At 45.5% G+C, this 221,192-nt stretch overlaps 2 protein-coding genes across 3 annotated transcripts; both read right to left on the minus strand.

The window, feature by feature from the left end:
* Nucleotides 1–309: 309 nt before the first annotated feature.
* On the minus strand, nt 310–111,018 carry CEP170B (centrosomal protein 170B). Its single transcript, XM_063118161.1, has 19 exons — nt 110,847–111,018; nt 102,582–102,718; nt 87,333–87,422; nt 78,518–78,596; nt 71,589–71,647; nt 67,579–67,717; nt 43,029–43,145; nt 40,436–40,912; nt 38,512–39,278; nt 35,226–35,411; nt 33,722–33,857; nt 30,763–32,535; nt 23,274–23,415; nt 15,009–15,168; nt 10,133–10,276; nt 8,005–8,093; nt 5,050–5,143; nt 3,958–4,009; nt 310–749 (listed from the first exon to the last, which is right to left on the minus strand). Exons 2-19 carry the CDS (start codon nt 102,684–102,686, stop codon nt 511–513), a joined length of 4,848 nt encoding a protein of 1,615 aa, XP_062974231.1. The 5' UTR covers nt 102,687–102,718; nt 110,847–111,018; the 3' UTR covers nt 310–510.
* A 66,388-nt stretch (nt 111,019–177,406) lies between these two features.
* ZBTB42 (zinc finger and BTB domain containing 42) lies at nt 177,407–180,798 on the minus strand. Of its 2 annotated transcripts, none has more exons than XM_063118122.1 (2): nt 179,619–179,674; nt 177,407–178,966 (listed from the first exon to the last, which is right to left on the minus strand). In XM_063118122.1, exon 2 carries the CDS (start codon nt 178,950–178,952, stop codon nt 177,519–177,521), a length of 1,434 nt encoding a protein of 477 aa, XP_062974192.1. In that variant the 5' UTR covers nt 178,953–178,966; nt 179,619–179,674; the 3' UTR covers nt 177,407–177,518. The 2 variants fall into 2 exon arrangements, with proteins under 2 accessions (XP_062974192.1, XP_062974191.1); XM_063118121.1 differs by lacking the exon at nt 179,619–179,674 and adding an exon at nt 180,717–180,798 and having other exon boundaries at nt 177,408–178,966.
* Between the last annotated feature and the right edge of the window lie 40,394 nt (nt 180,799–221,192).

Here is a 221,192-nt window from a genome sequence, read left to right on the forward strand (position 1 = left end):
GCAAGTGTGAGAAGGCTCATTCCGGCAGAATGATTTAATGCTCTGTATTTTAAATTAAATATACAGCACCGGCCACCCCCAACCCCCCAAAAGGTACATTTTCAAAACGGAGCCTCTATACAACTAAACTGATAGCTATGAACAAGCTAAATACAAGAACACATTAGAGCTTCAATAGTACAGAGTGAAGAATACGCAACGCCTGTTTTGCTATGGCACATTGGACGAATTATGCATTGTTTATCTTTCTGTTAAAAATCTGCCTCTATGCTGAAGATGTGCTGTTCCACAGTGCTCGTCTTTTTCCCCCTGTCTTCTCAAAAGGTATCTGCATAGGCCTGCCACTCAACCCACACACAGCATAGATTGTACCTTATTTTTCTTTTCTTTTGTGCAATGTGTTAGCAATCTAAACAACTGCTCCACGCGGACTTGCCCACAACCACTCGTACACAATACTAACGCCACGGTAAATTACATACAAGAGGATAAGCAATAGAAAATATGCTGTTAGATCACGTATTTCTCCCCGTCCGGAACAAAGGGAGTATCCTGCAGGCTGGTAGAACCAAAGTTTGATTTCTGTGCGCAATTTCTTTTCTTGACAGGGGACAAAGCTTCCAACACGGCCCCAGAAATGTTGTTAGCAGTCCTGACTTTAGCGGCTGCAGACTGTGGCGTAGCAGAAGGCGTTTTGTTATTGGCGAGCAGATCCAAGTTTCCGCTTGGGTCAATGATGGCGTTTATAACTGCAGAGAAAAGGGGAAAGGAGCACAGTCAGCATCAAATGGGATTATGGAACAACAAAGGTTCACACATGCACCTATATCCCGCTCAATGCCAACACTGAATTTATTTGACATTTGATGGCCAACAGCTGAGTACATGAATGGCAGCATTTTCATTTTTTTAAAAAAAAGTCTTTCTTCGGAGGTGATGCCAACTGCTATGAAAGCCCAGCTTGTGGTGCCTGATCTGAGATAGCTGCCTCACACGGACAAATCTTGAGGTTACGGCCATTAAACAATGAACATGTATGTGTGAATTGACCCTAAGTCAGTGATCCTGTTCAGACAGAAGAAGATGCGAGGGAGACTGGAGCAGGCAGGCACCATCGGGGCCTGCTTCAGTTGGAACCCCCCCCCCCCACAGGGCTAACTGCCATCTTCACCCTGTGGGGAAGAAGATGCGAGGGAGACTGGAGCAGGCAGGCACCATCGGGGCCTGCTTCAGTTGGAAACCCCCCCCCCCCCCACAGGGCTAACTGCCATCTTCACCCTGTGGGGAAGAAGATGCGAGGGAGACTGGAGCAGGCAGGCACCATCGGGGCCTGCTTCAGTTGGAACCCCCCCCCACACACACACAGAGCTAACTGACATCTTCACCCTGTGGGGAAGAAGATGCGAGGGAGACTGGAGCAGGCAGGCACCATCGGGGCCTGCTTCAGTTGGAAACCCCCCCACACACACACACACAGAGCTAACTGACATCTTCACCCTGTGGGGAAGAAGATGCGAGGGAGACTGGAGCAGGCAGGCACCATTGGAGCCTGCTTCAGTTGGAACCCCCCCACACACACACACACAGGGCTAACTGCCATCTTCACCCTGTGGGGAAGAAGATGCGAGGGAGACTGGAGCAGGCAGGCACCATCGGGGCCTGCTTCAGTTGGAAACCCCCCCCCCACACACACACAGAGCTAACTGACATCTTCACTCTGTGGGGAAGAAGATGCGAGGGAGACTGGAGCAGGCAGGCACCATCGGGGCCTGCTTCAGTTGGAACCCCCCCCCCCAGGGCTAACTGACATCTTCACCCTGTGGGGAAGAAGATGCGAGGGAGACTGGAGCAGGCAGGCACCATCGGAGCCTGCTTCAGTTGGAAACCCCCCCCCACAGGGCTAACTGCCATCTTCACCCTGTGGGGAAGAAGATGCGAGGGAGACTGGAGCAGGCAGGCACCATTGGAGCCTGCTTCAGTTGGACACCCCCCCCCCCCCACAGGGCTAACATCTTCACCTTGTGGGGAAGAAGGAGCTGTTGGTTTGCCCCTCCATTGGGAGATGAGAGGACGGAGCAGGGCCTTCCCACCAGCCTAAACAGTCTCCTTAATTTCTTTTTATTTTCTCCCTCTTCCCTCCCCATCCACTTTTCCTTGTGTGTCACGTCTTTTTTTAGAATGTAAGCCTGAGAAGAATAAAGAATAAAGAATAAATGTATCAATAAAGAAGAATAAATGTCTTCTTTATTGATACATTTTAAGCCGCTCCGAGAGCCTTTTGGCTGAGGTGCGGGATAAAAATATTCTAAATAAATAAATAAATAAATAAACACGCTAAGCTACAGTGGTTAAGCATTTCGAGCTAAACCTTATGGCTTAGTGTGTTGTGTGAACCATTCCTAACTATGGTGGACCATGGTTTAAACATGCTCATTAACCATTTGCTGCAAAAGGGGTAGCAGCCTAACCATGGCTTAGCGTGTTGTCTGAAGAGGCCCACACTCAAGACACCATTGGGGATTTTCTGTGTCAACATACCTGAGCAGATGAGGCACATGAATGGAGTGGAGAATGTGGGTAGGGAGACATTTTTCTCCCTTTCTCATAATACTAGAACCCAGTGGGGTCATCCTATGAAGCTGATTGCTGAGAGATTCAGGACAGAAGGACTTTTTCACACAATGCATAGTTAAACTACGCAATTCGCTACCCCAAGATGCAGTGACGGCCAGCAATTTGGATGGCTTTAAAGGGGGGTTGGATAAATTCCTGGAGGAGAAGGCTATCAACGGCTACTAATCCTGATAGCTATTTGCTACCTTCAGTATCAGAGACAGTAAGCCTATGTACAAAAAAAGGAGAAACAAGTTCTCAGGATGCAAATGCTTTTATTACATTCATTTACACACTCATTTTAATAGTATGTGTTTTCCTGTAATTCTAATTGTATCTTGTATTTTAAAGTTGCAGCCCCCTAAAGAAGGCCTTCGAGAGAACACAGGCAGAAACGCGGGCTTTGTAATAAAAACGTTTGCATCCTGAGAACCTGAAAATTGGAATGGGAAGCGGTGTATAAATATTGTAAATAAATAAATATGTGGAGGGCACCAGTTAGAGTAGGCTGTCACGCAGCAGGGGGTGGGGGGATCAGAGTATGACTCACTTGGGGAAATCCTTCTATTTTAAGAATGTAAGAACACAAGAAGAGCCATGCTGGATCAGACCGAGGGTCCATCTAGTCCAGCACTCTGTCACACAGTGGTCAACCAGCTATGGACCAGGGAAGAACAAAACAAGACATGGTGCAACAGCACCATCCCACCCATGTTCCCCAACAACTGCTGCACACAGACTTATTGCCTCAGATCCCGAAGGTAGCACATAACCATCAAGCCTAGTAGCCATTGATAACCTTCTCCTCCAGGAATTTATCCAATCTCCTTTTAAAGCCATCCAAATTGGTGGCCATCACCACGTCTTGTGCTAGTGAATTCCGTAATTTAACTATGCGCTGTGTGAAGAAGTCCTTCCTTTTAATTGTCCTGAATGTCCCACCGATCGGCTTCATGGGATGAGCCTGTTGGGTTCTAGTATACTGAGAGAGGGAGAAAAATGTCTCCCTATTCACATTCTCCATACCATGCCTGCTTTTGTACACCTCTATCATGTCTCCCCGTAGCCTCCTTTTTTCCATCTAAACAATCCCATCTGTTGCAACCTTCCTTCTTTAGAGAGCACCACTGAATGAATTGATTTGTAAATGCACCCTACCCTTAATGCATATAGTGAGGATTCCATTAGCATTTAGTTCCTGAAGCTGCTAACATCTGGAAAAGGAACCAGTGGGGGATAATCGGAATTGAAGTCCAACACATCTGGAAGGCATTAGGCTGGGGAAGGCTTATCTAAATCAACTATACTGGAAGAGAAACCAGGAAGGCAAAAAATATGACAAACCTTCAAGTTGTTTCTGGACTCTGCGTAGCTCCTTCAGAATCGAGCTAATTTCCTAGCGATAAAAACCAACAAGGTTAGTGCTTCAAACACTCAAGCAAACTCAGAAAATCAAGAACGTTTGTTATATTCTGTCATCTCTGATGAAAGCAATGCATATTTAGTTCCACATTTGTCTAACCTTCTGTTCTAAAGAGTGCAAACTAGAGCACAGTCTCTAAATCGGAATTTCCATGATCCTCATTAAAATCATACATTTAAATTATTATTTTTTTGAAAGCAGATTTCGTTTATACTAGGAAAACTCATGCTTTTGTCCCCACAAACATCTGGGCCATTGCCACTAACATCTGACATTTTAGAGTAGTCATGCAACAGTACTCCTTCAAAAATAGAAATGTGAAAGAGGAAACAAAACTCAAATTCAAAATCCATACACCAAGCCAAATATTGAATGTTGCCTAAAATCCACATTTCAATGCCCTAAAGTCACTGCAGACCTGCCGTAAATGTTTATGCATATAAGCTGGGTGTGTGTGTGTGTGCACAAACTGAGAGCTGGGTTGAACACATGCAGGTGTAACACACCTGTGCACACACAACACTGCACGCCTGGATAGTGCTGGTAAGAGAAACCCTTACTGGAAATAAGGGAAGGGATTCCCTTGCTTGTATTGGCTATTGAAACCCTGGGGCTTCTCTTGCTTCCCTTCCCTTATCACTGATAAGGAAGGTAAAGAGACCTGAGATAAAGGAGGGATTCCCTTGCTAGATCTAGCTCTAGCCCTAGCTAAGGAAAGTCTGGAGTTTCTCTTGCTAGTGTCAGACAGGGAATCTCTACAATATTTCCAATAACAAAGGGAAGCCAAAGGGATTTCTACCAAAGGAAACACCAGGTAGTACAGCTGGGGGGTGGGTGGTTGGCAGCCTATGCAAGGGGAGGTCTGGTGAGCTGCCAAAGATGGCTTGGCGGGCCACATGCGGCCCATGGGCCACACCTTTTGCACCCCAATATAAACCAACAGATTTCGGGTCGACCAAGTCGTCTTCTAAAAGCAAGCCTCCCAGCACGCGATTAGGACAAATATTCCCCACCTTGTTCGAGGTCTTTAAAATTGGCACTTCGTTTTCAGAATTAATTTTGGCCTCCATCTCCTCCCATGTCCGCTCAGTATTCTGGAACAGAATTCTGATACAAACACATAAAGGTTGCTATTTCATCAAAGTGTAAAAAAATCAAAACAAAGCCATAAATACAAGAATAAACATAAAACAGTCAACCATCTTAGGGTGAAGGTGGATTTTCCCTGTGCATGGAAATGTCTTTCGTCTCACATTGTGCACTGGCCTTCCAGTGTTTACAATCATGGTGTGCAGAATCATGCAGCCGGCGGACGATCACAGACCCATCAAAATATGGGATTGCCATGATCTGAGGTTATGCACGTTGCACTAGCTACACGTGATCACGTCCACCAGGAAGTGGGAGCCTCTAAGAAATGAGATGTAAGTTGGCCACCATACACAGAGAACCTGCCTCGATTCTTATGTTGTTGTTTTTCCTGATTCTAAAAGACAGAAAGCTTCTTGCATTTGGCTCCAGGTATAACGCAAGCAAGAGGATGTGGGGAGCAAGATTGGGCTGAATTCCTGCAGGGTCACAGGGGAAGGACTGTGTGTGCAGGCACCGCATGCATGCCTTTGGCTCAATGTGTGTGGAGGTCAAAGGCAGGACCAGCCCACTCGATCCTTCTCTCTCCCTCTCTGTTTTTGCTCTATGCATAGAGCCCAACATACAAAGAGAGCTAAACTATTTCTGTGCAAAAGTAAATCTTTCAACAAAACAAAATAGAACAAAAGCCACGAGGACAGGCTGCACAGCTACACTCTATGCCAATTTACCTAACCCATTGTTTTGCTCAAAATGCCAGTGTTGGGGCAAGTGGGGGTCATTTGCAGGGGAGAATTAATGGGCAAGGAGCAGGTGTTTAATCCCTCATTGCCCACCAATCCTTCTGCACAAATGTTCCCACTACACCATGGTCAATTGATGTTTAAACCAGCCTGGCTCCAAATAAGCCCGACTGAGAAAGAATAACATGGGGGAAGATGGCATTTATATTTATTTATTATTATTATTATTATCATTTGCATTTATATACCTCCCCATAGCCGAAGCTCTCTGGGTGGTTTACAAAGATTAAAACATGGTACATTAAAAACAAATATACAAAATTTAAAAGCATAAAAAGCATAAAAAGAGATTACATACAATATCTATCTATTCTGGGTAACTTAAAAACTCAACAGATACTGTTAAATGCCTGGGAGAAATAATAATAATAATAATAATAATAATAATAATAATAATAATAATAATAATAATAATAGTGAACCATTGGGATTAAGTACCTCTCTTTCCTGCCCAATATTCCTCCCCTAAACTTACTACCCTGAATGCATTTTATTTTAAAAAAAAACTGGATTTGGAAGCATGTATTTATCAACGTAACATCTACTCCAACCCTAAGTCCTAATGTATACCTTAGAGACTCCCACCTTGGCCTGCCCATCGATTAAGATAATTTCTCGAGGTACTACTCCAGGTGCCCCCATCTTCTCAAGTTGGCCAAGTGGTGACCAGTGAAAACCCGTTTAAGGGTGTGACTCCCATCTCTGGGACATTCTCCCCAAGGAAGCTTGCCTGGTGCTTACTCAGATGTCCTTCAGGCACTAGATAAAGATTTTGTTTTTATTTTCCTAGATCTTTCTGAACGTCGGCTGAGCCTCATTTTAACCTGCCGCTATGGTTTTAATCTGCTTCATTTTATTAATGCTCCGTTTTTAATTTAATTTGGAGTGTTTTATTGCTTAAATTGCTTTTACTGTTGGCCACCCTTGAAAGTATTCAAACTTAAGGACAGGGTATAAATCTTTAAACTAAATAAATGCCTTTTTGAGATGGTTGAAGGAAGCATGAGCTAATTTACAATCTAAGAACAAAGAGCTAGCATTGATTGTTAGAAGAAAAAGCAATGCTTAATGTTTTGCCTTCATGCCTTCTTAGAGTAATGCAGCAGAACCAAAGTAGCTTAAAGGAACAACAGAAACAACCACCTCTCACAGATTAAGGTATTATTTCTTATTAAGACTTATATCCTAATGCTTGTTGGGAATATACACAACGTGTGTGTGTGTGTGTGTGTGTGTGTGTGTGTGTGTGTGTGTGTGTTTGTGTAAAATATGTACTCATCTATTTCAATATCTTAAACCAGAGGTGGGAAATATGTGGCCCTCGCCGCCCTCTGCTGGGCACCTCTTCAGGCAAATAATATATATACACACAATCTACTCATTAAAAGCACAATCCTAAACATGTTTACTCGGAAATCCATTTTGCAATGGGACTTGCTGCCTGGTAAATGTGCTTAGGATTGTAACCTAAACCTTGGGAGTTCTACCTGAGAGATGTCCTTCTCCTTTCTGATTCTCTCCCACACTGAACAGAACGTGGCCTGCACATCTCCAGTTCTGCTATACAAAGAGCTCGTTTTTATCAGTGCTCTTCTCTGGAGCAGGGCCTATGGGTAAAATGCGATAGGACTAAGTGTCTGCAAGCGATTTTTGCGATTGCTAAGATTCTCTGAACTCTACTTTGAAGCTTAGCTTGCCTCGTTTCCCATGTTCGATTCTGGCTCTTTTGGTTTTGTCTGAACGGGGAAAGTGCACCTTACAAACGAAAAGAATGTGCATTTTTTTTTAGAAAGCTCACCAAAATGTTTATTTTTGCCCAATAGAGTAAAATGTGAACATGTGCATTTTTGTCCCCCACCCCAAAAATGCTTACTTTTGAAAGCAAACATTATTTAAAATTTGCATTTTTGAACACAAATGCAAATTCCTGAATTTGTAAACTTTTTCAGAAAACTTGCACTCCTGCTTACGTTTGCATTCAGAGTTGCATTCACATGATGTGCAGACATAAACAAAATTCCCCTCCATCCCTAGCTACACCACAATGCAGGATAGATGGAGGGTGACCCCACTCACTTCATTTTCTCCGCCAGGTTCTCCGTGTTTTCCCGGATGGTGTGGGATAACTGGGAAACTGGGTTTAGCATCAAGTTGTCAAAGATTACCTGAAACACAAACCACAATGGCAGCATTTCTTCCAATGAAAGCTGGTGTTTATCAGAAGCATTACTACAATAGGATTACATGTCTGTGCCTGGAGGATTTCCACTAAACCAGCGCTCAGTTAGATCAATCAATTAAAATATTTTGATGGACTAGGAAGGTGTACGTAAACAACCAGACAGCATTATTATTTTTATAAAATGTATTATATATTAATACAAGAACTTACAAAAACTGCAGATGGGAAACACCATTTCAGAAGAGGCATTCCCCTTCCATTTAAAGAGAAAGGGGAATGCATCTTCTAAGGGGATGCCTATTGTGACCCACGGATCATTTAAAGAGAAAGGGGAATGCATCTTCTACGGAGATGCCTACTGTGACCACGAATCATTTAAAGAGAAAGGGGAATGCATCTCTAAGGAGATGCCTACTGTGACCCACGGATCATTTAAAGAGAAAGGGGAATGCATCTTCTACGGAGATGCCTACTGTGACCCACGGATCATTTAAAGAGAAAAGGGAATGCATCTTCTACGGAGATGCCTACTGTGACCCACGGATCATTTAAAGAGAAAGGGGAATGCATCTTCTACGGAGATGCCTACTGTGACCACGAATCATTTAAAGAGAAAGGGGAATGCATCTTCTAAGGAGATGCCTACTGTGACCCACGGATCATTTAAAGAGAAAGGGGAATGCATCTTCTACGGAGATGCCTACTGTGACCCACCGATCATTTAAAGAGAAAAGGGAATGCATCTTCTACGGAGATGCCTACTGTGACCCACGGATCATTTAAAGAGAAAGGGGAATGCATCTTCTACGGAGATGCCTACTGTGACCCACGGATCATTTAAAGAGAAAGGGGAATGCATCTTCTACGGAGATGCCTACTGTGACCCACGGATCATTTAAAGAGAAAGGGGAATGCATCTTCTACGGAGATGCCTACTGTGACCCACGGATCATTTAAAGAGAAAAGGGAATGCATCTTCTACGGAGATACCTACTGTGACCCACGGATCATTTAAAGAGAAAGGGGAATGCATCTTCTACGGAGATGCCTACTGTGACCCACGGATCATTTAAAGAGAAAAGGGAATGCATCTTCTATGGAGATGCCTACTGTGACCCACAGATCATTTAAAGAGAAAGGGGAATGCATCTTCTACGGAGATGCCTACTGTGACCCACGGATCATTTAAAGAGAAAAGGGAATGCATCTTCTACGGAGATGCCTACTGTGACCCACGGATCATTTAAAGAGAAAGGGGAATGCATCTTCTACGGAGATGCCTACTGTGACCCACGAATCATTTAAAGAGAAAGGGGAATGCATCTTCTAAGGGGATGCCTATTGTGACCCACGGATCATTTAAAGAGAAAGGGGAATGCATCTTCTACAGAGATGCCTACTGTGACCCACGGATCATTTAAAGAGAAAGGGGAATGCATCTTCTACGGAGATGCCTACTGTGACCCATGGATCATTTAAAGAGAAAAGGGAATGCATCTTCTAAGGAGATGCCTACTGTGACCCACGGATCATTTAAAGAGAAAGGGGAATGCATCTTCTACAGAGATGCCTACTGTGACCCACGGATCATTTAAAGAGAAAGGGGAATGCATCTTATACGGAGATGCCTACTGTGACCCATGGATCATTTAAAGAGAAAAGGGAATGCATCTCCTAAGGGGGTGCCTACTGTGCCCCATGGATCATTTAAAGAGAAAGGAGACATGCTTTGATTTTTGGTTTTGTTACTGTTTTCTCAAATGCAAATATATGTAGATCTAATCAGTTGACTAAAATGCATATAATTGACTAAACTTTCTTTAATTAGGTGATAACCCTAACCACATGAAGCTCCTCGAGTGGTCCTCATTGGAGAGGTTGGAAGCAGACAGAACAACTTCTGTCCCCAATGGTATATAGGAAAGAGAGGAACAAGGGGGTTCTGATTCAGTGTAAGACAGCCCCTTATGTCCATACCCCAGATGCAGAAAGATTGGCTTTAGTATATTGCCATCAACTTACCTCTTCCCTGTTTCTTGTCCTTGTTTTTCTCGTGAGATCCTCTTCTCGACTGTCATTCATATTTTGGTCAAATTCATGGAATCCTGTTGAACCAGGAGGCACCTTCTGGTAGTTCAGACTGGCTTCTGGTATGTGCTGCACCAGCTTTAAAAATACATAATGAATTGTGAGATGACTGATAGTATATTCAGATCAAGACAAAGGAACAAAGTAGACAAGCAAACATGATGTTGCCCTCTAATACCAGCCCTCCTTCATTTAAGTTGGATCTGCAATTATGCATAGCACAGAGATGGTGCTAAAATGGCACCCTCCATTTAAAGGTCCCCACCCCTCTTCTGTAATGTATAGGAACACTCACCGACTGACACGAGGATATCATGTTGTGTGTTTTCCTGCTCCAGCTCAACATCATTGGCTCAACTGGCAGGAAAACTCAGTGATCAATCAAATCAAGGGGTGAATGGGGAGAACCTAATTTGGGGACAGCATCTCCCATCGTATGTATTTCCAGGCAGAATCAAAGAATTTATCATTCCAAATTCTTGAAACCTTTCTCCCAACATTCTTATTAGCTTCCATTAAAGTATTACGTTAAAAATCACCTAAGAGTGTAAGGCATTCTGCACACCATTTTCTAGTCAGATGACCACACAATCTGTTAATACGTTCCTATATTGCGCTATAGGTTGTCCATTAGACTCCCCACTCCCTCCCGGCTCCTTTCTTCCCTCATTCCATCAACCCAGAGCCACCACTACTGCTGCGGCCTGGGGGACTTAACTTGCCATGGGTCTTCCTCTCAAAGACCAGAGCTGCGCTTCAAAAGTAAGATCGTGGGACTTTCTTTTTAATAGATCTATGGTCGCAAATCTGGCAAAATGGCCCTTTATGGTCGCCATGGTTTGTGGCCATAGATCTATTAAAAACAGAGAGCCCCTGTGGTCTTACCTTTAAACACAGTTCAGCTCTCAGGGAAGAGGATGTACGACAAGGTAAATCGTAGTGGTGGGAGGTGACTGGGAAGGGAGAGGAGGGCAGTGAGGGAGAGGTTGGTTGGTCCAGTGAATCCAATGGACTCACATGGACTCACATCCGGCCTCACTTGGGCAGAATGAGTGGGTCACCACTGCCCTGAATCAGCCTGAGGCACCCTGAGGGCTTCAGTACCGATCTGCTTTGGCCTCAGGCCGACTGGTACTGGCCCAGTTTTGGGGCTTTGGCCCAAAGGGGCACACAGCCCTAATATTTAATGAATCTACCATGTGGCATGGTCAGAAAAATGTATGCATTTAATTCTAAAGCTTGGCAAAATAAAAATCCAGAGAAAGGAAAGGTGACAAAGCAAGGAATACCAACTTCATGAAGTTCAGCAGGATTTCAAATAGGGAACCACATTCTTAGCTTAGAACTCATTAACATAAAGAAGGGGGGGAAAGTTTAAGGAAACACTGAAATGCTTGAAAGTATAGTGGGATGGAAAATGCACCTGAGATGGAATTGCTGCCCGCAAAGATGAATGAGCAATCTGTATTGAAAGTAGGAAGGAGAAAAGAAAGATAAGAGAGAGAAAGAGATCAGTGCTGACCATCAGATTAGGAGAATCTGCATACATCTACAGAGAGGACAAGTCAAAATGCAAAGGACAGGATAGAGTAGTCGAGAAGCAAAACGCAAATCAAAGAAGCATCAGTGAAATCACAGAAAGTTCCAACACAACACACAAACACACAAAGGTGCCTTAGATGGAGTTGGGTCCATGTTGCCTACGACTATATATCCCTGAAGTGATGGTGACTCTTTCCTCAGCCCTGGTACCTGATATCTTTTTAACTGGAGTTGCTGGGTAATGAACCTGGGACATTCTGGCACTCTACCAGTGAGCTACGGGGGCGCCTCGCTCATGTCATGCATGGTGCAGAGTCAAGATTTACTCGTCCAGGGATCGTGCAAAGGAAAATTAATTGTGAACCCATATGATCCAGGTATTTATGCAAAATAAGAGAGAGAATTATGCAAAATAAGCTGGCTTCTCTCCATGCAGAGTACTGGTGGAGAATTTTGATTGTTTTTGAAGAGAAGAATATATACACAGTCCTTTCGAGTACACAACTGGAGACCAAGGGTGTGTAGGGAGGCTCTCATAGTAGTTGTCCTGCATGTACCAAAAACAGCCCTGCCCTTGAAGAGCTGCCAACGTCTAAGAATCCTTTGCGAGCGCTGTAGGATGTACATCGTAGTCAGCCAGTAGCTATCAGTCCCTCCACGCCTCTCTCTTCCCTCTGGGTTGATACTGGGCTTGCTTGGGGGCCCCAGTTTAAGATCCTGACTATTTATTTATTTATTTATTTATTTATTTATTTTATTACATTTATATACCGCCTCACAGCCGAAGCTCTCTGGGCGGTTTACAACAATTAAAAATGGTAAACATTAAAAGTATACAAAATTTAAAAACCATCAAAAACATAAAAAAAACCAGTATAAAAACAACAGTATCCATTTAAAAACTACAATTCTGGGGTCCATTAAAAACAAACTTAACGTTGTTAAATGCTGTTAAAATGCCTGGGAGAAGAGAAAAGTCTTGACCTGGCGCCGAAAAGATAACAACGTTGGCGCCAGGCGAGCCTCATCGGGGAGATCATTCCACAGTCGGGGGGCCACCACTGAAAAGGCCCTCTCCCTTGTTGCCATCCTCCAAGCTTCCCTCGGAGTAGGCACTCGGAGGAGGACCTTAGATGTTGAGCACAGTGTACAGACTACAGAGGGCTTTAATATTTATAATGTTTTAAATAGATTTGGGGTGATCCTATTTTAATAGGATTTTTAATGCGCCATTTTTTAACTTATTATTTTCATTAGCCTTTCCAGAAAGGTAGGAATCATCATATTTATATAAACCTAACCAGCTTCCACAGTCTAGCGACAGTGGGTGTTCAAAGCTTTCAGTTTTCCCTGCATATCAATTTCATCCAGATTTTAGGGCGCGAGAACTCTTCCGTGTCTACAAAGTACCACATACACAAAGACGTCTGTCTCTCTACTGATCTATTTCTCTGGAGGTGCACACATCTATTAATATGTTACTTACAGGCAATAAAAATTCCATGTGAAACTGAGAGATAAGAGGGAAAGTGGTTATTTGGCAGTTCCAAACAAGACCTGCAAGGATGTAATTTAATCCCAAGGCTATCCATTCTCCGCTAGCAAACTATCACCCACCCAGCCAACTGCACCAGGCCACAGAAGTTTGGTAAACCAGTATGTATAACGAGCAGCAGAACGTAAAGGAAAAACTAAAAAGAGGAGAGGGTCAGTTGGCACAAGGTCCCTTTCCCACCAGGGTGAGTAAAGGGATCAGACAGTATTTTAGTAGACTAAATTTGTCATGTTCTCGGTTTTAGAAGTTTGGATATATACACTGTAGGCAGGAGGAATTATTCTTCCCACAACACACGCTTCTGCTGTTCAGGAATTGCAGGGGACAAATGGAGGGAGGAGGACCTCAAACTGAGATGCAGAGCCAGGCAAGGGAAGGGGGGTTTCACTGACAAAGGCACACGGCCCAACAATTCCAGGTATCCCTAGGCCTCTCCAGCCTCATTCCCTCCATCAGACCCCTGCTAAATGGGCAAAAAGCCCATCTAGTGACAATGCAGAGTGAGAGAAGCAGGGAGGTGGAGATCCATTCTGCAACATGTAAGAACATAAGAAGAGCCCTGCTGGATCAGACCAAGGGTCCATCTAGTCCAGCACTCTGTTCACACAGTGGCCAACCAGCCATCGGCCAGGGATGAACAAGGCAGGACATGGTGCAACAGCCCCCTCCCACCCATGTTCCCCAGCAACTGGTGCACACAGGCTTACTACCTCCAATACTGGAGATAGCACACAACTATCAAGGTAGTAGCCATTGATAGCCTTCGCCTCCTTCCTGGCACCTTTTAAAGCCATCCCATTCAGATGCCTGAACCCTGCAGGTTCGGAGACTTACGAGCATCGGGACAAGATTGCACCCTAGGACATCTTTGTTTCTGAAGTATTTTAGTAATTCTAGTGGCCAAGACTGCAATCTTGGATCTGGGAGTAAATCCCACTGAAGCCAGCAGGATCCATATCCGATTAGGCATGTACAGGATTGTGCTATAAGCTTTTTATTCTTTTAGTCCCTGCAACGTGGTTTTAACTTTTATACAATGTCATTTTAGTTGGTTGTTTTCACTGGGATTTTAGTGGCATTTTTGTGTTTTTATTCTGCTTTGTACAAAGCCTAGAGAAGTTAATAACAATTCTGTCTTGATTTCACTGCTAAAGTCCAAAATAGCCATTAGCCAAGGAGAATGACCCAATGCTAATTATATGAAACTAGGAAAGGCCTGAGTGTGAGGTAGGGATTTTTTCCATCCCAAACAGAAGAATTAAGAGGAAGTAGATGGGCATTACGAGTTTAGATTCTGTAAATATGAGTGGGATGGGATAATTTGGGGCAGAGGTGTCATGGTATATTTTGAGGTGTAGGTGGTCATCATGACATCCTCCATAGCCTCCAAAGAGAATCCAAAAATTGAGGCAGCTGTCCTGATCTATATCAACAAACCAGTTCTAAGGTCTTTTGTAAAGCTATTGGGTCTTAATGGTCCATTCAAGACCAACCCAACCCAAAATACGTTGCATTAGGACAGCATATTGTTGCTGGGAAAATCCATTCCCCCCCCAAACTACCGTGAGGACTGCAGCTATATTCTGAAGCGGGGTGGCAGATGACGGACACCCTTTGATCTGTTTCTCGGGGCCTCCGACCTCATGAAACGTAATTTTGCCTCTGTCTTGCTTGAGCCCTCCACCTCTCCAACCGCATAAGCCGCCATCTTACCTCTTCCCTTGCGGATATGGTAGAAGCAGGGGTGTTAGGCACAGAACTGTGGGAGGTGCTTGGTCCCGTTCCTGAAGAGCTCTGGGAGTCTCCATCGCCGGCAACGTCATGAATCTCTCGAGCAAGGATCGCGACATCCTTCACCAAGGTCTGGCTCAGTCTGGAAGAACAGCACGAATAACTCGAGGACTGATGAACATTCAGCCGCATATCAATGCAGCGGAGTCCATATTTTAATCTTCTCTACATGGAGGGAGGTGTACTCAGAGAGAACTGAAAGGAGATTATATAGCCCTTCACCACCCTTTAACTCCTCTTTCAATCCTTGCAAGTGGGTGAGGGTTCTAGAGTCCTTAAGAGAGAAGAATCCCTGACAGAGTAGTCACAATCTCATTTAGACTTGTAGCAGCATTTATTAAACCAGGGGTGGGGGGGCAGAACTTCTTTCATCCTGAGGACCAAATTCCATTATGGAGACATTTTCAAGGTCTGCACTGTAGTGTTGGGGAGGGCCCAATTTGGCCCCCGGGCCTAAGGTTGTGTACCCCTGTATTCGAGTATGAAAATACACCATATCCATATTGTTACCTCAAAAATGTACATTAGAAACCGGCTCTTACTTATGCCTCATAGTGATGGGCTTTTATGTGGCCTTGTTCGGATGAGATCTGCATGGAACCCCAATTACCAGCAAAATACTATACATGATCCAAGAACCAACGTTTGGTTGAGGGAGCCACTATGCAACCCAGACAATGGACATAGCCAAACAGAGACAAAGTTACCTTCTGCCGAATCAAAACATTGGTCTAGCTCACTCAGTATTGTTCACTCTGATTGGCAGCTGTTCTTCAGGGTTTCAGGCAGTGGTCTATCCCAGCTTGTTTCCCATGATCCATTTGGGTGATACTGCAACAGAACCTGGAATCGTGAGCTCTGTGACTGAGCTATGATCCTACCTTCTCTGTTTAAATAAGAGACAAGAAACTGCACTAGCTGCCTATTTGCTACCGGGCCAAGTGTAAGGTTCTAGTACTAGTGTAGAAAGCCCTAAACAACTTGGGACCAGGGTACTTGAGAGAGCGCCTTCTCCCTTACCAACCTGCCCCGTCACTTAGGTCATCAGAGGGCCTGCTCCTGGTGGTTCCACATGGACCTACAGTCATGTGAAAAAGAAAGTACACCCTCTTGGAATTGTATGATTTTACATATCAGAACATAATAACAATCATCTGTTCCTTAGCAGGTCTAAAAATTAGGTAAATACAACCTCAGATGAACAACAACACATGACATATTACACCGTGTCATGATTTATTTAACAGAAATAAAGCCAAAATGGAGAAGCCATGTGTGAAAAAGTAAGTACACCCTTACTGCTTCCATAGGAATTAAGATGCTAAGTAGCAGACAGGTGCTGCTAATCAAATGCCCGTGATTAATGATCATCAGCAAGTATGACCACCTCTACAAAAGCCAAAGTTTTTTCAGTTTGCTGGTCTGGAGCATCCAGGTGTGTGTTAACACAAGGCCAAGGAGGAAAGACATCAGCAATGATCTTAGAGAAGCAATTGCTGCTGCCCATCAATCTGGGAAGGGTTATAAGGCCATTTCCAAACAATTTAAAGTCCATCATTCTACAGTGAGAAAGATGATTCAAAAGTGGAAAACATTCAAGACTGTTCCCAATCTTCCCAGGAGAGGACGTCCCAGCAAAATCACCCCAAGGTCTGACCGTGCAATGCTCAGAGAAATTGCAAAAACCCCAAGAGTTACATCTCAGACTCTACAGGCCTCAGTGAGCATGTTAAATGTTAAAGTTCATGACAGTACAATTAGAAAAAGACTGAACAATGGTTTGTTTGGAAGGGTTGCCAGGAGAAAGCCTCTTCTCTCTAAAAAGAACGTGGCAGCATGGCTTAGGTTTGCAAAGTTGCATCTGAACAAACCCAAGACTTCTGGAACATGTCCTTTGGACAGATGAGACCAAAGTGGAGATGTTTGGCCATAATGCACAGCGCCACGTTTGGCGAAAACCAAACACAGCATATCAGCACAAACACCTCATACCAACTGTCAAGCATGGTGGTGGAGGGATGATGATTTGGGCTTGTTTTGCAGCCACAGGACCTGGGAACCTTGCAGTCATTGAGTCGACCATGAACTCCTCTGTATACCAAAGTATTCTAAAGTCAAATGTGAGGCCATCTGTCTGACAGCTAAAGCTTGGCCGAAATTGGGTCATGCAACAGGACAATGATCCCAAGCACACCAGCAAATCTACAACAGAATGGCAGAAAAAGAAAAGAATCAAGGTGTTGTAATGGCCAGTCAAAGTCCAGACCTCAACCCGATTGAAATACTGTGGCGGGACCTTAAGAGAGCTGTGCATAAACAAATGCCCTCAAACCTCAATGAGCTGAAGCAACGTTGTAAAGAAGAGTGGGCCAAAATTCCTCCACAACGATGTGAGAGACTGATAAAGTCATACAGAAAACGATTACTTCAAGTTATTGCTGCTAAAGGTGGTTCTACAAGCTATTGAATCATAAGGTGTACTTACTTTTTCACACATGGCTTCTCCTTTTTGGCTTTATTTCTGTTAAATAAATCATGACACGGTGTAATATGTCATGTGTTGTTGTTCATCTGAGGTTGTATTTACCTAATTTTTAGACCTGCTAAGGAATAGATGATTGTTATTATGTCCTGATATGAAAAATCATACAATTCCAAGAGGGTGTACTTTCTTTTTCACACAACTGTATGATCCAATCAGAGTCCTCCAGGAGAAGAGCTTTCAGTGTGGCGGCCCCCTTCCTATGGAATTCCCTGCCTTTGGAGATCAGGCAGGCGCCAATACTGTATTGCTTCTGACACCTCCTGAAAATGTTTCAGGAAGCTTTCCCTGAATGACCGGCCACGATTTTATCAGAACTTTGTTCTTTTAAAAACGTAATTTTTAATACGCCATTTTAATTCTGTTTTTATACTTTTATTCTATTTGTTGTTCACTGCTCTGAAATCTTTGAGTGTCTTTCTGAGATACAGAAGAAAATATAAGGTAACTCACAATTTGATAAATAAAAACTACCACTTATTATTAGGAGTGGCCATCTTTAATAGTTACTTTTTTATATTTCTGAACAGTGTGACACAGCAGGAGCAAAATAGTTTTTAAAGTTAAACAAGTGTGTCCTTAATTTTCAGCTTCAACTGATGAAAATTTGTCTTCAGTGGTTAAAGTTGCCCCCAACTGCAAATTAATCAACTAAAGCTTTAGTTGACTAATCTATCAGTCGAATGGATTAAAGCTGCAGCCCTAATTTGTTATCCGGTGACCAAGATTCTGCACAAAGACATGAGGGTTACCCAAATATTTTTCAGCTGTCTCCTTGGAAACAAAAAAGCACATACGACTGAACTAAGTAAAGTAAAATTTAGAACTGCGAGACTAATTGAGCGACCGGGCTTGTCTGGGGCTGCAGCAGTTTCTTCTAATGCTTCAATTACATGATTAAGCCCAGTGTAAAGAAGGGGGAGGGAACTTTCCCTTTGAACTCTTGCTATTCTAGACCGTCTCCCCCTTTTAATTCAGAAGCCGCAGCAGAGGTGGAAGCCAAAGACTACAATTACGGGGGCGGCCTTCTTGCAAAAACCCAACTGTGCATTTTCTGCCCCCGACGCCAAAGCAATTCCAGGCAAGGTTCCAACTGGAGCTTTTGTGGTCTCTAAAGTGCTTGCGATAACATGGATTTGTTCTAGGGAGCCACACTGCATTTCTCTGCTTTGACTGTATGCTGCGAGATGCAAAAATGCCTTTAATCTTTTCACATGTAATGTTCTTTAAATGGAAAAAAGCAGGGCAGTGGGGGTTAGTGGGAGATCTAGGAGGACTGATGAAGTGTAAGGAATGAGCAGGCTTCTTAAGCTGAAAATATTTATGGCACACCGAGCCCTGTGTGTAATGCCCCAAGTTCCCCAAAAGCTGCCGTTCCTTCGACATCCAGCTGTGCCTTTCTCAAGTATACAATGCCAGAATAAGCCGACTGCCAGATTTCTTCAACTACAACTACACAATTTCATAATGCAACAGTTTCAGAAGGCTTCCCGTAATTACAGCAACATGAACTTCAAACACTTCTGATTTGTAATCTTTAAAAAGAAAATCCCTAGCAACATTACTTAGCATTATTATAGCGTTCAGAGAACTCAACATTATCCCAGCAAGCCTTACAACAATCTTATATATTAGTGTAATGCTTATTTCATGTTTTAGTGTAATGTAGATTTATATTTTGATTACTGTACACTGCCTGGATTCTGCATTCAGCTGAATCTTCCCCATAATTTGGAATCCCAATAAGCTACACCATCACCGGCTTTGCTCCAAAGTAGTGCAAATACTTCATTCCTTCTGCCTCCCCTCAGCATTGAAAGTCATTTGAAAAAGGGTCCTTGCTCATGGTGTGTACACTCCACCAGAAGTAAAAGCGGGCGAAATGTTTGTTTGTTTTTAAACTAGGGGTGACTGGAGGGGGGGCTGACTTGACGTAGTCTTTGCCACAGGGTGGCTCCGAATCTGCGCCGTGTCGGTTAGATGACGCAGCCACAGATTCAAAGCCAAGAGGCAAAGACGCACAGCTGAAACGTCGTGGACTTACCCTGACTTTTCCAGCCAGAGCGAGGTCAGCACTGCTCTTCCGCCGGTCTGTCCTTGCTCGGAGCCACACCAGGGGCGTTCCTGGGTGGAAGGTGACCTCCTATTGGTCACCGGAAGCTGTGGGAGGGGGCGGCACCAAGCTAAATGGCCGCCGAAATGCTCCGGCGTGGGGAGAAAAGTTTCCCTTTTGAAGAGGAGGCCTTTTGTGTTTTACTAGGGGGAGGGGGAGAAGCCAGGGAAGGACGGCCATAAACCCCCGCGCTCACTCCTTGGCATGGGGATTACCCAGCGCAACTCCGGAGGAGTGAAAGACAGCCCCTCGGACAATAATATGCACTTATACTGTGAAACGAATTGCATCTCTCAAACCATTTTTAACTGGCCTTTGAAAGCTTGTGCTACAATAAATCTGGTAGTCCTTAAGGTGTCAAAAGACTCTAGCCCGCTTCAGAGGAACCTTTTGCACACACACGCAGCCCCTTCTGCGCCTTCCTGGATAGGGAGGGTTGAGAGGCATGTTACATTAATTGGATGCATGCAATTAACATGCCTAGTTTAAATCACAGGCAGGCAAAGCAGTGTCTGTGGGCACCAGTGTGCCTCCAAACATCTTCCTTGACACCCGACTCCTAGGATTGCGCCCTAGGATTGCCTACTATGGGGAGGGCCTCTGCAGACTGGAACTTCCATGTGCATGGAGGGGGAAGGATTTACCCCACACACCCCATGGTCCCAATAAGCATTCCTCCCTAAAACTGCCATTCAAGCTTGGCGGATAGTTGCTTCTCTTGTGGAGCTAATAGGAAGTTGTAGGAGGGAAATATTTTCATCAGGTCTGTGGTGGGGAGGATTAAAAAAACCCTCCCCGCAATCCCAAAGCTGCTCAGACCCCCCCTTGATAAGTATTTAGACTATGTATCTAACCTTCTTCCCCAATCTGCTGCCCCCTTCAGCTGTGTTGGACTACAACTCCCATCAACCCCAGCCAGCATGCTGAGGTTGATGGGAATTGCAGTCAAACACAACTGAAGGTCAGCAGATTGGGGAAAGCTCGAGTATAGTAATATGTAGTTTGACCCAGAGACGGATATGTGTACGCATGACGCAGATTCATTACATTGCAGTTCCTGTGTGGAGCAGAGCCACTGTCCTTAATTTAAATTATTTTCTTTTCCCACACCTCGTACTGCTTTACCTTTCATTTTCTTCTTGCAGCGAAGGCCTCATCTCCATAACCACATACGTACATTAGCTATATCATTATGGTTAATGAACTACAGCACTATAATTACTACAGTAATAATTACTTCAGCGAACCCAGTATTTGTCACGCCTCGCCTTGTTTATCTTCGCAAAGGCCCTGTGGCACAGGTTAGGCTGAGGAACAGCAATGCATCCGAGGCCGCTCAGAGCCAAGCTAAATGTTTAGCAACAGATCTGAGCCTGAGCATCTGAAAAGTGGCAAGAGGGAAGGGGAAATTTGGAGAAACGGAGAGGCAAATGCTAAACTAACCCTTCCATCATCCGCTGCTTCTCCCAGAGATGGGAGCTACCACCACTGGGGGAAAAGCAGCCAGAGGAGGGAATTGGTATAAGGAAGAAGTAACAGGGATTGGATTAAGCTACTTCAGCTGTTCAAATCTAGGCTGACCAACTGTCAGGATTTCCCCGGATTTGTCCTGGTTTTTGTTCTTTCCATGGTGTCAGGGGGGATTTTCTATAATTTTCAATAATGTCCTGGAATGACACACCTTCCCCTTTAAGGCTGCCATTAGCATGGCAGGAGGGAATGACATGCTTTCTTGAGGCACATCATTCCCCCACTCCGAGCTCCAATTGAGGTCTTAAAGGGGAAAGTGGGTCATTCGTGGACATTATAGAAAAGGCCCCCATTGGAGTGGATGGTGGTGGTGCAGAATGAAATCCTTTCCCCTCCTCCACTCCAATCGGGTTCTTTAAGGTGGCGGGGGAATAACATACTTTCTGCAGGACTCAGAAAGCTGCTTCCCCCCACACACACTAGGTGTCCTCTTTTTTGGTTTCCCAAATATGGTCACCCTATTCAAATCACACTTCCTTCCTCCCACGTTTCAGAAATTCAGTGGGAATGTGAGTTCCCCAACACTGAACATTTAAATTGTCCAACAAGGTAGACGCTTAAACCTTCATCTCCCACCTTTACAGCCGATACTCTCTACCTTGTTGGGCGTCTAAGGTGGCCATGTATACTGGTTTACAAAGGACAGTCCTCTTTCTGAGGCTATATCCAATCCATGTCCTGTTTAAAGATCAAGGACCATAAGGAGGGAGAGCAACACAGGCCTCGAAGGTACCCATCTACGCTTATCACCTGGACAGGAGCACAGGAACGTAGGAAGCTGCAGTATACTTAGTGAGACCACTGGTCCATCTAGTTCAGTATTGTCAGCACTGACTGACAGCAGCTCTCCTCGCCCTGCCTGGAGGTGCCGGGGTTTGAACTGGAAATCTTCTGCATGCAAAACGTGGGCTCTACCACTGAACCACGCCTCCTCCCAAGACTGAGCAGCAAACATACAGGTCATGTACTACTGCGAGATGTACCGTATTTCTACTTCTATTGTAATAACGATTTCCAAAATTGGCGTATTGTAAATTAGCACATGCAAATTTAATAAAAAATCTGTGTCCACTTTGGTCCTCTTTTGGGGGGCGACGTCTAAGTGGACGCCCTACGTACATCATCTCTGGATTAATAGAAAATAAGTGGTACTCCTCACACATGCAGACATTCAAAAGGAACTGAATGGATTACATTTTGTTATGCAGCTTCGTGGCCTACTTCAGCTGCTTAGCTAGGCAGAACCGTTTCCAGAGGTGACCACGATCCAGTCGATGTGGACAAACGGAAGTTGATTCATCAACAGCGGACCAGGTAATACCAGGCCTCCCTCTATGTAACTCATTGCATAGGCCTTGTCTCCAGGGCAACGCCTCTCAGACACAGCCCTTCCACAAAGGCAACCTACGGTAACCACAAACTGGTACCCTCCAAGTGTGTTGGAAGTGGAGGAAGGTTGGCTGGGGTATTCTGGGAGTTGTAGTATAACACCTCCGCGGGCCACCAGGTTCCAGAAGTCTGCCTCTAGAGATGCATGAGGTTATTCTATTTTACCTCAGCACAGCTCCGTACACTTGAAGCAGCGGCTGAAGTAGAGAGGCCCACAGCCACCTGCGCTCCAGTTTTGACGCTTCTCATAACAGAGGTGTTGGACTGCAACTCCCATCATTCCCAGCCAGCTGGGAATGATGGGAGCTGCAGTCCAATACCTCTGTTGGACATCAGGTTGGGAAATGTTGTCTTTGAATATGCAGGCCAAAATGTAAGAATTATAATCATTCTTTCAAGTTGTGGCTGGGCTGTGTTGTGACAGGCTGGGACTCCATTAAAACACACACACACATGCACACACAGGCTCAAGACCAGCTCTTTCAATGCCACACAACTATCTTCTTTCATTATTCCACATCTCTCTCTTCACCTCACCGCTCCACTCCTAGCCGCCGACACACACACACAATGGTTTGGTCCATTGCTCACAATACCGCCCGCTCCGTCTCACCTGGCTATTTCTGCGATCTCTGCCGTCTGTGCAATAAAGTTGTACGGATCGTGCTCGTCATAGTCCTCATCTTCTGTCTCCTTGCTGTTGCTGTGCTTCTGTTTACTCAGCCCGGCGCCTCGGTTCCTGGGCGTCTGGGTGGCTGTTGAAGTATGCGAGCGTTTGTGTTTAGGGGAGCTGTGGTTTGAGCCATACTCCTCCTCCGAGGTGGAAGTATAATCTGAGCCCGGCTGTCGCCGCCTTGAAGCTTATAAGAAATGAATTGGTTTCAGACGGTGGCGAAGGAGAATGTGAAGGAGGAGGAGAAAAGCGGAGAAAAGACTTTCAGGCCGGCTATATGAAGGCAGAAAACAAATGCTAATACAAAACAGCCCAAGAAGGAGAGAAGGGGCAAGGAAACTTCTGTGCACACTGCCATCTGTCAGGGATGCTTTAGGGTGGATTCCTGCATTGAGCAGGGGGTTGGACTCGATGGCCTTGTAGGTCCCTTCCAACTCTGCTATTCTATAATTCTATGATTCTAAGTATAAAGAACTTCTGATGGATAAACATTAAATGGCCTGTACTTCAATGGTGGGTAGATGTCCTTTTTACCGTAGGTTTTATTAGACACCTGCACCTGATCTGTGCCAACGTTCTCATCACTGCTTGACAAGAAGCCCCCTTAAGGTGCTAGTCCTCAACATGGAGGGGGACATTATCTGGCCATCTCCTTGACATCATGTGCCCATTTCACTCTCTCCCCCTGATCTCCTGATTGCGTGGAGGAACCTCACAGCTTGTTCCCTGTTCAGAACAAGTGGGCAGAATTTGGGGGGCAGGGCTGGGGGAGGAGCATAAAGTGTTGGGGGTACGGTCGGCAGCACAACCCCACTCCACTTTATTCTTTTGCTAGCCTAGCTTTCCCCAACCTGGTGCCCTCCAGATGTTTTGGATTTCAACTCCCAGTCAGCGTGGCCAATGGTTAGGAATCCTGGGAGTTGTAGTTCAAAACAGCTGGTTGGAGAAGTCCAGGCTGGACCATCACATGAATGCACAGGCTAAATGGATGCACAGGGCAAGAGAACTCACACTAGAGTAGTTTGTTCATCAAATCCAGTCTTTCCCATACTGGCACCCTTCCAAATGTGTTGGACTACAATTCCCAGCCAGGTTGGGGAAGGCTGAGCTAATCTGCAAGCAGCAAGGAGAATTTTATCACAGATCAGTTGCCAATGAGTGTTGAAAAGTATGGTACAAAATGGTCGTCTGTATCTACCCTCAATTGCCACAAATGAAATAGTCACAGCAGGTGAGACTGATGGATTATTATTGTAATTGTGACAAAATGTTTCCGACTGATTATCAACTGTGGCTTACCCCACCCATTCCAACATCCCTACATGGAAGGCACTAAGAGTGACTCTCCTGTTAATTCTCACAGGCAAGTGCCTTCGGTTGTAGGAGTTTTCTCGAGTGATGGATTTCAACATGCACAGAAGGCCCCCAGGAGAAACAATTAGGCAGGCTAAGACTCCTCCTTATCAAACTTTCAGTTCAGACGGCTTCATTTCCAAACACAGGTAAACACCTCTGAGATGAGGAGAGGAGAAAGAGGCGGCTTGTTTACACACTCAGGAATACCCCAGGCTGCGTAACGAGGTGTTAGTATCAGTTGCATTATCCTTGCTCCAGTGGTTCACAAACTTCATGGTAGTAGAAGCCTGGAGGTGGATCTTGGATCGGGAGGAAGCAGGGGCCATTTTCTCCCCAAAGCAGAGATCTACATGGCAGCTAAAACACTATGCTAATTTTGGGAGAAGCAAAACAGGAGAGAATATCTAGGAGCTTTTGGCCACAGACACTTTGAATAACACAAGGAAACACAAAGTCAGGCCAAAGTTCCCAATAGTCCACCATGGCACAGTTAGGGCCGGACACTGGGACCCAAGTGGGGCCCAAATGACCACCCAGAAAACAGCAGGTGATGGGGACATGGGCAAACAGGGCTGGCATCAGCACCTGAACTGGATGGGCATAGAGGGACTCACTGGAGTTGACAATGGTCATCACAGCATCTTATTGAGAATAAAACTGCCAGTATCATACTAGCTTTATACAAATCTATGGTGTGACCACACTTAGAATACTGTGTACAGTTCTGGTTGCCACACCTAAAAAAAAGATACTATAGAGCAGGAAAAAGTGCAGAAAAGGGCAACTAAAATGATCAAGGGGCTGGAGCATCTCCCCTATGAGAGAAGGTTACAAAAGCTGGGATTGTTTAGCTTGGAAAACAGGAGGGTAAGAGGAGACATGATAGAGGTGTGCAAAATTAAACATGGTGCAGAGAATGTGGATAGGGAGACCTTTTTCTCCCTCTCTCATAATACTAGAACCCAGTGGGGTCATCCCATGAAGCTGATGGGTGGGAGATTCAGGACAGATAAGAGGAAGGACTTCTTCACACAGCACACAGTTAAACCACAAGACGTGGTGATGGCCACCAATTTGGATGGCTTTCAAAGGGGGTTGGATAAATTCCTGGAGGAGAAGGCTATCAATGGCTACTAGCCCTGATGGCTATGTGCTACCTCCAATGTCAGATGAACTAAGCCTGTATACACCAGTTGCTGGGGAACATGGGCAGGTGAGTGCTGCTGCACCCGTGTCCTGCTTGTTCATCCCTGGCCGACGGCTGGTTGGCCACTGTGTGAACAGAGTGCTGGACTAGATGGACCCTTGGTCTGATCCAGCATGGCTCTTCTAATGTTATTATGTTCTATCTTTCTATTCATTTTAAGAAATTAGGCTTGGCAAACAATTTATTTTATGTATGTATGTATTGATTTGATTTGTATCTCGCATTCTACCAAGAAAATGGCATTTAAGGCCAAAGGAACTATTTTGTTGGTTTATTTTTTCACAGATCAAGAATACAGAAGCAGTTTTTATGCCACTGTAAACCTTGTTTTGTCCGAGCTATCCATATTTTTCAGTGGTACTCTTGTCGGGGGCGGGGGTTGTTTATTTATATTGTTTCTACTGATGATAATAATAATAATATAGAAGCATTTGTAAAACAAGAACCAACCTGTACACTATCTCCAGCATTTAAGGCCCTATTCAAGGTACCTCATCCGAGGGAGGCTCAGAAGGCAGCAACAAAACAGGGGCTTTCTCAGTGGTGGCCCCCCAATTCTGGTATGATCTCCCTGACAAGGCTCACCTGGCACCAACACTGTTATCTTTTCAGCCCCAGGTAACGACCTTCCTCTTCTTTCAGGCATTTGACATTATGTGATTAGTTTTAATCAGGTCCTGGATTTGTTTTATGGTTGATTGCCTAAGGTTGTTTTTAGATATATGTTGTCTCCGTGTATACTATCTATTCATCTATTTTTATGTAAACTGTTTTTTAAATTTTGTGTACTGGATTTTTAAAGGTTTTTATTATTTATAAACAGCCCAGAGAGCTTCAACTATGGGTTGGTATAGAGATGATGATGATGATGATGAGATTAGAAGATAAATGTCAGCTACGTGCTTCACAACTGAAGTAATACACATGGCCCATAAGACCATTAAATCTAGGGTCTAAAGTTACCCAGCCATACCACTGATATTCCAGCATCCTCTTTTCCTACACTGGCCAACCAGAGGCCTCCAAGGAAGTCCACAAATAGGGCATGAACACAGTAGCGGTCACCCCCTGTTGTTCCCCGGCACCTGATATTCAGTCGCACATTGCCTCCGAATACGGAGGGTCGGCCTTGGCTATCATGAATTTAGCCACCGATAGATCTATCTATCTCCATGAATCTGTCTAATCCCCTTTTGAAGCCCCCTGAGCCAATTCCATACAAGACTTATGCACTGTGTGAAGAAATCTCATTTCCTGGCCAGTTGGTTTCACAGAGGAGTCTGAGTTGCCCTGTTCTTACTTTTCTTCTAATGCCAGCACTGGATTAGCGCCCTAGTCCACAAATCCTAACACACACCGCAGTGAACTGTATATCTGCAGCTGCTGACAAGGATTCTGTGCATTCCCCCGCCAAAGAGGTAGCTGCTGGAGGATTGTGGAGTTCAGAAAGGTAGAATAATTTTAGAAGAGGGCCAGAGTTTTAAAGCATCTTTTCATCCATGCACACTTTTCCCACTTGGTATGGAGCAATGAGCACCTCATACAGGTTGGGATTTACTTGCTTATGTTCTTAAAACCCTGGAAGTGTCCTTATACTGAATAAGACCATTGGTTTATTTAGGTCATTATTGTCTGCACCAACTTGCAGTGTCCCTCCAGGGCAGGGCCAGCTTACCCCAGACATCTTGCTGCCTGAGTCGAAGAACAAGATGGTGCCCCTTCCCATTCCCATGTACAAAAATCTTTCTTCAGTACCAGCAATGGGACTGTATCCTCCACCCCAGGACTGAATGCTAGCTTAGTTCTGGGCAATACACTTCAAGAAGGATGCAGACAAGCTGGAGGGGGTTCAGAGGACAGCAACCAGGATGATCAGGGGTCTGGAAACAAAGCCCTATGAGGAGAGACTGAAAGAACTGGGCACGTTTAGCCTGGAGAAGAGAAGACTTAAGGGAGACCTGATAGCACTCTTCAAATACTTAAAAGGTTGTCACACAGAGGAGGGCCAGGATCTATTCTCGATCCTCCCAGAGTACAGGACACAGATTAAAGGGCTCAAGTTACAGGAAGCCAGATTCCATCTGGACATCAGGAAAATCTTCCTGACTGTTAGAGCAGTACGACACTGGAACCAATGACCTAGGAAGGTCGTGGGCTCTCCCGCGCTAGAGACATTCAAGTTGCAGCTGGACAGCCATCTGTCAGGGATGCTTTGAGGTGGATTCCTGCATTGAGCAGGGGACTGGACCCGATGGCCTTATAGACCCCTTCCAACTCTACTATTCTATGGTTCTATGAAGCACAGGGCGCTCTCTCTTCCAACGCCTTGCTTCCACCTCCCAACATCTGCTGCTTGACGCAACTGCTTCACTCTGGGGAATGGTATTGCCGACTCTGCTTCAAGGCTTCAGAAAACAGGGGTCGTTCTCATCCCTAACTGGAGATGAAACTGGGGCGTTCTGCATAGAAAGCACATGTCCCACTCTGCCCCTGAACTCCATCGCATCTATGGAGAGCCAAGGCAACAGTTGTACTAAGTTACTATGTGGTTATCAACTTCAAGGTAAAACAGGGCCACGTTACGACGCCTAATTATTGTGTGTGTGTGTGTGTGTGTGTGTGTGTGTGTGTGTGTGATCTTTCCTTGCTTTCAACTTGCTTTATCTGCCAATTAAGATCAGATGACCAAATGAATGGGAGTCCATTACCTGAGGATTACCGACTGTGTAAGCAAGCTCAGCAGGGGTGGGGTGGGGGAGAAACTTCAACCAGAAGGGCAGCTCGGTTTGGTGATTGCTCACGTATGTTCATGGTATAGATAACCGTAATTATTTCTATGGGATCTCTGGGTTTGCCCTGCCGCATTCATGGCAACACCCTTTATGCCCTAGGGCAGATGTCCCTGGTTACAGCGGGTCAAAGGGCAGAAATTACTCATTTTGTTTCACTGCAACGTTTTTTCCCCAGGCTAGAAAAGATACCTTTTTGCCAACCTCAGCCCCAACGCTATTGTGTTTAATAAGAACATCCTCCTCCACATCTTGGTGCCCTCCAGATGCTGGCCAGGGGGTGCTGGGAGATGTAGTCCAACACATCTAGAGGGCACCAGGATGGGGAAGGCTGGATTAGAACGTAATAATATTTCACAGCAAGACAGCTGTGTTTAAACTTATCCACGTTAACCTCCTTTTCGTTTTACTTTTGCCCATTCATTCACCGGAGAAAAGACATCCTCGTGTGTATCATTAGTGGAAGCTGAATGATGAAACACTATGTGCCAGTTCTACAAAGCATGCTCTGCCCAGAATAAGCGCAAAGTCCACAACCCCTACAGAACAGTTAGTTACATTAGTAATGTTAATCATATACCGACGGGTAAGGATTCCCCTGTGTTAATTCTACATTAAAACCAGTTAGTTGGCAGCTGTAAAGCAATGGAACCAATTCATTTGGAACAAGGAGTGGAGGCACTTTTAGGGTGGAGGATCTCATAGCCACAGCAGCATCACTTAACAATGATTCACAGGGTACCATTAGGGAAATGATGATAATTAAACCAGTCGAGGTCTGTACTACACACCAGGCAGTGTATAATAGTGCTATGACACCTCTCCTCATTCTGCTGTCCCAGAAGCTAACAAGCAAGGTGTGGAAATTACCAATTCCTAGGACAGAGAATGACTAATAATGCCTCTAAACATGGAGGCTGCATTGCAACAGCAACCAATATTCTCCATGAGTGGTGTTCAACCTGTTCTGGATGGGGTTACAGTCCCCCTGAAGGAGCAGATTTGTAGCTTGGGGTTTCTCCTAGAACCATCTCTGTCCCTTGAGGTGGCCTCGGTGGCACAGAGTGCCTTCTACCAGCTTTGGTTGGTGGCCCAGCTACACCCCTATCTGGACAGGGAAAACCTGGCTTCAGTTGTCTATGCTCTGGTAACCTCCAAATTAGATTACCGCAATGCGCTCTACGTGGGGCAGCCTTTGAAGATGGTTCAGAAGCTGCAGCTTGTGCAAAATGCAGCGGCCAGATTGATAACCGGAACCAGAAGGTTCAAGCATATAAGACCCACTCTGGCCTACTTGCATTGGCTGCCTGTACGTTTCCGAGCCCAATTCAAGATGCGGGTTTTAACCTATAAAGCTTTACACGGCTTGGGACCACAATACCTGACGGAACGCCTCTCCCGACAAGAACCTACCCGAACACTACGCTCAACATCTAAGGTCCTCCTCCAGGTGCCTACTCCCAGGGAAGGTCGGAGAATGGCAACAAGGGAGAGGGCCTTTTCAGTGGTGGCCCCTCAGTTATGGAACGATCTCCCCAACGAGGCTCGCCTGGCGCCAACATCGTTATCTTTTCGGTGCCAGGTCAAGATTTTTCTCTTCTCCCAGGCATTTTACAGCATTTAACAACATATGCTGAGTTTTTTAACTGACCCCAGAATAGTTGTTTTAAACAGATATTGTCTGTTTTTGTTTGTATTTTATGCTTGTTATGGTTTGAAATTTTGTATATTTCTTTTTAATGTTCGCTGTTTTTAACTTTTGTAAACCGCCCAGAGAGCTTCGGCTATAGGGCGGCATATAAATGTAAATACTACTACTAATAATAATAATAATAATGAGAACCAAGGGAAGAGGAAATACTCTATGGGTTATACAAATCGAGAGCATAACATAAAAATTCTACGGAGGTCTAAATCTGCTGCAAAGGACTCACAGATTTATCTCCAAATTATTTCCTCACTTAGCTTGGGATTTTTGGATAGAGAATCCCCCCACCCCCCAAATTTTTTTTTTTAAAAAAAGTCCTCACTAAAAGCAGGGTAAAGTGAGGGCAGTTGCAAGCACGAAATTACTCACTGGAAGAAGAGGAATATTTGACACTGCTGGATCGTGTCCTACTAAAAGGCTGCTTGGAGGCAGCAACCGCGGCTGCCGTTTTCCGAGCAGCATTTCGGGCTTCTGACACGGGCGGCTTTCGGGTGGAGTAATACGACTCTGCGCTGCGCCCAGAGAACGCCGGCCGTGGCGGTGCACTCTCAGAGTCACTTGGCACGGTGAAAGATCCTGCCCGTTTCCTTGGCATGGCGAGGATGTCGAGCCTCGATAACTTCTTGGCCTCCACGGGTTGCTTGGAAGATGCCGCTGTTCCTTCGTGAGGGGACGCCGTTTTCTCGGTATCGGCGCTCTCGTTATCCGAGGTATCACCCAGGCGGGCCCGGCGAAGCTTTGAAGCTCTGGTAGGCCTCGGAGTAGACAAACTATTTGACCGGGTGAGAACCTGTTGGATCTTTTGCACCGTCGATGTCACTTTGCTGTGTTCTTCTTTGGTGGACTGCGAAAAAGGCTTCTTTCTGGAGATAGTCCTCGAAGTGGTCTGCTCTTGGTCGGAGGAGGCGATCTCACTCGCTGGCATATATGGGAGGCTACTACCTCGTTCGTCGTCAGTATAGTCCAGAGACCCACCCGTCCCTGTGCTACGTTTGACTTGGAAACGTTTCCCATTTTCACTTTTGTTTCCGGCCTCGAGCGGAAGAGTTTTCCGTTTTTCCGAAAGCCTTTCGCGGGCGCTCGGTTGAACGCTCTGGTCTTGGACAGTCGGCGTAGGAGAGGACTTCTCTTTTGGCACGGTCGTCCCAGCTTTGCGCTTCGGTGGGTGGGTGGGCAGGTTTTTGCCGCTCACCAAGCTGACGGTGCTGGCTGTGTCCACATCTGAATCCCCAGATAAGGAGTCTTCTAACTGCCCTGGAGTGTTTTCTGGAACGTCAAGATGATGACTTTGGCAGAGTATTTTGGCTTCCAATGCTGCAAGAGCCGTTTCGGTGTCCTTAAGGAGGAGGTGGGTGTCCGGATTATAGTCCATACGATTTGCTCGGGTGACTTCAAGATCTTTAAGCAGAGGATGACTTGAAATGTGCGGTAACCTGTTTTGAGGAACACTGCTGCTGGATTTCTCTTTGGTAAAGCTTTCCTGCCGAACGAAAGAAGACATTTCTTTTGTGGCTGTAACTTCTTGTTCTGGAAGAGGAAGCCCCTGGTGCAACGAAAGAACCATTTTTCCATTGGAGCTGATGTAGGTGTTGCTGATGCCTTTGACAGCTGGTTTCCCACCCTTGGAAGGGGCCTCTTCTTTCTCTGTCCGAGAAGGAGAAGTACTTGAAGAAAGCTTAGAAGGAAACCCTCCTTCCGCTTCCTCGTCACCAATATAGAAAGATGTCGAGAGTGGATCACTTGAAGCTCTCAGACCTGATAGCCTAGGCACTGTGTGCTGACGACTTTGGGATTTTGGATTTTCAGGCCTTGCCTGGTCCTGCTCGGACATTTTGGCGCTGTCGTGGCTTTTCCTGCCTTTTTCCAAGCCGAAGCCGTCGTCAGATTTGCTGGCATCACTGAGGCTATCGGGATCCAAGTCTTCCTGAATTAAAAGCCGGCTGGTAGGATCCACGTATATTTCTGCCCCGTGGTCATGACCAGCGTTCCTCTGGATAACGTCAGAATAAGGCTCTTGACAAATTAAAATGGTTGGTGTCGGGCTTTCAGATTTGTCACCTGGGGGAAGCGGAGGAAGAAGACGTCGCGTCCGTGACACCATGGACATCTCAGGTTCTCCCATTCTGGAACTGGAGTCCTTTTCTAAGAATGATTAAAAGACACTGATTATGATTAAAAGACAGCATTATGCCCTGTCCCGTTCAGACACATACAGTATCTCCCCTGAGAGAATGTGATCCTTACGCAGAGGACACAATCCATTTAAGACAATCTTGTACATAAAAGACCACAGAACTGCTAGCCCACAACCATTTGGTATCCTTAGGGACGTTGTGACTCCCCTGCTTCGGCCCCTGCGGGCCCAGCTTGCTGGGCCATAGCATGTTCGCAGGCCCACTCTTCAAGCACCTTGTGACCCCAACAAGTGCCTGGCAGTCATCCACCCTGGTCCAGCGCTTCCACTGTTGCACAAAATGTAAGCTATGGAAATTGCATATTTCCTACCCTGTGTAGGAAATATACAACCTTCATTTACGCAAGATAGGGACTATGAGATTTCCAGAGCCTCCATTCTGCGCATTCTCCCATTCTGGAACTGGAATCCCTTTTTGAGAATGATTAAAAGACACTTATTATGATTAAAAGGCAGGGCATTTAAATATTGGATGACTGTTACAATGCAGTGCGATACACACTTACTTTTTAAGTCTAAAGAGCTGGGTTATACGTTACAACTTAGTACATGAAAAGCAGCCCGGCCCTGTCTCTCTGAACACTGAAGTTGCAGTTTTGCCAGCAATAGCACCCTCCCACCCATGTCCCCCAGCAATTCGTGTATATAGGCATTCTTGCAACCCACACACCCAGCCCCCGCACACCCTAGAAATCTGCACCGGAGGGTCCCCCAGCCCTCTGGACAAAATTTGGAGGGCATGTGGAGGGCTGCAAGGATATGGAGCAGACAAGAAAGTCCTGTTCCATTGGCAGAACAAAATGTTGGATCCATCCCTAAATATGATCCTTGGGAAGCCACTGCCTGACACAGTTATTTTGCTTGCTAAGGACTATTCCAGCTGCCTCCAACCTGGTGTCCTCTACATATGTTGGGTTGCAACTCCCATTAATTCCCAGCTAGTATGGTTAGCTGTCAATGAACACTTTCGGGAAAAGTTATCATCTCTTTTCGGAACAATGTGTTGTGAGTCTAGAGGACCGGCCCTAACATAAAGCAACAGGAAGAAGACACGGAACCAGAGTCACTTCACATTCCCCTCTTTTAGGTGTAGTCTGTTGGCAATGCAAGAATGACACCAGCTGCTGTGCTTACCTGTACCAGCCTGAGAGAGGGGGCTTGGCTGGTGGGTATCCGCCACTCCAGCAGCAGATCCAGAGTCTGTATAGGAATCTGCAAGGCTTGCCCATCTGGATACCCATTTCTGTCCACCTTGAGATGCAGGCGGTAACTGCAAAGGGAAGAGGAGGGGGAATCCCAGGCCGTTAAAACAGTATTGTCATCGTGCTTTCATCATAATGTGAAACATTTCGGCACTTGGCTCTCATTAGCATCCTGTTATGGCTGGATTTTCAGAACGAACTGCTACATGAACCAATAGGGCTGGATCCAGACTTGCCCCTCCATGAGCAGAAGGATTCCTTCTGCTCATGGAGGGAGCTCTGATTCAGAGGAGGCTTTCCACTGGCAGCAATTTTCTCCAATTCCCCTTTTCCCCAGCACCAGCAGAATTCCACTGAGCAGAAGTCTGGATCTAACCCACTGTCTACAGATGGATACCATTTGGGAAGCAATGGGCACCACAATTCAAGAAGGATGCAGACAAACTGGAGCGTGTTCAGAGGAGGGCAACCAGGAAGATCAGGGGTCTGGAAACAAAGCCCTATGAAGAGAGACTGAAACAACTGGGCATGTTTAGCCTGGAGAAGAGAAGATTGAGGGGAGACATGATAGCACTCTTCAAATACTTAAAAGGTTGTCACACAGAGGAGGGCCAGGATCTCTTCTTGATCCTCCCAGAGTGCAGGACACGGAATAACGGGCTCAAGTTACAGGAAGCCAGATTCCAGCTGGACATCAGGAAAAACTTCCTGACTATTAGAGCAGTACGACAATGGAACCAGTGACCTAGGGAGGTTGTGGGCTCTCCCACACTAGAGGCCTTCAAGAGGCAGCTGGACAAGCATCTGTCAGGGATACTTTGAGGTGGATTCCTGCATTGAGCAGGGGGTTGGACTTGATGGTCTTATAGACCACTTCCAACTCTACTATTCTATGATTCTATGATAAGAAGAAAGCTCTCCCATCAAATGCAAGTTGCAAAAAGACAAGAAAAGCCATATGGTATGATTTTATATCAACATGGGCGCCATCTATAAACTTTGCAGGAACATCAGCTGTGACTATCTCAAATAAATACAACACAATTGATTTATGTTAGTTTTCAGAAGGGTAGCCATGTAATTTATTATGCTTCTGCAAGTCATGGAGTGGGGTAAGGGTGTAACGAGCTATGAAAGGCATTGACCTCTTCCTCCCGGATCTCTGGAAACAACTCAGTCATTACCCTGCTTTCAGAGTTTTAGCAAGATTTACAGTCCCAGTTGATTGCAAGCCCACAGGGCAGGTCTTTAACATTATTTACGGCACAGTACTTTGTTCTGAAAGCACTTTAAATTGTTTTATTGTTATTAGCAAGGCCTTTCTCACACATTTTCAAGTCTCTCTTTGGAGCCATGAGGACTAGAAACACATATACCAATTTTGCCCAAAGCTAAAGAAGAAGAGTTGAGAAGCGGCCGTCACATGTTCAGCGTACCTGCATCTCTGCATGATGTCCGCTGGCCACTTTGGAAGCGATGACCTGCATCATTGTCACCTTTGGGCTTGAGCCGTTTTCACCGATGAAATGATGGGGCCCCAGTTCATCTTTTTCACCTTTTATAACAGGCCGGAAGGCCGAAGACATTCTGGAAAATTCAGGGGACTCCAAAACACCAAAAACCTGATAAACCCAAGAGAGGGTGCAGAGGCTTAAAAGAAAATAATGAATTCCCGATCCACAAAGTCATCACTTACATCTTTGTCTAGGCCAGACTTCCCCAACCTGTCACCTTCCAGATGTGTTGGACTACAAGTCCCACCATCCCCAGCCAGCATCAGCTGGAGATGATGGGAGTTGTGGCCCAACATATCCGTAAAACTCCAGGTTGTGGAAGTCAGGCCTAGAATTTGACTTGAGCAGTTGTTTAAGTCAGTAGCTTTTTGAGATATTGTTTCATACTGGCATGGTAAGGTCTGAGAGGATGAAAAATGCCTGTTTTTGCTGTCCCGTCTTGATCAGGAGGGAAGAAACCATCCGTATTGCTCCTCACCTTGCAAACATCACTGCAGTGGTGCAGAATGAAAAGCACCACTATGGTAATTCGTGAAGGTACCCCTCAATGAAAGAGCCAGTGTGGTATAGTGGTTAGAGTGTTGGACTAACCTTCCTCACAAGGTTGTGAGGACAAAATGGAGAGAATCATGTATCCTTACAAGAGGAAGAAAGTGGGATATAAATGTAATATCATTACATGTCCATCCAAGCAAGTCCATCCAATCCATCAAATGGAAGGAAGAAAGGCAACTTTGAGAAATCACTGGGAGCCAGTGTGGTAAAATGGTTAGTACTGGTTGGACTGGGACTTGGGAAACCCAGGTTGTAGTCTCTACTTGGTCATGAAGCTCACTGGGTGACTTTGGGCCAGTCATTGCCTCTCAGCCTATCCTACCTCACAGGGTTGTTGTGAGAATAAAATGGAGGGGAGGAGAATCGTGTACATTGCCTTGGGCATCTTGGAGTAAAAGCTGGGAAATAAATATAATAAATAAATAAATAAAATCATTCCACATTCACTGCCTGCCTGCCAGGAACTGTAAGCTTGGAGTGGAAAAATAATGATTTCCAGAATGGAAGTTGCATTGATGCAAAGCATGCCAGCGAAACATAGGACCTACCAAGCAGAACACGGCATGGAAACCATGTGTTGTGGCCGGCCAAGCAATTGGCAGTCCTCCTATTTTTACAGTTCTAGTTGTCGCCGTCTTATTTTCTTAGGTACAGGGAGATGCATTCTGTTAGGGATGCCCAGACCTGCAGCCTGAAGTACTGCAGCCCAGACACAAGTTTACCACCTCATCTGTAGTTTGTGAGAACTAGCCCTTGGTTCAAGGGTGTTGAAACTCTTAAAGCTCTTGGGAGGCCCATATTCCAGTGGTGGGTGGAGCTGAAGGCAAAAGTGGGTGGAGCCAATATACCAAACTATACACCAGTCTAGTTTAGCTCTTAGTGCCAGGAAGTATGCCTTAGGAGAGGCATTCCAACGTTTTTGCATGGGGAAAAATGCGCAAACATCAGGAAAACATGAAACAATAGGCAGGTGGAGGAGAGTGGGAACCACCCAGTGGTGGGGAAATGGGCGTGGCCATTTGGGGAACTCTGGAGGGCCTGACTGGAACCCCAGGTGGGCCAGATGAGGCCCTTGGGCCTGAGATTCAACACCACAGCCTTAGTTGCTACAACGTTTCGTTCCAGTGTTGGCAGGATACTCTCAATCTTGGATCACGATTAACACAGATCGGGGCATGCTGCAGGATTGCATGTTTCCTCTGTCCAACTCCTCCCCTCTTTCACAAGAATTCCCCTCCCTTTCCGCACAGCATCCTCAAGGGTTCCATCTGCACCAACTTTAATCGTGGTTATTATTAACCACAGCTGCCAACATAAAGTAGGGTTTGAAGCTAGCCAACCAGGGTTCAAAATGTGGTTAAGAGAGAACCTGGTTAACACGAGCCATGGTTAGCCAGATGTCAGGGAGAGAATTCATGGCCAAGAACAGAGCGGGCTGAGGGAAGGATTATGAGATCCTGCAGCCCTCTCTTCGGGCCTGTTCAGACAACACTCTAAGCCATGGTTAAGCAGCTAACCCTCTTGCAGCAAATGGTTAGTCAGCTTGTTTAAACCATGGTTATGTAGCCACTATGGTTAGGAAGAATTCACTCGACATGCTAAGCCAAGGTTCACACAACACACTAAGCCATAATATTTAGCTCAAAATGCTTAACCACTGTGGCTTACTGTGGCGTTACACTCCACAAGTCAATTCCAAATGTATGTCTGCAGTTTGTAAGTCTGTGGTTTGTAGAATGTTGGCCTGAGTGGGCGGAGTTAGAATGTCTTGGGAGTGGGGAGGAGTGATATATAAGGGAAGGACTGAGGGGATTGTGGGTTCTTGTTCTTGTTCTTTTCAGGGAAAAGCTTTTCAGGGAGACTTGTTAGGTACTCTTAGAGTCTGTAGTGCTCTCTGTATTTATGGTACTTAAGTTCTGGGAAATTTGAGAGTCAGTGTAGTGAGTGGTGTCTTTAGGGTGTGGTGTGCACGTAGTGGAAGTATATTAATCAATACTGAGAATAAAGAAAGTTCAAGAGTGATTGTGTGAGAGAAAGGAAAAGCGCGAATGTGAGAGTGACAGGATTGTATGGAAGGTTTCAAAAAGGTTTTTAAATGTTGTTATTTGAAACAAAGCTTATGTACTTTTAAAAATAAATTTTAATTGTTTTGTTTTTAAAACTACCACAAAAATCCCACGTGTCTGTTTGGCATTTATCATCTTAAGTTTACACATTCAGCACCCACTCTGACAATCATTCACCTCAGCAGATATAACTCACAGCGCATTATTATATATATTAAAATCCTTCTCCATTTTAAACCCCTTTCTCCACATAGTTTGGAGGAAGGTGGGCTTTATCCCTTGCCTCAGACGTACCAAGCGGTGGTGCTTGGCTTGAGCAGGGAGTAGCCTCGGCCGGGTCTGGTGTTCAGAGCCTGTGTCGCCCCATGATAAGTGGTGGCGGACGTGAGGTCTGGTGTTCAGAGCCTGTGTCGTGGCACTTACCACGCCATCTGAACAGGGCCATTCTCTGTTAAGCACGGTTGGAGATCAGAAGCATTATATTCGCACTAGGCTTGATTGCCTTTCTCCTGATGTTACTGCGAAGCAAACTATAACTGGAGAAAAACACGCACAAAGTTCTCAGTTTCTATGAATGATAGCCTTACCTGATCAATCATCTTCCGAGCTTCTTCTACTTCTTTATCTTGCGACTCTGTCTCAATGGTGTACGTGCCCGTTTCGCTCAAGCTGTCCTCTTCCTCGTGTTTCCGAGCTTTGACCACCTTAGGATCCACAGCCGGCGTCAGGATCGCTTCCGGGGCGGACGGCACCACGACGACCCGTGGGGCGGGCGGCGCTGGCGAGGGAGGTGGCTTCTCAGGGCTGGTTTTTCCAGCTTGAGAGCTCTCCCGTAAGCACTCGGCGGCAAAATCCTGAGCGATTTTGGACTTCCTCCCTACGCTGCCATGATTTTTAACAGCTGTCCTTGGAGTGGAGGACGTAGAAGAGCTGATCCGCTCCTCCGTCTTCTCCCTCTTAAAGGAACCGGCTCTCGGGGTGGTGAAAGAATTGCTCGGCCCTTTGGTTCCGACGGCGGGCGGATGTGGCGAGGGCACCACGCTCCCTGGTTTCTCGGCAGGCACGGTCACCTTGCGCTTCTCCATCTTGGCCTTCAAGGTGGGGTCCACGTCATTCTGGGCAGAGTGACCGCTGTGCGTGAAAGACTGCGATCTCTTCTTCCGAGGCGTGTCGTCGTCAAAAAACTCTATGACAAAGGCCTGCTGGTTGTGGAGCATTTCCTGGGGGTCCCGGCGAATCTGGCGCTGGAGCTTGGCTTGCTCAGCCAGTTGGTCGTTGCTGGCCGTCTCCTTCTCCGGTTTTGGGGCTACTGGGTCTTCGGAGTCGCTCTGTGTTCCATCTTCATGCCGGTTGCCTGTTAGGTTGGAAAACAATTAGGACTGCCACGGGATGGAGTAGACTTACTACTGTACTGGTACGTCATGGTCTCCCCTCTCCTCCATTTGGAAAGCATTTGGCATTTCTGAGTTTCACAGGGAATTTTACACACACACACACACACCCCTAAAAAAAAAGCTTCTGATCTTTTGAGTATTTCCTTGAAATACCACCCTCCTTACTAGTTTCCTCCCTTACAGGCAAACTCAACTTTCCAAACTGATGACAGGGAGGGTTTGCTGAAGCCAGGAGAGGCCTTGCAGGCTTCTGTTTACCTGGAAATGGCATTTCTTGCTGAGGTCCATGGGAGAGGTAGCTTTCTATGCCTCCTGGTTTAAATTATTTGTTGGGAGCCATAGAACACCACACATGCCATGAACCCATGCAGGGAATCGTTTATAGCAGGTGTGCACAAGCCATGGCCTGCAGGCTGCATGAGGTCTCCTCAACGTCTTAGATGCAGCCCTCAGAGGGTACCCTGACCCCTCCCTGCCACCATATCCCCTGATATAGATTCCTCTTTCTTTACTGCTTAGAGAAGGAAAGAGTGATTTCTACCAGGATCATCGGGAGGTGTGTATACGCTCATGGAAGTGTACACCAGGATGTGTGTGTGTGTGTGTGTGTTCTTACATATGTGTCGATCCCAAGCCAGCATCACATGCAGGGCCAAAAAGGTTGCATAACCTTGATTTACAGTTAGGCAGAAGCCTGCAAGACTTCTTCTACTTCCAACAGCAAGAATATGCTGTCCCAGCCTCAGATGCTTGGAAGGATGGGGAACCAGCTAAGAGAGCTGGCTGACAGCAGGCCAAACTCCCTTACGCACCGGCCCCACATTCAGAGAGACATAGGCCACAGCTAGACCTAAGGTTTCTCCTGGGATCATCCAGGGTTCGCCCCTGCCTGAGCACTGGATCCCCTGTGTGTCACCTAGATGAACAGGTTTGACCCCTGGACGATCCAGGGATAAACCTTAGGTCTAGCTATGGCCTTAGACCCAGTTTGTAATATGGTGTGTGAGCTGGTATTCCAAAATGCTGGCAATACCACATTTTCCTTCTTCCTTTCCTGATCTATATCAAATTATCATCCCAGACAATAGCCCGCAATTCATATAACATAGGTGCTTACCTTTCAGTGTCCTGACATGAACTGGGAGGTCGCTTTTCGTACTGTATACATCATCTCCTGGGGACTGCCTTCGCATGAGACTCGGGTCGTTCTGCACCAGCCAATCAGCCACTTTGCTTTCCGCCGAGATCATTTCCCCGTGAGCGGCTTCCTTGCCAAGGTTCCGCCTCTGCCTGAGCGAAAATTTGGTGACGTGGTCCTTTATCTTGATTTTACCCGGGGTGCAGTCGTCAAACTCAATGGTAAAAGATGCGTGGCTGTGCACAACCGGCAGCACCGCCGCGTCAACGTCTTTGGTGGGGATCTCGTGGACTTGTGCCTCCGGGGACTTCAGTGGCTGCTGGAATTCTTTCGTTGGGATTTCAAAGTAGCTAGGTTCCCTTCGGAACGAGTAGACAGACTCGCCTTGAGAATCCCGGTAGCCTGTGATGTTGCCGTTGATTTCTTCTTCGTGTTGGGCTAGGTCTTTCGTTCTTTCTAAAGGGTCAAAACAAAAGAATTGAGGGCGATAGTGACGGTGGTGAAGGAGGAAAACAGCATAAAGCTGAGGTTGGCACAGCTGCTGTGTTTTACACATTGTGCAGAACTCTGTTGTTTGCCTTTATTAAGAACACAAAATAGAGTAGGAAGGGCCATATAAGGCCTTTGAGTCCAACCCCCTGCTCAATGCTGGAATCCACATCAAAGCATACCTGACAGATGGCTGACAAACTGCATCTTGAATGCCTCTTGTAGTGCCCATGACCTCCAAAGGTAATTGGTTCCATTGTCATACTGCTCTAACAGTCAGGGTTTTTTTCCTGGTATTTAGCCCGAACCGGACTTCTTGAGCCCATTATTCCACATCCTACACTCTGGGATGATCGAAAAAAGATCCTGGCCCTCCTCTATGTGACGACCTTGCAAGTGCTTGAAGAGTGCTACGATGTCTCCCCTCAGTCTTCTCTTCTCCAGGCTAAACATGCCCAGTTCTTTCAGTCTCTCCTCATAGGGCTTTGTTTCCCTGATCATCCTCGTTGCCCTCCCCTGAACCCCCTCCAGCTGGTCTGCACCGTTCTTGAAGTGTGGTGTGCAGAACTGGATGCAGCGTTTACAGAACGGAGGGGGAGGACATACTCTTATCTTGAAAATGGTTATTCCAGAAATTTATAATTGGTATGATTCTGTTTAGAAATCTGCACACATGTGTATAAGCATAAATAAAGCTTTCAAAAGTCATGCTGCTGCAGTGAACACTTTATGATTCTGAAGCCTTGGCTTATTATGGCTATCAAAAGTTGCTGCTATTGTTTTTGAAGGTCCAAGTAGAAGATGTCCTTCATGGTGAAGGTCTCTTGATAAAGCCCAGATAAGAACGCCTCCGTTTTCAGCCCCTCTTGAATCACACTTTGTTGCCTTCCTAATTTTCTGAATTCTATGAGAGCTCACCTGGCATCATCAGCTGTCTTTGTCCCATTTTCTTGCTCCCACCTTTGTGGCCTCCTGCCACACACACCTTCTTATGCCTATAATGCATTTGCCCTTCTCTGGCTTCCTTCTGTCATACCAACTTCTCCACACACATTGAGAAATTGAATAGGGAGACCTTTTTCTCCCGCTCTCATAATACTAGAACCCAGGGTCCCCCCCATGAGATTCAGTACAGATAAGAGGAAGGACGTCTTCACACAGCGCAATTAAAACTATGGAATTCACTTCCACAAGATGTACTGGTGGCTACCAATTTGGGGATTGGACAAATCCATGGAGGAGAAGACTATCAACAGCTACTAGTCTCGATGGATTCATGCTACCTCCAGTATCACAGACGGTATGCCTATGTACACCAGTTGTTGGGGAACATAGGCGGGAGGGTGGTGTTGTGCTCATCTCCTGCTTGCGGGTTTCCTGTGGGCAGCTGGTTGGCCACAGTGCGAACAGGATGCAGGACTAGATAGACCCTTGGTCTGATCCAGCATGGTTTTTCTTATGTTCCTGCTTAAAAAATCCCTCTTACAATACAAAAATCTTCTACAAAGGCTTTCGTTGCTTACTGTGAGGAGCCGTTTCCTTGCAATCCTTCCACAATTGGTCATTCTGATCAATGTGCTCCCATCGGCCTGATTCAAGACACGCTGAAGGGATATGCAATATCTGCTATAGCAATACAGAGATACTGACTAAGCATGGAAGGATTTCAAAAGCCTTCCTCAACCTGGTACCCCTCCAGATGTGGTGGACTGCAACTTCCATCATTCTGGCTGAGAATGATGGGGGTTACAGTCCAAATATCTGAAGAGCACTGAAGTGGGGAGCAAGGGAATACTGAGAAATTTCATGTTCAGGTATGATCCCTATGGGAAAAGCTGTTATCCTTAAAGCTGTGCTACCTCCAGTATCCGAGGCAATAAGCCTGTGTGCACCACTTGCTGGGGAACATGGGTGGGAGGGTGCTGTTGCACCATGTCCTGCTTTGTTGGTCCCTGGTTGACAGCTGGATGACCACTGTAAACAGAGTGCTGGACTAGATGGACCCTTAAGCTGATCCGGCATGGCTCTTCTCATGTTATCACTTTCATGCTTTACACGACTGTTGCTGCTATGTGAATTTTACCTGAATACTGTTCTTCTGGCCTCCGGTCATCCATTGGCTCAAACTTATTATTGGCATCGTCTTCTCCCCACCATGATGGCTGTCCATAAAGAGGTGTGCGGTAAGTGGTTGTAGTCTCTGGGGACAGAAAAAAGCAAAATAAAATAAAAATTGGGACGTTTTCTGGCAGATCTCACTACCTGGTTCAAGACAGTGGAAAAGAACTTATTTATTCCAAGCATGACTTTTGAAACACTAAGAGGAAAATAATTTAATTAAAATAGTGTTTATAAACCAACCGCTCACTAATTGCATTTTTGAAATTGCCCGGCTCTTTCAACCAGCATTTCTTAACCAATGTCAAACTCTGGTTTCAAATGTTGGTTATTTGGAGTACCTGGATAGACTTGACCGTGGTTAATTCCAGCATAGATGTATCCTTTAAAGCCATTGAAGGCCTAACAAACATTCTTTTATCCATCCACAGATTTCTAATATGTCATTTTGACTGTATCTCCTGTTTCAATACAAAACAAACTCCTTTTTACTACTGTTGATTGTCTTAAATCTATACACACCTTCACTGCTTTTCCTAACCTTACACTAATGGGTCACTTTCATAGTCTAGAGATTAGTCCATATTCTTCCCAACCAGTCCTAATTGTGCGGCCATTGACTGTTTCCCATTTGCCGGCAACCTGATTCTTCAGCTAGTTTACTGTACCATCTAAATGCCCCAACAATACTCTTAAAGCTGTTAATGAGACTACATATGAAATTATCTCCTTACACAGCAATCCTATACATGTCTACTCAAACACAAGCCCCATTGAATTTGGCAGGACTTGCTCCCAGGTAAGTTTGCATAGCAGGGGTGGGCACTTTCAGGGGCAATTTCAACCCTAACTCTCCCTGGGTTTGGCAGCTATGCACTGCCAAATTTTGGTGGGGATAGTGGCAAAATAGGCAATTCGCAACCAAATTTCAGCAATAAATACCAATTGTTTTGCCATTGTCACCAGAGCTAATTTGGGGGCAGTTTAAGGCCGGGGGGGGGGGGAATGAGCCATGTGACCCCTCCCCCAATGTATAGGATTGCAGCCTTAATGAATGCTACCCTTTTAATCAGCATTCATTCACGAACTTCAAATCGTGGTTTTAAATCTTGGCTAAGTGGAATACCAGGATAACCTTAACCCATAATTAACTCCAGTACAGTGCAAGATCATGATCATATAACCATAGTTAAGAACAAGCCAACATTACATCAGCACTAGGCCTTAACCTCAAGTTACAATCTTAGGAGTTACAGTGAAGAATGAAATCCTTTCCCCAACAGTTCTAATTTTTTAGAAGCTACTCAAAAGCAGCAGCTGTTAACAATCTACACCTTTGATCTATGATCTAAATGGAGAGATTTAGCTCCATGCCTTCCCCCAGTATCTGTGTCCCATTCACATGAACGGGCCAATTTTCTATGTGTATACAGGCTATATATCATTTTCAAATGATATATAACACACCCAGAGCATTAAGGATGGGGCAGGTTAGAACGTGAAATACATAATTACTCCTTTATCTCTCTGGCAAGCATTAGAGATGCCTCTGCTGCAAGCTCTTTGCCACGATGTGTGCTGCCTGTTATTCTTCCATATTAATAATTATATTTGATGTAGCATTTTTGTTGTGCAACAAGGTACCTTAAAATACTAGTCTTACTTGTTATAGGTGACACTTTGGAACAGATCATCATTATGCCCATTTCATAGATGGGAAACCTGAGACTGAGAAAAAGGGACTAACAAGATATTACTCTAAACTCATGGCTGCTTCCAAAACCAACAACCACATGTTCGGTTCCTCCTTGTGCAACACCCAGTGTAGAGTAACCATATGAAAAGGAGGACAAGGCTCCTGTATCTTTAACAGTTGCATAGAGAAGGGAATTTCAGCAGGTGTCATTTGTATGCATGCAGCACCTGGTGAAATTCCCTCTTCATCACAACAGGAGCTATACTAGAGTCACCAGATTTAAAAGAGGGCAGGGCACCTGCAGCTTTAACTGTTGTGATAAAGAGGAAATTTCAGCAAGTTCTCATGACAACTGCTGAAATTCCCTTTTCAATACAACTGTTAAAGATACAGGAGCCCTGTCCTCCTTTTCATATGGTCACCCTAACCTAGCGTGACTCATGATGGTTGAAGCCATGATGTTCTGCATTCCCCCAGCTCCATTTCAAATAATTGAAAGCTGCTGGCAGGGAAATCAGAAAATCCTGATGTCATTGACCAGGCTGGCTGGGATTGACGAGAATTATAGCTCAAAAGCATCAAGCTAGAGAAGGCAGATGTGAGTTATACTGGTTCAGCTTTTATTTATTATTGCATTTCTATGCCACCCAATAGCTGAAGCTCTCTGGTCGGTTCACAATTTCCCCCCCAACCTGGTACCTGTTGTGCCTAGTTTGGGATTAAAGGACAAAAACAGAACAGCTGAGCCTGAGAGTGTTTGGGGAGGGTCTCAGCACATCAGCAAGCAGAAGACAGCTGCAGCTCAACCCAGCTGGCCTCACTTAACCATCAGCCTCACAATATAAGGCAAGCCTGAGATTCAGTTTGGCTGCTGGAAGCAATGGTTGCTTCTGTTGATCCATCGCAGTAGCATTCCTGCCAGCTCCTTGACTCAGCTCTGATTGTTCCTGAACAACTTCAACCATTCCTCAGTGCATCCCTAAAATCTGGCATTGTTTGCCTTGGCTCCCGACAGATATCTCTGGCGTATTGACCTTGGGACTGTTTTATAACTACTCTAGCGGCTGCTTATCTTGCAATTCCTGTGATTTATGACAGTACCCACCAGATGTGCTGGACTGCCACTCCCATAATTCCACAGCCCCACAATGGACATGGTGGCTGGGAATGATGGGAAGTGCACTATGGCCAATGGAGATGCTGGCTGGGAATGATGGGAGTTGCAGTCCAACACATTTGGAGGGCACCAGGTTGGGAAAAGCTGTTCTAGATATTACAGAGTGGGAGAGGGGAAGCAGACTGGTGACGGTGGATGTTTTGGGTGGCAGCCACGTTTAGCATAATCTCTAATTCATCCTAAAAGTAATTTGCCCAGTGCTGTGTACCAAGCCCATAGCCAAGAGGTATGATCCCAAGTTTACTAGGTCCAACATGCAGATCTGAAAAAAATAAAGAAACCTGGAATTCCCAAGTATCACGATTAACATTTTAGGCACCAGATGAACAAAGTAGACGGGGATTTTTCCAGTCCTGTGAACACACCGCCAATTATTTCAGGCTTTTCTTTCTTTCTTTTTTACTATTTACTTAGAAAGTGTACATTTAGCTGTTCGAAGACATTCTCAAATTGCTAACTCGGGACATCACCTCTCAGAGATCGGCCAAATGATTCTACAGCTAACTGCAAACATTGGAAGGATTTTAAACACACACACACAGCAGCAAACACATGACTTCTACTTGGGAAGTTCCCATTTCAAAGAAAAACGCACAAGCCTCCACCTGGAAATATGTACCCCAAACTAGCTTTTCATGGACAAATGAAATGCCTTCATTTTAATGCTATGGTGCATGTTTATCGTGGCTTGGAAATTATATAAAACTCCCTCAGGGTTAAGGATTTGAAAAGCCAATTTAGCACAAAATACCCCATGGATGCTCAAGTAATTCTAACAACTAACAGACATTCTAAGGCTGTAGCTAGACCTAAGGTTTATCCCAGGATCATCCCGGGTTCGTCCCTGTCTGAGCGCTGGATGCCCTGTGTGGCACTTAGATGAACAGGTTTGACCCCAGGACAATCCTGGGATAAACCTTAGGCCTAGCTGCGGCCTAAGTCTTCTTATTTTTCCTCAGTTACATGATGGTCCACTTCAAAAATTTACACTAAAAATGCCAAAGCTCTGAGTTTTTTAATGTCCAAATTATATATTTTTTCATATAAAAATGAGTGAAAAGACGGGAGAAGCGAATTATCAGGATGCTGAACTTTTTATTTGTTGGTTGCAAAGCCCGACACATTTCGGCTTGTACCTTTTCAAGGCCTCCTTTAGGGGATTGTAGGAAGATGTCTGCAAAGATATTCTTATCAACAGATCTTCTTATCAACACTCGCTATTAACAACCAGAGAATTACAATCTGTTGATAAGAAGATCTTTGCAGACATCTTCCTACAACCCCCTGAAGAAGGCCTTGAAAAGGTACAGGCCGAAACGTGTCGGGCTTTGCAACCAACAAATAAAAAGTTCAGCATCCTGAGAATTCGTTTCTCCCTTCTTTTCACTTCATTGGATGCTTTTCTCCCTCTGCTTTTGCATATAAAAATGAGTGGCATCCGAGGTTGATCAAATTTTTGTTTGTGTTGTCTACCTTCACGCAAATGAACAAATTCTATTAATTTGGTTTAATTCAATTAATCCATTCCTTTAAAGGGGTGCTGGTTAATCTCCCATTTTGCAGGTACGACTTTTTGCAGCTATGAAAAGATTTCCTACCAATTCCACATGCTTGTTTCCCCTGTGCTTTTTCCTTAACGGTGGAAGTACACATTCCGCTTTTACCTCATGTCGCTGGAGGTGAAATAGCACGACTACTTTACAATGGCCCTGTTCAGACAACACTGTTAACCATGCTGGTTAAGCAGCAGGGTTAACGGTGTCATCTGACATGGCTTTTCCTTAACCAGGTATCCCCACTAACCACATTGTGGTCGGCTTCATTAATCATGTTCTGCAGCAGCTTTACAGTATTAACTTTGGCTAAAGGTGTCTTATGCGATGCAGCTGTGGTTAAAAGGCCACAATCATAGAGCTGGCCGTACAGAGCAGCCTAAATCGCACAACTGCCAGTTCTCATAGCGCAAGGGCTCATGGGACACAGGGCGGAGCATTCGGAGGACTCAGGCGCTCATCTAACTGCATTGTGGTTAGCGTGTGGTTAAGGAAACCGGAACCAGACAGGATTAATGGTTTTGTGTGCAAGTGTACGGCTTGTGGTTGGTGCTAACCACAGAGAAGCGTGGTTACAGAGCCCTCAGTGTCGTCTGAACAAGCCCATTGTGAGATTGGGAGGGAATGACTTTTGGCAGAGCAGCAAGAAAGACAGGAGTGGAAGGTGCATAACCCTTCTCCCACCCCCGGATCTTACCCCACCACATACACATAAACACAGCTCTCTGGGCGGTTTCTAGCCCTACCTGGAAATGCCGGGGATTGAACCTGGGACCTTCTGCATGCAAAGCATGTGCTCTGCCACTGATCTATACCCCTTCCCCTTGGAAGACAGTTTCCAGGTTCGATCCAGGCAACCAACCAGATCCAGACCTGCTTAAGTTGCTGCATCATGCGCCTTGTGGACCTGGAGCCAAAAAATACATATAAATACCTGGCCATACACCACTTAAAAAAATTTGTTTAAGTTCCTTTTTAACCAGGATTTACTCAGTTTGCATCTACCGGAACCAAACATGGACCTGCACACAATCTGCGAAGTCTGCACATTTTCCAAGCTTGAAGTGAGATTAGTAGAAGAAGAAGAGAATGCTTTCGAAATATGCATGGGAAAATGTGCATGTTTGAAAAATGGGCAAAAACAAGCTTTAACCCATGGGAGGATAATGTGTATATTTCATGTGCATGACAGATGCATACATTTGGGAACATGCCCACAAAAATACACACAAGTTTCCATGAGAAGGGAGCCGGGAGAAGGGGAGGACAAAGCTTGTAATATGATACAGATATGAGTTAGAACAAGCTTCAAGACAGAATTCAGAGACCCTAGATGAGCTCAGGTTTTACTGATTCATATATCTCTGTCCGCACATCCTACTACAGCTGAATCTGTCTCAAAGTAAATTTTTTGGGCAATCCAAAAGGCAAAGGCAAAAAAGCAGGGAAATATTTTATTTATTTATTTATTTATTACATTTCTATACCGCCCAATAGCCGGAGCTCTCTGGGCGGTTCACAAAAATTAAAACCATTCATAGTATAAAACAACAGTATAAAACCATAATATAAAATACAATATAAAAGCTCAACCAGATAAAAACAGCAGCAATGCAAAATTACAAATTTAAAACACCATGTTAAAATGAATTTATAGATTGTTAAAATGTTGGGAGAATAAAAAGGTCAGTCCCCCTCTAGCATCCTCCTCTGCTGCCTCGTTCCTTTCCGCCCTCAGTTTTCATTTTCTATGAAGCTGCAGAGCTCCACAGATAAAATTTATAGCTTCGCTCGTCTCTACTCCATACCATCGTATGGGTGTATGCGCGCATTAATAACTACACTACCCCAAAAAAATGCAGGAGATAAATCACTGTTGCTGCTGCAGCGTGACGCTCTTTGCGTAGATTCGAATCTATGAAAATTCGGGTTTATATTCAATGAGGAGCAATCCCATTGTCGTACAGACGGGGGCCCAATAACAGCTAGGCTAAAACTGAAGGCTTATATAGCCAGAGCTTCCTGAGTCCCACCCAGGGATCCACTGCAATGCATTACAGGCCCTCGGGAAAAGTCCTACTCAGGAAGAGTGCCTTGCTCCAAAGGAGTCCTTTCTTCCTGAGGATCTTTCTTGTAATCAAGAAATTCTTCTCAAAGGATCCCAATTGGCATGCCTATTCAGACAACAATATTCTCGGGGGCTAGGTGATCATCCAGCCTCCACCTCAGAGGCAGAACTCCCCTGCTCCTGCAGGGATGGGCTATAGGTGATTTCCCCGAGGGCTCAGGCTTCCCAAGATGTCTTGACATGACTGGCTCCACGGCGTTGCCTGTCTCTGGGAGCCCTAACTCTCAGCTTCGTCCATTTTCTTCTGCTGCCCCTTATGCCTGGAACGCTCTTCCAGAACATTTGAGAACTACAAGTTCAACCGCAGCTTTTAAAGCTCAGCTAAAAACTTTTCTTTTTCCTAAAGCTTTTAAAACTTGATTTTGTTCTGACTTTATACTGTTAGTTTTACCCTACCCAGTGCCTGTTTACCCTACCCTGTGCCTGTTTGCTTTCTCTTCCCCTCCTTATTGTTTTATCATGGTTTTATTAGAATGTAAGCCTATGCGGCAGGGTCTCGCTATTTACTGTTTTACTCCATGTACATTGATGGTGCTATATAAATAAATAAATAAATAAATAAATAAATAATAATAATAATAGGATTCCTCCAGCAGGGGCAAGATACCACAACACAGGAAAAAAAACCACGAGTAAAGGAGCAGGTGAGCGACTCAACCAGCAGCGCATGAAGCTTCAATGAAAAGTAACTAAGCTGCTCTGTCATTTTAATTGTATTAGAACTAGTCCCTTTGAGCATGGCTCATTAACCACCCATCTACCATCCCCACCCTCCGACGTAACTTTATGCCGGTCTGTCCAGATGGTGCCAATTCATTCAAGCACGTTTCTTGCCTCATCAATTCTAGCAGACGGCCTAGGGAGGGTACCGTGGGCAAGAGCATCCATTTCAATGACAGGATTGGGGTCAGCTGAAGCACTTGCCTAGATAAATATTGAACTATTTGGTGACAGCGTGATGCAGTGATAGCAAACTAACAGGCATGTGTCTTCTTCACAGATCAGCTCCTACAGCTGTAACTTATTCAAAACAATGGGCTGGAGGAGGTCAGATTTGAATTATTATTATATTATCTCTCTACTCGTGGCAGTTTTTCTAGATGCAACAAAAGTGCATATGCACCAAACCACGTATAAACCAACTATTAGCAGGTATACTGCGTGAACAGCTTATTTATAAGAAATCTGTATATGCCATATTCACACACATTTCATGGGATTGGTTATTTCGTACAAACACAATAAGTTCCAATATATAACACAATATAAATACTGTATGCAATTATATGCAATTATATACAAAGTTACAGTATATAATTGCATATGAGCTTGGTCAAAAATTCTATATATATAATGAGCAGCTTGAGTTCTTCAAAATAATGAAGGCAGTAATGCAGTCCTCCAAACAGCCTCCATGATCTCAGCCAGAACAAAAGTAAAAGTCGCCAAAAATCAGGGTGGATAAAAATCAATGATTTTTTTTTAAAAAAAAATGGATTTTTTTTATTTAAATTGGATTTTTTAAAATTTAAATTGGATTTTTTAAAATTTAAATTGGATTTCTTTTAATAAAATGCTTTTTGAGGAAAAAATCTATCTAAAGTTAATTTTCTATTTATAATACATTATAGTCCAAAGGTTATTCATCATGAAATAAGGATTAGTTTTTAATTATGTAGCATGAGGCTGTTTAAATTTTTGGGTATATGAATTCCATTAATCCATTCATAATGTCATGCTCTTCCAGAGGTTTCTGTAAGATTATTTTTCTCCTTCCAATAAAGTACAGCAGAAAAGTTGTCCAAATATGAATGATTAACCTATTAAACTGGAGATAGATCACCTCGCAATAATTTCATAATTATCTATCTACAATGTATTTCTAATAGTATAACCAAATCAGTATTTTCTGATATAACTGCAATCTGAAAAGTTGCTATTCTAAAAATGAAACCTTCATCTGGTTGTAAATATTAAGATTATACCAGCAAGAATGAGCCTTTGGTAACTCTTGAGTTGTGTAAAATATAGCGAGGAAGAGTGTACTTTTTTTTGAGGGGGGGGGAAGTCACATGATTAAATCGAGTCTTTCTGAGTAGTGATTTAAATTGTGATTTAAATCAAATCCACCATGCCGAAAATCAGCACTTTGAAAACCTACAGGTTTTTTTGTGGGGGGGATCCCAATGAGGCTGCGAGTTGGTGGCTGCATCATTTAAGCAATGCAGCGCCACTGCACAGCCACTATGGGCTGTACAGTCTATACAGACTGTATAGACACACACACTCTTAGGAATAGTCTAGAAGAGTCCGGGCTTATTCGGCCTGTAGAATTTCAGAAACAGTGTGAGTTTATCTCTGTCAGCGTTCTCAAAACAGAGCCAGGGGGGAGTCACCCTACTGCCAACTGCCTGTTGGCCTTGGCAAGGAGGGAGGCTAGAAGTTCTCTGTGAGAACACTAACAGGCGTAAACCCACACTGGTTCTGACACGCTAGAGGCTGAATAGGCCCAGACTGTTCTTTTTTCCCTTCATGAAATGTTATTTCAGCTTGAAATAATGTTAACTAAATTAATACAACAAAAAGAACGTACATAATATTTCAATCACAATCTCTTAAGAATAAAGGATTTCTCCAATTATAAATCTCAAGTCTATAACTGCAGGGTTATTGTTTTTTGGAACATTTCGAATTAATAGCCTAAGCTGGAGCTCAACCCTAATGAACTTTTTAAGTTCTAGAACATATAAAAGTAGTGTGCACAGGTGTACAATGTTGGAACTTTTAAGTTTGAAGTACCTCAGCATCGGAAATTAATGGAAACCTGGTGTCATAATATCATTCACCATCCAAATATAAATCCATGTGTAATTTACTCCTTTTTGCTTTTTTTTAGAATATTGTAATATATGTAGCTACACTTGCATTTTTATTTTATTTTATTGTTTGTTTTATTGTTTTTGTTTTGATGAAACTAACAATGAAAAATTGATATAATCATCATTATCCTTCTCCTTTTCATTAGGATTCCTTACTCATTATTAGCCATTATTAATCCACTGCTCTTTAGTCAGTTGCTTTGTGGACTTCCAGTTACAAGCTGTAGGTAACTTTGCAGCTGTATACAATTCTATATTGTTGCATACTGTTCTATAGACTACTTCTGTTCCAATTCTACAAAGCCCACTACAGTGCTGAACCTAAGCCTTGACATTAGCTAAGACTTCCTTTTTTAAAATCTAGAGATTCCAAGGAATGAACCTGAGACTTTCCTCACGCCAAGGGCCATGAAGCGATGGGTAATGAAGACACAATAGACACAGGCATAGTATCTATTTATTTATTTATTTATTTATTACATTTCTATACCGCCCAATAGCCGGAGCTCTCTGGGCGGTTCACATTTTCCTCCGCATATATAGCACCTCTACGTAAGACCGTTGCTGCGCTCTGATAAATCTGTAGCCGGCGGTCGCGTGGGACAGCCCTGCTTGTACATTCTGAATGGGACACTACCAAAACACTTGCCGCACCTAACTCCAAAGTGGCTTGTGCCACTTTGCAGGTAAGTAAGCGAGACGCCCAGGCCCTGCCTTCACCTTCTCCCATGTGGACTTGCTTAAGCCTTTCATCAGAGGCTCTTCTTTGGCTTCCCCTGCCTTCAGAGGTTAAACGGGTGGCTGCCAGAGCTAGGGCCTTGTGTGTGGTGGCACCCTGATTTCGGAACTCCCTCCCGAAGTATATTCGCCTGGAGTCTCTAGAATGGGAGTTTTGCAAGAATTTGGAATTCTCCCACCTATGTGGCACAGGTAAAAGCAAAAAGGAAAGGAAGGAGGGAGAAAAAGGATTAGCCACACGGATGACCAGCTGGGGAAAGGCGTCTAGGAGCCAGGTTAACACAGTAGTGCTTTAGGAGGAGACCAACACCCCCTCCCTACCCGGCTAAAAAGTCAATGACAATAAAATGAGTGATTACAAAGAGGACATTGTACCAGCTCACTCCAGACAATGAGCTTGAGAGCTGAGCTAAAAATACTGCCTGGTCAAAATCAGAGGAAGGAGCGCCATGCATTAAAATAGGGCAGCGTCCCAAGAGATAACTTTTAATTGATGCCTCCTGCCGCTTTGACTGCAGCAGCAGTACACTCTCTCTTCCTTTGAATCCAAAATATTTCCACACCATGCTGATGAGGTGGGCTTTTTTTTTCTTTCCCCAATTTAACCCTCATGTGCCAAGATTCCCAATGCACAATTTTTTAAATGGAGCACAGGCACACAACTGTGACCCTCGGACAGACAGAAAGAAAAAGCATAACAGTCGTTCGCATCTAAAGATCATTATGGGCAGTTTGTAACAAAAGCTCAGGGGGTGAGTGTGGAATCCATATCGCTGCAGTCTAGTCTTTTCCCATTCATTATTAATAACACTGCTTCCATCTCCAACCAACATATAATTGGATGGACCCTGTGATCCTCATCAAGCACACAGCAGAAAATGAAAAAACCTCCTGCTTTAATCTTTTTACGCCCCTTCCTAGAGTTGGAAGACCTAAAGACGGTAGTGCACGTGCTGGTAACTTCAAGGCTCCTTCTGCAATGCGCTTTGTGCCTAGTCCGGAAACTTCAACTAGTTCAAAATATGGCAGCCAGGCTGGTCACCGGTACACCTAGGGGGGACCACATTACACCAGTTTTAAAATCTCTTCACTGGCTGCCAATTAGTTTCCGGGCGAAGTATAAAGTGTTGGTTATCACCTTTAAAGCCCTACATGGTTTGGGTCCAGGCTAGCTGCGGGATCGCCTTCTCCCGTACAATCCGCCCCGCGCACTCAGGTCCTCTGGGAAGAATTTACTCCAGCCAACAAAAACAAGGCTGAAAACTATTACCCAGAGGACCTTTTCTTCTGCCGCTCCTAGTTTGTGGAATGGCTTGCCGGGAAAGATTCGTCAACTTAACAGTCTTCTGGAATTTAAGGAAGCCATAAAGACAGATCTCTTCCAGCAGGCCTACCCAGTTGAATTTTAAATGTGCCTTTTAATTATTATTATTATTATTATTATTTTATTTATTTATATAACACCATCAGTGTACATGGTGCTGTACAGAGTAAAACAATAAAATAGCAAAACCCTGCCGCATAGGCTTACATTCTAATAAAATCATAATAAAACAGTAAGAAGGGGAAGAGAATGCACCAAACAGGCACAGGGTAGAGTAAAACTAACAGTGTAAAAGTCAGAACAAAATCAAGTTTTAAAAGCTTTAGAAAAAAGAAAAGTTTTTAAGCTGAGCTTTAAAAGCTGCGGTTGAACTTGTAGTTCTCAAATGTTCTGGAAGAGCGTTCCAGGCGTAAGGGGCAGCTGAAGAAAATGGACGAAGCCGAGCAAGGGAAGTAGAGACCCTTGGGCAGGCAAGAAACATGGCATCAGAGGAGCGAAGAGCACGAGCGGGACAATAGTGTGAGATGAGAGAGGAAAGATAGGAAGGAGCTAGACAGTGAAAAGCTTTGTAGGTCAACAGGAGAAGTTTGTATTGGATTCTGGAGTGAATTGGAAGCCAATGAAGAGATTTCAGAAGTGGAGTAACATGGTCAGAGCGGCGAGCCAAGAAGATGATCTTAGCAGCAGAGTGGTGAACAGAAACCAACGACTAATATAACTAATTAATATAACTCCCCTGCCAAAGGAAGTGAGGCAGGTGGCTACTAGGAGGAGGGCTTTCTCCGCTGTGGCACCCCGGTTGTGGAACGAGCTCCCCAGAGAGGTCCGCCTGGCGCCTACACTGTACTCTTTTCGTCACCAACTGAAGACCTTAACACTTAATTTTAACTTAAATTTAAATTTTACTGTTCTAACTATGTATTTTAATCTTATATCAATTTTGCTGTGTGGTTTTATCCTGGTTGTGCTTTTTATACTGTATTTTGTATTTGTGTTTTTAACCTGTTGGTTGTTTTATTATGGTTTTAATTTTTGTGAACCGCCCAGAGAGCTTCGGCTATTGGGCGGTATAAAAATGTAATAAATAAATAAATAAATATAATATAATGTTCGCGTTCATGTTGTACCCGCCTCGATCCAGAGGGAGAGGCAGGTAACAAATTATTATTATTATTATTATTATTATTATTATTATTATTATTATTATTATTACACCTCTATATTCTAGACTAGAATAGGCTCCCCTCAATCTTTTGGAAAACGTACAGAAATGGGCACCCAAGCTACCCAGAGGCCATATCACCTGCTGTACTCAAAAATATTAAAGCAGTGTTCCCCACCATCCTCAGCCAGCATCTCCCTTGCCAAAAATATTCACCTGATAGCCAGGGGCAAGTAACAATCATCTGCAATGGATCCGGTCTGGGAGACTTTGTAAATATTAAGGGAGTAATTTACAGTGATTCTATGTATGTTTATTCAAACGTCTCATTTTGGGTATAGGATTGCAGCCTTATTTTTAAGGCTGGCTGATGTTAGTTACAACATCACTATCAGTTGGGCTTTTGATTGATTCTGTTATCTGGCAGGGATGGTGAATTTTAGCAGCTCTCAGGAGGCACATTTTTTGCAGTTATTTATAGATAGAAAAATGTAGCAATAACTTATGATTAGTATTTCTATAAAATATCCTCATTATCACATATTCTCAGGGCAGAACTGCATTTACAGTAGCAAGCATGGAATTTGCAGGGCATGGTGCAAAGACACACGATGCTGACTCCTTGCTGAAGCTAAACAAGGCCTGGAAAGGAGTCCGGTCACTGCCTGAAGGTGAGATTACCTGAAAACCTGCTGTATACCTCCTTGAGTTCCATGACGAAAGCCTAGTGGTTAAAGTGCTGGACTGGGACTCGTGAGATCCAGGTTCTAGTCCCATTCCCACACTTGGCCATGTCTCTGACTTTCAGCCTAATCTCCCTCACAGGGTTGTTGTCAGGATAAAATAGAGAGAAAGAGAACCATATAAGCTGCCTTGGGTTCCTTGCAAGAGGGCGAAAAACAGGATATAAATATAATAAATACAGAAATATTTATTTATGTAAGCTACTTATATACCGCTTGATATTGTAAGACCTCAAAGTGGTACACATAAGAAATATGTAAAATACAATATAAAGGCCAATAGAAAAACAATACAAAGTTTAAAAAAATACATTAAAAGACTTAAACAACTTGGGACCTGGATATCTAACAGACAGCTTTCACTTGTATATACCTTGTCGGCCTTTAAGATCATCAGAGAAGGCCTTGCTAGTCATCCCAAAATTAATGGAATGTCGCCACGCAATATCTCGAAGGTAGGCCTTCTCGGTAGCAGCACCCACCCTTTGAAAAAACCTCCACTGTGCATTTCGGGAGGGAGAAAATATGTCATCTTTCCAACACCTCCTGAAAACGCACATGCTCACCCAGGTTTTCCCCGGCTTGTAATTAAATTAATCAAGCTGCTCCATCTTACTGCTCCTTCTATTTCTTTTATTCTAATTGGAATTGTTTTTAATGTTGTCTTTTACAATTTATTATATTTTGTTATATTTAGCAGGATATAAATATCACAAATAAATAAAAATAAATAAATAAAAGCACATAGGTTTTTAATGGAGAGAGTCATCTGAGTTTTGTTTCATTGTCCATGATGCAAACAAACAAACACACCCATTTCTTTTGTGCCATTGCTGCCTTTACCTTTAAGAAAACAGGTTTTGCAGGTTTTTGAAACAATATAAATCCCCTGCAAAAGCCTGTTTAGCAGAAGCAAAAACAGGATCATTATAAATACTAAGAGCAGCAATCCCTCTTTCACACCACCATCTTGCTGTGGGGTGGGGAAATAAAATAAAATCTTAGGATTACAATCCTAAACATTGCCGGGCGAATAAGTCCCATGGGCACTAATAAGACTCACTTCTGATTACACATGCTTAGGACTCCACTGTGGTTTAGGTGTTTATTTCACTGCTGACCAACGGTGCTAAAACATTTTATGCCAGCAGTGTATCGAGAAAGCAAAGTTCAAAGCCCGTGCTGCCACACAAATACTATGTGCTTCTGAACGACCCGAATTTATATCCAGCCTCGGCGCACAAAAGAAAATATTGCAAAACCTACCTCAGGACCATGTGTAGTTCTCTACTGGTTCAGCAGGGAAGGGGGAAGCATTTTAAAACTCCAGAATACATGCAGTGGCACATGATGTGCTACACCTAGGAAAGATCATTTCTTCCTAATCTAATCAGAGAAACGGCTTATCCCTAAAGCCCAAGACGAGAAAGAGCTTCTGTATAATCTTTTTTTTTAAGGAAAAAAGGTAACAAAGCATAGGTAGCTTCTGATATTGAAAGAAGTAAGAAGCTTCTGTTTTATTTATTTCACTGAATAAAGCTGAGGTCTCAATATAGATCTTGGCATATTTGCTGAAGCTTGCTGTATATTATAAACAACAAAAAACTGTAAATCCCTTCACTATGGTGCTTTAACGTTTTCTTAAGTGCTAAGCACACGTTACTTTAAACAAGTAGCTAGCAATTATGCCATTTTTTGTGTTACTCTAGAGCAAGTGCAGGGGTGTCGATCCGTACTGCGACAGTAGCATGGGAGGGAAGGGGGATTCAACCCTACTCCCCCACCCCACTCCTGCCAGACTCCTGATCCAGATTAGATCCTCCACACCTGCAATATACATGGCCAAATAGTGATCCACATGCAGGCGCGGCTGTTCCGATCCCGAATGAGACCGTAGCAAGGAGGGGGCAGGGTTAGAATCCCAAATGGGATCAGGGCCCTGCACTCACTCTAGAGTAAAAAATAAATGCAGCAGCTAGTTAAGCATATAAAGTAATGTGTGTTTTGGAACCAAGACATATTGTAAGCAAGCAAAGGTGAGAAATAAAACAGAAATACGTTTCTTGGTTGCTTGCTTCTGTCTCCTGGGCTCTCACACTTGAACACAAAAAAGAGAGCGAGAGAGAACGAATGAGTGAACTTTGGTCACCAAAGACCTTGCTTTAATTTGCTAGAAGCAAATTACTAAATACCTACAGGCTTAACCCAGCAGTTTTCTCCCCAAAGCCTCTTTTCTACCATCGCTAAGTAAGCCCACTTTGCCATTAAAAGGTATTATGTTCTTCATGCCATTAATCATTTAAACCCACTGAAAGATGAAAAGGGGTCAGATTGGTGGGAGAAACTGCCCAGGCAGCTAAACCACAAACCTGCTGTTTTCTCCTTTGAGAAGAAGCATATATTCACCTCAAAACTGTTAAATGCAGTGGAGGCCACCTGGGATTGGACTACTTCAGAATCAAGGTGGTTGGTTATTTATTTCATTTATATCCTGTCTTTTCTCCTCTTGCAAAGGCAGCTTACATGATTCTCCTCCTCTCTATTTTATCCTCACAACAATCCTGTGAGCTAGGTCAGGCTGATCTTACCCAAAAGGCCAATAGAGCTTCGGCTATTGGGCGGTATAAAAATGTAATAAATAAATAAATAAATAACAAGCGCTAATATGATTGAATGCGCCCCCACATAAAGCCCTGCACAACTCAGGGCGCAAGGTGTGAAGAAACATAAGAGCAGCCATTTTGGAGGTGACCAAAAGGCCTATCTAGTCCAGCATTCCGTTCCTACAGTGGTCAAATAGCTGACCATGGGAAGCCCACAAGCAGTACCTGAGGGAAAGAAGACCCCCTTGCTACTTAGAGGAATGTTGCCTCTGACACTGGAGGGAATAGGTAGCCATCATGACTAGTAGCCATTGAATGCCTGCCTCCACATCAGCTTGTCCACGCGTTGATATCAGTGGCCCTCTTGAGGGTGCCCCCAGTGCAAAAATTTAGGCAGCTGGAGAGAGGGTCTTCTTAGGAGGAATTCTTTCCCTAGGGAAAGCTCTCCTGGCATCTACACTGCGGTGGGTGGGTTGACACTAAAGACCATTATTTTAAAAAACAACACAGGCCTCCTTCTGGCCCAACCTTTCTCCCTCGAACACTGATCATTGGGTGCTTTTTGTAGGGTGACCATATTTTGGAAACCAAAAAGGAGGACAAAATGGTTGCCCCCCCAAGGGGCGTGCCCACCAACATGTCCAGCCCCAGGGGGCGTATCCAGCACCAAGGGTGTGTGTGTGCCCACCCAAACATAGCCTTGGTCACGTATCTGATTTTACAGCACACAATTAAGAAAAAACAGTTCTACATAACGTCTTAATGATAAAATCACTGAAATAAAGAACAAGTGAGACATTCAATGTATCTGAAATTAACTTCACTCACTCCTACTTCTGTAGCTTTTGCTATACTCTTTGTGATACATTCTCCCCTTCCCTCAAATATATTTTTCTGGCTGTATCCTCGCTCGTTGCAAGCTGCTGCTGCCGTTAACAGGGTTTGCTGCCGGCCAGCTGGATTTTTTATTTTTAAATTTCAATTTTTAAAAAACTTATGTACGATTGCCACAAGTTTCTCTACTCTAACATTAGGGTGGGTGTTGTGGGCGGTGGACACTACTTGGCCCAATCACACATCATACATTAGCTTCTCAAGGCTTGTGCGTTGGCACCACTTTGCACGTCCAGACTTTAAATTCCTGTCTACTTCCTGCACTAACACACGACTCTGAGACCCTCTTTCTAATGCCCTGCGTTGCACGCCAGCACTGTGGGGCTAAGTTACAACAGGTGGCTCTGGGTTGTCTGTGCAGCCTCTGTTGTGTCTCTCTCTAATTCATTGCAGCCACACCAAAGCCTCCAGCCTCAAACAATCTCTCCCTCTCCCCCAAAGTCTCCCGAGGATCCAGCCAGGCTGCGCACCTGTGGCTGAGAATATTGCTTATTGCAGCTTATTGCTTGGTCATGTCCAGTGACTCTTACTTTAAAAACCTCCGCCACCAGCTGCCTCCACCTCCTCTCCTCCCGCACAACCGCTCAACTCCGAAGCACTCTTAAAACACTCTGGGTGGCAAGCCAGCCTCTCAGGGCTCAGCTACAGCCATCTCTAAGTTGTGTGTTCAGTCTAACTCTGTCTCTGGGCTCATCTACACGAACGGTTTGCCCTGGTGTCGCTTCGCAGTAGCAGCACATCATCTACATGATGTAGCTGCCCATTGTGAAGCCATCTGGGGGCAAACCCTGGAAACTGCGCTCCAAAAAAGTAAGGCACTTACCCCAACGCTTTTGACAGCGGAGCCCATGGCACCCCCTGACTGGGTGCCATGGGCAGCCCCGCGCCTCTAGAAAAGTACAAAAAAAAAACATATAATAAAAATAAAAACCGGGGGGGGGAGGAGGAACAAGGCAGCCAGACGGAGGAGAAGGGATTATCCCAGCCCCTCTCGTGTCCTCCTCTGCTGCCTCGTTCCTCCCTCCCCCCGCATTTTTATTATATGTTTCTGTGGAGCTCCGCAGATAGAGATTAGGAAATTTTAAAAAAGGTGGTGAAGAGGAACAGCCCCATTCCTTTCCTCCCCCCATTTGTTTGGGTTTGTATTTTTCTCCAGAGGCGCAGGAAAAATCGCACTTGCCTTCCTTCCTGTGCAGATGCCAGGAAGGAAGGCAAGTGTGGGTGCAAGACGCCTCCCGGTGCCAAAGCGCCTCCGTAAAGACGGGGGCTCTAAGAGATATGCCTGCCTGCCAGCCAAAGCCGCAAATCTATATGTTTTTCTCTGACACACACTTCAAATATTCTGCATTGCCAGCAGTGCACACAGAGCCTAGCTCACAAGTGAACAAAGGGAAGTAGAAGGGAAGGGCTAGCGAAGCAAAGCAACGACATGCCAGGGCATCCGCAAAGATGAGAGCTTCTCTCTCGACTGGCACCTCACTGATGGCCGTGAGAGTTTTTCTCTAAGGATGACCCTTCATCACCCATGATGTTGAACTTAGAGAAAAAGGCTTCTGGCCCATTCCGTTTTGCCCTGTGGGCTGCTTTGACTGACCTTTCCCACATTTTGATTTGTGGCCTCTGCTGAGCTCCAGGTACACAACTGCCCACCAAATCTGCAACAGGAAAGATGCCCTGCTTGCCCAGCACTTTTTAGCTAAAAACTGGACATCCCCTTGATGCCAAGGGCTGAAACTGCTCAAGGTGCAAGACCCCAAAGAGGAGGTTTGACAACCTGAGTTTGGACATGGCTCCAGCAGTTTTTTAAAACAATTTTAAAACCTCAAACTTTTTAAAAAATCCTAAAAATCAATGGATGCACAGATCTGCTTCAAACTTGGCATGGCTAAAGTCCTCCTTAAGAGCAATCATGGTGCCAAGTTTCATCTCTTTATCTTTAAAAATAACAGTTTTTAAAAATAATAATTTTAAAACCTAATTCCTAAACCTCAACGGATGAATGGATCCATTTCAAATTTAGTATGGCTAAGATCCTACCTAAAAGCTACCATGGTGCCAAGTTTCATCTCTTTATCTTTAAAAATAACAGTTTTAAAAAGTAATAATTTTAAAACCTCAATTTTAAAATAATTCCTAAAAATCAACGAATGAACGAACCTGTTTCAAAGTTGGCATGGCTAAAGCCCTACCTAAGAGCTATTATCGTGCCAATTTTCATCTTTTTATCTTTAAAAATGACAGTGAAATAAGCATTTTCATTAATTCCCATTGAAGCAGAGCTGCCGTTCTGCTGGGGAGGATGGGGAAAATCCGGATTTTTCTTCAAATTTCATAATTCCGCCCCCCCCCCCCCGCAAATCCTGACAAATCCAGGTTTTTCCTTTCATATGGTCAGCTTACACTTTTGCATATATTTTTCTCCCCATTCTAAAAGGTTGAAATTCCTCTCCTATGGCTTAGTTAGAGCTTTAAGTTAAGAGAGGTTGGTATTTTGGGGCCCATCCATTTTGCCTTTCACCCAACCCACCAAAGAAGTTCAACACCCCTGATGTACATATAACACATCAGAGGGGAGGTAGGACACACACACACACACCCTTGGCCACAGCCCCTGGCAGCCATTAGTTCTGGATTAATTAGAGCAGGCTGTACATACGTAATTATGGCCCTTTCTCAATAATGCTACACATACAGCCAGCAGACCAGCACTGCATAAGCATGGGACCAGGTCAAGAGGTACGGTCCTATTCCCTACCCGCATGTCCTCAGTTTCTCTTCACACACCTATTATGCTGTGTATTAACACAACTTTGAACATAAATACCAGAGCTGTCAAACCTCTTTCAGCCTTAGGCCCAGTTTCCATTTTGGATAAGCTCTTAAGAGGCCATATTCCAGTGGTGGGCAGGGCCAAAGGAAACAGGGGACGGAGCAAATTACCCAAAACACACAAAATACTAGCTTATTTTAGATTAAATCTCTTACTGTCAATAATTAAGGTTTAGGAGAGGCATTTCTACTTGTTCCACTGAGGAAAAAACACACACAATAGCCAGGGAACTGCCAAACAGCTGGTGGTTGGGGGAGAGGAATGGATTGGGACCCTAGGCAGGCTGGATTTGACCCCCAGGCCTGAAGTTCAACATCCCTGAAATATACCCTTTCCATCCATTATCAACTGGACTACCCAAAGTGTCAAAAATGTTGGTTTATAGAAAGAGATCCAGTCCATAAAATCACAAACGTATTTGTGTAATCTCCAGAGGCTGCCAAGATGGTCAGGCGCTGGATGCAAAATTAATTACGTCAGGGATTTTCATTGGGAGGGCGCTTCTGTTTTGCAACGCCAGGCGAAAAAATCTGGCTCGCATCACGGCCACCGCCACTGGGTAGTTCCCCTTTTGAGGCTGACAAAACGATAACCTCCTTTCGCCCTCCTCTGCTGTCGCAGCTAATCATGGGCAAATGGCTCCTGCTGAATGCCAACATCTGACTTGCTCCTAGCGATGCAGCAGCATGGTATCTGTCATGTCTGCCGAATCCGTCACAGGTAAAACTGACAAAGATACAGAGGCAAGGGAGGGGCAGTTTCCTTTGAACAGAGCGTCGGAAGGAATAAGAAATGGAAGTATGTCCGTGAATATTCCCTCTCTCTCAGCTTCAGTAAAGAACCAACAGGGAAAGGACGGCTCTAATACCCAATCCCGGCTTAGAGGGGATTTTTACAAGGACAATACGCAGCATGGAAGATTAAGGTCACGAGAATCGCTGTAACTGGGCCTGGGCCCGATAAGGCCTGCTAAGGATCACTTCCCTTTTTGTTCCTTTTTTTCTTTGCAATTGAGAAGGGCTTTAAGAATGAAATGAATGGATAGTTCCCCCCCACCCCGCCTGTCCTCTTCTAACCCACAAGGGCTGGAAGGGAAATGGCTGACCTTCAAAAAGATGCTAAGAATCTGCAATGGCGGGGAGACAGAGACGGAGAGGCCAAGCGGTCTCCTCAGCTTTAACCACCCCTATCCCAACATGGTTAATGGATCAAGGGTAGGTTTGTCAGAGAAATCCGCGTCAGAAGCAAATGAGTTCAAATTTCTATGAATCCGGCCCACAGATTCCACAGTAGACCAGCTTTATCTGAGTCACGCAGATTTTGCAGACGTGTGGACTCGTGCTTTCTAGTTTCTGGAATTTTACACAAATTGAAAAAAATACATAAAATTTTTAAAAAGGGGGGAAATGGCCAGAAATGCACAAGTCCCCCATAGGCTAAAGCATGAAACTATGCGTCTTTAGGAGATAGTTTTGCATTTGGGGGAAGATTTGCACATTTTTGCAAAATCCATATATTCCTGGTGAAGGATGCTCAAAGTCCCTAGTGCAACAACACCTGGAGGGCACCAGGCTGCAGAAGACTGCTCCTCACATGTAGGCACCCCGCATGTAGGCACATGGGCGGTTTTGTGAACCGCCCAGAGAGCTTCGGGCACCAGTTGGGGAAGGTTGCTCTGTATCATCAGGTCAAGGGGAATTCGCCCATCCAAATAAATATGATGGGAAATAATAGCTCCACTCCGTGTTGGTCAAACCTGTTCTGGACACGACACTTTAAGAAGGATTCACATAAGTTGGAATTTGTTCAAAAATGATAACAAAGATGATCAGGGAAATAGAAACCTACCTACTGGGTATGTTTAGCCTTGATATGAGAAGAGTGAGGGGGGATATAATAGCCCTTTAAAAGTACCTAAAGAGTTGTCACACAGAAGAAAGCTGCAACCCTTTCTCTATCATCCAAGATTGTAGGATATGAATTAACTGGCTTAAGTTAATGGAAGGCAGATTTTGGTTGAACATCAGATTTCTTTGCAATTGATGTGCTAGTGATGATAGGAATTGTAGTCCAGAACATCTGGGGGATGCCAGGTACAGGAAAGCTGATATAGAACTTATTATATTCTACGAAACAGAAGGGTAATGGGGAAAGGATAGGTTGGGAGCTAGAGAACACAAAATCCTAGCCCTTATTTCATAGACTGTTCCTCATTTTCCAGAGATACAGTATTTTTGTGTAATTATTTTATTTATTCAAATCTTGACTTTTAGGATAACTCTGTAATACAGCGGTAAAACATCACACAAAGTCAGTAAAAGCAATAAAATTGCAACATAAGAGCAGAACATAAAACAACACCGCAAAAAGGTTCTCTTAAAATTGTTTTGCTTTAACTTTTTGCCTTAGGAAAGAGTTCTACAGAACTCAAAAATCTGCACAATATATTGTGTGTCATAGTCACTCAACAAAGATATTAGGTTTCCCACCCCACCCTCATTACGGTTTAAATGCTGCTACCTCAACCCTTGCTGGTTGATTTGCAAGTTTTATTTTCAAAATTAAAAATATATTTCGGCATTGTGGTGGTAAATTGGTCACCCAAACATCACTCTAATTGTATTTGTCACCTCTCCGGGGTTGCAGCATCTGATCCAACTTTATCAGGGCCTCTACATGAGAGTACACATCCTCAGAAATTCTGCATTTCCACTGATTAAGAATCGACTGAGACATTTGTGCTCCATTTATAAGAAAATAAAAACATAGCCGGAGAGGGAAAGGGGGGAACAAACGCAGGACAAACCTGTCCAGCCTGCAACTTTGGGGGTAGGAGGAGCCCATTCATTAACATTAACACACACACACACACACGTGGGGAGGAATATAGTTGCATGAACAAAACCTTCACACAAGACTAGAGCAATCATCTCCAGTGGCAGCTACTTGCACACACACAAAAAGTAAGGAAGGCTGGACTGAGAATTTATAGTATTTTATAATATATTTTATGTATTTTATAGTATTTTTGTATTCAATGTTGTTCCCCTCCTCGATCCAGAGGGAGAGGTGGGTAAGGAATAATTTGATGATGATGATGGCAAAGAACTCTCACTTTTGTTTTCATCTTTACAAGTGACCTAGATATATTTAAAAATAAATAACTGTGAAAATTGCTGAAAGAGAAATAATGCTGCATTTCACGTTTATGGTCCCTATTCTAAGCCTATTTTTCCCAAAATAAGCCTTCGTGATTTTGATGGAGTCCGCTTTCAAATAAGCATGCTTATGATTACAGAAGCCTCCCCCCATTTTGGTGCCCTCCAGAACTCCCAGACAACCCGGCCACTGGGGAATTGTGGGACTTGATGTCCAACACATCTGAAGGGCATCAGGTTTGGGAAAGATGGATTACAGGCTTAATTAAACTTCCAGTTTATGATTCGGTTTTAATTTGAATGTGAAATACACCTTCCTTTCAAGCATGCTTTTTAATTTTGGGGTGGGGATGATGTCCAGGCAACCTCGTCTTCCATTTGTAGCCCTCCTATGATTCCCCACCACTTCATCCATCTTTCCAGGAGGTGGGGGAATCCATTACAGAGGAAAAGACAGCTGCACAATGTCTTTTGATTAGTAATGCTAGGAGCCCCCACCTGGAAGCATATATGTAAACACAACATGTATTTTATACTAATTGTTGTTCCCCACCTCGATCCAAATGGAGAGGTGGGTAAGAAATAATTATTATTATTATTATTATTATTATTATTATTATTATTATTATTATTGGACCGGCTATTGGAGAGTGGGGGGAGGCATTCCCCCCCACTCCCCGCTTTGCAAAATGTCCAGAGAGGAACATAGGAAGCGGCCTTATTCTGAGTTAGAGCACTGGTCCAGCTAGCCCAGTATTATTGACACTGACTGGCAGCTCCTACCCAGCATCAGGAGTTTTTCCTGCCCTACCTGGAGATGCCGGGGATTGAACCTGGGACATTCTGCACACAAAGCAGATGCTCTATCACTGAGCCACAACCACCTCGGCTGTGGGGAGGTATAGAAGCCATAATAATACAAATCATAAGAGTTGGAGGGAGCCTTGTACTGGTAGAGGTGTATTGGTAAATTTTGACATGCAAGAACTCATCATTCTAGTCCCCATAGCCAGGACCTTAAATAGAATCCAAAAAATGCAGGCAGATGTGTTAATCCATATCAACCTACGTTGCTGGAAAAATCCTTTCCTCCCAGCTACTGTGGGGACTGCAACTGAGCTCAGACGGACAAGGGAAGTCTGAGGGAGCGGGGGTGGATGATATAATTGCCCCTGCTAATCAAAATGTCCTGCCTCTTCAACCCTCCACTACACCACAGCTTCTATACCATCTAGTCCAACACAGAAAACCCAGAATAAGACCATCGGTCAACAGTCCAGCATCTTTTTGAAGACCTCCAATGTGGGAGAGCCCACCACTTCTCTAGGTTATCGCTTGTACTGTTGAACTGCTCTTACAATGGCAAAGTTTCTCCTACAGTTCAACCAAAATCTACTCCTCCCAGAAGACCAAGCCTTTGCCCTCGTCTAACAGAACTCATTTTCGAATGGATAAGACGAACCAAGGTTATATTGACTCAAATCCGCTGTGACACTTCCAAAGTAGCAGCCCACACTTCTGCCTTTTGTACCGATTCCTAATCTAGGGCAAAACCAAAACTCCCAAAAGGGAGAAAAGGACTTGTTCCGATCCTTGACTAACTGGTTTTTTTTTATTCTCAACCGGTTACCTGGAATTGCTTTCTTCTCGCCTTTTTCCAGCTTGGCTTGGGGCGATTCAGTATCTCCACCCTGTTCCATTGGTTGCTCCGCCCTTTTCATTGCTGTGCCTTTAAAGCTCATCTGAAGTTGGCTGGTATATTTCTCATGCTGAAGGGGGGTAAAAGCAAGAGACGTGGTGTGTACAGCACAATGCGGAAACAGACAGGAGCAAGAAGCAGCTCTAAAAGAACCTCAGAATAACAAAGAACAGGGCCGCATAATCCCAGAGGGAGGGAAATCTCCAGGCTGTGAAGCTCCCAACCTCACACATCAGTCTGATGCATCCTTCTGTATATATCTCCAGAGACATCATACCTGAAGGGCCACTTCGTTAATTTCCCAGGGGGGAAAAAAACATTGTCCAGCCACCCTACGTATTTTCAAACTGTCCTCGGCAGCCATGAGAACTAGAAACCTGCATGGCCCATGAGAAGAAGGTGCCTCTAAGGGCCAAAACTGATGAGATATAATTCAGATCTCCCATTTCTTTAATTTCCCCGGTCCCATTCAGACTGGGATCACAATGCTGGGGGAAGAACGAATAACCTTTTCTCCTTTCATGCAATTTTCCTGATGTAAATCTCTCTCTCTCTCTCTCTCTCTCTCTCTCTCTCACATACACACACACACACACAGAGAGAGAGAGAGAGAGAGAGAGCTGCTGTTTGCCCTGTTGAACATGGATGGGAGGGTGGTGTTGCCCTCACGTCCTGCTTATGGGTTTATGTTCTTACATTCTTAAGCACAAAGGGCCTTGTTTACCCAGCCCAGTCTACCCCAACCGGGCGCCCTCAAGATGCATGGGGCCTTCTCAAGCAAAGAGTAGCTGGAATTTACAAAAGGAAAACTCTGCGAGTGAAAAAGAGTTAAATCTCCCCTCCCCCCCCAAACCTATTTCCCACCCCACACGGTTTAAAAAGAAAATGAAAGAGACGAGAGATCTGATCCAGTTTCTCTGCTGTCTTGTCTACTTTGGCCCTAAAAGAGCAGCTTCTGAAGCAATACAGATGCAAAGAGAAGAAGTGCAAAGGTTTCCCGTTCTCCTCCCACACACTGCTCTTATTTGAAACAAAACTCCATTATCCTTTCCCCCTGTCCCCTGTCCCACAGTACATAAGCTTCCAACACAAAGGTCAGCTTCCTCTTTTGCTAGGGCTGGGTAGCCATGTGGGCATAACATCTATGGGTGTGCATATAATGCTCAACCAAGGGTACAACCCCCATCTCCTGTCTCACAGGTCTAATCTGCTTGTCAGGCTCCCCAATATAGCCTGCGGTGACTCTCCAGGGGGCGGGGTTTAGCCTCCAAGCCCCGCCTCCTGGAGGCAATTGCTGTTGCTAAATCTGATCTGCACCATTGTCCTGCCACTGAAGGTGATGCAGGATACCCAGTCTGGACTGGTGTGCTTCTACAAACTCTACAGTTCATGTGTTGCACCTGGCAAAAACATCGGTCCAATGAAATGCGCCAACCCTCTTACAGAGTGGCACACATTTTCTCGGAGTTCAGTAACCCACATGGAGATCATAGCCTGCATGTCAGCTTTTCACCGGATTCTCAATTTTTTCAGGGAAAGACAAGTCTCTAGAACTCAAGACTCTGGGCAAAAGTTTGAAAATGTAAAGACAGTTTGCCCTAAGGGGTAGGAGGAGGCATAAAGTTATCGCTCAAGTAACAGTCTTGGCAAAACAACAGAACTGCCGGGCCGGGGGGCGGGGGATTAACTCTGATCTAAGACTGTTTCGGCATAATACAACAGGAATTTCTCATGGGAAAGCTTTGTCGAAATGAAAGGGAGCAGTGGTGCAAAGGTGCATCTGTGCTTTTTCACAACACCTGTTCACATCAATGCAGCTTGTGCAAGAAAAGCTCTGGATGGATTGTGCACAGTATATGCCACACTCATAAGTGGTAGCAGCATGAGAAGCCCATTCTAGCTACTAAATCTCAAGCAGTTGGGGATTCAGCCAACCAAATACAAAAGTATTCATGAGAGCCAGTGTGCTGGAGAAGGAGTTGTGTTTGATTTGGAAGTAGGCAATGCAGCATATATATTTACCCCCCATTTGAATCCCAAAGTTACTCCAAGAAGCTCAGGGCAGCATTTTAACCTCACAACAGCCCTATGAGGTAGGTTAGCCTCAGAGATAATAACTGGCTCAAGACCAGCTTCATTGTTAAGGTGAGGAGTTAGACCCAAGTTCAAGTTCAACACACTGGCTGGTTCAAAGGAAGTGTAGTAGAGTGCTTAGAGCTGTGTTGTGTGACTTTGAGCAAGTCACTGTCTCTCAAGGGATTTTCACATATGACGCCTAAATCACTTCATGTGCTATTGTTGTTCAACAGAACACCTCTTTGAAATTGTGAACTAGGATTAAGGCCACTGTATGTTATAACATTCACATTACAAGACTGATCCAAGCAGGAGACATATTACTACTTATGTGTGAAATCACCCTCAAATCCTAATTTACTCCTGCAGGGTGTTGTGAGGCTAGAACACCATGACAATGTAAGAGCAGCCATGGTGGATCAGACTTATCTAGTCCAGCATCCTATTCCCACAGTGGCCATTAGCTGCTACCTGTGGGAAGTCCACAAGTAGGACATGAATCCAATAGTACCCTCTTGCTTATGTTCCCCAGCAACTGGTGTACACAGGCATACAGTCCCTGATTCAGGAAGCAGCATGTCACCATAAGGACTAGTAGCCTTCTTCTCCATGAATTTATCTAATCCCCTTTTGAAGATGCCTAGCTGGGTGGCACTCACTATATTCCACAGCAGATTCTTTGTCCATGTAGGTCAGTATTCCCTACTCTGAATGGTAGTAGAGAAGGGTCTTTCCTAAAACCTGCTACTTGATCCATTTTAATCCAGGGATTGAGCCTGGGACCTTTGGTATGCCGCTCACTTCTATTAAAATTAGAGGTAGAGGATTGAGAATATTGGCGTGCCACTGGTGCAACCCATTCAGGGCACAATCCTAAGGATGTTTAGACAGAAGAAAAGGCCTACAACTCTCAGCATGCCCCAGCCAGAAGAAAAGGCTATAACTTCCACCATGCCCCAGCCAGAAAAAAGGCCTACAACTCCCAGCATGCCCCAGCCAGAAGAAAAGGCTACAACTCCCAGCATGCCCTAGCCAGAAAAAGACCTACAACTCCTAGCGTGCCCCAGCCAGAAAAGGCCTACAACTCCCAGCATGCCCTAGCCAGAAGAAAAGGCTACAATTCCCAGCATGCCCTAGCCAGAAAAAGACCTACAACTCCCAGCATGCCCCAGCCAGAAAAAAGGCATACAACTCCCAGCGTGCGCCAGCCAGTAAGAAAGGCCTACAACTCCCAGCATGCCTCAGCCAGTAAAAAAGGCTTACAACTCCCAGCATGCCTCAGCCAGGCTGGGGAATGCTGGGAGGTGTAGGCCTTTTTTTCCCTATCTAAACATTCATAGAGTTGCACCTTTAAGGTCCAGTTGCAGCCCACCAACTGCAGTTCAGTGTATTAATCAGTGTTATACCGCCCAGAGAGCTTCGGCTATTGGGCAGTATAAAAATGTAATAAATAAATAAATAAAATAAAATAAAATAAACCAGGGTTTGGGGACCCTATTTGCACCTGAGGGCTGAATTCCATTTCAGAGCTTTCTGGGGCAACATTCTAGCAGTGGGTGAAACAAAAGCAAAGGTGGGCCAAAAGGGGGGGGGGGTCGGATACAAGGCTTCCCCGCCCATCTTGAACTGCTCCCCCTTATTGTATTTTAAATGTTTGCACTTCTGCTCGCTTCCATTTGGGTATTGTTTTGGTTTTTATATTGTAGCTTTAAACTTTTATATTGCATTTTATTGTCTTGTACTTTATGGTTTAAATTGCTGCAAACCGCCCAGAGAGCTTCAGTATAAAAAACGTAATAAACAAATGAAATATAAATATGTAACTTTCTCACTTTTGCCACACACAAAGGAATTCAAAAGCTTACCTTGAGTGCTTCTTCTGGGACCTTGTGCTGGATATGTTCTAAGACATACAGGTTGGCATGTAGAGGACATATTAAGGAAATGAACAGGTTTAGGTGAACTCATCAACTGTTACGTTAATAATGGAAACCACTGGCAAAACACCTCACCCAAAAGTCTTTCTGCCGAAAATAACAATCACCTCAGACAATTTTGAAACAGTGGTTGTTTTTTGGAACAGTAGATAGAACGGCAAAGTGACAAAAGCAGAGAGGAGGACAAATTCGCCCTCTATTACGGAGTGGTTATTAAAGGGTTTGGAACATGATGAATATGGTTAAAACTGACTAAGGACATAATCCTATACCTGTTTAAACGGAAAAAGGTCCCAAAACTCCCAGCATTCCTAGCTGGGGGAATATTGCGAGTTGTAGGAACTAGACCTAGGATTGAGCCCTAAGACTGTCAGAGTCGCAGAAGAAAGATCCACAAACTATTTTTTCCTCTCTTAACCATTTATACCACCGAAAATGATATAACTAAAACGATAAAGGTATTTCTGTTTTCATACTGTATTATTTAAAGTGTAGGGTTTCCAATACGTGTTTTGTTTTATAAGTAGAGAAATATACATTATAATTATAAAAATATTAATAATGATAACGATAATAACAATTCAGCTGCAATAACAGAGGGGAAGTCACTGCTTCTTTTAAAAGCTTGTCACAAAACACCAGGTAGGATTAGCCTCTGGCTAAAACTACAATAATTTGTTTAAGGAAATGTCACAACCCTCAGAGACTCAACTGGAAAAGAATGGGTGATTAAGAATCACATGAGAAGGAGAAAGTTAATGCTATGAGATCATTCCTCCCTCCCTCCCTCCTCCTCTTACACTTATCCATCCAACTGCATTTAGATTAAACCATACTTCAACTGGCCGGAAGTGCCCTTATAATACAGAGTGGAGTGCACTGCACTCCTTTGAAATGACTCTTCTCACAGAGAGCTGCACACACTAGTTGTTGAGGTTTTTTAATGGTAATTCATGGAGGCGGCAAAGGTCAAAGCTTGCATTTGTCTGCCTTAGAAGCGGTTATCAACACAACAGTAAATGCTCCTGTGCGCCACTGCCATCCCAGAATAATTGTCAAGAGGACAGGAGGAGCCAACACCCTTACTGGTCATCACCTGTCACCAGCAAGGAAGTCAAAGGGATGGTCCAGCTGCTCAGTGCTGGTGCTGTCGTCAAGCTGCACCAGTGCACGCACTGGTAACTTCCCAATTAGACTACTGCAATGCACTCTACGTGGGGCTGCCCTTGAAGACGACGCGGAAGTTGCAGCTAGTGCAAAATGCAGCAGCTAGGCTGCATTACAGAGACCACATAACACCGGTCGTAAAGGAACTGCACTGGCTGCCTATACGCTTCCGGTCGGAATTCAAGGTGTTGGTAATGATGTTAAAGCCCTAAACAGCTTAGGACCTCGATACTTGAGAGAGCGCCTCTCCTTATATATGCCTGCCTGAGACCTTAGATCTGTTGGAGGAGCCCTTCTCCACATCCCACCAATGCAACATATACATTATGCTGGGACAAGGGAGAGGGCCTTCTCTGCTGTGGCACCCCGACCGTGGAATGCCCTCCCCCTGGACGCTCGATTGGTACCAACACTGATTTTATTTCGACGCCAAGTAAAAACATGGCTTTTTAACAAAGCCTTTGATGGTTAAACTCACTGGCACATTGTTTTAACTGTTTTAATGGCTTTTACTGCTTTTAAATTATATATTGTTTTAACTTGTTCATGGTTTAATTTGTTTTTAACTGTGCATATTTATTGGTTTATACTGTATGCTTTTATCTGTATGCTGCTCTGAGATCTTAATGATATAGGGCGGGATATAAATGTTTTAAATAAATAATAATAAATAAATGAATCACTGTAGCGCTGCAGTGGCATTTCCCAACCTTTTGAGAACTGAGTCACAGATATGTGTGTGTGTTTTCTGGATTAAAACTGGAGGCGCACTTCACTCCAAAGCTCAAAAAAGACACCTGAATGTCTAGATGCACTGATTTTGCTACAGATCCCCCAAAAAACCTGCAGCATCGCTGCAAAAAAGGGCAACGATAGCGTCAGATAACAAGGGTGAAGCTTCACCCTACCCAGTGCCTGTTTACACTTCCCTGTGCCTGTTTGCATTCTCTTTCCCTCCTTATTGTTTACTACAACTTTATTAGATTGTAAGCCTATGCGGCAGGGTCTTGCTATTTACTGTGTAATCTGTACAGCACCATGTACATTGATGGTGCTATATAAATAAATAATAATAATAATAATAACAGTATACGTAAACACTATCCTTACTTCAGGTCCAGAATCATACAGCAATGTTGTCGTAGCAACTATTACTGAACACTCCCCTGGGTCTCTCCCCCTTCCCTGTATTTTCCCGCTGACCCTGCATTCCTGCAACGCTTTGGACATGCGCAGAGGTGTGTCCAGGTGAGGCGTATGCACTCAATACGCTCACTAAGCAGAGCAAAGTGAAAACCTGCGGTAAAACGGGACACTGAAAATGTGCAGCTTTGCAGGTAATACCATGATGTGGCTGCAAATTAGTGGCTGCATCATATAAACTACAGGGTGCAACTGCACAGCCACTACAGAGTCTATACAGCATATAGACAAGCCCCTGCTTTATCGGTCTGCTGACAGAGAAATGGGCAGGTTGGGTATTGTGACAGCGCCAAATCAATATGTTCTCTTATTTATTTATTTATTTCATTTATATCCCGTCTTCTTTCCTCCAAGGAACCCAAGGCGGCGCACATAATCCTCCTCTTTATTTCATCCTCACAACAACCCTGCGTGGTAGGTTGAGCCGAGAGTCTGTGACTGGCCCAAAGTCACCCAGTGGATTTCCATGGCTGAGTGGGGACTGGAACCCGGATCTCCTGACTCCCAGTCCAACACTTTAGCCACTACATCAAACTGGGTCTCTTGGCATCTCAACTTCTCCTTTGCCCAGCCAATCCATGCTCTGGGATTGGATCATGTTTTCTAAGCAACAGAGATGCTTCTGAGATTCCTCCATGCCTGTGTGCTGTAGCATGCGCTACCATCAGGGAATCCTGGGGAACCTTTGCTCTTTTTCCCTTGGGATATTGCTCTCTCTATATGTGGGGTGCAGAATCACAGCCCAGGTGGTCAAATCCGGCCCACCTGGCGGCAAATCCGGCCCTCTCGGTATACCCAGGTGGCTGTTCCCCATTCCTGTGGCCCAACTCCCTTTCCACCAGTTAGCAATCATTTGGTGGCTTTCTGTCTTTTGTGCTGTGCCATTTTTTTCCCATATGAAAAGGCTGAAATCCCTCTCCTGGGGTGTCCTTACCAGCAGGTAAGAGCTCTAAGCTAAAATATACTGGTATTTTTTAAAAAAAAACAAACACACACCTGGAATATGGACCAAAGAGCTTCTCCAAAATGGAATTTGCATCTCAGGCTGAAAGAGGTTCAACGCACCTGCTATATATGCTGGCTTTCAGAATTAACCACTTACCAACCTTGTATTGGAAATCTACACGGCACTTACATCCTAAATGGCAATATCATTAAACATTACGAACACTTACATTTAGACATTACGCCAGTGCGGCGTAGTGGCTAAAGTGTTGGACTGGGAATCGGGAGATCTGGGTTCTAGTCCCCACTCAGCCATGGAAACCCACTGAGTGACTTTGGGCCAGTCACAGACTCTCAGCCCATCCTACCTCACAGGGTTGTTGTTGTGAGGATAAAAATGGAGAGGAGGAGGATTATGTACACCACCTTGGGCTCCTTGGAGGAAAAAAGGCAGGATATAAATGCAATAATAAATAAAAAATAAATAAATACAGCAAAAGCGATGAAGAAGCTGCCCCGTTTTGTCAAAACAAGAGCAACGGACAAAGAGGACCGCCCAAAGAAAGCTCAGGGTTGGGAGAAATATGGAGAACACAGCCAATGAAAGCTCAGAGCTCCATCATGAACCCAGGAACGTGGAAACACCATCTGGGCAATCAATGGAAGACCTGTGTTGGAACAAAGCAAGCAGGCAGGAACACAAATGCATTTGCACTGGGCCTGTTCAGACAACACGCTAAGCCATGGTTAGGCCGCTAACCCTTTTGTAGGAAATGGTTAGTGAGTGTGTTTAAACCATGGTTATGTAGACACCACAGTTAGGAATGGTTCAGATGACATGCTAAGCCATAATGTTTAGCTCAAAATGCTTAACCCTGCCATGGCTTAGATGTGTGAAATGCATCTACGGCACCCACCAGCCAACCTTTACATTCCCAGCGACAAACATACAACGCAAGATAACGCTCCACAGAACAGCCTTCCCTAACCTGGTGCCCTCAAGAGGTGATGGACTACGAGTCCCAGCACTGATGCTGGGACTTGCAGTCCAATGCATCTGAAGGGCACCAGGTTGCAGTAGAGAATCATAGCACGAGCTTAGTGCTATCTCTGCAGTGAATCATTTTAAAACGGCTAGGATTTACATAGGTCACATTTACAGCTGCACAAGGAGAGCCGGCTTCTGTTTTGCCAACAGGGCAGGAGAGGTGGGGTGAGAAACAGGCAGCGGGGGGCCGGGGGAGGAGGTGATCATTTGGAAGAGTCTAAAAATGCAGGGAAGGACTGGAAACGTTACATTAACAGACCAAGGACAGGCCACGTTTTGGCACAGTTGGGGAAACCCGCTAGTTTTGTCGCAAGGAGCAGATGCGTGCCCTTCTGCATGGGAACACTGCTGACTCAGGCAATGTGAAAGACGGTGTGAACTATAAAGAGCTCGCATGAGAAGGGGGCAGGCAGGATGCTTTAAAAAATGCCAGTGGGAGAGTAAAGAGGGAAGGAATAAATTGCACCAGGCTGCAGGAATTAGACCTATCATTTTGGTTGCATTTGTTTATTTTCAGCAAAAGATTCCCATTGCCCCCCTCCCTCTTTCTCTCTTGCTTTCTCTCTCTCTCACACACACACACGTACACACAGTGCAATGACCTGAACGCACACAAGGATTTCAGAGATCTGCATCCGTTGCCAAGCACGACTGAAATGCCAGCCATGCCGCAATTTCTTCAAAACAAGAAGAAAACAGAAAAACGCGGCTTGCCAACGAAGGACATCCGACACTAATGCTCAGGTTTGCACTCTAAAAACACTGTGTTGGAATCTCCAGAGAACGCAAGAGATGAAACGGGGGGGGGGAGGAGAGAAGAGAGCGAGAAATGGGTACATATCATGACATCATTTGGGAAGGGAGTTAAAATCGATGCCTTACTAACCAAGAGGACTTTACCAGTGACCTGATTTTCACACCAAGAGAAGGTCGATGAGAATGAGGGCGGGTGATGGGGGAATGTACAGGACATTTGCGCGCACCAGATAGATCCCACTGTGCTCCTGACACAAGGCCGCGTCTTTCAGATCATGGGGACAAGCCAAGTTTAGCATCCTCAGATCTATTCTCAGTACCAACATAACCTGCGCTAGATAATTCCCCGTCCTCACACCTGCCTCCAGCCTACAAACATGGCAAACAGATGAAAAGAAAACAAGGAGTGGATTAGAAGGGGGAAGGATACAAATAACACCATGACAACATTTAACGAGTGGAGGCTAGTGGCTCCAATGCCAGTGGGACGGGGAATCCGCTGCAGGTTGCAGTCAGAACTCTAAAGGAGTTATTCCCAGAGTGCATTCACCGCCCCACTGAAAATGGAGCCACCAGACTCCACTGCATTTAACAAAAGACAGATAAGAGGTCCGAACAAAAGAATTGGCAATAAGTGGTCTCCAAATGGCCCTCAAAATCATGGCTATTCCCCCCCCCCACACACACACTTATTTCAAAGGTTCCAGCTGTGAAATCAATCTGCCCACATGCTGTGTTCCTAGCACAACTTGCTAGGCGTCTTTTAGGAGTTGATTACAGCATTATCTGCACTCGTAACACAAAGTAATGTGGTCTCCAAGGAGCTCTCAAGCCCAAGATTTCTTGCAGGCATGGCATTCCAGAGCTGACCCTGGAGACAAGAAGGCAGAGTCCCGGACCTTATGGATTCAGCAAAATGCTGGATGACCACAAAACAGCTGCCTTGTTATCAAATCAGACGATTTGCCCATCTAGGCCAGTACTGTCCGCTGGACTGGCAGCAGTTCTCTAAAGCCTTTTGCCCAACACCTGCCACTTTGTCATTTTAACCCTACAGAATGTCCCAGGTTCAGGGATGGAACCTGGGAAGTTCTGTATACAACAGCATTGCTCTGTCACTGAGCTACACCCCAAACAGCTGTCCACCACTGGAAACAAAAAGAAAAGAGTAACCCTAGGACGCTGTAAAAAGATTTTACTGGTGTAAAGTCGGGGCTTTTCATCAATAGAAACTTTTGCAGCATCCTGAGACGGTTCTCTCTGTTTTGGTTCACCTTGGATGCTCACTCACCTTTGCATCTTCATTACTGGAAACATGACTGCTGGCCTAAATAGACCTAGAACATTTACACTGGTAGACCATACCACATTCTGCTACATAGGTATAGAATCAGAGAGGTGGAGAGGGGTTTCTAGGCCAGTGGACTTTAAGATCAGTCCAGATGGCTCGTGGCAAAGCTGTTGCCACCATGTTGGGCATGGAGAAAATTGTGTACATGGGTCCCACGCTGCAGGTAGGGAGTACAAGGTCTGGACTAGTTGAAGACCAGTGTACCAGGCCATCTAAGTCCAACTCCCTTCTCCGTGCAGGAAATTCAGAGGTAGAACTAAGAGATAGCAGTCCAAGTAAGGCTTCGAAGAACTTTCCCCAACTGGGTACCCTCCTGATTTCCTTTTTTAAAATGATCATTTGAAGACTACATGCAATTCTGCCTGTAGGGCAGGTCCCAAAGGATATCATAGCCGAAGCGTATCACGTCGTTCAGTTTTAGCGTGATGTATTTCTGGTCGGGAATCCGTACGTCGTTCACAAAAGTCTACGGAAAAGAAGGACAATGTGTCATTAAATGCAACAAGTTCTCAATTCATGTTTTTATTGTGATTTTAACAAAACGAAATGAATCATGAAAGGGGAGGGAAACAAGAAAAAGACAAGAAGTGACATGCATAGAAATATGGATGTTCCATTAAATACAACATTTTTTAAAAAAACCAGGAGATTATGAGTAAGCTTCAAGAAAAGCAGACAAAATATCCATGTATTTATCCATACACAAGCGATGCCTATATCATAGAATCGTAGAGTTGGAAGGGGTCCATAAGGCCATCCAGTCCAATCCCCTGCTCAATGCAGGAATCTACCTTAAAGCATTCCTGACAGATACTATTCATTCAAATGTTTAGTAACTTTTTAAAAAAGACACTGTGGGCAGGAGAGAGATGGAAGCAAGAAGGGTGAGTTTATGCAGCAGCAGCAGCAACAACTATTTAGCCTGAGAAAGTCACCTGCCTAGACGTCTACCCACTTGCTAAGCATCCACTGCCTCCTCCCTTGCTATGCATCCTGCACACTCGGACCCTGCTACTGAAAAGGGCTTCAGGCACTATCAAAACTCTTTCACCCTGTCCTTAAAGCCGGACAGAAGTGTCAGACAGCGGATGTTGGTGCCTCTGATGTCAGTGGGGAGGTGAATCCACTCTGGGGTTCAATCAATCAGAACTTTAAAGGAGCCATCCAAGGTGCTTATGAGTTCTGACTGGTTCTGGATGAAACCCGAAGCAGATTCATCACCCCACTGACACCAGAGCCATCAGCCTCTACTGGTCCATGCATTGATATTAGGGCCCCTACTTTGAAGTCCCCAGTGTAAAACGTGAGGCAGGTGGAAAGGACCTTCTCAGTGATGGCACCCCATTTACAGAATTCCTTCCCGAGGGGAGGCTCACCTGGTAACTACTCTATGTTTGTCACCCCCACAGTCCCCTAGTTCAGCCCCTACCCCAATAATGGTGTCTGGAGTTCCTACGGAGTGCCTAAAGCGTCAAACATAGCTAATTTTCATCCTTTGGGTGCTCTGTAGGAGCCACAGGTGCCATTTTGTTTAGTTATTTTATTTTATTATTTCCCCCCTTGTTTTCGCATCTGTGGGGGTCCAGGGGGCAACTTGGGACCAGGATACCTAGCTGATGGCCTTCCCTTATATACACCCAGACGACAACTACGATCCTCAGAGGAGGCCCTACTGGCCATTCCAAGAAGAACAGAATGCCGCCATGTAGAACCTCGGCGGCAGAGCCTTCTCTGTGGCAGCCCCCACCTTCTGGAGGACTCTCCCTCATGTGGGTCAGGAGTCGGAAAATATATCTTTTAAACGTCTCTTGAAGACATACCATTTTACACAGGCTTTCCCTGGTCTTTAATGTAGCTCGTTTTATATTGCCTTTTAAACTTTTAATGTTTTAAATTTATACTTGTATTTTAGGGTTTTTAACTGTGCACTGCCCAGAGAGCTTCGGCTGACGGGCAGTATTAAAATGTAATAAATAAATAAAAATCACTTCCAGACCTCCCAAAGTTGGCCATCCCCGCACTGTTGTCACTCAGGCATCAGTTAAAGATGTATTTAATTGTACAAGCTTTTAGGATAGAAGCAAGTGTTTTATGTGTTTTCTGGTGCTATACTGATGTTTTTATTGTATTTTATTGTGTATTTGTAATTTTAGAGTTATGATGTGCTGTATTGTTTTTATATGAGCTGTTAGCCACCCTGGGCTCCTTGCGAGGAAGAAATAAATATAAATGTAAAAATTAATATAAATAAATGTGTGCAGTGCAGTCAAGAAAATCTCCAAGTGCTTTATCCTCCTCGACATTCCAGCCAGAAACACTCTGCAGTTTGATAAGCCAACTATGCTAGATAGTGGCCGCTGTCTAGCAGACATGTTTGCTCTGAATAAGGAGCACGGTGTTCTCCGACTTCAGCCTGGTGCGCAAGACCCAAGCGGTTAAAATTAAACCTCTCAGAGGCCCCACAAAGATAACAAAGACAAACGCCACAAAAGCACAGACAACTCATTTGGAAGGCTGACTTCCATTCTGAGCTTGAGAAAGGGCAGCAAGGCCGGCCCTACCGTGAGGCAGAGTGAGGCAGTTGCCTCAGGCAGCAGAGGATGGGTGGTGAGTATAGGGCAGCAATGGCGGCCCACTCAGTGTGTTCCACCTGGCCTAGCCTGCATCCCCTAAGCTGTCCTGCTGTCCCTCAGGTGAGGTAGAAGATGTTGTCCCCTCACCATGGAAGATTTGACTACTAGTCCTGTCTGCTTCCATAGATGGAATACAAGAGCGGGGCGGGTTGCCATCTTGTCCTTTGCTTCAAGCAGCAAAATGTCTTAGGCTGGCCCGGAGAGGCAGGCTAGGAAAATGGCAAGAGGAGAACAAACCTGGTCACCCTGCAAGTTTTTAAGAGTCAGGAGGGGCGCCGTGTCTTCCCCTCCACTGACACAGTGCCAGAAGTTAGCAGAGTTGCTGATTTTTATAAAGGGGCAGCTCCTAACATTCTCCTGTTCTGCTATGGAATGAGCTCCCTATAACCACGGCTATGGAATGAGCTCCCTAAAGAGGTTCGCCTGGCACCTACCTTGTGCTCTTTCCGGTGCCAGGTGAAGCTAATAATAGTCAGGAAATAGTTAGGAAATTCCTGAATCAGTAAAGGACAGCATGAGTTGGCAAGTCCATCTAGAAAAACCACCATGAGCGAGAAAAGAGAGGTGGTTGATGCTGTTAGAATTTGGAGTCCAAACTCTCCGCCTTTTATCGAATTATAAGTTTGTTTAGCACACACACTCTGCTGAATAACTGCTGGGGGAGGGATGACTTTGTGATTGTCACACAGGCCAGTCAATCTGCATTGATGAGCTACAAGGCTGAATGTCTCACCAAAAGAAGGGAACTGACGTTTCACAGCAGGCTCCCAATTCAAATCGTATGTGTCTAGATCAGGGGTGGGCAACTTGTGGCCCTCCAGATGTTTTGGTCTACAACTCTTACCAACCCTCACCATTGGCTATCCTGGATAGTATCTGGGTGGGGTGGGGTGTCCCAAATTGCCCCCCTCTGGCTATGATGCATCCTTACAGTTTCTAAAGTTTTGTGTATAATGGCAATTTGCTAAGACACAATAAATCTGACATTGTTGTTGTTTCTAAAGTAATTAGCCCAAGTCCCTGCAGAAGATCTGTAGCAAAGAACTGAGGCACCTAAATTGCAAGGCAGATCTCTCCTCCAAGAGCAGCCTTTCTCAACCTGACGCGCTCCAGATGTGTTGGACTACAACTCCCAGAATGCCCCAGCCAGCTCTGCTGGCTGGGGCATTCTGGGAGATGCAGTCCAACACATCTGGAGCGCCCCAGGTTGAGAAAGGCTGTCCAAGAGTGTATTCTTCCAACAACGTGCACACACAATAAAGAGCTCCTTCTTCTTAATATTGACTCCAAAATGCGGATCAATTGCAAACATGTGCTGGCATGCTGAAAAACCGGAGCCACTTACAGCTGCGCTTGGACCGGAAGCCGGTATTGGGAAATGCTGAGCACGATCCATCTTTCGCAGATGGGGCTTGCACAGCAAACGGACAAGAAATTATTTTCAGCCTTTGTTGCCAGGTTTTCACAGAGGCAATTCAGATGTGACCTTGTTTGAGCCAAACAATTTTAAGGATGGGCTGGTGGGGAGGCGCCAAACTCAAAGCAAAGCAGAATGCGTTCTCTGCACCAGGACACCTTTGGATCGTTTGAACTATTTTGTCATGGCCCAAGGGTTTATCGCTGGCTCATTTCTCCTGACTTCTCCTGTCCACCCATAAACAGAAGCACCCAGCAAGAGCAGCCTAAAAATAAAAAACACTCGGAAGGTTGGCAAAATGGGTGGGAAGAGAAACGAACCAGAAATAGGGAAAATAAGTCATGGTTTGCTTGCTCTTCTGCAAGACACCTTTTAGCTAAAGAAACAAACCATGGTTAACATAAACTATATAGATAAACCACAATATATAGATAAACCACATAAACCACAATTCAAGAAGGACGCAGACAAGCTGGAGCGTGTTCAGAAGAGGGCAACCAGGATGATCAGGGGTCTGGAAACAAAGCCCTATGAAGAGAGTCTGAAAGAACTGGGCATGTTTAGCCTGGAGAAGAGAAGATTGAAGGGAGACATGATAGCACTCCTCAAATACTTAAAAGGTTGTCACACAGAGGAGGGCCAGGATTTCTTCTCGATCCTCCCAGAGTGCAGGACACGGAATAACGGGATCAAGTTAAAGGAAGCCAGATTCCAGCTGGACATCAGGAAAAAACTCCCTGACTGTTAGAGCAGTATGACAATGGAATCAGTTGCCTGGTGAGGTTGTGGCCTCTCCCACACTAGAGGCCTTCAAGAAACAGCTGGACAAGCATCTTTCGGGGATGCTTTAGGATGGATTCCTGCATTGAGCAGGGGGTTGGATTCGATGGCCTTGTAGGCCCCTTCCAACTTTGCTATTCTATGATTCTATGATTCTATGGCTTAGCATTATGTTTGAACGCAGCCATTGGGCCGGTTCAGGCAACACACTTAAGCCATGATTAGACTGCTAACCCTTTCCCAGCAAGTGGTTAGTGAGCGTGTTTAAACCATGGTTATGTAGCCACCATGATTAGGAATGGTTCACATGACACGCTAAGCCATAATGTTTAGCGCAAAATGCTTATCCATCATAGTTTCGCATTTTGTCTTAACAGGGCCATATCTTATTGATATAGGGCGGTATATAAACGTTTTAAATAAATAAATAGGTCCAAGGAAATCAAGAGGGACACGCTTCCCATCTATTGCCCGGCCAAGGTCATCCAGCAATAAAACCAAAACCATTTCTATTCCCAAACCATATCGCTTTACCTGTGTGTTATATTAGTAATGCTTCTTTCACAATGGGCTACCGAGTCAGATCATGGTTTCATTTGGCTCAGTATTGTCTACTTGGACCAGCAGAGGTTCTCCAGAGTTTCAGGCAAGAGTCTATCCCAACCCTACCTGGAGATGCCAGGGATTGAACCTGGGGCCTTCTGCATACAAGTCATGTGTTTTACCACTACGCCACAGCCCACCTCAAAAGTGTCCCCCAATCCCATAGGCTTCTCTAGGACACATGCCAGTCATCATTTAAACCTTGTAACCAGCAAATGATGAATATGCTACAGAAAGAGTGTATGTAAGAGAGGAAATGGTTATCCTAAGGAGTATGAATAAGCTTACGTGGCACCCACAGGGTGTGAAAACAAAGACCTAACGGTCAGTCTAGAAAGAGCAAGTTTCAGTGTTTTCCTTCTACCACTCCACGGCTTACCGTGGCCCAGGAAACATCCTGGACAAGGGTGAAGGTGACATCCACACATTTAAATATGACTCAGTGGTTTTGCAAGCAACATCAAATACTTGTATTTCAAGTACACAAGTCCTCAGTCAGATTTATTTATTTATTTATTATATTATATTTATATACCGCCCCATAGCTGAAGCTCTCTGGGCGGTTTACAAAAGTTTTAAACTGTGAACATTAAAAACAAATATACAAAAAAATAAAACCATCAAAAGCATTAAAACAACAATATCCATTTAAAACAACTATTCTAGGGTCAGTCAAAAAACTCAGCATATGTTGTTAACTGCCTGGGAGAAAAGTCTTTGACCTGGCGCCGAAAAGATAGCAATGTTGGCACCAGGCGAGCCTCGTCGGGGAGATCATTCCATAATTGGGGGGCCACCACTGAAAAGGCCCTCTCCCTTTACGCAGTTCCTAGTCCCCAGCTCCATCCTGAATGTGTAAAGCCACGTTCTTTCTTAGCAAGGAAGTAACGTGTGTGTGTGTGTGTGTGTGTGTGTGCGCGCGCGCGCGCCTGTGCAACATTGTGGCAGCTGCCTATGAATATTTATTTATTTATTTATTGCATTTATATACCGCCCTATAGCTGAAGTTATAACAATAGCAACAATATCTCCAAGCATTTATTCTAACTGGGGAAATTGCCATTCAACTCTTGGTAAAAGCCCTTTTCTCCTGCAAGACACCCTCTTTTAATGGGAGCCCAGGCTTATTAATTTAGTGATGAAACTTCAAGTGGAATTACTCCCTCATGCATTCTCTCTCACACACAAAATTATTCAATGCTGTTATTTATTTCATCACCTATCTACCTGCCAGAACGCTCCATAGACATGATATAGCAAAAGACAATATAAATGCAAAACGTTACACAAATGAAACTGCCAATGAAACCAAACACGTTAACACAAGCTGAGCCACAGTGTGGATCGGCAGCATCTAACTGGAACTAGAGAGATATCTATAAATATACTAATTAAAAGCCCAGAGTCATAATCCACTCTCTCCACCTGCAGAGAGCAGGTGTGAAGGGACTCTAGCACTTTATGGAATAAACCTCCTGACCGTGCCACAAGGAGATAAGGCAATTCACTTCAAGCACTGACCTTTCCGTGGGAAAGGTCTGAAGCTCAGTGGTAGAGCACGTGCTTTGCATGCAAAATGTTCCAGGTTTAATCCCCAGGATCTCCAGGTGGGGCTGCGAAAGACTTGCTGGACTAATTTGTCCCTCGGATCTTCCAGGGTGCAGCAGAGGATTGTGATGAGGATGAGGCACAGGCTACTTTCTCAAGAGTAGGACAGTCTGTGCCTTATTCATAGTTCCTGGAAGAACTTCCACCTCCCCAGCCTCTGAGAAATCTCAGGTTACAAAATCAGGTGAAGGTCAAGAGGGGGCGGAACTGACCACACAACAAGTCTTGTCGTCCTACATAAGGCTCCAGTGGGCTTTAGCTCCCTGCTGAGACAACATCCTCCTCCTGCTGTGTTGGGAGACTGGTAAAGTCAGCAGGAACACTTGGAGCTATCCAAGGTCCTGTTTTCTCCTTGCCTTGTTCTGTCTGTCATCAGATGCTACCAGCTTTTCCTGCAAGCCTCACAGAACCACAGAAGGGGACAAAACCATGGAAAGTGTGTCTTAGGACACCTAAGAATGGATAGTCACCTTTAAAGCAAACTAATCATGACTCAATGCAGATATGATGCTTCATCACAGCCAACACAAACCATGGCTTGCAAACCAGCTTCAAACACCGGTTCTACGTTCGGATTTGTCTGGTCAATCCTTAAACATCTTTTAGGACTATTCAGATGAATGCTGAAGGAAAACAACTGAGGCTTAAATGTTACCTCCCCACAGAGCTAATGCAGCACATCCAGCAAAGCAGTCAGAGACATAGCATCAGACTTGGGTAACAAGTGGGGAAGCGGTTTCGATTAGAGTCTTGCCCTCCTAATCCACAGTTTAGCAACCTCCAAGTGAATACACACCAACCCTCATCAGCATGGCTACCAATCTGAAGGCTTCCTTTCAGACCTTTGTTGACTGAACAGGACCTCAGATAAGGAGATAATCTAAACCAAACCTCTGACCTGTCTAACCCAGAGGTGGGGAACATGTAGCTGATGGACTACAACTCCCACCATCCCTCACCACTGGCTGTTCTGGCTAGGGCTGATGGGAAATGCAATCCACTAGCATCTGGGGAGCCACACATACCCCACCCTTGGCCTAACCAATCACTGCAAAGGACCTTTTGGAGGTGTGGGCAAGGCTACAGCCCATCCATCTGGCCCAGGATTCCACCCCAAGACACTCCCAACGTGAGCATCTTCCTTCATGCAACCAACCCTACTGACCTACCCCCCACTCAGGGTCAAACTGAACCAGGGGTGGGGAACCTCTTCCATTCCATTTCGGATAAGCTCTCAGGGGCTGCATTCCAGTGGTGGGTGTGGCCAAAAGGGCAGGGCCAAATGAAAGAGAGGCGGGGCCAAAAATACAAAAAATGCCGGCATGTTTTAGCGTTAAATCTCTTACTGCCTGTAACTAAACCTTAGCAAAGGCAAGCTTTTAGAATGGGGAAAAGCTGCACAACAGCTGGGAAAACACCCAATGATTGGTGGTTGGGAAGAATGGGGTGAAGGTTTGCTATTTGGCCCCAGGCCTGAGGTTTCCAACCCCTGAACTACACAAGACGTTCGATACAAAGCTAACCTAGGGCATAGCTAGACAGGGCGATATCCCAGGGATTTGGGGGGGGGGGGTTTTAAAAAAACTTACATTTTTCAGACGAGTACTCCTGCGCTCATTTTCCTTTCAAAATCCAAATCCAAAATGGCGGCCGCGATGTCGCACACCGCCTGCAGACCAGGGCAACGATCTCATGATCATAAAATCGCGAGATCGTCGCCCTTCACCCCCCTCGTCTAGCTTTCTTTCTTTTTTACTCGTAAGTAAATGCACAGGATGTCAATCTGGATCACAACCACCACACATAGGTAGGATCTAACCCTCCCCCTGCCCCCAGCTGCTTGGTTTCCAAAATTCAAACTCATTGATGCAAATGGAGGCCTTTTTCTTTGCTTAGCTCTCGTGGAGGGGGAATTTTGGAAAACCAGCAGCAGGTGAGAAGGTTTTCCAGTCTGGATTGGGGCCCTGCACTGTCACTTGTAAGTAAATAATAAAGAGAGGGTCAGCTGCATACTACGTATTTCATGTACCTACAGATGCTTCATCCTCCTTCTCCTCCAACGTACATCTCCAGTCCACTCTCAGCAAAGTAAATGAAAAACACACAGGCACAGGAATGCACACGCAATGCAACTTATTTGGTTGCTAAATTCATGACTTACCCCATTTAAGCTTCCCAAATCCTTCACCCAGTGCTCATCTTTCTCCTTGTCATAGTTGAGGACAGCGTGCTGCTTATCCACACTGCGAGACTGGGGACAAAAAGGGAAAATTAAATCTGAAGCTTGCAAGACAAGAGATCGCTTTAATAGCTGCAACGATGGAACAGGCATAGGGGAAAATGCACCAATTGAATAAGCACAGTATCTGCTTTCTCACTGTAAGAAGCCATTTGATTAATCGTAATTTATGAGCAGGACTCTCTGCTCAAAGGCACCCAAGGCATGGTACAATAAGGTCTGTTGTGGTGCGTACTATTGATTTATTATTATTTACTTATTGCATTTATATCCTGTCTTTTTTCCTCCTTCAAGAAACTCAACGCAGCTTACATGATCCTCCTCTCCATTTTATCCTCACAACAACCCTGTGAGGTAGGTTGGGCTGAGAGCCAGTGCCTGGCCCAAAGTCACCCAGTGAGCTTCATGGCCAAATGGGAACTAAAACCACGATTTCCTGAGTCCCAGTCCAACAATCTAACCACTACACTGCACCACACTGGCTCTCACTGGTAGCAGCACATACAAAATCTGTACCTGAACTTGGCACCTTATTGCAGTATGATAGTTTGGCCTACTTCTTAGAAAACAGCAGAGGAAATGGTACACCTGTGCTTTGACTGTACCATTCCAAGCTGCAGGTGGGGACTCAGATTTAATTCTACTCTTTAAAAAAAAAATCTATCCACATAGCATGTCATAGGATTTTAGAGTCATAGAATAGTAGAGTTGGAAGGGGCATTTAAGGCCATCGAGTCCAACCCTGCTCAATGCAGGAATCCACCTCAAAGCATCCCTGCCAGATGCCTCTTGAATGCCTCTAGTGTGGGAAAGCCCACAACCTCTCTGGGTAACTGGTTCCATTGTCATACTGCTCTAACAGTCAGGAAGTTTTTCCTGATGTCTAGCTGGAATCTGGCTTCCTGTAACTTGAGCCCGTTATTCCATGTCCTGCACTCTAGGAGGATCGAGAAGAGATCCTGGCCCTCCTCTGTGTAACAACCTTTCAAAGTATTTGAAGAGTGCTATCATGTCTCCCCTCAATCTTCTCTTCTCCAGGCTAAACATGCCCAGTTCTTTCAGTCTCTCCTCATAGGGCCCCTGATCATCCTCGTTATGGGGAAAGCCTTTCTAGAACCCCTCATTCAGTGGGTGGCAACTCATGAGCAGACATTTTGGGGTAGGGAGACAAATTTTGGAAGACCCTCCCTGGAGAGTTCTGCCTGGCACCTACTTTGTTGCCTTTTCTGCCCTAGCAAAGAGTTTTTTATTTTGCCAGACCTTTTAAATGATTTTTTTTTAAAACTGATGCTTGCTTTACTTTTCATGATATGTTTAATGCTGCATTTTAAAATTGTCTTTTGCCATGTGTTCAGGTGGTTGGATATTTATCTCTCCTTTTTAAATTATTTCGAATAGTGGTTGCTGATTTTTAAACATTTTAAAATGAACTTTTAGCGCATTTGATCATTGGCTTTAATTGTATTTGTGTGTGTTTTATTATGTATGTTGACTTGAGAGCTTCAGCTGTAGGGAGACTCTTGAATGAATGAATGAATGAATGAATGATCAAACAAGCAAACTACCCTACCCTACATCCTTTGTGACTCAGCCACTGGAGAGATGAGATGTATGTCCTGATCCACCAGCTCTGACAAGGGCATGAATCATGTGAAGGGGGCATCATGTGACTACTGGGATTAGGTCCTTTCATAAATTTGGTTTTTAGTTAATCCTCATTATCCTTGGAGGTCTCTGTAGCATGGTAGGTCCCAGGTACAGCTGTTTCAGGAGGCACTTTTGCAGGTCAATGAGCGCCAATATAATGAGCCCATGGCAGTTCCTGCCTGCCAGCTGTCCGCCTTCAAAAGGAAAATCCATCTACAAAGTCATTTCCTATCTGGGCTTCTCTGAGCTCAGTAATCACAAGTGCTCAGAAAAGCATTAGGTTGGCAGCATCCTAGGATTTCTCCTCATGGAGTGTTTGGTTTCAAAAGTGACTTTTCATATTTAACACATAATTTCGATGTATCACAACGGACATCACAACATTGGGTTCCATCCAACGTCACACAAGCGGACTTCTGTTTGCACAACAGGACTTCCTCTTCCTCTCCTCCTCCAATTCTGCTCCAGAGGATCCCCCAACCCATGGATGAGGAGGTCTCCAGCTTATGGGTTGGCTAAACTAAGGTGACCATATGAAAAGGAGGACAGGGCACCTGTATCTTTAATAGTTGCATAGAAAAGGGAATTTCAGCAGGTGTCATTTGTATGCATGTCGCACCTGGTGAAATTTCCTCTTCATCACCACAGTTAAAGCTGCAGGAGCTATACTGCAGCTATACTGTGACCAGATTTAAAAGAGGGCAGGGCACCTGCAGATTTAACTGTTGTGATGAAGAGGAAATTTCACCAGGTTCCCCATATATACAAATGACACCTGCTGAAATTCCCGTTTCAATACAACTGTTAAAGATACAGGAGCCCTGTCCTCCTTTTCATATGGTCACCCTAGCTAAACCCCTGAGGGTTCCCCATCCGGCCCACAAACTTCTTTTGTTGCTACCTCCGATCACTGATTCATTGCCTTTAAAAACCCTGCAAAGTATCAGGCAGGAGAGCAGCTGCACAGAATTAGGGTATGCATTTTGTGGGCAGGAGACATGTTTACTTGTGAGTGAACATGCAGAGGGGCTCAGTATTTGGAATGCCATTGGAAAGTGCTACTGAGTGATTCAGTCCTGCTTACTTGTGAGCAAACAGGCAGAAGCTTTGTCCTGCTTACTTCTGAGTAAGCTTAAAATGATAATCTTCACATAAGAACGTAAGAAGAGCCATGCTGGATCAGCTTAAGGGTCCATCTAACCCAGCACTCTATTCACACAGTGGCCAACCAGCTGTCGACCAGGGACCAACAAAGCAGGGCATGGTACAACAGCACCCTCCCACCCATGTTCCCCAACAACTGGTCTACATAGGCTTACTGCCTCGGATACTGTAGGTAGCACATAACCATCAGGGCTAGTAGCCATGGATAGCCTTCTCCTCCAGGAATTTATCCACCCACCCCCCTTTTAAACCCATCCAAATTGGTGGCCATCACTACATCTTGTGGTAGTGAATGCCCCACTCACAAATGGAACGTGGCCCCGAGACCTTTCACATTTTGCAACTTGGGCCCATGAGCTAAAAAAAAGTTCCCCCACCCCTCCAGAGCAGATTTGTACACAGATTCCCTTCTTCCAGCGGTGTCTGTTGCACTAACAACTGTCAGAACCAGAGGCAGGTGTGGGAGGGAAAGTTGTTTTACAAGTAATCCAAAGTATTCAATTCAGGTTACACTGCAGCCTGGCTGGGGAATGCTGGGAAATGTAGGACTTTTTTACGGTCTAAACATGCATAAGATTGTGCCCTAACTTGCTAGAGTAAGCCCCACTGAGCTCAGAAGGTCTTCTGAGTAAACTAAACTCAGTGGCTAAGGACCTGGCTATCTCAGGGACTACCTATATTGGCACAAACCTGCTCAGTTATTAAGATCAGCAGAAGACACCCTTTAGAAAATGTGCAAAAACTCACTTCTCAAGCACACAGGAAAGGGCCTTCTCCTATGCTGCTCCCAAACTCTACAACGCACTCCCTGTGGAGTTGCGACCTGATCTCTGCGTACAGAAACAGGGTCAAGCTGCATCATTTTTCACTTGGCTTTTTAAATCGTGGCCATGGTTCTTAACAGTGCTTTCATTGTGCTTCTCTGATTACTATTTCTTTTTATTTTATTTCATTAATTTTTGGTATACTGCCACGGCTAGTTTCAGGAAGGCAGAACAGAAATCCCTACAATAAACTTACATTTTTGCTGTTAGCGGCAGCAACGAAATGGGGCTGCTCACTTCACACACACCCATAATGATGGAAGAGATCTCTTCCTTTTTTTCATAGGAATGGATGGCTTCTGAGCAGAAATCAGGCTTGGGGCAAGGGGTGTCATAAGAATCTTAGAGGAGACTTGCTGGATCAGTCTAAAAGCCTCTCTATTTTAGCATCCCGTTTCACACACAGTGGCTAACCAGTCACCTCTGGGCAGCCCACAAGCACGGCATTTGACTCCACCACTCATGCTCCACAGCAACTGGTATTCAGGGCCGTGCCGCTGGTTCTGATGGTAGCACTTAGCCATCATGACTAGAAACCACTGAGAGCCTTATCCTTCATGGATTTATCTAATTCCCTTGAAAAACTATCTCAGTTGCTGGCCATCACGCATCTTGAGGCAGCAAACATGACGGTCTATCTATGCACTGTGTGAAGAAGTATTTCCTTTGGTCTGCCTTGGATCTCCCACCATTTAGCTTCAGGGGATGACCCCGGGTTCTAGGATTCTAGTAGGTCTACTTTCTCCGCACCATGCATAATTCTGATTAGCTGTATATTTAGCCACCTGTGGCTACTAAATATTGCAATTGAGCCATATGTACAGCTGTCACGGCACTCTTTGCATCTGTCTGAAATGAACCCTCCAACAGTGGCAGAGCGCCTTATTTTAAGGATGTAAGAATTGTTATGATTTGACCATGCAGCCCACAAGTCCTGTGTCCAACAAAGGCCAGCCAGATCTTCTAGGGAGCTTCACAAGCAGAGTAAGGTAGCCATCCTCTATGACTTGTTCCCAGCATCTGCTTCTCAGAGCTATACTGACTCTGAGCAGCTAAATCCCACGATTAGCCACCAAAACTAACCACTAGCGACGTGGGGTGGAATTTTTCATGGAAACTTTCCACTGCTTTATTTTACCATGGAAAATGTTACATTACGTAAGTTCATTAGTAACTATGAATAGATGCCATTTGCACATACAATATTAGGTAAGGCTGGCAGCTACAACGTTGTAGATGCGTGTTTGTCATCAAATCATGCAGTTTTTCAGATTGCTAAAATGTATTAGGGTGTTAACAAGTATTTATTACAACCCTGTTCAGATGATACGCTAATCCACAGTGGTTAAGCACTTTGAGATAAACATAAGAGCTTAGCGTGTCATGTGAACCATTCCTCACCATGGTAGCTACATAGCCATGGTTTAAACACGCTCACTAACCATTTGCTACAAAGGGGTTAGAAGCCTAACCATGGTTTAGTGTGTTGTCTTAACTACCTTTGCCCTACCGTTGCTTCCCACCCCTCTAAATCTAAACTATGTAAGGAAAATACACACTAGTGTCTAATTACAAAATCTACACAACGCAAACTTTAAATCACATTAATGGTGCGTCCTACAACTCCCAGTTATGCTTGCTGGGGCATGCTGGGGGTTGTAGGACTTCCCCCCCCCCTAAGAATTATGCCCTAAGTGTACTTTAATTTCTCCCTTAAATATTTAAGCTCAAATATTTGTGATGTATTGGGACAAAAAAAAAAAGGTTCATTTTTAAAGCTTTGTTGTTTACTAAATACAAGTAAAACAAACCTGTTAAAACACATTCCTCTCCAGGGCATCAGAATATTTTCCAAAGCAAACTGAAAACTTTCCGATGCAGAATTAGGCAAATTAACCAAATACAAAATTTCCCCAAAACCCCTCATTACTTCTAAGCGCTGCCGATCAGCGTCTCCATCATGAATTTATCCCAACCTCCTTTTAATACCATTTATACCAGTGGCTGTCAAAACAACCTGAGGCAATTAATTCCATAGCCTAATTAAGCATCGCATGGAGAATCGGGTTGGTTCCAGGATGGAGTGGAGCTGGGGAGTTGGGGTGGGGGGCGTTTAAAACAGGAAACAATGAGTGGAATTCAACAGCAACAGGCAGAGAGGGTCAGGAATGCAAACTGAAGAGCGTGCCCTAGAATGGTGCATTCTGGCTCTGAGCAAGATCCAGTCCAGCGGGTCCATCCCTGAACCAGGATGGCATCACCCTCGGCTTGGAAGGCCCCTTACAGGCCACGTGGCCTTGGAAAGTGCCCAACATCGTCAACAGCTGGTACCAGTCCAGATGAAGAAGCAACCGGCAAATATGCCGCCTAAAACTAAGGCTGTGTATTTTAATGCACGGCCCTCGGCCTCTGTAAAGAAGAAACTCCCCACAACTTCCTGCATGCACTGCCTGGGAGGGTTGAACCTACTGGAGGCCAGGGAAGTGGGGGGCTCTTGGGGGAAGCAGGCAGCTGCGCGGCACCTGCGGAAGACATAATAGCCCCTCCAGGAACTCCTCAGGGAGGGAGCGATTGCGGTGGCGGACGGCTGATCACGGCAGCAGGAGGCTGATCATCGCAGCAGGCAGCTGATTGTGGCAGCAGGTGAGTGATCATGCTTGTGAGCGGGCGATCGCACCGACAGTGGGGAGGACATGAGTGCCCACTGTCCCTGGGCTCCGGTAGGTTTAGCCCTTCCAGGCAGTGCATGCTGGGAGTTGTAGGAGGTTTCTTCTTTCCGGAGACCTAGGGCTGTGCATTAAAATGGCGGTTCCAACAGATCCGTCACGAAATGGCCATCGTGCTTCAGATTTCCAAATCCGAGGCTTGCACAGCCCTACCTAAAACCCATAAAGATACGTTTGCGCATCTGCAATGGTTGAGTGTGAGTTGTTGTTGAACCGTAGGTTTGTTGAACTGTGGGTTAGTGTGTTGTCTGAACCCAGATCATTTTCCACAGTGTGGCTTGTTAATAATGCATTGCGGCTTATTTTTCTCGAACAAGCCCCCTTGAGAACCCATGGTTTGTTGTTGGATTGTTCAGGATGGTTAAAAAGCCATACTGCATGGTTAACAGGCCGCCTGCAGAAAATGTCTTGGGTTCAGACAACGTGCTAACCCACAGTTCAACAAACCTACGGTTCAACAACTACCCACACTCAACCATTGTTGAGAGTGTTGTGTGAACAGCCCCATTATGCCAGCTTTCCCCAACCTAGTCCTCTCCAGACATGCTGTACTGCAACCCCCAGCATCTTGCAGACCAACACATCTGGAAGGCACCAGGATGGAGAAAGCTGCATAACACCATGTTAACTAGTCCCCATGCAGCCACGGAAGCTCACCGGGTGACTTTGGGCCCGTCACAGACTCTCAACCCAGCCTACCTCGCAGGGTTGTTGTTGTGAGGATAAAATGGGGAGGAGGATTATGAATGCCACCTAGGATTCTTTGGAGGAAAAAAGGCAGGATACAAATGCAATAAATGAATAAATAAATAAATAAATTCATTAATAAGGGCGTCACATGCAGGGCAATCCTATGCTGGTTTACTCAGACATACACCCTACTGCATTCATTGAAGCTTACTCCCTAGTAAATGTGATTAGGATCGCAGCCCAAACTCGCTAAAGACATTTGAAGGGGACCTCCCTATCCCCTCTATAAAACTCCACCTTGGACATAGCACCGATGTCTAATGCTGGATTTTCTGGCACTAGCTGGAATGCCTGAAGCATTGGTTGGACATGTGCAAACTCCACAAGCCTGGGAAAATGTCCAGATCTAAATACAGCACTCACATCAGACACACCGTTGCATTTCTGGCAAACAAAGGGTGACAGGATTTCTCTGGCAAAAGCCTCCAAGACTCTTGACCTAAACATCCAAAATTAGGTTGTAAATATAGTCTCCATTTTCTATTAAACAGCCTAATTGCCACCTGAACTTCAGCATTACATGTTCTGTAATCCTCACAAGTATTTTAAATATCCCCAAGCTTATGAGGCAGGCAAGGAAGGGTTTTGAAAAGATTATGCTTCCCCTCCCCTGCCTGAAGCTTGCAAAATTGATTTAAACTTCCAAGCTTTCAGGCTCCCGTCTTATTTTGCCCACAGCAATCGATCCAAATTAACGCACATCATCAAAGCAAACAATTGCAGGTCACGTAACAAAAGACAAGCAAACATCCATTAAAAAAAAAAGTTTAAAAAGAAACTAGTTGGGACTTTTGTGTCAGCAAATGGAACAGGTATGAGGATGCCCAGTGAGCAAGTGCTGAATTGACTCCTCTACTAAACGTATATCACTTAATACATTTAGGGCACAATCCTATGCATCTTTAGGCAGAGCAAAGTCAGAACACTCCCAGCGTTCCCCAGCCAACCATGCATGCCTAGGAATGTGCATAAATTAGATACTGGCCTAATCTACACCTGCCATTTATCCCAGGGTAGTATTGAGGTCATCCCCACATGATGTTCACCTACTCCCGCAGTGATCCAGGGACGACCACTCCGTTTTCCAGGGATGTCAGTGCCTGCTTTTTCCCCACTTTTCCCCCGCTCTCAGGACAATCCCGAGGTCCGCGAGTGGTGCAGCCCCCCTCTCCCGAGGTCGTCGCTGTTACTCACGAGTAGTGTGGATCAGCAGGGCGAGCCCATGGTTATGGGGGGGGAGGGGGGAGCATTTTCGCCACATTTCGGAGGGGTCTCGGCATCTTCCAGCGCCAAGTGTGTTTGGTTTGGTTTAAAAAACGCAGTTTCGCGCAGGAGTGCACCCCTGCTCTTGTGCAAGCATTAGAAGTATAGGTGTTTTTAAATGGATATTGTCTGCTTTTATGCTTTTTATGGTTTAAAACTTTGTATATTTGTTTTTAATGTTCACTGTTTTAAATCTTTGTAAACCGCCCAGAGAGCTTTGGCTATGGGGTGGTATATAAATGAAATAAAAAAATAAATAAAAATAACGATTCCACAACAATTTTATTGCAGTCAATAGACCATTCCAGCAAAAGTTACATACAAAAGGACTGAGCGTACATTTAACTATTAAAAGGGCAAGTGATCATAGAGGATCTAATAGAGATGGCCAGGTTCAGAAACTTGGCCACTTGCTTAGTGAGTGACTTATTCAGTTAGGTGACCAGGAAAAGATGGGGTAAAATGGAGTTCAGAAGATCATTCCTAGCCCCTTGATAACATCTACAGAACAGTAACACATGTAATACGGTTTCCACCTCGGTATTTTTACAGCGACAGCATCTGTTGAGCCGTGGGATTTTTAGATGTATCTGCCATCTAAAAGTTTAGAGGGAAGGACGTTAAGTCTAGCCAGTGAAAATGCTCTCCTGTATTTGGGGACCGTTAGCCAGTGCAGGTAGGGCATCCCGTCTTTGCAAAAGGAGACTGGTAAGCCTAAGGCCTGGGGGGAGCATGGACCCTGAGCAGCACTCTGAAGGTCTTGCATATCTGTGTCGAGCAGCCTCTGTTTCGCAATTGATTTGGCGTTTGCTAGATCCCTTGATAGTACCAATTAATAATGATAATTTTAAAAAATCGCCTGGGACAGCTCTCCTTTACTTCCGGGAGTACTCTCTGATGGGATCCTGAGGGACGATCTCGGAAGCTGGAAAACCCCACCATCATCCTTCCCCATTCCTGAAAGGGCTGCAGGTGTAGATTAGGCCACTGTCATTCTTCTAAGGAACTCTTTCATTTCTTTAGTTATTCCCTTATTAAAACATCTGTATCCCACCCTATATCATTGTGATCTTTTCATAGAATCATAGAATAGCAGAGTTGGAAAGGACCTACAAGGCCATCGAGTCCAACCCCCTGCTCAATGCAGGAATCCACCCTAAAGCATCCCTGACAGATGCTTGTCCAGCTGCCTCTTGAAGGCCTCTAGTGTGGGAGATCCACAACACTACCTTATGAGTAATTAATTATTTAATTACTTAATTATTAATTAATTATGAGTAATTAATTATGAGTAATTAATTATGAGTACCTTTTGTTAGCCACAACACTACCTTATGAGGTGGTTGAGGCTGAATAACCACAACTAGCCCAAGGATGGTTACATCTGAACCAGCCCACATCAAACCATCATTCAGCATTAGAAGAACGAATCTCGGCGAGGTTTGCAGGCTTGGCCCACAGTATCTTGCTGCCTTAATTGAGGCAGTGATGCCGCCTCCCCTTCCCGCCGCCACGCAATTGTCCGTTTGGCCACCCACCCACTTGGCCCCTCACTCAGCCAGCCGGGCAGCTTGCCAGTGGCCCCATTCAGAAAACACCTTAAACCATGGCTTTAACCACAGTGAATAAGGCTTTCTGGTTTAACCACCGTGGTTAAAGGCATGGTTCAAGGTGTCTTCTGAATGGGGCCAGTATCTTCCTCGTGTGCTCCTGCCCACCAGGTCTCTCCTGCCCTAGTGCCCCTTGAGAGTTGTGGGGCTCCCATGAGAGACCAACCAATCTCTCTCCAAGCCCCCGCACCCATGGCCACAGTAGGAAGAAGAGAGCCCTACCAGCTGCTGTCTTGCTACGCCGGGAACGCGGTTGGCAGGGCTCTCCGGAGCACCCGCTGGAGGAGAAAGGGAAGCAGCGGCAGGCCCTCCTGGCAGGGGGCAGGAGGAGAGTGGCGATATTTGCCACTCTTGCCGCTCCATTGCCTGATGCGGGTGCATGAGCCTGAGAAATGATAGGGCTGGCCCTGGAAGCTCAGATTTCTCAGGTTTCCATGCTTGCGCTCTCCTCCACGGGCACAGCTCCAAAGAGAAGTTTGGAAACTTCTCCTTCCATGTTAGCTGAACTGCAGCTTGCAACCCAACACCATCCTTCACAATACCTGTATTTTGTTGTTTTATAAGCAAAGATTACCATTCAGTCTAGTCTGACTGGGAGAAACTCTCCAGGATATCTCCCCATCAGCTGCTACCTGATCCATTTTCTCTGGAGATGCCAGGAATTGAACCTGGGACCTTCTGCATGCAAAACAAATGCACACAAACCCACAAAGTCTGCATACTGCCACGCCACAGTCTACCTCACCCACTCCCTCTGCACCTGAGCTCTGTGCCTCCAAATACCACACAGAACAGCACATGCTCCAAATACCACATGGAACAGCACATGCGCCAAATGCCACTTGGAACAGCAAATACCTCACCCACTCCATTTCTGCACCTGAGCTCTGTGCCTCCAAACACCACATGGAACAGCACATGCTGTGTCCCAAGCACATTTCAAGGCCCTTCTGCCAGCCTCTAAGCTTTCACTCTTGCATGCACCACCCAATGCGCCATGGATGTGCCTTCCCCAACATAAGGACCCTTCCGCTCTTTGACCTAAGTCATTCCTGCTTAGCTGTTTTGAGCACCACCGTTGACCAGAGATGCGTTCCAACTAACAGAATCAGGAAAGAGCTTCCACCATCCAAACATCTGCCCATGTGGCCTCGTTCAAAGTTCAAGGGAAACTGAGGTTAGAAATCTAAAGGATCCTATCTTGTATCAGAGCAGACCACTTGCAACCTAGCCCAGTATTGTTTACTCTGAGTGGCAGTAGGTCGCAGGAAACTGCTCTGTCCCATCACCAGTTACACAATTCTTTTAATGGGAAATGCCAACAACTGAACCTTCTGCATGGAAAGCATGGGCAATGCCACTCATAGAATCACAGAATCATAGAATAGCAGAGTTGGGAGGGGCCTACAAGGCCATCCAGTCCAACCCCCTGCTCCATGCAGGAATCCACCCTAAAGCATCCCTGACAGATGCTTGTCCAGCTGCCTCTTGAAGGCCTCTAGTGTGGGAGAGCCCACAACCCCCCTAGGTAACTGATTCCATTGTCGTACTGCTCTAACAGTCAGGAAGTTTTTCCTGATGTCCAGCTGGAATCTGGCTTCCTTTAACTTGAGCCCATTATTCCGTGTCCTGCACTCTGGGAGGATCGAGAAGTCTTTGGTTCCTCCAAATACACACATAAGAAACAACACAATCGCCCTGGGGTCATAATCTAGGCATTGCAGGAATGGCCAGAAAGTAGAATGCAAACTTTGAGCCAATCAAATTTGCTAAACTGAGTCGCCTTCTTCACAGGCTGCAACAGCTGGGGCAGCAGCATTTGGGGTATTCTGAGTGTTGTGCTGCGTTTGCCCCACTTAATAGGAGCGCTGTGCTTGCCCCACTTGATCAGTGATGAGTTGATGTAGCATGGTGGCTAAGAGGCTGGGCTACAAATCAGGGAGACCCTGTTTCGAATCTTGCCTCTGCCATGAACTTGAGCTGGCCTTTGGCAAGACTCTCTCTCTCTTTTGCTGTCTCTCTAAGAACACAAGAAGAGCCCTGCTGGATCAGACCAAGGGTCCAACTAGTCCAGCATTCTGTTCACACCATGGCCAAGCAGCTGTCAATGGGGAACCCACAAACAGGACATGAGTGCAACAACACCCTCCCACCCATGTTCCAAAGCAACTGGTGTAAATACTGCCTCTGATACTGGAGATAGCTTATAGCCATCAGGATTAATAGTCATGGACAGCCTTCTCCAGGAATTTCCCTAGCCCTCTTTTAAAGCCATCCAAATTGGTGGCCACCCCAAGTCTTGTGGCAGAAAATTACATAGTTTCATAATTCCATACTCAGCCTTAGTCCTCCCACCTGCAATAACAATACCAACATACCTTACAGGGCTGTTGTAAGAACGTGAAGTGCTTTGAACACTTGAAAGCACCATACATCATCATCATCATCATTATTATTATTATTTCTTCTTATCACTGGTGGTGATTGCACTCCCTGCTTCTACTGGGTCCCATTTTCCTCCAGTGATTCCTTGCCACAAGACACCTTCCTGCCCTCACTCTGATTTGGCTTCATAATGATGCCATGTAGCCAATGAGATTTGGTAGCAGGATGACATTTGGAGACATGATGGCAGCAATAGTCCTTGCCTTCACTCGGGCCTTAGCTAGACCTACATGATAGTCCGCGACGGAGGAGGGAAGATCTCGCATTGTGATTAACGCGAGATCCCTCCTCCGTTTACACGCGAGGCGTGACGACCTCAGGAAGAGAGGCGTCGCGCCCGCCATTTTTTATTTTTAAAGGAAGAGGAGCGCACGAACGGCCGTGCGCTAAAGGTAGGTGCTCTTTTTTTTAAAAAAAAAAAATCCCCGCTCCCCCCACCCTACCCCCGATGGGCGCAGCTCCCGGCTCCGCACGAGTAATTGCGCGGGGTTGAGTCAAACCACGGCAACGGGCCACACATTCCATGGTCTCAGGTTCAGCCCGAGACTGTGGAAAAACCGGGCCCAAAGGGGAGTGCTCAGGATCCCCTGTGCGTCATGTGGATGCACAGGGACGATCCCGGGGTTCGCTCCGTGATAAATCCTGGTCTAGCTAAGGCCTCGGTCATCCTGTGGAAAGGAAGCATGGAAGAAAAATGGCGCCCAGCAGCACAAAGAGTGCACTCATCGCTGCCACCAGAGCCAAAGAAAAAGGCAGCAGCAGCAGCAAAAACGGTGAGCTGGGATGCAGTTGCATGAAGCCTCCACCCATGTCTTCTCACGCCTCCATTTTGAACCAGAAAAGGCTTTTCAAGGGACTTTCAACTCAATCTTAAGTCAGTTTATAACCCTGTAATGTACTGAGAAGGTGGTATAAGTGATGAAAGGTCCCAGCTGTAAGGACAGGAATCTCACCTAACCCAGCTTTCTCAAACTATAACTCCCATCACCCCAGCCAATGTGGCCTGGCTGTGAATAATAGGTGTTGTAGTCCACCACATCTGGACGACACCAAGTTGTTGAAGGCTGTTTTAACACATGAGTTACAGCAAAATTGCCTTATATAGAGAAAGCGTAGCAATGCAGCATTTAGTATTAGAGGCAATAATCACAGATTAGAGCCAGTTTAGAAGAAGTTCAAATCAATTTACTTTATTAGTGATTTTAAACACACCTTTCAGAGACTGGGGGCTTTGCTAGACCCGGCCGGATAAGCCGGCCTGGAGGCGGGGCAACAGCGCGCTGTTAGCGCGCGCCGCCCCGGCTTCCACACGCGGGACGCGCAGGGACATCGGGATCCCTGCAGCGTCCACCATTTTTTTTTAAGTTTAAAGGGGCCACGTGCGGCCCGAAGACTCCGGACCAGGTAAGTCCCTTTTTAAAAAAAAATGAAGCCCCCCCTCCCTGTCCCCAGCCCTGCCCTGGCAGCGCCGCTTGCCTGCTCGCTCGGGCGGTGGCACCAGGCGCTCTCTCTCTCACCCGCCCTCCCCCCTTGCCATCCCCGATGCAAGTTGTTGAAGGCTGTTTTAACACATGAGCTTAGTAAGGCGCCTCAGGCAAACTCCTAGTCCATTAGTTTCACTATTATTATCTCCTTTGACAATATAGGGTTACTAATACTTAATTACAAGTCCTTTGAGCGCTCCAATGTGTTTTTTATACAATTACGTTGATAAAATTTGAAGATCCGCTCTCATTCAGAAAGGAAACCAAATCAGATGGTGTGGCGTTACCCCACAATTTAGTATCTTGTATATGTCTAGATTAGTATGTCTGGTAAGTATGGAATGTTAGAACTGAGTGGGTGTGGTTTATGATGTAATAGGTGGGGGGAAAGGAGTATATAAGGAGAGTGTTGGGAGTTTGTGGGGTGGGTGAGTTTGAGGAGTGAGAGAGTTGTTTATTGAGGTGTTTGGATTCTAGGGATTTAGGATTGGTGTGAAGACAGTGAGGTGGTTGGTGTGTGGAGAGTTTAGATTAGGCAGGATTGAAAGTATTATATTTTGATTTAAAGCTTTTAAATAACAATAAACTTATTATTTTGTAATAAGTATGGTTTTATACTTTGAATGTTTTTAATTTTTGTGAACCGCCCAGAGAGCTTCTGCTATTGGGCAGTATAAAAATGTAATAAATAAAAATAAATAAATAAATAAAGCTACCAAATACCACGCGTCAGCTTGGCATTATTTACCTGCCTTACAGTTGTTAAACACCCACACCAGAGTATTCCCACAGTATATTTTGAGAGATCCTATATTAAACCTGCTTCCCTCATAGCCAGGGGAAAGGTTTTATTTAACCTTCCCTCAGGTTTTCAGGTGGTGGTGCTTGGCCTGACAAGGGTTTATGTGGCGGGCCTATAGAGTTTAACACATTGAGGGGTTTAATGGAATTGTTTTATATGTCATTGTAAAGCGTCTCAATGCCAGAAATGGTGAGGTAGCACTATAAAAATGCTTTAAATAAATAATAATAAATAACAATGAGCTTAGTAAGGTGCCTCAGGCAAACTCCTAGTCATTAGTTTCACTATTACTATCTCCTTTGATAATACAGGGTTAATAATACTTAATAATAAGTCCTTCAAGCACTCCAATGTTTATATTGATAATTATTATATTGATAATATTTGAAGATTCACTCTCATTCAGAAAGGAAACCAAACCAGGTGGATTTACAAAGACCCCCCCGGGGTATTTACCTGGAGCATTAGTTCACAGTCTTCTCGACCAACAAATATCATCTCCCGAGGGAGCCGGTGGCGAATGCCCGCACTGCTCACCAGGAACCACGACGTCACACTCATTTTGGCGTTTGGCACTTCAGCTTTTCACCATCCTGAACAAGAGAAAGAGAAAGCTCCTGAAAAGCTCCAGATAAGTTTGTGAACAAAACCAATCTAAGTTTGTGAACAAAACCGTTAGGCAGAGTGAGGTGGTCACCCCAGCTGACAGATGCTGAGAGGCAGCAGCAAAGTGCTGGAGGAGAGAGCTATGAGCCACGCAGCCTACCTCCTGGTGTGGTGGAAGAGGCTGTCTCATTTCCACTATTAAAGAAAGATTCAACTGCCAGCCCAGTTGGCTTTTGTACATGGAATGGGAGGAGGCACCATCTTGCCATTCACCTCAGGCAGCAAAATGTCTTGGGCTGGCCCTGAATATAAGCCATATCAAATGATATGAACATAAGAAAGTGCCTGATTCCAAGTCTGACTATTGGTCCATTTAACTTAGTATTGTCAACACCAGCTGGCTAGAGGATTAGGGGAGTTGTATCCCAACAAATCTGGAGGACACCACACTCTATACTGACTGGCAGTAGCTCTCCAGGTCTTCAGAAGACAGAGGTCTTTTCCATCTACCTGGAGATGCTATGGACTGAAACTGGGATCTTCTGAGGGCAAAGGATGTACTCCACCACTGAGCTAAGGGCCCTCACAACTGACAGCTGAAGAAGTAGATAAAAGGAAAGAGATGATCTAGCTGAACCAGACCAGGATGACAAGCAAAGGTTAATATGAGCCAAAGCTTACCAAAAACCAGGCCTGGAAAATGCTTTTGATGCAAAGTTTCAGCACAAAACACTAAAAAAAACTTCAGTGCAAAATTGGAGGGGGCCTAGCAAGAGAGGGGGAGGCAATGTGTCTCTTTGCAGATACAGAGACACATTGACTACTGACACATACACAGAGACAGTGGGGCAAGTGGTCTTAAGAAACCAATCACCAGATTCTATGCCAAAAACAAACAAACCACACACCTCTGGGATAGAACAGAGAGGAATCTCCTCCTTCCCTGGTTACTGTCTGCGCCTCACCTGGAAGGCCCACCTCATGCTTAAGAAATAAATTTTTCTTCAGATGTCTTAAAGGTTTTGGCTTGTTTAACCTGGTCTGCTCCCAGCAGCCACACCGAAATTTAACAAGTGCAGCTTTTCCCACTTCTTCATGCCTATCTGCAGGAGTGTAGACAATCCAGATGTTTTGAACTACAACTCCCATAATCCCCAACCATTGCCATGCTAGCTGGGACTGATGAGAGTCATAGTTCAAAACATCAAGATTACCAGGTTGACTTCCCCCCAATTGTTGGAGAGATCTTGGCTCAAAACTCCAAAACGGAGTTCATTAAATGACTTGCAGGGGCCATTTTCTGTTAGCCTAACCTACTGACAGGGTTCTTGTAAATAAAAAATGGCGTGGTGGAGAGAGACCATGAATACTGCCTTGATCAACTTGGGGCAAGAAGTTCAGGGCTGGAAAATGCACTAATTTATTTATTTCTTCATTTTAAGAACACATCAACCACACTACGCCTTCATCCCAAAATGGATTTCAGGGTAACATACATAAACAGGTTAAATGCAATGTTAAAACAACCAGTGCTGGATTTAGGAACAAGCCAAATAAGCCATGGCTTAGGGCCTCTTATTATGAAGGTCCTCCAAATACGCTGGATAGAACTAAGATGTATTATATTTGAAATCACTTTGGTTTAAATATGTTGGAAAGTCTGGTGTGACTTACAGCAAAATTGCCTTATATAGAGAAAGCGTAGCAATGCAGCATTTAGTATTAGAGGCAATAATCACAGATTAGAGCCAGTTTAGAAGAAGTTCAAATCAATTTACTTTATTAGTGATTTTAAACACACCTTTCAGAGACTGGGGGCTTTGCTAGACCCGGCCGGATAAGCCGGCCTGGAGGCGGGGCAACAGCACGCTGTTAGCGCGCGCCGCCCCGGCTTCCACACGCGGGACGCGCAGGGACATCGGGATCCCTGCAGCGTCCACCATTTTTTTTTAAGTTTAAAGGGGCCACGTGCGGCCCGAAGACTCCGGACCAGGTAAGTCCCTTTTTTAAAAAAAATGAAGCCCCCCCTCCCTGTCCCCAGCCCTGCCCTGGCAGCGCCGCTTGCCTGCTCGCTCGGGCGGTGGCACCAGGCGCTCTCTCTCTCACCCGCCCTCCCCCCTTGCCATCCCCGATGCCTGCTCTCCCCCCCTCCTGCCGGGTCCGGCCTTCCCCCTGCCCCTCTCTCCCCCCCCCCGGGCCGATGGGCACAGCGCTCGTATGAGCGCTGTGCCAAGTCCGTGGCTTTTTGCGGCTACTCGCTTAAGCGAGTAGCCGCAAAAAGCCACGGAAGTCTCTAGACGTTCTGCAGCCCCGGCCTCAGGCCGGAGCTGCGGAAAAGGCGCGCCATAAGCGACTTCGCTTATGGTGCGTTAAGAGGAGGCTTCAGTGCGGCCTGGGGCCGGATCCCCCTGTGCGTCATGTGGACGTACAGCAGGGAAACCGGCTCTCAAGGCGCGCTAAGGCCTCGTCTAGCAAGGCCCTAAGTATCTCACTATTACCCCCTAAGATTGGGTGGTACCCTTTCTATTATAATGTAATACACTTCTTCTCCCCCCCCCCTTTATTTTATACTATGGGACCTCTAAATCTTGATATGGCCTCAGCATGTCTTAATCCGGCCCTAAAAGCATAGAATTTTTAAGCACCAGTATAATGAAATGGAACGAAATCTAAACAATTCCCCCAGGAATAAATAAAAGACACTTCTATGTCTTGGTTATTGTGAAAAGGAAAGAAAAAGAAAAGGCGGCTAACCTGTAATATTTCACCTTCCTGGTTTTTATGAATCCCAATGCAGGGTGGGCAGGAAATTAACATATGAAGGAAATTAACATATGAAGGAAGCCACTACAAGAGCTGACTGAGACAAAGGCTTCCCATAAGGAAGATTTCACTTGCAAATCCTCTCCTTTCACACCTCAAATAATCTACACCCCCAACTTCACACTATGCGATATTTGATGACTGAAATAAGTACACCTACTGTACTTGCAGGCCACCCAGTTACAACTCTTTTAAAAGGTGCTGTACCTATTTGCTAACATTGGTTGGATCCACATGCAAGAACGTGCAACTGGACTAACAGAACCAGAATTCCCTGCCACCTCCATAAGAAAATACCACGCAGAAGGTCATGGGGCCCTGCTGAATGAAGTAGAAGATCCACAAAAGTTCACAGGAGGCACCTCCCATGAGCAGCCATCCACACATGAAAGGGGGATCTGCCAATTTTCAGGAATTCCCTTGGCATCGCTTCCACACCACAGACTAACCCAATCCAGTAGGGTCTCCTTACCATTTTTGTAGCGTTTTTAGGGGATTGGAGAAGCTGCTATGAAAAGGAGGGGATGGAGAAAACCACTTCCACTTCCAGCCCAACTGCACGTGCCAAAATTTATTTTATTTATATATTTATTTATTTCTGCATTTATATGCCACCTTTTTTCCTCCAAGGAACCCAATGAGGCATACATAAACCTCCTCCTCTCCGTTTTATCCTCCCAACAACAACCCTGTGAGGTGGGTTGGGCTGAGAGTCTGTGACTGGCCCAAAGTCACCCAGTGGGTTTCCATAGCCAAGTGGGGACTAGAACCCGGATCTCCTGGCTCCCAGACCAACACCTTAGCCACTACACCATGTGACAGCAAGGCACAGGCAGCATCCAGTTCGACTACTGCTAACGTAAACCACGTTGCACGAGCATAAGCAGTTTCTAGGCAACACCAACAGCATTTGCTGATGTTAACTGTTTTCCCCGAAAAAGCCATCACACCAGCAAAATGTATTGGTACTGCGCTACCGGTCATTTACGCTAGCACAACAGAATTTATGTTAGCAGTAGCTTCAAATTGGGTACATGTTCGACAGAACTGATCGGGGCCCTGCTGTGGCATATGGATCTTTTTTTCCCATCCAGTTCGGAAGCTTACCTTTAGCTATTTAAAATGGTGCCCCCACCTTTCCTTAAAGTAGTCCAAGGCAGCTCACAACATATAATAAAAACCAAAACAATACAGGGCAATTAACAGTTAAAAAGAAGTAAATAAAAGATGGTATAAATTCGCTGAGATAAAATATATTCCAAAAAAGTAGCAGCAAAAATAACTATCAGTTCAGCTGATGCAATACTAGCTTTCTGACTTGGCAAGCAGGTATTTTAAATTTCCTAACATGTGCTGAATTTTGAGTAATCCAGCATTCCCTTGTGTTAAAACAAAAACAAAAACCAGGGGAAGGTTAACTTGCAACTGATGATAACCTCGCAGGGGTTTAAAGAGGTATCTGAACCACAAATGTAAGTTAAGCAAATTTAAGTTTCAACACTACAAAAACAGAAAACCAATGATGTTTCCATGGAAATCATCTTTATTATCTATCCCACAATGGCAAAGGAGGCAATCACCAACCGAACAACACACAAACAAAGTCACTGTACCTGCTTAATGGGAGAAGCTAGAGGGTGCACTGCCCATGAACAGACACTGTTCTATCCAGACACATGGGTGAGCACTGAGCACAAGGAATTTACACTGGACTGTCTCAAGGAATAAGTCACAGTACAGAGGATGGGGCTTGCAACGCTGAACACACTTACACGGGAATAAGTCCCACTGGAATCTAAGAGCTTGACATCTAAGTAAACATGTTTAGGATCGCACTGTAAGACATTCAGCTGTAAGCCAGGAAGCCACTGGTTCAAACCTGCTGTGTGATCCTAAGGAGCAAAACTAGGTATTTCTCCTCCAAAGAGGATAGTACAATTCTCCAATGTCCTCACATCACAGCATCCAGCCTCATCAGCTACTGTGGGCACAGGGAAAGATGGAATTTTGTGATGCCAATTTCTACTGGATGTTACTGGGGGTGATAAACATGCGGCGGCCATCTTTGTTTAGCATAAGGTCTACTTTGCCTCCAGGTGGTCTGAGGCAAGGTACTATTCTCTCTGCCTCAGCACCCAGCACACCCTCAATCTGCAATATGGGGATGACAACACTGAGCTCCCTTATTAATTATTATTATTATTATTTATATAGCACCATCAATGTACAGGGCTGCTGTAAGGGATGACCAAGATAATAGTCAAGAACTATTAGAATACCCACAAGGTGCTATATAAAAGTTAAGCATTATTAAACTCAGGCCTCACTCTTTCCTCAACGTATCATAAGAAAAGCTGTGCTGGATCAAAGCAAGGTCCATCTACTCCAGCATTCTGTTCACACTGTGACCAATCAGCTGCCAACAGGAAGCCCACAAAGTAGGGCATGAATGCAACAGCAGCCTCCTGCTTCTGTTCCCCAGTGACTGGTATACATAGCCATATTGCCTCCGATACTGGATGTAGCATTTAAGCATCATGAGTCTTTCACTTGGTTCACACAATCCGATAAGCCAGAATATAGGTTAAGTGTGGGTTGTTATTATTATTATTATTATTATTATTATTATTATTATTATATTTATTTGTATCCCGCCTTTTGCCCAGTGCTGGGCCTCAAGGCGGCCTTACAAAGTTTAAAATATATATGGGGGGGGGGAGGGAAACAAAACCATAAACAATTAAAAAATACACAACAAAATTATAAGACATTAACATAGATGGAGGGCTGGATTATTCTCCAAAGGCCTGCTTGAACAAAAAAGTTTTAGCCTGCTTCCGAAAGCCCATCAAGGAGGGAGCCAGCCTAGCTTCCCCGGGAAGAGAGTTCCAGAGCACCGGAGCAGCCACCGAGAAGGCCCTCTCCCATGTTCCCACCAAGCGTGCCTGTGAAGAAGGTGGGACTGAAAGAAGGGCTTCTCCAGAAGATCTCAAAGCACAGGCAGGCTCATAAAGGAGAACACGTTCTTTCAAATAACCTGGACCCGAACCGTATGACAACTGTGTGTTGTCATTGAACTGTGGATTGTTGCTGAATCTTGGGTTGTTGTGTTGTGTGAACTCAACCACACTAAAAACCATGGTTTGTTAGCCACAAACAACCCATGGTTTGGTTCTTGGGTTGTGAACGGTAGGCTGTTTGTGGTTAACATACCATGGTTTATTAGTGTGACTGGATTCACACAACACAACAACCTGCGGTTCAATAACCACCCACAGTTTCATGACAAACCACACTCTATCCATACTCTGGTTTGTCTGTAGCGTGCATCCAGCCTTTGACACTACCTTTCCCTTCTTCTCTTCCTTCTCCTCCTCTTCCAATGCACGCAACGAGCTGCAGGGACATGTTGGCATCTGTTGCCAGGAGGAAGGGAATAAATATGCCAAGCAAACTCTTATTGGCCCAGAACATAGACACAAGTCAGAGCAATAATTGCAGCTTGAAGCTTTTTTTCTTGCTCCGTTTTGGTGGCTGTATCTTTAATCAGCTCTTTCTAACCCTCGGCAGCCGATTCGGCTGCAACTAATGCTTATTATGGACATTTCCCCAGAAGGAAGGGAAGGTTTAAAGGAACCACACACAACGGCAGGCACCACGGCTCAAGGCCACCATAATCCCATCTGGATTTTTTTGTTTATTTTCTGCAGGCTTTAAAAAAGACAGGGGGGGGTGAGCTGGGAAAAGGTGGGACGTGCTAAGTGAAGCACATGACGAGGAAAGCATCACAATAGAGGGGCAGGCAAGAGCTAGGACAAAAAGAAGGGGAAATCTATGCCCAAGGATGGTGGCCCGCAGACGCCAGTTTAACTGGCTGGGCCGAGCAATCCCTTCCAGATCTGTCATTACAAGCCGGCTGCCAGCAGTTCTCCACCACACCCAGGGAAAAGAGGGGGGAGGAATGCGAAGCCACGCCACCAGCCAAAACCAAGGTGCAAAAACCAGCAAAACCAAGGTGCGACAAGAAAGCCGCCAGCCAGATAAATCAGTGTTTCTTTCACCAGGCGTTTGGTGGGTGGGCGGACTGAGGTGGGTGGAGGGGAGATGGAGGACCTTCAATCCCCCAGAGGGAAGGTAACTAGACTGGAAGAGAGACCTGCATCTCTTTGTTTAGAATGGAAGATTGGGGCAGCTGCAAGGGGTAGGAATCAAAAGGTCTCTCGTCCGATGTTTATAGTCTGACTTAGGTCCCATTCATTACAATGGGTCTACTCTGAAGATTGGACACAACCCAAAACTATAGTGGAGTTTGATTCCCTAAAAAGTGGGTGAGGGGGAAACCCCACAAAGATACCTGGTTGTTCTGAGTGGCAGCGGAAAGAGAGCAAGGGGCAGAACCTGGAAGGGGGAGGAGAAGGAGAACAGGAAATCTCCCATCCCATTCATCCATTGCCATCACCCTAGCTAAAAATCAGCTGCTGCTGCTGCTCTGTCGCTCTTTGCTTTTTGTTTTACTCACACCTCTCTCCTCAAGAAGGCATAAAGGGAATCTCCTACCTGCCACTTGCAAGTGCTCCTCCCCCACCCACCACTGCACCCCATCTTTTCACTGCCCCCCCCCCCGCCCGGCGCTGCCCCAGGATTGTCACAGAGGGCTCCGCGTCCCAGCTGAGGGAGGGCTTCGAATCCTTCTCTTCGCATCGCGTTGCCTTACCTGGCCTGGTTCAAATCGCCGCACCAGCCGCAGCCATCTCCCAACGCCACCTCCTTTCCTTCCCCCACCCCACCCCACTTCTAGATCCCCTTCGATCTCTTACGCACAACAGCATCCCTTCGCTTCGTGCCCCGCTCTCGCCCACCCCAAATCCGGCGCGCGCACACCCGGCGTTTTTTGGTGCGGGATCTGCCCAGTGCCTCCACCCCGCCCCCGTCCAGCCGAAAACCCCAAAATAGCCCCCAAGCGAGCCGACGAACCCCCCTTCCTTCCCCGCCCTCTCTCCACCCCAGCCCCGATCCTGCAGCAGCGAGGCCGGCGCACCCTCCTCTCCCGCAGTCCATTGCCCGGCTGATCAGTCCCCGCGGCAGGCCCTTCCCCGCCGGCGGTGCGGCATCGCCACGCAGCCAGGTGCGGCTCGGCTGGCGGAGGAGGCCGCAGGCCAAAAAGCCAGGAGGCGCCGTCAGCTGTTCGCTGTCTGCGGCGCGCGCTCGGGCTCTCCCTCCGGCCCCGCGTCTGGCAGGTTGGCTTTCCCCGGGGGGCCCGGCCGTTGGCCCGGTACCTGTCGGCAGCCTTACCCTGCCCGCAGCGGCGGCTCCAGCTCCCCGCCCTCCAGCGCTGCGCCAGGTGCCGGCCGCCGGGTCCAAGCTCCAGGGCGGCGGCGGCGGTAGCGCAGGGTCTCTTCTCGCCTCCCCGGCCGGGCGCTGCTCTTACGCCCGGGCGTACATCTCCCGTCTGGCCGAGCTCCTTCTCTTTCTGGCTCTCGCCGCCCGGGGAGGGCGGAACGCAGCGCCGCCGCCTGCCCTGACTTGCACAGCAGGTTCCAGACGTCAAGAGGCGGCTCTTGGCGGCGGCGGCGGCGGCTTTCCCCTCCCCTTCTCCCTCCCGGCGCTCCACAGCCCAGCCCGGCCCGGCCCTTCCCTCTCTCAGCCGGCTCCAGCAGCGGTGAAACCGCCAGGTTGGATCAGGTGACGACGCGGGTTAAACATTACGCGCGCCGAGGCGTAGTGCGCTCCTATGCGCGCGGCGAGCCCAGCACCGGCAGGGCTCTGGCGGCGGCAAAAGAGGAGGCGGCGGTGGCGGCTTCTCTCTATCTTCCTTTCTTTTTCTCCCTCCGTCCCTCCCTCCTTCCCTCGTCTGGCGAGGAGTTTGGTTGCGAGGGCAGAGCGGTGGCGGATTGCAACACCCCGGGGGCGGGATCAGCGAGGAGGAGCACGCGGCGGTGTTGCTTTAAAAGAAGAAGAAAAAGGAGGGGAGGCCTGTAGGAGACGGGAGGCGTGGAGGGCGGGGGGTAGAAGGGGTTGCCATGTGCCAAGCCGCCGGCTAGTGGATGCGATCATCCTGGTCGGTTGCCAGAACCCGGACGACGCCAATCCAGAGCGGTCCTGGGGAGGAAATTCCAGCAGGTCTGCTTTTGTGCCATGCGTTAGCTGCGGCATCTAAAACATATCCGTGTCACAGGATCATATAAAGCATAGCACCATCCAGCACAGCGTTCTGTTCACACAGTGGCCAACCAGCTGCTAATAGGAAACCCACAACCAGGATATCAGTGCAACAGCACCCTCCTGCCCATGTTCCCCAGCAAGTGTATGTAGGCAGACTGCCTCTGATATTGGAGGTAGCATAGAGCCATCAGGACTAGTGACTGAGACCCTTGATCCGTCTAGCCCAGTGTTGTCGGCACTGACTGGCAGCATCAATCCAGGGTTTCGGGCAGGGTTCTTTCCAGTTCCTTGTCTGGAAATGCCAGGGGGTTGACCTTTGGAACTTATGCATGCAAAGCAGGTGCTATACCCCTGAGCAGCAGACTCGTGATTCTGCTCAGGCAGAGTAAAAAAAAAAGTTTAAGTACAGATGCTCCTGAAGGGGAGTCTGAAAATTCAGGCTGCTGTATTGATCCATATGAACTCCTCAGGCCTTGTTGTCTGCATTTCTGCCAGGAGCAGGTCTTCGTAAAGTGAATGGATCTTCGTTGCCCATTCAAACCCAAGCTACCCCCAGAATACTTTGCATCACAACAGGGAGGGTATATTGTTGGTGGGAAATTCTGTGAGGTTGCAGCTAAGTTCAGAGAAAACGGAATTCTGAGGAGGGGAGGTAGCAGTTGTTGTAGTTATTATTATTAATTAAGAGAGTTCTAACTCTTTCTGTCTCTGCTGGTTTCCCACTTAAAGTTGCCCTCCAGGGCTGCTCTTTGCCCTGAAGTCACTGTTTGCAGTAAATAGCACCTTGGGAGCCAAATAGCACCTTGGGAATGACTTTTGCCTGCAAATCAGAAGAAGAAAGAACCTCCTTTTCTCTGTGCACTGCAATCCCAATCCAGGTTGGCCCCCTATATGTCCACCTTTCCTTGACAAAGAAAATGACCTACATTAGCAAGCTTCTATAGATAGATAGATAGATAGATAGATAGATAGATAGATAGAGTGCCTAGGGGAGACATGATAGAGGTGTACAAAATTATGCATGGTGTGGAGAATGTGGATAGGGAGACATTTTTCTCCCTCTCGCATAGTTAAACTATGAAATTCACAACCACAAGATGTGGTGACGGCCACCAATTTGGATGGCTTTAAAAGGGGGTTTGATAAATTCCTGGAGGAGAAGGCTATCAATGCCTACTAGTCCTGATGGCTATGTGCTCCCTCCAGTATCAGAGGCAGTAAGCCTGTGTGCACCAGTTGCTGGGGAACATGGGTGGGAGGGTGCTGTTGGAGCATGTCCTGCTTGTGGGTTCCTGGTCGACAGCTGTTTGGCCAAAGTGTGAACAGAGTGCTGGACTAGATGGACCCTCGGTCTGATCCAGCATGACACTTCTTATGTTCTTCTAGATATATAGATAGATTTTTAAAATTGTATTTGTTTTGTATTGTTGGGTATCGTTTTTATCTTGTACGCCACCTTGAGAGGATTCCAGCCTTAAAGGCGGCCTAAAAATATTTTTCAATAAAGAAATAATTTTCAATAAAGAAATAAATAGCAAGCACACTTGACATAACATGTAGACTGACCCTGCGAGACCTAGAAGCCACAATTATTATCATTATGCCATAGGGCAGACACTGTGGCTTTCCAAATTGATGGGCATGTTTGGGCAGGCGGGCAGTGGGGGGGGGGGCGCAGGATCAAATGCATGTATTATTTATAAACTTTTGCAGAACAAATATCTATCTACATGTCTTCACAGGTAATAGGATGCCCAGCATTCCTGAACCACAATGATGGAGTTGTTTATGAATGGCACCAATTTTTATGCACACTTCACAGGCATTGTGGGGTTGCCAGATTTTGAAAATAAAGTACACAAGCAAAAATCTGTTCCACATGACATCTGGATATCTGAGAAGCCGCCTTCTCCCCTATCAATCTCCCTGGTCACTGAGGTCATCCAGATATTTCCGCATGGACCTTTGACCTGATTGGAGTTCACCCAGAGAAGAGCCTTTACTGTGATGACCCCCTTTCTATGGAATTCCCTGCCTCTGGAGATCATAGAATCATAGAAAAGCAGAGTTGGAAGGGGCCTACAGGGCCATCGAGTCCAACCCCCTGCTCAGTGCAGGAATCCACCCTAACGCATCCCCGACAGATGCTTGTCCAGCTGCCTCTTAAAGGCCTCTAGTGTGGGAGAGCCCACAACCTCCCTAGGTAACTGATTCCATTGTCGCGCTGCTCTAACAGTCAGGAAGTTTTTCCTGATGTCCAGCTGGAATCTGGCTTCCTTTAACTTGAGCCCGTTATTCCGTGTCCTGCACTCTGGGAGGATCGAGAAGAGATCCTGGTCCTCCTCTGTGTGACAACCTTTTAAGTATTTGAAGATGTCTCCCCTCAATCTTCTCTTCTCCAGGCTAAACAGGCCCAGTTCTTTCAGTCTCTCTTCATAGGGCTTTGTTTCCAGACCCCTGATCATCTTGGTTGCCCTCCTCTGAACACGCTCCAGCTTGTCTGCGTCCTTCTTGAATTGTGGAGCCCAGAACTGGATGCAGTACTCTAGATGAGGCCTAACCAGGGCCGAATAGAGAGGAACCAGTACAGTACAGATCAGTCAGGCATCAACACTCTGTGTTTCCTGAAAACAGCTCTATTCTGGGAAGTCCTCCTTGCCTCCCTTATCGTTACTCTGTTTTTAAAAATAATAACTTTAAGATGGTGTTTTATTTCTTTCTGTTTAGATTTGGAGCAGTATGTAAATGCTGTAAATAAACATGTAAGTAAATAAACTGGGAACCATGGTTATAATCAGTGGAGAAAATGATCCATGGTGGAAGCTGATGGCTCCAGTGCCAGTGAGGTGGGAAATCTACTCCGGGTTTCAGTACAGAACTCTAAAGCAGCTAGCCAAGGTGCTAAGACTTCTGACTGGTTCTCACTGAAACCCAGACTGGATTCACTACCCCACTGTCGTCGGAGCCGCCAGCCTCCATTGAGTTGGGCAAAAGGAGGGAGGGCCTCCTGGGGACCTCAGGCAGGCTGGATTGGACCCCCAAAAGCTGAGGTTCTACATCCCAGCTTTAAATAATGAACTCTTATGAATCACTTCATTGCCCTTGATTGACATTGTCATATAGCACAATTTGTTGGAGGAGATCAGAGAGGTGCTAAAGGCTCACTGAAATAATCTGTTCTAAAAGAAAGGAGACGACTGCTATATTCATTCCCTGTTATGGGACAAGCAACATCCCCGGCATCCATTAACAGCAGCACCACGTCAATAGAACTGTGGTTTCCGTGCTTGGAGTAACGCACTTAAAAAGAGATCGAGATCCTAAGAGCATCATTTATTCATTCATTGATACAAAAAAATCTATATCCCGTTTTCCCCCTCCAAAAAGGACTCGCTGAAAGCAGCTAAGTATAAAAAAAGACACAAAGATCAAACAATAATCCATCATTAAAGCAAGATTTCCAGCCTGAAAGCAGCATTGAGAGCTAAAAAGCTCAAAGCAGCCAGAACCAACAATTATTTAGGGTGACCATATGAAAAGGAGGACAACGCTCCTGTATCTTTAACCGTTGTGTAGAAAACGGAATTTCAGCAGGTGACATTTGTAAGCATGTAGTACCTGGTGAAATCCCCTCTTCATCACAACAGTTAAAGCTGCAGGAGCCCTGCCCTGTATGACAATATTGGGCTAGATGGACTCATTATAAGGGAACTTATATGTTCTTATATGTTCCTATATGGCAGCAAGTGAGAACTGTGGGCTACTAATCCCCTAAGCTAACTTGCTGCCTTCAGGTGTGGTGGAGGATGCTGTCCTATAAGCAGTATCAAAAAGAAACCTGGTACACAAAATCACCACAGGTGGCTATTTTGAATATTCAACCTCCAGTGGGGTTTCCCATGGTTTATTGTGTCTTGGGGTAACAGATGTTGTTGGAGGGTTATTTAACCCTCAAACTACTCCTGCCACCCAGGTTCAAACAGCACGACAAACTATGGCAATCCACCATCAGGGTTTGAATATTCAAAATGGCCGCCAGCATGCACCATAAGCCACAGCGATCATAAAAACTGGCCCAGAGTCAACTGCTGGTCCGATCAGGTTTTGTACATGGAATGGGAGGAGACTCTGTCTTGTCCTCTGTCTCAGGCAGCAAAATGTCTCGGACCAGTTCTTCTGTTAGGCCTAGGTGGGGTAGACAGGGTTAAACCTCTCCTCCCTGCAAGCCATAGTCTTGATGAAATGCACAAACACCAAAGCCTGTAAACTGATGTGTTTCGGAGCAACCCATTTGGTGTCATGTCTACCTTGCCTCCCAATCTCATCTATCCCCAATAGTGGGCAAGAGGCTCAAAACAAAATGTCACACGTAGTTTAAGGTAGCTTCCCATTTCCTGTTGCCTGGGCACTTGCTTATGAGCACTCACATCTTACCTGTTCCTCCCTGCCTATCTAGAAGACTACATCAGGTGTGCAAAACCTCAGGCATCGGAAACAAATCTAGCCCACCTGGATCCCATATAGGCCCTCCAGTGTGGGGCCTGGGAAAGATGGCATGACCATCCAAGGAACCTGGAGTCCCAGACTCCAACCCAGGTAGGCTGTATTTGGCCCACAGGCCTGAGGTTCAACGCCCCTGGACCTGTTACACAAATCTGTGTCCTCTTGTTTAGCAATATTATTTGCTCTTTTGGGGCGATGCATGTGAGTAAATCCAACAGTGAGCACCTTATACCTGAGGCAGAAGAAGCCACCTCACTCTACCTAATGACAGGGCTGGGAAAGCTTTCCATCACTTACTTCCTGCTACTCCCAGGCATCTCATTGGCCTTCATGCTTCCTCCAGATCTACCTGACCAGTTGGCTCCAGGCATTACTGAACCATCTGTCTCTCTCTCTTTTTAGGGTGTGATCTTCCAGCAGCAGCCCATTTCCCTGTGAGCCACAAAACTGTTGTAGTCACTTGGTGCTATGTTAGTACAACAGGAACTATACTGTTTCTTCTGGCTGTGCATTATAATTTCTATTTTTCAAATGTTGGAGCTGCTCAGCTTGCCACTCAACTCTATGTAGACCCAGCTGACCTTAGAAATGGGCAGTTTCAAATTGGAATCAGCTGATATCCTACAAACTGTAAAAGAATCCAAGGCAGTGGTTTTTTTTATCTATTTTTTTTATTTCTTTAAGTTACTAAAAAAAAACATTCCAGGATGGCTTTACAATAGGGATGTGCTCTGCTCCGCTTAGAATCGGAGAATCAGAAGCGAATTGGCCTGATCCGCCTTGCCCAGAGGCGGAGTAGAAGCAAACCGGGGTCCTGGAGAAGCATGGCAAAGAGAAGCGGCCATAGGAGAAGCGCTTCTCTTTTCACAGAGCGATCCGCCCACCATTTTGGATAATTTTGCCCATAGGATTGCATTGCAGAAAAGATTAGGGGATAACTGTGTTGTTTTTAAAGCTATCTTTCTGAAATTTCGTGTGCTTAAAGAGTCGTGGCTGGGGGTCATTTTGAGCCTACTCTCAGGACTCTGTGTGGTGCGGTTCGCTTGCTATTTTTATAAAAATAATAGGTAAAAAAAGCGGGAGAGGTACCTTTTTGAAGTGCTGAGAGGCAGATTCAACTCCCAATCCTGATGAGAAGTGATGACCTCATGAAGCATCTTCCAATCCCAGCGTTGGAGGGGGGACTAAGGCAGAGCCACCCTGAGAGCTTTCTGCTTTGTGTCTCTTTGTGGGTTGGCGTTCGTGGAGAGAGGAGTTAGTTATAGGTGCTCCTGCTGTGTTTGGAGTTGGAGGAGATTAGATTAGGATTTAGCTTGGGTTGTGAGTGTGTTTGTTTGCTTGTTTCTGACTGTTTGCTTAGTTTGCTCTGTGTTTTTCCCTTACTTTGATTTTATATAAACTTTATTTTTAATTTTTGGAGTGTTTGTTTGTTTGGTTGGTTCCCCCCCCCTTCCCCCTCTTAAAGCCTGACTGTGTTTCATCTTCCTTCTTCTATACATAAAAAAAAATACAAAAAGATACAAAAAATTTTTCTCTATTTCTTCTCTCTCTCTGTGTGTGTGTGTGTGTTACTTGGACTGTGTGTTATTGTGTGAGTGTGCTGTGTGCACTGCTTGTGAAGTGCAAAAAAAGTCAATACAGTTTGAGCATTTCAAATCCAGTTTGGGCAAAGCATACACACTTGTCCCATTTGCCCAAATATATAGTAGTAGTAGTAGTAGTAGTAGTAGTAGTAGTAGTAGTAGTAGTATATTATTATCATCATGAGAAGAGGGAGCAGGCGCACGTCTGTGGCTAGGCGTGCTGAAAGCAGTGGTGGTCAAGGGAAGGCTCAGGCTGGCACCAGTAAGCAGGCCGCCTCTCCTGCTTTGAAAATCAAATGGGCAAGTCCGTGGAGGGGCATCTGCCGGGACTGACTCCCCCATACTAGATCTATGGCGTATCTCTGCCTGGCTCTCTGCCCGCCTGTCCTCCTCCTCCATGACCGCCTCGCAGGGATGGTTTGCAATGCATGACTTACTGCTGGCTTTGAAACAAACCATCCTTGCCTCACTTCCTTATGCCCCCAGAAGTGCCTGCTGCCTGCCTGCCTGCCTGCCTTCCACCCCACCCCCCAGGGTGCTGCTATGGTGGGGCATCTGCCGGGACTGATTCTCCCATACTAGATCTATGGCATATCTCTGCCTGGCTCTCTGCCCACCTGTCCTCCTCCCCTGCCCGCCTCGCAGGGATGGTTTGTGTGTGTCTTGCTTTGTCTCAGGGGACAAGTCCTTCCTGCGCTCACTTAGACTTTTTGAAGTTCCAAATCAATTTTTCAAGTGTGGAAGAAGATTCATATTTAGGGTTATCTACTCCCCAATTCATGGCATGTTGGGATTTCCTTTGAAATGGCCCCATTGAGCTGTCTGCAGCTTTAAATCCCTGAGATACTGGGGTGTCCGGTTTTCAAAAATTCCCCCAAAATCAGGGGAGGCTTGGATTGGCTTGAGTCTTGGCATGCATATGTATACATGCATGAGGTGTCATGGTGCCGAACTTGAGGTTTCTAACGTGAAAATTGATGGAGATATAGAAAGGGGTGTGAATTGGGGTTAGGGGTGCTGCGTTAGAGGTTAAAGCCCCCCCAAATCAGGGGATGATGGAATTTGCTTGAAACTTGCCATGAATGCGGATGTGCCTGCTTCCAAGTTTTTATCTGTCAAAATGTCGGAGAACAGTCTATGTCTGAAAATGCGGTGTCCGATTTTTAAAAATTCCCCCAAAATCAGGGGAGGCTTGGATTGGCTTGAGTCTTGGCATGCATGTGTATACGTGCATGAGGTGTCATGGTGCCGAATTTGAGGTTTCTAACCTTAACAGAAAAAAGTTGTAGGCTTTTTTGGATTTCAATGCAAGCCTATGGGGGGGGGGGGAAGCGGAGCTCCGATCTGGATCCGGAGCTTCGCAGCGAACCGGAGCGGACTATAGGCGGATCAGAGCGGAGCGGAGCGGACCCGATCCGGAAGTTGCAGATCAGGAAGAGAAGCGGATCGGGGGGGGGGGGTCTGTGCACACCCCTGCTTTACAATAACAAACTGAAATACGATAATATAACAGAAAGGTAAAGAATAAAGCAACTGCAGCAATAAAATCTAAAACAGAAGATGGCAGGGCTATATAGGAAAAAAATAGCTGAAGATAAAACTCAACAGTTTAAATGTCTGAGAGAATAGAAACGCCTTTGCCTGGTGCTGATATTACATCAGAGCATATAACAGAGTCTCCCTGGGGAGAATGTTCCACAACTAGGGTGCCAGCACCGAGAAGACCCTTTCACTGGTATGCATGATGGCAGAGGTGGTGGAGGACAGCCAGTGAGGTACAGTGGTTAGAGCGTTGGACTGGGCCTTGAGAGATCCGGTTTCCAGTCCCTATTTGCCATGAAGCTCACTGGGTGTCTTTTGGCCAGTCACTGACCTACCTCAAGGGTTGTTGTGAGGATAAAATAGAGAAGGAGGAGGACCATGTATGCCACCTTGGGGTCCCTGGAAGAAGAGAAAAAGAAGCAGACCCAATGAATATTACCTAGAGAATTTACTGTCGAATCAGGACCCCCAAGTTACTCTAAAAGTGGCCTGTTTTAGTACAGCTGCCATAAGCCAACAGAAATTGATACTGAGTGGTGTTATTGAACAATAATATTTTAGATTTAGTTTGGGACTGTTGTGTTTAATGCATCCTATTGGTATGTTTTTATTGTTTTGTTATACTGGTCTGTGACTGAAATAAACCATTTGTTCATTCATTCATTCATTCATTCATAAGTGCAGCAGCAACAATAAAGTGATTTTAGCAAACAAGTAGGTTTAGATTTTCTCTTTTTCTGCCACCCCCCTTTTCCTCTCTCTTCCTCTTTCTAATGCCCTTCTTTTTCTCTCTCTATCTCTACCCTGTTTCTTCTCCCTCCCTGCCCAGCAGACTGGTAGGAAAGGAAGAAATTATTATTATTATTATTATTATTATTATTATTATTATTATTATTATTATTATTATTTGTTACCCGCCTCTCCCTCTGGATCGAGGCAGGGTACAACACAAATAAAAACACCATAAAATACATAAAACTAATTCAAATGTTTAAAACCAGTGCATCATCAAAAGCAGCACACCATTAAAAAAGGCATCTTTTTTTAAAAAAAAATTAAAATATTTTTTATTAAACTTATACGTCAGTACCATAACAAAACAAAATAAACAAACAATTTTTTTTTTACAAATTAAAATCATAATACATAGAATTGAATAACCTTATTTTTAAAAAAAGGCATCTTAAAATTCAACTGGGTAGGCCTGCCGGAAGAGATCTGTCTTTATGGCATTCTTAAATTCCGGAAGACTGTTAAGTTGACGAATCTCTCCCAGCAGGTCATTCCACAAACTGGGAGCAGCAGAAGAAAAGGTCCTCTGGGTAATAGTTGTCAGCCTTGTTTTTGTTGGCTGGAGTAAATTCTTCCCAGAGGACCTGAGTGTGCGGGGCGGATTGTACGGGAGAAGGCGATCCCACAGGTAGCCTGGACCCAAACCATGTAGGGCTTTAAAGGTGATAACCCACACTTTATACTTCGCCCAGAAACTAATTGGCAGTGAGAGATTTTAAGACTGGTGTAATGTGGTCCCCCCCTAGGTGTACCGGTGACCAGCCTGGCTGCCATATTTTGAACTAGTTGAAGTTTCCGGACTAGGCACAAGGGTAGCCCTACGTAGAGCGCATTGCAGAAGTTGAGCCTCAAAGTTACCAGCGCGTGTACAACGGTCTTTCGGTCTTCCGACTCTAAATCACGCTTGCCAGAGGTCTGAACTGTTTGCTTGCAGAAGGTTCGGAAATTAGGGTGAGGGCTGCATGAAATTAGGCTGCGAGATGCATGCAGCCGTAGGGCGACCAACTGCCCTACCCTTGGAAGGTCTCCTGGTCCAAGCTGAAAACTGCACACAGGTGAGATTTTTAGCCAGAGGCTATTGCCATCCTCCTGATGAAACAATTTCCTGCTTTGTGACAAGGAACATTATCAGTATTCCAAACAGGTAAACCTTTCACATGGTTTGAATATACAAAACATTAATAAAAGGGTTGCCAATTGCCCAAGGAAAAAACTACAGCCTCTCTTGCGCCTTTAACTGCAAACTGCTCTGCATAAATCAGCTAGTGTCACTTGTCATCACATGTATCTTGACTTCCTAATCTCAGTGCGCATCAAGCTGCAGTTTAGAAACACAGAATCGGGCCAGAAAAAACATGTTAAGTGTAAGTGTGAAAAGCATATTACTAACCATGTCAATTGGAATGGCCTTCCCACCCACACCCGTCCAGACTTCTGTACGCCTAGCAGGGAGAAAGGTAACGTGAAGGTTTTTCCCACATGATGAATTTGCAGCTGCCATACAGAGTAGCACAGTGGCCCCGCCCAAACCTTTTAAAAGGGGTATTTAAAGGTTTTTAACATTACAAATAACAGTGGGGCCCTCGGTGAACTCTGAGCATTTTATTACACGCTTGTTACTGGGCACTCACAGATTTTTGTGGGTCCCTCTCACAATGTCGTCAGGCTCTCACCCCTTCTAGCCTCCTTCGCACCAGAAAAAAACACTCCAGTAAGTCTGACTTAAAATTAAAATGGAAGTTGCCGCTACCTCCTGCCGTGTGTAGAAGAAGCAGCGGGATCAAAATGGCCCCCTGTATGGGCCACATGCACGTTGTTTACTTCCTCTTTCAAAAGAGGAAGTAATGAGGGATGAACGCGTTAGCGGAGAAGCAATAGTAAGGAAATTAGATTTTCCCCTGTCTGATGACACTTTGAATAAGTTTCCCCAACCAGGCACCCTCCAGATGTATCAGACTACAACACCTCTTATCCCCATCCCACACACTGTGCAGATTGGCCCTGTGCTGGCTGGGGATTCTGGATATTGCATTCCCGTACATCCAGAGGGTGCCAACGAGACCACGCCAGTCCTTTTCCAGCTTCGTTGGCTGCCAGTCAGGTCCGGGCCCAATTCAAAGTGCTGGTATTAACATTTAAAGCCCTAAATGGCTTGGGGCCAGGCTATCTGAAGGAACGCCTCCTCCCATATGTACCTGCCCAGACCCTAAGGTCATCCTCAGGGGTCCTTCTCCGTGAGCCCCTGCCAAAGGAAGTGAGGCAGGTGGCTACTAGGAGGAGGGCCTTCTCTGCTGTGGCACCCCGACTGTGGAATGAGCTCCCTAAGGAGGTTCACTTGGCACCTACATTATATGTTTTTAGACGCCAGGTGAAGACCTTTTTATTCTCCCAGCATTTTAATAGTCTATAAATAAATTAGAACTCGGGGTTTTAAATTTGTAATTTTGCATTGCTGCTGTTTTTATCTGGTTGAGCTTTTATATTGTATTTTATATTGTGGTTTTATACTGTTGTTTTATACTTTGAATGGTTTTAATTTTTGTGAACCACCCAGAGAGCTCCGGCTATTGGGCGGTATAGAAGTGTAATAAATAAATAAATAAATAAATAAATTCATCCAAAGGTCATTCCAGCCTAGGACAAGGCAGTCGGTGCAAAGCGGGTGAGGCTACCGAGTAATATGCATTATTTAGGGTCCACCATGCGCAGCTCTTAAACCTCCTCCAATTCTCTTCTGGGTTGGTTTTCTTTCTTGGAATCCCCCCACCCACCTCCCACTCCCATTTCTTGAGGATGATGGGAGGTGTTTTCAACATAAATTGAAGGAACAGAAGGCACAAGGGAGTCTGAAATATTGGAGGGGGGAATGCAATGTTTGCTGCATGGGTAGAATGGTTTGTATACATCATCTGGACAGCCACAGGGTGTTGGGGTCTTTTAATGAGAGATAGGCAGGTACTTGGCAGTCACCTGATCTTCTTAAAAGCACATTCCCTGTGGAAGAGCCCAGGCCTCTCGGTCAGTCAGTGGCAGCTGGTGGTTCCTGCTTCAGTGATGCTATGAATCTGATTTGGATTCCAGTCAGAACTCTAAAGGAGCTATCCTTTAGTGCTGAACCCTATCCCCAAAATCGGTTCATTACCTTGGATAGCTCCTTTAGAGTTCTGGCTGGTTCTGACTGAAACCGACCCACTGGAATAGGAGCCACCAGCATCCGCTGCTCTCAGTCTATATGCCCCTCTGTTAAAATTCGCCTTTAGGATGCCTAGCCAGGCTTAACAAACCACCCATAGCCCATGGGCTGTTTTGGGGTTGGGGTGGATTGTTAACCATGCCAACAACCTGCGTTGTGCTGGGTTTGGACATCTGATAAGCCACGCCGCACATCCGCACATCACAGCTTGTACATTCACAATGGCCACCAGCATGGACCGCAACAAACCATGGTTTCAATAAGCCATGGTGGGCTGTGGCGATCGTGCGAACCGGGTCATTGTGTATTTTCAGTGCTGGGGCCCAGTGGCCTAACTTGGTAGGAGGCAGCTTCACGTTTCCATGAAATTTATCCCTAAAAACCCTTCCCACAGGTGGTGGTGATGATAAGAGAGAAAAATATACACCACTAGCCAAGGAAGTTAAGGAACTATGGTAGCAGTAAAAGGTCACAATTATCCCATTAGTCACATCAGTCACCGGCAGAAACTGGGCCTACCAAAATATATCCACACCAACAGGCCTACACAAAACATGTTCAATATTCAGGAAATTAGTCTAGAAATGGCCAGGGGTGGGGCAGGGAGGAGACCAGGGCGGCTGCTTTACAATTATTCCTATGGCCGCCCCAGCCTCCTCCCCTCCCCTCCAAAGCACTGCTGCTAGATGGGCCAAATCACCCATCTAGCAGAAATGCAGGGTGGCTGGAGAGTGGAGGTGATGATCGCCTCCACTCTATGCCTGCCCGGCATTGGATACTCAGCAGCCTCTGAGTTCAGAGGCTGCAGGCTATCCACATAAGATTGGCCCCTTAAACTACAGCATGCTGGTATTTGGGGGCATTTGGGGCCCATCCCCTTTGCCTTTGCCTGACCGCTCCAAGAGGTTCTCCAAAATCGAATGCAGCCCTCGGGCCGAAAGAAGTTCAGCATCCCTAAACTACCAAATCCCTGACATACAGCCATCCTGCCTCTGCTTATTTATTTCTTTATTTATTACATATTTATACTGCCCAACAGCCTAGGCTCGCTGGGCAATTTACAACTAAAACCATAACATCTAATTTAAAACTTTAAAATCACATCAAACCAGACTAAGTTAGAGTCCAGGGGGAAAAGATATGTTTTTAGGAGGCGTTTAAAAAGGTATTACATTTTTTGCCTCCTGAACTGCATGAGGGAGGGTTTTCCAGAGGGTGGGGGCCGCTACAAAGAAGGCCCTGCAGTCGAGGTTCTTCTAGAAATGGGCAGGGGTGGGGCAGGGAGGAGACCAGGGCAGCTGCTTTACAATTATTCCTATGGCCGCCCCAGCCTCCTCTCCTCCCCTCCAAGGCACTGCTGTTCTTCATGACGACATTCTCTTCATCTCGGAATGATGAGCAGGGCCTCCTCTGCAGAATGGAAATGTCGCCTGGGTGTATATAAGGGAAGGCGGTCTGCTAGGTATCCTGGTCCCAAGTTGTTTAGGGCTTTGTAAGATAATAGCATGACATTGTACATGGCTGGGTAGCTAACAGGCAGCAAGTGCAATTCTTTTAACACTGGTTAAATACCTGCAGTATAGGAGAACCTCCCCACACACAAAGGCTGTCTTAGGTGTCGAGGCAGAGGGCGGGCAATAGCTGCTTCTCCTGCTCACCACCACCACCACTACCCTCTCCTTAGGGCGAAATCTGACATGCTGCTTTCTCTTGCATACCGCAGTGGCTTGTGGAGGGTGAGGGCTACGGCAGCGGCTTCTGCTGTAGTGCAGCTTGGCTGGATGGCTTGAGTTATCTGGCATCATTTCATCTGGATGCATCTCTTTGGCAGGATGTCTGCCCTTTGGATATTTTAAGTTTATGTTCCTCCACAGGGTCCTAGGAGCAGTGGGTAATATAGCACGAATCATTGATACAAACTTCAATATCAGGTGTTTAACATAGGGCTGTGCACTGACACACACACACCCCAAAGTGCTTCGTGGCCTGATCCGGAACGAGATCCAGAGGGGTGGATCGAGATTTTGCCCCCCCCTTCCCTACTTACTTGCCTCCACAGCAGGTGGCGGAGGCAGGTAAGTGGGGACGGGGACAAAATGGGGCCGAATAAGCCCCCTCCCCCCTTACCTGGCTCCGCTGCCGTCGCCACCTCTCCCCCCACACACACACTTACCTGCCTCCGTCGCAGTCCATCACCGGCTTCAACTGAGGCCCAGGCCTGCTTCCGCTTTGAGGACTGGGCTTCAGTTGAAGCCTGTACCGGACCGCAATGGACACAGGTAAGCCCCCTTCCCCCCTGTCCCCTTACCTGGCTCCGCTGCCGCCACCATACAAACTGTGGCGGTGGCACCAGGTGAGCCCCCCTCCCCCCCTTAACTGCGTTCAGAGCCCAGGATGGAGGCGAACCGCTTCGCCTCAATCTGTAGCTCCCCTGACCCGATTTGGATCCACCTTTGGCGGAAGCGAATCGGGCCGCTGCGCTCCTGCTTCTACGACCTGAAACGGAGCGGAGCACAGCCCTAGTTTAACAGTAAAAAAATAGAAGCACCGCGGAGGCCTTCAAGAGGCAGCTGGACAGCCATCTGTCAAGGATGCTTTAAGGTGGATTCCTGCATTGAGCAGGGGGTTGGACTCGATGGCCTTAGAGGCCCCTTCCAACTCTACTATGATTCTATGATTTCATGGTGTGAAGTCAGGAGATGGAGCCACCGCTGGACAAGGGAGAAGAGTGGATTCCAGGCCAGCTCTGTGGCAGGGAAGCAGAAGAGCAACGGCACTGCACCAGTGGCACCATGTGGGGAGTGAGACAGTCCAGCTCTGCAGCAGCTGCCACCCATATATGACCTGGTCACAACAGCCCAGAGTACCAGTTGAGGATGGGTTGTTGTTGAACCGTGGGCTGTTGTTGAATCATAGCTTGCTGTTGAATCGTAGGTTGTCATTTCATGACCAACCCAGAGTTCACAACTCGACAACAAACCATGGGTTCTCGTTAAGGGTTGTTTGTGGTTAAACCCTGATGCAGGGTTCACACATAACGACAGCCCCATGATTCAACAACAACCCATACTCAACTAGGGTGACCATATGAAAAGGAGGACAGGGCTCCTGTATCTTTAACAGTTGCATAGACAAGGGAATTTCAGCAGGTGTCATTTGTATATATGAAGAACCTGGTGAAAATCCCTCTTCATCACAACAGTTAAAGCTGCGAGAGCTATACTAGAGTGACCAGATTTAAATGAGGGCAGGGCACCTGCAGCTGTAACTGTGGTGATGAAGAGGGAATTTCACCAGGTTCTCCGTATATACAAATGACACCTGCTGAAGTTCCCTTTTCTATGCAACTGTTAAAGATACAGGAGCCCTGTCCTCCTTTTCATATGGTCACCCTAATTCAACCCACATTGTGGGTTGTTGTTATGTGTGAACCAGGCCTGTGTGTATATTAGAGTAGGCACTGAGACCTGGTGGGGACAACGGTGTGGCTCTTTTCTGCTGGAAAAGCACCGATTAGTAAATTAAGCGCAGAGGACAACAGCAGGGCTTCTGGAGATGAACAAAATGGCCAGCCAGGCTGATATGGAGGATGGGGCTTATTGAACTGTTCTCGTCCCAGGCCATGTAGGGTTTTAAAGATCAAAATCAACACCTTCAATTGGAGGCTGGTAACAAGTAACCTGGTTTGAGAGCAGGTTCCCAGCCCTTGATATTACCTTTCCTGGTGCCAGCTGGAAGATGACTAATGCTCCCAGAGAAGCAGGGAGGAGACAGAAGAAAAGAGCTCCATGACTACATCAGCGACCTTTACGTAACACAAGCAAGCTAGGCTGGTTTGTGTCATGGGGGGAAAAAAACAGCTGGGAGAATTGTGCAGGATTGCTCCATCCACTGGATTGCAGAGCAGGAGGTTTCTGAGTTCCAGGAAACGCAGCTAGGATCTCAGCCCCAGGCTCCGAGTTCTTACGAATAGTTTCTCCACAAAGCACACCTAAAGGTATATTTGCTTGGGGGCAATTCATGCCCCTGCTTGAGCACTTTAGCACAGAAAATGTTGCCCCCAAATGAAGTAAATGGGGCATGGGGGATCTCATGTTGCCATGGCTTCTTGGGCCATGCAAGCAGGGTGGCATGAAGGGGCTGGATTGCCTGTTAAGCTCAGCGTTCTGCAGAACATAGGCTGACCATATGGAAAGGAGGACAGGGTTCCTGTATCTTTAGAACCTGTATTGGAAAGGGAATTTCAGCAGGTGTCATTGTTATGCATGCAGCACTTGGTGAAATTCCCTCTTCATCACAACAGTTAAAGCTGCAGGAGCCCTGCCCTCTTTTGTATCTGGTCACTAGAGCAGGGTTCCAGCAGCTATAACTGTTGTGATGAAGAGGGAATTTCACCAGGTGCTGCATGCATAACAATGACACCTGCTGAAATTCCCTTTTCAGTGCAACTGTTAAAGATACAGGAGCCCTGTCCTCCTTTCCATATGGTCACCCTAGCAGAGCAGAGGCTCAGTCAAATCAGGGACTCCATCTTTAATGGCAGTGCTTTAAAATCCTCTGCAATCCGGAACATGTTGACCGCTTTCTTAGGGCAAAAGAGGGGAACAATGGGTGAAGATAGGGGTTCCAATGCTTCTGGGTCAGCGGCGCATTTGAAATTTGGGGAGAGAGCCAAGGGTGCTCTCACAGAATGGTCATTCACAAAATGGCAGCCACGGTGGGCGTGGACGGTCACAAAACCAGTTTCGCAGAAGGCGAACTGGTGAGACTCAAGAAAAAGTAACTTGCCCATGAACCTAAGCACGAGGCAGGGTTGGGCTCTGAGCTCCAAAACACAGAACCACTGTTCTGAACCCACATAAAAATGGTGCTGGTGTAGGGTGACCATATGGAAAGGAGGACAAGGCTCCTGTACCTTTAACAACTGTATAGAAAAGGGAATTTCAGCAGGCGTTATTTGTATGCATGCAGCGCCTGCTGAAATCCCCTCTTTATCTCAACAGTTAAAGCTGCAGGAACCTTGCCCTCTTTTGTATTTGATCAAGAGGGTAGAGCACCTGCAGCTTTAACTGTTGCGATGAAGAGGGGATTTCACCAGCTGCTGCATGCATACAAATAGCACCTGCTGAAATTCCCTTTTCTATACAATAGTTAAAGGTACAGGAGCCCTGTCCTCCTTTCCATATGGTCACCCTAAGGGCAACCCTTTGTTTCGCAGCATGCCAGACTCCCTGTTGTTGTTGTTGTTGTTTTAAAAATGTAATAAATAAAATAAAAATTAGGCGGGCCTGGTGGGCATCAAAAGATGCACCATGTTGGAGACCCAAGAATACCACAGGAACACTATAGAGTGGTAAGTCTTTTTGGTGGTGTTGCATCAAGGCGGAAAGGACTGTCCCTTCTCAATGCTGCCTTGATGCATCTCCCAGCCAGCCAGCCCTCCCCGGTCTTTTCATGAGCTTTCAGATGGCATTTCATTTTACACACGCTCTCATACTTGCTGAGTATGAGTTTGAGCTCCTGGCTGTGCAAGGTTCGTGTCACTCTCTGTTCCATCATTCTCTCGCCGTACCATGGATATCCGGCACAGGCTGTTTTAAAGAAATGGGTCATGCTCAACATGCACTCTTCCGCTATCTGTCAGGACCCATCCGCCTCTCTGCGGCTGCCTCGTGCAGCCCAGCGCAAGACACCAAGAGTCTGAGAACCTGGGTTCAGTTTCCAGCATGATTCTGGATCACCTTGGATACAAAACCAGGCCCGTTTGAAATCCAGGGTGTGTCTCTACCCCACAGCTGATTGCAACATGCAAACTTTACAAGTCTTGGACTGTCTTTGTGCCTGCCCATCGTCTTTTAAACCTTCCAGTGCAATTGAAGCAATAATTCACCTCTGAATTACTTCTTGAACTGCTGCTAGTTAGTGTAGGGTCCCACTGCTATGTCTCAAGAGGTTGTATTAAAAATAATAATAATGACCACAACAGATTATCCTCCTTTATCTCTCCAGCTTACTTTTCTCTCCACTGCTGTTCTGCGGAATCACTTCTTGGTTGTTGTATTTTTGCTCTCCGTAGCTCATTTCCCTTGTCTTCTATTCTGCTGTAATTTTATTGTACTGTTTTTAACTATGCATCACTTTGAAAGTCTAGGCAGAAAATCAATTTTGAAAAACTACTACTACAAATAATAATAATAATAATAATAATAATAATAATAATAATAATAGATAAGAATTATAATTGATCATCATAATAGACAATACTGGGATACAGTGGAAATTGCTGGCAGGTTTATGGCAGCTTCTTAAGGAGTCTTGCAAAAGAAAGGCTCCTTAAGTATTGCGTCCAGTTCTGGGCACCACACTTCAAGAAGGACGCAGACAAGCTGGAGCGTGTTCAGAGGAGGGCAACCAGGATGATCAAGTCAAATGCTGGAACAGACATCAGTCCTGCCTCTCCTATATCAGATTGGTGCTGTTGTTTTTATTTGTGTTTATTTAAATGTCTATTCTTCCCCTTACACTTTTTTTTTTTTTTAAGTTGCAAAACTGCTCCAGGGATTGGAGGGAGGTGTGTTGGTGATGTCACTGCTGCTAACCACTACGAGCTTTTCCCCAGTTCAAATTGAACTATGCTGAAAGCACACTGAACCGTTTTTTTCAGAGCTTGTCCCAGAATAGAAAAATGTTTGTTTGTATTGAATGTAACGAGGGTGCTTTCATATCTGGCCCCACTGCTCTTGAAAAAGGCTATCTCTGTTTTCACCCTTACTTCACGTCTTTTAATGAGTTATTGTTTTAAAAAAAAAAATTCCCAAAGGAGTACAGAGGCCAGGCAGCCGGCCATAAGAAGCGTCATGGACCAGCGATCGCCAGTGCTTAGCACTTTGCTGCCTATGGCTAAAGACAGTGCTCAGTACCTTTTCCAGGACCACTACCTTCGTCCCGGCAAAACTTCTCCAAGCTACAATCCCGAAGACCTGCCAGAGTTGTCCTCAGTCGTGACAACCAAGTAAGGAGAAAGGGCCATTCCACAAAGTGAGCTGGTTCATGCAGCGCAACAACCCACACTCAACTTCAGAGGAGGGCAACCAAGATGATCAGGGGTCTGGAAACAAAGCCCTGTGAAGAGAGACTGAAAGAACTGAGCATGTTTAGCCTGGAGAAGAGAAAATTGAGGGGAGTCATGATAGCACTCTTCAAATACTTAAAAGGTTGTCACACAGGGGAGGGCCAGGATCTCTTCTCGATCTTCCCAGAGTGCAGGACACGGAATAACGGGCTCAAGTTAAAGGAAGCCAGATTCCAGCTGGACATCAGGAAAAACTTCCTGACTGTTAGAGCAGTACGACAATGGAATCAGTGACCTAGGGAGGTTGTGGGCTCTCCCACACTAGAGGCCTTCAAGAGGCAGCTTGACAACCATCTGTCAGGTATGCTTTAAGGTGGATTCCTGCATTGAGCAGGGGGTCGGACTCAATGGCCTTATAGGCCTCTTCCAACTCTACTATTCTATGATTCTATGAAATCAAAAGTGAATCTCTTTCCAGCTGGACCCAGCAAAAGCAGCATCCATTTTGCTGAATAAGCAAAGATATGTAACTCTGCTGCTTTTTTAGTAGCTACATCACTACAGCTGCTTGAAAAGATGTAAATGCACCTGGATGTCTTATTTAGCATTTATTTAGCATTTTCATGGTAACTGGGAGGGGCCTAGCTCCGTGGTAGAGCACATGCTTTGCCCACAGGGGTCCCAGGTTTAATCCCAGGCATCACCTAGGGTGGCCCCCCAAAAAAAAGAAAGAAAAGAGGAAGTGTACATCACAAAAACAAAACAAAAGAGAATGTAGATCTGCATAACACTTGCATATGCTAACTGATATATACAGATGCACATTTATAAATAATTACTATAATTTACATAGAAACACACTACTATAATTTACATACAAATGCCAAACAGGGGATGACTTTGCCAGATTACCTGTCTTTTGTCCAGGTGTTAACCTTTGATGGCCTCTCCCTTCTCCTGGTTCTTGAGGTGCTTCCAAACAGGGCTCTTATCGCCCCATCACTCAGCCCTTTTCATGGATTTTTACAGCGGATCTAGATAACAACATCTTCCACCCATAGCCCTCCCATGTTTCTTTACTGCTTCTTACTTTATCTCTCTTACCGCAGAGAATCTGTTAAGGGGAAAAAGACGGAAGAGCTGTCTCAAGGCCTCTGGATCTTTAGCCCTACGACTGCTCTGTTTGGAAGCACGCTTTGGCTCAGTTCAGACAACATGTTAGCCAACGCAGTGTGAAAACTCCACTCGAAGGCTGAGATCCTAGGGGGTACTCCTCACACAACATGTTCTTACTTCACCATTGTGTGATGATGGGCCACCATGGAGTTGAGTAAAATCCATCACAACATTTGATTGACAGTTCCTCCGCCCTCTCTCCTCCCCGGTCCTCCTAGTGGTATCCCATCAGCCATTGCTGGGAAAAAACACCACCAATCCAAATCTTTATTATGCAACCAAAATAGGTTTTAGCTTGTTGTTGCTTATTCGTTCAGTCGTTTCCGACTCTTCGTGACTTCATGGACCAGCCCACGCCAGAGCTTTCTGTCGGCTGTCGCCACCCCTAGCTCCCTCAAGGTCAAGTCTGTCCCCTCCAGAATATCATCCATCCATCTTGCCCTTGGTCGGCCCCTCTTCCTTTTGCCTTCCACTTTCCCTAGCATCAGCCTCTTCTCCAGGGTATCCTGTCTTCTCATTATGTGGCCAAAGTACTTCAGTTATTCTTGCCGTGAAAACTAAATGGATCAGTACAACCAGAGATATGTCGGTATACCATCAGAAGATGGGACCCCCAGGTCGGAAGATGGTCAAAATGCTACTGGGGAGGAACAGAGGATAGGTTTTAGCTAACATCATCAATATCAACAATAGACACCACAAGGTACAATATAAAACAGAGTATAATAGTAGTTCAGTCACAATAATATATATCACAGTGGCTCTCCTAGAGGGGCATTTTCTTCTTTTGCCACTCTTGCCAGGGAACTCTGTAGCCGGTGGGAAAAGTCAACGCAACGGAAAACTCCACAGAGCCCTCCACACAACACACAACACAACGGTTGTGCAGGAATTCTCCTCTGTCCAGCTTGGATATTCAGTGTGGAGTGTTTTCTTTAAAAAGCTCCACCGTGGGGTGGAGTTTTCCTGCCAGACAACACGTTTCTCAACAGTGGTGTACCAACTCCACCGTGGAGTTCTAAAACCACTGTTGAGAAACGTGTTGTCTGAACTGAGCCTTCATCTTTAAATCAGACTTAAAGTAGAGGCCCCTTCTGTAAAGTGGAGCACATATTTCTACCTTCGCGTTGCTAGTTGAGAGAATCTCAGGAGAGAGGACCAGGAGAAGATCACCCACTGAGATCTTAGGGACTAGACATTGTTGGGGTAATGAGCCAAAATCAGACTACATATATAAGTCATCTTCCTATATGCCCCATGCAGAGATCTTTATTTTATTCCACTTTTATTTTTTAATTTATTAAAATGTTTATAACCCACCATTTGGCCCAAACTCTTGAACAGCAATCAATCGCAGTCTTTCTTTTTTTCCTCGCTCAACTCTCCCACCTCTGTGAAACAACCTCGTCTTTCTCCTGTTTTAAGGAATAAAAGCAGAGAGGGAGTGATTTACCTCTGGCTATCCAGGGCAGACTCAAGCTATTTGGCTGCTATCCCCATCACTGGGCCACAGTTCAGTGTGACAGAGCACCCGCTTTGCATGCAGAAGATTCCAAGTTCCATCCCCAGCTTCTCCAGGTAGGGCTGAGAAAGAACCCCGCCTGAAAACCTGGAGAGCTGCTGCCAGTCAGTGTCAACCGGGGGTTCAGGATATTTATTATTCCTATTTTACAGACAGGGAAACAGAGGACAAGAAAAGGATCTGCCCTGATACCATCGAACAAGGCAGCAGAAGAGGTAGGACTTGAACACACCCGACTTTTCGCCTGCTGGGCCTGGTGCTCGAATTATGCAGGGAAACGTGGGAGTCCTGTAATGTAAGGTGACCGTATGAAAAGGAGGACAGGGCTCCTGTATCTTTAACGGTTGCATAGAAAAGGGAATTTCAGCAGGTGTTATTTGGATGCATGCAGCACCTCTCCATCACAAGTGTTAAAGCTGCAGGAGCCCTGCCCTCTTTTGTAACTGGTCAAGGGAGCAGGGCTCCTGCAGCTTTAATGGTTGCAATGAAGAGGTGCTGCATGCATACAAATGACACCTGCTGAAATCCTCTTTTCTATGCAACTGTTAAAGATACAGGAGCCCTGTCCTCTTTTTCATATGGTCACCCTACTTAATGAGACCCACAAGCCCCATACCTTGGCACTCCCCCTAGTGGTAAGCAAATGAGGATTCCCCGGAGCCTTCTAAAATCAGCACATAAGGGGGACATTGAGTGGAGTCTGGCGGCTCTGATGCCAGGGGGATGGTGAATATGCTCTAGGTGTAAGTCCTGCCTCGGACCTTGGCTAGTTCCTTCAGAGCTCTGATGGGTTCTGACAGAAACCCAGAATGGACTCACCGCCCCACTGACATCAGAGCCACCAACCTCCACTAGGGACATCCCAGCAGCCCCTCAGCTCTCCTTCACTGTAATTTGAGTGCTGACTGGCCCAGCTTGGATATTATGCCTTTTTAAAAAGTTACATGGCTATGTAATAGTTGTAGGCTGTTTCTTTGTGTAGAGGCAGACCACCTGTTAAAAAAAATATTTAAAAAAATATATGCAACCACATGTTGGGAATAGTTTTCCAGGATTCAGAGCAAAAAATCTTCCTGGTCCTGCTGCCTGAAATCTGGGGTCCACAGCTTCTTATTTTATTTGTTTATTCTAGTTTTACTTTTATATATCTCACCTTTTTTCTTTTTGCAAAGAAGGTGACTTACAGGCTCCTCCTCCTCCGCTCCATTTTATCATCATAACAACAAACCTGTGAGGTAGGTTGGGCTGAGAGTCTGTGATCCAAGTCACCCAGTGGGTTTCCATGGCCGATTGGGGGTCTAGAACCCGGATCTCCCGACTCCTAGTCCAACACTCTAGCCACTACACCACACTGGCTTCATGCATTCAATGCCTGCGTCTGTACACTTTGATTGAGCTACAGAAGCCTTCCCCAGCCCGGTGCCCTCCAGGTATGTTGGACTACAACTTCCATCACCCAGTCCAACATATCTGTAGGGCATCAGGCTGGGGAAGTCTAAAATGCAGTGTCTCCCTGGGGTCTCTCTTCTCCCTTCCGTGTAGCGGAATGCCCTTCATGTCACGGTGCTGGCAGCCCAAAAGTTACACCCCTGAGGATAGGCGTGTATATTATAAACATAAACCAACCGTACTGTTATGGCTTCCCCCTCAGGAGCTCTGGGAGGAGCCTGTGGCTGGGAATTTCCATCAGAAGGGCAATGCCACTGCAGCGTTGCAGCTTTTGCCTTCTATTGAATGTAGCTGCACTAGAAAACAAGTGTCCATTTTGTGCCCATTTGGCTGGTGTGGCTTCCAGGAAAGGATCCTAGGAAATGCACAACAATGTGGGGTCTGCAACCAAACTTTGCAGTCTAACTCCTAGTCCAACACTCTAGGCACTACACCACACTGGCTTCATGCATTCAATGCCTGCGTCTGTACACTTTGATTGAGCTACAGAAGTAGGGTGACCAACTGTCAGGATTTCCCCGGATTTGTCCTGGTTTTTGCTCTTTCCATGGTGTCAGGGGGGATTTTCTATAATTTTCAATAATGTCCTGGAATGACACATCTTCCCCTTTAAGGCTGCCATTAGCATGGCAGGAGGGAATGACATGCTTTCTTGAGGCACGTCATTCCCCCACCCCGAGCTCCAATTGAGGTCTTAAAGGGGAAAGTGGGTCATTCGTGGACATTATAGAAAAGGCCCCAATTGGAGTGGATGATGGTGGTGCAGAATGAAATCCTTTCCCCTCCTCCACTCCAATCGGGTTCTTTAAGGTGGCGGGGGAATAACGTACTTTCTGCAGGACTCAGAAAGCTGCTTCCCCACACACACACTAGGTGTCCTCTTTTTTGGTTCCCCAAATATGGTCACCCTGAAGCCTTCCCCAGCCCAGTGCCCTCCAAGTATGTTGGACTAGAACTCCCATCACCCTGTTCAGGGCACCAGTTACTCCATTCCCTCCCCACATTCCGTGTACTTTGTTTTGCTGTAGCAAAGGTTTTCGGCAGCCCAGGGGCAATTTTCAGGAGCAGCCACTACGGAGTACAGAACGGCCTGAAGAGCATAAGAAATGCCATGCTGGATCAAACCAAGGGTCTGTCTAGTCCAGCACTCTGTTCACACAGCTGTCAACCACAGACCCACAAGCAGGACATAGCACCACCTCCTGCCCATGTTCCCCGCCAACTGGTGTATAGAGGCATACTTTCTGCGTTACAGGAGGTGGCATATAGCCATCAGGGCTAGGAGCCATTGATAACCTTCTCCTCCAAGAATTTATCTAACCCCCTTTATAAGCCATCCAAATTGGTGGCCATCACGAATGGTTTCCAAACCTTTGGGGAGGGACCACAGCTGAGCGGTACAACACACGGTTGGTGCACAGAAGGTTCCAGGTTCAACCCCCACCATATCAAGTTAGAAAAGATCAGGTAGCAGAAGACGGTGGGGGAAACTCTTCTTGGCTTGAGACCTGGAAAGCTACTGTTAGCCTATGTAAGTGGGTCGTTTTTGTGGCGAAACTCCAAGTGTGCAGAAGTGATGGTTGGTCATGTGTACAGCATACCACCTTCAGGACTAGTAGTCCTAGATAGCCTCCTCCTACATGAATTTGTCTAACCCCCTTTTAAAGCCATCCAAATTGGTAGCCATCACTACATCTTCCCCTTTAAATGTTTTATTGTTTCAGAAACACAAACAAACAAACATCACAACAACAAAACAAAACATACAAACTTAAAATGGGCTTCCGATTTTCTCCACAGCAAAGATATGTAACAATATTTTCTCTTACTCTATAATTACAAAAAAAGTCCCCCTCTTTCTATTATCTTAAAGTTTTCTTCTTATTTGTTGAATCCACAGATAAGCAAATCATTTTTTTCTAATTCCAGCAAAAAGTCAATAAGAGGTTTCCATTCGATTATAAACCTAGATGTTGACTTTTCTGTAATTATTGATGTAAGTTTTGCCATCTCCGCCAACTCCAACGTCTTCACCAACCAGCCATTCATCCATTGTAGGTAACGTTGATCCTTTCCACCTTTGTGCAGTCTCGCTGCCGTTATCATATATAAGAATAAGGTTCCATAATAGGGATGTGCTCTGCTTCTAATCGGACCGGAGAAGCAGGAGCGGAGCGGGGGGCTTCGCCTGCCCTTAAGGCGGAGGCGAAGAGGATTGGGGGGCCGGCGGAGCGTGGCGGAGAGGATCGAGGTGAAGGCGGATCCTTCGCCTCGATTCGGAGCTCCGCCGGAAAGGTAAGTGGGGTTTATCGGGCCCTGCCGCTGTCGCTGTCGCCCATGCAGCGACAGCGGCAGGGCCCGGTAACCCCCCCCCGCCCTCCTCTCCCTTACCTGCCTCCGTCCGCGGTCCGTCGCCGTCTTCAATTGAGCCCGCGGTTCCACCAGGAAGTCTGGGCCGCTTGCGGCCCAGACTTCCTGGTGGAACCGTGGGCTCAATTGAAGACGGCGACGGACCGCGGACGGAGGCAGGTAAGGTCCCCCTCTCCCTTGGTCCCTTACCGGGCTCTGCCGCCGTCGCCGCTTGGGCGGCGATGGCGGCAGGGCCCGGTAACCCCCCCTATGGGGGGGAACGGAGCTCCGATCCGGATCCGGAGCTCCGAGCGGAGCGGAGTGGGGGCGGGGCGGAGCGGCCCGATCCGAAAATGGCGGATCTGAAAGTGAAGCGGAGTGGGAGATCCGTGCACACCCCTATTCCATAATTCCTTTCCACCTGATTGTCCATTAAGCCCAGAAGGAAGTATTCTGGCTACAATTGTATATTGATCTTTAATATCTTTTGAATTAGAGAATAATTTGTCTCCAAAAGTTTTTAGGCCATCGCTACATCTTGTGGAGGTGAGTTCCAGACTTTAACTATGAGCTATGTGAAGTACTTCCTTTTATCTGTCCTGAATCTCCCACCAATCAGCTTCATGCCATAGCCCCTTTGAGTTCTAGTATTATGGGATGGAAGGGGGATATCTCCCTATCCACATTCTCCATACCAGGCATCGTTTTGTACACTTCAATCGTGTCTCTCTTCACTCGCCTTTTCTCTAAGGCCTTGGAGGCAAGGATATGTTGGCCACCCCTGGTTAGCACATGATGGGAAATTCTTCTCTTTCCCAGAGGTCCGGGAGTGCCACTGCCAGTCAGAGAAGACAATACTGGCTAGATGGACAAATAATTTGATCTGAGTTAAGGCAGCTTTCTACAACATATGGATCTTTCAGCATATTATGTAGTGCAAAATAGGAAGTGCCCTATCTTGGCAAGGTGAAGAATGCTTTTACATCACCATAAAAATTCACTAGAGGGTGCTCTTGTGTCATCATGACACAACAGCGTGCTTTTATCTGGCTGCTTAAATTAAAAGCGCTTCCAACAAGCTTACAAGAGAGAGAGATTAATAGACTCTGGTGCATTTACGCTCAGGCAAATGCGTAATGTGAGAATAATGAAGGGTTTCGATAAGCACATTACGCACTTAAACTGATATTTGTCAAAACAAAATCCAGCTACTTTTTAGAGCTTGCCTTTAGAATGGTAAAAAGGGGGCTGAATGAATCTGATGGTTGTTGAGGTTGCTTGCACAGGAGTAACACTCACCTTGCATTTGGTCCACTGATGGAATGACGGATGCATATATCTTTGCAGGATATTCCTTTCCAAATGCCTGTACCTTACCTATGATTTATTGGCAGGGCCGGTGCTACCATAGAGGCCACTCAGGCGGCCGCCTAGAGCGCCAAGGTAAGCCCCCCCCCCCGAACGCTGCACCGGAAGCCGCTCTCCCACAGTGGTTCTGAGAGGACGGCTTCCGGGCACACCGTTCCAAAGCCACCCGCCCGCTCCAGCGTCCTGGATTCGCTTCGGCTGGGCGCCCAGCCAAAGCGAAGCCAGGACTCTGGGGCGGGCAGGCGGCTTCGGAACGGCGCGCCTGGAAGTCGCTCTCCCAGAGCAGCTTCCGCCAGGCGTGCCGTCCTGGCTTCGCTTCGGCTGGGTGGGCCCACAGCTGAAGCGAAGCCAGAACGCTGGGGGGGGGCGCAGGGTGGGGAGCTTCGGAATGGCCACCCGGAAGTCGCTCTCCCAGAGAGGCTTCCGGCCGGGCACGCCGTTCCAAAGCACCCCACCCCACCCACCGTCCTGGCTTCGCTTTGGCTGGGCAGGCAAGATGGCGCCCCGCACCCAGGTACACTGAGGTGGGGGTGGGGGGTGGTGAAAGCAGCTCACCTGCCTAGGGCGCAAAATAGTTTGGCACCGGCCCTGTTTATTGGGAACATACCAAAGGTTTGACACAGCCTATTTCTGGATGTACTGCGGTGAATTCATTTGATATTGCCCCAAACCAGCAACCCCAACGCTGTTGCGCTGTTCCTTTGCTAGAAGAGAATGCTCTGTCCACACAGCGAGGAAGAGGGCGGAGGGAGAATGGACAATGAACTACGTCAGATTTCAGCCAGAGGGGGAAAGATTCACAGCAAGGTTTAAAGTCCTGCTTCTGAATATATAAAAGGACAGATAAAAGTAAGTGCTTCTTAACACAGCACATAGTTGAACTATGGAATTCATTATCACAGGATGTTTTATTTATTTATTACATTTTTATACTGCCCATCAGCCGAAGCTCTCTGGGCAGTGCGCAATTAAAAACCATAAAACAAGTATAGATAAATTTAAAAACATTAAAAGGTTTTTTTTAAAAAGCAATATATTAAAAAAGCTAAATTAAAAACCAGGGATGGGCACTAATTTGGATGGCTTTAAAAGGGGGTTGGACAAATTCCTGGAGGAGAAGTCTAGCAATAGCTACTAGCCCTGATGGTTATGTGCTACCTCCAGTATCCGAGGCAGTAAGTTGCTGGGGAACATGGGTGGGAGGGTGCTATTGCACTCATGGGCTGCTTGTGGGCTTCTCATTCAGCATGACTCTTCATATTTATATGTTGTTGTTGTTTATTTCTATCCTGCCTTTTTTCCTCTGGCAAGGAAGCCGGGATGGCTTGCATGGTTCTCCTCTCCATTTTATCCTCCCAATAACCCTGTGAGGTAGGTTCAGCTGAGAGCCAGCAACAGGACCAACATCACCAAAGCTTCCATGGCTGAGTGGGGATTAGAACCCAGGTCTCTCTCCAGTCCCGGTCCAACCCTCTAACCGCTGCACCACACTGAAAACAACAACAGTGTCTTCAAGAGCATTTGGTACAGTTAGCTTGTTATGCCTCACATTGGGTAAAGCAACGTCCCACGGATACAGGTCACGGTGGTCCAAGAAAGAGCAGCAAAGTCTCCTTCATTATGACAGATTGGGTGTGTGTGGAATGAGCAAGGGTATATTGCAACCGTATGTTGTATACAGCAAGGACTGCAAGTGTATATTGCAAGTGTGGGGGGTGTGGGGGTGTGAGCGAGTGTATATTGCAGGGACTGCCTGACACAGCAGTGTGATTCTGCGTGCTTTTGCACAATGACATTTTGAGTGTGCCGATGTGGTTTTGACACAACACTAAAAACTAACCCAATCCGACAACTGAGCACAAAGCAGAAGAAAGAATAAAGTGTAACTGAGAAATGTTTTTTTAAAAGACCCACTCCCTACACAGATAAATAAAACTCCATTCCACATTGGGTTCCCCACAATTAGTCTACGAACACTGGTTGGCAGACACACCTCTCTCTTTCCAGGCAGCAGCTCTGGAAAGCCCCAAGGGAGGAAGTTTTGGTTTAGTCCTTTTGGGGATTTTTCAGAAAGCACAAGCTGCCAAAAGACAGCAAGGACAAGAACGCATGAAAACGCAAAAATAAACAGCCCGCACACAAACTCCTCAGCCACCTCCTTCCAGCAGCTGAAGCCCTACACACAGAGAAATTTCTCCAAAATTCTCACAGTTTTGGGATGTAATTTCTTTTGGCCACCCTCCAACAAATTGCTGAAAATAAATAGATTAAAAAAGTGCTAGTTTGTCGTGATTTATTTATTGCATTTTTATCCCACCTTTTTCCCTGCAAAGAACCCAAGGCGGCATACATAATCCTCATCGTCTCATTTTTATCCTCACAACAACAACCCTGTGAGGTAGGCAGGGCTGAGAGTCTGTGACTGGCCCAAAGTCACCCAGCAAGCTTCCATGGCTGAGTGGGGACTAGAACCCAGATCTCCCAACTCCCAGTCCAACACTTTAGCCACTATACCACATTGGCTTTTACTTGGTTTTGTATGCATTGATATTTCTATTATATTTTTATCTACCCACATTACAGCTATTTGTAATTGCTTACATTGTATTTTTTTAATGTCATGATATTGGCTGCTGTTCATTTGTTATGCTTTGAACTGCTTAGAATCATAGAATCATAGGATAGTAGAGTTGGAAGGGGCCTATAAGGCCATCGAGTCCAACCCCCTGTTCAATGCAAGAATCCACCTTAAAGCATCTCTGGCAGATGGCTGTCCAGCTGCCTCTTGAATGCTTTGGGTATGATTTTGTGTGAAAGCAGCATACAAATAAATACATCATGATGATGATGATGATGATGATGATGATGATGATGATGATAAACAGCAAGTAGCAGAGCAAGGATAAACGGGAAAGCTACGATGTCAAAGGTTATACAGAAGATCAGCTAGAACGTGGCTGATCTTTGCTAGGAAACCATAAAAAAAGGAACACCTCACAATCTTTGGCATGGTTGCTATAGCTGCAGTCCTGGCTTGCAAAGGTAGCACGAAATTTAAACATGCATCTTTCAGATTTTGCCATTTGCACGCACGTGCATACATGCCCACATTTATGCCCACATTTATACACACGTGCCCAAGCGATACCTCCAATCACCTTGTTAACGGTTCCTGCGGACATGTGGAAAGTGAATATTTAATGAACCTAATAAAATGTAATTGAAAAAATTAAACCTGGTATTCACAACCATGTGCTCTAGCAAACATCCCCTGTATTCTTCTGAGTGCTTTTTTTGTTAAGTTAGGAAGAGGGATAAATTTACTACTATCTGCATTTTCCAGTTCAGCCTTCCCCGACTGGTGCCCTCCAGATGTGTTGGATTACCAACCCCAGCATACCGCTGGCTGGGGCATGCTGCATATTGTCGTTCAACACATCTGGAGTGTACCAGGTTGGGGAAGGCTCTTCTAGCTCAACCTACACAATCCAAATGTTGACTACCCCATCAGCATTTCAAACAGAAACACTGGAAAAAAACATTGGCAGACCAAATTCTATACAGGACAGTAAATCAACAGTGGAACACCCATTGAGACACAGTCAGTTTTAACAGCTGTGCGAAAGCCGAGCAGTAATGGAGCTAGGTGGGTCTCCATTGGGAGGATGTCCAAAATATAGGTGCCACTGCAGAAAAGGCCCTGTCTCTCATGCCCGCATGGCCATATATCTGATGCTGATGAGTTTCTGATGCTGCTTTCAATGCTCAGGGAAGTTTATATGGGAGGTGTCAGGATATAGAGCGTCCTGGTCCCAGCCTAGATAGGGTGTGAATCTTCATTTCAACACTACCAGCCCTGACCACAGTCATTCATATCCCAGTATTCTCCAGGATGGATGCCCTCTGCATAGGGATGCCCTTGAAGGAAGATTGGAAACCTTAGCACAGAAACTTGCTGCTAGACTGTTAGCAGGTGTTTGCAGGACAGATCGTATTATGCACTGCACGTGTTATGTTACTTTCACTGGTTGCCTAGTCTTGTTTCAGTTGAAATGCTTGCTAGAGTCTTGAATGCCCAAACTAACCTGAAACAAGGGTGTCTCAAGAACCGCCCCCCTCCTACTTGCAAATTTAAACTGCTGGCATGTTTTTGGCTAGGACCTTTGAATGATTTGCCCTGGGGTGTCTGCTGTTTTTAATGTCATCTTCCTGCTTAACTGCATTTTCCATTGTTTTGTTAGATTTTTTGTATTGAATGTATGTATGTATGTATAACTACAAGAAGAGCCCTGCTGAATCCGAGCAAGAGTCCATCTAGTCCAGCACTCTGTTCACAAAGGGGGCAACCGGCTGTCGACCAGGGAACCACAAACAGGAACATGGATGCTATAGCACCCTCCCACCCATGTTCCCCAACAACTGGTGTATACATGCTTACTGTCTCTAATACTGGAGGCTGCACTTAGCCATCCGGACTAGTAGCCGTTGATAGCCTTCTCCACCAGGAATTTATCCAACCCCCTTTTAAAGCCATCCCAATTGGTGGCCATCACTACATCTTGTGGTAGTGAGTTCCATAGTTTAACTATACGCCGTGTGAAGAAGTCCTTCCTCTTAACTGTCCTGAATCTTCCACCAAACAACTACATGGGATGACTCTGTTTGGTTCTAGCATTATGAGAGAGGGAGAAAAGTGTCTCCCCATTCACATTCTTCACACCATGCATCATTTCGTACACCTCCATCATGTCTCCCCTTACCGTCCTTTCCCCGCAAGCTAAAGAATCCCAGCTGTTGTAACCTTCCCTCATAGGGCAGATGCTCCAGCCCCTTGATCAAATATACCCAGATTTATTTATTTATTTCAAAGATTTAAGATGCACCGTTATGTATGTTTAGATAGAAAAACAGTCCTTCAACTTCTGGCTGGAGAATGCTGGGAATTGTACTTCTTTCTGTCTAAACATGCAACATGGAAGTCAAGGCGTGATGGATGAAAAGTGAAATATAAACGTACTAAATAATATAGAAATAAATAGAAATGAGACCTGCAACAAAATGTTGCAGTGTGGAGATACTCCATTCTATTCCTTCTCCCCCAGTTTCTCCACCCCACCACCCATCTCGCTTGTGGGTTCCTGGTTGACAGCGGGTTGGCCACTGCGGGAACAAAATGCTGGACTAGATGGACCCTTGGCCTGACCCAGCAGGGCTCCTCTTGGATTCTTCGGTTCTAGTCATAAAACAATTTAAAACCAAGCTAGACAAAAGAAACTGAATTAATAACAGAGGAACAGCAGAGCCCAAAAGCATTCCAATCACACATGCACGAAGGGAGATCCGTAAGTACAACAGGACTTTTCCCAAAGACCAGGCTCCTGATGTAGGGTGACCAACTGTCAGGATTTCCCCAGATTTGTCCTGTTTTTTGTTCTTTCCATGGTGTCAGGGGGGATTTTCTATAATTTTCAATAATGTCCTGGAATGACACACCTTCCCCTTTAAGGCTGCTATTAGCATGGCAGGAGGGAATGACATGCTTTCTTGAGGCACATCATTCCCCCACCCCGAGCTCCAATTGAGGTCTTAAAGGGGAAAGTGGGTCATTCGTGGACATTATAGAAAAGGCCCCAATTGGAGTGGATGGTGGTGGTGCAGAATGAAATCCTTTCCCCTCCTCCACTCCAATCGGGTTCTTTAAGGTGGCGGGGGAATGACGTACTTTCTGCAGGACTCAGAAAGCTGCTTCCCCACACACACACTAGGTGTCCTCTTTTTTGGTTTCCCAAATATGGCCACCCTACCTGATGCCATCTCATGCCATATTGCAAACGGCTTTTCAGACTCCAGAGTTTGGAAAGAAGGTTGTGATGGAGTACCGAAGACGGATTGTTGTTCAGGTTGATGCTGCGCTATAGTTTATGGGCATAAAAGGGCTCCCGTTGTAAACTATCATCTGTGAACTCTATGCGGGGGCTGCCTCTGAAACGTGATTGGCACAGTTATTGCCACCGTTATTAAAAGTGATTGCCACAGTTACTAAGTGGTGTTGGCTGCTGCTTGGAGCACATTAGACTAATTTTACACTGGCTCCCAGTTGTTTCCAGGCTCAATGTTTGTGACGTTGACCTTTAAATCATGGCTTCCTCCAGGTATTCCGTTCTTAAAAAAACACACCTGGATATCCCAATTCTTATGAAATATTATGGGATTTCTTATCACATGCAGCTGAAGTTGCACTACCAGTGTGGTGTAGTGGCTAAAGTGTCAGACTGGGAGTCGGGAGATCCAGGTTCTATTCCCCACTTGGCCATGGAAACCCACTGGGTGACTTTGGACCAGTCACAGACTTTCAGCCCAACCCACCTCACAGGGTTGTTGTTGTGAGGATGAAATGGAGAGGAGGGGGATTATGTACACCGCCTTGGGTTCCTTGGAGGAAAAAAGGCGGGATATAAATAAAATAATACATACATATATACACTACAAAGCACCCGCTAGAGGGCACTGTCTCATTCAAGGCTTTGAGCACCAAGAGGAAGGGAACTTTTCCTGTGTAATGCAGCCCATTAAAACTGCACAAGGGAAACAGGAAGCAAAGCCCTGGTAAGGTAATGCAATTTCCCCTTAATCTAAAGAAGCTGTCAGTCTCCTCACACACACAGGCTCTTCCCCCTCTCACTCACTCTCAGCCATACAATTAACCCTAACTTATCCGGGTTCTATGTAATACAGCAAACATGTGTATACATTAATACAGATACAACATGGCAAGCATTGTGATTTTGTCACAAACCCCAGACCCCCCCATGACAATTTCTTTAAAATATTCTTCTTTGATTCCCCCCAACCCTGAAAGCACTTTTCCCTCTATTAAGTTGAATAAGAATGTTTTTGTTTTTTTAAAAAAAGATTTGTGGAAGAAATTTTTGGCACAGCGCTAGCAAGGAATGCTAGACCTATATTCTGTAGTAATAATTTATTAATGCTTAGGCCATAGGCCATTCGCATACAGAATATATACATTATGGAGAAACAACAATATAAAAATACTACATATAATCACAAACAGGTCATACATAATAAAAGAGTAAAATTCAGTACAATTAAAAACATAATTTGAATATAAAATTTGTAGTTAAATATGAGCATCTCCAGCACAGTCAACTGCAATCTCAGTAATAAATCTTGCCCGAATTTTCATTGCTGCTAGGGCAAAAAGAGATACTTTGTGCATTACTCTAGAGTCAGTGTCAGACAGGAGATAGAAAATCTTTTCTGAAGTGGTGTTGAAGTGTAGTTGAAATAGAATAGATTCCAAAAATTTGGTTCTTGGTTCAGAGCATAAAGAACAGAAGAGCAAATAATGAGGCAGATCCTCAATTTCCGGGGGCCCACAAATACACAGACTGAGGGCCAAAGGGGTGCGCTGATATCTGCCATCCGTCACAGCTGTGGGCATAGTTTGAAAACGGAGGGCTGTAAATGCGCTAGACCTATATTGCAAAGTGCTAAGGGAGATTTGGCGATGACGGAGTCTCTGCGAACGACTGGCTGAATGAGTCGTGTCAAGCGGAAGGGTCTTTTGCTGCCATTGGTGAAGCTACTTTCATGCAAGGGAAGGGTCAGGCGGGCAGCTGGCCCTAAGGGAGAAGGCAGCTGGAAAAGCCGTGGGCAGACGGAGGCAGCATCGCCGAGAAAATGGGGACTGGAAAGGGGACTTTTCCAGAGGCAGAAGGACAAGAGGAGGCAGTCAGAGGGAGGAGAAGCGAAAAAGAGAGAAGAGGCAGCGAAACCACGAAGCGGGCAGAACCGAGGCACACGGGGGCTCAGAGGTGAGGAAGGCAGACTTCACACACATGCACCTGAAATCAGCAGCCAAGGCACTGCAGAGCTTTCTAGCTGTGTGGCCGTCGTACCCCATAATGCAGTGCTATTGGCACCTTCGTGACAAATGCAAAGTGGTGAGAATTCCAGCTCATTCCCTTCACAGCCGTGGCTTTTCTCTGTTTGCTCACTTTTCGACCTCCCTGTCTGGAAACATCCTAGTGATCGAGCAGGCTGTTCTTCCAGTGACGGACAGATGTGCAACAGAGAAAGCAGCAGTGGCATGAAAAAGAAAAGACATATCTAGGCAGCGTGCCAAGGGCAGACTTGGAGAACAAAAACCACCAGAAAAATAAGTCTCTGAACTATAATTCTTGCTTGACTTTCGTCAGCTCCCTGGCCCGAGAAGAATGATTTCACTTCTTCTTCTTCTTTTTTAATGCTTCCACTAGGGCCACGTCTGTTTGTGTGACCTGAATAAAAACTAAACTAATGCAAAAGCCAAGTGACCACCTTTGCCCTTACGCTCTTCATCAGCAGAAACAAGAGAATTGTTCGTGGATTTTGGGCTGAGTTTGAGTGCTGTACCCTGTTTCCCCGAAAGTAAGGCCATAGCTAGACCTAAGGTTTATCCTTGGATTGTCTAGGGGTCAAACCTGTTCATCTAGGTGACACACAGGGGATCCAGTGCTCAGGCAGGGGCGAACCCTGGATGATCCCAGGATAAACCTTAGGTCTAGCTGTGGCCTAAGACATCCCCCGAAAATAAGACCTACTTCCAGTTTTGCCTCTCGCGGTAATATAAGGCATCCCCCCGAAAATAAGACCTTTTTTTTTTGTTCAACAATAAATGTGTACCGTATTCTTCTTCATGGAAAAATAAGACATCCCCTGAAAATAAGACCTAGCGCATCTTTGGGAGCAAAAATTAATATAAGACACTGTCTTATTTTCGGGGAAACAGGGTAGGTATATCCAATGTTTCCTTCCTTTGATAATTGTGGAAAAACTAGTCTGGATTTATGTCACAAACCTTATTATTATTATTATTATTATTATTTATTTATATAGCACCATCAATGTACATGGTGCTGTACAGAGTAAAACAGTAAATAGCAAGACTCTGCCGCATAGGCTTACAATCTAATAAAATCATAGTAAAACAATAAGGAGGGGAAGAGAATGCCAACAGGTACAGGGAAGGGTAAGCAGGCACAGGGTAGGGAAAAACTAACAGTAGAAAGTAACAGTAGAAGTCTGCACAACATCAAGTTTTAAAAGCTTTAGGAAAAAGAAAAGTTTTTAGTTGAGCTTTAAGTTGAGCTTTTAACCTTGAAAGGCAAGGGATGGCTTAGCTACAGTGACACATGCTCCGGTCATTTCTTGGTTGGATTCCTATAATGCAGGGGGTGCCGAACTGTTTTTAGAGTGGGGCTCCAAACAAACTGAAACTGAATCCAGACAAAACGGAGGTGCTTGCTGTCAAAGGCCGCAACCTGGGTTTGGAGGTGTGTCAACCAGTTCTAGATGGGGCTACACTCCCCCTGAAAGACTGTGTTCACAGCTTGGGGGTGCTTCTGGATCCGTTGCTCCAAATGACAGCCCAGATAGATGCGATGGCCAGGAGTGCCTACTATCAGCTTTGGCTGATATGCTAGCTGAGCACCTTCCTAGAGTTGGAAGACCTAAAGACGGTAGTGCACACGCTGGTAACCTCAAGGCTCGACTTCTGCAATGCGCTCTACATAGGGCTACTTTTGTGCCTAGTCCAGAAACTTCAACTAGTTCAAAATATGGCAGCCAGGCTGGTCATACACCTAGGGGTGACCACATTACACCAGTTTTAAAATCTCTACACTGGCTGCCAATTAGTTTGCGGGCGAAGTATAAAGTGTTGGTCCTACATGGTTTGGGTCCAGGTTACCTGCAGGATTGCCTTGTCCCATACAATCCGCCCCACAAACTCAGGTCCTCTGGGAAGAATTTCCTTTAGCCAGCCAAAACTAGGCTGTCAGGTATTACCCAGAGGACCTTCTCTTCTGCTGCTCCCAGATTGTGGAATGGCCTGCCGGAGGAGATTCGTCAACTTAACAGTCTTGTAGCATTTAAGAAAGCTATAAAGACTGATCTCTTCCGGCAGGCCTATCCAGTGGAATTTTAGGATGCTTTTAGGGTATTTTTTAGGAAGTTATAACTATGCATAGTATGTTTTTAATCAGTATTTTATGTATTATTTTACTTACTGTTGTTCCCCACCTCAATCAGGATGGAGAAATATTACTATCATCATCATCATCATCATTCCAAATGGCCTTCCCACTGGGCCCTCTGTGGGACAGTTGTCAGTGGGTGTAACCACAGCCAGTGATGTCATCAAGCTTTTCTACACGAGGCATTAGACTTGCGCTTATTATTCCCTATTCACAGTTGTTTACAGGTTCTTTAGACAATGTTGTGATACTCCCGTTTCACTTCTGTTTATAAACAGCATTTTCCATTGGGGTGGGGTGGGGGGTTAGAGAAGGGAAAATGGGGTATTAATTCTGATGGTGAAAGACAGTCTGATTTCTTCTTGTGTATTTATTCTATTCTGCTATATCACAGTGCCACCTAGAGGTTATGTAGCAGAAAAGCAGAAAAAGAAACATTCATGTAGTGCTGGGATCTCAATTCTGCGATGAAACCAAAAGTAACTAGTGTAGAAAAGCCCATCACCAGCCCCTTCTTGGGCATTTTGCCTTCAACTGGGAGGGGGAACAGCACACAGAGGAAACTCTGCTGTTATTTCCAGTCTGAGATCAGAGATAACAGTGGCATTTCCCCAGGGTGGTTATCTCCAGGGGATTGGAGGCCAATTCCCATCTCCTGGAGGAGTCAAGGAGGCTCTGCAGGCCAGATGGAGAATTTCTGCAGGTAGGATTAGGCCTGCAGACCAGAGATTCCACATCCCTGCTGTAATGGGTTATACATGTGGCTGCCCTTGAAGACAACTCAGAAGTTTCAATCAGTTCAGATTTCAGTAACTAGAGTTCTGACTGGTTTAGCTAGGCGACAGTTCTGCAAAAAAAATAAAAATGCATTGACTGCCTATTCACTTCTGAACCCTAAAACCTCAAGCCACACCTCTTCCCATGCCATCCTGCCTGTACAGCAAGATCTTCAGATGATACCTTTTTCCAATTACAACCAATTTGGTGAGGCCTGTTCAGTATATGAAAAGGAGATGACCTATTCTGTTGTGGTGTCCTAACTGGAACACTCTCTCTAAGGGAATTTGATGAGTGCCAACGCTACAGTCTTTTCAGCACCATGCCAAGACATTTCTATTTGCCCAGGTATTTTAAATTGGTTTTGTGACAACCCCAAACTTTCCCCTTCCCTTACAGAACATGACACTGAACAAAGGACATGCCCAACTATCCCAGACATCTGGAGGTATAATAGAATCTAATCATAGAATAGTAGAGTTGGAAGGGGCTAAAAGGCCATCGAGTCCAACACCCTGCTCAATGCAGGAATCCACCCTACAGCATACTTGACAGATGGTTGTCCAGCTGCCTCTCTTGAATGCCTCTAGTGTGGGAGAGCCCACCACCTCCCTAGGTCATTGGTTCCATTGTCGTACTGCTCTAACAGTCAGGAAGTTTTTCCTGATGTCCAGCCGGAATCTGGCTTCCTTTAACTTGAGCCCGTTATTCCGTGTCCTGCACTCTGGGAGGATCGAGAAGAGATCCTGGCCCTCCTCTGTGTGAAAACCTTTTAAGTATTTACAGAGTGCTATCATGTCTCCCCTCAGTCTTCTCTTCTCCAGGCTAAACATGCCCAGTTCTTTCAGTCTCTCTTCATAGGGCTTTGTTTCCAGATCCCTGATCATCCCGGTTGCCCTCCTCTGAACACGCTCCAGCTTGTCTGCATCCTTCTTGAAGTGTGGTGCCCAGAACTGGACATGCTTGTGATCTACAACAACTCCAAGATCCTTCTCGTTTGTAGTATTGCTGAGCCAAGTATTCCCCAACTTATAACTGTGTGTTTGGTTTCTATTTCCTAAATGTAGAACTTGGCATTTATCCTATTCAATTTCATTCTGTTGTTTTCAGCCCAGCACTCCAGCCTATCAAGATCACTTTGAAGTTTATTTCTGTCTCCCAGGGTATTAGCTATCCCACCCAATTTGGTGTCATCTGCAAATTTGATAAGCGTTCCCTGCACCTCCTCGTCCAAATCATTAATAAACTAAACTTCGCATTACTCCAGATCTGGGACCTTGACTCTCCCCTACACCCATGACTCAGGAAACCCTTTTCGAAGCCTCAAAGCGAAGATGACCGAGCACACTGTAGAGCGCATAATTGTGTCTATTGCGTGGCAGTGCGGGCAGCAAAGAAGGCTTATTTTGCTGCCTCCATTGCGTCCTCGAGTAGCCGTCCAGCGGAGCTCTTCCAGGTGGTCCGGGGGCTGCTAATATCATCCCCAGCAAATGGGGCCCTGGCTCCATCAAGGACCCGCTGTGACCTTTTTGCATCACACTTTGAGGACAAGATCGCTTCTCTCTGCAGCGAGCTTGATGTTGTTTTTAGTGCAGCTCCAGTTGAGGTGTCCGATGCCACCATCTGCCCAATTTTGTGGGATCAGTTCCAGTTATTGCGGCCTGATGATGTGGACAAGGTGCTTGCAGCAGTGCGACCGACCACTTGCCCTCTCGATCCCTGTCCCTCCTGGCTTATAAAAGCAAGCCGAGGGGGTCTGACTGGGTGGGTCCAGGGGGTGATAAATGCTTCCCTCCGGGAAGGGGTGGTCCCTGCTGTCCTGAAGGAGGCAGTAGTGCGACCACTCCTGAAGAAGCCCACCCTGGACCTGATGGTATTAGGCAACTACCGCCCAGTTGCTAACACTCCTTTTTTAGGGAAGGTACTTGAGAGGGTTGTGGCGGAGCAACTGCAGGCACTCTTGGAGGATACTGATTATCTAGATCCATTCCAGTCTGGGTTCCGATCTGGTTACGGGACTGAATCAGCCTTGGTCGCCCTGATGGATGACCTTTATCGAGAAGGGACAGGGGGAATGCAACCCTGTTAATCCTGCTCGATCTCTCGGCGGCTTTTGATGCCATCGACCATGGTATCCTCCTGGATCGACTCCGTGGGATGGGCATCGGAGGCACTGTTTTAAAATGGTTCCGGTCCTACCTACGGGGTCCTTTTCAGAGAGTAGCATTGGGTGATCAGTCCTCGGCCTCCTGGCAATTGAGCTATGGAGTGCCGCAGGGCACCATCTTGTCCCCAATGTTATTTAACATCTATATGAAGCCGTTGGGAGCGGTCATTAGGGGATTTGCAGCTAAATGCCATCAATACGCTGATGACACGCAGCTCTATCTCCCTGTGACAACTGAATCAGGTGAGGCTGTGCAGGTCCTGGACCAGTGCCTAGACTCAGTAATGGGCTGGATGAGGGCCAATAAACTGAGACTGAATCCTGGCAAGACGGAAGCCCTGTGGGTGAGTGGTTTCCGAGTCCGGGAGACAGGCTCATTGCCTGTCCTGGATGGAGTTGCACTGCCTCTGAAAGTACAGGTTCGTAGTTTGGGGGTACTCTTAGACCCATTTCTGTCATTGGAGGCTCAAGTAGCCACCACGGCTCAGAGTGCCTTTTACCATCTTCGGTTGTTTCGCCAACTATGGCCTCTCTTGGAGAGGGATAGCTTGGCCACGGTGGTACAGGCATTGGTAACCTCAAGACTGGATAACTGCAACGCGCTCTATGTGGGTCTGCCCTTGAAGCTGCTCCGGAAGCTGGAGCTAGTGCAGAATGCTGCAGCTCGGCTGTTGTCTGGAGCTGCCCCTTTCCAGCATGTAACTCCTCTGCTGAGGGAACTGTACTGGCTGCCTATTCGCTACCGGGCCAGGTTGAAGGTTCTTGTACTTGTGTACAAAGCCCTAAACAACTTGGGCCCAGGATACCTGAGAGAGCGCCTTCTCCCTTTCCAACCTGCCCTGTCACTGAGGTCATCCGAGGGCCTGCTCTTGGTGGTTCCACCTAGATCCATCCTCCGATTGGAATCCACCAGGGGAAGAGCCTTCAGCGTGGTGGCCCCCCTCCTGTGGAATTCCCTGCCTCTGGAGGTCAGGCAGGCTCCGACCTTGTACTCCTTTCGGCGCCTCCTGAAAACATCTTTATTCCAAGAAGCCTTTCACATGCAGCCTTGGATTACTGTTATTGCTTCTTTTAAATTTTGTTTTAACTATTTATTTATTTATTTATTTATTTATTTATTTATTTATTACATTTCTATACCGCCCAATAGCCGGAGCTCTCTGGGCGGTTCACAAAAATTAACTGTTTTTATTCTGTTTTTATTTTCATTTTACCTTGTACACCGCTCTGAAATTTTTCAATGGGGAGCGGTATATAAATATTCTAAATAATAATAATAATAATAATAATAATAATAATAATAATAATAATAATAATAATAATAATGTGGGGGGTGGGCAGAAAGTAGATCTCCAATTGTTTTCAACTCCCAGCATTCCTGACCATTTGCCATGCTGGCTGTTGAAGCCCCAAACATCTGGTGATCTACCTTCTGCCCTGAACTTAGAATTGGCCTTAGAAAGGACATGGGATCCGTAACAAAATATTGTAGATTGGAGTATGTCTGTTCACAACACTCCATTCCTTTTTACCACCTTCCTGTTTTTCTGTTTTCCCCCAACAGTCTGTCACATTCAATGGCTAGTGATCAAACTCAGTCCTGTTTGGGGTTTTTTTTTGTGGGGAATCCCTCTCCTCACAGGGCTCGTTTCTTAAAGATTTTTTCCACTTCCCCAAGCCTGCTGATAACTCCCTTTTATGTGTGGATGAAGTTCTTTTAGTTTAATAAGCGAGAGCCCTTACCTCTGCATGACGAAAGTAGAGGGTGTGGTGGTCACCCAGTTGCAATACTTAGCATGCATTCATCACTTCAGAGTTTCCAAACTAATTCACCTACATTGTCTCTGTCATCCTTACAACGACCCTGTAATATAGACCAGAATCCCTCACCTACCCGTTTCAGAACCACGGGAAGCTAAGTTTACCTAAGATATTTTGGACTTGACTTAGAGCTCACACTTTCCACTATAGCTACTAAGCTCCACTTATACTCCAGCAAGCTGAAGATTGGGCTGCTAAAAGTATTTAGAAATAGGGTCTAAGATTTACATTTTATTTGTATTAATAATATATTTTAACATACATTTTTCTGATGGGCAAGCACAGTCTCAGTGGAGCCCAATCTGTAACTGAGTAACAAATGGCTCAGGGCAGGAAAGTCAGTCGAAGTCAGAAACTTTAGCAGCTTGTAGAATTCCGTTGGCCCCTTCCGTCATCTGACGAGCTGGCTACCTCTCTACCACCTTCTGGCCATCTACAGTGGTAGTGCTGAAGGAACGTCCTCCCCAGTTAATATAGTAGCGCAGAGTGAGAAAGATACACACCCCATGTTTGTCATAATTGCCCAACCTGATCAAATGAGATGGATTAAACCAAAACAAAAGGCAGAATCAAAATGTATAAGCTTGTCTCTGCCTGGCCGTTTTGCAGGCCTTGGACAAATGTTTTCTCTATTATCCTAGTGATTCACTTCCAGTCAATATTTCCCCCCCCCCCCCCCGATGCATTGCGGAAGCTGTGCGTTCACATCAACTGCTAGCTGCCAAAGTTTCTGTCCAGTTCATTACGCTCAATGATTTGAGTCATGAGCATGATTTGGCATACAGTGTCCAATACTCAGTAATACATAGCAGTTAGCAAAGTGAATCAGCAATTCTATCTCAGAAGTAGTATGCCTCTGTGCACCAGTTGCTGGGGAACATGGGTGGGAGGGTGCTATTGCACCAGTATCCTGCTTGTGGGTCCCTGGTCGACAGCTGGTTGGCTGGGTGAACAGAATGCTGGACTAGATGGACCCTTGGTCTGATCCAGCAGGGCTGTTATGTTTACTTTCTCCATAAAGTGCACACTTTCTCCCCCAATAGGTTCCTTTTACCCCACCCCCCCAAAAAACGAAAATGCCCCAAACACTTCAGAACCAAAGCAGCCATGTGCACTTTTACTAAACACACACTTGCTGATTTGGCTAGCTATGGTGTGTGGGTATGAGTGAGTGTGTGTGTGTGTGTGTGTGTGTGTGTGTGTGTGTGTGTGTGAGAGAGAGAGAGAGAGAGAGAGAGAGAGAGAGAGAGAGAGAGAGAGAGAGAGAGAGAGTAGCTAGACCTAAGGTTTATCCCGGGGTCGTCCCTGCCTGCTCCCGGGATCCCATGTGTCATTTAGATGAACAGGGATGACCCCAGGAGAATCCCGGGATAAACCTTAGGTCTAGCTAAGGCCACAGAGAGAGAGAGAGAGAGAGAGAGAGAGAGAGAGAGAGAGAGAGAGAGAGAGAGAGGACTTTTAAGGAGATGTGCCTACACATGGATCCAGATGTAGGTGACTTCTCTGCCTCCTCTTTGGCACAGCAGCCCCTCCAGCCCCCAGAATGGGGTGAGCTGTGGTGCAGGGGGAGCCCCCAAAATCATGTTGAGACATCTATTATGAGCAGAGCCCTTCCATCCATGGAAGGCAAATCCTGCATCCAACCTGTTAAAAACCACACTCAAGAATCTCCTGCAAGGCAGCAGAGGGTTTTGAGATGTGCACACAGGGCCGGCGCCAGACTATATTGCGCCCTAGGCAGGCGCGTTCTGAAGCCGCCGCCCCCCCCCGCTCGCTCACTCACCGCCCCCTCACTCGCCTGCCCACCCACTCGCTCGCTCACTCACTGCTCCCCCCCGCCCGCCCGCCCACCCCGCTTGCCCGCCGCCCCCCGCCCACTTGCTGCTCCGGCTCCCCCCCTCGCTCACACGCTCCGGCTTTCCCCATCGCTCGCCCACCACCCCCGCTCGCTCACCACTACGGCTCCCCCCTTGCTCGCCCACTCACCGCCCGCTCCCTCCCGCTCCCGGCTTTGAAGCCAGGACGCTGGGGTTGGGGGGCAGGGCAGAGGCTTTGAAGTGGCGCACCTGGAAGTGGCTTCCTGGCGTGCCATACTGAAGCCTCCACCTCCAACCCCAGCATCCTGGCTTCGAAGGAGCCAGGACGCTGGGGTTGGGCGGAGGCTGGGGCGGCGGCTTTGGAACAGCACACCCGGAAGCTGCTCTAGGAGAGCAGCTTCCGGGTACGCTGTTCGGCGCCCTCGTTTGCTTGGCACTCTAGGCGGCTGCCTGAGTTGCCTCTGTGGCAGCACCGGGCCTGTGTGCACACATTGCCGGAAGGAGAACTGCAAGACAAGGGCCATAGCTTAGTGGTAGAGCACCTGCTTTGCAAGCGGAAGGTCCCAGATTTGATTCTCGGCATCTCCAGATAGGGCTTGGAAAAATCCTGCTTTAAATCCTGGAGAGCCACTGCCAGTCAGTGTTGACAGTATTGAAGTAAATGGTCTGACTTGGTATAAGACGGCTTCCGATGCTTCTACCATCCACATCTGTGCCCATGAAAACAATAATGCAGCAGGAATGTTTGCAATTTGATTTCATTTGTCAAAGGCCTGCTTACCAGGCACAATACTGAAGGTACCATTTTGAATGTCAGCTTCTCTTGCAAACTAAGTGCCCCTCTGCATGTTTCTGGACTGAAATATTTACATAGGAGACATCAAGAAGGAAAGAGCTGTAGTTCAGTATCAGGGCACCTGCTTTGCATCCAAAAGGTTCTAGTTTCAACCCCCAGCATTTCCAGGACTGGGAAAGACTCCTGCCTGAGACCCCAGAGAGCTGCTGCCAGTCAGTGTCGACAATACTGGGGTAGATGGGTCAATGGTCTGACTTTGTATAAGGCAGCTTCTTATGGAAGTCTGATATCAAGCTAAGTAAGCCATCTCTTCTGCCTGATTCCAGCTCTATACCCAAGCAGAATTTATATCCTCTCAGAGGGCTATGATGGCAGAGAGGGAAGACTCACGCAGTATCATGGTAGGAAATGCCATTTCCCCGCCAGTCTCCACTTTCCTAGCTTCAAAGAAAGGTGGATCAATTATTCATTCAATGAAAATGCAGAGTTTTATTGTACCAGATGTTTCTCAGGGTGTTTGACACTGCCCATTAACTCACCCTTTGGGTTTAATTGCTTTAACTAATGGAGATACTCAAGGTGAAATGACTTTGAGTCTTTTCTTATGTCGGATAAAGAGCCCAAATGACATGGAACCGAGGATGACGAGGACCCAAAAATGCATGATAAAAGAGATCCATGACTGGTTCTCCGACAATCTCTTTTCCTTTTCTTAAAGCTAACCATGGCAGGGCAATTTGGATCAGGACCACACAACGTGGAGAGAGGGTTAACCCTTCGCTCCACCCAACATGCACCCACCATTTCCCCAATGCAGACCCATTCCCTGGAGGGATGAACATGCAGGTGCAATGAAGGGCGTGCTCCTGTATGTTTATCCCTTCCATGGCTATTTGCAGCTGCAGGAGGCAATTTGTGTCAGGGAATTAATGTGAGATAAAAGGTTTAACTCCCCTTGAGGCTGGGCTGGGCAGATGTGGCCCTCCAGACGTTATTGGCCTGCAACTCCCACCAGCCTCAGCCTGCATAGCTAATGACGAGGGACAATGGAAGTCACAGTCCAACAACATCTGGAAGGCCACAAATTGCCTACCCCTGCCTTGGACGAAGGGCTTTGGCTCATTGCATGCAGAAGCTACCAGGGTCAATCCCCAGCATCTCCAGGTAGAAAAAATTCTGCCTGAAACCCTGAAGAGCTGTTGACAGTCAATGTAGCCAATACTGGGCTAGATGGACCAACAGTCTGTCTCAATATGAAGCCAGACTGTTGGTCCATCTTATGGATGGTTCCTTATGGAAAGGAGGACAGGGCTCTGGTGTCTTTAACAGTTGCATTGAAAAGGGGATTTCAGCAGGTGTCATTTGCAGACATGCAGCACCTGGTGAAATTCCCTCTTCATCACCACAGTTAAAGCTGCAGGAGCTATACTGGAGTGACCAGATACAAAAGGAGGCAGGGCTCCTTCAGCTTTAACTGTTGTGATGAAGAGGGATTTTCACCAGGTGCTGCGTGCATACAAACGACACCTGCTGAAATTCCCTTTTCAATACAACTATTAAAGATACAGGAGCCCTGTCCTCCTTTCCATAGGGTCACCCGACCTATGTTCATTTACCCCAGTAACAACTTGACAGGAGGAGAATTTGACACAGGGATGGGGGAGAAATTTGTTCAGTTCACATTTACATGCATTAGGGTGACCATATGAAAAGGAGGACAGGGCTCCTCTATCTTTAACAGTTGCATAGAAAAGGGAATTTCAGCAGGTGTCATTTGTACATATGGAGAACCTGGTGAAATTCCCTCTTCATTACCACAGTTAAAGCTGCAGGAGCTATACTAGAGTGAACAGATTTAAAAGAGGGCAGGGCACATGAAGCTTTAGCTGTTGTGATGAAGAGGAAATTTCACCAGGTTTTCCATATATACAAATGACACCTGCTGAAATTCTATTTTCAATACAACTGTTAAAGATACAGGAGCCCTGTCCTCCTTTTCATATGGTCACCCTACATGCATACCTAATTTTGCCCTTTTGAAACAGGACGCAAACCAAAATTTAGTTACCCTTTGAAATGTTTGTTTCGCCGAATTTTGCAGCGGAGTTTGGCAACCAAAAAAAGCACACAAAAATGTGCATTTCAGGGCTAAATGCATGCAAAACCGTTTGTTAGTGATAATAATGGCTTGAAAACATGTGAATATTAGGCAAAACAGCTTACAAAAATGCACACCTCAGGAAAAATGTGCACAAAAATGCATACAAATTTTGATGCAAATGTTAAAAGGAATTCTCAATGTTTGGGACAAGCCAAACTTAAGGATGGAAAAAAATCTCAACATTCGGGACAAAATCAATTTCAGATTGGAAAATGAGAATCTGAAACTGAGAGATTTGTCCATCCCTATCTCTGCCTGTGCTGGGTACTCTAATTTGGCACATGCAATATTAAAAAGAGGGTGTTCCCTTGATGCAAACATATGACACAGAACTGCAGGACTGCCCCCCACCCCCCCAAAAAAACACAAACATGCAAACCTGTTGAATCTGCAGGTTTCTGCAGATCTGCAGAATCTTCTTTCTTTCTTTCTTTCTTTCTTTCTTTCTTTCTTTCTTTCTTTCTTTCTTTCTTTCTTTCTTTCTTTCTTTCCTGGCAAGTGAACAAGCCAAAGTAAAGGGGGCTGAACTAGCAGAGGAAAAGACAACCGAAGACACATTGAGCATCATAGAGAAAGACTCTTGAAGACAGGGCGAAGGTTTGCTCATGTTCACTCAGATACAATCTGTGAGGGCATGGGGTGGTGCATTCTCAACAGAGGTGCCCCCGCTTTGGACTGGCCTTTCAAAAGAGAACCATCTGTTCACTTCATTTGCCCTTATTTCCCCGGTGACATTTCTAGCTAAGAAGGTTTCCGTTAGCTGAGGTTCTGTTGTTGCTCCATGGATGTAACTTATGTTTTACGCTCCAACAGAACATTGGTCCAACATCGACATCTGTTGGTTCCGCCATGGGCTTCAATCTTATTTTCAAGGTGAGTACTGCTCTGTGACCACAATAAACCATTCATTTGCATTTTGAAGGTGAATGTTTATTCAGTAATGATGGTTTTTCCCCCTAATTTGTACATTGCTTTGAGCAATCTGTAGATAGAGAATGCAACAAGGAAGGAAGGAAGGATGGATCTTGGCCTACACGCAGCCAAAATTTTCGTCACTGCTGCCAAAGTGGACCATTTCAGTCTTCCAATCAGATTGCCCACCAGTTGCTGAAATGTAGTTGGATTGGCTGACCACATTTTTGGCAACATGTGTTTGTCGAAAAGCTATACGCACATGACCTTTGTTAAGCCAACGTAATGACAGCATATTATAGCGCCGTGTCTCAAACCACTTTGAGACCTTGAGCCAAATTCCAAGGTGGGTGGGGCTGAGGGCAGAAGGCGTGGAGCTAAAGGCAATGGGGAGGGGCAAAATGCTTGCATATTTTAGCTTCAAGCTCTTATTGCCAATAACTAAGCTGCAAGAGAGGCGTTTCAATCTTTTGGAATGGGGAAAATCTGCACAAAACCACGAAATGACTGGTGATTTGGGAAAATGGGTGGAGACAAGTGAAGGAGATCTGGGGAACCCTGGAGTGTTGGACTGGGGCCCTCGGGGCAGACTGGATTGGCCCACTGGGCCTGAAGGTCTGCTCCCCTGTGATAGCATAACTGTTTTTCCAGTGAAGTTCAAACCTATTAAGTGGGAAGTAGCCTCAATCAGAATAGCTGCGACCACTGGATGAAAAACACCATTTAAAGCCCAGTCAGAACATAAAGGGAAAGTAAACAAAGAGCAAGATGTCTTTCCCAGGCATTTGCTTTGTTTAGGGATAAACAAGTGTTATAAGAGGCTCCTCCAGCCCCCATCTGCATAAATACAAGGCCACTCAGAGTATGCAACAACAAAAGATTCCCGATTCTAAGGAAATGTAATTTCTGCAGTCAAGGAAAGAAGAAGAAAAGGATGCAGATCATTAAACTTTACCCAGATGTTGTCCTTTGGACTGTGCACAAGCATCTACGTCAGGAGTGAAAAATCTGTGGCCCTCCAGACGTTGCTGGACCACAGCTCCCAGTATCCCTGACCATTCTGGTTGGTGCAGATGGCAGTTGGAGTCCAACATCTGGCCACTGGTTCCCCACCCTTGCTTGAAATAGTTTGTACATGAGGGAGGCAGAGCCTGTTCGCTTCCCTGCTCCCAGAGCTGACTTTGAACTTTTTCTCCCCTTCCCAAATATCAGTACATCTGTGTCTTGCGTAGGCGCTGAGCTATCAAGGCCGAAATGTTCCCGCCCCCCAGGAAGCTGAAAGTAGTAAGGTAGAGCAGCTTTCCCCAACCTTTTGCCTTCCAGATGTGTTGGGCTTACAACTGCCCATACAGTATGCGCTCTCCTCCCAGTAGCGTATCTGGCCAAAACAGGTTTTGCAGGCTTTGAAATGTATGTTTGCAACGGTCAGACCTCTTTGGCCAGAGGTGCAATAGCAGGACAGACAAAAATGCACGCATGCACCATGGCATATAAGCCTATCACCTTTGCCTCCCTCAAAAGCTATATCTGCATCCAGCCTCATGCAGAGTAAAGGGGAACTCCGCTACACTGCTCCAACTCACAACACAACCATGTCAGTGGACAGAAATCTCACCATAACCCTAGATCTGAACAAGTCAATATAAACACAGTCTGGCCCAGGCCTTTTTACTGTTAAAAGAGGCAACAATATCTCTTGCATAGAAAGTTTGCAGCTACAGAGGTTTTCTTAGTGGGTGCCCCATACCAATGGAACTCTCTTCCCCAGGAAATGCTAATGCTGGATTCTTGGCATTAACTAATAACTTCCTCTTTATTTGAGCTGCCTTTCCAGGCTTGGGGCACAATCCTATTTGATCCACCCTGGGTACTCCAAAGACTACAAATGTGGAGGCTTACGAGTATCCAATGCAGAGCAGGAGGCGCATTGCATTTTAGCTAGACAGCCATTTTCGCCCATCTAGCAGAGGGTTCAGGGACAGGGAGGGCAGGAGCCTGGGGCCGTCTGGGGATAGCTTGTATCCCAATGTCCCCGGTCTCCTCACCTCCATGCCCACCAGCACACAACCTTTCACCCTCTATGAGCTCACATTTATGAGCTTGCACAGGCAACTAGCGTGGTTCTCTCCATGACTACTGCAAGAGTGCAGGGAAGGGGGAGGGGAAACTTAGACTCCTGGGTCTGAAGTCAGAGCACTGTCTCCAGCCTTGGCTCTAGGAATCCAAAATATTCTATGTCCTCCACACACTGCCCAGGGGCCATGAGATACCTGCTTCCATGTAGTAGCACCACATTTTTAACGCATTCTTACTGGGACAGGGTCTTTCTCCCCTTCTACCAATGTTACATATATGTCTGATTTTTTTTTTATCAGTGTCAAAAGGTTTAAATAGTTTTGAATTATTGCTAGCTATCCTAAATCTCCAGGATGGGAAAGGAAGAACTACACTTTTAAATGACAATTGAGCCAGAGCAGTTTCAGCAGTGAAGAAAATAGTTTCTGATTTTCACAGATTTTCTGAAACACTTTGCAAAAAAGAAAAAAAGAAAAAAAAAGAAACCACCCCAAAAAAACCACCCCACCACTTTTGCTAATTTGTTTATTTTGCTTATTCACTCTTGGTTGCCCTCTCTTGCCCTCAGTGACTTCATCGTGCCGTTAACGCTGATTGGCTACTCAGCGTTCCAACGTCATCCCACTCATTGTATGATCCCTGATTATGCAGGATTGCCCATGTAGCTAATCCAGGAAAGCGGAAGAAACAGCAGCAGTGGTTTGGGTGGGAAAATTCCAAAGCAGCAGCAGTCAGTAAAAAAAATGGCCATTAACAGTATTCTTAAACTGTCAGCATTTGTGCAATATATATATATATATATATATATATATATATATATATATATATATATATTGGTGTGCAGGGGGGGGGGGATTCCTACCCTGCCAAAATTGCTTGTTCCTACCCCAGAATCAAAACTGAAGGAAGCCCAGCATATTTCTCCATAAAATAACTGAATAAAAGTAACACACAGTTTTCTTTGATGCTGTCGAAAAGTTCTGGGCATCCCATAGATTGTTTGGATAGATACTGCTGCTGCGGCGGCGATGTTATTATTAAGTCGCTAATGTTGAGGTCCGCATATTTAAAGCCAAGCGCCCAGCTAACCCATATACCCTCGCTCGAATATCAAATTTCTGGGCACAGATCTAAGCATTTGACTCTTTGTTCTTGAGCTCATTCTTTCCATCACAGGGTCTAAAGGAATGCAATCTGTCCAGATGCCAGCAGTTCTTAGGGAAACTGGAATAGAGCAGCTCTGTGGTTTAAAGGGCTTATTCATAAAGGAGAACTAGGAAAAGCTAGGAGGGAGAAAAGGAACAACAGTGTATCCGTAAGGCTGGGTTGGGAGACAACAACGTTGGATGGGTAGAAGAAAAAGGATGCTGTCTGTTACAGGGCCAGGCTGTTTGCTTATCTAGTCTAGCATTGGATGCTGTACTTGGAGGCAGCTCTAGAGAGTCTCAGATAAAGGTTTTTCCCCATCACCTGTTACCCGGACATTTTACCTGGAGATGCCAGGGGTTGTATCTGGGACCTTCAGCATGCAAAGCATGTAGTCTACTACTGAGCTACGGTCCCTCTCCTTGAGGATACTACCTCTGCAAGGAGTGTTGAACTTAGAATCATAGAATCATAGAATAGCAGAGTTGGAAGGGGCCTACAAGGCCATCGAGTCCAACCCCCTGCTCAATGCAGGAATCCACCCTAAAGCATCCCTGACAGATGCTTGTCCAGCTGCCTCTTGAAGGCCTCTAGTGTGGGAGAGCCCACAACCTCCCTAGGTAACTGGTTCCATTGTCGTACTGCTCTAACAGTCAGGAAGTTTTTCCTGATGTCCAGCCGGAATCTGGCTTCCTGTAACTTGAGCCCATTATTCCATGTCCTGCATTCTGGGATGATTGAGAAGAGATCCTGGCCCTCCTCTGTGTGACAACCTTTTAAGTATTTGAAGAGTGCTATCATGTCTCCCCTCAATCTTCTCTTCTCCAGGTTAAACATGCCCAGTTCTTTCAGTCTCTTCTCATAGACACTGCTTTGTTTCCAGACTCCTGATCATCCTGGTTGCCCTCCTCTGGACACGCTCCAGCTTGTCTGCGTCCTTCTTGAATTGTGGAGCCCACAACTGGACCCAATACTCAGTTCTTTCAGACTGAGAGCCAAATTAGGTTTCTGAAAAAAGTTCCCAAAGAACCACATCCCAGTGGTCGGCACAGCCAAAGAGCGGGACCAAACCTACCAATTTCAATGTTTTGAAATGGAGAAAAAACTCCCCCCTCAAAAGGAAACCACCAAACAAGATGGGGATGAAAAATTCCTTGTTGCCTCAAGTATCTCATTCTTCACCCACATTGGTATCTTGATAATAATAGCAATAATGTCTTCCTCTGTCTTCTGTTTGGGGAAGATAGAGAGCCAGCATAGGCGTGCGTAAGGGGTGTGCCGGGTGTGCCTTAATGTCTCAAGCAATAGGTGCTGAATTGAGGAGGGCGTTGAGTAGGGATCCAGAAGGGATCCAAACTCCAGCTGCTCCACCACCACGCCAAAGAACCTTTGTTTCCAAGAGAGCATCATTGCTCTCAGTAGCAGGAATGAAATGGCCGGTGTCACCATAAAGCCCCACCAATGCTGGGGCTTCAGAAGCATCTCCTCATTCCCACCAATGCTGGGGCTTCAGAAGCATCTCCTTATTCCCCCCTCCCTCCTGCAACAGCCCTCCTATGGTCAGGCAAGCCAAACGCAGACTAGGGCGTCAGTATCTATAGTGTTTAATAAATAAATGAATAAAAAGAATGTCATTTATGTCTGCGCGTTCAATAAATGTTCATCTTTAAAAGATTATTATTATTAATATTATTATTATTTATATAGCACCATCAATGTACATGGTGCTGTACAGAGGAAAACAGTAAATAGCAAGACTCTGCCGCATAGGCTTACGATCTAATAAAATCATAGTAAAACAATAAGGAGGGGAAGAGAATGCAAACAGGCACAGGGTAGGGTAAGCAGGCACAGGGTAGGGAAAAACTAACAGTATAAAGTCTGCACAACATCAAGTTTTAAAAGCTTTAGGAAAAAGAAAAGTTTTTTAGTTTTAATAAATCCCTGCACACCCTAATGAAATGTGCTGCACATGCCTATGAGAGCCAGCATGTCCCGCCTGCGTTTTTCTCCATGCGAGATCTTTTGCTAGATGCAACTAGCAAACACAGAGCCCATGCGCCTTCTTTTGCAGAAATAACTTTCCAGTACCTGGGATGGCACAGGCTGAAATCTTAAGGCTTATAGCAGGGGTGCATAAGCTTTTTGGCCTCGAGAATCTCATCTAGGATATGTTCAGGGACAGCACAGGTGTGTACTCATAACATATACACAATACAAATTTAATTCTTACTAATTAATTTGGATGTTTTCTCAGCAAGCTCAGTTCCAGAAGCCAGCCACAGAATAAGGTATTTGTGGGGTGGGGGGAAGAGAGAGACCTCTAAGACACAAACCTCTCCTTTCTACACCTTCTCCTTGTGCAATTGATTTAAATACCTTTAAAATGTAAGCCTTTTAGGGACCCGCATGAGATTGCTAGATAATGAAAGAACTGCCTCCATATGCCAGTCACTGAGGGTTCTACTGAATGTCTCTTCAGGCTCAGAAACTAGAACAGAAATGTAACTATCTCAGTAGGGTGGTACAGCACATGGTTTTGGCAATAATTTATTGTATTTTATATCATGTTTTTATACTGTTTGTTTTATACTTTGAATGGTTTTAATTTTTGTGAACTGCCCAGGGAGCTTCGGCTATCAGGCGGCATAAAAATGCAATAAACAAACAAATAAATGGTTTAGGGACTGGCTGGGCGAGGAACCACCTATCTCAGTATGAACCTGCTCTATTAAGATCAGCAGGAGATGCCCTATCTTAAGACACCTTTGCTTAGAGAAGCCTCCTTGTCAGGCATACAGGAAACTGCTTTCTTCTGTGCTGCTCCCAAACTCTTGGGAGTTTCAGCTGGGCGTGTCTATACACTCTATATACCGTATTTCTTTGATTCTAAGACACACTTTTCCCGCGTATAAACATCTCTAAAAACGGGGTGCGCCTTAGAATTGCGCGTGCAATAATTTTTTCTTAGAATCAAAGCTTTTTTTCTGTTGGTGGTACTGAAATTAGTGTGCGTCTTACGATCGATGCCGTCTTACAATCGAAGAAATACGGTACCCCACCGTGGCTGCGCAGTTGCACCTCGTTGTTTATGTGACGCAGCTGACAATTTGCAGCCAGATCATGCTATTCCCTGCGAAACTGCGCTTTTTCGATGTGTCAGGCTACCGTGGCTTTTCACATTGCTCTGATGTTACCACAGCTGTGGTGGCTTCAGTTCGGATTAAGAGTGTGGGACATAGTTAAGATCCCAGTGCAGGGTAGTTGCAGGAATGCAGGGCGAGGGACGGGGTGAGCTCAACCAGCCTAAAAATGGCCACCATGGTGATAGATAAGTCAGGAGAACTAAAGTAAGGGCAGTAATGATGAATATTGCATAAATTCAATGAACTGTGCCGCTATGGGCTTTCAAAGTTGTGCAGGGTTGCAAGAGAAAAAAGGTGTTCGTGGTTTTCCGTCCCTCAATATTTGCTAACCATTACCATTGTCTGCACTGCATTTTTTCCTGGCTGGATAGCCCATGCTCACTCTGTGTAACCGTATTGCGGCTGCTTCACAGCAGGGATGCTGCAGGGTTTGGGGAGGGGAATGAGTAGGTAAAGCAGCATCATATAGAGAGCCCCCAGGTTTGGTCTCATCTCTGTGCATTTGTCCAAGATGCTTTTTTTTTTAAACTTGGCTTTTTACATTTTTTAAGGTTCTTACTGGCAGTGTTCAGAAGACACCTTAAACCATGGCTTTAACCTTAGTGAATAAGGCTCTTTCCTTTATTCACCATGGTTAAAGCCATGGTTTAAGGTGTCTTCTGAATGGGGCCATTGTCTTACTATGTGGTTTTTTTTTACCTACGGACCTTTTGTAAACTGCCTTGGTTGGTCTTAGAAAGGAGTACAAGAAATCATCCTGGTTGCCCTCCTCTGAACACGCAGACAAGCTGGAGCGTGTTCAGAGGAGGGCAACCAGGATGATCAGGGGTCTGGAAACAAAGCCCTATGAAGAGAGACTGAAAGAACTGGGCATATTTAGCCTGGAGAAGAGAAGATGGAGGGGAGACATGATAGCACTCTTCAAATACTTAAAAGGTTGTCACACAGAGGAGGGCCAGGATCTCTTCTCGATCCTCCCAGAGTGCAGGACACGGAATAACGGGATCAAGTTAAAGGAAGCCAGATTCCAGTTGGACATCAGGAAAAACTCCCTGACTGTTAGAGCAGTGCGACAGTGGAATCAGCTACCTAGGGAGGTTGTGGGCTCTCCCACACTAGAGGCCTTCAAGAGGCAGCTGGACAAGCATCTGTCAGGGATGCTTTAGGGTGGATTCCTGCATTGAGCAGGGGGTTGGACTCGATGGCCTTGTAGGCCCCTTCCAACTCTGCTATTCTATGATTCTATGAAATGCAATTACCGTATTTCTTCGATTGTAAGACGCACACTAATTTCAGTACCACCAATAGAAAAAAAAACCCTCTAAGACACACCCACGATTCTAAGACGCACCCCATTTTTAGAGATGTTTATATGGGGGAAAGGTGTGTCTTAGAATCAAAGAAATAGGGTAGCAGACAGACAGAGAGACGAGATAGGCCTCTAGGCTGCCCCAGCAAGGCTGTTCTTAAAGCTAGCGCAGCGGCATCCTACCAAGGTCCAAGGAAGCACCTGTGGCCAGCTAAGTGTTCTTCATGTCTCCCAAGGCATTCCAGCCAATGAGACTGCACTGCATTTGGTTACATTACATTGCTGTCTAAGGACCATTTGCAAAGAACAGAGGATTGATTGGAAGTAAAAGGAAACCGTCGTCAAGGTGGGTGATGTTCGGGAGACGGAAGCTCTGACTGGAGTTTGCCTCACAGACTGGAAGCTCTTGAGAAACCAGAACAATGAAGTAGCCATTCCAGGGGAGGGCCAACAGGAAGAGGCCCAGGGCGAATTCAAGCAGGTGGCTGGATGTCACTTCGTCAAAAGTGGCCCTTTCTCCTTTGGAAATGCTGATCAGCATAAATTGTTTTTGACTGGGGAAAACATCAGACTTTCCTCCTCCGCCAGTTTGCGCCAACCTCCTCTTACGGAGATATTGCAGAAGCCGTTCCTTTGAAGCACACAAAAGGCTCAAGAACATTCATGGCTCCCTTTGTTGTCGTTTTGTTTCAACCAGGTTGGCAAGTCTTCGTTTTCTAGGGCAAATCCCCCCCGGAGAGGACACAAGCGCCAGCTGTGCGTGCAAAAGTGTGCAGCTGTGCTAAAGGAGGGGTGGAAGAACCAACCGGAGCAGGGCAGGGGAAGAGAGAAAGACCACAATAAGCAAATTGTTTGGCTCCCTCAATTAAAATCGGGTTAGCAAATATTTTTAATGTGGGATGAAAGGAGCTAGTCAGTCGCTTGAGGAGACATTTGTCTGGCTGCAGGGTTGAGGGTGGTGGATTTCCCAGTGTTTGGGGACAGCGCCTAACCGCCTTGCTCTCCCAAGATAATAAATCAGCCTCTGCAGCTTCAATTGATGCAGACAGAGCTCTCTGGGATTTGGCTCTCAACCTATCTAGAATAACAGGAGCCAGTCCCTGAAAAAAAAGGATCATTGAACATGTGCAGAGTGATTTTTGCTCACCACAGAAATATCACAACCAGTTCTAGTTTGTTGTTCAGTCCACCCCTCCCCCAAACAAGCCACTTCAGGAGCGGCAACTGCCACCCTCATCACTGCATCAGCTTGACGGGAGACTTATGAATGGCTCAAATCCCATTTATTTATTTATTTATTTATTAACTCACCTTTTTTCCTCCAAGCCAGTGTACATAGTCTTCCTCCTCCTCTCCATTTTATCCTCACAACAACCCTGTGAGGTAGGTTGGGCTGAGAGTCTGTGACTGCCCCAAAGTCACCCATTGAGATTACATGGCTGAGTGTGGAGTAGAACCCGGATCTCCTGACTCCGGTCCAACACTCTAGTCACTACGCCACACTGGGCCTGTTCAGACAACACTTCAGGCTCTTTGGTTAGTGAAACTGTGGTTCTCTGGGGTTAGCATGAACCACAAACCATGCTGTTGCACACAACATTTTAAGCCATGGTTAGGACCACTAACCTTGTTACAGACAGCCTGACTATGGTTAGTGAGTAAGCAGGGTTAGCAAAACACATCATAAAAGACACCTTAAACGCTGCTGCTTAACCAGCAGCGTTTAAGGTGTCTTCTGAACAGGCCCATTGACTCTCAATAGATATCTCTCAGTGAAATTTACAAATATTTAATATATGCCTTTTAGCTATGTTCTCTGGAGGTCCACCCTACCAAGTTATTTCTGGTATTCTATGAGGGCAAGATCACATGTTGTGAGGAAAACATGCTTTTCCCAACCCCATATTTCCCTCATGAGTCAAATGCAGCGGGGCATGTGCAGAGGATAATCAGCAGTGGATGGTGCTTAACCCACTCCCCACCACCACTGTCTCTCCCCAGCTGTGCGAACCCAGTCAAAGGGTGTTAACTACCCATTCAAGACAAAACCAGACCCAAATACTTTATATCAACAACAGGGAACAATATATTGGTGGGAAAATTCATTTGCCACAGCTTCTGTGAGAACTGCAGCTAAACTTAAGAGGGAACAAACAATATTTGGGGGGGGGACAGATGACATCAGCGTCCTGCTAATAAAAAAGTGCCAGTGTTGCAACACTGCAAGCCCTGCCTCCACTCCAGCATGGCTTTGGATCCAGTCCATCCAAAGCTGACCGTTACCACCAGTGCAAACACCTCCAGAAGTGTACTTACAGCTGCAGACCATTCCATGGGTGTACCAGGGGTCTCCAGGGTGGATGGGCGGGCTGCCCTTTATTTATTTATTTATTTATTTATTTATTTATTTATTTATATCCTGCCTTTTCCCCAGTAATGGGACTCAAGGCGGTTTACAAGATTAAAACATGTACAATTTAAACATATAAATATAAATTACAAAAGTTAAAATAGAATTAAACCTACAGTAAAATAAAAACCATGTTAAAAAAAATTTAAAACTGTAACAGGTTAAAAGCCCTCTCCCCCAATGCATTCACACAGGTCCAATATAGTTCTAAAAGCCTGCTGAAACAAAACGGTTTTTGCCTGCCTCTGAAACTGTAGCATTGAGGGAGCCAGCCTAGCCTCCCTGGGAAGAGAGTTCCAGAGCCTTGGAGCAGCCACCGAGAAGGCCCTCTCCCACGTACCCATCAGGCGGCCTGGGATGTTGGTGGGACTGAGAGAAGGCCTCTCACAAGAGCTTTTCCAAAATGGAATCTGGCCTTCGGGCTAAAAGTTTCCCCACCTTTGGCACAGCAAAGCTTCCATCTCACCCCAACACCTCCCATTTAGACCCACTCATTGCTGAAACGGCATGACACCGCCCCCCTGCCCCCCCGGGTGACAAATGTCAGCAACGTCCTTCTTTGAATACAAGAGCTCTCACATACATCAGAATGTGCAGAGAATGCTCACAAAACCCCAACCGACGTTCAGTGTGTGTTCTGGGTGGTGGGATTAGCCCACATGGCCCAGAGACCCCGTAAACTTAAGTTAACAGTGGGTGCTGGTTTGCAAACTGCAATAGAACAGCACCCTTCACATACATCTTTAGGTGTACACTTAGTATTTGCCAATTATGAATGAGACAGACAGACAGCACCTGCATCATACAGCAGCCAATCAGGGAGCTGTCGCTTCCTCCAGAATGTATACTCGGCAACAAACCCAGTGTGGTGTAGTAGTGTTGACTGGTACTCGTGAGATCTGGATTCTAGTCCCCACTTGGCCATAAAACTCACTGGGCCTGTTCAGACAGCACACCAAGCCATGGTTAAGGCGCTAACCCTTTTGCAGCAAATGGTTAGTGGACATGTGTACACCATAGCTATGTAGCCACCCTGGTTAGGAATGGTTCATACAACACCCTAAACCCTAATGATTAGCTCAAAATGATTAGCATGTCATCTGAACAGGGTCGCTGGGTAACGTTCAGCCAGTCACTGACTGAAAGCCTAACCTACCTCATAAGGTTATTGTGACAAAATGGAGGACAACCACCATGTAAGCTACCTTGAGGTCCTTGCAAGGCTGCTGGTTGAGTTAGTTTTTAAAACTCATTGAAAAACTTCTCTCCTCCAAAGCCTTTGAAACTTTAAATTTGTTTGCACCTTTTTGTAATGTTGCCCTGTCTCCTCTGCCCCTTCGGTGTATTCCCTTCCTTTTCGGTTTTATTTTGTGGTTTTATTAGAATGTATGCTTTCGTGGCAAGAATGTGTGGTTTTATTCTGTACAGTCCCATGTGCATGGATGGTGTTATATAAATAATAGGGGAAGAGGTGGGATATAAATGTGGTAATAAAGCCAGCCTTGCTTCCAGATAATGTGTGGAACGGCTCATCTTTATAGGCTGGATAAGGGCAGTTGAACACATAGATGCGAAGTTGGAAATGATCTCAATGGCTCTCAACAGCTTTTCCTCTGCTTTAAATTGTTTCTGGGCCACTGGGTTACCTTAAAAACTATCTTCACCTGTATGGTCCTGCACATATATTGACATCTTCTTTAAAGCGCCTGCTTGGGCGTCCACTAAGCAAAACTGTTCTGGTTCGCAAGCCTGAGAAACTCGGCTTTCTTGGTGGTGGCCCCCGAGTTAGAACTCCCTTCTGGTAGTCTTATACTTACCCTTCTATACAGTCCCTTACGATGTTCTTGAAAACTCTTCACTGCAGCCATTCCTTAAGAATTTGAGTAGCTTGTGTGTTTGCAGGCATTTCTCTTAATAACTGTAGACCTATCTGATGTTACCAATGCATCTTCTAAAATAGAATAAGGCTAACCAGCGCACAACTGCTAGAATATTGAATGGTATCAAAAGAACTGAGGTAAAGATTTTACGTAACGTATTAATTATCAAGTGTAAAAATACAACAATAGTTTACAGAAACTGAACAAGTTGTTCATAATAACCAAGCATAAATGGTTTGCAAGAAACGCAGATCTTCAGGAGCGGTAAGTTCTTGACCGGCTGTAATCATTAGGGACTCAAGGACGCTTTTTATTGTTTTCTTTGAAGGCAAATCACTGAAGGGACGCTCACCGCTGGGGATTCAAGGTTTGGGGGTTTGCTATTCCTTTTACTTATGTCAGTAGTATTCTTGAGAATAAATAATATGTACTTCTTTTTTTACAGTCAATCCTTTTTTGGAGGACAAAAAAGTCTTTTTGAATCTGACGAACATATTCAACAAATCCTTCTCTTTCCCCACCCATAAGCATTGTGATGTTGGTGAATTATACCATCATTACAGCTCTTATATGACATTAACATTCTGGATGTGTAACCTTCTCTCTGGGGTTTGTATTTTATTTTCAATTATGTTTTTCAGTTGTGATATTCTGACTCTGATGAAGCACTTGCAAAACAGGTGGGGGGAAAAAGCCAGAGGCCTGTAATTGCTCTGTTACTGCAAACTCTTCAGTCTTAATTCAGTTTCTGTAAACTATTGTGAACAACTTGTTTAGTTTCTTGCAAACCATTTATGCTCGGTTATTATAAACGACTTGTTCAGTTTCTGTAAATTATTACTGTATTTTTACACCTGATAATTAATATGTTATGTAAAATGTTTGTTTACCTCAGTTCTTTTGATATCATTTAATATTCTATCAGTTGTGTGCTGGTTAGCATTATTCTTTTTTGGCAATTCCAACTGCTGCCTTCTGTATCGTTTAACCCCAACGCATCTTCAGTCATTCCTTTTTGCACATCACTTTGCGAGGGCGTAGGCCTTAAAAGTTGTTTAGAAGTATTTTAGACAAACAAACGAAAAAAAAGATTTCATTTATAACTCTAACATGTTTTATTTAATAGACAGCAGTTCTAATCACGATTGTCACAGTTTTTTTCTCTTTTCTTTTTTTAAAAACAGCACATACCAACACACAACTGGAAAAAGAAAAGTGAACGAAATATCTCCACACAGGAATTAAACACTAAGGGAAGTTTGTCCAAGTCATTCTTTTTAGGCGATTGTCAAACCTAGCCTAAACACAGCATACAACTAACACTGAGGGAGATGGGGGAATAGTTCACTATAAAACAGTGAAAGAACTTTTTTTATATATAAAATATAGTTCAATCCAATAGCTTTTCTACATACTGTATACTATAAAAACTCTCCCACAAAAATTAGTGTCTTTAAATATACATATTTGAATCTGAACTGCACCAAGATTAAAAGCAATTAAAAATAACTGATTTCTCTCTCTCTCTCTCTCTTGTTTTTCCTTTCAAAACATTAACTTCACAGTATCGGTTTGGAGTAGAAGACAAATCCAGTGTTTCCTTTAAGTAAAGAAGTGTTAAGGTAAAATTCAGACTCCGGTAAAATCAAAACCAAAACGGAGCCAAAAAGGTTTCTAATTATTCTCTCTGCAAGACAGAACAGCTGCTGCATAAAAAAGAGAAAACCTAAGTGTGCAACGTTTTAGTACTTTTCTGTAAAGAACCTTTTAAAAACAAAACAAAAAATGCTCAGAACTATTGCAACCTTTAAAAAAAAACCCTCGAAGGACAAACAACAAAAGTTCTGAAAATAAAAGTGCAATTTTTTTTTTTTAAAAAAAAAAAATCAACCCACAAAGGTTGAGGAAGAACAATCAGAAAAATGACGCTTCAACAATTAAGCTGGACACATCTGCCACCTTTTCCACTGCAGCCCAGACCATTACTAAAGTTTAAACATCTCGACAAAACTCAGATGTAAACTTGCTTGAATGTTCTATTACACCAAGCCACTCCAATGGTGTGATATGGCACTTAACGTTTTATTTTTATTTTTAAATCCTTCTACAAGTACCGGTAAAAGGAAGAACAAACCACAAAGCCCAATCTAGAGGTCCAGGCATGTATGTTCTTGTACACGCTGCCCTGTTCATTACAAAAAGAGGTGCACATCTGCTTACACACCACTTCCTCCACAGCAATGAAGCGGGTCGCCCTTGCAAGCACCTGAATTTCCATGTGCATATGGGAATTCCTCTGTCCATTATACTCAGTGGGATCAGCACACACAAAAAAGAGTGCCACATTCTATGCACTGTTTCACACGTTCACTCACTCAGTTTTTAAACATGTAAAGAAATAAAAGTAAAAATTTCAAGCTTGTTATTCTGAAAAAGGTCTGAAGTAAGCATTCCATTAACCAAAAAAAATCTAATAAATACTATATCAAGTATCATCAGGAGGAAATATATATATATATATATATAACTTAAAATTTAAACAGAAAAGAAATAACTTAATTTTTTGAAGGTTTTGTTCAGTGCTATTTCCAATCCAAGGAAGGGGGGATATGAAGTAAGACCACAGTACCATAGTCACATATCTAAGGCATATAGTGCTCTGACATGCCTCGCATGTGTTACCAAGAATATTTGTACAGTAACAAATGAATTCAATTTAGACATACTATAAATAGAAGTAAAATTTCACATTATATGTGCACTCATCATTTAAGTGAGGAATAAGAGGAGCTTGCAATAAATCAGTTATTTGAACAAAAAGGAGTTGGGTTTCCCCACCATTACACCTCCCCCAGACACAAAAAATAACATTGCTACATCGCTGTTAATATTGCTCCTTCATAGCAGTACTTCCTAAATGCACTGATTAGGAACCAAAGAGGGAAAACACGTGCACAAGGAGGGGAGGGGAATCACACACACAGCTCTGCGTTAGTTCCCAGTGCCAAAGAGGCAAGTCTTTTTCAAGCTTAGAGGCTTGCCTCCTCAATAGTGGGAACCACTATAGCAAAAAAACCAACTGGGCTTTGGCTGGGCACATTTTTCTCCTATGGCAACACATCTCTCCCCGTTTTCTGAGGATCCCGGTAATTGAAGAGAAATTATGAATGATGCTTTCTTCTGCAGCATAATATAACCTACCTTCAGGGCAAACTATTTCAGTGCTTCCAAAGTACTAAAATTTCCAATAGGGATAGTTTCACTTTAAGATATCAGTATATTTGATTTAGCAATCCTTCTTCAGCCCCACTCATTGGCCATCAATTCCAAATCAATATATTCAACCAATGTTTGCTTTTAAATGGATATTAGAAGGCATAACCTGATATTTAATGATATAAGCAGAATAAGACACTCTGGAATTATTAGGCAGAAATATGTGAACACCCCAAATGCGTTCTAACTGCACAGCATTTCAATCTCTGCAAAATATACTACATGCACAAACAACCCAAACACTGTGACAATACTTTGCTTCTCTGTAGTGAATCGTGTGAATGTGCAAGTTTATCTACTACTATGAGACAGCGTGCCATTTACAGATCAGTAAAAATGAATCACCATTAACAAGAACGAAACCAGTTCTACACAGGAGAAAACCTTTACAGTGCAATCCTATAAACGTCTACCCAGAAGTAAGCCCCACTGAATTCAACAGAGCTTACTCCTGGGTAAAACGTGCATAGGACTGCAACCTTAGTGTTGCAAAAAACCCTTCATTTAGCAGAAGTGATTCCTAATGTTGGGCAACGGTTCCATGCACCACGCTAGACTGCAGTTTTCTGGCATGTAACAGTAACAGTCATTTGAAATGTGAAGGATTCTCTTTGAAGAACGCATTATCGAACTGCCTGCATGTTACAAAAACCTCAGACATTTTACTTTCTGGAGGAAATTATATTGTAATGGAACTCCCAGCTGTCACCTCCGCTTACTCATCTGATCCCCTTAAAGCTTCCTTGAGGCCCCTTTCCTTGGGATCCACCCCATTCCTTGAAACCCCAGGCTGGCCTCCGCCAGCTGTTCCAGCCAGATGTGCTCTCTTCTAAGGGTCAGGCGGGGCCCAACTCTTAAGCGAGTTTCCAGTGGGTGATGAAAAGAAAACAAGAGAAAGGAAAAACAGAGTTCTGGTGCCTATTACTGCTTTCTTTCACGTTTCTCGGACTCTTAATTTGCAGGTGCTTTTAGAATTCCAACCCAGACGTAGGGGTGTGTGTGTGTGTGTGTGTGTGTGTATGCATGTGTAGGGGTGTGCGTGTATGCACAGGCACACATCTGTGTGTGTACACAAGCAAGAACATGCATGTTTACTGTAAGCATACCTATCCATATTTGTATGAATACAGAGCATACCAGCATGCATGAACACATAAGTATATGGGGGGGGCGTACATGGGTCTCCTTTCATTGCTGAAATTTAACCAGGCTTTGGAACCTACACTTGGGCTGCTCAGCTGGCCAGAAAAAAGAACAGCCTCTTCTGGAACCATTCATACACCCTTCCCCAACCTGGGGCCTTCCAGATGTTTTGGACTTCCAAATCCCATCAGCCCCAAACAGCACGGCCAGAGGCACCCTGGGAGTTGAGGTCCAAAACATCTGGAGAGCATGAGGTTAAGGGGAGAAGGGTGCTTTCTCAGAAGTCTGAAATTAAGACATCAGCCAGGGCATGAGCCAAGCATTACTACTGCCTCTGTGGAGAACACCAGTTTAAAGTTGGAAAAACTATCACTAAGGTGTTGCGGGTTTTTTTTAACCAAGTCACCTCACAACCTACAGCAAGGGTGAGCAACTTTGGGCAGTCCAGGGGCTATTTACCATCTCCTGGACTCCTCCAGCGGGCGCAGTTCTGCCCAGAGTGGCCAAAAAAAAAGCATCAAACCATTAGACTCCAGAAAGCCACATTTAGCTTGAAAATAAACTAAAAATGGCACTTGAGTCTCTGTAGCAGGAAAGCTGATTTTTGTGTGTGTAGCACTGTAGTGCTGAATTTCAGCAGTGCAGGGGAGGCAGGGACCACACTCAAAAGTTATTTGGGGGCTGCATACTGCTCACCTCTGACCTACGGCAATGGAAGACAGGAGAAGGCTGCAATGGCACTCCATGTGCAACATCATATAGAAAACGGGAGTAGAAATGGGCTGCAGTCCCTCCTATTGTCATGGACAAGACTACGAAATGCCACACATGCTGAATAAACAGCACCAGAACACATCTTGCCTGTGAAGTTTTCTCCATTTTTTCCTTCCTTCGCTACACACACCAAACTTGCCATTAGTGATGAAGGGGGGGGGAGGGAGAGAAGAGAGAATCTTTTGTAGCTTGGTGCCTTAGAACATTCCCCAGTGGACAAAGGTGGCTACATTTCTCCAGGCCTGATCTCACTCCCTGTGGGAATTTACTTGCAGGAAAAAAGTGCTTTGTTAGAAGCAGAATTTGGAAACTAACCAAGAAACACAGTGAGTTCATTTTTTTTTAACCATGTGGCATGTCTGCACCTCAATAAACATTATCTCCCACTGCACATGGAACCTATGGTGAAAACCAAGGCCTACACAGGTAGGCATTTATCACACCGTCCACCTTCCACTTTCCCGTAACAGGCAGATCAAAACAGCCAGACCCAGATGTGTCAGCTTTGGCACGTGGAGGCCTAATTTCACAATGGAAGTCCTATGCGGTGTGGGTGACAATGGCGTCCCACTCCACGCAAAACCTACACAACCGGAGTCATGTGTGAACCAGACACTCCACAGGTGGAGAAAAATATTTCAGTGTGATCCACCAGAATAGCAAGTTCAGGTGAGAAAGAAAAATTATTTGCAAGGCTAAAGAACAGCAGCAAGGTGAGGTTGAACCAGCAGGAAGAATTTCAAAAGGCAACAAACTTTTACCACCTGCTGATAAAGATAAAGGGAATTTTCAGAGTACTGATTTCAAGGTCTGAGTTAGAAGAAGGATTCTAGATCGTCCCCATGAGGCACATAAAATTCAGATTTCTCTTCAGACACATGTTATAAATAATGTGAGGTTTGTTCTGGAGATTATTTTACACACACACACACCAGGGCTTTGCAATTCTACATGTCTGGACATATTAAATTAAAAGGTTGAATTAAGGCACAATCCTATGTAGGACTTTCTCCTATCTAAACATGCATAGGATTGCGCCCTTAAAGATGTTACATCCAAATGGGAGGGACACTGAGGCTATTAACACCCAAAACTGCCTACTCGAGACCCCAGTAATGCAGACACGAGTGATAATTTGGTGGGAGGGGGCTGCCGTATGCGTGTCTCAAGGAAGGTGAACTTTTGATCGAAGGTCATACTTTCTCTCTCAATGGGACTCCTGTACTACACTTCCCGCTTCGTAAGAGAGCACCCTCCAAACCAGAAGAACATGAAGTAACCTTAGCATCAGAACAGTCCATTCCATACACCAATTAAGCCAATCAACAGGATTAAATGAGCTTCTATCCAAGGATTTAGGATTAAGGAACTTGCAGATGAAGATTCGTCTTACCTGTCTCACAGAAACATACATACACACAACACTAAGGGTAAGTAGTTGCAGACCTACAACGGGCCAGGGGATGGGAGTAGTGGGGCCAAGGATGCTTACCGCCCGCCCCATTGAAATGTAGACCTACATTTCCCCACCCCCACCTACAATATCATTTGCCTGAAGTTAATCAGCAGAGAGTCAAGAGTCCGCCTTCCGCCACACAACCTCCTTCAAACCACCATAGACTTTACAAGGCCGCAATGAAACTTTCGGATGTGTCTGTACAAGTCGCCGGACTGGGTGAACCGCCTCTCGCACCACTTGCAGCCGTGCGGCTTCTCCCTCGTATGCACCACCGCATGGCGGCTGAGGTTGTGGGAGTACTGGAAGCTCTTGCCACACTGGCCACAGGTGTAGGGCTTCTCGCCCGAGTGAGTCCTCTCGTGCCTTTTCAAGGTGTACATGCAGGAGAACGTCTTGCCGCAGAGAGTGCAAGTGGGCACCGAGCCGTCGGGGGACAGCCTGGTCCTTGACCCGTCTTTATCGCGGAAGTGGGAGCTGAGGTGCAGCTGCAGGACATGCGGAGTGGGGAATACTTTGCTGCAGAGTGGGCAGATACAGATGTGGCCCGGGGGTACCAAAAGACCCGAGGACGAGATGTCGGAGGAATCCAGGTCGTCTTCGCTCGCCTCCCGCTCGGGATCAAGGTCTTCGTCAGGCACGCGGGGGTCGCCGTTCGCCGCAAAGACGTTTCCTAGCCCGGCCATGAGGCTCTTGGCGGAACTCCCAAAGTGCTGGCTTTCTGGGCTCCTCACCTCCCGGTCCTCCCCATCCGAGAGAGACTCCGGCTCCTCTTTGACAAGGGGTTGGCTGCCCTGCTGCCGGCAGTCGGAAGCCAGCTGTCCAAAGACGTAGGAGGGGTGGAAGGAATCTCTGCCGGCCACAGGCTTGAAAGACAGGTCTAACGCACACTCTGCATCGCTCAGAGCTAAGGGGCGTTTAAGACACCTTCGGGACAAAGGTCCCACCGAACTACTGACATTCGCTCTTGTTTTCTCAGCTGCCGCGGTGTCCAATTCTGCCCCGGCTAACCCCGAGTCGATACTTGTGAGATCAGAGGACCAGCCGGGGTAGCAACTGCCGCCTTTCTCTTTCCCCGCCAATCTTTCATATTCCATCGCAATTGATTGCTGTTTGTTCCCTGGGCTGAGCGGGTGCCCCAAGGGCGCTCCGCCATCCAGGACTGGTGCATCCTTTTCCAAAAGGGCCCCGCCACCGTTCATCTTCTCGTCCACGGACGGCTCCTTATCTTTCAGCTTGCCCTTGCAGACTTTCACAATGTCGTACATGTGAAGGTAGCTAGCGGCAGCCAGCACATCTTCGACCGGAAGGCTCTTGAACTCCAGCTTGCCTTCGTACATGAATTCAAGCAGCAAGCCGAACGCCGGGGCTGTGACGATGTCACTGTTTAGATGCACAATGTCCCTTTTGTCTAGCTGGTCTCTGTAGAAAAGATGGAAGTACATGCTGCAAGAGGCGAGAACGGCTCTGTGCGCTCGGAACTGTGCGTCTCCAACTAAAACAGTACAGTCACACAGGAAGCCCTGGTGACGCTGCTGACTCAGGCACTGCAGCAACTGCCGGCTATGGTCTGGGAACTCCATTCTTCCTTCATAACCTGTTCAAAACAGGAAAAACTTGAATGCTATTATAAACCACAGGGCCTCTAAGCAGCTGTGAACAAGCAAACAGATTGACTTTGGGGGTAACTGGAGCCTTGGAGATAACAGTCCAACTGTTAATTGCCTGTAATTTCTGTTTAATTTTTTTTAAAAAAACAACAACACACAATCTCCCCAACGCCAGAACACCTGCTTCAAAAACAGGAAAAACCCGAGTCTTAAGTAAACCAGAGCTTCTAAGGAAGTAATGCCTCCAACCTTTTGTCTAAACATCGCTCAAAGCTTTATAGGGAAGGGGGGGGGAAAACTTCAGAGTTTCGTGCATTCCTGGAAATCTTAACTTTGGAGCCACAGTGGCTACTTTATTAAAAAAAAAGTATTTTGCACACACACACCCCACTCAACTTTACAATAATCATAAACATACTGCTCTAATCTTTTTAAAAGTACCTGCCCTTTTTTAAAAAAGAAAAGAAAATGTGTGTATAAGAACATAAGATGGGCATGTGTGTATTTAGAAGTAAAAAGATCCCCCCCCCCGCAGACGTTAAAAGGAAAACACATCCCCCCCCCCCCAAAAAAGTCTACAACTTCCACTCTGCAGCCAAAACTCTTCTGAAGTTGGGGGCAATTTCTCAGACACCTTACCTTAAACATCTGCAGAGCAGGGATTGAAGGGCTCATGGGGGAAGAAAATCTACCCCCACAACTCGCCCCCCCCCCCGAAAAGTTCAGGAAGAGCTCAAGCTTTTCTTTCTTTCTTTTGCAGTGGGGGTGGGGGATCAACCCAGAGACTGGAAGCAAAGGGGCATTTGCTAGCCAGTAACGGAAGAATGCTTGTATGTGTGTGAAAGAAAAAGACAGAGAGAGAGAGAGAGAGAGGAAAGTGTGCATGGGAAGGAGGGAGGGAGGGAGAGGAGTGCTCCGTTTGCTAATTACACCGCAAGCTGGAGAGTCAGCTGCTCTGACTTCACTGCGATGAAAATGCTACCTCCAGCTGTGCCCCTTTTAATACCATATGTTACTTCAAATCTCGCTACCAGCCAACCACAGCTTGCTGCCTTTTAAAGTTCCAGCAACCCCCCCCCCCATTTATAGCCATCTATTAAATCTCGAAGTTAAACCGAGTCCCTTCTCCTAAATCCTGCCGCCGCCACCTCCCCCCTCCAACTCTCCACCAGCAGCCTGGGAAAGTTGCTTAAATAACAATCTTATTACTAGTTACTCTTAATGGAGGACAACGCAGCTTGACCTTTGGAGAGGTCCGGGAGCTGAAAGGAGGGGGGGGAGGAGGAAGAAGAGAAAAGGAAAAAGAAAGTTGGGAACTCGCAGTTTTGCAAACTCACCACCACCTTGTTTTGGTAATCCTCCCCCATCGCATCCTAGATCCAGGATTCCTTTGGATGGCCCCCTCCACTGCGCACACCCCATGTGCACGGTGTAACCCTCCCCCCCTTTTCTTGCCCCACCAGTTCTTCACAACTTTGGAAGACAATCCGCTCCTCTCCCCCCCTCCTCCCCACCGCTTTGTGCTCAGAGAAGAGCTCGGGGTGGGGTGGGGTGGGGTGGGGTAGGGGGGAGCCCCACGCATCCAAAAATAGTGTGAGACTCAACCTCCCAGAAAACGGGGCGGGGGGGTGGAATTAGTTTGGCAAGGAGGAAGGGGGGGATGAGATCAGCCCCTTCCCCGCGCCCGGCACGCACACTTTGAAAACAAGGGAACGTGCACAGGGCTCGGCTACTCACCAGCCCGCCCGGGTGTTGCTCAGGGGTGCCGCTGGAGTGCTGCATGTGCTCGAGTCTCCGCTGTTCCTCCGCCAGATGTAGCTCGCTCGCTCTCCCCACACCCCCCCCCTTCCCGGGCTGCTCCGTGGGCTGCTTCTTGTTGCTGGCAACCCAGCAGCAGCGCTCCCGTGTGTTGTGAAGCAGGTTGTTAGCCAGGGCGCTCTCGCGATACTTTCCCCTCGGTGTGTGTGTGTGTGTGTAGGGTGTGTGTGCGCGCGCGCGCGCGCGGTTTCTTTCTCCTTTTTTTGCCTTCTCAGGGCGCGCACAATAGCACCGCTCCCGGCCGAGCTCTTAGCTCTAGCGGCTGCTCCTGACGCCTCTGCGGCCGCTGTACGCGACTCTCGTCTGACTGCTGTTGCTGCTGGCAAATCCCCGCCTCCCCGCTTTTTTTGTTTTTTTAATTTATTTATTTAAACGACCCACCCCCGTCGCCAGCCTGCCAGGGCTTCTGTTCTGGGCAGCGGCGGCAGCAGCTGCTGGTGCTCTTGCGTCCTCAGCTGCTGCTTTGCATTTGTAAATCCTTTCCCTTCCCTCCCCCTCCCGTCCCGATCCCAACTCTCCGGCTGCTGCAGGGGCTGGAGGAGGAGGAGGAGGAGGAGGAAGGCGGTTGTGTGCCCTTGTGGCTACTACGTCCAGACATCCAGCCGGCGTTCTCTCTCTCTCTCTCTCTCTCTGCAAACTCTGCTAAAGCTTTGCAAAGGGACCCAAGCGTTAAAAAGCACACTGGCAGCAATGCATTGGTCGGGATTTATTTATTTTTGCAAAGTAATAATAATTTTAAAAAACCAACCGTGCAAAAAGAGCAACGTTAACAGGTTTTGCATCATGTCAATACAAAATGGGTTTTGGCAACGTGCAAAACTAGTATTACTCTAAAGCTTTGCGAAGGGACACACAAACACACCCGCACACCCGCGATTAAAACGCGCACATGTAGCAATGCGTTGGTCGAGAGTTGTTTTTGTAAATGATAAAACAGAATCAACCATGCCAAGCAAAAACGGGTTGCACCACGCAAAAAAAAAAAAAAGTGGGTTATTATTTTTTGCAACGTGCAAAAATATTCATTTGCGTTGGCGCCCGGAGCAAATGAAAAAGGTTGGGGAAAGCTGCGCTCCTCTTCCGCTCTCCAGAGACTTCGGAAAGAAACGGGTGCTTGTTTGTTTGCAAACACCAGAGGCAGGAGGAGACGAACTGCCGAAACGAGTTTTGTTGTTCTTTTTTTTTTCGACCTTCCCCTCCCCCTCCCCCCGGTAAGCAAGGAACTGCAAGAAAACGTGCCGCGAAACGATATAGGTGGACGAAGGGAAGTTGATTCCAAAGAGTCTGCTGCGACTCGATCGGTTGATTAGGTTGTTTATTTGTATTTGGCTGTTGGTACCGAGGAGGAACTGGCTGCGGATACAGATAAGTTTTCGCGCGCTGGGGAGCGTGGGGAGACGTCCACTTACTCGCGAGTCAGCATTTCAGGGAGCTCAAGGCTGTGACCCTGTGGCCGCTTCTCCGGGAGGAAGGCCCGTTCAAGTCGCGCGCGCTTGTCTTCCGCGCAAACCTGCTTAGGATCGCGTTGCGCGATCCTAAGCGGGTTTGCACGGAAGGCAAGCGCGCGCGACTTGAACGGGCCTGCCTTCCTCCCGGAGAAGCGGGCACAGGACTTTGAGGTGCCTTCGAAAAATAATAACAGACTTTACTTCTTAGAAAGGCAATGCATTTTCTTTACCTGGAGGTAAACCTCAATGAACAGGTTTAAGGAAGGTCAAGCCCTATTGCACTCTTAATTGGGAGTAGTCCTCATTGTAGACAGTGGCAGTTGCTTCCGGGTAAAGGTGCCTAGGAATGTGCTGCAAAGCGGCAATCCTGTGCACAATTACCCTAGGAGAAAGCCCCATCCAAAACAGTGGAAGTTACTTCGGAGTAAATACACACGAAGCTGCGCAGCAAGGTGGGAGTTCATGCAGAAGAACACACGCTGGATCAGACCAAGGGTCCATCTAGTCCAGCATTCATTCTGTTCAGTGGCCAGATAAGCAGACCATTAGTGCAACAGCACCCTCTTGCCCATGTTCCCCAGCCCCTGGGTAATACTGCCTCTGATACTGGAGGTAGCATATAACCATCAGGACTAGTAACCATTGATAGCCTTAAACTTCATTGAACATAGCTTAACTGCAATGTGTGAAGAGGCCCTACCTTTTATCTGTGTTGAATCTTGCACCAATTACCTTCCTGGGATGACCCGGGGTTCTAGTATTATGAGGCCGTGTTCCCTGAACCCCGATCCGGAGCGTGTATACTTGAAAGTAAATGTTTGAGGATAAAGCTTTGTGTAATGCTCTACCCGAATTTACAATGTTGATGACCAACACCAGTTCAAGGCACTTAGAGGCCCTTGGAGTTACCATGGGATAGAGACACTCGTCTGAGACTGGAATTCTGTAACATCCCTTTCCTGGGAGTAAGTCCTGTTGAAGTCAATGGGGCTTACTTTTGAGTAGACAGACCCAGGATTCCACTGTTAGAAACGAGGATACATAGGGAATATAATAGTTTTTTAATCATTTGGAAAAAAATTCTTTGGATTTTTAAAAATTATTTGCAGATTCTTTAGCAACAACTTTGTGTGGGCCAAAGCGGGCGTTACGCTGAATTTAATTTAACTTTTTTTTTTTTTACTGTAGTATAAGCGCTCCGATCCGGAATAAGGGCCTAGCATGGGGTGGGGTGGGCTTTAAAACACCCCTGCAGGTCCCGATCCGAATCGCGACTGCAATTTATAGTGCAAAATAGCGAACTATTTGGTTTGATCGCACACTCCTAGATGTGTTTACTCGGGGAGTAATGCTGCAAACCTTCAATGAGATTTACCCCCAGGAAGTGGTTAGATCCGCTTGGCACCTTTACTCACGAGGTTAAGGTGGAAGTTGCAGTGAATCCTAGACCCCAAAATAGGTTCAGCACAGTGGATAGCTCCGTTAGAGTTCTGGCTGGTTCTAACTGAAACCCAGAATGGAGTTACAGCCCCACCTAAATCAGAACCACCAGCCACCACTGGAGGGGTAGCCTTTTGAATAATAAAAGTACGCCAGGTCTCGCCGCACGTGGGAGTAAACGTCATTAAGTAAGGCTTGCTTTCGAGTAAACATGCTTAGGATCTCGCTGCCAATCCGTTTCATCTAGAATCATCCCCTTGGGATTTGCTACGACGCGTCCATTCACCAAAAGCTGGAATCTTTGCGGTGCAATCCTTCAGGAGTCTACTCAGAAGTAAGCCCCTGTTGAGTTCAGTAGGATTTACTCTCGAGTAAGTGGGTATCGGATTGCAGCCTGACTTTCTTTCTCTCCCTCCCTCGCTTCCTCCTCGCTCCCTCCCTCGGCCCCATTTTCCACCTCCAAGCAGGACGCGCAAGAGTTCTGTTAAAAAATAGTTACACGCACGATCCGATTGCAATATTTGCCGGGAACACGGCGAGACTCGGAGCCGCCCGCGAACAACTTTTAACCGTGCCAAGTTGGCCCCGTCCATTGTTCTTTTGCCCAGGAGGGAGGAGCGAAGAGGCCGAGCCGTGACCCGCCATTGGCTCCTGCAACGTGCTCCCTTCGCCTTGCCCTCGTGTGTCTTCGTCAGGCCGAAGAGCGCTGCCTTTTTGGCACCGAAGGAGGGAAAATCGTGCAGGCGCCTCCGTTGGGACCGAAGGAAAATACCCGTAAACCGGGACATGGGGTTAGGATTGCGCCATGTGACTGGCTGGTCAACGGAGATGTGCATTTAACAATAATCAGGATGCAAGTTTCAAAGCATTTTTACTTGTTTGTTGACTCGTTTCTTTGTTTATTTTGCCCAATTGCAAGGTGCATTTTATTGCACGGTTGAAAGTACTTTTACCAGGCCAGAATAATTATCCACCCATAGCTCTCTCTAGGACAGTCTTCCCCAACCCTGCTGCCCTCCAGATATGTTGGACTACAACTCCCAGCATGCCTGATTGGGGAATGCTGGGAATTGTACCAAGACCTTCTGCATGCAGTATGTGCTTTACCACTGAGCTACAGATCCTCCATAAAATACTGTCTTCTTCCCCAGATCCCACCGGCTTTAACTTTAGAGAGGCGGCTCAGCCCTTTCCACCTCTGTATTTGGGGAAAACTACACCTGTTGAATTTCAGATTTTCTTCTACTCCTATGAAATTCCCTGCTACTGGAGGTCAGGCAGGTGCCAACTTTGTATTCCCTTTGTTGCCTTCTGAAAACGTCATTATTCTAGGAAGCCACGGTTCACTGTACATTTTGCTTCTTTTAAAATCTGTTTTAAAGAGTTTTATTCTAATTTTATTTTATTTTATCTTGTACACCGCTCTGAAATTTTCAATGGGGAGTGGTATATAAATATTGTAAATAAAATAAAGAAATAATTACAATAGGGGCACTAGTACAGAAAGGGAAAGATGGCAACCCTCTTTCAACTACATTAATCTCCTCCTCCTCTGTGGAGGTCTTGTAACTTTGCAGCCCCTTGGCAGGCAGAAAGTTCAAGGGGTGCAGCTCTTTCCAGCATTGTGATGATGATACCTTAGAACATAAGAAGAGGAACCCATAACCAGGAACCCACACGCAGGACATGAGTGCAGCAACACCCTCCCTCCCACGTCCCCCAGCAACTGGTATACATCTGCAACCTGCCTCTGATTCTGGAGGTAGCATAGAGCCTTCGGGACTAGAAGGCCAGTGATAGCCTTCTCCTCTAGGAATTGTCCAATCCCTCTTTTAAAGCCATCCAAATTGTGGTAGTGAATTCCATAGTGTAACTGTGCCTCTTGTGAAGAAGTACTTAGAATCATAGAATAGTAGAGTTGGAAGGTGTCTATAAGGCCATCGAGTCCAACCCCCTGCTCATTGCAGAAATCTTCTTTCAAGCATACCTGACAGATGGCTGTCCAGCTGCTTCTAGTGTGGGAGAGCCCACAACCTCCCTAGATCATTGGTTCTATTGCCGTACTGCTCTAACAGTCAGAAGTTTTTCCTGATGTCCAGCCGGAATCTGACTTCCTGTAACTTGAGCCCATTATTCCGTGTCCTGCACTCTGGGAGGATCGAGAAGAGATCCTGGCCCTCCTCTGTGTGACAACCTTTTAAGTATTTGAAGAGTGCTATCATGTCTCCCCTCCATCTTCTCTTCTCCAGGCTAAACATGCCCAGTTCTTTCAGTCTTTCTTCATAGGGCTTTGTTTCCAGACCCCTGATCATCCTGGTTGCCCTCCTCTGAACACGCTCCAGCTTGTCAGCATCCTTCTTGAAGTGTGGTGCCCAGAACTGGACATGATAGCACTCTTCAAATACATAAAAGGTTGTCACACAGAGGAGGGCCAGGATCTCTTCTCAATCATCCCAGAGTGCAGGACACGGAATAATGGGCTCAAGTTACAGAAGCCAGGTTTCCGGCTGGACATCAGGAAAAACTTCCTGACTCTTAGAGCAGTACGACAATGGAACCAATCGCCTAGGGAGGTTGTACTTCTTTTTTTCTGTCCTGAATCTCCCACCAATCAGCTTCATGGGATGACCTTTTGGGTTCTAGTATTGTGAGTGAGGGAGAAAAATGTCTCCCTATTCACATTCTCCACACCATACATAATTTTGTACACTTCTATCATGTCTCCCCTTATCCTCTTTTCCAAGGTGAACAATCCCCACTGTTGTAACCTTCCCTCATAGGGGAGATGCTCCAGCCCCTTGATCATTTTAGTTGCCCTTTTCTGCACTTTCAGCTTGTCACTTGGGCCATAGCTAGACCTAAGGTTTATCCCTGGATCGTCCGGGGGTCAAACCTGTTCATCTAGGTGACACACAGGGGATCCAGTGCTCAGGCAGGAGCGAATTCTGGATGATCCCAGGATAAACCTTAGGTCTAGCTGTGGCCTTAGTCATTAAAGGCACAAGAGCCCTGCTAGAAAAAGATATACTGACAATATATGTGCTATATTCTGTTGAGCTTAGACTGCTTTTAAAAGGTATGCAAGAAACTAATTCTGAAAAGAAGCTTTCTGTTAATAACTTACCTGATCACTATAGGTGAGCAGAAATTCTGTGCGGGCGAGTGAGCAGGCTGGCACTTAAACTCAGATCTCTCCAAAATCTAGTATTCTACTACACCAATATATCACAACCACTTGAGATGGCAAAACATAAAAGAAGGAAAAGCAAAGAATTCTAATGCTTTAATTGTAAATAAACTTAAATTTCATTGAGGCTTCAGCTTCCAAAGAAACAAAGAGCAAAAACTTTCCCCAAATCACGCTGAAATTAATGTTAATTTGACATAACTTTGAATTTGCCACTTTTTGAATGTTCAACTCAAATTGTTTGGAATCCAAGGGTTGAATGTTTTTTTGGGGGGGGGGATTTGTGTGTGTGCAGATCTAAGAAACAGATGTTCCTTATTCACTTATTCGTTCATAATTGCTGTTTGTTTGCATTATCTGTAAACTTTATTATCCATTCAATTGAGTGTTCCCTGGTGTTATATCAGAGAAATGTTGATTGTTTAATCTCAGTTGCAAGATAAAGGGTAAATAAACAAAATCCCAGGTCCCAACAGGTGGCATTGTAAAGTGGCAAATAAATCAAATGTTAAAAATTACTGACTACTTGTTCTATTTGGCTCCCAGTGGTAATTGTGGAACCAATCTTATATACCTAATACTGAACTCAATTCTCTAAGTGTGGGTCCTTAAGTACCTGAAGCTGCATTATCCACGCACAACAGGAAGGGATTAACAGGTTTGGGGGAACCCCAAAGTTTGCAGAAGTATAAAAAAATTAGTAGGGATGTGCTCCGCTTCTAATCGGACCGGAGAAGCAGGAGCGGAGTGGGGGGCTTCGCCTGCCCTTAAGGCGGAGGCGAAGAGGATTGGGGGGGCCGGCGGAGTGTGGCAAAGAGGATCGAGGTGAAGGCGGATCCTTCGCCTCGATCCGGAGCTCCGCCGGAAAGGTAAGTGGGGTTTACCGGGCCCTGCCGCTGTCGCCCATGCGGCGACGGCGGCAGGGCCCGGTAACCCCCTCCTCTCCCTTACCTGCCTCCATCCGCGGTCCGTCGGCGTCTTCAATTGAGCCCGCGGTTCCACCAGGAAGCCTGGGCCGCTTGCAGCCCAGACTTCCTGGTGGAACTGCGGGCTCAATTGAAGACGGCGACGGACCACGGACGGAGGCAGGTAAGGCCCCCCTCTCCCTTGGTCCCTTGCCAGGCTCTGCCGCCGTCGGCGCATGGGCAGCGACGGCGGCAGGGCCCGGTAAACCACCCCCGCCCTCCTCTCCCTTACCTGCCTCCGTCTGCAGTCCATCAGCGTCTTCAATTGAGCCCGCGGTTCCACTAGGAAGTCTTGCGGCCCAGACTTCCTGGTGAAGCCGCGGGCTCAATTGAAGACGGCGACGGACCACGGACGGAGGCAGGTAAGGTCCCCCTTTCCCTTGGTCCTTTACCAGGCTCTGCCGCTGGGACTGCCTTGACTCTTGGCGTGCGTATGTATCCCTGGACAAGCTATCATGGTGGCGAGTTTGAGGTTTCTAAAGTGCAAATTGACGGAGCTATGGAAAGGGGTGTGAATGGGGTGCCCGGTTTTCATAAATTCCCCAAAAATCAGGGGATGATGGGACTGCCTTGAGTCTTGGCGTGCGTGTGCACCCCTGGATAAGCTTTCATGGTGGCGAGTTTGAGATTTTTAACATGCAAATTGACGGAGCTATGGAAAGGGGTGTGAATGGGGTGCCCAGTTTTCATAAATTCCCCAAAAATCAGGGGATGATGGGATTGCCTTGAGTCTTGGCGTGCGTGTGTATACCTCCATGAGGTGTCATGGTGCCAAACTTGAGGTTTCTAACTTTCACAGAAAAAAAGTTGTATACTTTTTTAGCTTAATGAAAGCCTATGGGGGGGGGGGGGAACGGAGCTCCGATCTGGATCCGGAGCTCCGAGCGGAGCGGAGTGGACATAGGCGGAGCGGGGGCAGGGCGGAGCGGCTCGATCCGCAAATCGCGGATCTGGAAGTGAAGCGGAGCGGGGGGTCCGTGCACACCCCTAAAAATTAGGGGGAAAGCCCCTAAATAGGGAGGGGGACAAAAAAAACCAAACAGCCCAATAAGAATTTGAGCATGTTCAGTGCCCACAGAAAGAAGGGGTTAAAAGCCTGGAAAATGGAATATTCCTCTTACATTTCTATCTTATACGGCTTTTACTGCTGTAGTTGGTTTTCATTTGCTCTGGTATAGTTGGTTTTCAATGATTCAAGGTAGGGTGGATAAAAATCAATGATTTAAAAAAAAAAAACGATTTTTAAAATTTAAATCAGTTTTTTAAAAATTAAATCAGATTTTTTTTTAATTTAAATCAGCTTTGTTTTATTTAAATCGGATATTTTAAATAAAATGCTTTTTGAGGAAAAATCTATAGTTCTCTATTTAAGATACATTATAGTCCAAAGGTTATTCATCATGAAATAAGGATTAGTTTTTAATTATGTAGCATGAGGCTGCTTAAATTTTTTGGTAAATGAATTCCATTAATCCATTCACAATGTCATGCTCTTCCAGAGGTTTCGGTAAGATTATTTTTCTCCTTCCAATAAAGTACAGCAGAAAAGTTGTCCAAATATGAATGATTAACCTATTAAACTGGAGATAGTTCACCTTGCAATAATTTCATAATTATCTATCTATGATGTGTTTCTAAGAGTATAACCAAATCAGAATTTTTTGATATAACTGTAAAACTAATCTGAAAAGCTGCTATTCTAAAAATGAAACCTTCATCTGGTTGTAAATATTAAGATTATACCAGCAAGAATGAGCCTTTGGTAACTCTGAGTTGTGTAAAATATAGCGAGGAAGAGTGCACTTTTTTGGTGGGGGGGGGGGAGTCACATGATTAAATCAAGTCTGAGTAGTGATTTAAATCATGATTTAAATCAAATCCACCCTGATTCAAGGTGATAGTTTTTTATTGGTTCAATTGATCTGTGTGCTGCCTTAATTGTTTCAATGCAATTTTAGAAATTGCTTAATGAGAGGGGAAAGGTGTCTTAAATAAAAAGGAAACAAATTACCACAAGTAGCGCATCCAGTTTATAAATATTTATAGATTATTTTTTTTAAAAAATAAAATGTTATATCTTTAAAAAAATTAAACACGTAAACTGTATGTCTGTCAACAGATTTTAAAATGTGTAACGTTTCGGTATAAAGTATCAGTTTCTTTTGCTATAATGTCACTTGTAAACTGAGCCAGAATCGATTAGGTATAGGCCAAGCCTCAATGAGGGACACAAAGTTTAACAATCAACACTTGTATTCAACAACCAGTCAAGCTTCCTTAATAAATATCATGGCTTGTTTGTGGTGTAGTAGCTAAAGTGTCGGACTTGGAGTCAGGAGATCCGGGTTCTAGTCCCCACTCAGCCATGGAAACCCTCTGGGTAACTTTGGGCCAGCGAGAGGGGAAAATAATCCAGGCTTTCCCCGCAGCACAATAAAACACAACAAGGGGGGAAGGGGGGAGATGAGTGCAGGGCAGGGATGACGTCATGTGAGTACCGCGCTGCAAATCCACATACCAGGCATGGCAAGTGTGTGATAAATCACTGGTGTGATGGAGCTCAATATGTTTAGGAAGCGTCAAAAACATTTATTGTTTGAGAAAGAAAGCCATTGCAATATTGATTACACACACACCCCAGTGGTGTCATTTACAAACTGGATGTTGTATGTTCTTGCCTTAAGTGCAGGAGGATCAAAATACATCCTAAAAAAGGGAAAATATATAATATTTGGTTTGAGCAACAAATCAAAGACCAGCCACAGTCTTCTCAACTTCCTAACCAAGTACTTATTTGCGGGGTGGGGCTGGGGCTGGTCTGGTATTTATTTTAAGGTGAAACACCACACCTTTTCTTTCTGAGTGGAGAGAACTCTTGGACATGACAGAACATGGTGTCTGGAACAGACTCACAAGTGTATCAGCTGAGGGTCAACTGCTTCTTACACCCATGTGTAAGTATGTGACTCAGCCTGCATTCCATTTCAGCAACGCATTCTTATTATCCAATTGTCTCTGGGCCCATTTCACAAGTGACAGGTTATTTATCGATTCGTTGCCTTACAAAACAGATCCTCTAGGTGTCGTAGAAATTGTAAAATACAATACAAATCTTCCAAAATATATGTATCTTCAGACTCAGTACAAAAAAAAATACAATTACCGGTATGATAAGGGGTGGTTTGCACAATCAAATAAGCCACGGAGGGTTGTTGATATCAGCAGCGTGTGCTGAGTGCCATTAACCTAATTACCCACTCAGGCTTAGTTTATCATGTAAACACAGACTGTATAGCTTATTTGAGGGGGAAACAACCCTCAAATAACCCAACAACAGGCCATGAATTAAGGCACCATTGTTTAAAGAGAGAGAGAGAAAGAGAGAGAGAGAGAGAGAGCTGATCTGCGTGATCAAAACAAGCCACCATGGCTTGTTTTGATCATACAAATCGGGTCTCTTTTTCTCTGTACATACACAGAGGCACACTAGCGAATGGACCTGACTTTGCATGGGTAAGTTTGATGCAGCAGAGCCTTCAAGCAAATTTATGCAGCTGTCAATGCTGTATACATTGTACCCACCTTGTCTGACTGTAGGCACACCCACTGTCACCCCTAGGCACAGAATCCTGCCATGGTGCACTCCTGGGGGAGGGATCTGTCCACTCCATTCCCCAAATGTGGGGAGTGCCCTACAGAAATGAGGAGTGGGCAGGCATATAAGTCAGTCCCATGGACTACTAATTCCTCCTGGCTTCAAGCAGTAAGGACTGCAAAGGTATGTGCTGGTTAGGAAAGTTGTCCCCCCCCCCCCCCAGTGTCTAAAGGGATTACTACAAGCTTCAGCCACATGAACACATTACAATTAATATGTTTTAAAAGCAAAATAACACAAACATGCACACCCCTAGGGTCCCTTTAGTATGCATGCCAAGGTTTAAATGTCAACGTTTTAGAGTTCTGGCGCTACGCTATGGACAGACAGACAGAGACAGACACACATATGATGAGAAAGGAACATGGCTCAGTGGTAGAGCATGTGTTTTGTGTGCAGAAGGTCCCAGGTTCAACTCCCATCTTCTCCATGGAGGGCTGGAAAAATTCCTGCCTCAAACCCTGGAGAGCGGCTGCCAGTCAGTGTTGACAATACTGGGCTAGGTGGACCAATAATCTGATTCAGTATAATGCAGCTTCCTGTGTTCCTGTCCTCTTTTATTATTATAGATCAGGGTGGATTTGATTTAAATCACTTCTGAGAAAGACTCGATTTAATCATGTGACGATGCCCCCCCAAAAAAGTGCACTCTTCCTCGCTATATTTTACACAACCCAGAATTACCAAAGACTCAATCTTGCTGGTATAATCTTAATATTTACAACCAGATGAAGGTTTCATTTTTAGAATAGCAACTTTTCAGATTAGTTTTACAGTTATATCAAAAAATACTGATTTGGTTATACTATTAGAAACACATCATAGATAGATAATTATGAAATTATTGCGAGGTGAACTATCTCCAGTTTAATAGGTTAATCATTCATATTTGGACAACTTTTCTGCTGTACTTTATTGGAAGGAGAAAAATAATCTTACCGAAACCTCTGGAAGAGCATGACATTGTGAATGGATTAATGGAATTCATTTACCAAAAAATTTAAACAGCCTCATGCTACATAATTAAAAACTGATCCTTATTTCATGATGAATAACCTTTGGGCTATAATGTATCTTAAATAGAAAACTATCTTTAGATAGATTTTTCCTAAAAAAGCATTTTATTAAAAAAATCCAATTTAAATCCAAAATATCTGTTTATTTATTTTTTAAAAATCATTGATTTTTATCCACCCTGTTATAGATAAACATTTACCCAACACAATATATAGCCACAAATCACAGGAGCCTAAACCACAGAAGCAAAAATAGGAGAAAGAATTAGCATTGCATGCATTTGTGTGTGGTGGGTGGGGGTGTCCCCAACACTAATTCAACCCTTATTTTTTAAAAAGGTACTAGTGACCTGGATAACAAAGTATCAGAGGATTTCTGTTCAACAGGCAGAAATTCAACATGGAAAAATTCCCTCTCCATGCAGTGACAGAAAGTTTAGCAGCTGAAACTTTCTTTTAGAAGGCACACTTGATTAAAAGGTGTCCTCCATGTCAGTGAACACGACATGCCAGCAACAGGTTGATGTTTTAAACGTGGGAAGCAGATCATAGAATCATAGAATAGCAGAGTTGGAAGGGGCCTACAAGGCCATCAAGTCCAACCCCCTGCTCAATGCAAGAATACACCCTACAGCATCCCTGACAGGTGGTTGTCCAGCTGCCTCTTGAAGGCCTCTAGTGTGGGAGAGCCCACAACCTGTAGCAAAACAAGCCCAAACTATCTATCTATCTATCTATCTATCTATCTATCTGGCCTTTCTAAGTAAAGTTTTGCCTGAGTTTAGTTTACAAAAATCACGAAAAATGCAGAATATGTGAACAATAAAATCCAGCGTATAGAAACGTGTAAAAACAAAACAGCTGGGTTAAAACCTTGCAGGGCTCTAAACAAAATTCAGATTTAAATAAGAAAGTAGAAGTGCACCATCTAAACTGGGGCCAAAGCAAATTTCTCTATGAGGTCCAGAGTAGAAAAACATATGTAGAGAGCAGTCCTTTGGTCCCTAGATAGTGTTGCCGGGGTGGGGGGGGGGGCATAGGAGATAGTTCAGATTCCTGGATCCGAGGTCGGAGACAGCAGTCCAACCTTGGACTTAGGAATCCAAGCTGCCTTCCCCCTCGCAGCCAGCGTGGAGTGCCAGCTGCCTCTCTGAGATTGCAAAAATGGGAGGGAAAGAGGGTGGTTCTGTGGGACAGAAGGGGCTGGGGAGGCCGGCCTACCAAGAACCCTCCAGCCTCCTTTCCTCCCACTCCGCAGAGCTCCAGCTAGATGGGTAAAAAAAAGCCCATCTAGCAAAAATGCAGACCATTAGCCTCCATGTTCAGAGGCTGATGAGCATCCTGATAGGACTGTGCCCTGAAGAACAGAGAACGTTCTAATCTACCCTGAGATTCCACCAGCCTAGCTCCCCAAAGAAGTACAGCCTGTGAGAGCTTCACGGTTTGTTTGTTTGTTTGTTCTGAGATGTGGAAGCTTGGGGAAAATATCTTCAGTGGACACCTCCCTATGTATTATCTTTTATGTAGTGTTGTTCCCCACCTCAACCAAGAGGGAGAGGTGGGTAATAAAATTATTATTATTATTATTATTATTATTATTATTATTATTATTATTATTCCCCCACCTCCCCTCATCACTGCTGCTGCTGCTGCTGCTCATTCACTTAGAGCTCCATCATACCCGTGTTTTATTGCACGTTCATCCTGCCTTGTTTACCATTTTGCCAGCGATCCTCACACGACGTCACCCTTGTCCTGCAGTCATCTTGCCTCTTCCCCTCCATTTTCCATATTTTTCTAGGGCAGGGAAAGTGCGGTATTTTTTCTCTCTCCATGTGGGATAAAACCGCCCTTCCGTTCCCGTGTATTGCTGTCCTCGCGCTATGTCACAGGATGTCCCTTCTTGGAGGCATGTGCATTGAAGGGCAATCTTGTTGACAAAAGAGGAGGGCAGGGGCGGTTCTCCTCCAGTGTGCTGAGTTGGTCGAACGGACTTTCGCTGCTCCAACTCCACTCTCATTGCTCTATCATCCACCTGTTCCAACTTCCCTCTTCCTTTCTTTTTGCCCGCTGCATGAGGTGCCCAACCAATGAAGCACTACATCGCTAAACTATAGACAACAAAACCAGAATGGGGGGTGGGGAGGCACCCACGTCCATCCAACCACAAGAACCAATGAACTGGAGGGGGAAGGAGAAGGTGGAGCGGCAATACCAGGAAGCCAGCGCAGGTGAAAAGGTAAACAAGGCAAAATAGCGCAAGAATACCCACACATGAAAGTGGCCCGCAGTTGATGCACTAGTGAAACGGAGATGGAAATCGCGGATGCATACCAGGAAAAAAAAGTAGATGTGATGGAGCTGTTACTCTGTAAATCTGCACCTCTATCGAGAAGGACAAGGACAAAAAAACAGCTTTGGGGCCTCAAGGGGATTGGCAGTGTGCCCCCTGCTGGGGCATGGGTCTCAGCGGATGCCCAATGAATTTCATCTCCTGCAGTGATGTCACTGAATGGTTGTGCTCATGCAGGCAAAGGGCACCACTGAAGATTCACCAGACCCAATGGTGTTGAACTTCACACCCATGGGACAAATCCGGTACTCTGGGATTCCCCAGATAGCCATGGCCAACTTCTCCTTTTGCACAACCAGTGATAGTTTGGTGCTTTCCCAGCTTTTGACCTTCCGCCCCTCTTCTAAATGATAAAAACGTGTTTGTCAGAATGAAACAACTGCTATATAATAATAATAATAATAATAATAATAATAATAATAATAATAATAATATATTTCTTACATGCCTCTCCATTTGGATCGAGGCGGGGAACAACCATAAATATAAAATACATGAAACTGAATTAAAAACATAGTATACATTATTAAAACATCCTAAAAACATCCTAAAATTCCACTGGATAATCAGGACCTTAATCCTGCACTAAGGACACAGATGGTGAGATGTTATGTGTTTTTAATATTATTTTATGGAGTGGAGGCTTGGACACCTAAGCAAACAATTTGGGGGAAATGAAATCTTTTGAAATATGGATATACTGGTGTATGTTGAAGATACCATGGACTGACTGAATAAAAAATGAGGACATACAACATAGGGAAGGGTGACCATATGAAAAGGAGGACAGCGCTCCTGTATCTTTAACAGTTTTATTGAAAATGGAATTTCAGCAGATGTCACTTGAATGCATATAGCACCTGGTGAAATTTCCTCTTCATCACAATATTTAAAGCAGCAGGAGCCCTGCCCTCTTGCCCAGATACTGCTCACTCTAGTATAGCTCCTGCAGCTTTAACTGTTGTGATGAAGAGGGAATTTCACCAGGTGCTGCATGCATATAGGGTGACCATATGAAAAGGAGGACAGGGCTCCTGTATCTTTAACAGTTGTATTGAAAAGGGAATTTCAGCAGGTGTCATTTGTATGCATGTCGCACCTGGTGAAATTTCCTCTTCATCACAACAGTTAAAGCTGCAGGTGCCCTGCCCTCTTTTAAATCTGGCAACAGTATAGCTGCAGTATAGCTCCTGCAGCTTTAACTGTTGTGATGAAGAGGAAATTTCACCAGGTGCGACATGCATACAAATGACACCTGGTGAAATTCCCTTTCCTATGCAACAGTTAAAGATACAGGAGCCCTGTCCTCCTTTTCATATAGTCACCCTATGCATACGAAGGACACTTGCTGAAATTCCCTTTTCTATACAACTGTTAAAGATGCAGGAGCCCTGCCCTCCTTCTGGTCACCCTAGTGGTGGTGACCACAGCAGTTCCTCAAATTCCCAAATGTGCCCATGAGTCCAAAAAGTTTTGGGACTCCTGCTTAGTCTGTAATCCTAAACATATTCACTTGGGAACAGGCCCCATTCTGTGTGATTTTTTAAAATCTTGTATGCTGCCCCAAGAGCGTTCCACCCCTAGAAATAATCGTAGATCAATTGAAGACACCGTGGCACTTACTTCTGAGTAAACACCCCTAGGACTGCCCTGTCAGCCACCATGCGGCACTAGCTCTCTGCCATCAAACAGACAGCTGCGTTTTCCACCAGCTGAAGCTTCTGAGACTGTTTTTCAAGGGCAATCTCAAGTTGAATGCGTTGCAAGAAAAGCCTTTTACGTTATATGGCATAACATGTGCAAATCAGCTAAGTAATAAGGAGAGACATGACAAACACATCCTGTTGAAAGATGAGCCATTAAAGCGGAGTTGCTATATTTAAAAATTGCATAATGCATTGTGTTAACAATTCCCAGAGGCCTTTAAAAAAAAAAACACCCATCAGGCTGGATAGAAAATGCTACAGTCTCTGCAGAGGAGTTCAGCTGTCTCAGTAAGTATTTTGCCATTCCAGAGCGATGTGATCTTTTGAGAGGTGCGTGCTTCAACAGCGCTTAATGTGGATGGATGCTAGTCCAGACTGCACTTTTAAAAACCCTCTCATACTCAGGCTGTATCTATGTAAGGCTTATAAGGAGGAAGAGGAGGAAGAGGGTCAGAAAAGAGAAAATGCAAGGGGGGGGGCAAGAAAAGAGAGAATCAAAGCTGCTTGCAAGAAAAGAGAATGTAAACAGGGTGGGCAAGAAGAGAGATAATGCCAAAAATAAATGCCTGTGGAGCCAAATGATTGCAGGACAATCTTGAAAAATATGACAAATCATGTGCCCCATGGGGGGGGGGGGGACTGAAAAGATTGCCTACCCCTGAATATAAGCAGTTCAACGAGGCAGGAGTCTGTGCCATTTAAAACCGCAGATGGGAAATCCCATTTTTGAATGCTTCCCAGGGTTGGAAATTCTCCACAAGTAGAAAACTAACACTGCAGGCAGGGCTAAGACTTATCCCCATTGAAGTGCAAATTTTCTAGTTGCAGGGATTATTATTATTATTATTATTATTATTATTATTATTATTATTATTTCCAAATTTTAAAAAGCTATAAAGACTGATCTCTACCCAGTCAGATTTTAAAATGTCTGGCTGTTATTTTAATAATGTATCAGCTTTATATGTTTTTAATCAGTTTTATGTATTTTATAGTATTTTGTATTCAACGTTGTTCCCCGCCTCAATCCAGAGAGAGAGAGGTGGGTAAGAAATAATTTTATTATTATTATTATTGAAGGGAGAACGGTCCAAAAGGGTATCTTCTCACGTGGTATGAAAAGCTTCGGTCCACGATCACCTCAGGTCACAGCCACCTCATTCTGCCGCCTGTATAGTCAACACAAGACGTGTCCACGCAGCTGTCCTGCAAAACTAGCAGTAATGCCACATAGGTTACAACGGCAGCTTGTGTCTTAGAATGCACCTGATTGCAACAGAGCTGCAAAACAGCCGAGCAGTGTGACAAAAGCAGTAAGGAGCCGTGGGTGGAAGAGGGGTGTTGAACATTCTTCTCCACCTGTCCATATTTTGCATTTATTTATTTATTTATTTATTTATGGCATTTCTGTCCCGCCATTTTTTCCTGCAAGGAACCCACGGTGGCTTACACAATCCTCATTTTCTCCTTTGTAGCCTCACAGCAACCCTGTGAGGTAGGGTTCTTTTTATCAGGACAAATAAAAGGAAGGACTTCTTCACACAGTGTGTAGTTAAACTATGGAACTCACTACCACAAGATGTTGTGACGGCCACCAATTTGGATGGCTTTAAAAGGGGGTTGGATAAATTCCTGGAGGAGAAGCCTATCAAGGGCTACTAGTCTTGATGGCTATGTGCTACCTCCAGTATCAGAGGCAGTAAGCCCACATGCGTGGGAGGGTGCTGTTGAGCTATGTCCTGCTTTGTGGGTCTCTGGTTGACAGCCGGTTGGCTACTGTGAACAGAGTGCTTGACTAGATAGACCCTCGGTCTGACTTTTTATGTTCTTAGGTTAGGCTGAAAATCAGTGACTGGCCCAAAGTCACCCAGTGAGTTTCATAGCCGAGTGGGGACTAGAACCTGGATCTTCCAAGTCCCAGTCCAATACTCTGACCACTATATCACACTGGCTCTTTTTTCTCCAACTTGGCTTACTTCTAAAGACTGCCTTCTCCCTCTCATGTACATCTCCCTTCCTGTTGAGATCTTCAGCTAGTATTCCCGCCTGTGTGTAGGCACCAGAGGACAGGGCCTTTATTGTGGTGGCACTCCTATTATGGAATGCCCTCCCCCAATATTGACTTATCCTCACTCTACTGTGCTTTAGGCGCTGGCTTTCATCTGACTTGTTTCGTAAAGCTTTTGAAAAGATACTAAATGGAAGTGATTTTTAGCTGCTCTCTAATTTTGGCCTGCTTGTTTTTTATTTTATTTTTAATCTGTTTTTATATTTGTCGTGGCATTTTGAAATTCTTCTGTGAGGCTGCAAGCCTATACACATTTACCCGGGAGTAAGTCTCATTGGATTCAATGGACCTCCTGAGTAGACACGCATAAGATTGCACTGTAAGCTCAGACAGATTGGTGGAAAGCATTTTTAATACATGCACGCACGCTTAGATTTCTGGCGTCAGTTCTCCTAAGATCGTAGTGCAGAGATTGCTGGGGGAAAGTGGATGTAGTCCTGTGCATGCTTACCCAAAAGCACATACCACTGGTTTATTGGGCTTGTTCAAGGGGTGGGGAACTTCTTGTGACCTTCTTGCGGTCTTGTGCAACTTCTAACATTTGGGAGTTATGAGAAACAGCACTTGGAATAGAAATCTGAACTTCGGGAGAGAATAGGGTGACCCTATGAAAAGGAGAACAGGGCTCCTGTATCTTTAACAGTTGCATAGAAAAGGGAATTTCAGCAGGTGTCATTTGTATACATGGAGAACCTGGTGAAATTCCCTCTTCATCACAACAGTGAAAGCTGCAGGAGCTATACTAGAGTGACCGGATTTAAAAGAGGGCAGGGCTCCTGCAGCTTTAACTATTGTGATGAAGAGGAAGTTTCACCATGTTCTCCATTTATACAAATGACACCTGCTAAAATCCCCTTTTCAATACAACTGTTAAAGAAACAGGAGCCCTGTCCTCCTTTTCATAGGGTCACCCTAGCTAATCCTCATACTAGAATTTCCAGTGTATGAACCAGTCCTTATAATGGTGCATTTTACAGAGATTTCTCTTGTAGCAATTAGCAGGAGATAGTGCTTACCATCACGCCATGAAAAGCTTCACCTTGAAATTCTGCACATCAAATGACAGTCAAAGGCACAGGAACGTTATGAGCCATGTATTTTTCTGGTCATTTGGTTACCCTACCCACCACTTTATCTCCTCCCCGACTTAAATACCTGTGTCTGGCTGCTGTCAAAAATACAGGCCACCCCCACCCCCAAATTTTTTTTAAAAAGTCGGTGTGTGTGTGGTTGGTGCTGAGAAAGGTGGAAACTCTAATTGGATCCTTGGCATCATTTTGACCTTGGAAAATCTGACACCTGCCCTTCTAACTACTGTTTACTTCTCTGGGCACCTCTGAAAACCAAGCAACTAACTTAACAAAGACAAGCTCTCATTTTCCCATCCCAGGGCAGGAAAGGAGGAGATGTAGTAATAGCCAATCAACGCACGGCATAAAACAAATTCATAAGCAAATCGAAATACAAGGAAGAGGAACGTATTTCCTGGCTGGGGTTTCCCAAGTGAAGGGTGTTCTAATGCGCGCTCTACTGTTTTCAATTGTTAATGTACGATGAGGACAGTGAAGAGCCATAGAGCTGTGACAGAGCACATGCTTTGCATGCAGAAGGTCTCTTGACATTTCCAAGGTGTGTGATTTTTGAAAGGATCAGGAAGCAGTTATGGGAACAACCTCTGCCTGAGTTCCTGCAAAGCTACTGCCAGCCTGATCTATTTGCATCTTCCTATTTTCTCTTCAGCTGGAAGAGAAATAGGTCAATTAGGGTTGCCAACTGACCAAGGGGGGGAAAGCTGACCTGTCATGTTCCTGTGCCATTAACAGCTTGTTTCACAGCATGGCAGTAACCACTGGGTGAATCTAGGGTGACCTTATGAAAAGGAGGACATGGCTCCTGTCTCTTTAACAGTTGTCCTGAAATGGGAATTTCAGCAGGTGTCATTTGTATGATTGCAGCACCTGGGGAAATTCCCTCTTCATCACAACAGTTAAAGCTGCATGAGCCCTGCCTAGTGTGACTAGTTACAAAAGAGGGTAGGGCTCCTGCAGCTTTAACTGTTGTGATGGAGAGGGAATTTCCCCAGGTGCTGCAATCATACAAATGACACCTGTTGAAATTCCCTTTTCTGTACAACTGGAGCCCTGTCCTCCTTTCCATATGGTCACCCTAGGCATGCTTAACCCAGTGAAGAGAAGACTGAAGATGAATATGATCACACTCTTCAAATATCTGCAGGGTTGTCACATAGAAAAGGGCAAGGACCTGGAGTGCTTCCAGATGTGAGGCTCTTCAAGTCACTGCTTTTACATCTTCTCTTCTTTGACATTATTTTTTTCTGGTCAGAAAAAGACAGAAGAAGCAGAGCACAAACCCAGCAGGGTTACAAATGGAAGCCAGTGACGTCTGGATCCCCTGTAAAATTCCGTGTTTGAGGCAGGTCAATTGCATGATGAAAGCCTTGTCCGGCAATACCCTTGTTCCCTGCTGCCCCAGAGGACAGCGCAGGAGTAAATTCTAGGGGCTTGAGTTGCAAGGTAGATTGCGGTTGAACATTAGGCGCAACGTCCTGATGGTAGGAACAACGATGGAACCAATGACCTAGAAGGGCTTTGGATGTCTCCCTTCTTGGAGGCCTCCAAGCAAAGGAGGGACAGCCATGTGCTGAACATGCTCTAGCAGTGAATTTCCTGCATCGAGCAGGTGGTTGGACTAGATGGCCTGCAAGACCCCTCCGGTTTCTCTTCTATGTGACTAGCTGGGGCCAGTCAACAGAATCAGTGCAGTTTTGCATACAGACCTACGTGAAGCTAGTTAGTGGGGAAAGCATTAATCTCTTACCATGCTACAGATGGCACAGTCCCTATAGTGACCTTGCCAGACACAGGGAAAGAACCAAGTCATCCCTCCTTAAGAATAAAAAATAGAACAAGCAAAAACCACAGCACCAATAACCTTGGCCTCTTAGACTGAGTTCTACTGAACATGTGCAAAGTTATTCCCCGCTTCTCAACCCCCAAGGGTACAAAGTTTTTTTAAAAAAGAAAAGAAACTAAGGGGATGATGATGATGATATTTATTTATATCCCACCTTTTGTCCAATGCTGGGCCACAAGGCAGCATTACAAAATTTAAAACATATACATTTAAAACCTATAAATAGAAATATACAACGTTAAAAAATATATCAAATATATTCCAATATTAAAACATTTAAAATGACAGTTTTAAAAGTCCTTGGCACAGACAGAGGTCCCGAGTACTCCTGACCATGTGCAGAGCATTCTGTTTTGTTTGTTTTTCTGCCAAATTTTATTTGGGAACATAAAATTCTGGAAAGTGACAACTCTACCACCAACACGGGCCAACATTACTGGCATGTGTGGACCAAAAGGCCTGCATATCCATCTCGCTTTAGCCATGTTTCATAGCTGTCAACACACAAAAAGGCACATACAACGTTCATGTTTGTAAGTGGGTTTAGTCTGGCTTCTAGAAAATTCGCCTCGGAACAAAAGCCTCTTTTCCGACTACGCCTCATTCTGACTTCCTCAACCTGGTGTTCTCCAGATGTGTTGGACTACCACTGCCAGCATCCCCAGACAACTTGGGGATGCTGGGAGTGTTAGTCCAACACATCTGGAGAGCACCAGGTTGGGGAAGGTGGGCATAGAACATGGCTGAGCTGAGGACAAAATGGACCATTTGTGAAGTGTGTGACTGCACTTTGTTGTCTAGTTTTTCCTCAGAATTACCGTCTCGGTTGAAGGGAGGTCAGGATTGGGACCATAGGGGGTGGGGAGGGTAACCTTTTCCTCCTGTGGCAAAGTTTCGACAACAATCCCCCTCCACATGCCTAAAGCTGTCCTTTAACGGCAGGCTTTGATCAAGCCCCACTTAAAAAGCACAGCAGCAAGTGCTCATTAAAAAGTTGGCACTTCTGCATACAGCAAGCAGAGATGACTGCGTGAGAGCGAGAGCAAGAGTGATCCTTCTGGGGGAAATTAGGGGTGCTAAAAATACACCAGGGTGGCCCTGTTTTTCAATGGGACACCCTTGTATACTTTTAGCAACCCAATTCTTCCCAAAAGGAGATAGTAGTCTGTCCGTTGGCAGAGAGAAGTCCCTCTTCCCTCGGAAAATAAAAGCAATTGCCATGGCAAACTTGTACAAGCTGTTTTGGCTTTCAGCCTGTAGTAACGCTGGGCCGTCATTTCCCTTTTGGTGCCAAGCACAGGACAATGTGGGGCTTTCAATTTTATGCACAGAAAAGAACAATAGATAAAATGGTTATGTTCCCCGCTCGTGCATTAGTGTGAATCCCCCCAAAAGCGGTTCTGGCAAATGTTTATTCTTTAGAAAATTAAAATTAAAAACGAAATTGGCAATATCCCTCCCTGAAAAGGGCACAAGAAGCAGGTGTGAGCAGGGCTGAGCACCTGGAATAGAAATTAATAAAAGAAGGAAGTTATCCAGGGGGCAGTTTTAAAATGGAGCTTGACAAATACGCTTTGGAAAGGGGTGGGTAAGAACTGGCTGTAAATGCCAGTGAGCGGCTGATGAGGGGGGAATGATATGGAGGTGAAAAAGCAACAAGCGAAGGATGGTGGGATCCGTTACCTCGTTCACATGATGTAGTTTTAGGGTTGCAGGTGGTTTGCCAACCATAGAATCATAGAATAGCAGAGTTGGAAGGGGCCTACAAGGCCATCGAGTCCAACCCCTGCTCAATGCAGGAATCCACCCTAAAGCATCATTGACAGATGCTTGTCCAGCTGCCTCTTGAAGGCCTCTAGTGTGGGAGAGCCCACAACCTCCCTAGGTCACTGATTCCATTGTCGTACTGCTCTAACAGTCAGAAAGTTTTTCCTGATGTCCAGCTGGAACCTGGCTTCCTTTAACTTGAGCCCGTTATTCCGTGTCCTGCACTCTGGGAGGATCGGGAAGAGATCCTGGCCCTCCTCTGTGTGACAACCTTTTAAGTATTTGAAGAGTGCTATCCTGTCTCCCCTCAATCTTCTCTTCTCTAGGCTAAACATGCCCAGTTCTTTCAGTCTCTCTTCATAGGGCTTTGTTTCCACTGCAACAACCCACCTTTGCTGGCTTTGCAGACGAGACCCTGCTGCACCCTGAATTTTCAAAAGAAGCCATCAACTTTGTGATAAGCAAAACCCGGGAAAATATATTATTGGGCTTAGATTTAGGTTATTACATGAGTATTATTCATTAAGTCCATTTGCACAAATAGTATATCTATGGTAAAACTGGGAAACGGGGCGACGTGTTTTGCTCCTGCCACAAAGTCATGCAACACCACTCCTGAACACATCACTGCATTGTTCAGCATTGCTTTTGCATTTCAACATTCTGAGCTACATCACACCTACCTTTTCTTCCTGGTCTGCATCCGCGATTTCCACCTCCGTTTCATTAGCGCGTCAAGTGCTGGTCGCTTTCACGTATGTGCATTGTTGCACATTTTGCCTTGTTTACCTTTTCACCTGCCGCACTTCGTGCTTCCTGATATCACTGCCCCTTCTCCTTCCCCCTCCAGTTATTATTATTATTATTATTTATTTATTTATTTATATAGCGCCATCAATGTACATGGTGCTGTACAGAGTAAAACAATAAAATAGCAAGACCCTGCCGCATAGGCTTATATTCTAATAAAATCATAATAAAACAATAAGGAGGGGAAGAGAATGCACCAAACAGGCTCAGGGTAGAGTAAAACTAACAGTATAAAAGTCAGAACAAAATCAAGTTTTAAAAGCTTTAGGAAAAAGAAAAGTTTTTAGCTGAGCTTTAAAAGCTGTGATTGAACTTATAGTTCTCAAATGTTCTGGAAGAGCGTTCCAGAATATTGGTTCTTGTGGTTGATGGACATGGGCACCTCCCCACCCCCCGTTCTGGTTTTGTTGTCTAAAGTTTAGCAATTTAGCATTTCATCGGCTGGGTACCTCATACAGCGGGCAAAAAAGAGGGACATTGAAGGGTGGACGATAGAGCAATGAGAGTGGGGTTGGAGCAGTGAAAGTCCATTCGACTGACTCGGCGTGCTGGAGGAGAACCGCCCCTGCCCTCCTCTTTCATCAGCAAGACCGCCCTTCAACACACACGCCCCCAAGAAGGGACGTTCTGTGACAAAGTATGAGGATGGCAATACACGAGGACTGAAGGGCAATTTTACCCCATGTGGAGAAAAAATACCGCACTTTCTCCACCCCAGTAAAACATGGAAAATGGAGGGGAAGAGGCAAGATGACTGCAGGACAGGGACAACTAAACAAGGCAGGATGAAAGTGCGATAAAACACTGGTGTGATGGAGCTCTTATTTTTTCTATTCACCTGCAGCCCTTGTGTTCTCCTGGAATGCATGCCACATGAAAAGGGCTACAGACATTCATACTGTGCAAAATCAAAAGATTTGAAAGAGGAGGAAAGGACCTCAGAAATAGCCAAGCCTATAATGTAGTGTGGTGTAGTGGCTAAAGTGTTGGACTGGGAGTTGGGAGATCCGGGTTCTAGTCCCCACTCGGCCATGGAAACCCACTGGGTGACTTTGGGCCAGTCACAGACTCTTGGCCCAACCTACCTCACAGGGTTGTTGTTGTGAGGATAACATGGAGAGGAGGAGGGTTATGTATGCCGCCTTAAGTTCCTTAACAGGAAAAAAGGTGGGATAATAATAATAATAATAATAATAATAATAATAATAATAATAATAATAATAATAGCAAAATAATATTACCCCTTATTCTGAAAGAGCAAAAATTTCATAGAAATTTTTGTTTCCAGTTTTACCATATCAGATTTGGGAGGGGAGCAATTCACCATACCATTGTCTGTCCGCCCTGTTCCCCTGGCCTTCTCAAGTCTTCCAACAACCCCTCCCCTGAAATATGGGAAATGCTTGTTAACTGATTTTCACACACACACAAAGTGCATATGAAGATTCAATCCCACTAAATACAACTCTGCCAGAAATTTCCAATTTCCCAAACATTGAAAATACAAAAATCCTTTCAAAATTCCACCCAAAAGATGGCAGCAATGTTTGGGTAAACATCTCTCAGGAGAAGAAGACAGATCAGCATACGCTATATGTGTGTGTGTGTGTGTGTGTGTATATATATATATATATAAAATCAAAAGAGCCATTCAAATGGTGATTGGAATCCTGAACAAGGTTGATGGGTTAATTAAGAGAAATTTGGAAACAGAAAGGCAAAGAAAGTTTAGAACAACATAATTGGTTGAGTAAATTTCATTAGTTGAATGTTGAAGTGTTATATATAATGTCACTGAAGCATGCTGTTTGACTTCCTAAATGACAGATACCTTTAGAAGACATTCCCAAAATTAAGTTAAATGAAGATAATGAGCCCTGAGAACCCAACCCTGAGCCGAGCAATTGAAGAATGTTTGACCCTGTTTTCAGTCTTCTTTATCAAGGATGAAGGCAAAGCATCCGAAGTGTCTTGGTAAATTGTCCAGAGGGAGGCTGATGAGCTATGAATTAATGCCCTTGTTTAAAACACAGCCAAATACGGTGGGAAACGAAGACCCATTAACCTTTCCCATGGCATTGTAAAAGAAACGACATCAAGGAGATGAAGACCAACCTCAAAGGATGCTTCTAGACGGTAATTATTCAAATGGCTTCAGAAGCAATTATTATCTCAAGTGATATGGTAAAGATAGCTTGGCAGAAGGCTAGTCTCTGTAAATGGCAGGGAGCATCTTTGTACTTTAACCATCATAGGTAATGGGCAAAATATCAGAATCCTTCACCAAGGACTGGATATCTCAGCAGCCTTTTTATAGTTCAATTTAGTTTTATGTTGAATGTTTATATGAGGCTTTTTTGTCGATACAAAGTGGATTGTTGTTGTTGTTTCTTCGTTCAGTCGCTTCCGACCCTTTGTGACTTCATGGACCAGCCCACACCAGAGCTTTCTGTCGGCCGTTGCCACCCCTAGCTCCCCCAAGGTCAAGTCTGTCACCTCCAGAATATCATCCATCCATCTTGCCCTTGGTCGGCCCCTCTTCCTTTTGTCTTCCACTTTCCCTAGCATCAGCCTCTTCTCCAGGGTATCCTGTCTTCTCATTATGTGGCCAAAGTACTTCAATTTTGCCTTTAATACCATTCCCTCAAGTGAGCAGTCTGGCTTTATTTCCTGGAGTATGGACTGGTTTGATGTTCTTGAAGTCCAAAGTGGATTACAGTTAAAATAACTAAAAGACACCGGAACAGATGAGCAGTGCAATAGGAACGTAGGGAAACTGCCTTATGCTGATGTCAAATGATTGGTCCATCCAGCGCAGTATTGTCAACACTGACTGGCAGCAGCTGTCCGGGCTTTCAGGGAGGATTGGAGATGCCATTATTGAACCAGGGACCTTCTGCATGCAAACCATATGCTCAGCCACTGAGCTACACCCCCTCCACCTATACATGTCTACTGGGAAGCAGATTCCATTGAGTTCAATGGGGCTTACCCTGCTGAACTTAACGGGACTCTGTTCTAAGTAGATGTGTATATGACTGCACTGTGCGATCTTATTAAAAACAATAGGTCCAGTATACACCATCGAATCAGCAGCAAGTAAATTAATGAAGAAAACAGCACCACCAAAATAAACATTCCAGTACATCAGCCTTACCCAGCTCAGCACCCTCCAGATGTGAACCACCCAGAGAGCTTCGGCTATTGGGCGGTATAAAAATGTAATAAATAAATAAATAAATAAATAAATGTGTTAGACTACAACCGCCATGCTGACTGGCTACCTTCAGGGATGCAGAACATGTCGCCCCGGATGTTGTTGGACTGCAATTCCCATCATCCCTCAACATTGGGTATGTGGGCTTGAATGGATGGGATCTGTAATCCGCCAACCATTGTTCCTCACACCTGCTCTTCTTGTATATTTGCATATAAATCAGATATTACAGAAACACCGTAAGTCTCCAGTTACCCTGGTATGCGTTGCCCTTGGAACGTCTCACCTTTTGGGAAGGTGGGGAGAGCATGCAATTGTATGAACTCCTGCATCCCTTCCCAACCTGGTACCCTCCAAATAATAATAATAATAATAATAATAATAATAATAATAATAATAATGATGATGATGATGATGATGTTGTTATTTATTTATTACCCGCCTCTCCCTCCAGATTGAGGCGGGGAACAACATAAAATATAAAATATTATAAAATACATAAAACTGATTAAAACATATAAAAACTAATACGTTATTAAAATTATGTATTTGTGTTGTGGCTGTGAAATGATGGGAGTTGACCTCCAACGCATCTGGAGGGGAAGAGTGCAGAAAAGGGCAACTAAGATCAACAATGGACTGGAGTATCTCCGCTATGAAGAAAGGTTACAACAGCTGGGATTGTTTAGTTTGGGGGGGGGGGGAAGGAGGGTAAAGGGAGACGTGATAGAATTGTACAAAATTATGCATGATGTGGAGAATGTGGACGGGGAGATGCTTTTCTCCCTATCCCATAATAGTAGAACTTGGGATCATCCCACTAAGCTATTTAGTGGGAGATTCAGGTCAGATAAAAGGAAGGACTTCTTCACATGGCACATAGTTCATCTATGAAATTGTGATGGCCATCAATTTGGATGGCTTTGAAAGGTGTTTTTTTTTATAGATTCTGGGAGGAGAAGGCTATCAATGGCTACTAGTCCTGATAGATATGTGCTACTTCCAGTATCAGAGGTAATAAGCCTATATACACCAGTTGCTGGGGAACAGGGGTAGGAGGGTCCTGTTGCACTTCTGTCCTGATTGTGGGTTCCTGGTTGACAGCTGGTTGGCCTCTGTGTGAACAGAATGTTGGACTAGATGGACCTTTGTTCCAATCCAGCAGGGCTCTTCTTGTGTTCTTATGAGGGTACCAAGTTGGGGGAGGCTTTTTTACTGCATCCTAAGTCCTTGCCTCATTCTCTTTGGGCATGTCTAGACCTACCAGGTGCAGAGGGACGGAGTGAGGAGGATCTCATGAAATGGGGATCGCGAGATCTCCCCTTCTGTCTACACACGGCGTGCAACGTCCAGGGAGGAAGAGAACGTCGTGCCCGCCATTTTGTTTGGTTTTTTCATCGGAGAAGAGCGCATGAGCGCTCCTGCGCAAAAGGTAGGTCTTTTTTTAATAAATAAATATTTTCCCGCTCCCTCCACCCCACCCCCGATGGGTGCCCGGTTCCCGGCTCCTCACGGTTACTCGTGAGGAGCCGGGACAAACCGCGACACCCAGCCACACGTCCCGTGGTCTCGGAATCATCCCGAGATCACGGTAAAAAGCGGGGGGAAAGGGTATGGCGATATCCCAGGGCAAGGGAGGGATCATCCCTCCCTGCTCCCGGGATCCCCTGTGCATGATGTGAAGCACAGGGACGATCCCGGGGCGACCCCCAAGATATCACCCCATCTAGCCATGGCCTTTGTCTCAAAACGGCAGTTGCTCTCATATACAGACTGTCATCAATTCTTCCCTTTAGTCAGGGTCTCACCTTCTCAAACCTGACAGCGACTTTCACATCCCAGCAATTCACCATCCATTGCCCATCCCGAACCATTAACCTGCTGTTTCCCTAACAAAGGATATAACTGGCACAGGATATAGTATTCATATGACAATACCTTAAAAACGACTGAAATAAGAAGCTCTTTACTATCTGTCTAAAGACCAGTGAAAAGGGAACATAGGGGAATTCCAGAATCTTGGTGCTACCAACAAAAAGGTCCTGTATCTTGAACCCACCTGCCTCATCTCACATATGGGGATCATCCTAGCAGTAGTATAATGGTGTGTTTGAGAAGCCTCACTTTAGAGGTTGCATCACTGCAGTCTCTGACTTCAGAGAGTAGATGATAATTTGCAAAACAGATCAAAGATGCAGAACCTCAGGCTCATTAGTCAAAGTTGGGGTTCCAATACGGCCCCCGACTGCCATTATAAAAGACTGAAATGGCTCTCCTTAGGCTCAGTTACTGGCAGTAAGAGCTTTAAGCTAAAATATTCTAGTATTTTATGTATGTTCAGCCCTGGGCTCTACAAGGAAGGCAGGTTAAGGTGGCAAAAGCAAGAGGCGGCTCCTGGACCAGAAACATTGGAAGAGGATTTCTCTTGGTATTGCTTTTTCATCATTGTGTGACAAGATGTAAATATTAAAGGTGTTCTCATCTGGTCACCCTCAGGGAGACACCTTTGGGTCAATGCGTGATTTATCTGAAGTTAAAATTAATGTCAGAAAACGGACGCACGTTGTGACCTTGTTGGAGAACCAGGGCACAATTTCAAAGAGAGCACTGGCCAGATGGACAGAATCTGGGGACTATGCCTGTGGGAATGTGGCACTCCATCTATTTTGGAACTACCAATGGAGTCATTTCATGGCCGCTATGGTGAATCAAAGGACTCGAGTTGCCATTGCTGTTTCCAAGACGGTGTTTTTAAACACAGACGTAACGCTGAGACACAAAATGATCTTTTGATCATTGGCAGAAAGAAAGGGTCCAACCTTCGCTACAGTCACCCATAACTGGACAAAATCCAACCAGATTTGAAGCTGCTTCATTTACGCAGGAGGCCATGCAAACATCTGGCAAAACATCTGATTGATATGGTTCCAGCAGAATCGTGTCAAAGCATCTGTTGGGAAGAGGAAGGGGCCAGAGGATGTTTAACTCTTCACTTACATTTTGTAAGATTATATAGATCATGATTATAATAATATAATATTACTGTAACTCTTAGTATCCTGAAAGGGCAACAGCGGCACTTGAAAACAGCAATCTGCAAAAAAAACCCCCACCAACCTGACAGCCACAAAAGAATCCATTACAATATGAAGCATTGCACATGAAAAGAGGTTGACAGCACAGGCCTATACATGTTTACTCAGACATAAGTCCCAGTAGGGTCAGTGGGGTTTACTCCCAGGTAAGTCTGCATAGGAATGCAGCCTCAGAAGCTTCCATGTCTGCTTAGGCCCAGCTATTTAAAATGAAAAAGTCTTAAAAGAGCAATATTCTAGGAAATGCTCACTTAGATTTTGGGAATGAATCATAAAAATGGAAGGGACTTCAATGGTCATCTAGTCTCACCCTTGCAAATGCAGGAAATCCATCACTACAGCATCCCTGAGAAGTGACTCTCCAGCCTCGTCTAGTCCAACTCCTGCCAAATGCAAGAAACCTGCCACTGCAAAATTCCTAATAGGTGACCATCCAGCCTCTGGTTAAAAGCCTCTAATGAACGAGAGTACACCATCTTCTGAGGTCGTTGCTTTCATTGTCAGACAGCTTATGCCATCTGTAATTTCCTCCTAATGTTTAGTCAAAATCCCCTTTCTTGTAATTTGAACCCCTTGGCTCAAATTGAGCAACAGAGAACAGATTTGCTCTATGTGACGTTCCTTTGAATATTTTAAAATGGCTATGATAGTGCCTCTTCATCAAGTCTTCCCCAGGCTCAACTTAACCCATGCCTTAAGCCTTCCTTCAGAGGACTTGGGCCTAATCTCCACCTCGAGGCCTTTCAGGAGTGGGGAGGGATGATCATATGGTTTTGCGCTTCCGGGATCGTCCCTCAGGGGCCACACACCAGAGAGTTTCCCCAGAATTAAAGGAGGGCCGTTCTGGGGTGCCGTTTTTTATTTCATTTTTACAAGTGGAGACATTTGCGCAACAGCGCAGGCACGATCCTGCACAATTTTTAAAAAACAACACACACAACAAACTCGGCGCTGGAAGGCACTGAGAGCCATCACAAACATGGCAAAAATGCCCACAGACTGCCTCCATACAGCTCCGTGCCTGTTTTCTGAGCCCCGCTACTCACGGGGAAGAGGGAGGACCCCGGGAGGGAGAGCCACACCGCCCGCAGTCATCAGGAGTGTCCCAAGACTGGAGGAAAAAAATGGGACAAAAGCAGTCCCAGATGCCCCAGGAGAACTGAGTAGTTGTCCTCAGTTCACCCCGGGGTTGGCTGTGCATCATTTGGACCTGCAGGGATGACCTTGAGTCCACCCCAGGATAAATGGCAGCTGCAGATTAGGCCTTGGTCTCCAAGCTTCTCGCCATCTTTGTTGCCCTCCTCTGCATGTGTTCCAGCTTGTCAATATCCTTCTTAAATTGTGGTGCCTAGAATTGGACACAAGCACTCACTGGTAGCTGCCTTATACTGAATCAGACCACTGGCCCATTTAGCCCAGTATTGTCGACACTGACTGGCAGCAGCTCTCCAGGGTTTTGTGCAGGAGCTTTTCCTGCCTGGAGATGCCAGGAATCAAACCTCAGACCTTCTGCATGCAAATCTGTGACAGAGCTACGTGCTTTCCTTTGAGCTCCAGGTGAGTTCTGCTCAAAGCAGAACAGAGTGCAACCGATACATCTCTTACATTCTCACACCCCTTTGAATGGGTTTTCTTTGCAGGATGAGTCGCATAACAAGCCAAATGTATGTTGATCCATATCTTCTTTTAGGGATCTTCGGAAATTGAGAGATACTTTCAGAGAAAAATACCCCAAAGAATTCTCTAAGAAGAAAAACAACAAAAACAGCCTGACAGGCAGAAATCCAACTGGTGCAGCTTTAACCAGCAGAATAGGGGGATGCTTTGCTTCTAGTATTTCAGGAGCTTATGCAGCTGTGACTAAAGCACCGGCACTTTGCCAAGAAAAAATGGTGGCATATTTATTCAGTGAAGAACAAGACCAGAATGTTGATTAACTTTTTAAGACAACATGTGAATTGACGTTTGGTGTGTGTAATTCCCAAGAACCTCATACTTCAAGGGGACTAATTCAGCGTAACTCCTCGTAATGATTCAGCAGTTGATGGAAGAGATATATTTAGAATTCCACATAGGATTGGAGGGGGAATAAAGAATTGGAGATTAAAAGAATAAAAGTTTAATGAGTGTTTTGCCATCATTACAGACCTGTCGTAACTGGCCCTTTTGCACTATCACCAGCTTGCCTAGAAAAAAAAACTTTGCAATGTTTTGGCCAAAGCGATGACTCTGCAGTGATACAACATCTTCCTCCACCATCACATGCCCTCCCCACCCTTTCACCCATCCTGGCTCTGCAGTTTGATGACAGCAGCTGGATTCCCAGAACTACACATTTATTATTTTCAAGGGGAATCTTTGGGCGTAAGGAGAATGATGGCGTCGAAGATGAGTCAGGGGGAAATTAGAACAACCTTGTATTACTTAGCTAGTGCTTGCGTTTTTGGTCAAAAGCAGCAGCTAAGCTTTCACTCTAGGAAAGAAAGAAAGAAAGAAAGAAAGAAAGAAAGAAAGAAAGAAAGAAAGAAAAGAAAAGAAAAGAAAAGAAAAGAAAAATCCTGCAAGATTGCTGCAGTCTGCTCTTGGCTACAGGAAACTGGAAGGATGTTTTTAGGATGTTTTAATCATGTATACTATGTTTTTAATTCAGTTTTATGTATTTTATACTTTTTGTTGTTCTCGCCTCGATACAAACAGAGAGGCGGGTAAGAATTATTATTATTATTATTATTATTATTATTATTATTATTATTATTATTATTATTATTATTATTATTGTGAAAGCCAGTGCTGTATGGCAGGCAGCAAGGGAAAAGAAAAGAAATGGTGGAATTTGTCATCAAATAACATTTGTCCTGTCTGAACTAAGCCTAGCTCAAGCTATTTTGCTTCCCCCCCCCCCCTCATCCCGTGCATCTACTTGTCTGTGACTGGAATGTAGGGTGACCATATGGAAAGGAGGACAGGGCTTCTGCATCTTTAACAGTTGTGTAGAAAAGGGAATTTCAGCAGGTGTATTTGTAGGATGCAGCACCTGGGGAAATCCCCTCTTCATCACAGCAGTTAAAGCTGCAGGAGCCCTGCCCTCTTTTGTAGCTGGTTACTCTACTATAGCTCCTGCAGCTTTAACTGTTGTGATGAAGAGGGGAATTTCCCCAGGTGTTGCAGGCATACAAATGACACCTGCTGAAATCCCCTTTTCTATGCAAGTGTTAAAGATACAGGTGCCCTGTCCACCTTTTCGTATGGTCACCCTAAGCTTACAGCATTTACTGCCAGTAATTCAGCCTTAGGGGAGGCATGCCAATCCTCTGGAATGGGGGAAAGGAAAGGAACCTCTTGCGCAAGCACTTGAGTCATTGCTGACTCCTAGAGGGACGCCTGCTTTCGCTGACGTTTTCTTGGCAGATTTTGTAGCGGGGTGGTTTGCCATTGCCTTCCCCAGTCACGGTTACCTTTCCCCCAGCTAGCTGGGTACTCATTTTACCGACCTCGGAAGGATGGAAGGCTGAGTCGACCTGAGCCGGCTACCTGAGAACCAGCTTCTGCTGGGATCGAACTCAGGCCGTGGGGAGAGTTTCGGCTGCAGTAACTGCCGCTTACCACTCTGCACCACACGAGGTGGGAGAACTGAACAAAAGCCAAGAAAATATCAAGCTATCAACAGTTGGGGGAAAGGAGGTGGAGCCGGGGGAAAGGAGGTGGCCATCTGAAGAATCCCAGAAATCTGGATTGGGATTCCAGGTGGGCTAAATTTGACCCCCTGTGTCTGAGATTTTGCACCCTTACCATAGAGGTTTAAGGAGGGGAGAGAAGAGATGCTTTCAACATATCGAAATGAGTTGGGTACATCTATTGATATGGCAGGAAGCAAAAGGACTGGAAAATAGCAGAGCACAGCAAAGATAGGAAGTTCTGGCTTATATCAGGTCAGACCATCTAGGGTGGTTTTGTGCACTCGGATTATCAATAGCTCCCCACAGTCACAGGCTGAAGTATTATTCCCATCACCTGCTACAGCTCGGTTCTGTTGTCCACTCTGCTGTCCTGGGCCTCATCTTGATGAGCACAGGAGGAAAGTGCATTGCTTTTATTCTCCATTGTATGTTGAAATCGGCTGTGCTCCGTCAATGTTGTACGGCGGAGCTGGCCGTCCTTAAAACCTGGTTTTTCAGTGCCGGGGAAAACGTACTTCCAGGCGGGGGTCGGGGTAGAACCAACGTTATCAATAAGAGAAAACCTTGTTACCCACCCCTCTCCAGGCTCCCCCTGCTAAATTGCATGAATCCGAATGGAGCTGAGAAAGAAGTAATGGGGCAGGTCCTTATTTTTACAAACTGCAGATGCGCAGCTGTGCAACGGCAAAGTACAGAATAAGGGCTCCCTTCCAAAATGTGCAGTTTTTCTAAACCGGAGATGCGCAACTGTGCAAGAACAGAGTAAAACTAGAAGCTCCCTCCAGAAATATGCATTTTCAAATATGGATCATGTGAACTAAAATGGTTGGATTAACCATAGCGCTGAGTACTCTAAAGAGGCATATCTAGGGGTCTTGCTAGACCTACCTGTTAATCCAGTGGGGAGTAGGGCCAGGCCGCGCTGCAGCTAGCGCGGGCTGTCGCCCCAGTCTACACGTGGGATGCGACAGGGTAAGGGAAAGCCCCATCGCGTAGGCCATTTTTTTAACACTTAAAGGGGCCATGTGCGCTGGAGCGCACCAACGATAAGGTAAGTCTTTTTTTTTAAAAAAAAAGGGTTCCCCGCTCCCCCTGCCCTGATTTCCCTCACACACAGAATGTCTGATGCCCCCCGCCCGCCCGCTCACTCGCCCCCCGCTCGCCCGTCCGCCCCCCCTGCCCAGCCCCCCACTTGCCATGTTCGCTCGCCCGCTCACCCGCCCACTCACCCCTCTGCCCCCCCGCTCCGCCATGTCCGATGCCCCCTCCACCCCCCTGGCTGCAATCTCCCCACCCTGGCTCTGCTCTTCCCCCCCATCTCTCCTGCCAGGTCCGCTCCCCCCCCGCGATTCCCCCCCCCCGGCCCTATGGAGCGCTGTGCCCAGTGTACGGCTTTTCCCGGCTACTTGCAAGTAAGCCACGTAGCCGGGAAAAGCCACAGAACCAGCTAGACCTTCCGCAGCCCCGGGCTCAGCCCAAGGCTACGGAAAAACCAGGCCACAAGCCGATCCAGTTATCCCAGGTCAAGGGAGGGAACCTTTTGGAATTGTTGTAGAACAAAAGTTGAATATGAGCCAACAATGTGGTGTGGCTGCAAAAAAAGCAAATACTATTTTGGGCTCCATTAATAGAAGAATAGCTTCCAAATTACGCACGGTACTGGTTCACTAGGGATTCTCTAGCTGCTCCTGTCTTTTCCCTCAGAGGCCTCTGAGTCAAGAGACATGCTTAGGAAATGAAGACGGGTGGTGTCTGCAGGCCAATACTTTCTTCTGCAGTGTGCCCATTTCCTGGTGGTGCTCAGGACAGTTCCTCCAATGTTCCCACAGGCCCCCAAAGGTTTGGGCCTTTGTCTTGAAAGCACATTGTGCAAAGCAAGCCTAAAAGAAGAGTACAGCTGATCTTGGCCAAGAGGCTGGAGCTCACAAAGAGTTTTGGATTGGAGAAGTTGGGTTTAATGCAGGGAAAGTTTATTTTAACAGGACAAAGTGCACCAAACTCTTTCTGGATGGTCCCTTGTTACAACAAAGGAAGCTCTGCCAATTTTAGTTGAACTTGAGCACGCGAGGCCTTCAGATCTCGGCCAAACAAATCAAGGGAGAAGATTGAAAAACAACAACTACCATCTTATTTCATTGAAAAAAGGGAGCCGACACACACATGAAAGGCAGTCATTGTCTTCGGAGACAGCCCTCTGAGGCATGACCATGATATGGCTTTGGACATCCAAAAGGCAATGAAGAGAGAAGATTGTGTCTCCGGGATGCTAAGCACACTTGCCTCGCTCTTGAATCCCCATGTGTGTTTTAGTACACTCTCAGAGCTGCTGAACAAGCACATTGACCAAGCATGTCCCTCAGTGGGGCAAAAGAGCTGCCCCCTCCATTGAAGTGACAATTCCCTTCTCGGCAAGGGAACCCTTTCCACCCTCAGGAGACCTCGTGCCTGCAAAAATCAGTACGGTAATCTAGTAAATCTAGTACAACCTGTTATTTCACCTAATCAGCTACGCTCAAGACAGGAGTTGCGCAAATGGGAGCTATGGTATGGATGAAAGTACTGTTCATAATCCTAGCAAGAAGAGAAGAACAAGACAATAACAAAACGATAAAATCAGAGCCAGCAGCTGTACCAGGTTATGGTCAGGCAGTGTTGCTGAAGACCCAGTCCCCCAAGCAATATGCCCCTCACTACCAATTGCTGGGGAACACAAGTTATGTGTGGATTTCCCACAGGCAGTGCAGGCTGGTGGCTCTGATGTCAGTGGGGCGGTGAATCCATGCCAGGTTTCAGTCAGAACTCTAAAGGAGCTATCCAGAGTGCTTTGCACCTTTTGGAGTTCTGACTGAAACCTAGAGCAGATTCACTGCCCCACTGACATTGGAACCACCAGCTTCTACTGCACAAGATAGGCTTTTGGTGGACATGGAATAATACATTCACCCACAGCTCTCCAACCTTTTTGGGTTAGTGAGCACAGATGGAATTTTGAGAGGATTTTGAGAGTACTCTAACAAAATGGCTGCGATGTCTGCCCAGTCATAAAATGGTGCCATGGTGGGCATCACCAGTCACAAAACAACTCATTTTAGTGATACAGAATATCTATCTTGGTTGTGGTGGTGGTGTTCTGGAGAGGCTGAAATGCCAATGAGAGGGCTGAGAGTGGAATGCAACACTAATAAGAAAATAATTAGAATTATAATGACAAGAATAAGATAATTTCAGACAGCAATATAAAAATAATGAAGGAAAAAGCAACGAGACTAACAAAACCATAATCGGGGTCACAAAAACAAGAAAGAAAGAAAGAAAGAAAGAAAGAAAGAAAGAAAGAAAGAAAGAAGGGACACAACACCCTTGAGCACTAGCAACAAGGAATATTTGTACAGAGAAGGAATGGAGAACATTTTCCCTCCAGCATTGTGGAACCACCCTTCTGGATGGAAGTAAAGGACAATTATGCCCAGTCTTCTTCAACTCTGGCCTCAGGGAAAGGGAATCCCTTGAAAACAACATTTGTAAATATTTTTGGACTAGAACTGTATTCATGTATTTATTATTATATTAACATCCGACCCCCACCTACCTAATGCTTTGTTTTGTAAATTTTTCTGGGGTTCTTCTCCACCTCAGATATCTCTGAAACGGATGCAGCTTCCAATTAAAGAAGGTGGGTTTGGTTTTCCAGACCTAGCTTTGTACCATCTGGCTTACTATTGGCTTGTACTAAGTTCTGGTCATCTTCTGCTCCCTCAGAACTGTCACCATGGTCAGTTCTGGAAGCCTTATAGTTAGAACCTCTTCCCAAATGGACAGCACTCGTTTCTCGTGATATCAGAATAAGTAACCCCCCTCTTACAATTCTGGCTGCGAGAGGTACATGGCGTATAATATCACATCAATTACAGCTTGATCCATTCTCTCATGCAAAATTGACTACATGGGGAACCCAGATTTAAAAATTGGAAAGAAAGCATTTCTGTGGAGGACATGTACAGATAAGATGATTTTTACTTTAGATCAATTAATAAGCTCAGCTGATGAGTTTTTGTCCTTTTCAGACTTGTGTGTTAAATATAATTTACCTGCTTCAGCTCAATGGCAATACTCACAGTTGCAACTCTTGCTGGAATCTAGGTTTGGTCCAGATGCTTTTACAGCTTCAAAGCCTCCAGCATTGTTAGAAACACTTATAACAACTGAACTGACACATTGATCCACGACCCATATATGTAAGTATTTAATAGCAGCAAGTAAATATGATACCCTTAATTTAAGACTAGATTGGAAATGAGAATTGAAGTGCCCTATCTTGCCTAACCAATGGACAGTTGCTCTAGCATCTGTATCTGAAGCTTCTATGGATCTCAGGTTACATCTTATTCAGCAAAAAAAATTGTTTCGGGTCTACTGGACTCCACAATGCCTTTTCAATAAAGGTCTGTCTAACTTGCATAACTGTTGGAGATGTAATGATTCTAATGCTTCTTTAACTCATATATTTTGGCAATGCCCCTTAGTTGCCCCTTTTGGGGAGTAAACAATCTATTCTACAATATGGAATAATGTGTATCTCCTCGTAAATTACCTACCGGCTTCTTGGAAGTTAACACATGGTTAGCGCAGATGGATTTTCAGAGCCCTTATGACAGCCAAAAGACTTATACTAGCACATTGGAAGGACAAATTCACACCTCCCATAATGCAATGGACCGAGGACCTAATAACATTATCAACTTTTGAATGAGTGTTATATAGACGCAACTTGCAAGTGGATAAACATATGGATATCTGGTCTGCTTTTCTTGAAACCTTTGTATAATTCTCTCTCTCTCTCTCTCTCTCTCTCTTTTGAATGGTACATATGATGATAATGATGATAATTTTATATACACAATGTGGTTTTTTTCTGTTTTCACAATGTATTTTCTGTTCTGTTTGTTGATATTCACAATATTTTTTTTAATAAAACATCCCACCCCACTTTTTTCTTTCTTGCAAGGAGCCCAAGATGGCATACATAATCCTCCTCCACACCATTTTCTCCTAACAACAACCCTGTGAGGTAGGTTAGGCTGAGAATCAGAGACTGGCCCAAAGTCACCCAGTGAGCCTCATGGATGAGTGGGGACTAGAACATGGATTTCCCAAGTCCTAGTCCAACACATTAATCGCTATACCTCACTAGCACCATAATTAATATGTCATTTACCTAATTTGTGTGTTAAAAGGCAGATGATGCCTGAAGTCCCAAGGGTACTATTTTAGCTTTTAGAAAGGGGTACAAAAATTTTAGTAAGAGATTGTGAGCATCATCAGACAGAGGGGAAATGGCATTTCCCTGCCGTCACTTTGGCCTCCTGCTGCTGTCCCACAATAGCGATGAACAACTTCCTCTTTCTTCGCATGGGGAAGAAAGAGGAAGCAGCAATGTCCACATGGCCCATTCAGTGGGTGTTTTTATCACTCTGCTTCTCCTGCACACAGCAGGAAATGGCAGCAAGCTTTGCTTCATTAAAAAAAAAATCGATTTACCGGGTCTTATTTTGTCGTGGAAAAAAAAGACCAGAAGGAGCGAGAGTCATACGGGAGTTGGATGGTGTTGTCAAAAGGACCCACAAAAAAATTGAGCAGCCAGTAATGAGTGTGTGAGAAAATGCTCATCTAATGATGCGCCATGAGATGCGGTGAGCTTGAATTTTATGTTTCTTTGGCTTGTTTTCAGCAAAGGAATCCCTGTACACAAGCCCATTTGCAGTCCAATCCCAAGAACATAAGGAAAACCCAGTGGATCAGACCAAAAGTCCATCTCATCCAGCCATCCTGCTTTCTAAGCCTGACGATAATCCTTTTTGAAATCGGGTGGCCATTGCTCTAGACAGCATTTGAGATGTGGCCAATAGGTTTTTGCTTTGGGGACAGTAATACTGTCCATTTTATTTTTAGGCCCTTTCCTAATTGCTCCTTCTAATAGCAAATTCAGGTGGTGAGTGACAACAGAGTTGTAGGCAAAACGAGCCACTGAGAAACAAGAGGGAGATATCTAAGGCCATGGTTAGACGAGGGGTTGGGAGGGCGACGATCTCACAGTTTTTTGATCACGAGATCATTGCCCTCGTCTACATGCGGCATGCGACATCGCGGCTGCATTTTGGATTTTTTTTTAAAGCAAATGGAACGCACGAGTTCGAACAAATGGTAAGGTTTTTTTTTTTAAAAAAAAACCCAACAACTTGCTCCCTCTCCCCCACCCCACCCCCAATGGGCACAGAGCTCCTGAGGAGCGTCATGCCCAGTTCCTGGCTCCTCACAGTTACTCGTGAGGAGCTGGGACAACCCACGACGGACTCATGGGTTTCCACAGACTCGGGATCATCCCGAGACCACACTTTCCACAGACTCGGGATCATCCCGAGACCACAGAAAAAGCGGGGGGAAAGGGTAGGGCGATATCCTGGGCCTAAGGGAGGGATCATCCCTCCCTGCTCCCAGGATGCCCTGTGCATCATGTGAACACACAGGGATGATCCCGGGGCGATCCCCGGGATATCGCCTGGTCCAGCCGTGGCCTAACATCCTGGGTCCATGGGGAATAGTCACAGAATATAAAGTGATGTCTTCGAGAGGGGGTGATGGTGGAGCAAATGAGTAGCATGCCCTGTGAGAATAAGGGAGAGTCTGCATCAGCCGTTTATTGCAGGACTGTACCGCAGTCGTCACTAACGGGCCACACGACGTTTACCTGCTCCCACAGTGATCTCGGCTCCGCCTCAGTTTTCCTGGAATATCCCTGACTGTTTTTGTTGCGGTTCTCCCGGGTCTCCTATTCCACTCCGAGGAACGTTTGCGGTGTGCCGACCCCACTTTGTGAGGTCATTGCTGTTCACCCCAAGTGCTGGGCTCAGCAAACAGCCAATCAGCTGTGAGGGGCGTGTGCATGGGTATCGGAGTGTTTTACCGCCGAGTGTGCTTTTTTTTAAATACAAACATATCTCTGCGCAGGCGCGCATATTTGACAGAGTTCATATCCCCCCATGTGTTGCTGCGCATCTGC

The sequence above is a fragment of the Elgaria multicarinata genome, chromosome 2 (assembly GCF_023053635.1).
Source record: "Elgaria multicarinata webbii isolate HBS135686 ecotype San Diego chromosome 2, rElgMul1.1.pri, whole genome shotgun sequence".
Lineage (NCBI taxonomy): Eukaryota > Metazoa > Chordata > Lepidosauria > Squamata > Anguidae > Elgaria > Elgaria multicarinata.

Excerpts from the sequence above, each read along its gene's own strand:
- CEP170B (XM_063118161.1), bottom strand. The coding sequence starts at position 102,686 with ATGAGTGTGACGTCGTGGTTCCTGGTGAGCAGTGCGGGCATTCGCCAC. Across the intron at positions 43,146-67,578 it reads CGAGAAGAAAGCAATTCCAG|AGACTACAACCACTTACCGC; the intron begins GTAACCGGTTGA and ends TTCTGTCCCCAG. Across the intron at positions 39,279-40,435 it reads TCATGTCAGGACACTGAAAG|GCAACCGGCATGAAGATGGA; the intron begins GTAAGCACCTAT and ends CCAACCTAACAG.
- ZBTB42 (XM_063118122.1), bottom strand. The coding sequence starts at position 178,952 with ATGGAGTTCCCAGACCATAGCCGGCAGTTGCTGCAGTGCCTGAGTCAG.